Source organism: Hylobates moloch, unplaced genomic scaffold (genome assembly GCF_009828535.3).
Source record: "Hylobates moloch isolate HMO894 unplaced genomic scaffold, HMol_V3 SCAFFOLD_6, whole genome shotgun sequence".
NCBI lineage: Eukaryota > Metazoa > Chordata > Mammalia > Primates > Hylobatidae > Hylobates > Hylobates moloch.
This window is the reverse complement of record NW_026652281.1, coordinates 117799709-118088066: the sequence shown is the minus strand read 5'-3', so window position 1 is coordinate 118088066 and position 288358 is coordinate 117799709. Positions and strand designations below refer to the sequence as shown.

Below are 288358 nucleotides of genomic sequence, written 5' to 3'. Positions count from 1 at the left end.
TTTGAGATGGAGTCTTGCTCTGTCGCCAGGCTGGAGTGCAGTGGCACGATCTCAGCTCACTGCAACCCCCACCTCCTGGGTTCAAGCAATTCTCCTGCCTCAGCCTCCCAAGTAGCCGGGACTACAGGTGCATACCATCACACCCAGCTAATTTTTGTATTTTTAGTAGAGACAGGGTTTCACCATGTTGGCCAGGATGGTCTCCATCTCTTGACCTTGTGATCTGTCTGCCTCAGCCTCCCAAAGTACTGGTATTACAGGTGTGAGCCACTGCGCCTGGCCTATCTGAACCATTTTTATATTAAAATGCCATTTAGTTTATGGAATAATGGTGGCGTGAAGTGGTAGGTTTTATTTCATTTCATGTGAAAAAATAAAAAGTTGACAAATCTACATCTTCTGTCCATTGTGTATGTGTGTATGTATGTATTCATGAACTTCACTGCTATTTGAATATCAAAGTCTTAAAGTCACGAATCTACACCATTTTCTTTCCCTATCCTTGACATTAAGCCAGCCTCCATTGATTATGTTCACATCATTAAGTGTAATGAAACACAGTTAATCCAGTAGCTTTTACTTAAGCATGTTTTATTAACTAATTATTGCTTACCCATAAAAATTAATTCTAGGCCGGGCATGGTGCTGTAATCCTATCACTTTGGGAGGCCAAGGCAGGTGGATCACCTGAGATCAGGAGCTCGAGACCAGCTTGGCCAACATAGCGAAATGCCAACATGGTGAAGCCCCGTCTCTACTAAAAATACACAATTTAGCTGGGCATGGTAATGTACACCTGTAGTCCCAGCTACTGGGGAGGCTGAGGCAGGAAGATCACTTGAACCCAGGAGACGGAGGTTGCAGTGAGCCAAGATCGTGCCACTATACTCCAGCCTGGGTGACAGAGCAAGACTTTGTCTCCAAAAAATAAATAAATAAATAAAAATTCTGTTTCCTTTTTCATTTAAAGGAAATAGAAATTTCAGCATGCCTTCACCAATTGGAACACAAATACACTGGAACACTATTCTATGTTTTGTGCAAGAAAATCCTTACTCTAAATCAGAATCATAACTCAATGTATGTAAAATATTTAATATTAAAAATAAAAGCAATTCATTGGTATAGTGCATTTGCTTCATCTATTCTTTAACATTTCAACATTGAAGGCAGCCATAGGTTACACCAGTTCTGCCCTAAGCATCTCCAACATTTAAAAAATAACAGCACTAAATTTTATTGTATTCCTGGCCAACAGGTAAACAGCCAGGTGGTGCCATTAGGTATTAGTCATTAAGTCCAAGAATGAAGTTTATATAAATAAATATGATTTGGTATATTTAAGAAGTGTTTTAAGAGATAATGCTCTACCCTTAAAACACCAGGTACAAACATTGTGCCCTCCCGTGCAGGAAGAAAGAGGATGTATTCTAGTGAGTCTGAATTTACACACATTTGTATAAAATAAGGCACATAATTAAAGTCTCATAAAGCACACTTTTTTTTTTTTTAGATGAGGTTTCACTCTGTTGCCCAGGCTGGAGTGCAGCAGTGCAATCATAGCTTACTGCACCCCTGAACTCCTGGGCTTGAGCAATCCTCCTCCTTCAGACTCCCGAGTAGCTGGGACTACAGGTATGAGCCACCATGCCCTTCTCTAAAGCAAACTTTTGACTTTCAAGGCACAGTTAGTAGTATTGGGAGAATCCCTGAAATATGTTAATGTTTTAACTTTGGCTTATTTTAGAATGAGAAGGCTCAGAATAGCTTATGAAGGCAAACAGTGGTGATCAAAGAGAAGCCTAACTTGTCTCCCCACTCCATTTCATTTTATGAATGATTTACTAAAAATGCCACTTTTTCTCAGTTTGCATGTGTTAACTTCAGAATACTCAGAGAGGAAAATGGCTTACAATCAAATCTGGTACTACCTGAAAATGTGTCTTTCCTTGATGCCACTTAATTAGTATTAATGAACTTTTTAATTTTAATGTCTTTATTTTATATTTGCTCTACAAACTACAAAATGGTTTACAATAAATGTTGTATACACTTAATGGCACAAAATAGTTTAGAGTGTTCTGTAACACTTACTAACTACAGCTGGCCTTATTTATTTGTTTATTTATTTTTATTTTTTTGAGACAGCATCTCACTCTGTTGCCCAGGCTGGAGTGCAGTGGCACAATCTCAGCTCACTGCAACCTCCACCTCCCAGGTTCAAGTGATTCTCTGGCCTCAGCCTCTGAGAACCTGGGATTACAGGTGTGTGCCACCATGACCGACTAATTTTTGTACTTTTAGTAGAGATAGGGTTTTGCCATGTTAGCCAGGGTGGTCTCAAACTCCTGACCTCAGGTGATCCACCTGCCTCCATCTCCCAAAATGCTACGATTACAGCCGTGAGCCACAGCACCCAGCCATCCTACTTTATTTTTATCCTCATCCACCCTCCATTTCCCTTTTTTCAAATAGATTCTCTCTGGGACTGCAAGGATAGACATCTGGATATGAAAGAGGGAGATTTGAGACTTGCCTATGGCTCCAGACAATCATTAAGAAATCAAATCTGGCTGGGCGCGGTGGCTTATGCCTGTAATCCCAGCACTTTGGGAGCCTGAGGCGGGTGGATCACCTAAGGTCAGGAGTTCGTGACCAGCCTGGCCAACATGGTGAAACCCCGTCTCTACTAAAAATACCAAAAAATTAGCTGGGCATGGTGGCACACGCCTGTAATCCCTGCTACTCAGGAGGCTGAGGCAGGAGAATCGCTTGAACCCAGGAGGCAGAGGTTGCAGTGAGCCGAGATCACGCCATTGCACTCCAGTCTGGGCAACAAGAGCAAAACTCCATCTCAAAAAAAAAAAAAAAGAAAAAAAAATCTACGTCGAATTTAATTTTGGAGAACATTCCTAAACTGAATCTCTTTATCCTTATGTCTGCCCTTATTCACATTTGCAAATAAGTGAAATCCTTTTCTTTCTCCATCCTTCCTTCCACCATGATTATTTGTGAAGACCACCATTTACCAGGCGTTTCCATGATTATGATTATGAATGATTGCAGGCAAGGTATTGATCAAAGATAATCACTCATCAGGGACAAGAATTTAGAGATTCCTGAATAATAAACTATATCTCTGCTGAAACCTAATCACTTCCCAATATATCAAAAAGGGAAGGTAGTTCTCTTCCCTACGCATGCATAACTTTCTACTGGAAAATAATTTAGAGGCAAATAAAAGGATCTCTCTATGGAACTAAGCATTTCCTGGGCCAGGACCAGTGAACTTCTAGGGGAAATGTGAATAATGGCTTATTCATTACTTGCTAGCACAGAGATGGAAAAGCAGAAGTTCCTACCATATACGCATTTATAGACGGTGACATTTCTTTAAACAGAATTCCAACTGGAGAAAGGGTTATAGATATATGACCTGGGGATCAAGATAACTGCTTTATATTGAGTAAGCCTAGCCTCACTCTGGGTTTCCCATTTTCACCAAACTAAGTACTAAAGCTGCAGTCTACTACCAGCTTTTGTTTTAATGAGGATGTAACAGCTTTGCATACCAAGTATAAAATTTTGCTTCTCTTCTGTCACTGAGGCTGTAAATAGGAGCTACATATAGTCATTAGATACCTGGTCGTGGCCCTCTGATCTCCGAGACGTATTCCTATCAGAATTTGGGGGCAAACTGGAGCCAGCCTCCGTTTTTATCTCCCCAGTGGCATGAGGGAAAGGGAAGTTGGGCATAAAGCGCTTAAGAAAGCGAAACTCACTATTACCAGTGCCAGTGGCTGAACATATTTCGTATGGACAAGGCTGAGATAAGGATCCATTGCCTCGTCCTTGTACCAGGTTGTTAGAGAAATTACAGTCATCATAGAAATGCTCTCGAATTGTGAACTTTTCTCTATATTTAATCTTTTGGTAGACCTGTATAATGAAGATCACTATGACAGAGAGGAGAAAGAGAAAGGAAAGGATGGCCAGAGAAATGATCAAATATTTAGTGGATGGATTTACCTTTCTAGAATGCTTGATTGGATCCTGGAACTGCAGATAGGGCTCTGAAAAGCCATCTACCAGCAGGATGTTGAGTGAGACAGTAGTGGAAAGAGCTGGTTGGCCGTGATCCTGAACAAGAATGATCAATTTCTGCATCATGGAGTCTCTCTCAGATATCTGCCGTAATGTGCGGATTTCTCCATTTTGTCTTTGAACAGAAAATAACCCAAGGTCAGTGGCCTTAAGTAGATGATATGAAAGCCAAGAATTCTGACCTGAGTCACCATCCACAGCCACCACTTTTGTCACCAGGTAGCCTGCCTCTGCAGACCTGGGCACCAGGTCATTGCAGGGCAAGGTGCCATTTTGCAGTGGGTATAAGATCATTGGACGATTGTCATTGTCATCTAGGACAACCACTCTGACAGTAACTTGGCTACTCAGTGACAGGAAGCCCCCATCAGTTGCCTTTACCACAAATTGAAAATCTTGAATGGCCTCATAATCCATGGTTCTCAGTGCGTAGAGCTTCCCATTGTCTGAATTTATGGATATGTAAGCAAAGACTGATAGATCTCCGTTTTTTGGAGGCAACAGAGAATATGTTATTCGGGCATTCTCACCCAAATCAAGATCCTCAGCATGGACTTTGCCAATAAAAACCGCAGGACTGTTGTTTTCTCGAACAGTCAAGATATAGGAATCTTCCCGAAATATTGGAGGATTGTCATTAACGTCGGATATTAGCACCTCTATCATAGTCTCGGTGGACAAGCTAGGTGGTCCAGTATCCATGGCAACAAGGGTGATATTATAGCCTGAGACCTCCTCCCGATCCAAGCTTCTGTCAGTGACCAGCGAGTAAGAATTCCCGAATGTAGGTTTGATTACAAAGGGAAGGTCTTCTCTGAGGAAGCAGGTGACTTTTCCTCCCACTTGAATGTCCCAGTCTCTAATAGTGAAAAGGGCTACTACTGTCTGTGGTGGTGAGTCTTCAGGGAGTGGGCTGGACACAGAGGAGACCATCACTTCGGGAGGATTGTCATTCACATCCACCACTTCTACCAGGACTTTGCTGTGGGCAGAGAGGCCTCCACCATCTGTAGCTTGAATGTCAATGTCGTATGTTTCAATGGCTTCAAAATCTAGGGGTCCCCTTAGTCGAACCTCTCCAGTTTGAGGGTCAATCTGAAACGTCTTGAGAATTGCTTCTGAGTTTTGAGCTAAAGAGTAAGTTATCGCTTTGTTGGTGCCCTCGTCTAGGTCCATGGCAGTCACCGTGGCCACCAAAGAGCCACTGGGGCTGTTCTCTGATACCTGGGCTCGGTACACCAGTCGCGAGAACTGGGGCACGTGGTCGTTGACATCCAGAACCACCACGTGGATGTGAGCTGTGCCAGACTTGGGCGGGGACCCGCCGTCCACCGCCGTAATTGTCAAGTTGACTTCAGGCTGCTCCTCTCGGTCCAGGGGTTTGTTCAGCACCAGCTCAACATATTTAGGCCCGTGGCTGCGGAAGCGGGTGTGCAGGTGGAAATACCCATTGGCACTCAGGGTGTAGTTCTGGAGACCGTTAAGGCCCACGTCCAGATCCTGGGCGCTCTGCAGAGGAAAACGTGAACCCAAGGGGGTGCTCTCCGGAATCTTTAAAAGCGGCTCCTTGTTTAGGAAAACTGGGGCATTGTCATTGATATCAAATACCCTGACCTCGGCCCAGAAGGACTGCAGCGGCTCCACCAGGACTATTTCAAAGTGCAGAACACACGGATCGGCTTTGCCACAAAGTGACTCCCGATCCAGTTTCTCCTTCACAAACAAATCTCCCGTCTTGCGGTGGAGCCGGAAATGCATTTTGTTGCCCTCGGAAACCAGCCGCGCCCCGCGCGCAGCCAGCTTCCCTACCTCCAGACCTAGGTCCTTAGCTACGTTGGCCACAAACGAGCCGCTCTCCATTTCCTCTGCCACTGAATAGCGGATAGTTGTCGCACCCCCCACAGATACGCACAGAAAAATGAGAAGAGATCCCACTTGCCTGTTTTGCAAAGATTTTCTACGCGCACCCGCCATCAGTTCTCACAAGCGCACTCTGCAATCAAAGCCAACTGTTGCGGATATACTTTCACTTTTCTGCAACAGGTTACTGCAACAGCTGCTCTCCGCTTCACTAGCCTCTAACTGCAGCACCACCAAAGGCTAGCCAAGCCCATTAAGCCGTTTTGCACTTGAAAGAAAATTTGCATTGAGCGACTCCACTCCCAGTCTAGCCAATGTATTAATAGATATGTTCTCATTCCGGAGAGTTAGGTAGAGGTTGAAAGTTTGTTGCCAAAGCAACAACAGACTCACCTGCTAATTCCCTTTGAGGAAAAAAAAAGTCCTTGGGAATTGAGAAGCCAGTGAGATTAGTCGTTCAAGCTGAAGTCATTCTATCTGCTAGCCGTCTGGAGCCACTGAAGCAGTGGGCGAACAGCAACAAGTTTAAGCTACATCTGCACGCTCTGCAGTCCATCCAGAGACCAAGAAAGAAGCACAAGGATCCTGCAGAGTCTTAAGGCCAAGCCAAATACATGAGGCAGGGAGCTGGAGAATGTGGAGGAAGTGGTCAGTAGGAAAAGGAAAGGGAACAAACAGTCGTCCTCCTTCAGAAACTTGAGGTCCAGTAGGTACACTGACAGGGGACTAAGCCAACTAACCTCTTGATTTGCACTACGCTATCATGCTACTTCTACGTATACACTCCCCACCCCCAAATATCTGTATACACGTGCACAAAGGGAGCAGCTGGCTTGTCACTTATGATTATAATGGCAGCAGTATTTATTGGATATGATTTCCATGTACTGAGACTATGACAAGTGATTTACATGCATTATTTAATTTAATACTTGCAACAACTGTACGGAGTAGACATTATTTAAAAAAAAAAAAAGACAAAGAAAGTGAGATGGGAGAGGTTATGTCAAGGTCCCCTACCTAGCAAATGTTAGAAATAAAACTCAATTTAATTTTGTCTGACTCCCAAGTCTATGCTCTTAATCAGTACACTACTCTGCTTCCCAGATAATATAATGAATAAATCAAATGAAGATAAATATTTGGTTTTGGATTTTAAAGCAAATAAAATAAGATTGCTTACACATATTGAAAATGGCCTAATAGAAATATAGGAGATATTTGTTGAGAGTTTCCTTTATGATCATAGGATAATAGAATGTTTAATAAGACATTTCAGAAAGATGAGATCCAGTCTCCTTCTCACCCACCCTCCACTTTAAAAAAAAAAAACAGTTGAAGAAACTAAGGCCCAAAGTGATGAAGTCACTTGCCCAATTCATACAGCTACTCATGGCAGCATAAGAACTAGAACTTGTCTTCTGATGCTGTCTCATGCTCATTACCTAAAACATTTGATTTCTCATTTGTGTTCAGTATTTTATGTCCCAGTGCTATACAATTATGGCCACTTAAGAGAAATCTAAACTATATTTTCCAATAGGAAAAAAAAAGAATGAAAATAGAAAGTGTACAGAACATTAATTACATCCTGACATGAGGGAATTAATGAATCTCTCAATCTCTGTCAGTTATTTTAACACCTGGCGTAAGTGTGCATCCTTAAACAGTTTAGTTTTGCCTCTTTTGAAAACTATATATCTTACTTGAATATGAAAAGAAATAAAATAAAGCAAAACTATATATCAAGTAAAGTATACCGTAGGTAATCCTTTGAATTTTGTTTCTTTCCCTCATTTTTTAGCTCAATGTAAGATTGGTGTTATCTTTAGCTCTAGTTCATTTATTCCATTACCATATAAAATTTCAATATATTGTCAATGTCCTTTAGCTAGAGACCATCAGAAACACACCTGTAGTTGAACAAAATTATATTTACTGACTTATTGTAACAAGGGAAGCTGTACACCATAGAGAATCATGGAGCATCTCAGTGAAAGGGTGTTAGAAAGAACATATATTTGGACTTGTGTTAGGTGATTTGGGGGAGGTTTGAAGCAGCGTGCTCTGGATTGGATGTCATCATAAGTGGAGTTAATTCTATGATGAGTATATTGATAATTCTTATATAGAAGGTGAGAGGAATGGGGTGAGGCTAACGCTGTGATTGGTAAATAAGCTGTAGTGACTAATATTAGCCAGGACAGAAAGAAGTTTGGGCATTTTTGTGGATTGGACAATACTCTATTTTGTCTGTATTTGGACACACTTATGGTGTGCTCTCGTTTTCCTCTTCCTCCGTCATAGTCATGGTGTGGCCTTGTCCGATACTGGTGTCCTATGAAATCATTTTTTGTTCAACAGAAGATCACTATGGCCTAGCTGTGAGTGTCAGGCCAGCTCCTAGCTCTCATGGACTGCTTTTGTCTTTTTCAGTACGAATGCAGCAAAATGCATTTACCTATTTTATTATTCTGCCGCTCATAGCATATCATTGTACATGTCACTTTGTGCACATGTATACACACATTTTGGGGGGATATCTACATAGAAGTAGCATTGATATCATAGGGTATGTTCTTTTCAGCTTTACATGATGTCACCAAACTGCTTTCTAAGAAGTTGTACTGGCCGGGCGTGGTGGCTCACACCTGTAATCCCAACACTTTGGGAGGCCGAGGCAGGCCGATTACGAGGTCAGGAGTTCAAGACGAGCCTGACCAACATGGTGAAACCCCGTCTCTACTGAAAATACAAAAATTAGCCGGGCATGGTTGTGCGTGCCTGTAATCCCAGCTACTCAGGAGGCTGAGGCAGGAGAATCACTTGAACCCAGGAGGTGGAGGTTGCAGTGAGCAGAGATCATGCCATTGCACTCCAGCCTGAGCCACAAGTGAGACGCCATCTCAAAAAAAAAAAAAAAGTTGTACTGATTTACACTCTCATCAGCAGTGCAACTTCTAGTTGTTCAAATTATTTCCAGCACTTAGAATTACTAGTCTTTTAAAATTTTGACCATTCTGGTGAGTGACTGTGTTTATATTTCATTGATTAATTTGCATTTCTCATTAATTATTGATGAAGTAGGGCACTATTTAATATATTTGTAGTCGTTGGAATATCCTTTTTTGGGAAGTTTTTGTTCAGTTCTCTTGCCTTTTTTTAACATTGCATTGTTTACCTTTTTTCTATTAATTTCTATTACCTCTTTCTGTTCTGACTATGAGTCCTGAATATATTAAAAAAGATGTTTATGCTTAGTCAATATACATAAACAGAGAATAGCCTTGAGCAATTTGGATAGAAAAAAATAGAGTATACTACCCACTAATGTTATTTAGCATCATCAAAAAGGCTATTGGGGAGGTTTTTTTAAAAGGAAATATTAGTGATTCACAAACTATGCAGAAGCTTCTCACATCCTAGGAAGTCTTAATACAGTCAATTTCAAAATAATTCATCAAAAAAATTGTAAGTTAACAAATACATTCTTGGCTAGGTGTGGTGGCTCATGCTTGTGATCCTAGTACTTTAGGAGGCTGAGGAAGGAAGACCACTTGAGGCCAGGAGTTTGAGACCAGCCTGGATAACATAGCAAGACCCTTGTCTCTACATACATACATACATACATACATACATACGGCATGGTGACAAAGCCTGTAGTCCCAGTTACTTGAGGAGAGAGCATTGCTTGAGGTCAGGAACTTGAGGTTACAGTGAGCTATGACTGTACCACTGCACTCCAGCTTGGGCGACAGAGTCAGTATCTGTCTCAAAAAAAAAAAAAAATTCTTATGAGGTGAAGTTTAAGCAATGCTGCTTTTCTTTTCTTTTTTTTGTTAGTTTATTTTTAACTGACAAAAAATTATATTAATCATGGACAACATAGTATTTTGTAGCATATTTATATTGTAGAATAACTAAATTCAGCTAATTAACATATATATTACCTCACATAGTTATTATTTTTGTGGTGAGAATACTTAACATCCATGTCTTGGGCATTTTTCAAGAATATGGTACATTGTTATTAACTATAGCCACCATGTTGAACAGTAGATCTTTTGAACCTATTTCTCCTAACTGAAATTTTGTATCCTTTCGGCTCTCCAACCTCTCCTTCCTCATCCCAGCCCCTGGCAACCACCATTCTACTCTCTAGTTCTATGAGATCAACTTTTTAAGATTCCACGTATAAATGAGGTCACACCATTATGAAAAACAGTATAGAAGGTCCCCCCAAAAATTAAAAATAGATCTACCATAGAATCCAGCAATTCCACTACTGAGGATATTTTCAAAGGAAATGAAATCAGTATGTTGAAGAGATATCAGCACTCCCATATTCATTGCAATATTACTCACAATAGCTGAGATATGGAATCAGCCTAAGTGCCCATCAGTGGGTAAATGAATAAAGAAAATGTAGTATATGTACATAATGGAATATTCTTCAGCCTTCACAAAGAAGGAAATCCTGCAATTTGTCACAACATGGATGAAAATGAAGGACGTTATGTTAAGTGAAATAAGCCAGGCACAGAAATGCTGCTTTTCAATTCAATTCCTCTGAATCTTAATCTGTTTGGTTAGCCCCAGGTGATTTATTAATATCTGCTAGATGGAATTAAAATCCAAAATATTTTCTTTTTCCTTGGAAAATGTTAAGACCTTTAAACATGGGGCAGTTTTTTTTTTTAAAGCCTGTATTCTTTCTGGTGAAGGTAGAATTGGGAGCCCACTGACTAAATCTATAGCATCTTAGCTTGTAAAGTCAGGATCAAAACCTACATGTTGGGAAGAGGGACAATCCACAGTTAGTAGGATATCATGAAGTTTTGGGAGAACAAAAATTCATTTCAAAACTGTATCTTAGTACTAACTTTTAAACTTCAAAAATCTTATTTTGAAATATTTCAGAGTTTTGGAAGAGTTACAAGAGTGTTTGTAATAACTTATGACTTACCCATTGGCTTACCTTAACTAAACTTTAATAAGGCTTCTCTTCTCCTGACAGGTCCCTGAACTTTAGCTGGCCCCAAAACTTGAGCAAGCTCTAAAAAGCAGAACATCTCCCACTTAACAGTTTATTCTGAGAACTGGCCAACCACAGGAGGGAAAATCATATCTCCAGTTAAAGTGCCCTGATCATGCCATCTGCTCATCCTACCCCCTTTGCCCTGCTCCCACACAAAGTTCCTGCTAGCCCTGTTTATATCTTCTTTTTTTTAACTCTTTTTTTTTAATTTGATTTTTAGACATTTGAAGATTTCTGTGGTCAGAGGGTCTGTAATAGCCTTTTTTGAATAAAGCTGCTCCTTACCTAAGTCCAGATTTGTTTTCACTGAATATAATAATAAGTGACCATATTACTTTCACCTAGATTTATCAATTTTGCTACATTCGTACACTTTCTTTTTCATATTTATCTATTACTATATTATATAATACATTATAATATATATACACATACATTATTCAAAAATAGTTATCTCTTCCTCAATTTTTATGGGAGATGTATACCTCTCCACTCCAATGGTGCTGAGTTTAGCTGCATGATATGCTTTGACTTTACATTGGGTTCACTATACTTCCCTACCTCTTGAATTTGGCGTTGGCCATATGAGTTATTTTGGCCCTCAATGGGATGTTAAGAGTGTTGTGGGTTGAATTTGTCCCCCAGAAATATATGTTGAAATCCTAACCACTGGTCCTTGTGAATATGACCTTATTTGGAAACAGAGTCTTAGCAAATGTAATCAAATTAAAATGAAGTCAGACTTGATTAGGGTGGGCCCCAAATCCAATGACTGATGTCCTTATAAGGAGAGAGATTTTGGAGACTCATGGACACACATAGGGAAGAAGGCAACATGGTAACAGAGACAGAGGTTGGACTGATGCTGCTACAAGGATTGTCCGCAACCACCAGAAACTTGGTAGAGTCAAGGAAGGATCTTCCTCTATGCCTTCAGGGGGAGTGGAACCCTGCTGACTTCTTGATTTCGGACTTCTAGCCTCCACACCTGCAGGAGAATAAAATTCCACTGTTTAAAGCTGCTCAATTTGTAGTCATTTCTTATGGAAGCCCTAAGGAAACTAATACACAGAGTGAAGCAAGTTGTGCCTTGAAATGTGCTTGCATAATTGGGCTTGTCCTTCTGCTCTTCTGCTACCTTCATGAGAACATTCTCTGGATAGCCTGTTGATAAAAGAATGATGAAAGACACATGGAATAGTACTGAACACAACCTGCATATTGAAGCGGAGCATGGCTGATCTCAGCCTAAATCTGCTGACCCCAAGATGCATGAATGGCAATCAATGTTGCTTTGAACTACTAATTTTTGAAGAATTTTGTTGCACTACATTCTATGACAATACCTAACCTATGTAATATGTAAACATTTTATTTTGGCATAGTTAGCTGCAGACATTATGATATCATTCCTAAATATCTCAACAGGTACCTCTTACAAACAGGGACAGTATCCTTCGTAACCTCAATACAAATTATCACACTCAGGAAGTTTAACATGAATACAGTACTATTATCTAATACATACTTCATATTCTAATTTCCCCAGTTGTTCCAAGTATGTCCTTTGTGCTTTTTTTTAATGTATGATACAATCAAGGATTGCACATTGATTTTAGTTGTTATGTTTCTCTAGTTTATAATTTAAACTGAAACAGAGAAAACATTTTTATGATGCTGTTTTTTAATGACACTAACTTCTTTGTCATGACACCACTATTTTTATTTATTTATTTAAAAAACTTTTATTGTAGGTTCAGGGGTACATGTGCAGTTTGTTATATGGGTAAACTCATGTCATAGGGGTTTGTTGTACAGATTATTTCATCATTCAGGTACTAAGCCTGGTACCCAATAGTTATTTGCTCTCATCCTCTCTCTTCCCACCCTCTACCCTCAAGTAGGCTCCAGTCTCTATTGTTCCCCCTCTTTAGGTCCATGAGTTCTCATCATTTAGCTCCCACTTATACATGAGAACAAGCAGTATTTGGTTTTCTGTTCCTGTATTAGTTTGCTAGAGATAATAGCATCCAGCTCCATCCATGTTGCCATAAAAGACATGATCTGGTTCTTCTTTATAGCTGCATAGTAGTCCATGGTGTATATGTACCACATTTTCTTTATCCAGTCTATTATTGATGGGCATTTAGGTTGATTCCATGTCTTTGCTATTGTGAATAGTGCTGCAATGAACATTTGTGTGCATGTGTCTGTATGGTAAAATGATGTATATTTCTTTGGGTATATGCCCACTAATGGGATTGCTGGGTCAAATGGTAGTTCTCTTTTTAGCTCTTTGAGGAATTGCCACATTGCTTTCCACAATGGCTGAACTAATTTACACTCCTACCAACAGTGTATAAGTGCTCCCTTTTCTCTGACACTTCATCAGCATCTGGTTGTTTTTTTTTTTAACTTTTTAATAATAGCCATTCTGACTGGTTTGAGAGGGTATCTCATTGTGGTTTTAATTTGCATTTCTCTAATGATCAACACTGATGTTTTTAAAGAGTTGTTTTACTCTTTATTCCTCAATTTGGAATTTTTTGTTGTGTTTACGCTTGGCTAGATTGAGGTTAAATATTTTTGCAAAAATACCACATAAGTGATACTGTTTTCTTCTCAATGTGTCACATCAGAGGGCATATGATGTCATTTTATTCCATCATTGGTGATATTAAGTTTGTCAGTTTGGTTATAAAATGGTGTCCATCAAATTTTTCAGTTGGATAGGTACCTTTAATTCTTTTTATAATTAATTAGTGATCTGTGGAGAGATTTGAAACTATGAGGATATGCTATTCCCAAAACAATTTTATTAACCATTGGTTTCCAACATCCATGAATGATCCTTGCCTTGAATAAATACATATTTGTATATATATATTGTATAAGTGTATGTGCATACATATATCTATATGGGATCATGAGACTTACACTGTCAATACATTAATACAGGTATCTTTATTTTCCTCCCCTACTTCATATTTTGTATTTTCCTTGTCCCAAAGTGAGAAGCCTTAGTTCACCACAGCATCAATATATTTACCCATCAAAATAAATCTCAAGATATACATTAAAGAATTTTGGAATTATTACACTATTACCTAAGTGCTAATTAATTTTTTTGAAAATCCACTCAGGGAGGCAAGAGAAATGTAGTTAGTCTCATATTGAATAACAAATTCTTTTTACCCAATGTTCTTCCCTTTAAGACTCTACATTTTCTGCTTATAAAATTAGTTTAGATCAAAATTAATTCTAACATTAATGTAAAATATATTGTTTATTTTTATTTATCTTTAAGTCATAGGTTGAAATGTTTCTGAAATAGTTCTGATGATAATTTTTTCACTATTTTCAACTTCTTTTAGAAAAAAATACCTTAACTAAAATATTGGAGCATCTCTTCTGATTTGTTGCTTCTACTATTGTACCCAAAGTTCAGGTAGTTTTAACATTTTAATATTGATAATATTTATTGTAATTTTTACAGGCAGGTTAATATTTGGGGTCACCTCTAATTTTCATTCATATATACCTTTAAGCCTTAAAAAAGTCTATTTTTAGGAGTAGATGTATTTTGAAACATTGAGGTCACACCTGCAGTTGTAAACTTTAGTACTATTTTAAAATTTTATTCTTCCATTGTGTCTTTTCATGCATTTAAGGTTTCTTATTCATATTAGCAGAAACAAGATGCTTTGGTGGATAGAAATCCTTTTTAGGCAGCTCAGTTTATCGCAGCTGCTCTTGATCTCTGCTCTTAAATGACAATGCCTCTTATTGCTCAACCTGTGCATGTGTGTATAAAGTTTCCTTCTCCCACAGTAACACAAGAAGCCATAATATAAACCAATACCACTTATAGACTAGATTTGTATTACACACTTGTTTAAAACAGATGTCTTTCATCTTCTTACTATTCATGTTTTTTTCATATTGGTAGAATAGGCTATGGATGTCTTTCCATGAAATCTGACAAGTGTTTGGAAACGTCTCAATTTAATCAAATAGAGACTATATTAGAGTGATAATTCTTTCCCTTAATAAGCTCTTATCAATTTCTCCTTTTTATAAGAAAATTCAGTTAACACCAAAATCAGTACCTACATTTTTACTGAAATTAATATCTATTCAACAAAATTTTGTTTTAAACCTTAAAACAGAAATGGTAACTTTTATGTTAAGTAACTATGCTATTATATTTTTATTCTATGTTAAGACCCATAGAAGCGTAAATGAGAAAATAGCTATAAGAAAAGCAAATACTAACTGGGTTGGTTGACATATAAAGCCAAATGTGTCCCAGGATGGGTCTTTTTTCTGAGAGTGGTAAGCTTGTTTGCTTGGGAAAGAATTTTATTTCACTCTCAACTTGCTAGAATTGATTTTACACTGTAACCCATACATCTGAACATACAGTAAGACTTTGAAACAACATTTGAACAAGGTATTTCCCCTATTTTTTCTTGCTATTTATCAAGATCTGTACTTACAAAGCAACTTAAGGTTTCCTCATCTGAAGCTGGATGTATGTAATTCACAGTAACTTAATCATCACTGTGTAAAATAGTGTAAATAATATACACAGACTAAAAGTAATAAACATACCATAAATTTTCTGTATTTTTAGCACTCTGATAGTTTATATATTAGGCTTGGAAAAAATTAAAAAACAAAAGTTTTCCTCCTAGAATTCCCACCACCTCTTACCAATTCCTAAATATAGTCACGCTTTTTATCTTCCAGAAACTGAGATGAGAGTAGTACTCTCGGCTAAACTTCCTGGAATATGTTTGGCTAACAATATAGTGCTTCCTTAGTATTTCTTTCAGTAAAATATACCCTGTGGAAGTTTTAGTAAATATTTCTAAAAACCTATATGTACAGATACTTTAAAAATACCTATTTGATTACAAGATGTGTTGGAAAAAATGCGTGGAGAAATTTAAACATTTCGTAAATTATTTTGAGTAGAAGCGAGAGATCACTGAAAATTCTACATTTTTCCATTTCTCTTTGAAAATAGGCAGATCTCTCAAAAAACCACTTCCTGACTCCCCAAATCTTCAATTTGTGTCTTTTAAGTTTTAGGTCTTAATCCAAAGAACCCTTTAAACTTTATCAATAGTATTTTCCTCATCTGCCACCAGGTGGCAGGTGGATCCACTTTTCGGAGCACCACCCCGACCCCGCCCTACCGGAAGCTGTCATGTAAAGGAGCCTCTCTGGCCACGCCCAGAGTTCAGCACCCTGGCCACGGACAGCGACACCGCCCAGTTCAGTCCCATGACTCGCTGCGGAGATTTTCACCTCACAAAGGAAATGGCCAATCCCAACTGGTTCCAGGGGCCGCGTGACTGGCTAATTTACAATGCCAGAGGTGGAGGTGGGTAGGAACCCCTTGTTTTGGGATTTTTAGCCTGGAGGAGGAACCGGCTGATTTTAAATAATACACCGTATTGCAAAATCCTGTGGTTGTTTTTCTCTCTACTCTCCGCAATCTCAGTGACTCGTAAATGCTGCCTTGCTGTACAGGGTACAGGGGCTAGATTACCCAACCTCCGCGTGTTGGTTTATTCCGACAAAATGCGTAAGACAGCAAAGGCGGTACAAAAGTCAGTGTGAGTTATGGCGGCCAATACCTCGGCTTGCACAAAAGCTTTCCTAAGACACCAGCATCAGGATGGAATACATTTTCTTTTTCTCTATTTCCAATTAATTAATCTCGGAAACACAAACAGCAGCTGATTTTTTTGTTGTCGTTCGCTTGAAATTACTATTTTAGGCAAAGATACTGATTGGAGTGAAGCACGAGTGTGTTCTCGAAGTAATGGTTTAGTTGTTATCTTCCAGTTGCTTAGCGACTAGTTAAACAAAAAGAGCCCTTATGGGTGGGGATTATTTGCGTTTTAGAACGGCAGAAACCAGGGGCAAATGAAAATGGGTTCAGGGACTAGCGTTTAGAATCAATCTAATTAAATCTCAGTGCTGGGGAAGTAGGCAGCGCTAAAGAGGAACAGTAGCCAGTTAAGGTTCACAAGTGGGTTAAATTAAGCCGAGTTTTTGTTGTAATTTTTCCGTATCATATGGATTGCTTTCTCATTCCTCGCTGTTTTGGCGGCGACAAATTCGGATCTTTAACCAGCAGAGGGCGAGTCGACTGCATTTTTCAGCCCTCAGACACTCCCTCTTCCTCCCTTCTCTGCCCCTGGGAAATTAATTTACTAAGCACTTCAAATACAGACGAAGCTGAGGAAGGTGTTGTGGAAGGCGAGCAGCGCGCACGACTTGGCAGAGTGCCCGCCCTGTCAGCCTTGGATATGTGGCTGCACCGCACTCCTGACGACACGGATCTCCTTGCTTGGGGCTGCAGAGGGGATTGCAGGGGTTGTTGCGGTAGGAGGCGGGGATGAAAAGCACCCCCATCCCCAGACGCTGTAGATATTTAGGATCACTAGCTTCAAAGAACTGAGAAGGCTAGAGGTAGCCTAATAAAATGAATGTAAACCATGAAGGTGGGAAAGAGGAAAGAAACCGTTTACGTCTCAGGGCCAATACTCAGTGAGCTGGAACAATAACCAAAAGACAGGGACTCTGCTCTGGCTTTGCCTCTCTGGGAAGAAAAATTGGAGAATGAGGAGTAGGGAAAGGGAGAAGATGAGGGCAAAGACTAAAAGTTCGGCTGAGTCATCTTTAAAAGACAAGCAAAGCAAGCCAGCCCAAGGGAAGAGACAATGAAAGCAAGCCTGCCAGAATGCATTGCAGAGCAATAAAGCATGCTGTACAAAGATAATTTATTGTTGAGCGGAGCCCCCCTGATTCTGGAGGGGCATACCACTTGCTCCTGAGGGATGATTTACTTTGTAATGTAAGACTTTGCAGAATCCCCCTGGGCATGCAGCCAGAACTCCCATTAATTCAGCATGTCCTTTCTCCTTCACATATTTATATCTCAGAATTCATCTAACTCGGTTTCAAACTAGTAAAATTAATTTTTTCTGGAGGCATTAAACTAAATTTTATGCAGTATTGCATTTTCTCTCCTTCAGTCATTAAATTTCTGTAGTGCTTGTGTTTAAAGGACACCATTTTATTAATAAATTCAATTCATAAGATAGTATTATATTCCCTTGGAGTTGGTATTGGAGAGGACAAGGTAAGATATCTTAAGATAGATCAACACTTTTCAGAATGTATGATTTGACTCACAGTTTCATGACCAATTTTACAGATAAATTGCACTATCTTGGTGTTTTGCAGCACACCTGTGTTTCCCCTGTAAAAGAGCACTTGTAAATTTCCCCTGTAAAAGAGCACTTGTAAATTTCCAATGCATACACCAAAATTTATTCATGTTGTTTCAAGATCCAAACAAGTGCCTAGTATTGGCTAATATAATCTCCCCATAGAAACAAGAATTATCTTTTTAAAACCTAAGTACTAAGTCAGTGAGCAGGCACTTAATGAAAGAGAATATCCAAATAGCCAATAAGCATATGAAAAGGTTTACAACATCCTTAACTGTTAAAGAAATGGAAATTTAAGCCACAACGAAAAGCCTGTATCCATCCAAGAGCATGGCTAAATAAATAAATAATAAAAGTTGACATTTTCAAGCCTTAGAAAGGATGAAGCAGCTCCAACTATCATACAGTACTGGTGGAGTGTAAATTGTTACAATCACTCTGGAAAGCTGGCATCATTTACTAAAGTTCAATAAAACATACCCGTAGATCTGCTCTCTTAGGTATACATCCAATAGAAATGCTTACGTGTATGTACAAAAAGACATAGACAAGAATGTTCATCATAGCTCAAACCTGGAAGCAATCCAAATGGACCTCAATAGTTTAATGGATAAAGATGTTGTCGTTGCCGTATACAGAAACATACACAGCAATGACAATTTTTTTAAAACTACTACATGCAACAGTATGTATCAGCCTCACAGACATAATGCAATGTTTAGCAGGAAAAAAATCAGAAACAAATTTTTGTATGATTCTATTAATTTAAAGCTCAATAATTGTATAAACTACCCTAAGGTGATTAAAGTGAGGATAGTGGTTGCTTCGATGGAGATAAAGACTGGAATGGGGAATGAGGGAGACTTCAGGATTTGGTAATATTCTATTTCTTGACATGAATGTATTCACTGCAAAAATCTATTAAACTGCACACTATGATTTGTGCATGTTAAGTATGGTATATTGCAATAAAAATATACTAAAAAAATTTTACTGATACGAATATTTGTATGTATTTGTGGAGTACATGTGATATTTTGTTTAAAAGACATAAGACAGATTATGTTGCACCCATGCTTAAAACAATTCAATGTCTTCCCATTGCATTGAGTGTAAAATCTAGATTCCTTAATAAAGGAAATGCATAACAATTTCATGCCTACATGCCTCTGCATAAACAAATCCTATCTAAATTTCCAATCTTATTAACCACTTCCTCCCTCAATCACCACACTTCAATTGCTCTGACCTTCCAACAGTTCCTAGAACATTAATCAATCTCTTTTCAGTCTTGGGGTCCTTGAGCTTGCTGTTTTCTTTACCTGGAGTGGGTTATCACCAGCTCTTTGCATGACATGTTCCTTCTAATATGTCAACTCAGATTAATGACATCTCTTTAAAGAAGCTTTCCTTGACTCTCATCTAAAATCTCTGAGTTATTTTTCTATTTGCTGCTGTGATGAATTGTCACAATGTTAATTTCCCCTTGCTATGTAATATATTCACCGGTGTCAGGACTAGGATGTAGGCATCTTTGAGGGGGACATTATTCGACCTGCCACAGTGCACTTCTTTTATTGATTATAACATTATGCTTATTTCGGTAGAGCGCTAATCACAATTTTAAATAATTATATATATATATATATTTGTTTACTTGTTCACTGTCTAACTTCTCCACTCTAATGTAAATTCTAGTGAGACAGAGACCCTATCTGTCCTGTTCTCTTCTGTTTTCCTGGTGCTTAGCACGATACCTGGCACATTATAGGGGTTCAGTAGGTATTTGTGGAAATAATAAGTAAATTATTAAAGTTTAGCCTCTGCTTTGATACGTAACAGCCCTGTTTGCTTTTTATCGTTCTTGCTCATATAAAAATATATATTATGTCTCGGCAGTAGAGAAATTTCTGAAGAGATATTAGCATAGATGTTTTTCAACTTCTCCATCATACTAACTCACTATAAAAAATCATGCCTACAGATATAGGCCCATATATGTCATATAGGCTCATATCTGTAAATTGATTGTAAAAATTTACAATCCACCATATATAGCTTCATATATGTATATACATATATCTTCATAATATAACTTTATGTTTTATTGGCGTTAAAAGGGTAGTTCATAAATTGCCACTTCATGGAAAATAGCACATCACAGGACTCATGCAGCTGAAGCAAAAATAATCTAGAATAAAGAGTTAGAATTTGTTACAGTCACATGAGAAAAAATATGGCACATGGGGCTCTAAGTATGATCCTATGATGTAGCTAGGAAAACAGTTGTCTGTCATCAAATAATCATTGCTTATTTCTCTTTTGCCAGGTTGTAATACCAGATACCAGAAAATTTAAAATACTTGTTAATTTATTCATTTATTCAGCAGATATTTATTGAGCACCTATGAAGTGCCAGACACTAGACTCTGGGCATATAGCATGAATAATATATGGTATGCATTATTAGGGAACCCCTGCCTTTAGGGAGCCCATAAATAGATACACAATATTATATGAAATAGTGGCAAACGTTATAAAGGAGAAGGGGGATGATGAGAAACCAATTAAGGGTTTTGAATGGAGATTTGATTTACATTATGAAAAGATAAGTCTGGCTGTTATATGGGTAGAAGAAGGGAAATTCATTAGAAGGTCATGGCAATAATGCAGGCCAAAGATAATGGTGATTTGTACAAGGGTGGGGGTGCTGAAGTTTAAAAAATTGGTTGGGTTTGGGACATTTTTTTTTAATTGGCATGATTTCATGATGGATTTAATGGAAAATGAAATAATTAAAAAAGAATGCTCTCTGTTTTCAATATCTTAGTGATTGGTGGTGTCATTACTAACATGGGGAAAGTTAGGGTTAGTTTTGGAATGGAAAAATCAACAATTTTATTTTGGACATGCTAAGTTTGAAATGCTTGTTAAACATCTAAGTCATATCAAGTGGGCAAATTAATATTTGGATCTGGGGACTTAGAGGAGATACCATATCTACAAATACGAATTTTAAAGTAAAGATTAGGAAAACTATAAAGCAATGAAATGAGGTCACCTGGAAAATTCACATAGATAGAGAAGATGGTGAATCCTAGCACACATCAGCTTTAGAGGTCTAGAAAATGGAAAGAAGCCAGCAAAGGAGACTGAAGGAGGGAATGACCAGTGTGGTAGGAGGAAATCCAGGAAAGAATGTCCCCTGAGAACCATGTGGAGAAACTGTTTGAAGAAGGAGGAAGGAAATACTGCTTTAGTTTAGTAAAATGAGTTTAGTAAAATAAGCCTTGAGATAGAAAGATGGAAACCTCTTGTGACCTTGGCAGAGCAGATTCAATGAAGTAGTAAAATAAAAACCTGATCTAATATGATAATCCATTATGAAAATATTACAAAGCTTGAGTTCATTGTAAATAATGCTACTCGAAGTAGAGGTCATATGAATTGCTAAGATTGATGGTCTATATGCATACAATTAATTAACTTCTAAATTCACAATTTCTTAGTATTAGCAGATCAAGGTATATAGATTGTTTTACTGTAATGATGGCTGCCTAAAGGGAATATTGAGTCATAATTTCTTCATAGCTCTGACGATACTATTTAATTCTATGGTTTGTAATAATGAAAATAATAGTTTTAAATTCTTCCCTTCTGAGATATTACCAATACCTACTCTGGGCCTCAAAATAATAGAAAAATAAGCTTTCTTGGTGAAGAGCTCTTTGTTGAACTTTCTATTTTTCTGAGGACTCCATGTGATGCACTGATGTTTGCAAAAGAGTTCTTTTATTACTTGCGTTTGTACCATGATGAGGCTGTTTCCAATAATTGTTGTAATTACTAGGTCTCCTAATCTTGCAAATTGTCCACTCTACAAAGCTCATGTCCATCTGATGGGCCCAGTAAAGGAGATTTAGAATGCTGTCACCCGAGCCAGCTCTTTTCCACAGCATTGTTCAATCAAGAGACTTCTCTTCTAAAGATTGTTTTTTACCTAACACTCAATCACCACTCTAGTCATTCAGTTACTAAATATTATTAGGCATCTCCTATGTTTGGCCTCTCCTAGAGTCAGAAAATGTAATGTCGAATGAGATGGATCCCATCCTAGCCTCACAAAACTTAGATCCTAAAGGGTAAGACAGACAAAAAAATTGTTACAATAAATATGTTACAGACCGCCAGGATAAGAATACAGCGTAATAGAAGAACTCAAAACTACAGATGGGAAATGAGAGGCTGGGAAAGGCTGGGCTCTGAAAGATGGAGAGTTATCTAAGCAAAGAGGAAGGAAAACAATTGCAAAAAGCTTGTGCAAAGATTTAGAAGCAATGAAAGGATAGTGCATTTGAAGAACACTGTGGGAAAGGGAATAAAATTTATCATTATTTTCCTGTCCTTTAGGGTGACTTGCCTTAATACTTCTTAGTGACCTTCAAACCACCTCAAAAATTGATTATTCATTGTCAGATTGTATTTTTTGCTTGTAAAGGCTATTTATTTTTGTGTAGTAATCAGTATTCATTAGCTAATAAATATTATGATAGTGCTTATCTGTATTAGCTAATATTTCTCTATTATATAATATATAAATTTTTAAAATATATAATATATAAATTATAAAAAATATTACATAATATATACATTATATATGTAAATTATAAAAATATATAATATATAAATTACAAAAATATTATATAATATATAATAATTAGAGAAATATTAGCTAATACAGATAAGCACTGTCATAAGGTGATAATCAATTTTAGTAATATTTTTGAAATTCTTTTCAGATAATTTTGGAACATTTTAAAAGTATTATTCTCTAACTCTTCCAAGATTGCCTAACCACTCCAATTGTTCATTAATTCATTCTCATGAGGCTCTAAGGGGTTTCTGTACAGATTGAGCATTTCCTCTTATTCCAATTGCATAATACGAATCATGATGAATATAATAATTTATCAAGAAATATTTAATAAGTGATGCTTTATTTCTAATATGCTCTGAGTATAACACTGAAAGAAATTCAATTTTTCTAAGATTTAATAAACTCAAGATAACACCTAACTGATGATTCATCCTCTTATTATTCCTGGAAATCTGGATGTGGAAGAGGTAAATGAAAATACATAATTAGGTGTTACGCAGAGTTTAAATTATAATATTTTTTTCTGTGCAAAAGAGATACTCGGTATAGTTTTAATTTTACATATAAGGAAACTGAAGGCCAGAAAAGTAGAATGTCCAATATTACACCTCAAGTTAGCAAAACAAAAAGTCCTGGAAATCAGATTCTGAATCAAGTCTAGTGCTTTTCTCATTATGGTAATATCTTTGTTCCTCATTTTTTCTTTTCTTTTTTTTGAGACAGGGTCTCACTCTGTTGCCCAGGTTGAAGTGCAATGGCACGATCATGGCTCAGCAGCCTAGAACTCCTGGGCTCAAGCGAACCTCCTGCCTCAGCCTCCAAAGTAGCTATGACTACAAGTGCCTGCCATCAGACCTGGTTATTTATTTTTTTCTTTTTTTTTTGGTAGAGACAAGGTCTCACTGTGTTGCCCAGGCTGGTCTTGAACTTCTGGCCTCAAGTGATCCTCCTGTCTTGGCCTCCCAAAGTGTTGGGATTATAGGCAGGAACTACCACACCTGGCCTCAAAGTGCTTTTGATCTTTAAAAGTTTGAGGGCCACTGCTTAGAAATCCATTTGTTTAGTCAATAAACAAATATTTATAGAGGACCTATGATATTTTAGGATTGTTCTAGGTATTGGGGATACAGCAGTGAATGATTGACAAAAATTTCTGCTTTCTGGGAACTGGAGAGATCATCAGACCACTGATACCAGCTGGGATATTTATAGGACTGGATACATTTGAATTTCAGGTATGTGCACATGTACATGTGTGTGTGTATTCCGTTTGTTTCATTTACATTTGAGTATATGAAGAAATAATTTCCATGCAATAAAACTCACTATTTTAAGGGGTACAGTCTGACAAGTTTTGACAAACATACATAGTCATTTAACTACCACCACAATAAAAATATAGAATATTTTCATTACCTCAAAAAGTTCTTTCATGCCTCTTTATAGTTAATCCTTTACCCCACCTGCAGCTTCTGATAAAACTGATCTGATTTCTATCCCTGTTTAAATGGAGTCACACAATAGGTACCTTTTGCAGCTAGCATTTTTCATTTAGCATAATGCTTTGAGATTCGTCCACCTTATTGCATGTATCAGTAGTTGGTTCGTATCCATTCATCTCCAATGTTCAGTAATTGAACTTCAGTTTTTGCATCCTAACTGAGCACAAAGACCAGGTGAAAAGATTTCGAATCAACTAGTGTAGGAAGTCTAGTAGGAGATTCTCCTTCATCAAAGGAGAGACCCTGAGATGAATACAACTTAGTGTTAAGTGAACTAGATATGACTTCCACCCAGGGACTACCAAAAAACCCTAACTGAAAAACCTGACTGTTCCCGAGACTAACTAACTGTAGGGGCAGGATGGTGGGGAATAGGGATCACCACTAGGGATCTGGAACCACTTGTGGCTTTCATGTAGGTTTTTTTTTTCTTAATTGAAATATTGTATCTTATTTTTTAAATTTTTAATTTTTGTGGGTACACAGCAGGTATATTATTTATTCTCATGTAGTTTTGAAGCTTGTATTCACTAGACATGGATAATTGGGAAACAGAAACAAAACTTCAAGTTGAAAATATAATTTTATGTTGGTCTCAAACTTGTAGTACCCCTGGAGCCTGAACAAAGCAAGTACAAATTATCTCTAGAATAATCCATCTTTAACCCAGGCTTCAAATAATTTCTAAATATAGAATTCTAAGGAAAGTGAGCGATTTACCATAAAAAACCAATGTAACAAGATACTAGATTGAGATCCAGCAGAAATAAAAACAACTGAAGCAGGCATACGGTGACTTCAGATAATGAAATTATTGAATACAATATAAAAAGATTATATTTAATATAAAGAAATAAAAGACGAGTTTGAAAATAAGCAGAGGGAAAACATCATGAGGAATGAGCAAGCATATTTGGATGAAGAACATATAAAACTTCTACAAATACAAAAATGTAATAAAAGTTTAAAATTCAGTTAGTAGGTTTAAGAACAAATCAGACATGAATGAAAAAGAATAATAGACTAGAAGACAGGCAGACTGTAGGAAAGAGAGAAAAAAGATAGAGATTATAAAAAGAGTTTAAAAGACATAGAAAATGGAGTGAAATGATAAACACAGGTATAATTCCAGTCTCTGAAGGATAAAAGAGGAGTAGAAGCAATATTTAAAGACATAATTAATTAGAATTTTTCATAATACCAAATCACAAAATCAGAAACCAAATGAATCTCATATAAGATAAAAACAAATAAACACATACGTATAGCATAGTATAATTGCAGGACAGTGAAAATGAGAAAGATTGTCTTAAAATAGATATAAAAGAGAGATTTAAAGTAGTGACAGACTTCAGCACCATAGGAAAGGTAAATTGTTTTAAAAATTAAAAAAATAGGATGGACGCTGTGGCTCATACCTGTAATCCCAACACTTTGGGAGGCCGAGGTGGGTGGATCGCTTGAGGTCAGGAGTTCAAGACCAGCCTGGCCAACATGATGAAACCCCGTTCTCTACCAAAAATACGAAGATTAGCCAGGTGTGGTGGCCAGTGCCTGTAAACCCAGCTACTTGGAAGGCTAAGGCAGGAGAATCGTTTGAGCCTGGGAGGTGGAGGTTGCAGTGAGCAGAGATTGCACTGCTGAACTCCAGCCTGGGTGACAGAGTGAGACTTTGTCTCAAAAATAAATAAATAGTAAATAAAGTAGTGACAGACTGAGAATGAACTCAGCAGCAAAAGAGGAACGTGAAGACAATGGAATGATATTGTCAATGTTCTGATATAAAATAAAGTTAATCTAGAATTCAAAGCCTAGCATAAACATGGAGAAACCCCGTCTCTACTAAAAATACAAAATTAGCCGGGCGTGGTGGTGCATGCCTGTAATCCCAGTTATTTGAGAGCCTGAGGCAGGAAAATCACCTGAACCCGGGAGGCGGAGATTGCCGTGAGCCGAGATCGCGCCATCGCACTCCAGCCTGGGCAATAAGAGCCAAACTCCATCTCAAAAAAAAAAAAAATTCTCAAAAGCAAATATGAAATAAAGACATTTTCAGACCCCAAAAAACGAGTTTGCCACCAACAGACCATACACTAAAGCAATTCTAAAGATTACACTTCAGGCAGTATCTCCTTTTTAAGACTGAATAATATCCCATGGCATATATTTGTATCACCATTTCTTTCTTTGTTCATCAGCCAGTGGATAATTTAGTTGTTTCCATACTTTGGCTCTGTGAGTAATGCTGCAATGAACATGGGAGTGCAGATATCTCTATGAGGTTATGATTTTATTTTCTTTAGGTATACATCCAGGAGAAGAATTGCTGGGTCATATGGTAGTTCTATTTTTAATTTTTTGAGGAACATCCATACCATTTTCTTTATGGCTATACCAATTTACATTCCCACCAACAGTGTACAAGTGTCCCTTTTTCTCTAAATTCTTACCAACACTTGCTGTCTCTTGTCTATTTGATAATAGCCATCCTAAGAAGGAGATACTGCCATTTACAGCAACATGGATGAAACTGTGGGATATTACGCTAAGTGAAATAAGCTAGACACAGAAGGAGAAATACTGCATGATCTCACTTAAATGGAGAATCCAGAAAAAAGTCAAATACAGGGTGGGCACGGTGGCTCACACCTGTAATCTCAACACTTTGGGAGGCCAAGGTGGGCAGATCATCTGAGGTGGGGAGTTCAAGACCAGCCTGGCCAACATAGTGAAACCCTGTCTCTACCAAAAAACTACAAAAATTAGCCAGGCGTGGTTGCGGGCGCCTATAATCTCAGCTAATTGGGAGGCTGAGGCAGGAGAATCACTTGAACCTGGGAAGCTGAGGTTGCAGTGAGCTGAGATCACACCACTGCACTCCAGCTTGGGCGACAGAGCGAGACTCTGTCTTAAATAAATAAATAAATAAATAAATAAATAAATAAATAAATAAATAAAAAATAAATAAATAAATAAATAAATAAATAAATAAATAAATAAATAAAACATAAAGAAAATGTCATCATGATTATGTAGGAGAATGTTGTATTCTTAGGAAGTGTATACTGCTTTATTTAGCAGTGATATGTCGTGTCTAAAACATACTTTGAAATGGTACACCAAAAATTACACAGAGAGGAAGGAAGAGAGTGAAGGATGGAAAGGGAGAGAGGGAAGGAAAGGTTAAGGGAGAGAGAAAGACAGGAGTAAATGTGGCCAATGTTAAATGGCGAATCTTGATGAAAGAAGTATAGAGGTTTATTTTACTATTCTGTCGACTTTTCTATAGGTTTGAACTTTTTAAAAAAAATAAAATTGAGCACTGCAATGATCTTTTCAGGCCAAGTACTAATTTCTAAAATGAAGAATCGTGGTTTCAAATGAAGTCATTTGAACCTACAGCCAAGTAGCTATGAGTACTAATTGTTTAAATATAATTATCTTAAAACTTGGGCCGGTTGCAGTGGCTCACACCTGTAATCCCAGCACTTCAGGAGGCTCAGGCAGGTGGATCACTTGAGGCCAGGAGTTCAAGACCAGCTTGGCCAACATGGCGAAACCTCATCTCTACTAAAAATACAAAAATAAGCCAGACATGGTGGCGTGCACCCATAATCCCAGCTACTCGGGAGTCTGAGGCATGAGAATCACTTCAACCCGGGAGGTAGAAGTTGCAGTAAGCCAAGATTACACCACTGCACTCCAGCCTGGGCAACAGAGCAAGACTCTGTCTCAAAAATATAATATAATATAATGTAATAATTTTAAAACTATAAAACAGAAATTAGAGGAGGAATTGGAGATAGTATAGGGAACACTTTCAAGGAATTTTTTGCATAAAGAAGAGAGAAATGTGCAGTAGCTGGAGGGAAAAACGAGGTCAATAAATAGTTATTTTAAGATGTGAGAAATAATAACATGCTTGTATGGTGATGGGAAAGATCCAGTAGGAAAGAGAAAATTGATAATACGGTGGTGGTAGAAAACAATGTCCTTGAGTACATGACACAGAGAGTTCATCTAGCAGTCATAGAACATAACATAGAGTACAAGAGAACAAAGGCAGGTCAGTAGGTCAACGAGATAAGAACTTATGGGCAGCTCCTCTGATCACTTCATTTATTAAATTTATTCGAAGTTAGATGCTCTACTGATGGAGGAGTGGGAGGAGTGCTGAAAGTTGGAAAGAGATCAGAACTTAGGAATCGGTCAAGGTAGGATGGATGCAGATGAGAGAGTAAACGGGCTAGGAAAATACTATATAATTGCCAGACGACATTAAGGGCCATTTGAGATTTGTAATCACAAATATAAAATGAGAACAGCTAGCAATATTGTGATGTTTTTCTCCTGCTACATTAACATATGTGAATACAAGCCTGATGTGGGCAAAGTTTTAGGTTTACAAGTCTTTGAATTTATAAATCTGGTTTTTGATTTATGAAGCTTCGGATTTTTATAAGCAAGTATATTAAAGTGAGGGAGGATCATGGATTTTAAGGTATATAAAATGGAGTGATTATAATGATTGACCACAGACTTTTCACTGGATAAAAAGAATTAGGACATGAAGGTGGTAGGGATGATGAAAAGATGGTAGGACTAATAGATTTTATGTATTGGAATGGTTGACATTATTTTCGAAGTTAGGGTCTTAGAGGGAGTAAGCTGGGAAAATTGTAGGGGGCAATTAGAAAGTTTGATGCTTGAAATTGATACTTAGAAATTAGGAAAGTGTTGCAGTCACTGATAACATAAAGATATTTGACCTTAGATGGGAGTAGGTAGCTGAGGTCAGTAGAATACTGGGTAATTCAAGGAGAGAAGGTCAAGGAATGGAGAAGGTAGGCTGTTAGAAGAAATATCTATGTGGATATTGAAATCACCAAGTATTATGTTTAGAATAGCACTGGAGAAGATGATGAACCAGCAGTTAAAATCATCAAGAAACGACAGTGAGTGACATGGGATCAGGAGATGACTGCTACAAGGAGAGGTAGTGGGTGTTAAAATTTGGCGACATGAGATTCTAAGCTGAATGTTGTTAGGCAGAAGGGAGGTAGGGAGATCTGGAAGTGGCAAGGTGGGTGGCAAGGTAGGGTGATATGGAAGTGGCAAGTGGTAGGGTGATCTGGAAGGAGCAGGGAAGATAATTTCTCACTTCTAGGCCCAATGGGATAAAGGCTAAGAAAAAATCACAGCTACATTTTGAGAAGAATAATGGAAATAATCTCCTTAGGGAGAACCGGTGTTCAGTTTAAAAAAAGAAAGCAAATTTTTAGAAAAGAGGCTGTGGACATAGGGAATTTTGCTAATGACTGACCACAGGGCATAATACAAAGGCTTCAGGAGTTAAGGAAAGATAGAAATAGTGTAAAAAAAATCTACAGAACAACATGGGATTCACTCTCTGAGTGAAAGGAGATGGTCGGGGAGTTCTGAACTTTTGGAAACTGGCATAAACCATGACCTTAATGTTGATGGTCACATGGTGATGGTAAGGCTATAAGTTGAGGGTGAAGGATTTGGATCGTGTCACAAATATACCGAATTCTGGGGCTCTCGCTTAGCTAAAACTGATGTTTTCCTTTAAGCCCAGGGCCACATAGAGACTGTGTTTGACATGTGCCAATGCAGATACGGAGACCAGAGACAAGGGCATTTGCTGTCTGGTGTGAGTTTCTTTCCATCTGTCTTGGATATTATCCATAAATGGAGGAATCAAGTTTCTGGCTTTGTACCCTTTTTGAAAACAAATCCATTCCTGAAGCCCATGCTTCTCAGATGATCAGAATATTGGGATGATAGTTGTGCTGCTGATGCTGCTAGCTCTCACATGGGGCAGTGGCCTGAGAAAACCAAAGGGCAATAAGCATGACTAAAATTTAGCACTGAGCTGAAGAATATTCATGTTTTCCTGTGGCTAGGATGGGTACTCTTGAAATATGGAAAGTTCAGTTAGAACCTCCCAAATGAATTTTTTTTTAAGTTTAAAAATTCGCTACTTTTTATCACCAAGATCAGAAACACAATGGCCTAATCAGTAACTGGACATTTTGAAGCAGCCTAATATTTAAGAGGAAATTAAAAGTAAGCCTTGCTTACTATCAGTGTTAAAAATCACAAATAGACACACACATACTGAGTCACTGTAATAATTCTCTGGTCTTAGTTCACTGAGTCTCTGCAGATTCAATTTGGCATCAAATAACAGCCCATTCTTCTCTGCCACATTGGTCATTTGGAGCTGATGAGGAGACAGATAGCACTTTGGCTGCACAGAAGAAAGAAGTGCTCTAAGGTAACATTTTGTTTTGAAAGAAGTCTGGAGATGTAAGTTTGTCCACCTGTTTTTATAAACAACACTTACGAAAATTGGAGACTTTCACCATAATATCTTTTCTTAAACCAACTTAATTTATTAAGGGTTAAGATACTTGAATTTGCCTTTGGTTATGTCCCTAACACCTAAAGCTCATCAAATTATTCTTACCTACAATTTCCTCATCTATGCAAGTGAAAAATAAAACTGCCTGAAAGCATTAAAAGGGACTTCTGAGTCATTGCTGATTTGAAACCAGGGCGCTTCAACTTTAACCTTCAAGATAAGCATGTTCACATCTTCAATTCCAGGCCTTGGCTAACACGCAAGACAAGCAAACTCCTCTCAGAAGAGACCTCACTTACACAAAGAAGGCAGCCAGAGGCAGATGCCAAATTCAAAGTGGGACCTTGTAAGTAACGGTTACAAAATGGATTAGGTTCCTAGAAGGACATGATATATGGACCAAGAGGGATGAACAACCTTTTGTTAAATAACATGCTAAGATGATGACAGGAATTTAGTTCACCTTGATACCAATTCACCTAAAGTCAATTCTCCCGATTCCAATTTACCCTAATTAATTCATCTAAAATTATCATTTTCTAGAGCAGTGGTTCTCAATCCTAGCTATGCATTAAGTGATTCTAACCTGGGGAATTTTTCAAAACAATGCCCAGGCCACAACCCCAGAGACTCTGATTTATTTGGCTTGTAGTAGAGCCCAGACATTGTCAGATAAAGTGTAAGACATCAGTTAGATGTAAATTTTAGAGAAAACAAATAATATTTTCATATAAGTATGTCCCAAATATTGTATAGGAGATATTGCACGAGACATACTTAAACTAAAAAGTTATTTGCTATTTATTTGAAATTAAAATTTAAATGGACATCTTATGTTTTCATTTGTTAAATCTGGCAACTGTATCTATAACTCTAGGTTTAGCCAGGACTAATAACCACTGCTCTAGTGTATATAGGTCTTATAAACTGGACTGGGTTTATTAAATGTTTTCCAAATAATTTTTCTTTTTTTTGAGACAGGGTCTTACTCTCTCACTCAGTCTGGAGTGCAGTGGCGGGATCTTGGCTGACTGCAACCTCTGCCTCCCAGGTTCATGCAATTCTTGTGCCTCAGCCTCCCGAGTAGCTGGGATTACAGGTGCGGGCCACCACGCCCAGCTAATTTATGTATTTCCAGTAGAGAGAGTTTTTGCCATGTTTCCCAGGCTGGTCTTGAACTCCTGGCCTCAAGTGATCCACCCGCCTTGGCCTCTCAAAGTGCTGGGATTATAGGCATGAGCCACCGCGCCCAGGAAATGTTGTGTTTTTTGTTTTTTTAAAGTATACTTTTCCCATTTCTAGGCAGTCGAATTCATTTTTAGGCTGTTAGTTTCTAAAGACTCAAACGTGTTTTATTTTTATATTTCTAATAAAGATTTCTAATATAAATATTTATAATATATTAGGTATGTAATAAATATTTATAATATATAATATATTTTGATTTATCTTATTTAACCCTTTTGAGCATTTACTTCTTTTTGGCCATTTGCTATTATTTTATATTTCTTTGTGCTTTTTCTTATTAATTTGTAGGAATTACTTATATGTATAGAAATTAGTCCTCTTTTATGATATAAATAACAATATATTTTGCCTTTTGACTTAGTTCATGGTGATTTTTTAGTGCAATTTTTAAAATTATATATGCAAAATAAGTATTTTCTCTTCTATAACTTCTTAGTATTCTGTTATTCTTATAAAATCTTTCCCCACTTTGAGATTTTTTTTTAAATTCACCCATTTTGTGGCAGAGGCTATAACTCCAATATTCTGCCCTCTTTAGATAGAGAATGCTTATTTCTAATGGGTCACATCCTTGCATCAGGTTGTGACCATGTGAGCACATAATTTTTGTTGTCTTTTTTTGGCCAGTGAGAAATAAACAGAAATGTTGGGTGGTAATTCTGGGAAACCTTAAAAGACTTCCTTCTCTTGTTCCTGCTCCTGAAACAGCTGGAGATCTAGCAGCCATATTGAACTACGAGAGACCTTGCCAATGTTCCAGGCTAAAGGGGCAGAATAGAAGATATGATCCTAGATCCTTAATATCACAGTAAAGCTACCTCCACAGCCCCGACTCCCTATGTCCAGGCTTCTTTTTATGAGAGGAATATAATTGCTATCATATTTAAGTCACTTTTATTTTGAATCTTTTATAAATACGCTAACCTAAACTAATCCTAACTGCTGCACCACTTTGCTCTTAATAGTTATATTATTTCTCTCTCTCTCTCTTTCTCTCTCTGTCTCCTGGTGTATGTGTTTTACTTCATCTTGAATTTATTTTGGCATATAATTTTTTTCAATATTTTATTGTAGTAAAATATACATAATATTAACCATCTAACCATTTTTAAATGTATAGTTCAGTAGTATTAAAGGTACGTATTATGTTGTACAGTCGTTACCACCATTCATCCATAACTCTTTTCATCCTGTGAAACTAAAACTCTGTACCCATTAAACAATAATTCCCTATTCCTTTCTCCCCACAGTTACTGGCAACAACCATTCTTTGTCTCCATGACATTGACTTCTTTAATATTTCATACAAGTAGAATCATACAGTATTTGTCTTTCTGTGACTGGCTTATTTCAGTTAGCATGATGCCCTCGAGGTTCATTCATGTTGTAGCATGTGCTAGAATTGCCTTCCTTTTCTAAAGTTGCATTATAGTCCATTGTATGTATATGACATTTGTTTTTCCATTCATCCATTGATGGACACTTGGGTTGCTTCTACATTTAAGCTATTGTGAATAATGCTGCTATTAACATGGGTTTACAGATGTCTCTTTAAGACCTTGCTTTCAATTATTTTTGGTATATACCCAAAAGTGGAATTATTGGGTCCTACAGTAATTCCGTTTTTAATTTTTTGAGGATTGGTCATATTGTTTTCCACTGCGACTGCACCATTTTACATTCCCATCAGTGGTGCACAAGGCTTACAATTTCTCCATACCCTCACTAACACGTTATTTTCTGTTTTGTTTTGATGGTAGATATCCACAAAACAAATGGCTACCATCAAAAGGATATGTGGTAGCCAACCACGTCCTGGGTGTGAGATGGTACTTCATTGTAGTTTTAATTTGCATTTCCCTGATCATTAGTGATGTTGAGCATCTTTTCATGTGCTTATTGGCCATTTGTGTATCTTCTTTGGAGAAATGTCTAGTCAAGTCCTTCACATTTTTTTTTAAGACAGAGCCTGGCTCTACAGCCCAGGCTGGAGTGCAGTGGCACGATCTTGGTTCACTGCAACCTCTGCCTCCCAGGCTCAAGCCATGCTCCTACCTCAGCCTCCCGAGTAGCTAGGACCACAGGTGTGCACCACCACGCTCAGCTAATTTTTGTATTTTTTAGTAGAGATGAGGTTTTGCCATGTTCCCCAGGCTGGACTTGAACTCCTGAGCTCGAGCAGTCTGCCTGCCTCAGCTTCCCAAAGTGCCACGATTGCAGGCATGAGCCATCACTCCCAACCTTCATTTTTGAATTGGGCTGTCTGTTTTTTGTTGTTGAATTTTTGGTGTTTTTCTATATATTCTGAAGGTGTATATCCTTTTATAAAGTAACACATGCTAATTTTAAAAGACACAAAAATGCATATAATCAGAAAGAAGATACAGACTTTGTACCACTACTTAAAAATATACATTAAGAATTTTGATATATTTCCTTCTAGTGTTTTTTTCTTTATTTTCTTTTCCTTTCTTCTTCTTTTTTTTCTTTTTTCTTTTTTTTTTTCCTTGAGACAGGGTCTCACTCTGTCAACCAGGCTGGAGTGGGGTTGTGCAATCATAGCTCAATACAACCTTGAATTCCTGGGCTCAAGGGATCCTCCCCTCTCAACCTTCTAAGTAGCTGAGACTACAGGGATACACCACCATGCCCAGCTAATTAAAAAAATTTTTTTTTAGAAATGGGGTCTCACTATGTTGCCCAGGTTGGTCTCAAACTTCTCAAGCGATCCTCCTGACTTGGCCTCCCAAAGTGCTAGGATTACAAGCATTAGCCACCATGTCTGGCCCAGTCTTTTTTCTTTGTATTTTACTTTATATAGCAAAGTACTTGGTTCATAATAATTGCTAAAAAGTATTGGTTGAATAATTGAAGTATGTATATTCTTTTACATGTTGATTTTTGCCTTTTAAGGACAACTTCATTAGTAGTTGGAGCATAGGTTCATAACCATTATTATATCATTACTAATAAAAATATAACGAAGATATTAGTGCATATGGCTTTGTCTAAATGTAATTTCCAGGAATGGAGAAAACACTTTAAACATCTTTAATGCTTTGGGTACACAATGACACAGTGTTGAATTTTGATGGTCATTAATAAATAATATTCCTCTTTGTGGCCAATATTTAAAGCAATAGAGGTATGAAACATAGAAGAAGGCAAATGGAGACTAAAATATCCTATTTATCACTAATAAATCTCATGTTAGAAATATATTTGTATCTCCAGGCAAATAGGCATCTTCTACAGACCTGCAGAATTAAACCCAGGGCAGGCCTCCCTGTCACACCAGCGGGAGTAGAGCAGGGGCTCCGTGTGAAGAGTTTGATCCAAGAGGAAGAAAAGAGAACAGGAATGATTTATGCATGCCCAGTGTACCCTTTCAGTTCACTTACCAGGTAAATATTTTCCCCGAAAAAAGAGGGATCCGGTATAGAAAGGCTAGAAACATCAAGTCATCAGAGCTCCCCAAGAATGGAAAAAGGAGTGGAAAGTGTTACTGCACATCTTTATAAGAACTAAAAATTGGAATTTTTAAAACTTCTTAATAATGTAATAAGTAACAAATGGTATCTAATTGTTTCAAGTTTCTACTTTTGATTACTCATGAAGTTGAACAGTTGAACATTTTCCTCAACATTTAAAAATTGGTTGGTGAATCATCTGTTCATATGTCTTGGAGCTTGAGTATTTTTCTTATCAATTTGTATGATTTCTTTATATAATTCAAATAGTCTTTTATTGTACTTTCTGTTAATATTTTTGGCAATGTTTTGCCCTTTAATTTTGGGATATAAAATAAATTTATGCAATCAAATCTATTCCATTATTTGTGCTTTAATTTATTGCCTTTAAGCTTAGAAAATCCTTCTCCCCATGACGGACATGCACTTTTGTTTTACTCTAGTTCTTTATGGTTTAATGTATATTTATTTTTTTAATCCAACTGATATTTTTGGGTTTTGTATAGTATGGGTAAATATTCTTTTGTCTGCCTACAACCTACCTGCATTTCTAAGTTTTCTCCTTTTAGCCCTCTGCGTTCTCACTGACTCCATAGACGAGCAAAGAGACAGGGAAAGAAGTGAAAAAGAAATAAAAATTATGTGATTTTTGTTTTCTTAATTAGGAGGGAACAGTCATTTCTGCAAGCAATCAAGTTTCTGTAGACACTTTTCCTTTCTCTGATCAGTAGCCTAAGATGCACATGATTTCTTTCTTTTTCTTTCTTTCTTTTTTTCTTTTTTTCTTTCTCTTTCTTTCTTTTTCTTTTTCTTTCTTTTTCTTTTCTTTTCTCTTTTTTTTTTTTTTTTTAAGATGGAGTTTCACTCTTGTTGCCCAGGCTGGAGTGCAATGGCATGATCTCGACTCACTGCAACCTCTGCCTTCCGGGTTCAAGCAATTCTCCTGCCTCAGCCTCCCAAGTAGCTGGGATTACAGGCGCCCACCACCATTCCTGGCTAATTTTTTGTATTTTTAGTAGAGAAGGGGTTTCATCATGTTGGCCAGGCTAGTCTGGAACTCCTGACCTCAGGTGATCCACCTGCTTTGGCCTCCCAAAGTGCTGGGATTACAGGCATGAGCCACCGCACCCAGCCAACATATGTTTTCTTACAATAAAAGTAACTTTGAAAGTATCCAGTATAAACTCTAAAAATGGAAGAGAAAAAATTATCAACTTACTTTTAAGGCATACAAATATACTCAGAAAAGAGTAAACTTATGTTTTCATGTGGCCCATACGAAATGCCTTGAATTGGAAAAATTAAATTGTTACCTAATTAAACATTAAGTCAATTTTAATTTTTTAATTGTTGATTTTCTTAGTTGTTATTGGGAATTTCAACCATAACCTGACTCTCACTGGAGATGAGCAGATTACAAAGACACTTAATAAGGATAGTATGGGAAGAAGGTGAAGAAAAAGAATCATAAAGAGAGAAAAAATGGTGAAATGGGTAGAAAGAATCAGTGTGGAACAGAAAGAGTATGGGAAAGAGGATAAATTGGGGAACTGGGAGGAGAAGGAAAGAGAAGAAAGAGAAAGAAACAGAAATTGATCCTCAATTACTCAAAATGGGCTCAGGTGCCATACTGTCAACTTTTAAAAAATGGCTTACATTTATTTAGTGCTTCCCCTGAGCCTGACCCTGATCTAAGCTCTTTATAGATACTAATCATTTCAACTCAATTATCTTTTCTTTATACAGTTAGATGTTAGTGTCAAAATTTACTTTGTTGGTATTATTAACATGCATTACCAAATCTTTCAATAGATCTAAGACTCCGTAAAGCAAGCTTGAGGTCTGCTATGTGGGGAGTTAATCATACTTCTATTAAGGTACCCAGGAAACTAAAAACAATGACATGTTGGCTCCTTTTCCAAAAAGTATGGATGGCAAAATCTTGCACCCTCCTATTTGGCCATTATGAGGACTGAAGCGGAGAGCTCTAGAGCCAAGGCATTTGGCCTACTGTACTTGATAGTTTCTAAGCTCCTGATCCAGCAAGCCCTCTGGGACACAGGCCTAATGCACTATGTTCCTTTTACTGAAATGTCAAGTCTGCGTTTATTACAGTAATTATCCATTGCATGAATATATGGACTGAACATTGATTCTGAGATCACACATTGTAATATATCTAATATATCCACTGGGCCAAATAACACTATCAATTTTTCACACTGTTTTAAAGCCAAATTTGCTGCTCAGATACTTAAAGGCACCTTGTATTCTGGTAAATAGTTGACACCATAAGTCCGATCAGTCAAATCATAATCTTTTGATGGAAGAGATGGAAAAAAGGTACATTTTTATGGTAAAGAAATGCAAATTAAATCATAATCCTTGATTATCATGTTTTCAAAGATGAGAAAGATTCTTAAGATCCAGTGTTGGGCAAGGTGTAGAAGAAATTCTCATAAACTTTTGGCAAGAGTATACTGCATTATCAGAGACCAATTTTGAAATATATATGAGAAGTTTAATGTATATATTTTATACTTAGGAATTCTACTTTTTGAAAGTTATCCTGAGGTAATAACTGGACTTACATGCCAAATGTGGTAAAAGACTATTCATGGTAGTAAAAATTTGAAAAAATCTTTATTGTCTATTAATGGAGAACTAGTTAAACAAATTATACTATAGCTATGTCATGAAATACTAGTACAAATAATTAAATGGATTTATATTTATGTGGAAAAAAAGCAAGTTACAGAAAGTAAGACCAGTATGATCCTTTAAAAACTATATACATATTTACAGAAAAATGCATCTTCTCCCTCTTGATGCTGTCTTGTATGCAAAGGGAACTTGGAGTCACACCCTTAACTTTTCCATACCCCTTTATTCACCCTCCTTCAGGAGGTTTTAGGGACTTATTTGATTGGCAACTTGGGTAAGAATAAATGGTTAATACTTGGCTCAGCACTGCCTCTTTTCCTCCTGGAATTAAGCTTTCTGCTGGGAATAATAGTTATTTTCTGTTCAACACTGTCTTTCTTGCCAGACACTGGGGTTAAAAATTTGACTAATTCTGAGGTTCATCTAGCAGTCCCATTTGGCACTCACACTAATCTACATTCTCTAACATCTTTATTATTAATAAAAGGAATATTTTTGATTTATGATGCCATTCTTTTGTCTTATTTATCAGTTAATTCAGTACCCTGGACAAGAGAGAAAGCTGCTATTTATTGGGTCCTTTCAAGCACAGTTACAAATGCATGAAAAAAGGAATGGAGGAATAGATGCCAAACTCTTAATGGTGCCTCTCAGGAGATACTTCACTTGCTACTTTCCAAATTCTGGACATATGTACATTTTATTTTTTAAAAAAATAAAAGCTTGTTTTACTTTTAGGATCAATAAAGGGAAATCAATATTGATATTTCATCTTGAATAAAAAGATTAATAAAATATATATAACAATGAAATACTACGCTCTATATAAAATTAACATGACCTCCCTAAATTGTACTACTTTTGGCTCTCAAACATATAATGAAATGAGTATTGTCATTCACTCCTGGTGACCTCTAGTTGTGCAGTAGAGTGGTAACAGGAGAATGGCTGCCTTGTCATTGACTAGCTGTCTAACACTGAATGAGTCATTCCCCTTTCTGTGAGCCTCAATTTTCTCATTTGTTAAATAAGTTTCCTTGGGGCCCTAAGTTTCTAAGATTCTATACACTGATGTTTAGTATACTAACAGTATCTGGGGAATATCAGCTATCATCAAGCTATTAAAGTTGTCTCTAAGTATGTGATCTCCTTTTTTCTGAGAATTCTCCTTCCTACCCACAGTCCTCTGGCCCATGGCTGATGGGCTACCTGACTCAAGGTGATCCAGTGAGTTTTTCCTTGCAGGAAGAAGTTAGAACTAGGAATTAGAAACAGAACGTATGTGGCCGGGTGCGGTGGCTCACGCCTGTAATCCCAGCACTTTGGGAGGCTAAGGCAGGCGGATCACAAGGTCAAGAGTTTGAGACCAGCCTGGCCAATATTGTGAAACCTTGTCTCTACTAAAAATACAAAAATTAGCCAGGCGTGGTGGTGGGCGCCTGTAGTCCCAGCTACTCGGGAGGCTGAGGTAGGAGAATCACTTGAATCCAAGAGGAGGAGGTTGCAGTGAGCTGAGATTGCGCCATTGCACTCCAGACTGGGTGAGAGCAAGACTCCGTCTCAAAAAAAAAAAAAAAAAAAAAAAGAAAAGAAAGAAAAGAAAAAAGAAACAGAACATAGATTTTTATGGGCCACTAGAACCTAGTGTGTATAAATTTGGAAGCTGTGGCAAAGAGAAGGAGAGGGAGCTGATCTGTAGAGACAGGGAAGAATGAAACAGATTAAGAGAGATGATTAGAGAAGATAAATTTAAAAAGGAATTTTTCTGGCTTCCTAGTTACTGGTTCTGGTCCCTTCTGGAGGCCTAACCTTACTCCCATTTTTAGTTTCAATGAAACAGATTTGTGTCCTTATAATAAATCATCCTTTTTAGCTTAAACTAGACAGTGTTGGTTTAACTCACAACCCAAGAATCTATTTTAAAGTGCACATCTCTGTCAGCAAAAATGGTCTCATTCCATAGCCCCTTGGCCCTATCATTCCAAATCTATGCAAAGAAAGTACCTGAATGATCCTAATTTTATTTGTTTAGCCTGTGCAAGGCTTCCTCCCCATCCTATAAGCATCCCCAGGAAAAATCCAGCACTGCCTATCCCAGCTACTGATCCCAAGTATATGGACCACCCACCTATGTCCTAGAATGACTTACCAGATATCTGGTTGGGCTCTAAGCTAGCATACCACTGTGAAAAGTGTGAAAGGAAGGATAGGACTTCCAGACTTCAAGATTTCTGAAAAATTGATCATAGGCTTGAGGAGGACCAAGAGGAAGGTGATCTGGAAAGCTACAGCAATTGGGAAGAAATGTGTGCTGTGTCTGATGAATTCCATCAGCCATAGAGAATGGAATAAACCTGATTTAGGAATGCAGTTCTTTCTTTTTTCTTTCTTTCTTTCTTTTTTCTTTCTTTCTTTCTTTTTTTTTCTTTGAGACAGTGGATTGCTCTGTAACCCAGGCTGGAGTACAGTGATGTGACTGATTATAGCTCACTGTAATCTCAAGCTCCTGGGCTCAAGCAATCCTCCTGCCTCAGCCTCCGAAAGTGTTGGGATTACAGGCATTAGCCAGTGAACCCAGACTGGAATTATGTCTTGAAAGGCTGATTTAAGGGATAAAATAGTATCAATAATTTCATAAGGAAGATTTCCTGAAGTTTATAGCCAGATGGTTTTGTAACTGAGATTTTTTAAATACATGAATGGCTGCCTTGATTTTTGGCTGCCTTGGATTCATTACTTGATAAGCAATTTGTTTTTCTTAAAATGAAATAAGTTCCACTGGTACAAAGTAAATATGTCTACCCTCAGGTAACATGTAACAACCTAGAAAAAAGTTAGACTGCTTTCTACCCGATGTTCAACCAGATTATATTAAAATATCACAGGTCTAAGCAAGTATTTGAATTGTCTTTGAGACTTCCTCTTTCATACATACATTTCAATCTGTTATTGAATGGAGAAGTCTTTGGATGAAATGAAGCTCCCATGAAATTATTCTGGATAAGTAAATGAAGACATATCTTTCTAACATTTTTCTGTTTTTCTTGTGAATGTCTGTCTCTGTTTTTCACCATTCATCTACAAATAGAGCCACAATTCATCGTTGAATACTAGAAATGAGTGAGTTCCAGTAAAGGAATGTGTGTGGAGGGAGTCACATATAGTTCATAATAGTCTTCCAAACATCCTTTTTGTAATATATCTAGACCAGGTTTTATAAAGCTCAGGTGCTAAATTTATCATTGCGAACAAGTGTATTTTTGGTTTTGAGTAGCAAAAATATGGAAAAATTAAATGCATTATGACATTATGATCTGGCCATTATGTGGAATTTATACAGGAATTAAAAAGAGTGATGTAGGGTTGAACTGAAAAAAATCTTCATGTTATTGTAAATTAAAAAAAAAAACTACAGGGCAACAAGCATGACATAATTTTATTTTTATATAAAAAAGAAAACAGGCTGGGCGCAGTGGCTCATGCCTGTAATCCTAGCACTTTGGGAGGCCGAGGCGGGCAGATCACCTGAGGTCAGGAGTTCGAGACCAGCCTGGCCAACATGGTGAAACCCTGTCTCTACTAAAAATACAAAAGAAATTATCTGGGCCTGGTGGCACACGCCTGTAGTCCTAGCTACTTGGGAAGCTGAGGCAGGAGAAAATCACTTGAACCCGGGAGGCACAGGTTGCAGTGAGCTGAGATCGCACCACTGCACTCTAGCCTAGGCAACAGAGTGAGATCCTGTCTCAAAGAAAAAAAAAGGAAAACAATTATTTTTAAAACTATGTGTATGTGATATAAATGTGTGTGTATAGAGAAAAATGCAGAGAAACACATTTGAAATTGTTAAAATTGGATACCCATGTGGGAGAGAATTGAAAGAAGATGGTGAGGAAATTAATAATTTTTCTTTATATATCTCTGGTTTATTTGATTTATTTTAAAGAACACGTATAACCTTTTATAATAAAAATTCAATGTCACATACAACTAAATAAAGTCTAGTGAAAGCAAACCCTAAAATGAGAACTGTTGTGTCAGTCCCCAATATGTTCATGCTTCGGGTGCCAATTGTTTTAGCTCTGCTCTAAGACCAGCTACCTGCTGAGTGGTTGTCTGACTTGCTCATGTTCTTTGTGGATTGGTGATCCCTAAGTCACCTGACAATTATGTAACCTAACAAAATGCTGGACTTACGTTTTTCACTACCTACTCTTTCTTATTTCTTTATGCAAACTAGACTCCGTATTATTAAAGTAAATTTACTAGTGTCCAGCTCAGAAGAGCTCAAGTTCAAAGACAAGGTAATAGACTTTATTAGGCAAAAAACTTTTAAGATTTCATATGTCAGCAGGCATTTCCCCATGGATCAACCCAAGAGAAAATAGGACCCAGCAAACATTTTACCTGACTGATTATAACAAAAAGGTTGCTATGTACCACGCTTAGGCACAATTTCAAAGGGAGGACAGCACCACGCTCATCTGCTAAAGCCCCCTCCTAGTTACCATAAGAACCTCTGTGCATGTGCGTGTGTATGAGCATGTGTGCGTGTGCGTGTGTGCATGTGCGTGTGCGCGCGTGTATGACTGTGCGCGTGCATGTGTGTGCATGTGTGTGCTCGTGTGTGTGTGTGTGTGTGCATAAAGCCAGAAGAAATTTTTCAGGTTGCAAGTTGTGTCCTGCCAACCAACAGTCAAGGTAATTTTGGGGGAAATAATATAATCAGCTTTTTCTACAAGGAAAGGAATCACATGAAAATATGATGAAATAGGGTCAAAGAGTGGCCAACTTTGCATTTCCATTTCCTGGAAAAGCTCCAGGGACTGAAAGTCTTGAGGAACTGTATCTGTAGTTTTGTTTGTTTACTTGTTTTGTTGTATCTTAATGTTTGCATGGTTTTTAAATCTAGATTTAATAGTAAAATTGCATTAGTGTTTGGTCAGTTACATTTGTACTTTAGATTGGGGCTTATAACTTAAACATAATGTTTATAATTTAAACATAAAATACATTAACATCAGATCCTGGCACTTACAATCTTACCTAGGAGCCTAAAATTCAAAGCCAAGGCTCTAGACACTCATTGGAGAAACTCATCCTTTAAAATTAGATCAATTGCAATATTTCTAAAGAGTGAATCTGGCTGACTCTCTTTTCAGACTCAGCCCGCCTGCACCCAGGTGAAATAAACAGCCATGTTGCTCACACAAAGCCTGTTTGGTGGTCTCTTCACACGGACGCGCATGAAATTTGGTGCCATGACTCAGATCGGGGGACCTCCCTTGGGAGATCAATCCCCCATCCTCCTGCTCTTTGCTCCGTGAGAAAGATCCACCTACGGCCTCAGGTCCTCAGACTGACCAGCCCAAGAAACATCTCACCAATTTCAAATCCGGTAAGCGGCCTCTTTTTACTCTCTTCTCCAACCTCCCGCACTATCCCTCAACCTCTTTCTCCTTTCAATCTTGGTGCCACACTTCAATCTCTTCCTTCTCTTAATTTCAATTCCTTTCCTTTTCTGATAGAGACAAAGGAGACACGTTTTATCCGTGGACCCAAAACTCCGGCGCCAGTCAAGGACTGGGAAGGCAGCCTTCCCTTGGTGTTTAATCATTGCAGGGACACCTCTCTGATTATTCACCCACGTTTCAGAGGTGTCAGACCATGCAGGGATGCCTGCCTTGGTCCTTCACCCTTAGCGGCAAGTCCCACTTTTCTGAGGGAGGGGCAATTACCCCAAACCCTACTCTCCGTGTCTCTACCCCTTCTCTGATTTTCTGGGGCAGGGGCAAGAACCCCTCAACCCCTTCTCCTTCACCCTTAGCGGCAAGTCCCGCTTTTCTGGGGAAGGGACAAGTACCCCAACCCCTTCTCTCCGTGTGTCTACCCCTTCTCTGCTTCTCTGGGGGAGGGGCAAGTACTCCTCAACCCCTTCTCCATCACCCTTAGCAGCAAGTCCTGCTTTTCTAGGGGGCAAGAACCTCCAATCGCTTATTTCCGCACCCCGACCTCTTATCTCTGCGCCCCAATCCCTTATTTCCATGCCCTGACCCCTTTCCCGCTTTTCTGGAGGGTAAGAACCCCCGAACCCCTTCCCTCCGTGTCTCTATGCTCTCTTTTCTCTGGGCTTGCCTCCTTCACTGTAGGCAACCTTCCACCCTCCATTCCTCCGTCTCCCTCAGCCTGTGCTCTCAAGAACTTAAAACCTCTCCAACTCACACCTGACCTAAAATCTAAGCATCATATTTTCTTCTGCAATGCCGCTTGACCCCAATACAAACTCGACAGTAGTTCCAAATAGCCGGAAAATGGCACTTTCAATTTTTCCATCCTACAAGATCTAAATAATTCTTGTTGTAAAATGGGCAAATGGTCTGTGGTGCCTGACATCCAGGCATTCTTTTACACATCAGTCCCTTCCTAGTCTCTGTGCCCAATGCAAGTCATCCCAAATCTTCCTTCTCTCCCTCCCACCTGTCCCCTCAATCCCAACCCCAAGCGTCACTCTTTCTAATCTTCCTTTTCTACAGACCCATCTGACCTCTCCCCTCCTCGCCAGGCAGAGCTAGGTCCCAATTCTTCCTCAGCTTCCACTCCTCCACCCTATAATCCTTTTATCACCTCCCCTCCTCACACCCGGTCCGGCTTACAGTTGCGTTCGGTGACTAGCCCTCCCCCACCTGCTCAGCAATTTATTCTTAAAAAGGTGGCTGGAGCTAAAGGCATAATCAAGGTTAATGCTCCTTTTTCTTTATCCCAAATCAGATAGCATTTAGGCTCTTTTTCATCAAATATAAAAATCCAGCCCAGTTCATGGCTCGTTTGGCAGCAACCCTGAGACACTTTACAGCCCTAGACCCTAAAAGGTCAAAAGGCTGTCTTATTCTCAATATACATTTTATTACCCAATCTGCTCCCAACATTAAATAAAACTCCAAAAATTAGAATCTGGCCCTCAAACCCCACAACAGGACTTAATTAACCTCACCTTCAAGGTGTACAATAATAGAAAAAAGTTGCAATTCCTTGCCTTCACTGTGAGACAAACCCCAGCCATATCTCCAGCACACAAGAACTTCCAAACGCCTGAACCGCAGCAGCTAGGTGTTCCTCCAGACCTCCTACCCCAGGAGCTTGCTACATGTGCCGGAAATCTGGCCACTGGGCCAAGGAATGCCTGCAGCCCGGGATTCCTCCTAAGCCGCATCCCATCTCTGTGGGACCCCACTGAAAATCGGACTGTTCAACTCACCTGGCAGCCACTCCCAGAGCCCCTGGAACTCTGGCCCAAGGCTCTCTGACTGACTCCTTCCCAGATCTTCTCGGCTTAGCAGCTGAAGACTGACAATGCCAGATCGCCTCAGAAGCCCCCTAGACCATCACGGACGCCGAGCTTCAGGTAACTCACAGTGGAGGGTAAGTCTGTCCCCTTCTTAATCAATACCGAGGCTACTCACTCCACATTACCTTATTTTCAAAGGCCTGTTTCCCTTGCCTCCATAACTGTTGTGGGTATTGACGGCCAGGCTTCTAAACCTCTTAAAACTCCCCAACTATGGTGCCGACTTAGACAACACTCTTTTAAGCACTCCTTTTTAATTATCCTCACCTGCCCAGTTCCCTTATTAGGCCAAGACACTTTAAATTATCTGCTTCCCTGACTTCCTGGATTACAGCTACATCTCATTGCTGCCCTTCTTCCCAATCCAAAGCCTCCTTTGCGTCCTCCTCTTGTATTCCCCCACCTTAACCCACAAATATAAAATACCTCTACTCCCTCTGTGGTGACCGATCATGCACCCCTTACCATCTCATTAAAACCTAATCACCCTTACCCCACTCAATGCCAATATCCCATCCCACAGCATGCTTTGAAAGGATTAAAGCCTGTTATCACTCGCCTGCTACAGCATGGGCTTCTAAAACCTATAAACTTCCCTTACAATTTCCCCATTTCACCTGTCCTAAAACCAGACAAGGCTTACAGGTTAGTTCAAGATCTGCGCCTTATCAACCAAATTGTTTTGCCTATCCACCCCATGGTGCCAAACCCATATACTCTCCTATCCTCAATACCTCCCTCCACAATCCATTATTCTGTTCTAGATCTCAAACATGCTTTCTTTACTATTCCTTTGCACCCTTCATCCCAGCCTCTCTTCGCTTTCACTTGGACTGACCCTGACACCCATCAGGCTCAGCAAATTACCTGGCCTGTACTGCTGCAAGTCTTCACAGACAGCCCCCATTACTTCAGTCAAGCCCAAATTTCTTCCTCATCTGTTACCTATCAGCATAATTCTCGTAAAAACACACGTGCTTTCCCTGCTGATCGTATCCAGTTAATCTCCCAAACCTCAATCCCTTACAAAACAACAACTCCTTTCCTTCCTAGGCATGGTTAGTGCGGTCAGAATTCTTACACAAGAGCCAGGACCGCATCCTGTAGCCTTTCTGTCCAAACAACTTGACCTTACTGTTTTAGCCTAGCCATCATGTCTCCATGCAGCAGCTGCTGCCACCCTAATACTTTTAGAGGCCTTCAAAATCACAAACTATGCTCAACTTACTCTCTACATTTCTCATAACTTCCAAAATCTATTTTCTTCCTCATACCTGACGCATATACTTTCTGCTCCCCGGCTCCTTCAGCTGTACTCACTCTTTGTTAAGTCCCACAATTACCATTGTTCCCGGACCAGACTTCAATCTGGCCTCCCACATTATTTCTGATACCACACCTGACCCTCATGACTGTATCTCTTTGATCCACCTGACATTCACCCCATTTCCCCATATTTCCTTCTTTCCTGTTCCTCACCCTGATCACGCTTGATTTATTGATGGCAGTTCCACCAGGCCTAATCGCCACACACCAGCAAAGGCAGGCTATGCTATAGTACAAGCCACTAGCCCGCCTCTTAGAACTTCTCATTTTCTTTCCATCGTGGAAATCTATCCTCAAGGAAATAACTTCTCAGTGTTCCATCTGCTATTCTACTACTCCTCAGGGATTATTCAGGCCCCCTCCCTTCCCTACACTTCAAGCTCGAGGATTTGCCCCCACCCAGGACTGGCAAATTAGCTTTACTCAACATGCCCTGAGTCAGATAACTAAAATACCTCTTAGTCTAGGTAGACACTTTCACTGGATGGGTACAGGCCTTTCCTACAGGGTCTGAGAAGGCCACCGCTGTCATTTCTTCCCTTCTGTCAGACATAATTCCTCAGTTTAGCCTTCCCACCTCTATACAGGCTGATAACAGACCAGCCTTTATTAGTCAAATCAGCCAAGCAGTTTTTCAGGCTCTTAGTATTCAGTGAAACCTTTATATCCCTTACAGTCCTCCGTCTTCAAGAAAAGTAGAACGGACTAAAGGTCTTTTAAAAACACACCTCACCAAGCTCAGCCACCAACTTAAAACAGACTGGACAATACTTACCACTTTCCCTTCTCAGAATTCAGGCCTGTCCTCAGAATGCTACAAGGTACAGCCCATTTGAGCTCCTTTTTATTAGGCCCCAGTCTCATTCCAGACACCAGACCAACTTGGACTGTGCCCCAAAAAACTTGTCATCCCTACTATCTTCTGTCTAGTCATACTCCTATTCACCGTTCTCAACTACTCATACATGCCCTGCTCTTGTTTACACTGACAGTTACGGCTGGGCGCGGTGGCTCACGCCTGTAATCCCAGCACTTTGGGAGGCAGAGGTGGGCGGATCACGAGGTCAGGAGATCAAGACCATCCTGGCTAACACAGTGAAACCCCGTCTCTACTAAAAATACAAAAAAATTAGCCAGGCGTGGTGGTGGGCACCTGTAGTCCCAGCTACTCGGGAGGCTGAGGCAGGAGAATGGCGTGAACCAGGGAGGCGGAGCTTGCAGTGAGCCGAGATTGCGCCACTGCACTCCAGCCTGGGCGACAGAGTGAGACTCCATCTCAAAAAAAAAAAAAAAAAAAACACTGACAGTTTACACTGTTTCTCCAAGCCAGCACAGCTGATATCTCCTGGTGCTATCCCCAAACTGCCACTCTTAACTCTTGAAGTAAATAAATAATCTTTGCTGGCAGGACTATGCTGAATCTCCTTAGGCACTCTCTAATCAGATGTCCTGAGTCGTCCCAATTCTTAGACCTTTTATACCTGTTTTTCTCCTTCTCTTATTCCATTTAGTTTTTCAATTCATACAAAACCGTATCCAGGCCATCACCAATCATTCAATACGACAAATGTTTCTTCTAACATCCCCACAATATCACCCCTTACCACAAGACCTCCCTTCAGCTTAATCTCTCCCACTCTAGGTTCCCATGCTGCCCCTAATCCCACTTGAAGCAGCCCTGAGAAACATCGCCCATTCTCTCGATATCACTCCCCAAAAATTTTCACTGCCCCAACACTTCAACACTATTTTATTTTATTTTTCTTATTAATATAAGAAGGCAGGAATGTCAGGCCTCTGAGCCCAAGCCAAGCCATTGCATCCCCTGTGACTTGCACATATACATCCAGATGGCCTGAAGTAACTGAAGATCCACAAAAGAAGTAAAAATAGCCTTAACTGATGACATTCCACCATTGTGATTTGTTTCTGCCCCACCCTAACTGATCAATGTACTTTGTAATCTCCCCCACCCTTGAGAAGGTTCTTTGTAATTCTCCCCACCCTTGAGAATGTACTTTGTGAGATCTACCCCTGCCCGCAAAACATTGCTCTTAACTTCACCACCTATCCCAAAACCTATAAGAACTAATGATAATCCACCACCCTTTGCTGACTCTCTTTTTGGACTCAGCCCGCCTGCACCCAGGTGAAATAAACAGCCATGTTGCTCACAAAAAAAAAAAAAAAAAAAAAAGAGTGAATCCTGCACTCTGTATATGTGAGACTGATATCAAGTAGCCTGGCCCTTGAGAAAGAGGCACCTGTCTTGTCCTTCATTGCCTGTGAAATCCCAGGCAAGTCTGTGGGTAATTTGGCATTTCTGTTTTGCCCATCTGCCGAAAGAAGTTGTTGGAGGTGACTCTTCTCTCTCTCTCTCAAGCTGTTGTACTTCAAACCCTATGGTTTCTGGCTTTCAGATCACCAACAATTGAGGTGAAATAGCTGCAAACAGACTGGTCACTTGATTACTTAGGGATTTATTATTATGATAGAAATAGGTAAGGAGTTATGAAACTGACTTTACTTCTTTTCCTCCTGGGGTGAGCAAAAGAACAGAGGAGTAGATAAAATATTTTTATTGCCAAGTCTATGTTGATTTATTTGGCCATCCCTCATCCACATTTTAGTCAGTAGGAAAAGTTCCCTGGGTCTAATAGCTAAATCTTTGAAAAGGGGGTGAGGAAATGGAAGAAAAGGATTAATAAATAATAATATTTATCGAGTACTATGGTGTGCCAGACCTGCTAAAACTTTTTAAGATTACCTCACAAATCTATAAGGTCTGTATTATAATTATTACCAGTTTAGAGATGACTGAAAAACTGAGAGAAGTAGTAGTTTGCCCCAAATTCCCCGTCTAGTTAGTGGCACAGCTATACCAGTTTACTTATAGAGTCCCCATAAATCCCAGTTAGCCTGGGACAGTCCCAGTTTACTGGGACTTGATCTTGAATCCTGAAGTAATAATGAATGGTGTCTCCTGTTCCATTTCAAAAGTGGACTACACAAATTATACGGTCACTTTATCTTAAGGTTTCTCCATCTTGGTTTGAGACATTGACATGTTGGGCTGTAAGAGTCTTTGTTATAGGGGGCTGTCCTGTGCATTGCCAGGTGTTTCACAGCATCGTTGCCCTCTACCCAGTAGATGCCAGTAGCACCCTCCACTTCAAGTAATGAAAAGCAACAATGCCTTCAGACATTGTCAAATGTCCCCAGGAGGGCAAAATTGCTCCTGAGAACCTACAGCATCTAAAGCTTATAGTTATACAAATTTAACTACAAAAGGACAAAACAATCTATTTGTTAGAGCTGAACCTATGCAATAGAGTGGCTGGCATACACCCTGTACTCAATAAAAGTTATTTCTTTTTGTAGAGATGGGATCTCGCTATGCTGCCCAGGCTGATCTTGAACTCCTGGCCTCAAGCCATCCTCTGGCCTTGGCCTTCCAAAGTTCTGAGATTACAGGCACTAGCCACTATCCCTGACCTAAAAGTTCATTTCTTTGGGGTGTCACTTGGCTTTCCAATTGTAGAGAGGTGCAAGGGCTAAACAAGTAATGAAAAAGGTGCCTAGAAGGGCTCTTGAGATAAAAATTGGTTTGTCGCAATTCTTATTAGAGAAAACTGAAATAGTGTAACTACAAAGTGACGCAGCAACCTCCTGGCTGCCCATTCTAATGATATGAAGTTTGAATCGTGATTCCATTGGGGCTTTTGCCTTAGTAATGGACATAAAAGCTAACGTGATAAGAGAGTGTTACAGTGAGTTTCATACTGCAGCAATCTTCTTCAGTATTAATTGCTTATCAGTGTTCTATTTCCTCCTACTCTTAGAAATGACCACCATTTCTTTCATACCACCATTTTCATTTATTAGCAATAACAGAGGAAATACCAATAGCACCAATTCAAAATGAATCCACATGACGTGTTTTATCCTTACAGCTGTAATAACTAGTAACTAACATGGATTGGAAAGCACTTCGCAAATGTAAAAGTGCTGTACAGATACATTATAATTATCATCATTAATAAATTAGCCCGATTCTCCTAGTTCAAAAGGCACGTAAGGTCAGATACATGGGCTTCAGTGGGGCAAAATGATCACAACCTACAATGTAGCAATGGTTCACATGTGTTGGCAACAAGTTTTACCCCATGCAATCCTGCAGAGCTGAAGTTACACACCCTTCAAAATATGGGAGAATGAAGCTAAAAGTAGACAAGACAGTTTTTTTTTAATTTAATGCTTTTTTTAAATAACAGACTCCTACCTCTTTTATATTAATGCCTAAATAGATAATATAATCAAACTTCTAAATTGTACATTATAACGAAATTAAAATGTCTTATTTAAGGTGACAGCAAATTTTGTTACTTTCTATGAGCTGATATTTCAGATACCATTAGAATTTCAAAGCATTCTGCAACTTCAAAAGAGGTCAGACTGGTAAAATTTGTGCTTGCACACCCTCATGGAATATTGTCAGTATTCATTCCAAAATTGTTACTAGAACAAAACAGCTTTATCCATTCCCTTGCCAGCAGAAGTCTTGGCAAGAGATGGCTCTTGGCTGGACCATAAATAAAATTCCTTGAATCACCAGTATCTTGATTTAAGAAAGAAATTTTACTGTGTCTTTCATACACAAAAGCTGATTAACAATGGTTAAAAAAACACTACTCCACTTTTTCACAGGTGTACAAAAGGAAATATAATGGAATTACATTCAACAATAAAGCTTAAAGTTCACTCTAGGTAATAGTTGCATTAACATTCACATACACAAGCACAGAGTAAGTATATTTCAGGAGTCTTATCATAGCATACAGCATACATATGGGAGATTGATTTCAGGTAACATCATAGGTGTTAGTAAGATTAGCAATTCAGAGTGTTATAGAAAAGGAAAACTAAACCAAAGAGAAGGTGTAGGCTAGCACACCAAGACAAGTCACAGAATTAGTAGATCGAAAAATCTGTTCACTGTATGAGAAAACAATATTTTTCTTCAATTTTTGGGTCTTGATATATAGTTGGTTAGAGAAGGTTGTGTATCAAAGTGCACATAATTGTTTCTTAGAAAACAGAGAGAGAGAGAGAGAGAGAGATCATTTTATTAATACATGCAAGAGGCAGCCCCAGAGTGACCTGAAAGAGTAAAGCTGTGACTGGCAGGTGGCCGATATAATACAGATGTTTCAGGCAATTCTCTTAAAGCACTTCTGTAGCAGCAATGATCATTTAAATGGCTGTAGACTGAATTCTCTTTTGAGGAGGGTTTAGGGGAATTGTATTCATATTTCTCTTTAAAGATTTATAGCTATAGACTTTCTCTTTTTTTAAATAAATCTATGAAACAACAAACAGCGAAAGGTGAGGTGTTGGGGTTTTCTTTTGCTTTTGCATAAGTATTGGAAAAGGATCTGGCCTTTTCATAAACATTGTGTGCAAAAGAATTTTTAATAAAGTGAGCACAGGACATGTATAGGAAACATACCAGATCTGCTTCTGTTTCCCAGGGTGGTTCTCTGTTAAAACACTGAACTGTTGGCTTGCAGGTATGATGCAGATTTTAGGTATAATGACATCACAGCCAACAGACTTTAGGATCTCCTAAAGCCTTGTCAGTGGGGGTAGTTTTGTCTCCTAGAGGGTGGCCGCCACCTCTTGAGTTGTAAGATTTAGAAAGTCTGGTCCCTTTTAGTTTACACTTCCCCTCTACAATGATAACTTCGGCTGTTTATTTGTCTTTGTTTTCTTGCCTTCCTTGTACCAATTAGTCTAAGCTGGCCCGTCTCAGCCAATATCTGGCACTCGCATACCCGCGGTAGCCACACATACCCAGTGGCCACAAACACCCAAGCTGCTCAATCTCAAAACTTTTCAGCCTGCCCTGCAAGTGTCATCAAGACAGGATCCCCGGAGCACAGGGCAGAGAGTCCAACCTCTCACTGGCGGGGCTGGGAAGCCTCTCCTTTGCGGCGGAGGAGAAAGGAAACTTGGGTCTGCTTTTTAGGTTCTGAAAACAAGCCAGAGTGGAGAGAAAGAGTTAACACCAGACTTAGTAAAGCTTTTATGACAAAACCTGTTAAATGCGTTCTAGACAGACACAGGGAACTTTCTGCAGATTTCTGAGGTCTCTAAGAGGGCTCATGTAGGTAGGAAAAAGGAGCAGGGAATTGCTACATGGGAGAGATTTGCCATTATTACAAAAACTGGCTAAGTGGCTTGTTTCCATTTGAGGACCTCACTGGTCACTGTTGTCAGTCGTGCTGTTCCCTTTCTCTTTTTTCTCCTGGGTCTTGTTACCCTTCTTCTTTTTCTTCTTTTTCTTGGTCTCCTCCTTTTTGCCGAAGGTTATGAAGTCACTTTTGTCAATTTGGCTGTTAGTAGGCTCCTGCCGGATGGAGATGATTGCAGGAGATCCTGGGATAATGAATTTGTCTGGCAACTCACCGGGACCGGATTGTTTGGGGTTGCCTGGTCCGTATTTAAAGGTCCAGCTGTTGCTATTGACACCCGCACCGACTGGGGGGGACACTTCTCCTGCCTCTGGTTCTGAAAGACAAAACATTACAAATCATTAACAGGGTCAACACATGCTCTTGATTCCACACTGCTGGTAGAGTACAGGAGTACTGCATAGGCAGGCTGAGCCTCCCCAAAAAATCATGAGTTGTTTCTTCAAGTCTGAGGGCAAGGCAAGAGTTTACTTATTTATTTATTTGTTTAATTTTTTTTGAGACAGGATTTCCCTCTGTCACCCAGGCTGAAATGCAGTCATTGCAGCCTCGACTTCCTGTCCTCAATCAATCCTTCCATCTTAGCCTCCCAAGTAGCTGGAACAACAGGCACAAGCTACCATGCCAGGCTAACTTTTTAAAAAATTTTTTTATAGAAATGAGATCTCACTATGTTGCCCAGGCTGGTCTCAAACACTGAAGCTCAAGAGATCCTCCCACCTTGGCCTCCCAAAGTGTTGGAATTATAGACATGAGCTACCACACCCAGCCAAGGCCAGTATTTACAGACAAGCAAGAGGGCAGGTTTTTTCACCAGGATACCAAGAATCTAGTTTCATAGTAGCATATGTTTGGTTCTTTGTGAAGAATTTCCTAAAGAATACAGTTGTGATTATCTTGATTGGGAATGGGATGGGAAATATACAGGCTAAAGGCAAAATATGCTCCTATTAGTGTCTAGATTAAACTTTGGCTATAACTGTATTAGGATGTCTATTTTGTCCAAAACAAGAAAAATTAATTGAATAAATTATTTGATCCTAATTTTATTGTAATAACATTGAAGGGTGGTGGGATGGAGCATGGAAGAGATGGGAATACACAGTGTAAGAGGATGGAATCCTTTTGTAAATTGAGCCTATTTGTTTAGATAAAATACTGGGAGCCAATTTTACTTTCCAAGCCAAGTTCCTTCCCTCATTGTGCTCACAGTCTAGTTGGACATACACTCAAGCAACTAGAAACCAACTTAATACATGCAATAACTAAAGTATATGTAAAGTACTGTGGGACTCCAGAAGAAGAAATTGTTAATTATACTTGAGAAAGTTAATGGGGTTCCAGAGGAGGTGAAATCTGCCCTGAGTCTTGGGAAAATGATTATGCATCCACAGGAGTTTTCAATAGAAGACATTCCCAAGAGTCTGATTGGAAGACACACCATAAAGTATACCAGTGACTTCTAGAAGAGTAGAAGTCAGAGCTGGAGAGGAATGGTGATGGTCTGTCTGGGCAAAGTGATCCCAGTGGCCATGACATTGGATGCTCTGACATCATAGCAATGTTTATGTATCTAACACTGCTCCTTTGGTTGACACATGAAAAGCTCCATCAAATAAACTGTTTATGTTCAATTACGGTTTAGAGTGGTGTACATCTGCTATTTCAATTTCCTATTACTTCTCAGTCTCCTCTAATTTGGTGTCCCTGAGCAGTAATTTTCTAACATAACTCAGGTCAAGTTCATTATATTACTTCCACAATCAATGGTCACATTTTAGTCCTCATCTTATCAAACCTCTCAGCAGCATTTGTCATCCCCTTCTTGAAACACTTATTCTCATGAGTTCTTTGTCATATAGGAGAATAACCCCAATAAGTTCTTAGATGGACTGGACCCCTGTTAAAAAATGCAGATTAACAAGAAAAAAAAGCAAACAGAAGTTTATTAACATGTATATTTCATATATACATGACAGACACCCAGAGAATGAGCAGTTCTCAAAAAGGTGGCTTAGAATTCCAGCTTATATAGCATCTTCAACAGAGAACAATAAATTTTTAAAGAAGTGTAAGATAAAGGAAAAGACCTTTGAGGACTTTGAGTCTCTAATGGGTAGCTACTTGGGGGAAGGCAAATGAATGGCAGATAAAGGCTAATTTGTAAAGCAGTACAATTTCCAGGCCAGTAAGAATCCAAAGTTATCTTCAGTGGTTAACCTTTGTTCTCCCTGGTGGTGGGAGGCAGAGGAGGGAGGTGGAAGCAGGATAACTTATGTCTTTGTAAATTTATGCTCTTTTAGGCAAATAGAGGGAGGGCAGAAGACCTCTCCTGTATCTACTTCTTTTATTATTATTATGATTTTTTTTTTTAATTTGAGATAGAGCCTTGCTCTGTTGCCCAGGCTGGAGTGCAGTGGCGAGATATCAGCTCACTGCAGTCTCTGCCTCCTGGGTTCAAGTAATTCTCGTGCCTCAGCCTCCTGAGTAGCTGGGACTACAGGCACATGCCACCATGCCTGGCTAATTTTTTTTTTTTGTATTTTAGTAGACATGGGGTTTCATCATGTTGCCCAGGCTGGTCTCGAACTCCTGAGCTCAGGCAATCTGCCCACTTCAGCCTCCCAAAGTGCTAAGATTACAGGCGTGAGCCCACTGCACCCGGCCTGTATCTGCTTCTTTTAACTTGCCTTCAGCTCAATAATCCTTCTTATTTTGGGACAGCATATTCTGGCCCCCACCATCAAAACATTCTCCTGACCTTTCTGTCTGGCTGTTCTTTGTCAGTTTCCTTTGTCAGTTTCTTTGTCAGTCTCCTCATCTGTGTGTTGAAGCTTCCTTGGGTTTGGCCCTAGACTCTCTTCTCTATTTTCTCTTCACTCTCTCCTTTTGGGATCTCAGCCATATCCATAGATATAAATACCATATGAATAAGCTGATGAGATGCAGACTTATATTTTAAGCCCACATCTCTCTGTGCTCCAATCTCATGTATAACTGCCTATCTGGTATCCCCAGTTGGAAATCTCATGGGCATCCCAAACTGAAGAAATCTGAAATCAAACTCTTGATTCCTCGAATCTATTCCTTTCTAAATCTTTCCAGTTTCAGTAAATTACATCCCATTTACCCCATTTCTCAAGCCAGAAAGTTCAGAGCTAATTATTCATTTTTCTCTATTCTATTCTTCATTCTCCATTTATAATACATCATCAAGACCTGTCATTTCTGCCTCCTAAATATATCTTGACTCTGGCCTCTTCTCCCAATTTTCACTGCCACCACTCTTTCAGGACACCATCATCTCTTATATGAATTGCAGCAATAGTCTCCTTATTCAGTCTGCTTCCACTTTTGCTTCTCTCCAACCCTCCACACAGTAGCCAGAGTCATCTTTATTTTTTAAAGTCTCTCTTTAAAAATGACATATAACAGCCAGGCGCGGTGGCTCACACATGTAATCCCAGCACTTTGGGAGGCCGAGATGGGCAGATCACAAGGTCAGGAGATTGAGACCATCCTGGCTAACACAGTGAAACCCCGCCTCTACTAAAAAATAGAAAAAAATTAGCCGGGCGTGGTGATGGGTGCCTGTAGTCCCAGCTACTCAGGAGGCTGAGGCAGGAGAATGGCGTGAACCCAGGAGGTGGAGCTTGCAGTGAGCTGAGATCGTGCCACTGCACTCCAGCCTGGGCGACAGAGCAAGACTCTGTCAAAAAAAAAAAAAAAAATTGAGGCATAACGTACATATAGAACACTCTTTTAAAAATAGAAATCAGATTATATCACTCCTCTGCTTAAGCTTTCTATTGCCTTGAGAAAAAAAAAAAAAAAACTCCTTACCATGATACATAAGTCCCTTCAATAATCTGATTTTTATTTCTTCTCCACTCTCATCTACAAATCTCCCTGTTACTATTATACTCCATCCACACAGGCCTTCTTTCAGATCCTCAAATACTCTTTGGAGTTGTTTTTTGTTGTTGTTTGTTAGAGATAGGTTCTCACTCTGTCACCCAGGCTGAAGTGCAGTAGTGCAATCATTGCTTGCTGTAACCTCAAACTCCTGGACTCAAGCGACCCTCCTTTCTCAGCCTCCCAAGTGGCTGGGACTACAGGCCACCATACCTGGCTCCTTGGAGTTGTTTTTACCTCAAGATCTTTACACATCTGGTTTGCTTTTGTCTTGAATGATCTCTCATCTGTTCTTAGCATGACTCCTCATTCTTCAAGTTTGTATTAAATGTAACCTCCTCGGAAAGGCATTCTATGATATTCCTAGCCAAGCAGCACTCCCTTAGCCTATTAGTCTCTATCACTATAAGATTCACAAAGGCAAAAAATATATCTGTTTATTCACCAATGTATAACCAGTGCCTAGCACAATTCCTGGCCCATAACAGGTGTTTAGTAAATACTGGATGAATGAATGAAAGGACTGATGTGAGAAGTGAAAGTGGTACCCACTCTTTAGCAGACCAAACAACTCTCCAGTGAGGCACTTTTGGGGTCCCTAAAGACAATGAGGTAATGCATGTAAAGTGCTAAGCTTGATCCTTAGCACAATGCAAGAATTCAGTAAATGGTATCACATATGGGCAATTATATATAATGCAGCTCTTGGGGCTTAGGAGGCCAAGATAAAGATACTGCAAATTTACAGCAGGCAGTGAGGAGAGGGGGCAAGAAATTTTCTTCTCTCTTCCAAACCCTTTTCCTTACACCATGCTTCCCCTGGCAGAGCTGACACAATAGCACTTTAGGGATGAGAAACAAATTTTTTCTCTGAGACTAATGTCTTTGATCTATCTAAATTAATCAAATCTGCAATTTAGCTCAGCCAGAATCTGCCTGTTTACCTTTAAAATACAGGTCCTGTCTCTAAGAGACTGAGACAAAAGAGAGAAATGTATTTAAAAGCCTCTGATTCGGCGCCTAAAACTGGGTTTCAGCACCACTCCACAGTCCTTTAGTTGCCCTCAGAGCCCAAAATGGAAATTTTTCTTCAACCATAACCAGGACTCTGCATGAGGCCTAAGCACTGTCATCTGGAGATGCAGAACACAGAAATATCTTCATCTTGCAGAGTTAAAGGACATTAATGGCTGTGTCTATTGGCGGAGGGAGCCCCTCACAGCAGGACCGCCAAGAGTTAATCCACTTTAACATGTCACTGAGCTTCCTGGTTCTATATGACTCAGCCTAAACTCCAGGAAGCAGAGATCTAGTCAGGTGCCTCCTCCACATGTCCAGCTTCCGCAGAGCAGAACAAGGTGTGGTCTCTCCAGTCCCTCACAGACCACTGTGCCTCACCTGTTCTGGTTGTTGTATAAACAAACATCTCTGAGAGCTCAGCAGCATGTAGACTGTGACTCATTCCAATAAAACAAAAGCTTAAGGATCTGACAAACACTGACTGACCTCCTAATCTGAATTCCTTTTGGCTAAGAGCACTCAAGACACTTGGCTGGCTTTGCCTATAAAATGTCATGCCTTTGGGGCAGAATCAAGGAGATACTTCCTTTTGAAGAAGATGAAAATGGAAGAAGCATATTTCTACCCCTAACCCCAACCAGGGGCCAGTATCAGCAAATGATCAATCAAGGAAATGTTTCTTCTTTCAGTGCAGCCTCCTTTCCCTTCTAGGATCTCCGGCAAGTCTCCTCCCTTATGCACCCAGGGTCCTAGCTCACCCTCAGGCAAAGACAAGGCTGAGGGTGCAGTCAAGACCCAAATGAATGGGCCTGTTAAGAGGCTAGAAGGAGGATTTCAGACACATATAAATCTGGTAGGGGTCTGAATCTTTAGGCAGAGCCCTTCCCAGACTACAGATTACAACCCAATAGGATTTAAAAGTTTATTTAACAGAGTACGATCATAATTATACAAAATATGGTTTTGCTTTTTTATTGGATCAGCCGATATCTTCACAATGGGTAGGGATACATTTTAAAATCAGAACAACATATATTTTAATAAAAGCAGACAGATCTTCACTTCTACTTTAAAAACTGCCCTCTGGGGCCAGGAACGGTGGCTCACATCTAAAATCCCAGCACTTTGGGAGTCTGAGGGGGGTGGATCACTTGAAGCCAGGAGTTCAAGACCAGCCTAGGGAACATGGTGAAACCCCATCTCTACTAAAACTATAAAAATTAGCGAGACTGTGGTGGTGCACCCCTGTAATTTCATCTGCTTCAGAGGCTGAGGCATAGGAATCACTTGAACCTGGGAGGTGGAGGTTTCAGTGAGCTGAGATTGCACCACTGCACTCCAGCCTGGGTGATAGAGCAAACAAACAAAAAACCCTGCCCTCTGGAAGTAGCTGGCCACTTCATGTAATCCTACAATCCAATTTGGGCCCTTCCCTTAGGCACTGCCCAGGAATCTTTTTGGCAAAATTTCCAGCTTTCCTCTTTCATGCTAAACTAACCCTGGCTGCCTGAGTTGATGGAGTTGAGCCTCAGGGACTGGGAATGATCAGGTCAGAGGCTTTGCCAAGGCAAATGGCAGGAAAGGGCCAGAAGATTGTGAAGCAAATATCAGGCCTGTTAAACTCACCCTCATCCGCATTTGGAACTGTTCTAACAGGCCCCTTAACAAGGCCAGGAGGGCTTTTCTGATTTACACTGACTTTCCCTAATAGAAGAACATAAACTCATTTTGACCAAGGATACTATTTTCAGGAAAGCTCTCAGAGGGGCATGTGCTGGAGGGTGTTGGAGGGTGTTCGCTTTTCTTATCTTCTCTTCATCTTGCTTTGTTCTCTCTGTTCTTGAGGACTTGCCCTGGTTCTCTCACTAGTGCATAGTCCTGGGCCATTCATATAAATATCTCTGAGCCTCAGTTTCCTCATCTATAAAATGGAGATGATCCCCTTCCTGTCTACATCACAGGGTTGTCGACGTAGTTAACATTTACTGTGCCCTTCCTATGTGCGTGCGACAGAGTTAAACAAATCTACACGCCATATAGGTTTTGGTCCTGACAAGAGCGCCTTGAAGTAGGTATTTCTAGTTTCTCTGTCTGTGTTATGTGTCTGTTTTATAGATGAGGGGACTAAGGACTAATGGTCACATGGTCACTAACTGGTGGAGCCTGGGACTCAAATCTAGGGAGTCTGACTCCAGCTAGGAGACTCAGATCCTGAGCTGTATAACAAGGTCATCCTTTGAAAACCCTAAAGCGTTATACAAATGTGCCAATTATTATGGTTATTGCCTGTTTTGTTACTACTATTTGGGAGGTACAGAGATGCCAGCAGGAGCCCTAAGCCAGAATGAGTTGAAAGAAGGAGTGGAGGTGGGGGAAGGGGTGCGGATACAGCCCGGCCTCCAGGTTTCGGCCCCGCCCATTTGCTCCCCATTCATCCCTTTGTTACCAGCTCTGGGATTTCAGCGCTGAGGTTAATAAAGAGCTTCCAGAAAACCCATTATTTTGATTAAAGCCGGGGACTATCTTGCCAGACAGCACTCTGGAGCCTGCCTACCGCCCACTCTGCTAAGTCAGTGCAGCCGGCAAAGGCTATTAAATGATTACAGCCGTTTCCGGCCCAGCCCCTGGACTGCTCGTTCTTTGGCGCGGGCGGCTGCTGCTGCCTCTGGATGCCCAGGAAAGAGTCAGGGCACCGAAGGCTGTGCAGATTCTGGGTTTGCAAGTGAACTTCCAGGCTTTCCGCGCAAAGACACCCCGCCTCTCCCTCCTCCTTATTTCCGCTCACCACCCAAGTCAGCCACTGCAGTGTTTTTCAAGCAGCCCCGATTTCTTTTGTTCCTTTTTGGCTTTGGGCATCAATTTAATCAACCTCTCTCTCTGTCTCCCTCTCTGTCAGAATTTGGCCGATTGTAGAATGATAGTATATACTCAGGCTGACCAAACGGCAAAAACCATCCGCCATCAACCACTGAAACAGCCCAGGTTGTAAAATATCTCAAGCTCCTTCCCCGCCCCCTATTTCGCCATCTGTGGGGTTTGTTGGACCGACTGGACAAGCTCCGCCTTCTCCCACGCCTTCACCCCCAACCCCCGCCAATCTTTTATGAACTGGGCGAACCTAATCTGAGTAATCACAGCCCACAAAACACAGCAGAATCGTGGTCTGAAACCCAAATCCTGTCCAGGATCAGAGAGGGAGGAAGCTAAGCCCACCTGGGCTAGCATTTCCAGCACTTCCCCGCTGCTGCTTAGTCCTTCAATTGACAGTGGAAAGACTTTTCCATGGAAACAAGGGAATGTAAAAATATACTCCCTGTTCTCTGTAGGATCTTAGGCTCTGTAATCAGAATAGTAGGCTTAAACCTGGCTACATCATGTAAATTATGGTGATGTTTGGCAAATTATTTCATATCTCTGGGCCTCAGTTTTCATCCGTAAAAAAAGATCATAAGAGTGCCCCCCCCATAGGGTTGTTATAGATTAAATGTAACTATCCTTATACAGCATATAGCATAAGTGCATGGTGCAAAGTAAAAACTCATTAAATTTTACTTACTAAGATCAGAGCAACAGAAGATTCATTTGTTTAAGGACTATTGATTGCTTATTATGGATTAGACAGTTTATTGGGTATTTTGCATGTATTTAATTTTAAATGATTTAATTACAATTAATTAAAGCTATTATTATAAATGTATTTATCTAAATACATATTTAAAGCATATTTATTTTATAAAAAAGGAATCTGAAGGCTTAAATTACAGCAAGATAATTTGTCCTAAATCACACAGGATTTTTTTTTTTTTTTTAGAGACAGCGTCTATATCTGTTGCCCAGGTTGGAGTACAATGGTGAGGTCATGGCTGACTGCCAGCCTGGACCTCCTGGGCTCAAGTGATCCTCCCATCTCAGCCTTCTGAGTAGCTAGGATTACAGATGTGCGCCACTATGCCTGGCTAAGATTTTTCTTTTTTAATATATAGAGATAGGGGCCAGGCACGGTGGCTCATGCCTGTAATCCCAGCACTTTGGGAGGCAGAGGCAGGTGGATCACCTGAGGTCAGGAGTTCGAGACCAGCCTGCCCAACATGGTGAAACCCTGTCTCTACTAAAAATACAAAAATTAGCTGGTCATGGTGGCAGGAACCTGTAATCCCAGCTACTCGGGAGTCTGAGGCAGGAGAGTCACTTGAACCCTGGAGAAGGAGGTTGCAGTGAGCCGAAATCTCACTATTGCACTCCAGCTTGGGCGACAAAAAAAAAAAAAAAAAAAAAAAAAAAAAATATATATATATATATATATATATATATATATGTAGAGAGAGAGAGAGAGACAGAGAGAGAGACCTTGCTGTGTTGCTCAAGCTGGTCTTGAACTCGTGGCCTCAAGCAATCTTCCCACCTCTGCCTCCCCAAAGTGCTAGGATCACAGCTGTCAGCCACCACATTCAGCCCCACACAGGGATTTGACAATGAAGGTGAAAAACTATTCTCACATTGACTCCTTGGCTCAATAATCAAATAGTTTTTGTTTGTTTTGTTTACTTCTTGTGAAGCCTTGGGGATGAGGGAAGAGATGGAGTTGAGCTCCATTCACAGGCCTAGCATTGTGATCTATAGAGCAGCTGGGAGAGTGGTGTGTGTGTGATTGGATGTCAGGCTTAGCAATGCGGAGGCCAATCTAATACCACTCCCCAGAGGCCGCTAGAGCTGCTACTCCTGGGTATTTCACCCTCTTTGGGTGGAATGAGTTGAGCTGGAAGAAGATTTTTTGGCTGTTTGGTGTCCCAAGCTACAGCTGGGCTAATTTTCAGTAATCTTGGAGCGGAAGAGATAAATACACTTGGCATATTTTTAAAGCCACAGCTCTTGCTTTGTGCCCAAAATAACTCTGCCATTTCTAGGTTAAGAGTATAAAGACATCATGTGCTGCGAACCCAGATTCAAACATTGGAATGGCTGGTCTCCGTAGTTAGCTAAAAAAAAAATCACATTTCTTCTTTCCGTGAGCTTCCCGCAACCCAGCAGGGCTCAGGCTGCACAGTTTTCTCTACCTTGTTTCCTGGTTGCTAAGGTCCCCCAGGATGTAGGGAAGGCAATTTCCCTTTATAGTCTCTTCTCAAAATACCCCCTCTTCAGTTGGCTGTCATATCCAGAGGGTAACAAAATGCTTAAAATGTAGGTTCTTGGGTAACATAGACTTGAGTTGGAATCTGCTTCACCACTTATTCGTTGAACTTTGAGCAAGGTACTTGGCCTCTTAGCTCCCATTCTTTCATATGCAAAACAAAGATAACAATAACCATCTAATGGGATTGTGAACATTAAAAAGAGACAAGGCTTATAAATCACACAGATCAATGTCTGTCATGCAGAAATTCTGAAATAAAGAATGGGTATTATTACTATGTAGTATTCCTTTACGAATCCAACTCCCACTTTAACCACCTATTCTCAAATGTAGTACTTCCAGAAATTCTCTTTTCCAAGGACCTTCTCCCCATCAGGCTCTGCTCCTCCTAGGGGATTGAAGACTTCCGGCTGTGACATTTTCTAGCTTAGAAATGGTTGCTAGGTTGCTCTCCATAGCCCTCTGAAGGAGGAAGTGAAGGAGGCTGCTTAGACATGGTGGAAAGCACACTGGACGAAGTATCAAAAGTCATTTGGGTTCAAATCTCAGCTCCAGCATTCTGCTTTCTACTATTTTCTAGGATACTATTTGATTAACAGTGACTTACAGTTTCTTCATCTGTAAAATGGATATAATAGCTACCTCCCAGAGGCACTGTTATTTATTCAACTAAACTTATTATTTACAAGGCCAGGCATGTGGCTCACGCCAGTAATCCAGCACTTTGGGAGGCCAAGGCAGGCAGATCACCTGAGGTCAGGGGTTCGAGACCAGCCTGACCAACATAGTGAAACTCTGTCTCTACTAAACATACAAAATTAGCCTAGCGTGGTGGCGCTAGCTTGTAATCCCAGCTACTTGGGAGGCTGAGGCAGGAGTATCACTTGAACCCAGGAGGCAGAGGTTGCAGTGAGCTGAGATTGTGCCATTGCACTCCAGCCTGGGCAACAAGAGCAAAACTCTGTCTCAAAAAAAACAAAAAACAAAAAACTTATTTACAATAAATTAGACATTAAATTAGGAATTAGGGATATAAATATGAATAATATTAGGACAAGTACCCTGTTCTCAAAGAGTTACAGCACAGTGGCAGGAAAAGACAAGTAAATGAATAAATACAATAATAGTTTGAAAGGATAAACAAGGTAGATAAACTCTGGCATAAAGATGGCATTAAACTTTCTAGAGACGGTGTGTGTAGTGGTTAAGAGCACAGACTAAGAAGTCAAACAATCCTGCTTCAGATCCTGGTGCCCTTACTAAATGTGTGATCTTATTTAATCCTATGGGTGTCAGTTTTCTTAGCAGTAAAATGAGTATAATAATGCACAAATTTCTGGGTGTGGTTATACAGACTAAAGGAGTTAATACTTGTAAAGTGCTTAGAATAATACTTGGCACATGGCTTAACTGTTCAGTACAGGTTAGCTATTATGATTCACAAGTAAATGTTCTCCTCTGTTTGCTCTAGCATTTTTAACTGCGGAGGCTAAGTCTGTTGATGATGATGATGTCACTGAGTTAAGTGACATATAGCACTAGCTCGAGGTGGGGATGGAAGGTTCAGAGGGAAGTATGTAACAAGTGCAGTCCAACTACAGGTAAGTGAATGCCAATTTGCCAATTTGGTATTTTTATATCCTATGACTCTGTAATTCTACTTCTGGAAATTTATCCTGTAAAAATACTAGCAAGCATGCATAAGAAATATGTATAAGAATGTATATTGCATTGTTTAGAAAACATAGATACCAACAGGAAATTAGATAAATTATAACATAGGTATACAACATAGTACTATACCCTTACTCAAGAAGATTGTGGCAAATCTATATGTACTGACGTAGAAAGGTGTTCGTTAACACACACACACACACACACATACAAGCTGTATAATAACATGTATTGCATTATCCCATTTTGCTTTTTGAAAATCTCTATATAGTCATGAACCCCATAATCATGTTTCAGTCAACAACGGACCACACATATGACAGTTGTCCTATAAGATTATAATAATGTATTTTTATTGTACTTTTTCTGTGTTTAGGTATGTTGAGATACACAAATACTTATCATTGTGTAACAATTGCCTACAGTATTCAGTATAGTAACATAATGTACAGGTTTGTAGCCTAGGAGAAATAGGCCATATGATAGAGCCTAAGTGTGTAGTATGCTATATCATCTAGGTTTATGTAAGTACATTCTATGATATTTGTACAACGAAAAAACTGCCTAATGACACATTTCTCAGTGTATCCCCATTGTTAAGTGATGCAAGAAATATTTGGAAGAGTGAACCCTAAAGTAAACATGGAAGTTGGGTGGTAATGATAGTTTCAATAATGATGTCAATATAGTTTCATCAATTGTAATGAATGTACCACTCTGGGCAGGATGTCACTGTGGCGGGGGGTGGGGGCATTGTGTACATGGGAGAGCAGGAGTGCATGAGAACTCTGCACTTTCTACTCAACTTTGCTGTGAATCTAAAACTGCTCTAAAAAGTAAAGTTGATTAATTTAAAAAAATATTGGAGGATACACACAAAATTGTTAACAGTGGTTGCTTCACCAAAGGGGAGTGGGATTGAGGGAAATAAATATTTCTATGCAAATAATGCTATATTTTTTAATACTCACTTCAACAATGTAATTCTATTTTATTTAAAAATACATTAATTTAAAATGTAGACATATAAAGAATTCTGGAGATGCACACTAAATTATTGGTAGTGGTTACTTTTGGAAAGCATGATTGGATATAGGGAGTGAGGCACTACTCATTTTATTTTAGTCCTGCACAGATATAATTTGTTATGACTTTTGTTTCTTCTGTAATTAAATCAAAGAGAGAGAGGTTCAGAAGAATACTAGCCCAACATGGTTCAAAAACTAGCCTGGACCCAGGATTAACTACATAATTTGCAGGAACCAGTGAAATTTGCCAAGTGAAAATGGGGGAGGGGGCCCTTGTTAACAAATTATCAAGAACTTCAAGACAGTGACAGCATAATATCAAAACACACAGGGCCTTTCTAAATGCTGGGCCCCAAGAAGCCAGACTTGCCTGGGCCTGAGCACTACTGGGTTCCTCCCTTAGCACCACAACTTGACACTTACTATTCCCAAAGGTTTCACACTGCCTGCCCCACCTGAAACTCTATGAGGCATTATTTCACCCGACAACAAAATGGCTTCTGACTTTGGTTGGGTTTTCAAACTTTTCTTCTCTACCCTCCCCCCTTACTTTGTTACAATCTGTGCTTCTTAAAATTTGGCAGCAATCCCAGGCTCTGTGTTGCTGTGTCACTTCTCAGCCTTGAGTAACCATTTCTAGACAAGTAGTGATATCCCTGCATTGAGGGTATAAAATGGAGGTGCCATCAGCACATTGCAGTATAAGGAAGGCAAGATAATGGAAGAACCCTCTACCCCACCCTGCACACTTCCATACCATTCCATGTAATCTAGCAAAAACATCTTGAATCCTCTTTACTGTGTGCCAAGCACTGTGTTAAGTGCCGGGAGCATTAAATTGAGTAGTAATAGTTCTGACGACATTTTTGAGTGGCTACCATGAACTAAGCATGGTTCTAAGCATTTTGTGTGCATTATGTCATTTAATACTTACAACAGCCTATGGTCTCTCCTCTTTTACACATTGATAAATCTGAAGCACAGGTTGCACAATTATTAAGTGATATGATAGAAATGTGAGGCACTGTGCAATGCCAGGCTATCTCCCTTCAGAAGCTAATGTGAGACAAATTTTAAACCTGCCCTTCACTCTCCACATTTTCTCAGACATGATATACCAAATCCACCAGGATTACCTAAGAACATTTCCAAGGCCAGCCCTTTTTTTAACAATTAAAAAAATGCTGCATTTACTTCCCTTTTTGATTCTCCTTTTCTAAACACTCCAAAGTTTCCGATATTTGGTTTGGGAGAAGAAAAACACTAAGTTGAAAGCTCATAGCTCATCTTGACATTCAGTACAGTGATCGCCCCTTATTCGAGATTTGATTTCTGAGGCTTCAGTTACCCCCAGTCAACCTTAGTCTGAAAATATTAAATGAAAAATTTCAAAAATAAACAATTCATAAGTTGTAAATTGCAAGCTGTTCTGAGTAATGTGATGAAATCTCGAGCCATCCCGCTTTATCCTGCCCAGTACGTGAATCATCCCTCTGTCCGGCCTATCCATGCCGTCTACACTACTCACCTGTTAGTTCACTTAGAAAGTGTCTTGTTATCCGATTGGCTGTTTTGGTATCAAAGGGCTTGTATTCAAGTACCCTTATTTTACTTAATACTGGCCCCAAAGCACAAGAGTATTGTGCCGAATTTATAAATTAAACTTTATCATAGGTGCGCCTATGAAAGAACATACTGTATATAAAGGTCAGTACTAAATGAGGTTTCAGGTATCCACTGAGGGTCTTGGAATGTATCTCCACAGATAAGTTTGGATTGCTGTAGGTTGATTTTTGAAAATTCAGTAGAGTTAAGGAAACTTAAAAGAATCTTCTTTCCTAAATATATACAAACCAACTAACCTTCTAGTGGCTCTCCATGGCCAACAAATGAAACTACAAATTATTTAGCAGGACGTTTAAGGTCCTACAAAATCTGATTCCAGTCTACGTTTCTGATCTCATTTCCTAACATCTCTTTATTCTACCACATCCATCAAATGCACTCATCTTATTAACCCAGACTACACAATTCAGTTTTTTTGTTTTTTGTTTTTGCATGTACGCATTGTTTCCTTTGCCTGGAATTCTCTTCCTCTCCACATCCTACTTGCCATCCTGCAATACCCAGTATTTTAAATTTTTTTGAGACAGGGTCTCACTTTGTCACCCAGGCTGGAGTGCAGTAGTGTGATCTCAGCTCACTGCAACCTCCACCTTCCAGGTTCAAGTGACTCTCGTGTCTCAGCCTCCCAAGTAGCTGAGACTACAAGTGCATGCTACCACACCCGGCTAATTTTTATATTTTTTATAGAGATGGGGTTTTGCCAGGTTGCCCAGGCTGTTCTCAAACTCCTGGGTTCAGGCAATCCACCTGCCTCAGCCTCCCAAAGTGCCGGGATCACAGGTGTGAGCCCCTGCGCCCAGCCTCAATATCCAGTATTAAATGTCAAATAATCTCTGACTTAGTCTCCTGAATTTCCAATTCCATCTTCTGAGGTCCCACAACATCCACTGTTCATGGTTGCTGAGTGTTTGGGCCCTATGAAAACAATCTGGGGACTGTCTCAAGAAAGGCAGCCCAGCTTACCTTATTTACCTAGGGTTTGAATTGATTATAACATTCTGGACCAACAGGCCCTGGTAGTTTGTCCCAGCTTCCTTCCCCTTTATTGACCCTGCCTATGTAGGGCATTATTGTGGTCCTTATCACAAGACAATGTAATATTTCCATCATATTTCTTTACATTTCTGCCTTCACCATTAGATTTATAAGGGCAGGACTGTTATATTTGCATCACCTAGAAGAGAGTCTGGCCTGACCTAAGTGCTTAATAAATGTTTGATGATGACTACAGTCATGCATCACTTAACAATGGGGATATGCTCTGAGAAATGCATCACTAGGCATTTTTGTTGTATGGACATCATAGAGGGTACTTACACAAACCTAGATGGCATAGCCTACTACATACCTAGGCTATATGGTATAGCCTATTGCTCCTAGGCTACAAACCTGCACAGCATGTTACTGTACAAAATACTGTGCAACTGTAATATAATGGCAAGTATTTGTGTATCTAAACATAAAAAAGGTACAGTAAAAATATGGTATTACAATCTTATGGGACAGCTGTCACATATGTGGTCCATTGTTGACCAAAGTGTCGTTATTTGGTACATGACTATATAGAGAGAGTCCTAAAAAATTTATCTATTGGAGCCAAGCCAAGAAAAGCATCCTTAGAAAGGATACTATATACTTCACTTCTTTATCTCTCTCTCTCTGTCTCTCTCTTCCCGTGTGTGTGTGTGTGTGTGTGTGTGTGTGAAAGAAAGAAGGAGAATAGGAATGAATAAGGATTTTAAAAGAGAAATGCTGATGATGGTGTTTAATGATGGAGTTCGAGGGACTGGCTGGGAGGTGGTTTTTGTGAGGATCTTCGTAGTACCCTTCAAATCACAAACTTTTAGAAGGTATTATCCTGGAGGCAAGGTTGTGACTCTGGGCAAGAAAAGACCAAAGAAGCTAATTTATATATCTAAATCCCCAGATTCAGAGAGAACATACCAAAAAGCTAAAGAAATTAGCTTTAGTGAGTTTCCCTCTGAAGAAATTTCCCAAAGGCAAATATTTAGAATCGATTTATACTTGTTGCAACAAAAGGAAATTGATGTGACACTGACCGCTGAATACACATAACCCTGCTGACTGCAGACTGCAGGAACAGCAGTTGGACTGACATCTTGGTGACACAAGGAGCCCACAGGGGATGCTGGACTCTGGGGAGGCTCTTTCATGGGTCCCATGGCCTAATCATTGTCAGCAGTATAAGGGGTGATTTAATCTCCAGTCAGAGCTGCTGTTAAGTATGGAGACGGCCTAAGCTTTGGAGATATCCAGCTTGTTTAGAATATTAAGGAGGGAGCTAGAGTGAAACTGGTTGTTATACAAAATGTTCCCAAAAAACAAACACATCCTTAGATACATATGGATCCATAAAATTGACTCCAAACCATCCTACCCTCCTATCCCCAACACAGGAAGCATCACAGGAAAGGCAGGTGGGATTTACAAACACTGGCAGGAGCATTACCCACCCCTCAACCCCTAACACACACATACACACCAATCAGGCTCTTTCTTCTATTTTTCAGGGAAGTTCTGGATATAATCTGCTTTCACTTAGACACAGATGCTAGATGCATACAAGGCAGGCAATATGTGTTGCCCCATCTTCTGGCATCACTTGTGACAGTGACTTTTCCATTAGCTACCATGCTCCAGGATTGAATCCTTACAGATTGGCCTCTGGGTGATCTAAAGAGTACTGTCCTCTGCTTCCTGCTCCCAACTCTTGGAACAATATTGTTAAACCTGGGGCAGAACAATATCTCTAAGTCCAGAACACAATAATGTAGTGGGAACTATTTTTCTCCTCTCTCCACATTTCCACCTTTGCTCTTAGAAAAGGGAATGCCCACCAAACCAATACTCCCATCCTTTGCAGGGATGTGCTAGGAAAAGAACTTTCATCTTTAGCTCTATTTCCTTCCTTACTCTTCCCAGGAAGGGAGAGTAGTTTATCTGATTGGGTAGATCACTGAAAGCATGATTTAAATGGATCATGCTTCTTGATTGAGCAAAGTTAGCATCATCAGTCACTGTTCTTCCATGACACATCTCACCTTAATTCTCTTTCTCTACTCTAGCTCATTCCCTACTGAAATTAACTTACACACACACACACACACACACACACACACACACACACACACACAGCCACCTCTGCCTGAACATGAAAGACCGTGTGGTAGGTAGAATAATGGCCCCACCAAAATGACTGCATCCTAATTTTAGAACTTGTGAATATGTTATGTTACATGGCAAAAGGGACTTTGTGTTAATTTGTTATGGCAGCACTAGGAAACTAATACAGATTTTGGTATCTGGAAGTGGGGTTCTGCTGTTATAAATGCCTAAAAATGTGGAAGTGGCCTTGAGATTGGGAAATGGGCAGAGTCTAGAAGAATTTTGAAGAGCCTGATAGAAAGAGCCTACATTACCTTGAACAGGCTGCTAGTAGAAATATGCATATTAATGGCTCTACTAGAGAGGACTCAGAAAAAAGTGAGGAGCAAACCTAAATTGTCATGAACAGATTATTACAAATATGGACATTAAAGATGCTGCCAGTGAGGGCTCAGGCAGAAATAAGGAGCCTGTTATTGGAAACTAAAGGAAAGTGGATCCTTGTTACATAGTGGCAAGAACATACCTTGATTTTAGCCCAGTGAAACTCACTGTGGACTTCTGACTTCCAGAACTGTAAGATATACATTGTGTTGTTTTAAGCCATGAAGTTTATGGTTAACTTGTTACAGCAGTAATGGGAAATAAATACAGACACCCTACAGTTGGCCTAGAACTCAGACAGTAAATAGTATTTTCCAAGTTACCAAGCTATTCCCCTCATGTATCATGCGGGACAAGATAATAGTAATGTGTTAAGTGTATAGAGTTCAGCAGCAAGCAGACATGAGTTCAAATACTGCCTTTACCACTGCATTTATTAATGAATTTAACAAAATTTATTGAGCATCATTGTGTGCTAGGCATCCTGCTTGACCCTGCGAATACAATGGTGAGCAAAAAACATTTTTACTAGATGTGTGAATGTAAGAAAGCCACTTAATTCTTATGAGCTTTAATTTCTTTATCTGCAACATGGGAATAATAATGTACTTCTCTCAAAGTTAAGTATGCAACATATGTAAAGTGCTTATCACAGTTCTCAATAAATGGTAGCTATTATCTTCCTTTCTCTTGTTCTAAGAGACTATTTCTACAATCCAGGAGGCAACAGTATGGGATTTAAAGACTTATAAAACTTGACCCAGCAAAGACCCACTCACTGGAATGTACACTTAAAAAAACAATGTCCTCAGGGCTCTATTTTTGCTAATAGGCTTTAGCTGAGAGAAGGGAGCTTCTTCTGTATTCCAGGATTCATCGTCCAACGCAGAGCCAAATTTATAGGCTCAAAGGTATCCACCCTAGGGCTGTTTATATACCTAGTGATGCTCTTATCCCCACAAATCTGGACTCTCTGAAAGCAGCTTGGTGTGCATCTAATGTAAATCATTCATACTGGCTGAGGCTTCTAGTCTTAACACAGACCTTTACGGTATTCATCTGACTCCGGGTGATTATAGGAAAAGAGATCGAACAGGTGTGTTCTTGGGTAATACAGTATCTATGATGCACGGTCAAAAAAGACAAGAGAGAAGACTTGGGGAATGTCACCTCACTATTCAGCTTGATACATGATACCACCTACAGCAACAGCTCTGGACACAAGATTGTGCCAATGTTGGTTGAAAGCCCAAGCTGGTAAACCTTCTTGGAACATCACCAACAAACTTGCTTGTTTAGACTTTCTGTACAGGGCAGGCTTTACTTATTTTTAAAGTTTGTTTGGTTGGTTTTTTACAGGCAATGGCATCGATAATCTCAAGACCCAGGGTACATTGTTTGGTATCCAGCAGACAAGGAATACAATGCTAGTTACAATAAACTTCTCTTTGTTCTCTTTGGGGTCCACATTTGGTTCTTAAAAGTCACCTTTTCATACCCTAACTTTCTATTATTATGCCTCTTGAGTCTATGACTTCTACAAAGCTCTCAATTTCCTGTTTCAATAGTAGCACAAGGATCCTTTTTCCCCCTTATTTCCTTTAGTATTACCATCTTCAGGACTGACTTCTCCCATCCTTTGCCTAGCCCACGCCCTTAGAGATAGATCATTTCAGGCAGGGCTGTTGCTGAGGAAGCTCTTGGTCTCACTGAGATAAACATGGAATGTCATCTATCTCTGCTCTCCCTCTTTTTCTGATTGTGAGTAATGGAGACTCCAAGTGCTGAGGCAGAGAAAGATTCCTCTCCAGTCCACACACTCATTGCCAGGCTTCCTGGCAGTGACTAATCTTACGGGCCTTTCCTGGGGGCCTCTAGTCTCTAGCCAGTGCTTGAACTGAATATGTTTCTCCAGATTAGGCAATGACCTTTTCAACTGCAAAGCTGACTGCCTCTGAAGATAAAATTTTCACGTTCCTTTGAAATCTGGGCAGAGGTTCTTTTAAAATATTGCCATGAAAGACCCTTGCTGTCACTAGGACAGACTTTCATTCTTCGTTTACTTGTATCAATGAGGCTGAGGACAGGGCTTGCCGGAGCCATAAAACTTAAAGGAATTACAAACTATCTTCCTCCTGTGCCCTCAACTCACGTTATAAGCAGGTCTTTCTTGTTCAAGCACCTCCCAGGAAGAGTTCCAAGCCTAACAATTCTAAACAATCTCAGCAATTTTTCCCACAGAGTGAAGTGCAGACTCTCCACCCTCCATATCCTCTTTCCCACAAAGCTCTCAGTCACACAGGTGGCCTATCACCTTTGAGCTGAGTCAGGTGGCAAAGTTGGTGAGACCCCACTTCCTTGGCCCTTTGTGACACTGAGATCTCCCCAGCAGAAACTTGAATCTCCCTTTTGACAAGGGGCTTAAAACTTCAGCTACAAAGAATGGTGTATAAAGAAAGCTAGAAGGGAGGGTAATTCAGAAACTCTCCTGTTTTATGCAACACTCTTAAACAAAAGAAGGGATAAAGTGTCTTATTTTTCTAAGATATATTCAAAAGTTGTTTCTCTTGACAAGGTTTTCAGGGGCCAGACTGTATTGCCTCAATGTAACTGGCATATTAAAGGAATCAATGATAACTGAAGAAACTATAATAAGTCTCTATTCCCTTACCCTGCATTAGCCTGCTTCTCTCCATCGTGGAGCTTGAAGGAAACTGCAGCCTAAGAGAACAGTGTTGTTCTATTCTCCTCACTACACCCTCTAAAATGTTATATCCAGGAGCGTACATCTGAGTGCATATGAGACTGGATAGGTTTCAGGAGACACGTGATCTCCGTTTGAGGCTACTGTTATGGAAGAAATTCTTTTATTATGTATCATGGTCTTAACCATGACTGTATTCTGCCCAGGCCACCAATCCTAGAATAATTACTATGGGGCAAATGAGAGGTCCAAGGAAACACAGAGCGTCTAGGGAAAGAACTGTCTTAGAGTCTATTCATAAACAAAAATGTTTAATTTCAGAAAACCAGGAAATCTCCATTCTAGTCTTTTATTTACATGACCATTAAAAGTGGAAGGTACAGTGTTTTCCCAAGAAGAAGATGAAGAATGTCATCAATGGATGGAGCCAGCAGAGACTTAAGTAAGCTTCATGGCTTCTCCTAGGTAGAGGATGCTAATTCCCCTTCCCACACCCTTGCTTCCTCCCTTCAGGTCAATCCAAAACAAACAAATTCTTTATCATAAGCTGCAAAGAGAACTCTGGCAAACACAATGAGTTTCACACCCCCAGAAAGTAAAAGTGCATCTTGCAAGGACTTAATTTCCTCAGGTAGAGAAAGCTAAGCCAAGCTGGCACTCCTGGGCTGTCAGATGGCAGGTGAGAGGGAAGGATACTCACAGGCGGGAGCTGCCCCACTCACATAGATCCCTGATCTCATTTTTTTTTCCTAATAAGGATATGTACACACCTCCCAGGACTGTCATTGCTGTGACAACGGCAGAAGTTGAGGTTGAACAGGTTAGTGGAACAGCATGCTTTCTAAATTCTCCAACAAGGCCCGAGGCTGCACTCACTCATGAAATGGAAAAATTTATGTTGACAGTGCTCCTAAACAGATTCCAAAAAACTTAAGAATCATGCTTTCTTTCTGGGGAAGGATCAGAGATGGAGTCTCCATGGAGTCTTTCCATGGGGAGTTGGTTTTGTCAGAGAGGTAAGAATCCTTGAGACAATTAAGAATATAAATCCCCATATAAAACTAGGGCACATAAACTGTGTCCATTTTCCACAGAGTAAAGAGATGTGGCAAATCAGGGCAAAAGCAATCCCCTAAGGAAACAAAGAGACAGGCACTTTAAAAAAATCTCTATAGCAGATCCTTCCCACAGAGAATACTCAGAACAACCTGGGTCTAAATTCTGAAGCTGAAGGATAGACTCATACCTTGAAAAATCATTTAAAAATAGCTACTATTTACTAAACCCTGATTGTTCTTCAGATTCTGCAATATGTGTGCATTATCTCATCTAATTCTTGCAAGAACCCTATAAGGTAGACACCACTATTCTCCCCATTTTATAGAGAAAGAAACTGAGAATCAGGAAAGTTAAGTAATGGTCCCAGGAACATACAATTACTGAGTGGCAGAGGTAGAATTCAGAAAGGGTCACTGACTCCCAGGCTTGAGATCTCAACAATTATCTCTCGGGCATGGGGAAAGGCCCCCTGCTTCTCACAAGAACCATAAACAGATGGCTTCCTTGCAAGGATTCTGAGCCTGTAATGACAACCTCAGGAATATTTACCTTAGACTAGTTCTTGAACTTTAGAATACATTGGTATCACATAGAAGGCTTGTTAAAACAAAGACTGCTGGGTCCCATTCCTGAGAATGTCTGTCTGTCTTTATTTCTTTCTTTTTCTTTTTCTTTTTCTTTTTCTTTTTTTTTTTTGAGACAGAGTCTCACTCTGTCACCCAGGCCGGAGTGCAGTGGCGCAATCTCAGCTCACTGAAACCTCTACCTCCCGAGTTCAAGCAATTCTCCTGCCTCAGCCTCTTGAGTAGCTGAGTAGCTGGGATTACAGGTACCTGCCACCATGCCCAGCTCATTTTTGTAACTTTAGTAGAGATGGGGTTTTGCCACGTTGACCAGGCTGGTCTCGAACTCCTGACCTCAAGTGATCTGCCTGCCTTGGCCTCCCAAAGTGCTGGGATTACAGGCATGAGCCACTACACCCAGCCTCCATCCTGAGAATTTCTGATTCATTAGTCTAGGATAGGGCCTAAGAATTTGCATTTCTAACAAGTTTCCAGGTATTGTTGGTGTTGCTGCTCCTTTGAGAACCATTGTCTAGACCAAAGTTCTCTAACTAAGACTCATTGCCTTAGTGGCTTCCGCTACCTAATTAAACTTTCACTGTTTAGTCCCAGATCCCCTGGGGTCTTGAGAAGCTATAATGTTATCTTCTGCAGTGCTGTGTGTTTTGAAACTTTCTGAACTCTTCTGAAAATAGTGAGCATCTCCCACTCTAAAACTAATGTACTGTTGCCTTAGGTAAGGCCTGAGATCCCATGAAATGTAGAAAGAGGAGCTGGAAGAACCAATAACAGATAACAAAGCAGCCTGGCCCACTGAAGCCAGGCCAGTTCCCTCACAGGCAGGGGCAGTCCTTTTATAACCTCTGGGATTGCCCTAGGAACTGATCACAAGAGGGCATTCATTAAAACCTCTTCAGGGCATTCGTATTCATGAAGTTAAAAAGAGCTGTAACATGAGCGACTGGCCCTTTAATGTCCCTCCCCCTAAAACACATTCCTCCATCTGAAGAAGAGGCTGCAACTGTATTCCCTGCATTCCCGATTTAGCTAATTTTCTCTCTCTGCTCGGTCTCAAGGGAAGCTGAAAGGAAATAAGAAAGCCTGTGGTCCGGGTCTGCTCACACAGAGGGGAGGCTAGAGAAAGGGGCCAGTAATCAGGATTAACCAATTTAATGCCTGACTTGTTTATCCTGCAGAAAACATCACTTGGTGATGCCCTTGTTGATCCCTTCAGAGTGTGGCATCTTTATCTCAGGCTTTTGCAGACTGTGAAAATAAATGAACAGTTTTTTTAAAAAGCTAAAGAATTCATCAGTGAGGCTGGGCGTGGTGGCTCACGCCTGTAATCCCAGCACTTTGGGAGGCCGAGGTGGGCGAATCACGAGATCAGGAGATCGAGAACATCCTGGCTAACACAGTGAAACCCCGGCTCTACTAAAAATACAAAAAATTAGACAGGCGTGGTGGCAGGCGCCTGTAGTCCCAGCTACTCAGGAGGCTGAGGCAGGAGAATGGCGTGAACCCAGGAGGTGGAGCTTGGTGTGAGCCGAGATCGCGCCACTGCACTCCAGCCTGGGCGACAGAGCAAGATTCTGTCTCAAAAAAAAAAAAAAAGAATTCATTAGTGAAGGAAAAATAACTTTAAGAAACACATATGAATGAGGATTATCGTAAGGCAGGCCCCACTTCCTTTATTCAGCCATTCCAAGTGTTGGGATGAGAAGAGCAATACACAGCTGGTTCACGGAAAGGGCTCTGATGCAAGTATAAGGAGGCTTTGGCACCAGAAAGAAGCCTTTTGGAAGCAGCTGCCTCTTCACCATGAAGCTTTAAGGGCAACAGAATCAATGAAAGGCAGGCTCTATTTGAGTCTGGAAACAACCACATTTTTTGGAGCATTTTCCTTTTCTTCAGGCAGCAACTAATAAATCCTCCTCACTCCATTTCCAGGGAGACAGTTGGTGGACTGGATTGTGAGGATGTCAGGATAAGCCAGATAACCTCAGAGGGTCTATATCTGGGCCTGCAAATGAGAACTACTGAATTCTGGCCACCAGGCTATCAGCCAACACTATATCATAGATTGCAGAAAAGTAGTCCAGAAAAAAAAAAAGAGTAAGATTAGGCCAGGCGCGGTGGCTCACGCCTGTAATCCCAACATTTTGGGAGGCCGAGGCAGGCAGATCACGAGGTCAGCAGATTGAGACAATCCTGGCTAACATGGTGAAACCCCGTCTTTACTAAAAACACAAAAAATTAGCCAGGCTTGGTGGCACACGCCTGTAGTCTCAGCTACTCAGGAGGCTGAGGCAGGAGAATCACTTGAACCCAGGAGGTGGAGGTTGTTGTGAGCCAATATCGTGCCACTGGACTCCAGCCTGGGGGACAGAGCGAGACTCTTGTCTCAAAAAAAAAAAAAAAAAAAAATATATATATATATACACACACATTTATTAACTATATGTCAAGCACTATGCTCAGTTCTTTTTTTCTCCTTTAGTTCTCATGGTAACTCAATAAAATGGGTGTTATTATTATTACTACACTCAATTTATAGAAAGGGTAATTAAGAAAATATGAATTCAGGCAGTTTGTCTATGCTCACCCAGCAAGTAAGCTTGGGATTAGAATTCAACTCAAATCTGACTCTAAATCATAATCTTAATCTTTATGCCATATTGCCTCCAAGCAGGGCAGAACATATATTGAGTCCTAAAAGCCTAAAAGTACCAGAAGGACGGGGAGAAGGCAGAGAATCCCTTTAACTTTACATCATTGATGCAGAGGTATGTATTGAAAAGTATGATTAGGTTGCCATGGAGTAGTTGGAAGATGTAAGCTCTATCCAGCACAGTCCATGAAGACTGTGACTCATGCATCAGCAGCCAGGCACAGTTCTGGATAAAATGGGTTATACGAGAGGGGCTGAGACAGTAAGAAAGGGAACAATGGAGATCCCCTTCTCTATCTCTGTAAAAAGATAGGTTCTCAACATTTTTTGAATCTGAAAGAGGGACTTGGCCAGATGTATGAAATATCAATACATGGTTCCTATTCCACATTTGCCTAGGAATACACACCAACCAGCATCACTATGGGAGGGAGAATGTATTCAAAGTTAGTTTGTGGCTTACCAGGTCGACCTACAATGCCTCCATAAGAGCAAGAAAAACTCTGAAATAAAGGCAAGGTAGAAAGTCATGATTTCACGTGGCTTCTTTGGAAAGTTCTCACCTTCCCAGATGCCTCCACACCCTGCAACACTTGGCAGTCTAAAACCACTTCCTCCTCCATCATTTCTTCACTCCGTCATTGGCATTGAGGGTACAGATTTGTCAATGAACTATTTTATGCTTTTCCCCTTGCAATCTGGCAATATTAGCTCTCTAATGAATTGCTTCAACTTGTATATTTTTTGGACAAATGTGACTTTTAGTTGAATTGTGCAACATCCATAAATAGCAAATTCTGGCTAATTAGAATCAATGAATGCCCTTAGAGTTGCCAGCAAAAATGGGCCCTTAGCTGCATGTTACTTAATAATTTGAAAGGCATCTGATTATTTTTGGGAAAAAACCTTTTACACACACATTCTATGTCATCTGTTATGTATGTAGATATGTATTTGAATTTGAATGGATTATTGCAAGCCAGCCATGTTATGAATATAAGTGCTAGATATACTTGGATTTGAAACTAAACACATTTGGGCTTGAATCCTACCCTCTGCCACTTACAAGCTACGTGAACTTGTAATCTCTCTGTCTCTCCAGTTTCTCATATGTAGAATAGATATAATAAATCCCTTGCAAGCTTGACTTAAGGAATAAATGAGACCACACATACAATGTACTTGGCACAGTGTCTAGGCATATTATGGCTTAATAATTAGTAACTACTATTATCATCATGATGTTCTATTAATAGAGGATTAGAGTAGACACAATTTGTCGTCTCTACCAACACTTAATCTTCCCTTTCTGAAAACTGCCACAGCGATGGGCCTCCAAAGCCGTATTTCTATTACATGACCCTGCTTTAGTGATAGGGCAAGAATAAGGATACCAAGGAAATGTGAGTTTAAGCAATTTTCCTATACTCACCCAGCCATTAGGTTTTTTACACAACTTGGCATGTTCTCTTTCCTGAAAGTTTGGATTAGGAAATGGTCCCTATTATCCCTCTAAACTAAGAAATTGTGAGGCGGTCATGTTTGGCAACATGCATGCCAAGGCACTAAAAGTCAGTCTGCAGAATGTTGTTGATGTGCAGAGAGAAGCAGACTGACTTTGACTTGAACTCAAAACAATGCCTTGGTTCCGATAATTTTCCACTTCCATGAGAAACCATCTTTCTTCCTTCCTTCCTTCCTTCCTTCCATCCTTCCTTCCTCCCTTCCTTCCTTTTCTTTCTTTCCTTCTTTTTCTCTTTCTTTCCTTACTACTTTGGGTGGGTTTCCATAGTCTTCAACCAAAAGATCTTTGTTAACAGTGTCATCTCTGTGCATAAGGCCACCAGATCTTTTCTGCATGGCTTGGATGGCCTAAGCATTTGAAAGGTACCTGATTTAAACAAACAAACAAACCCCAAAAACTTCATACACACACATGCACACATGCGTGCACACACACTTTTCTTATGTTATCCTTTTTCAACTCCTGAAGAGCATTAGGTATAAAATCAAAATAATCATATATATAAGGAAATCATGTATGTATGGATCTTACAAAAATAGGTCATTTGATCACTTTCCAGAAACCAAGAAAGAATGGAGAGACCTCAGCTCTTTACCTGGTGTTGCACTGGATACTGTTGGCCACTGCTGATCAGGCCCTCCTGGACCAGCCCGTAGAATGCCAGCCTCCTCTAGGTGCACAGAGCTGAATAAACACACAGACCCAGATAACAGTTAGATCATAAATTCTTTCCCAGCTCTTCTTCCACCCTCAGAAATTGCTTACATCTATGAAGCCAGGGCTGCAGCTAACACATTCTGTTCATGCTTGAACTGAAGCAATTACTGCTGAGCAGTCACCCTGCATAAACTGCAGAAGCATTGCTGACTTACTTACTGCCTGCTATACTATTCCAGGAATACACATGTTCTATCTTTATGGCAATTTTGTTTTTTATTAACACCATGTGGTGCTCACTAAATCTAACAGGAAGCCCATCAGAGGACTAAGCCATTTTAACATCTCGATGCTGAAGCAGATGAGGAGGGCTTGTTCTCAGAAGCTCCAAGCCTCTCTTACAGGTTCTCTTGTTCCCAGGTTCTCTACTCTAAAGAAGAAAACACACTAAAATTATTTTCTGATAATTGGAGTATTGTTCCAATTTGGCTATCCAATTAATTCTTAACCTTATTTTCTATTTTATTCTTTCTATATCTTTTATGCATAGATGACCCACCCTATATTTCCTGAGACTAGAGAAACCTGATCACCACCACTCACAGATCCCAGTTAAGAAGAGATTAATTCAGCATAAAACATTGCTGGGAGTGAGATACAAACTGGGAGACCTTTAGAGGCAAGCAGAGATAGAACATAAACTGTTCAAGGGAAGAAAGAACATGGTGCAGTATTCATTTATGTATGTCTAATACTAACTCATATTAATCTCTCAAATATTTGTTGGATGAATGAATGAATGAACGAATAATGATGGAAGGAAGAAAGGAAGGAAGAAATAAGTGGGATCCTAAGAGAAATTGTCCAAGAAAACCCTCATCAAAATTAGAGGACATTTTATTTTATTTTATTTTATTTTATTTATTTATTTTTGAGACAAAGCCTCACTCTGTCACTCAGGCTGGAGTACAGTGGTGCGATCTCAGCTCACTGCAACCTCGGCCTCCCAGGTTCAAGCAATTCTCCTGCCTCAGCCTCCCAAGTAGCTGGGACTACAGGCATCCGCCACCATGCCTGGCTCATTTTTGTATTTTTAGTAGAGACGGGGTTTCACCATATTGACCAGGCTGGTCTTGAACTCCTGACCTCAAGTGATCCGCCTGCCTCACCCTCCTAAAGTGCTGGGATTACAGGCATGAGTCACTACACCTGGACTAGAGGACCCTTTTAAACTAGACATTTGCTTATCTTGAAAGTTAAATTTCTAAAATAAAATTTAGACTACTGACTAAAGAGGTTATATGAGGCAACAGAGCAGGCAAACGAACTATTAGAGGGAAGGCAACATATAAGTTAAATGTTTTCTCACTCTTTGACTTCAAACAACATATCCAGTAGAAATTCACTCGTTAAACTCTGACCTTTTACTATTCTTCCCTTTGTCTACACTCTAGAATTATCTTTTTTTTCCCAAATATTAACAGCCTTCAAGTGTTCCTGGATCCTACTAGCAAATTGTGTGGGCTCAGTCAGATTCATGAAGGTGTAACTATCCTGGAGCCAGCTCAGCTCAAAGCAGAATTTTTTAAAGAATAGTTACATGATGTCTAGGACTAGAAAGGCCGAGAAGCCAAACACACATATGAAAAAGATTAGTATTATTTAGGTTCACAACTCATTTATTTATTTATTTTATTTATTATTTATTTATTTATTTATTTATTTTTTTTATTTATTTATTTTTTTTTGAGACGGAGTCTCGCTCTGTCGCCCAGGCTGGAGTGCAGTGGCGCAATCTCGGCTCACTGCAAGCTCCGCCTCCTGGGGTTCACGCCATTCTCCTGCCTCAGCCTCTCCGAGTAGCTGGGACTACAGGCACCCGCCACCACGCCCGGCTAATTTTTTTGTATTTTTTAGTAGAGATGGGGTTTCACTGCGGTCTCGATCTCCTGACCTCGTGATCCGCCCGCCTCGGCCTCCCAAAGTGCTGGGATTACAAGCGTGAGCCACCGTGCCCGGCCTCACAACTCATTTAATATGTTCAATGTATTACAATGCAAAAAAGAAATGGCATTTTAATTTCAATTTTTATTTTATTTCTTACCCTACTCAAATCTCATAATATCTTAACTGAAACCCGAATAGGAGCACATTTGGCTTTTTTTTTTTTTCAATTTGAAAATGGGATAAGGAAGTTATGTTATTTTACTTATTTATTTATTTTTCTGAGACAGAGTCTCGCACTGTCGCCAGGCTGGAGTGCAGTGGCTCGATCTTGGCTCACTGCAACCTCTGCCTCCCGGGTTCAAGCGATTCTCCTGCCTCAGCCTCCCTAGTAGCTGGGACTACAGGTGCACGCCATCACGCCCAGCTAATTTTTGTATTTTTAGTAGAGACGGGGTTTCACCATATTGTCCAGCATGGTCTCGATCTCCTGACCTCGTGATCTGCCCACCTCGGCCTCCCAAAGTGCTGGGATTACAGGTGTGAGCCACCACGCCCAGTCCAAGAAGTTATGTTTTAATGTTTTATTTCAAATGTAGTTTTTAAGGCACAACTCATAGCTTTGGTACTTTTAAAGAGTTGGTACTGTAAACCATGCTTTTACTCATTGCATGTCTCCACCTACAGCTCAGATGCAGGCAAAAGCACAAGTTGGTCTCTAATAAATATAAAGAATTTCTTCTGATACCTAATATTCTGGTATATGCATGAATGTTTCTGGCCTAAAATTATGACCCAGGTTCCAATGTGACATCTTACCAAGCCAACTACTAATCTTCAGCCCTTCACTGATTGCTTCTGAATCAGAAATAGCACCCAATGTAATGATTTCTGCTCATTTGTAATGCTTGAGAGTATGTTAATTTATTTCAATCTAATGCATTTTAATGGGCTAAAACTAATTTCACATTAACTCTACACATACTTTGTAGGCTTTCTCTTTAGGAACTGATCTAGGTTTGGTGAATATTCACTTGATAGTTGCCCAGATATTTTGAGGGGCTTAAGTTTGAAGATTATTTCTTCTTTAAAATTAAATCCTTTTGGTAGTTGTGATCATTTGTTTCTTGGTCCTTCCCATTTGGTTTCCAAAGACATTCGCAAATAATGAATCTTTTATTTGGCCCCATGGCATGGATACTAGATCACCTCCAGAAATAATGGTAGTTAATCAATTACTGTCAGAGAGACAAAGTAGAGAAAGCAAAATTATATTTAATCTGAGTCTTAGACTAATACTGTTACTCTAGGTTAATTTAAAGTAAGCTAGATTTGGTGTCCAGATACCCAGTAAAGGCCCTTTACATGGCTCATCCTCTGAAGAACCCATGTCATTGATGACAATAAGATAGCAACAGATGGGAAAGATGACGAGGCTCTAATAGGTGTGAATATAAACAACAATAGCAATCAATTATTGAGGGTAATAGGATGTAAGAGCCAATGTGAGATTAAAAAAAAAAAAAGGTAGACAACACGTATGTATACATTGCACAATGTATCCAAGTCTCAAAGCATGAGTATTAATTACAGTTTTTAAAGGAGGAAAAGAAAGCATAGGTAGAGAGGGATGAAGGAGGTTGAAATTACTTCCCTGTAGAAGTTTTGATGGGAGAAAATACACAGCAGCCTGTTTCTGTGATTTTACAGAGGACTCATATGCCAGCACTTGATAAGCATCTGGCACTGACCATTTGCGATCTTTCAAGGAATAGACATGGGGACAAAATAATTGCATTTTCTTGGCAAAGTACCTAAAGCTTTTTAGTTTTGACAGCTGCTTCTGGTCTATGGAGATGCAGTTTATCTGTTACCAAGTTAAGGTTACTTCTGAGTGAACGATGAGGGAAATACATACCTGTGCATGCCTGCTCTCAGGGAGGCAGAGTAACGCCAGTCAGGGTTGGGCTGTCGTGGCTGCAAAATCACAAAGAGAGTTTTCTGTTAAAATGACAAGACAATGTTCTCCCAGGGATGCTGCTAATTGATTAGTTACTCCCTTAAATATTTCCAGGCATCTAAAAAAAGTATTGAATGAGCCATTTCATGTGTAACTCTACGATGATATCTACATATATAGCACTTTAGAAGAAAATTAGTTCATCAGGGTCCTCACACAGATTAGATACCCTGGAAGACCAGATTTAATAATCTTGTAAAGGCCAGCTTTGGCTTTGCCTTGCCCAATACATGTCTGTGTTCTTAAAACACTACGGGAAGAACAGTCTGTTTTGAGAAAGGAAAAGCTTTCACTGCTTTTGCCCTCAAGTGCCCCATTAAGGGAACATTCCCAATTCAGTATTACAACTATAACAGGGCACATGGCTACACAAGTTCTGCTGGCCTGGCTGAACTGCAGAGGACTGCAATCTGCTGCTGGCTTTGCAGACTGCAGCATATTTGACCCAGGGGGGATGTGCCCAGTCATAACACCAGCAACTGATAACAGTCTCTTTGCTGACTGAAGAGGGATAGTAGGGAGAGGAAAACAAACTATTGGCAGAGTTTGACCTTGTTTTGCTACCTAATCCTTTCCATAAACTTGTACTTGTTCCTGCTCCTTCCTGAGTGCTTTCCCTCCTCACTGAATCACTGTTCACTAAGCTCTGATTGTTTAACAGGGAGTAGCTGAAATCCAAGAAAAACCTATACATTTTGCATTAGTTGTGTATTGAAAAGATCTGTTGCCCTCTCTCTACAAACTCAGTCTGAAGGGGGAGAACAAAGAGGAAAATACGGGCACCTAAAGACTTAAAGATACGCGCTGGTTAGAAGCTACTCAGAAATCTCTGGGACATCATCAGTCACCACCACTGTCTTGTATCAGTAAGCAAAAATGTCACTGTGAAAAACTTGTGACACTCCTCTAGATGCGTTTTCATGGGTGGAGATTAAGGTGGCCCTGTCACTGAATATTGAGGTATAGTTGAATGAAAAAAATGGGGGATAAAAGTTGTATTTTGTATTTTCCTCTACATTATACTTACGATATTTGGTAGAAACAAAGCCATAGTAATATCAATAGACCATTCCAAACTGTCAATAATTCTTATTCCTATCATTCATATAGTTCCTTTAAGGGATGCAAAGTATTTAATAAACACATTTCTTCATAACACCCAGGAGGGAAATGATCACCATCTCAATATTCAGAAAGATTTGTGGATGGCTACATGATATTCGGCATGCAGAGAATTAGCCAAAGTCAAGGCCCAGAAAAAGTTACAACTCTGGGATACTTTACCTCAATGGTCCTCACATGCTAACTGCTCTCTCTATTCTACCAATCTGCTAGCAAGATATGCATATGCAAGCTGCTTCCTCCTTTGTTTTCAAGTTCACAAAACGCTATGGATATTCCGTATAACATAGCATAAAATTATCTACAGACCAAATCAAAGGAGTTTCCATTATCTACTAGCGGTGTTAGAGGGAACAAAAGAAAATGTTTGCAAATAATTTTATAAACCTGGAAATATGACTGAAATACTTGTAATCAATCAATCATCATCACCATCTCTCCCCTCGCCATCAGGAGCACTATCGTTAGCTTGTCAGCTGAGAGAATCTTCCTTTGAGAAAGACTGTAACATCTGCTGAGAAATGTTGCCAATTTTTCTATGATTGGGTAACATTCATGATGAAAATTGCTGCAACTTGATCTTTGGAATGAAATCACCAAACTCATTTTGCTGAAAGGCACAGTTCTAGCAGGACTGACCAGGAAACTCAGTTCATTATACAATCTCACTTCCCCAATGACACATTTAATTTGTCATGCTGCTATTTTCTATACTAGTCCATCAGCAACAACATCCTTCTCAGATTCATTTGACAGAATCACAGTTACAAGATTTCTTATGGCAGGAATATCAGGCAGGGAAAAGGAAAGGAAGAAAGCATATAATATGTTTTAAGTAGCTACACAGTACTAGATTTTGCACTTTATTACATACTGTTGCATGTATCCTAATTCTTTCTTTGTCAGACAGTAAACTCTATGAAAGGGATTATATCTGTTTTGCTCATTAATCACATGCATATCTTCAGATATTCATAAAAGCATAGCTATATAGTCAGAGTCTAGCAGGCTTCTGGCATTTGGGAGGTTTTTAAAATGTGTTTAAATAAATGAACTATAATGCACAGTCAACATTATTGTACTTAAATTGCAAAAATGAGACATCTGAACTTTAGAGAGATTAAATTACTTGCCTGATTGCTGAGTTCAGCTGACAGTCATGTTTAGGTCCCCTTAACACAAAAGTCTGTGTTTTATTTATATTTATTTATTTATGAGACAGGGTCTTACTTTGTCATTTAGGCTGGTGTGCAGTGGCACAATCTTGGCTCCCTGCAACCTCTGCCTCCCGGGTTCAAGCAATTCTTCTTCCCCAGCCTCCCTAGTAGCTGGGATTACAGGCACCCGCCACCATACCTGGCTAATTTTTTAATTTTTAGTAGAGATGGGGTTTCACCATGTTGGCCAGGCTGGTCTTGAACACCTGACCTCAGGCACTCAACCCTCCTCGGCCTCCCAAAGTGCTGGGATTACAGGCTTGAGCCACTGTGCCTGGCCAAAAGTCTGTGTTTTAAATAAATTTACATGAAATGACATATATTTTTCTTCTTTCTCTTTTTTACTTCTGAGTTTCCAGGATATTGATTTAAAACAATACAAAACTAAAAGTAATGAAATGCACATGAGTTTCATCCAGAACTTGATTAAACTTGGAAAAATTCAAGTTGAAAGGTTGACTACTGATGTATCTGACACAGTAAGACATATATTACTATCACAATTTCAATCACAGTTGAAATAATGTGATTGTTTAGTTATTTAATACTTAGATGGTACCTCCCAGGACTATGCTTACTTTCTATTGGTGAAGAACTCCAATATGTCCTATTGCTTCAAAGGTTAGTCTTTTGGTAGAATAATGGTCACAAAACTCCATATGTGGAAAAATTCAATTAGGTAGTCCATATGGGTGATGTAGTATTACTGAAGAATAAGAATACACTTCAGTTCCTATTAAAATTATAAAAATGATTTAATTTATCTTGTAATGGTATTATTTGTGATTTATAACATAGGATATTTGAGCTACAGAAGGATGAATCACCTCTTCTAAGATTTAAAGTAAAATAAGTTTAAAATACCCTATTTTATTAATAAACTCACACAACTACTCAATGAAATAATATGCTATCTTCGTACCATGGAAATCCATGTGGAAGACACCAATAAATTGCCCTCTGGGACATGAGACTGCATATAATATCTCCTTTTCCTTCCTAATAGGACTGTATTAAGAATATATTCACTGCAGATTTTGCATAGTGCTATTTTATGAACATTGATATAAACTGATAGGCAGAATTCCAAGATGGCCCCAAGATCCCTATATCCTGGTGTGCACACCCTGAATAATCTCCAAGACTGTGATTTGTGATGGATCTTATTCCCATGATTACATTATGTTACGTAGCACAGTTGGCTTTAAGAAAGGGAGATCATCCGGGTGGGACTGACATAATCACATGAGCTCTTTAAATCTGGGTCTAGAGGTCAGAGACAGAAATCAGAGAGATCTGAAGCATAAGAGGGATTTCATGTGAGGGAAGATTCTCCAGTGCCAGCCATGAAGATGGAGCAGACCATGGGACAGGAGTCCTGAGTCCTCAGTTCTCTAGGAACTAAGAGCGACCCCAGGCCGATAGCAAGTAGGAAAACAGAGATCTCAGTCCCCAAACAACTGGATTCTGCCAACAGTCTGAATGAGCTCAATAATAGATTCTTCCTAAGAGCCTGCAAAGGAGAACACAGCCCAGCTGTGTTCATTGCAGCCTTGAGACTACCTGAGCAGTCAACTCAGCCACATGGTACAGGACTGTGAGATAACAAATAGGTGGTGTTTTAAACAACTTACTTGTGGTAATTTGTTACAAAGCATCAGAAAAGGGATACATAGACTGTTGCTCATTAAGGCAAAAGGGAATATAACACTTAATCATTATGTTGCATATTGGTCTTCTAGCATATCAAAATGAGGGCTGGGCGCAGTGGCTCACACCTGTAATCCCAGCACTTTGGGAGGCCAAGGTGGAGAGGTGACTTGAGGTCAGGAGTTCGAGACCAGCTTGAACAACATGGTGAAACCCAAAAATACAAAATTAGCCAGGCGTGGTGGCGCATGCCTGTAATGTCAGCTACTCGGGAGGCTGAGGCAGGAGAATCACTTGAACCCTGGAGGCAGAGGTTGCAGTTAGCCGAGATCATGCCATTGCACTCCAGCCTGGGCAACAAAAGCAAAACTCCGTCTCAAAAAAACTAAAATAAAACAAAACAAAAAGCTAATAACTTTCAGAATTCTGTGTGGAATACTTTCCTCTGAATGTAGTCATTTAAAATGCTAATTTACAGACCAGGAAAGTAAAATAAACATAACTTTAGAACATACCTAATGGGTTCCAGTGCAATAGAAAGTGCTAGGTCTGTTTAGTTCTGGATGCATAGACTGCTAGCACAGCAGCTACTCTCTCACTCACAGTTGTACCTCCTTGGAGCCCAGAGTTCTGACCCTGGAAGGCCAGAAGGGAACTGATGGTGCTTATATGCCAAGGAACTAAGATTTCTCTGTACCTTTGCAATGTTGGATATTCCTTTGAATTTGTCAAGTTAAAATTCTTGAAAGAAAAACCCTTGTATAATTTTCAGGTTAGCAGATTTAAAACACTGCAAGAGAATCCTTTTGACCTTTGATTTTTGAAGTCATGGTTACAGATTATACTGCTCCAAATATTATCATATGAATAAGCTAAATTTATAGCCATATTATCACATGCACAAAACATTGATCCAGGTGAAGTTCTGTAAAAGCCACATTGAAAGACACCTGTAAAATGCCATCATATTCAGCTAAACCTCTGGGTTTGGTGACAGGAATGTTTCCTCAAACATTTGCAAATTGACATTATTCTGACCTCTCATTGAGAGCAAAAAATGGTAGGCAACCAAGGCAAGTATCCAGAACTGACTTTGCTATTCTGTCAAGTAGACAGCATGCCAATAGGCAACGTATAACATGCCAGGCTGTGTCCCTGCAGAGTGTTCTGAGTTAGACCAGATGCCCATGTGATCGCTCACTCCTGGGTCAGAAGGAAACAGTAGGCCAATGACATTCAAGCTACAATAAATAGATTTCTTCTTCAGTCAGAATGTGTATAAGATAAAGAGACAGAGAAGAGCTCAGCCATAATTCCATCTGTCTCAACAGTCTGTAGAAAAATTGAGGAAAGAGGTAATTGAAATAAATTATTGTATCATCAGACCAAAGAAAATAAACTTTCTCAGAAGAACAGTCCTGTGACCAATATGAAATTTGCCAACTAAAACAGCCCCAGTCATTATAAAGTGACCATCAGAGGATGAAAAACTAGAGTGGAAGTTCATAGATATGATTTCTTTGTCTATTCTGACCATTGTGCAATTTTTATAAATTCACTACTATGTCACTTTACACCTAGTGTAAACTCTGTTCCAGGATAGAGTCACCAGATAGAAAAGTCAGTGCTGGGGGAAATAAAAGTATGTGCCACTGAAAGAAGAATTAACTCTTTCAGGTCACTATATCTGGAATTAGGGTGAATATGCACACATAGTGGCACAAATAACTGAAGGTTTGGTGACTACAAATTGCTTTAAAATAAGTGAAAGTGAATGCAAACTTAATTCATCTCTGCTACTCTTTTGTAATTTCTACATGTTGTGCCAACTGGGCCCACTGAGACGCTGTTGGACAAATCTACTAGAGTACTCAAAGTGACTCATTAGCAAACACAACACCACGACCACAAATGCACAGAATCTACCTTAAGATTTGGTTTCCTTTGCCGGGTGTGGTGGCTCACACCTGTAATCCCAGCACTTTGGGAGGCCAAGGCAGGTGGATCACAAGGTCAAGAGATTGAGACCATCCTGGACAACATGGTGAAACCCCATCTCTACTAAAAATACAAAAATTAGCAGGGCATGGTGGCACGTGCCTGTAATCTCAGCTACTCAGGAGGCTGAGGCAGGAGAATCGCTTGAACCTGGGAGGTGGAGGTTGCACTGAGCCAGGATTACGCCACTGCACTCCAGCCTGGCAACAGAGTGAGACTCCGTCTCAAAAAAAAAAAAAAAAAAATTTGGTTTCTTTTTATGGAGACTCTGAAGGGAGTGCCAACAACATTCAGTATCAAGTTCAGAAATTTCCAAAGAGAAATTCTGCTCTATTGCCAAATAGTTACTTCAGAATCCTCACTGCACAAGTGATTCATTAAATAAGCTCACTGGGGGTAAAATCTACCAACAGACTAGATGCTGATGTTTAATAAGCAACAAGAGAAAAATCAGTGAAATAATAAAAATAAAAGATCTCAACAGGCTTTGCCAATAGTGAAGCAAATAAACAAATACAAATATATTAACAGCATGTGCAACATAGTGAGACCCCATCTCTTCCAAAAAATAAATAAATAAACTAAAAACTAGCCAGACATGGTGGTGCACATCTATGGTCCAAGCTACTCAGGAGGCTGAGGTGTGAGGATTGCTTGAGCCCAGAGGGTCGAGGCTGCAGTGAGCCATATTCACACCACTATACTCCAGCCTGGGTGACAGGCCAAGACCCCATCTCAAAAAAAAAAAAAAAAAAGTAGTAACTTACTGATATTCCCATTTGTTACCTGCTTCTATGCAAGAAATTACTCTTTTTCCAAAAGCAGTTAATATATATGACTAGGTAAATTAGTGATAGCTTAAATGACTGAATATCCCATATCAAAGGGAGTATAAACATTGGAAATTCTGTCTACTTATAATATCGAAAAAAAGTTTCTGGAGTCAGATGGATACAACTTAAAATAACACTAGCAGTGTGGCTGTGTATATTACCTAACCTCCCTGAGCTTATTTCCTCATATGCTAGATGTTAACAAATATTTAACACATGACTTGCAGGTAATGAAATCATATATATATTCAATATTATAATATTCAATATATTGAATAACCTTGAATAATATTCAAGATTCAATAATATGAGATATATGTATGTGTATATGTATGATATAGATATATCTATATAGCAGGGTTGTTAGTGAGTACAAATTCCCTTACTCTTCCTCTCTATTCCCATCTACTCTTAATGTGGGCACATGGTACTAATTGTACCCCAGGACTCTCCTGCCACCTGTAGTAACTAGGTAGGAAAAAAAGAAAGCCCAACATGGGAATTTAACAGGTTGATCTGGCAATGATGACTTTCAGAACTGAGTGACTTTTGTTCCTATCTTGCCACACTGTAACAATGTGACTCACTCTCTCCCTATAACTGCAAAAATTTTCTGGAGCTGTAGATCTTGGGGCTCTTCACTGGATTTCCAAAAGCACCTGGCAGAAATTTGCGTTTATTAAAATCATGCATTCTCCTGGCAAAATCTCCCAAAAGCAAGCACTTTCTGAAATAATTTTCTCCCTAGATTAAATGTTTGTGTACCAAAGTACATATTAACATACAGGTCAGTGTAAGACAGAAATAGTTTATGTATCAAATTGCCCCAAGCTTTGAGTCAGGAGAGAGAAGGTAAGTGTCTTTTCTCTGAGCTTCTAGCTCACAGCTGGTGGCAAAGCTGAGCCTGGCCTGACTTGTTCATGCCTCTTCACCACCTACAGCCCACCCCAATCCCAAAGTGCTTCACAAGAATTTGTTAAGCAAATGTCTACAGTAACCTTATTTAAAGCTAAACCCTTTTACGTGCTTTCAAATGCTACGATCTAAAGAATTCTGGAAACTCTTTGATATTTTCCCCCGTTTTTCTTAATCTGCAATCTGCCTCCCGTGGTTACTCAGCATTGACTAACACCAGCCACTTCTGATAAATGAATAAATCTATCTGAAATGTCCATGAGAAAAATCTACTCTCAATCAGGAATGGGAACTTTTGTGCCTGTGCATTACATTCCTCAAGATTACCATGAACTTGAAATGTGACAATATGGACATTACATACAATATGTATGTACAGCAATATGTCAATGAAAATATATTGCAAAAAATAGGGTAGAGACAAATATTGTTCACACATTGTGTAGTAGCTCTAAAAGCCCTTTCTACAAAGTAGTTATTTGGAAAGATAACAATTCACTATTTATGGGACAAAATTTTGGCTTCTGAAATCTAAGTTTTAAGTATCACAAAGCATATCTCTGTTATTTCAAGCGTACATATGGAGACAAACACACAACACAAACACACACATATTCATGTACTTTCTAATAATTTATGTACATTCTTCATAATAATGAACAAGCTGGCCTCATACCTACTTAAATCTCAAAACTAGTGCATATACTAATACCTGCCTCTACACCTTACTGTAGGGTAAGCCATCCACTTTCCAAGCCAGCCTTTTGAAGCCATAGCAAATCAAATTTTAGATCCAGAAAATGAATGCATGCTTTGGAAGTACTGTCATTTAACTTAAAGACATGAAGGACTTGAAAAGGCTACTTTACATCTCATCAAAACCATAGAAACTGTCAACAGAAAATCAGAAGATTACAGGCTGCATTTAAGCTAAATTCAGGGAAATCCTCTTACAATGAATTCAGAGTATGCCAAGAAAGGTGACTATTGGGAGAATTATTTTTCCCTTCTCTTCCTTCTAATCCCAGCTTGTCTTGGTCTTCACCATCCCCCCACACCCCTAATCCACTCATTCTAATACCTCCCTGGACCAACCAGACAAATTGGTACTTAATCTCTCTGCCTTACCATCGTCCACTCCCTCTGACAGCCCCCTACAGAAGAGTTGCCACATCATACAGCCAAAGCAAACTGTAGCTTCAGTATGATGTCTAAATACTACAGCTTTATCACTTGTGACATGCATTTCCCGAGGATCCTATCACAATAGGTTCAGTGCAAGTACCAGAAATATTAACTAGATAATTTCCACTGTAGACAGTCCAGAGTATAAACAGAGACAGCATGTAGTGGTGACTATGATAGCCCCTAGAGGCCTCAGAGCTTTTTAAGAAACATCACTTATATGGGATTTCAAAAGAAAAATGTCCCTGTAGATGATACAGCAGAGGCCACTTCTCCTTGAGTCTCATAACATTACTCCCTAAAACATAATCCCTATTCCAAGGCCTGTTCTGTTTCTCTATAAATCTGTGTTTTAGCATTAAATATTAAGACTAATCCTCACTTCTCAAGCAATTTTATGGACAAGTCTTCATGCCTCTGAAAATGAAAAATAAAACAATTCTTTAGTGCTATTTTTCTAGAGAGGAAATAGCAGATTATGATCAAATTGTGGATACTGTATATACTCAGTTTACCACATAACTCTTGTCAGTGTTAATGACTCAATAAAGCCAACCACAGGATATTGGGGGATGTGTAACAAATGCACGAGTTTGTGGAAGACCCCCTGACAACTATCTCACCTCATTTTGAGAAACAGCCTCGTTTTTGAGAATAATCAGGTTCCCAGCACTCTGACCACTTTGGCCTGTGAGGTTCCTGCTGTCAGTCACTGCTGCTTGGGCTCCCGAAGGCCCTGGTCCTGTCTGGGCCCCTGTATTGTAAAACATGAAAGTGTCACTCCCTGAGCCTGCTGTCAGACAGGCCTTGTAGCAGTAGGTCTTGGTGAGAGAGCCATTCCCTCGAACTTCAATGAAGTGAGGCTGCACTTTGAGGCCATGCGGTATCCTGGCATCAATATTGTTGTTGGCCTGTTTGTAAAGTTCTGCAGGGGACCTTTCCCTTACTCCACAGAAGCCTCCACAGCATGCAGTGCCATACGCAGTGTAGTGGTAGCACTTGATGATGCTCAAAATGATGATTGTCAAAAGAAATATAAAAGACACTGTGCTTAATGCTATTATTAGATAAAGGGTAATTTCAGAGTATGTCCGAGGGCTCTTAATATGTCTCTGAGTGTCAGGGAGGATTTTGGAAACCCTATCCACCACAGCTACCGTAATAGCCACAGAGGCTGATAGTGATGGCTCTCCATTATCTCGGACTACCACAGTCAGGTTGAAAGTGCTACCACTCTCATCTCCCATCTTCCTGGTAGTCCTAATTTCTCCTGTGTGCAGCTCTACTTTAAAGAGGTCCAGGTCAGAAGTCTGGGCTAGATGGTAAAAAAGCCAAGCATTTTGCCCAGAGTCTGAGTCCATGGCTATGACTTTGGTGACCAGGTAGCCAGCAGGGGCAGTTCGAGGCACCATCTCGAAGGCTGCTGACGAGTTGGTTGAGGTAGGGTACAGAATGTGAGGGGCATGGTCATTCATGTCCACCACATACACGTTGGCAGTCACGGTGCTGCTCAGTGGTGGGCTCCCCTTGTCCTGAGCCTCCACAGTCACAAAGAACTCCCGAAACTTCTCATAGTCAAAGGAGTTGACAGCATAAAGGCTGCCACTGGCACTGTTAATGGAGACATAGGAGGTGACTGGCAGCCCTTGAATCTCCCTCTCCAGAAGGGAGTAGGTCACCTCTGCATTCTCCTTTTCATCTGGGTCTGTGGCTTGCACAGTACAGAGCAACACACCTGGCAAATTGTTCTCCTGTATGTAGATGGAATAGGAGTCCTCCAGGAAGCTTGGTGGATTGTCATTGATGTCAGAGATCTCAACCTTCAGTGTCCGCTGGGATGTGAGCTGTGGTATTCCCCCATCAGTGGCTGTCACCGTGATGTTGTAGACAGCCACCTGCTCTCGGTCCAGTGGGCCAGTCACCACCAGTGTATAGGAGTTTCCAAAGCCATTCAGTCGGAAAGGCAGTGTGGCCTCCAGACCCAGGCTCACTTTCCGGTTGGGGCCTGAGTCTTGGTCATTGACACTGAGAACTGCCACAATTGTGTTGGGTGTAGCATTCTCAGGCACTGGGCTATACAGGTCCGTGAGCACCACTTCTGGAGCATTGTCATTCACGTCCACGATGTCCACCAGCACCTTGCAGTGACCTGCCATGGGCACTGGACCCCGGTCAGTCGCCTGCACATAGATCTGGTAGGAGGAGGCTTCCTCATAATCCAGCCCCCCAATTACTCGCACTTCCCCAGTACTGGCATCTATGCTGAAGAGCTGCCTCTCCCGGTCCGACGTGTAGCTGCTCAAGGAGTACCTGAGCTCACCATTGGAGCCCTCATCCGGGTCTGAGGCATTCAGTTTCACCACCAATGTGCCTGGGGGTGAGTCCTCCCGTAGCTGGACGCGATAAGTGGACTGGTCAAAGGCAGGAGAGTTGTCGTTAGTGTCCAGGACACGCACAGAGATCTGTGCCGTACCCGAGCGGGCTGGGATGCCCCCATCCACGGCTGTGAGAACCAGCTGGTGCAAGGCTGCCTGCTCCCGGTCTAGGCCCTTGCGCAGCACCAGCTCAAGCACTTTACTGTTCTCCTGCAGGGGCTTAAGGTCCAGCTCGAAGTGCTCGCTGGGGCTGAGCTCGTAGGTCTGTACTGAGTTGGCGCCCACGTCGGGGTCCTGCGCACTCTCTATGTGAAAGCGCGCTCCAGGCGCCACCGATTCGCTTACCTGAAGCTGGTAGTTGGGCCGCGGGAAACGCGGTGAGTTGTCGTTGATGTCCAATATTTCCACCTCAACGGCGCTCACCGCCACGGGGTTGTGCGCCAGCACTTCCAAGCTGAGCAGGCAGCGAGGCCGCTGCTCACACAGCGCCTCCCTATCAATGCGCTCGTTGACGAAGAGCGCTCCACTCGTCAGGTCCAGCTCTAGGTAGCGCGGACTGGGCGCACCCAGATGGTTGATGCGCAAGCAACCCGGCCCCAAGCGCCGCAGCTCGAGCCCCAGCGCGCGAGCCACGTTGCCCACGAGCGCGCCGGGTGCCTGCTCCTCTGGCACGGAGTATCGCAGCTGGGAGGCCGCTGGGCCCGGTAGCAGAAGCAGCAACAGCAGCAGGAGAGGCAGTAGCAGCAGCCAGGGCATGGGCCGCCGGAGCCGTGGATGCTCTGTCGCCGCAGGTCTGGTGCCCGCCTGCTCCATAGCCACTGGCCGCGGCGGAGGCAGCCGGGCAGGGCCGGAGGCGGCAGCTTCCCCAGCCGTGCTCCACGCCCGGGCCCCGCCTCCGCTCGTGCCACCCTGCGCCCGCTCCCCCACCGCTCACGCTCTAGCAAACGCCTGGGGCCGCTCCCTCCGTAGGCCCTCCCAAGGGCTCCTGGCCCCACCGCCCTCGCTGACTCCCCATATTCCAGCTCCTCCGCTCGCCTCCGAGTCGCTCAACCGGGCTCGGCTTCCTGCTGCTGCTGCCGCTACCGCTCCAGGGGGAGGGAAAAGGAAGCAGAAGGGGAGACAGAGGGGGAGGGGGGAAGGGAGGGGTAGGAGGGCTCAGCAAGTCCTGCTCTGATTCCGCGCCGAAGTGGCGGACAGCGAACACGGACTGCTCGGCCTCTCCAGTCCCATCTCCTTCACCCTGGACCTGCCGGATCCCAGCGGACCGCAGGAACACAGCCACTCCCTTTCTCCCTACCCCCACTGTCCAGTTCATCCAGTCTCCACCGTCTCTCCTCTGCTTAACGGGTCTTTAAGGAGATTAGTCTGGGAAAAGCAGTCAAGCCCCTAGAAGTCTGGCTATCAGTTCCCCAGGAAAAGATTTCCAAGCGCAATTCAGGAAAATAAACTGAGGGGCCTTAGCTAAGTATGGGCACCCGGGCGGCGGATCTAACATTAAAAGGAAACAACGCGGGGGAGGCGCTCTGGGGTTACTGGCGATGGGAACTATTCACCTGACTCCCACATCTTCCCTGGACACTCTTAAGTACTGCAAAAAGTGCTCAACTCCTAGGGCAAAAGAAGGGGGATGGCAAATGCTGCCCTCTTTCCGGGAGCAAGCCTAAAACCAGCATCCTGGGATCCAAGACTCAATTCTGCTCTCGGCCAAGTGGCCCTTACTTTCAGTGTGTGCCTTGGCAAATAGCCAATATTTAAATGTTTAAAATGCTCTGTTTAAAAAAATAGTCTCCATGAAGCTGTAGGCAAATCTATTATTTTACCCATTTTGGCGACAGTGGGGAAAATCTGGTAAAATTTTTAAAGAGATTCTTCTCTCAAGCTTTTTCTGATCTTGCTTCAAATCTTTTTCATTTATCACCCAAGACATTTTCTTTCAAGAGTGATTTAAAATTTTTTCTTTAATGGATGACAATGTCTTCAAGAGTCTGCAAAACCATTAAATCAAGAGCGTTACTGTTGATCTCCTAAGCCAGGCTGGAATTTGGATTCCATTAATGCTTTGCAGTTAAAAAAAAAATCTGCTGTCATTAAGCAAAATGTGGGAGTCTGGGATTTATCTTACAATAACCAGCAATTTCAATGACTGCAGCTTATCTTCCTTAAATATAAGACTCCTTAGACTTCTGTTCTTCTGTGTCCCCAAGTTTCCTCTTGTACTGCTATAGAGGCAACGCAGAGACAACAAATTCACTTCAGTAAAAGAGAAGGCAGAAGGATCAGAGGAAATCTTTCCATGCTGTGTCATTGCCTCTGCTGCTCAGTTCTGTATATTCACTCTTCCCAGGTTCTCACATTTCTTCCACAGGAATTTGAAATCTATTGCCTCATGTGCAAAAAAAGCACTCACTAAAACGTCCTTTCTCTTCATCTCCCAGTATTCTCTCATCCGTAGATCTTCCTCTATGGGTCATTTTCTAGCTATGGACTGGAACAAAGTCAGAGTGAGACCTGACATTGGTATGCTTCCCTCCTAGAGGGGACGATTAAAGGAGCCAAAGTTGTGATCCTGACACCCAGAATTCAAAGGCCTGAACTAGCACATCCCTTCGTTCCACCGACCAAGCACACTTACTATCAATGCTCCACTACCTAGCCAGTGTTATTCCAGAGAAACGCCCAGCTTCCTCCTATCACTGCTGCTTCTTATTTGTCCTCTTTGTTTCCTCAAGGGTACAGAGTAGGAAGCAATTTTCATCAAAATCTATTCCTGTCTCCTTTCTTGGGTCTCTGGCTTCTTCCTCTTCTCTCTGCATCCTCCCCAAACATCCCTACAATAATTCTGTCTCAGTTTGCTGTGGTAATTTGATCTCAGAGGCCTTAATCTCTCAAGTGCACAAATTGTGGACCTGGCCTATGTCCTCACCCATTACTTGTTTCTGAAAATAAATGGCTTATAAGTGGAATCAAGTTGTAAGTTGTCAGGAAAAGTGATCTTTCCTCCCCTCATCTCCTCCCAGCCCTCCGAGTCCCTGCCATCTCTGCACACAGCTCAGAGACCTGGCCACTGGGTATTGACCAGGCATAGACCTGTGACTGTGAAAAAATCATAGGCACTTAAGGAAGAGATTACAGTGGCAGAGGCTTGGTGATTTCTTAATGGAAGCCCCCAAATGTCATGTCTTAGGAGAAAAACCAGGACTCTCCTTTCAGCACTCTTGTCATCTTCCAGCAAGGACACCTGCCAGGTTGTCCATTTTGCTCTTTTAGGCCCTGTAGAATGTATTTACCTCCAACTAGAATTTACTGCCTTAATTATTATCAAACATAAAGCCAACACAATCAGCCTCGTTTTGAAAGACATTGTACTAAAGAGATGGTATACTCTATTTGGCACTATAATGATTTCATTCCTCACACCATTATACTGAGGCTCCTGCCAACCTTACTAGTTGTTAGAATGTGATTGCTCAGACTGTTGTTAATTACCCTTTCTACAAATATTAACGCTAATGCCTTGACCACACCATTATGCATTCCTTTCCTTGGACCTTCAAGAACTCCCTATTAAAAAGTAGAACACAGTAATTAGGAACATAGACTTTGGAGTCAGTCACACTCCTGCCAGTGACTAACTGTGTGGCTATGGACATGCTACTTAACCTAAGCTTCACTTTACTCATTTTAATTAAGGAAAACAATAGTAAGCAAAACTCATAGGGTTATTATTATGATTACATGAGAAAATGTATGTAAAGCAATTTGCACAGTGACTAGTTAAGTACATTATTGTTGTTGTTGCTGTTGTCGTGAAATACAACAATTTATTATCATCAGATAAAACCTTAGTTGGCAGTCCATATGTAGCATGGCCCTTTAGATATCAAACACAGATAAGCGCATTTAACTATGCCATATAGGAAATCAACCATGATAGGGAAGATGCGTATGCAACAAAGTTAAGCTTTCCCAGTTACTTCTGGAACTATATCCTACATTTGGAGAACAAAACCAAAAAACAGCCCCTTTTTATATCATGAAGTAAATGGGACTTCTGTTATGAGAACTCCTTCAAGAGATTTGTTTCCTCACAAGAGATTTACCTTTTTAGAAAACACAGAAATACTTTAGCAACAGAGTATGAAGTTAGTTCCTAAACATGCTGTAATCTACAGCACCCAGCACCTCTTTGAAAAGAACTAAATTTACAAATTTATCTGCGTAATTCTAATACAAACAGCTTCCTATTTTCTCTCCTCCTTTTAAAATCTTACATACATTTCAAGGTCCAGATGAAAACCTACCTAATCCATGAAACAGTGTCTACTCTAAACATGAGTTTGTTTTTTTTTTTTCATTTTCACAGTCTACAGCATATCTGTAAGATGGCATGTGTCATTTTTAAATTCATCCAAATAATTTAATATTATCTCTTTAATTATAAGCAACCTAAAAGCAGGAGACATGTCTTATATTTCTGTCTCCTTCACAATGTAGAAACCCTTATAGATTCTCAATAAATGTTAATTGCTTCATTTTCTTCAGATCTTATTTTTAGTAAACTCAAGAAAAGCTGCTACAGAAAAATTTCCTATATAGTGATAGAGCATATCTTATGGAGAGGAGATTGAGAAGTATCTGTCAAATAGGGAAGGATCTAGTTTTCATTTTTTAATTTATGTATTTATGTTGCTCTACAAACTGAGCTCAAGTTATATAATAAAAGAGAGACAAATGGTCATCTCTAATGTTTAGAGTTGTCCAAAGTAGTTTTTAAAAATTCCATCTTGTTAAAAACGAATAGGATTCCTGATCTTCATGCATCCCCAGAAGGAAAATACTTTCCAATATGATTATAGCATTATTTACAGATAAAACATCCAGTGGATGGGAAGATGAAAAAGTTTTCACGTAACTTGATGGCTAAATTTTTTCACATCTCCCTTCCTCCAGAAGAAATATATCAGTCAAATATTTGGCATTAACAATTGGCTTTTAGGGGGAGATCCTCTACGTTTTTAGTTCTAAAAAACTAATATATTATTGATAGTTGGCTGAGGTGTCTGAAAATTGCTTAGAATAAACAAAGAGATTCAAGCCATAAGAGATTCAAGCCATCTTTGGATAAGTAACAATAAAAAGGGAGAGACAGGTTTGGGGCAGATTGTGTAATATTAACAGATAAAATCAAACTAGCCAGTATTGGGGGGAGTTTTACTTCTTTATTAGTATTCTCAACTGAGATGGCCTAACAAGAATCATAGAATATTAAAGGTTGAGGTTTTTTTAATTATAAAATTCTTTTTCATTGAAGAAAATGGTTAAGTGAAACTTGAACCTCAAGATCAATAAGGAGATAGGAAGCATAAAAGTGATATAAGTGGCCGGGTGTGGTGGCTCACGCCTGTAATCCCAGCACTTTGGGAGGCCAAGGCCGAGGTCAGGAGATTGAGACCATCCTGGCTAACATGGTGAAACCCCATCTCTACTAAAAAATACTAAAAAATTAGCCAGGCGTGGTGGTGGGTGCCTGTAGTCCCAGCTACTCGGGAGGCTGAGGCAGGAGAATGGCGTGAACCCAGGAGGTGGAGTTTGCAGTGAGCTGAGATCATGCCACTGCACTCCAGCCTGGGTGACAGAGCGAGACTCCATTTCAAAAAATAAAATAAAATAAAAAACTGATGTAAGTAAGTCAAGTATCTGTGGCCAGATAAATGATCTTCCAAGGCACTGAAAGAACTTACAGATGTGACTAGAGAACCCAATTTCCTATCTTTTAAAAAGTGCCATTAAGCTTGATACAAATTCCTTCAAAACTGTAATATAACTAAAGTGATTGTTTATGAGCACTTGGAAATGAAGGCATTCATACTAAGGACTACTCTGGCTTAATTAAAAACTGGTAACTTCAAACTAACCACATAGACTTAAGATTGTTTTTCATATGGGCATTTTAGTTTCATTTACTAGAATCATTGCCAAAATAAATGCTTATCAAAACAAAATTAAAAAAAAAAAGGCTGCAGGAACAGTCAATCAACCTCAAGAAACAGAGCCATGGCAAAAAGAAGCTTCCTGGAGCTTCTGATAAATTCCGTCACCTTTTTGGGACCCAGTTTCTTCATCAATACCAACCTCATTAGGGCCCTGTGAGGAGTACATAAGGTTAGATATGTACTGAAATAATACGCCAACTCTTAAGTGCCAAGACATTAGGATGCAAGGGGGTTGGGTGACCAAAAAGTCAACAATTATTTGATACTCTAGATATCCCATTCAACATTTTGTTAATGACTCAAAACAAGGAGGTAGCAAGTGTCCATGCCAGTCCAGCAGCAAGTTGGGCATTTTTGGAACAAGAATTGCAACTGCCTAGGTTAAGCTATGTTTCTAATTCACTAAACTTAGTACCAATTTTCTATCTGAAACTCAAGATATGCCCCAAATTCATTAGTGTGTATTTCAGCTAATTTCTGGCTTATAGTTGCCATTAAACCTGTTCCAAGTTTCCATTCATCACTTGGGACCTCTTATTTTAATAGAAACCTTGTTTGGCCCTATTTCTCCACTGTAACTCTTGGAATTTTAGCCACAGACTAAAATAAGATGACTATTTGGCACTAAAGAACACCCTCGTTACCAAGTAGGTTTTAGCCAAAGCATTCATTGATTTGGATAGGGGTTTTAAAAATATATTTCAAAAACACATTAGATATTGTTGAAGTACCTTGAATTTGAACTGTTTTCCAACTGTTTTCCTAAGCTCAGTCTATATGAAGGCCACAGTTTCTCTTTCCTATACCCATTATGTTTGCTGCTTGGAACAAACAAACCTACACCTCTGTGTAAGAAGTATTACTTCTCAAAATTATCCATACGTATATCTAGAGTATCAAGTAATTGTTGACTTTTTGGGCACCCCCCCACCCCTTGCATCCTAATGTCTTGGCACTTAAGAGTTGGCATATTATTTCAGTACATATCTAACCTCATGTACTCCTCACAGGACCCTAATGAGGTTGGTACTGATGAAGAAACTGGGTCCCAAAAAGGTGACGGAATTTATCAGAAGCTCCAGGAAGCTTCTTTTTACCATGGCTCTGTTTCTTGAGATTCTGAAATAACATCTGACCACTACACATGCAACCCCTAACTTAAGAATTGTATTATCAGTCTCAAGCTATTAATATCTAAGTATTTCATAAGGAATACTATTGTTCCCACAACTACAAGTTTCTTTCTCTTTTAGAAACTACAATTGAATATTCTGTACATGTTTTTAATAATAAACAGCCGGACTTAACAAAATCATGATGCAAAACAGATTTGTACTTCATATCCCAACTTCTTCTCTCAGTAACATCTACCTCCTACCTACGATATTCTGCCTAAGTAATGGGACTTTACAAATGGCTTTGATTTTTCTGATATAAATCCCACTTGTGTATTCCTTGATAGATTTTGCTACATAATTCCTTTAGCGGTTATAGGCATAATACATTATAATGTGAGTAAAATATAAATCCTCTAAATTAGCCATGTTAATATACACTGTTCTTACTGAATGTTAAAATATACTTTAAGGCATTTTGATGAGATAATGTTATCTAAAAATTTTCCCTTTCAAAGCTCATTTTATTGAAATTATTTAGAAAGGATTTACAAGTTCTTTTGCTTCTGTGTTTTTTCTCTCTTTTTTTCTATCACAAGCAAGAAAAGCATATTATACTTGGCTGATAGAATTGAAACAAAAAATCTAGTGCTCATTCTATTTATACAGCATCTCTGAATTAATGGTCTTAAAGATCTTAAAATTTTTTAGTTTGATCCATATATAACAATATACCTTGATTGATGCCAACTTCAGCTTTTCAGCACAAAATAGAAAAAAATACACAAATTCTCAGATCAATCAACACTTTATCTTAATTTGTGACTTTTTTTTTGAGATGGGGTCTCACTCAGTTGTCCCACTGGAGTGCAGTAGCATAATCAAAACTTATTGCAGCTTCAACGACTGGGCTCAATGATGCTCCCACCTCAGCCTCCTGGGTAGCTGGGACCACAGTCATGCACTATCATGCCCAGATAATTTTTGTATTTTTTGTAAAGACAGCATTTCACCATGTTGCCCAGACTGGTCCTGAACTCCTGGGGTCAAGCAATCTGCCCACTTTGGCCTCCCAAAGTGGGCTCACCTTGCCCACCTTCGGACCCCTCCTGAATGTCCGAAACCAAGGATAATATCGAATTCTATATATACTGCATTTTTTCCTGTACATACATACCCATGATAAAGCTTAATGTATAAATTAGGTACAGTAAAAGATTAACAACAATAACTAATAATAAAATAGAATAATTATAATAATATACTATAATATTATTACAAGTATGAGACACCACACCCAGGCAGACTTTTCTATATCTATTATATATCTATTGGTCAATTCTTTTATAAACCCAGTAAACCAAAGACACTGGAATGATAACTTTAAGATATAAAAATTAAAACAAAATGGTTTGATAATTTACTAGAAATAGAAAGTTGATTTCAAACAGAAATGGGTAAAAATCTCACTTTCTCTCTTTCCAATTCAGTGTTACATTTATTATAACAGAGTTGTCACTCTAGGATATTCAATATCCTTTATAATTAAAATTTCATCATAGCTTTCTGTGATTGGTTTTCTGCAGTACTCTCAAGGTGGACTAGTATTCCTTTGATCCAATTATCATAAGCTCATTTAAAATCTCAACTGTGTATGAAACATTTATTGGTTCATAAATCAATGTACCCATAGGATATACTGGACAGCCATGCCTCCTAGGATATGTGGATTTAGTGTTCTTTAAGCCAGCAGGAGTTGAAGAATAAAAGATATTTTCAAATTATAAAAAGTCATTCTTTCCAAGCGTCAGTGATAATGTTTGATGACCTGTTAAGAAAATAGCAACATTCCTGATAAAATCAGATTGTGAACTTCCTGTGATTTATTTATTTTTTGAGCTCTAACTTATTTTAATTAAGTTCAATAATATTTAAAATATATACTTCTTGTATCAAATTAAATTTGTTCAGAATTGTTAAAAGCGATGAAAGTGAAAGTCCTTTAAAATCTAATTCCCTTATAGACTAGACCAGTAACAGATAATTTTATATCACTCCAGGCTTTTGACTATGCTATATAAATATACACACTGATACATTTTACCAAAATGGAACCATACTCTACAACTATTGTACAACTTTACTTTTTGCTTCTGTGTTTTTTCTCTATTTTTTTCTATCACAAGCAAAGAAAGCATAGTATACTTAGCTGATAGAATTGAAACAAAAAATCTGGCACTGATTCTATTTATACAGCATCTCTGAATTAATAGTCTTAAAGATCTTAAAATTATTTAGCTTGATACATAGATAACAATATGCCTTGGTTGATGCCAGGTTCAGCTTTTCAGCACAAAATAGGAAAAAAAATACACAAACTCTCAAATCAATTAACACTTTCTTTTAATTTGTGACTTTTTTTACTTAACATATATGATGAACTTAGTTTTTACTTAACATATATAATGAACATCCTTTCATGTCGGTATATATAATTCTGCTTCTTTCTTAATAAAAGCTACATAATGTTCATTGTCTAGATATTTCATAATTAATTTTTACTCCATGATTGAATATTTAAGTGCATTTCTGAAAGTGTGTGCATGTATATGTCTGTGTGTTTATTCTAGGAAGTGCTTTGTTAAAAGTACAGTAGTCCCTCCTTTTCCACAGGGGATACTTTCTAAGATCCCCACTGAATGTCTGAAACCAAGGATAATACAGAATTCTACATATACTATGTTTTTTCATATACATACATACCTATGATATAGTGTAATTTATAAATTAGGCACAGTAAAAGATTAACAACAATAACTAATAATAAATTAGGACAATTATAACAATACACTATAATAAAAGTTATATGAATGTGGTCTCTCTCTCTCAAAATATCTTACTGTACTGTGCTCACCTATTTTCTGAAACTGCTCAAAGCGAAACTGCAGGTAAGGGGGCACTAGTGCTTACATATTTAAATTTTAGGTAGACATGCCAAAATGCTTCACCAAATTTTTGTGCCTATTTATATTCCCAATCGGTGATCAATAAACCAATTTATATCCTTACGATTTGTCTCCAAAATTCTTAGTTCATAGTGTAGTAAAGAAACACCCAGAATCATGTCCATAGCAATATTTCATTTTCCTTAATAAAAAGCCCTTAGTCACATTTATAATTTATTTTATATGACTCCCATAAATATCTAAATGCTCACTGAGAAATTCAGACCACTTCCTTGAATTTATTTTACTTAAATTGACTGATTAATTACAATGTTTTAATGTAAATTTTATCCTATATCCAGCAGGATTAAAGTTTATACCTTTAAGAACATGCATTCATTGATATCTAACTCTCCACACATTCATTCAACCATTTAACCCAAGATTTAAAAATATTAAATTCGAAATTGAAGCAGTAATAAATAGCCCACCAACCAAGCAAAGCCCAGGACCAGACAGATTTACAGCTGAATTCTATCAGAGGTACAAAGAGGAGCTGGTACCAATTCTTCTGAAGCTATTCCAAACAAAGGGAAAGGAGGTACTCCTCCCTAACTCATTTAAGGTCAGCATCATCCTGATACCAAAACCTGGCAGAGATACAACAAAAAGGAAAACTTCTGGCTGATATTCCTGATGAGCATCAGTGCAAAAATTCTCAATAAGATACTGGCAAACCGAATCCAGCAGCACATCAAAAAGCTTATCCACCATAATCAAGTAGGCTTCATCCCTGGGATGCAAGGCTGGTTCAACATATGCAAATCAATAAATGTAATTCATCACATAAACAGAACTAAAGACAAAACCCACATGATTATCTCAATGGATTCAGAAAAGGCCTTCGATAAAATTCAACATCACTTCATGTTAAAAATGCTCAATAAACTAGGTATTGAAGGAACATACCTCAAAATAATAAGAGCCATATATATGACCAACCCACACCAATACCACACTGAATGGGCAAAACCTGGAAGCATTCCCCTTGAAAACCAGCACAAGACAAGGATGCCCTCTTTCACCACTCCTATTCAGCATAGTATTGGAAGTTCTGGCTAGGGCAATTAGGAAAGAGAAAGAAATAAAGGGTATTCAAACAGGAAGAGAGGAAATCAAATTATCTTTGTTTGCAGATGACATGATCCTGTATCTGGAAAACCCCATTGTCTCAGCCCAAAAGCTTCTTAAGCTGATAAGTGACTTCAGCAAAGTCTCAGGATACAAAATCAATGTGCAAAAATTGCTAGCATTCCTACACACAAACAACAAGCAAGTAGAGAGCCAAATTATGAATGAACTCCCATTCACAATTGCTACAAAGAGAATAAAATACCTAGGAATACAGCTAACAAGGGAAGTAAAGGACCTCTTCAAGGAGAATGTCAAACCACTGCTCAAGGAAATCACAGTGTACACAAAAAAATAGAGAAACATTCCATGCTCATGGATAGAAAGAATCAGTATTATGGCCATACTGCTCAAAGTAATTTATAGATTCAATGGTATTCCTATTAAACTTCCATTGACATTCATCACAGATTTTGAAAAAGCTATGTTAGGGTGGAGCCAAGATGGCCAAATAGGAACAGCTCTGGTCTACAGCTCCCAGCGTGAGTGACGCAGAAGACAGGTGATTTCTGCATTTCCATCTGAGGTACCGGGTTCATCTCACTAGGGAGTGCCAAACAGTGGTTGCAGGACAGTCGGTGCAGTGCACCATGCGCGAGCTGAAGCAGGGCGAGGCATTGCATCACTCGGGAAGCGCAAGGGGTCAGGGAGTTCCCTTTCCTAGTCAAAGAAAGGGTTAACAGACGTCACCTGGAAAATTGGGTCACTCCCATCCTAATACTGCGCTTTTCCAATGGGCTTGGAAAATGGCACACCAGGAGATTGTGTCCTGCACCTGGCTCGGAGGGTCCTATGCCCACGGAGTCTCGCTGATTGCTAGCACAGCAGTCTGAGATCAAACTGCAAGGTGGCAGCGAGGCTGGGGGAGGGGCGCCCGCCATTGCCCAGGCTTGCTTAGGTAAACAAAGCAGCCAGGAAGCTTGAACTGGGTGGAGCCCACCACAGCTCAAGGAGGCCTGCCTGACTCTGTAGGTTCCACCTCTGGGGGCAGGGCACAGACAAACAAAAAGACAGCAGGAACCTCTGCAGTCTTAAATGTCCCTGTCTGACAGCTTTGAAGAGAGTAGTGGTTCTCCCAGCACACAGCTGGAGATCTGAGAATGGGCAGACTGCCTCCTAAAGTGGGTCCCTGACCCCTGAGCAGCCTAACTGGGAGGCACCCCCCAGTAGGGACAGACTGACACCTTACTCGGCCAGGTACTCCTCTGAGACAAAACTTCCAGAGGAACAATCAGACAGTTGAATTTGCGGTCCATGAAAAGCCGCTGTTCTGCAGCCACTGCTGCTGACACCCAGCAAAACAGGGTCTGGAGTGGACCTCTAGCAAACTCCAACAGACCTGCAGCTGAGGGTCCTGTCTGGTAGAAGGAAAACTAACAAACAGAAAGGACACCCACACCAAAAACCCATCTGTACATCACCATCATCAAAGACAAAAAGTAGATAAAACCACAAGGATGGGGAAAAAACAGAGCAGAAAAACTGGAAATTCTAAAAAGCAGAGCACCTCTCCTCCTCCAAAGGAATGCAGTTCCTCACCAGCAATGGAACAAAGCTGGATGGAGAATGACTTTGACGAGTTGAGAGAAGAAGGCTTCAGACGATCAAGCTACTCCGAGCTACAGGAGGAAATTCAAACCAATGGCAAAGAAGTTAAAAACTTTGAAAAAAAATAGATGAATGTATAACTAAGATAATCAATGCAGAGAAGGACTTAAAGGAGCTGATGGAGCTGAAAGCCATGTTTCGAGAACTACGTGAAGATTGCAGAAGCCTCAGTAGCCGATGCGATCAACTGGAAGAAAGGGTATCAGTGATGGAAGATGGAATGGAATGAAGCGAGAAGAGAAGTTTAGAGAAAAAAGAATAAAAAGAAATGAACAACACCTCCAAGAAATATGGGACTATGTGAAAAGACCAAACCTACGTCTGATTGGTGTACCTGAAAGTGATGGGGAGAGTGGAACCAAGTTGGAAAACACTCTGCAAGATATTATCCAGGAGAACTTCCCCAATCTAGCAAGGCAGGCCAACATTCAGATTCAGGAAATACAGAGAATGCCACAAAGATACTCCTTGAGAAGAGCAACTCCAAGACACACAATTGTCAGATTCACCAAAGTTGAAATGAAAGAAAAAATGTTAAGGGCATCCAGAGAGAAAGGTCAGATTACCCACAAAGGGAAGCCCATCAGACTAACAGCTGATCTCTTGGCAGAAACTCTACCAGCCAGAAGAGAGTGGGGGCTGATATTCAACATTCTTAAAGAAAAGAATTTTCAACCCAGAATCTCATATCCAGCCAAACTAAGCTTCATAAGTGAAGGAGAAATAAAATACTTTACAGACAAGCAAATGCTGAGTGATTTTGTCACCACCAGGCCTGCCCTAAAAGAGCGCCTGAAGGAAGCACTAAACATGGAAAGGAACGACCGGTACCAGACACTGCAAAAACATGCCAAATTGTAAAGACCATCGAGGCTAGGAAGAAACTGCATCAACTAACGAGCAAAATAACCAACTAACATCATAATGACAGGATCAAATTCACACATAACAATATTAACTTTAAATGTAAATCGGCTAAATGCTCCAATTAAAAGACACAGACTGGCAAATTGGATAAGGAGTCAAGACCCTTCAGTGGGCTGTATTCAGGAAACCCATCTCACATGCAGAGACACAAATAGACTCAAAATAAAGGGATGGAGGAAGATCTACCAAGCAAATGGAAAACAAAAAAAGGCAGGGGTTGCAATCCTAGTCTCTGATAAAATAGACTTTAAACCAACAAAGATCAAAAGAGACAAAGAAGGCCATTACATAATGGTAAAGGGATCAATTCAACAAGAAGAGCTAACTATCCTAAATATATATGCACCCAACACAGGAGCACCCAGATTCATAAAGCAAGTCCTGAGTGACCTACAAAGAGACTTAAACTCCCACACAATAATAATGGGAGATTTTAACACCCCACTGTCAACATTAGACAGATCAACGAGACAGAAAGTTAACAAGGATACCCAGGAATTGAACTCAGCTCTGCACCAAGTGGACCTAATAGACATCTACAGAACTTTCTACCCCAAATCAACAGAATACACATTTTTTTCAGCACCACACCACACCTATTCCAAAATTGACCACATAGTTGGAAGTAAAGATCTCCTCAGCAAATGTAAAAGAACAGAAATTATAACAAATTGTCTCTCAGACCACGGTGCAATCAAACTAGAACTCAGGATTAAGAAACTCACTCAAAACCGCTCAACTACATGGAAACTGAACAACCTGCTCCTGAATGACTACTAGGTACATAACGAAATGAAGGCAGAAATAAAGATGTTCTTTGAAACCAACGAGAACAAAGACACAACATACCAGAATCTCTGGGACACATTCAAAGCAGTGTGTAGAGGGAAATTTATAGCACTAAATGCCCACAAGAGAAAGGAGGAAAGATCCAAAATTGACACCCTAACATCAAATTAAAAGAACTAGAAAAGCAAGAGCAAACACATTCAAAAGCTAGCAGAAGACTAGAAATAACTAAAATCAGAGCAGAACTGAAGGAAATAGAGACACAAAAAACCCTTCAAAAAATTAATGAATCCAGGATCTGGTTTTTTGAAAAGATCAACAAAATTGATAGACCGCTAGCAAGACTAATAAAGAAGAAAAGAGAGAAGAATCAAATAGATGCAAAAAAAATGATAAAGGGGATATCACCACTGATCCCACAGAAATACAATCTACCATCAGAGAATACTACAAACACCTCTACGCAAATAAACTAAAAAATCTAGTAGAAATGGATAAATTCCTCGACAAATACACCCTCCCAAGACTAAACCAGGAAGAAGTTGAATCTCTGAATAGACCAATAACAGGCTCTGAAATTGTGGCAATAATCAATAGCTTACCAACCAAAAAGAGTCCAGGACCTGATGGATTCACAGCCAAATTCTACTAGAGGTACAAGGGGGAACTGGTACCATTCCTTCTGAAACTATTCCAATCGATAGAAAAAGAGAGAACCCTCCCTAACACATTTTATGAGGCCAGCATCATCCTGATACCAAAGCCCGGCAGAGACACACCAAAAAAGAGAATTTCAGACCAATATCCTTGATGAACATTGATGCAAAAATCCTCAATAAAATACTGGCAAACTGAATCCAGCAGCACATCAAAAAGCTTATCCACCATGATCAAGTGGGCTTCATCCCTGGGATGCAAGGCTGGTTCAACATATGCAAATCAATAAATGTAATCCAGCACATAAACAGAACCAAAGACAAAAACCACATGATTATCTCAATAGATGCAGAAAAGGCCTTTGACAAAATTCAACAACCCTTCATGCTAAAAACTCAATAAATTAGGTATTGATGGGACATATCTCAAAATCATAAGAGCTATCTATGACAAACCCACAGCCAATATCATACTGAATGGGCAAAAACTGGAAGCATTCCCTTTGAAAACTGGCACAAGACAGGGATGCCCTCTTTCACCACTCCTATTCAACATAGTGTGGAAGTTCTGGCCAGGGCAATCAGGCAGGAGAAGGAAATAAAGGGTATTCAATTGGGAAAAGAGGAAGTCAAATTGTCCCTGTTTGCAGATGACATGATTGTATATCTAGAAAACCCCATTGTCTCAGCCCAAAATCTCCTTAAGCTGATAAGCAACTTCAGCAAAGTCTCAGGATAAAAAATCAATGTACAAAAATCACAAGCATTCTTGTACACCACTCACAGACAAACAGAGAGCCAAATCATGGGTGAACTCCCATTCACAATTGCTTCAAAGAGAATAAAATACCTAGGAATCCAACTTACAAGGGATGTGAAGGATCTCTTCAAGGAGAACTACAAACCACTGCTCAATGAAATAAAAGAGAATACAAACAAATGGAAGAACATTCCATGCTCATGGGTTGGAAGAATCAATATCGTGAAAATGGCCATACTGCCCAAGGTAATTTATAGATTCAATGCCATCCCCATCAAGCTACCAATGACTTTCTTCACAGAATTGGAAAAAACTACTTTAAAGTTCATATGAAACCAAAAAAGAGCCCACATCGCCAAATCAATCCTAAGCCAAAAGAACAAAGCTGGAGACATCACGCTACCTGACTTCAAACTATACTACAAGTCTACAGTAACCAAAACAGCATGGTACTGGTACCACAACAGCGACATAGATCAATGGATCAGAACAGAGCCCTCAGAAATAATGCCGCATATCTACAACTATCTGATCTTTGACAAACCTGACAAAAACAAGCAATGGGAAAAGGATTCCCTATTTAATAAATGGTGCTGGGAAAACTGGCTAGCCATATGTAGAAAGCTGAAACTGGATCCCTTCCTTACACCTTATACAAAAATTAATTCAAGATGGATTAAAGACTTACATGTTAGACCTAAAATCATAAAAACCCTAGAAGAAAACCTAGGCAATACCATTCAGGACATAGGCATGGGCAAGGACTTCATGTCTAAAACACCAAAAGCAATGGCAACAAAAGCCAAAATTGACAAATAAGATCTAATTAAACTAAAGAGCTTCTGCATAGCAAAAGAAACTACCATCAGAGTGAACAGGCAACCTACAAAATGGGAGAAAATTTTCACAACCTACTCATCTGACAAAGGGCTAATATCCAGAATCTACAATGAACTCAAACAAATTTACAAGAAAAAAACAAACAACTCCATCAAAAAGTGGGCGAAGGACATGAACAGACACTTCTCAAAAGAAGACATTTATGTGCCAAAAAACACATGAAAAAATGCTCATCATCACTGGCCATCAGAGAAATGCAAATCAAAACCACAATCAGATACCATCTCACACCAATTAGAATGGCGATCATTAAAAAGTCAGGAAACAACAGGTGCTGGAGAGGATGTGGAGAAACAGTAACACTTTTACACTGTTGGTGGGACTGTAAACTAGTTCAACCATTGTGGAAGTCAGTGTGGCAATTCCTCAGGGATCTACAACTAGAAATACCATTTGACCCAGCCATCCCATTACTGGGTATATACCCAAAGGACTATAAATCATGCTGCTATAAAGACACATGCACACGTATGCTTATTGTGGCACCATTCACAATAGCAAGGACTTGGAACCAACCCAAATGTCCAACAACAATAGACTGGATTAAGAAAATGTGGCATATATACACCATGGAATACTATGCAGCCATAAAAAATGATGAGTTCATGTCCTTTGTAGGGACATGGATGAAACTGGAAACCATCATTCTCAGTAAACTATCGCAAGGACAAAAAACCAAACACCGCATGTTCTCACTCATAGGTGGGAATTGAACAGTGAGAACACATGGATACAGGAAGGGGAACATCACACTCCGGGGACTGTTGTGGGGTGGGGGGAGGGGGGAGGGAGAGCATTAGGAGATATACCTAATGCTAAATGACGAGTTAATGGGTGCAGCACACCAACATGGCACATGGATACATATGTAACAAACCTGCACATTGTGCACATGTACCTTAAAATTTAAAGTATAATAATAAAAAATAAATAAGATTAAAAAAAGCTATGTTAAAATTCATATGTGTATTAATCTGTTCTCACACTGCTATAAAGAACTGCCAGAGACTGGGTAATTTATAAAAGAAAAAGGTTTAATTGACTCACAGTTCAGCATGGCTGGGGAGGCCTCAGGAAACTTACAATCATGGTGGAAACTTACAATCATGGTGGAAGGGAGCGCAAACACGTCTTTCTTCACATGGTGGCAGGAAGGAGAAGTGCCAAGCAAAGAGGGAAAAGCCCTTATAAAACCATCAGATCTAATGAGAACTCACTATCATGAGAACTGCATGGGATAACCACCCCCATGATTCAATTACCTCCCACTGGGTCCCTCCCACAACATGTGGGGATTATGGGAACTACAATTCAAAGTGAGATTTGGTTGCAGACACAGCCAAACCATATCAATATGGAACCAAAAAAGAGCCTTTATAGCCAAGACAATCCTAAGCAAAAGAACAAACCTGGAGGCATCACGCTACTTGACTTCATATATACCACAAAACTACAGTAACCAAAACAGCACAGTACTGCTACAAAAGCAGACGCATAGACCGGTGGAACAGAATAGAGAACTCAGAAATAACACCGCACACCTACAACCATCTGATCTTCAACAAACCTGACAAAAACAAGCAATGGGGAAAATATTCCCCATTTAATAAATGGTGCTGGGAGAATTGGCTAGCCATATGCAGAAAATTGAAACTGTACCCTTTCCTTACATCTTATACAAAAATTAACTCAAGATTAATTAAAGACTTAATTCATAAAAGTATAAAAGTATAAAAACCCTAGAAGAAAATCTAGACAATACCATTCAGGACATAGGCACAGGCAAAGATTTCATGACAAAAGTGCCTAAAGCAATTTCAACAAAAGCAAAAATTGACAAATGGGATCTAATTAAATTAAAGAGCATCTGCACAGCAAAAGAAACTATCATCAGAGTGAACAGACAACATACAGAATGGGAGAAAAATTTTGTAGTCTATCCATCGGACAAAAGTCTAATATCCAGAGTCTACAAGGACCTTAAACAAATTTACAAGAAAAACCCAAACAAGCCCACTACAAAGTGGGCAAAGAACATGAACAGACACTTCTCAAAAGAAGACAGTCATGCGGCCGACAAACATGTGAAAAAAACCTGAACATCACTGATCATTAGAGAAATGCAAATCAAAACCACAATGAAATATCTTCTCACACCAGTCAGAATGGCAATTATTAACAAGTCCAGAAACAACAGATGGAGAAAAAGGAACACTTTTACACTGTTGATGGGGGTGTAAATTAGTTCAATCATTGTGGAAGACTGTGTGGTGATTCCTTAAAGATCTAGAGGCAGAAATACCATTTGACCCAGCAATCCCGTTACTGGATATATACCCAAAGGAATATAAATCATCCTATTACAAAGATACATGCATGTGTATGTTCATTGCAGCACTATTCACAATAGCAAAGACATGGGATCAACCCAAATGCCCATTATTGATAGACTGGATAAAGAAAATGTGGTACATATACACTACGGAATACTATGCATCCATAAAAAGGAACGAGATCTTGTCCTTTGCAGGGACATGGATGGAGCTGGAAGCCATTATCCTCAGCATAATAATGCAGGAACAGAAAACCAAACACCACATGTTCCCACTATGTGTGGGAGCTGAATGATGAGTACACATGAAAATATGGAGGGGAACAACACACACTGGGGCCTGTCAGGGGAGCAATGGGAGGGAGAGCATCAGGAAGAATACCTAATGGATGCTGGGCTTAATACCTAGGTGATGGGTTGATCTGTGCAGCAAACCACCATGGCACATGTTTACCTGTGTAACAAACCTGCACAACTAGCACATGTACCTCAGAACTTAAAAGTTGAAGAAAAAAATAAATAAATATTAAATTTAATTCTTGGATAAATGTCATGTTTAAGCAAAAATTTCAAAACACAATGTCTGAAGCTCAGTCTAGTAGATCAAAGTAAGCTCATAATAAACAGACCCTTCCAGAGATAACAACTGTAGCCTCTGGCCAAAATACATAAAGCAAATATCTAAGGACCCTGGAGAATAAACAAAAGCAAGCAGTTTTTGGGGAGGAGGGCACTAAAACTTGGAGAAAGGAATCAGCATGAAGTGAGTTTCCTGTTTTTGTTGCTTTGGCCTAATAGCTGATCAAGGTTGTGACATAGCATGAGGAAGCTAAAACTCTGACAGATAATCCCTAGTTTTAGCTTAAGGGACAAAGGGAAGGAGCCAGGAGCAACAGCACTGTAATCCACAACTGAGAGGGGTAGGAATCATTGAGTGCACAGAACAAAAGAAGGTGAGCCGTAAATTCTATGATTAAATTCTTCCCACATCTCTGCTGTCCCTGAATCACATATAAAGAGCAAAGGCTAAAGCTAAAAGAACTAAACTGAAGTTTGAACTGCTACCCAGTAGAAGCAAGAGAAATTTTGCATTTTTAGTCTACTCAAGTTTATTCTCTACTAAAACAAAAATGTCAACACCCTTCATAGAAATATAACAATGATATGGTTTAGATCTGTGTCCCTGCCCAAATCTCATGTCAAATTGTAATCCCCAGTGTTGGAGGTGGGGCCTGGTGAGAGGTGATTTGATCATGGGGGTGGATTTCCCCCTTAATGTTGTTCTCATAATAGTGAGAGAGTTCTCATGAGATCTTGTTGTTTAAAAGTGTGTGTCACCTCCCCCTTCTCTCTCTCTTGCTCCTGCTTCTGCCATGTAAGATGAGCCTGATTTCCCTTTGCCTTCCACCATGATTGTAAGTTTCCTGAGGCCTCCCCAGAAGCCAAGCAGATGGCCAGCATCATGCTTCCTGTACAGCATGCAGAACTGTGAGTCAATTAAACCTATTTTTTTTTCTAAATTATCCAATCTCAGGTGTTTTTATAGCAGTGTGAGAAAAGACTAGTACAGAAAATTGATACTGAGAGTGGGATATTGCTATAAAGATCCTGAAAATGTGAAAGTGACTTTGGAATTGGGTAACGAGGCACAGGTTGGAATAGTGTGGAGGGAAGATGAGGGAGAGCTTAGAACTTCCTAGAGACTACTTGAATGGTTGGGACCAAAGTGCTGATAGTGAAATGGACAAAGAAGTCCAGGCTAAGGAAGTCTCAGACGGAGATGAGGAACTTACTGAGTACTGGAGCAAAGGTCACTTTCCTTATGCTTTAGCAAAGAGCCTGGCTGTATTATGCCTGTGCTGTAGGAAACTGTGGAATGTTAAACTTGAGAGTGATGAGTTTAGGGTATCTGGCAGAGGAAATTTCTTTTTCTTTTTTTTTTTTTTTTGAGATAGAGTTTCACTCTTGTTTCCCAGGCTGGAGTGCAATGGCTGTGAGAAGAGGGCCACCACCCTCAAGACCTCAAAATGGGAATCCACCAGCAGTTCTAAGCAGCTTGCACACTGTGCCTGGAAAAGCTGCAGGCATTCAACACCAACCCATGAGAGCAGTCGCAGGGGCTGAACCCCACAAAGCCACAGGGGTGGAGCTTCCCAAGGCCTTGGGAGGCCACCCCTCACACGAGTGTGCCCTGGATGTGAGACATGGAGTCAATGAAGATTATTTGGAGCTTTAAGATTTAATAACTGCCCTACTGGATTTTGGACTTGCATGGGGCCTGTAATCCTTTCTTTTGGCTGGTTTTCCCTTTTGGAACAGGAGTATTTACCCAATGCCTGTACCCGCACTGTATCTTGGGAGTAACTAACTTGTTTTTTATTTTACAGGCTCATAGACAGAAGAGACTTGCCTTGTCTCAGATGAGACTTTGGACTTTGGACTTTTGGCTTAATGCTGGAATGAATTCAGACTTTGAGGGACTGTTGGGAAGGGATAATTGTATTTTGCAATGTAAGAACGTCATGAGATTTCGTGGGGGGTGGGGGCAGTGGCAGAATGATATGGTTTGGATCTGTGTCCCCACCCAAAGCTCATGTCACATTGTAATCCCCAATTTTGTAGGCAGGCCCTGGTGGGAGGTGATTAGATCATGGGGCAGGTTTCCCCCTTGGTGCTATTCTCATAACAGTGAGAGAGATCTCGTGAAATCTGGTTGTTTAAAAGTGCGTAGCACTTCCCCCCTCCCTTGCTCCTGCACCGGCCATGTAAGATGAGCCCACTTTCCTTTTGCCTTCCACCATGATTCTTGAAGCCTCCCCAGAAGCCAAGCAGATGGCCGGCATCATGCTTCCTACAGCCTGTGGAACTCCGAGCCAATTAAACCTCTTTTCTTTATAAATTACCCAGTCTTGGGTGTTTCTTTATAGCAGTGCAATAATGGACTAATACAAACAGAATGATAAATCTCAAGAATAACACATTAATAATATCAAGATATAATCCAAAATTATCTAACATAGAATACCAGAAAAATGTGATGCATTCTTAAAGGTAAAGACCATCAAGAATCCAAACCTGAGATGACACAGATGTGGGAATTAACAGACAACGACTTTAAAGTAGCTACTATAACTATATTCAATAAGATGAAGGAAAACATGTTGGTAAGGAATGAAAATAAAGGAAATCTTATCAGAAAAAAGGAAAATATAAAAGAGCCAATGGAAATTTTAGCAATAAAAATATAATATTTGAAATTAAAACTCACTGCCTAATCTTGGGAAAAATGGAGCTAAAAGAGGCAAAAGTCAATGAATCTGAAAATAGACCAATAGAAATGATCCAATCTGAAGAAAAGAAAAAGGACTGAAATAAAATAAAAAATAAAATAAATCTAAGAGACCTATGGAACAATATAGAATATACAAGAATATGAAAGAAATGTATAGTCTTAAAGGACCAAATTTAACCCTACTATGGTACAACCAGACAATATTTAAAAAGTACCATATGTATGTAATTGGAGTCCAGAAAGGATAGAGAGAAATTAGGATTAAAAAATTTAAGGATATAAGGAACAAAAATTTGTCAAATTTGGTTAACAATATACATTTATGTGGTTGATAAACTCAGCCAACACTAAACAGGATAAAAATAAAGAAAAGCATAAATAAGCACATCATAGTCAAACTTCTAAACCAAAGGTAAGTAGAAAACCTTAAAATAAGTGTCCCCCCAGCCATGCAAGGGCAACAAAAACAATCATATTGCACACAGGGAATAATGACTTAAATGACTATGCACTTCTCATCAGAAACTATGAGCATTAGAAGACAGTAGAATAACATTTTTTTTAATGTGGAAGAAAATAAAATCTGTCAATCCCCCAGAATTCTATATCATTCAAATGCAAGATAAATAGATCTTCAGATAAAGGAAAACTAAGATAAATCACTGCAGTATATACACATTACAAAAAGTACTAAATAAAGTTTTTCAGGTTGAAGCAAAAAGACATTATGGATAAACTCAGCTCTTTAGGAACAAATTAATGGCACTAGAAATGGTAAATGACTAGGTAAACAGAAATGACTATTTTTTCCTTCTTAGTTCTCTAGAGTACATAATAACTGCTTAAACAAAAATTATAACTGTGTCTTGTGGGTTTTGTATTGTATGAGATTTAATACAAATGAAAACTATAGCATAAGCAATGGCATAGGAAGAGCTAAATAGTCTTATATGGTTGTAACTTTTCTATATTTCATGAAGGTTTTACACTATTAAGTGGACTGAGAAAAGTTAAGTATGTATGCTGTAATCCTTACAGCAACCACTAAAAAATGCAAATAAAAAAATGTAAAAATAGGTATATCTAAAAATTAAAAGAGATTCTGAGGAATACCCAAATAATTCAAAAGACAATAGATAAGGGGAAACAGAAGAACAAAATCAGAGGGGACAAATAGAAAGCAAATAATGTATTGAAGGACACAAATCTAAACATATCAATTATTACACTAATGTGAATGGGCTAAACACTTCAGTTAAAAAGCAGATATTCTCAAAATGGGTAAAACAGCAAGATCCAACAATACGCTTCTACAAGGGCATACTTTAAAGAAACAAAAGTAAAATGAACAAAAAGCAATATGCCATGAAAACAGAAAACATGAGACTAGAATGGCCACATTAATATCACACAAAAGCTACTACAAGAAAAAAAGTATGACCAGAAACAAATCAATATTTTATGAAGATAAAAGGATCAATAAATCAGGAAATTATAATAATCATCAATGTGTGTGCCTAATAACAGGGCTTCAAATTACATGAAGCAAAAATGGGCACAAAGAGATAAACACAATGATGATAGGTGATTTTTAACACTGCTTTCTGAGCAATTGATAGGACAACTAGACAAAAAAATAAAGACAGAAAATCTGGATAACAATAATTTATATTTATAAATCATTACACCCAGCAATTACAGAATATACATTCTTTTCAAGTGCACGTGATATGTTCATCAAGATAGACTGTTGCTGGGCCACAGAACAAGTCTAAACAGATTTTTAAAAGACTGAAATCATGCAGAGTATGTTCTCTGACCAAAAGAGAATTAGATTAGAAATCAAAAGCAACAGGATAGCTAGGAAAACCAAAGATATTTGTAAACTTGATCACACTCCTAAGTAATAAATGGGTGAAAGGGTTAAATCATAATGGAAATTAGAACATACTTTTTAAATGAATAAAAATAAAAACATCACATATAAAAATTAGTAAAATGCAAATAAAGCATTTCATACTAATAAATTCGTGGCTTTAATTTTTTTATATTAGAAGAAATGTCAGTTACCTAAGAATCCACTTAAAATCTAAAAGACAGCAAAGTAAACCTGAAGTAATATAAGAAGGCAAATAATACAGACAAAAGCAGAAATTAATGAAATAGAAACCAAACAATAGAAAATATATCAACAAAGCCAAAAGCTGGCTATTCGAAAAAAATCAACAAAATTGATAAATTCTCAGCTAGATTTGTTGATAAAAAAGAGGATAGAACACAAATCACCAATATCAAAAATGAAAAAGATGTTATCACTACAGATTATACAGACGTTAAAAGATGAGAGACTATTAACAACTTTGTGCCAAAAAATACGATAAATGGAATGAAACTGACAAATCCTTTAAAAAATACAACTTAACAAAATTGACAGAACATGAAATAAAATATAAATAGTGTTTTCATTTTTAATAGAAAGTCTATGAAAGAAATTGAATTTATTATCAGAAACTTTCCCTAAAAGAAAACCCCTGGCACAGAATGTTTCACTGAAGGAAGAAATAACACCAATATTACACAACCTTTCAGAAAATAGAGGAAGGAATAAGTCATTTTATTAGGTTAGAAATACTAAAGCCTAATGAAAACATTACCCCTCAAGAAGAAAATATATATATATATATTTTTTTTTTCTTCTTTTTTTTTGAGTTGGAGTCTCGCTCTGTCGCCCAGGCTGGAGTGCAGTGGCACAATCTCGGCTCACTGCAAGCTCTGCCTCCCGGGTTCACGCCATTCTCCTGCCTCAGCCTCTCCGAGTAGCTGGGACTACAGGCTCCCGCCACCACGCCCGGCTAATTTTTTTGTATTTTTAGTAGAGACGGGCTTTCACCGTGGTCTCGATCTCCTGACCTCGTGATCCGCCTGCCTCGGCCTCCCAAAGTGCTGGGATTACAAGCGTGAGCCACCGCGCCTGGCCTAAGAAGAATAGATATTCTTTACAAAATTATTTACAGATATTCTACATGAACACAGATGTAAAAATATTTACTAAAATACAAGTTAAATCTAACAATGTTTGAAAATATAATATATCATGACTAAGTGGGATTTACCCTAGGAAGGGAAGGTTTTTTCCAACATTCAAAAATCAATTAGTGTAATCCAACATATTAGTAAAATGAAGAAAAATCATATGCTTATATCAATAGATTAAAAAAATTTGAATGAATCATGATAAAACTCTGAGCAAACTAGAAAGAAAAGGGTACTTCCTCAATTTAATAAAGCATTTGGGAAAAACCTATGAGTAGCACATACTCAATTGTAAAATATGGAACACTTTTCTCATAAGATCAGGGTTAAGGCAAGAATATCTGCTCTCACCACTGCTGTTTATATTGTACTGGAAGTCCTAGCCATTATAATGGCAAAATAAATAAATAAATATTAATATTGGAGGGGAAGAAATAGTCTCTGTTTGCAAATTAAAAATCTGTTTAAAATCCATTTACAATACAATTTTTTAAATCATAAAATACATAAGAATAGGTATTACAAAAAACTTTCAAAACCTCAATACTTAAAACTACAGAACATGCTGAGACAATTTTTTACAGACCCAAGTAAATGGAGTTATATATGTTCATACGATCTGATGACTCAATATTGTTAAGATACCAAATCTTCCCTAAATTGATCTAAATGTTAAACACATTCAATAAAAAATCCCAGCAGAATTCTTTGTAGAAATTGAAAAGTTGATTCTAAAATTTATATGAAACTTTAAGTGACCTATAATAGCCAAAACAATGTTTACAAGTAGAACAAGGTTGGAGGATTTCACAGCTGATTTTCAAACTTATAAAGCTACAATATCAAGACAATCTACTTTTAGTGAAAGGATAAACATATAGATCAAAGGAATGAAATAGAGTCCAGAATTAAGCCCACACATTTATGCTCAACTGACTTTTTACAAAGATGTCAAGATAATGCAATAAAAAGAACAAGTATTTTCAACAAATGGTACATTGGATTATCTTATTTGTTTTTCCTGCCATAAATGACAGGATTTTCTTTTTTTAAGGCTGTGTAGTATACCATGAATATATACCACATTTTCTACCCCATGGAAGTAACTATACATTTTATTCTTATTCTTCTTCTTCTTCTTCTTCTTATTATTATTATTATTATTATTATTATTTGAGACGGAGTCTTGCTCTGTCGCCCAGGCTGGAGTGCAGTGGCGCAATCTCAGCTCACTGCAAGCTCTGCCTCCCGGGTTCACGCCATTCTCCTGCCTCAGCCTCTCTGAGTAGCTGGGACTACAGGCACCCGCCACCACGCCTGGCTAATTTTTTTGTATTTTTAGTAGAGACGGGCTTTCACCGTGGTCTCAATCTCCTGACCTCGTGATCCGCCCATCTCGGCCTCCCAAAGTGCTGGGATTACAAGCGTGAGCCACCGCGCTCGGCCTATTATTTTTATTATTTTAATTGACACATACCTATTTATGGGCTACAGTCTGATGTTTCAATACATATATACATTGTGTAATGATCAAATCAGGGTAATTAGCATATCCATTACCTCAAACATTTATCATTTCTTTGAAGTTAGAACACTCAAAATCCTCTATTCTATAATAGTTATTTTGAAATATACATTATTCTTAACTACACTCTACTGTTCAATAAAACACCAGAACTTAATCTTCCTATCTAATTGTAACTTTGTACCCATTGACCAACCTCTCCTCAACCTCTCCTCCTTACTACTGCCCTGCCCATCTCTGGTAATCACTGTTATACTCTCTGCTTCTATAAGATCAGCTTTTTTACATTCCGCATGAATGAGATCATGCAGTATTTGTCTTTCTATGCCTGGCTTATTTCACTAAACATAATGCCCTCCAGATTCATCCATATTGTCACAAATGACAGGATTTCATTCTTTCTAATGGCTGACAAGTATTCCATTGTATATATATATTTCACATTTTCTTTATCTGTTCATCCACTATGAACACTTAAGTTGATTCTATATCTGAACTATCATGAATAATGCTGCAATGAACATGGGAGTGTGGATAGGTCTTTGACATACTGATTTCATTTCCTTTGGATATATACCCAGTAATGGGATTGCTGGATAGTTGTTTTAGTCTCAATTTTTTGAGTAACCTCCATATTGTTTTCTATGATTGTACTAATTTACATTCCTACCAACCGTGTGCAAGAGTTCCCTTTTCTCCACATCCTCTCCATCACTTGTTATCTTTCCTCTTTCAATAATAGCCATTCTACCAGGTGTGAGGTGGTTTCTCATTGGGGTTTTAATTCGCATTTTTCTGATGATTCATGATGTTGAGCATTTTTTAGTATACCTGTTGGTCATTTCTGTGCCTTCTTTTGAGAAATGTCTATTCATATCCTTTGCCCATCTTTTAAATCGTGTTATTTGTTTACTTACTATTGAGTTGTTTGAGTTCCTTATATATTTGGTATGTTAACTCCTTATCAGATGTATGGTCTGCAAATATTTTCTCCCATTCTGTGGATTGTCCCTTCACTCTTGTTTTCTTTGCTGTGCAGGAGCTTTTTAGTTTGATGTGATCCATTAGTCTATTTTTGCTTTTATTGCCTGTGCTTTCAGGGTCATATAAAAAACATCATTGCTCAAATCAGTGTTATTGATCTTTCCCACTGTATTTTCTTTGTTAGTTTTACAATTTCAGGTCTACGTTTAAGTCTTTAATCCATTTTGAGTTGACTTTTGTATACAGTGTGAGATAAGGGTCTAGTTTCATTTTTCTGCATCTGGATATCAAATTGTCCCAACACCATTTATTGAAGAGACTGTCCTTTTTCCATTGTATATTCTTGATACTTTTGTTGCAAATCAGTGGACAGGAACTGTGTGGATTTATTTCTGGGCGCTGTATTCTGCTCCATTGGTCTACATGTCTTTTATGCCAGTACCATGCTGTTTTGATTATTATAGCTTTGAAGTATATTTTGAAGCCAGGTAGTATGCCGTCTTCAGCTTTATTTTTTTGTTTGTATGTTTTGTTTTATTTATTTATTTACTTTGCTCAATATTGCTTTGGGTATTTGGGGTGTTTTGTGGTTCCATGCAAATTTTAGGAACGTTTTTTATATTTCTATAAAAAATTAATTGAAATTTTGATAGGAATTGTATTGAATTTGTATATTGCTTTGGGTAATATGGACATTTTAAACAGTATTAATTTTTCCAAGCTATGAACATAAAATATATTTCCATTTATTTATGTCTTCTTCAATTTCTTTCATCAATGTTTTAAAGTTTTCAACCTGCAGGTCTTTCACCCTCTTGGTTAAATTTATTCCTAAGTATTTTTATTTTCTCATAGCTATTGTAAATAGCAAGGTTTTCTTGATTTATTTTTCAGATAGTTCAATAGTGTACAGAAATGCTATTGATTTTTGTAAGTTGATTTTTTATCTTTCAAATTTATTTTGTTTATTAGTTCCAAGAGTGTTTTTGTGGAGTCTGCAGGGTTTTCTTTATATAAGACCAAAGATAATTATGTCTGAATAAAAAATAATTCATGACCCACAACCGTTACAGAAGTAGACTCACCAGAGAGGTTAAGACAATACTCTTAATCACAATCATCTAAAGAAGGCATAAACCAATATAAAGAGATGTTTCTGGAATTATAGGAACTGTACAGAGGAGTAGGTGGTTAAGAGAAATAAGGATGATTCTAATATCTCATTTTACAATTATGGGGCAAAGATCACTGTGGACCCTTGACAGACTTGTAAAATACAATAACAGGAGGAATAAACCCAGCATTTTTTCCATGTAAATGCTCAAACTTACTAAGGTGTTCAAAGGCAAAATAACCTGATAATTACTGTTATTAATAGGATACACAGAATAGATAAATAAGGGGTATGGACTCCCAATCCACACTTGCTTACAACACTATACTTCTACAGCACACTACCCAGGAAAATTCTGAAGTGATGTCTACAGTAAGTTGCCAGGAAAACTATGATCTTCAAATACTTAAATCATTTAAAGTATGAAATATGTTCCTTGCCACCATTTAAGAAGCCTCAGTCCAGTGCCTCATACCTGTAATCCCAGCACTTTGGGAGGCCGAGGCAGGCGGACCACTTCAGATCAGGAGTTCGAGACCAGCCTGGATAACACAGTGAGCCTCCATCTCTATAAAAAATTAAAAATTAGCCAGGTGTGGTGGCACGTGCTTGTAATCCCAGCTACTTGGTAGGCTGAGGTAGCAGGATCGCTTGAGCCCGGAGTGTCAAGGCTGCAATGAGCAGTGAACACACCACAGCACTCCAGCCTGGGTGACAGAGTAAAACCCTCTTTAAAAACAAAACAAAACAAACCAACAAAAAACCAGCCTTGGCCCTTTAATTTTCAACTCTTCTAATCTTCAACCTTTTCTTCTCTAGTACCATTTTCCCATGAGATATAAACTTACTCAGGCCTCCTTTATCTTTAACAAGAAACCTTTCTGTATCCAAATCTGGTTTTGCATATTTTGAAGATAATTGCTTTTGGGGGGTACTCAATAGTTCTGTCTCTGTTTTCTTAACTACTTTAACTCTTTAATTCACTGCTTCTCCTATAACCACACTTCTGAAGCTGCTCATGCTAAAGTGCTCATGACATCATAATGACCAGTCCAATGAACACTTTAGAGACCTCTTCTTACTTCTGTGACATCTTACAACTTCAATCAACTCATTATCTTCAAACTTTCCTCTTTTGCTTTGCATAAAGGACCACTTCCTAGTTTTTTTCCTACATCTCCTACTGCTTTTAGACTGTGGACTTTCATTCTCTCAGACCTTTAAATGTGTTCCACAATATTTTGACCTTGTCTCTTTTTTTCACACTTTATACATTGTTCATAGATAGTTTTATCCATAATCCAGCTTCCTTATGCAGATGAATCAAAGTCTATATTTAGAATTCAGCCCCACTCAGATCAACAAATTCAACTGATTATTGTCTACGTCTATTTACATGATATTTTGCATAGTGAACTCAACATTTCCATGAACCTTGATAGCATCTATTTATTATCTTACTGTATCTCCCACATTTAGCCTTATCAATTCTATCCTTTATATCATATGAAAACCCTTGCTTCTAGTCTGAATTTAAATATCCATAGTTTCTTACCTGTATATTTTAATAATCTCCTTTCCTCTACTCTCATCCTGTCCAATGGATACTACACAATATTGCTAATAATGTCTTCCCAAAATTTAATTCTTTTTCTTTTTTGAGACAGAGTCTCACTCTGTCACCCAGGCTGGAGTGCAGCGGCATGATCTTGGCTTACTGCAGCCTCCACCTCCAGGGTTCAAGCGATTTTCCTGCCTCAGCCTCCAGAGTAGCTGGGACTACAGGTACCCACCACCACACCTGGCTAATTTTTGTATTTTTTAGTAGAGGTGGGATTTCACCACATTGGTCAGGCTGTTCTTGAACTTCTGACCTCAAATGATCCACCCACCTCAGCCTCCCAAAGTGCTAGGATTACAGGCATGAGCCACCACACCCAGCCCCAAAATTTAATTCTGATAACAGAATGTCTACGCTTTAAAGTCTTTTAAATCTCTTTCAATTTTTTTTTCTTCATGCTTATTCTTAGAGATAAATTTTAGGAAAAAAGTTGTCATGCTAAAGTAAAATAATCATCTTACCGGAATTTTTATTGACACAGGGCCAAATCCAACTAGTTTGTGGAAAACATGCCTTTGTAATATTCTACCTAAAAATACATTATGCCATCTGATTTATACAAGATTTTAAAATATTTTTCAACAAAATTTCATACTTTTACTTCATATTTCTCATTAAAGTTATTCCTAAAAATTTTGTGCTTATTGCTTTTCTGAATGAGATCTCTTTTGTCATTTTTTTTTTTTACAATTGGCAAATATAAACACTATAATTATATGTGACATCCTATATGGGAAGATTTTTCTGCCTCAACCCCCCACCCGCCCCCGACCATACTGAGTTAGTTGCTTCCCCTCTGAGTTTCCTAGATAGCATGTATTTATTTCAGTTGTAGCTTGAATTTGATTGTATTATAATTGATAGTTTACTTGTTTATTGTTAGATACCTTTCTTTTTTTGAAACAGAGTCTCATCTGTCGCCCAGGCTGGAGTGCAGTGGTGCAATCTCCATTAACTGCAACCTCCGCCTCCCCCTGGTTCAAGTGATTCTTGTGCCTCAACCTCCCAAGTAGCCAGGATTACAGGCATGAGCCACCACGCCCAGCCTTAGATATCTTTTAATGATATGGATATCTTATTTGCCTACACATTTTAAATATCTTATGCTCAAAAATGTATTTTAAATAAAATGTCTGGAATAGAGAAACAAGGAAACTGTTTTATGTCAAGTAAAGCCACAAATATCACCTTTAATAAAGCTTGATTATGTAAATGTTTTAGGTGAATACATGTGCTCTCTTGGCTCAATTAGTAAACATTTCATAATAGACCAGGTTTATGAATTATTTTTTCCCAAAATTAATAATAAGAGATATGAATCCCTTATCAAGGTTTAGGGAAAGTAAAGATACTATTGTTTTCAAAACAAAAGTAATTCAAATATTTTAAGATATACATAAAAGCATTTCAATATTACTTAGATGCTAGTCACTGGTGATAGAACTCTATGATAGGGAATATCAGGTAATGGCAGCCTAAATTATTTACAGCAGTCATCATACTGAAATCAACTAAATATTCTTGGATAAAATATTAAAACAATTATCTTAAAAGCACTGAAAATCTGACAAGATAATGGGGAACTGCTAGGACAAATTGTGGAGGAAACCTAAGCCCAAAGAGGTAAACAGAATATTGAACTTGACATAAAATTGGACATAAATTGTAGGAAGACAGAAATTAAGAAGCAGGATGGGCTGGGCACCATGGCTCATGGCTGTAATCCCAGCACTTTGGGAGGCTGAGGCGAATGGATCATGAGGTCAGGAGTTCAAGGCCAGCCTGGTCAAGATGGCGAAACCTCGTCTCTACTAAAAATACAAAAAATTAGCCAGGTGTGGTGGTAGGCACCTGTAATCTCAGCTACTCCCGAGGCTGAGGGAGAGAATTGCTTGAACCCGGGAGGCAGAGGTTGCAGTGAGCCAAAATCGTGTCACTGCACTCCAGCCTAGGCAACAGAGTGAGACTCCATCCGAAAAAAAAAAAAAAAAAGAAAGAGAAAGAAAGAAGAAAAAGAAAGAGACAAAGAAAAAGAAAAAGAAAAAGAGAGAGAGAAAGAAAGAAAGAGAAAGAAGAAAGAAAGAAAGAAAGAAAGAAAGAAAGAAAGAAAGAAAGAAAGAAAGAAAGAAAGAGAGAGAAGCAGGATGTTCAAGATGGGGAGTCTTATGGGGCCTCCAAACTACATTAAGCTGGAACTTCAAAGGACTAATCTTTCCAAGTAATGGTATGTGAAAACTAAACCCACCTACTCTCCAGCCCAGAAAACTGCTGGGGAATTTGAGTTGGCACCAAAAAGGCCAGAAGGAAAACAGGAAAGGAAAATTTAATCCTATAAACTTGTAGCTAGATACTAGATATCCTGCATATTTTTATCTGAGAATATGTAGTCTAAGTAGCCAAGGAGCTTCAAGTCTTGAACTTGATTTAAAGTGGTTTACAAGCAGTAGTATTCACTCACTGGAAGGTGTATAAAAATCTATCATGAAGAAAGGCACTTCCATCCAAGATCTCAGGATATCCTGGCAAATATCATTTTCAGGATATGGACCATCAAAAGTCAAATAAAAGTTGGCACACATAAAAATATGGAGCCGTCCAGCTGAAACAGCACACAGCAGGTACACATTTGCAGACTTCAGACTCTGAAATTATCAGATGAAGATTTAACATATTTAAATAAATAAATGACAAGCTGAAGAATATTCGCGGGAGCCAGGCTCAGCCGCTCATGCCTGAAATTCCAACACTTTGGGGGCCAAGGTAGGAGAATCACTTGAGCCCAGGAATTCGAGATTGCAGTGAGCTATGATCGCGACGGAGCAAGATTTGTCTTGAAAAAAAATTGCAGGGAACAGAAACCTATAAAAAATATCATGGCAGACTTGATCAGTAATAATTATAATTTTTAAAATGAAAAACACAATAACCAAAATTAACAACTCAAGGAATACTTCTAATAGCATGTTGGACACACAAGAAGACAAAATTAGTAAAATTGGAAGAAAGATAATAAATTACTGATGAAGCAGCACAATGAGAAAACAGTGGAACCCAGAAGATAATGAGGAGGTAAGTTTAATGTACCAAAATGAAATAAATGGCAATCTTGAATTTTACACCCAGGGAAAACTATCTATCAAGAATGATATTTCAGGCAAACAAAAACTGTAATAGTTTATCACTAGCAGAAATAGAGGTAAATAATACATAATGCTAAAAGTTTCAATTTAGCAGAAAGATATCACATATTTATATTTGGTTAAGAATCTAATAAAATAAAATAGCTTTAAAACATATGACACAAAAAAATTGACAAAATCCAAGGAGAAACAATTCACTATTCATAGTGGAACACTTTAACATAATTTTCTCAGTAACTGATAAAATAAGCAAACAAAAAGAATAAAAAAGAATGCAGAATATTTGAACAACACATCTAGCAAAGATGACCTAATGGACATATACAGAACACTACAACAAGCAAAGTCAGAATACTGCTTTTTCTTGAACATGCAGAGCATTTATAGAAATTGACCATTCACACCCTGAAATACTATATAATGACAATGAATGATATACAGCTCCACACAACAATATAAATGTATCTCACAAATGATAATGTTCAGCAACACACACATACATACAAGCTGGTTATTCCTATTATTGAAGTTTTCAGTACCCTTATTGATTTTCTTTTGTCTCCTTGTTCTGTTTTTGAGCAAGGTATGTTAAAGTTTTCCATTTTGATTAACCAAACTAATACAACAAGAAATAGAGCCTCTGTATAATTCTATAACTATTAATGTTATAGACATTGAATTTATAATTAACATTTTCATGAAGAGAATTCTAGGCCTATAAATTTCACTCTTAATTCTTCAAATGCTTATGGAAGAAAAAATGCTGAGTTACACAAACTTGCTATGATCTGAATGTCTGTGTCCGCTCCTCCTTTGCAATCATAAGTTGAAATGCTAACCCCTAAGATTATGATATTAGGAGGTAGGGCTTTTGTGGAGATGATTAGATCACGAGGGCACAGCTCTCATAAAAGAGGTTCCAGAGCGCTACCTTGCTCCTTCCAGAAGGTGAAGACACAGCAAGAAGGTGACATTCTGTTTTATGAACCAGGGAGTGGGCCATCACCAGACACAAATCTGCCAGGGCCTTGATCATCAACTTCCCAGCTGCCAGAATTGTGAAAAATAAATTTCTATTGTTTTTAAGCCACCCAGTTTATGGTATTTTGATATAGCAGCCCAAATGGACTAAGACAACTCTTCCAAATAAGTGAAAGAAAAGTAACACTTCTCAACTTACTATATAAAGCCAGGATAGCCTTGATGCCAAACTCCGACAAGAGCATTATAAGAATGGAAAGTTAAAAGCTACTTTCTTGTGAATGTGTGTGTGTGTGCATGTGTGTGTGTGTGTGTGTGTGTGTTGCTTTTTAACTTTTAAGTTCAGGGGTACATGGGCAGGTTTGTTATAATGCAAACTCATGTCACAGGGGTTTGTGGTACAGATTATTTCATCATTCAGGTACTAAGTCTAGTACCCAATAACTATGTTTTTAAAAATAATTATTTATTTTTTTCTGTAGAAACGCATTTCTATCATAAACATATATTTAAAAACTGTAAACAAAATGTTAGGAAACTAAGTCCAATGATATAAAGAAGGATTATACATCATAAGCAACCTGAGTTTATTCCAAGAATGCAAGACTGGTTTATCATTAACAAATCAACCAATATAATGCATAGTATTAATAAAATAAAAGGATAAAAATCCGTATTATCCATTCAATAACAGAAAATATGTGATAAATTCAATGCCTATTCATGATTTTTAAAAAACATAGTAAATTAAAAAACAATGGGAACTTAATAAATCTGATAAAGGATTTTTGCAAATAAACCCAATCAAACAATGTATTTCATATTAAATATTTAAAAACTTCCTCTCTGAGACCAGGAATAAGACAAGATTATCCATTAACATTACTTCTATTCAATATTATGCTGAATTTCATAGGCAATGCCAGAAAGCAAGAAAACTATGTGATTAGAAAGTTTTTAAAAGACCAGGCATGGTGGCCTATGCCTGTAATCCCAGCACTTTGGGAGGCTGACGTGGGAGGACTGCTTGAGCCCAGGAGCTTGAGACTAACCTGGGCAAGGTAGTGAGACTCTATCTCTATTTTTTTAAAAAAGAGAGAAAGTAAAAAATACAATAATAAAACTAACACTATTTGGGGATAGTACGACAGTATATGTAGAAAACCCAAAATATAAAAATATGAGATTTTACTATTTAGCAAGGACATTGGATACCAAGTTAACATAAAATCAGTATTATTTCTATATACTTGCAACAAAAGCCAATTATCAAATTAAAAAAAAATTTTTTTTTTGAGACGGAGTCTCGCTCTGTCGCCCAGGCTGGAATGCAGTGGCGCGATCTCGGCTCACTCCAAGTTCCGCCTCCCAGGTTCACGCCATTCTCCTGCCTCAGCTTCCCGAGTAGCTGGGACTACAGGCACCCGCCACCACGCCCGGCTAATTTTTTGTATTTTTAGTAGAGATGGGGTTTCACTGTGTTAGCCAGGATGGTCTCGATCTCCTGACCTTGTGATCCACCCGCCTCGGCCTCCCAGAGTGCTGTGATTACAGGTGTGAGCCACCGTGCCCGGCCTTTTTTTTCCTTTTAGATAGAGTATCACTCAGCTGCCCAGGCTAGAGTGCAGTGACGCGATCCCAGCTCACTGCAACCTCTGCCTTGCAGGTTCAAGCAATTCTCCTGCCTCAGCCTCCTGAGTACCTGGGATTACAGGCATATGCCAACATGTCCAGCTAATTTTTGTATTATAAAATTAAACTTTTAAAATAGCATTAAAATATCAGCTATCTAATAAAAGTTGTGCAATACCTCTACATACACATACACACACATAAACGTTAAGATAAAATAATAAAATAAATGGAAGAGGGTGGGTGTGGTGGCTCACACCTGTAATCCCAGCACTTTGGGAGGGCGAAGTGGGCAGATCACGAGGTCAGGAGATTGAGATCATCCTGGCTAACACAGTGAAACCTCGTCTCTACGAAAAATACAAAAAATTAGCCGGGCGTGGTGGCGGGCGCCTGTAGTCCCAGCTACTCGGGAGGCTGAGGCAGGAGAATGGCGTGAACCCGGGAGGCGGAGCTTGCAGTGAGCCGAGATTGCGCCACTGCACTCCAGCCTGGGCGACAGAGCGAGACTCCGTCTCAAAAAAAAAAAGATAAATGGAAGAATATACCTTGTTAATGGGTTGTCTGTCTCAATACTGTCAATATGTTAACAAGTCTCAAGATGGCCGAATCGGAACAGCTCCGGTCTCCAGCTCCCAGCCCCAGCGACACAGAAGACGGGTGATTTCTGCATTTCTGCTGGAGGTACCGGTTTCATCTCACTAGGGAGTACCTAACAGTGGGTGCAGGACAGTCCGTGAAGCGCACTGTGCGTGAGCCGAAGCAGGGCGAGGCATTGCCTCACTCGGGAAGCGCAAGGGGTCAGGGAGTTCCCTTTCCTAGTCAAAGAAAGGGGAAACAGACGGCACCTGGAATATCAGGTCAGTCCCATCCTAATACTGCGCTTTTCCACGGGCCTGGAAAACGGCACACTAGGAGATTGTGTCCCGCACCTGGCTCAGAGGGTCCTATGCCCACAGAGTCTCGCTGATTGCTAGCACAGCAGTCTGAGATCAACCTGCAAGGCGGCAGCGAGGCTGGGGGAGGGGCGCCCGCCATTGCCCAGGCTTGCTTAGGTAAACAAAGCAGCCAGGAAGCTCGAACTGGGTGGAGCCCACCACAGCTCAAGGAGGCCTGCCTGCCTCTGTAGGCTCCACCTCTGGGGGCAGGGCACAGACAAACAAAAACTCAGCAAGAACCTCCACAGACTTAAATGTCCCTGTCTGACTGACAGCTTTGAAGAGAGTAGTGGTTCTCCCAGCAGGCAGCTGGAGATCTGAGAACGGACAGACTGCCTCCTAAAGTGGGTCCCTCACCCCTGAGCAGCCTAACTGGGAGGCACCCCCCCAGTAGGGACAGACTGACACCTCATTCAACCGGGTACTCCTCTGAGACAAAACTTTCAGAGGAACTATCAGACAGCTGAATTTGTGGTCTCAAGAAAATCCGCTGTTCTGCAGCCACCGCTGCTGACACCCAGCCAAACAGGGTCTGGAGTGGACCTCTAGTAAACTCCAACAGACCTGCAGCTGAGGGTCCTGTCTGGTAGAAGGAAAACTAACAAACAGAAAGGACATCCACACCAAAAACCCATCTGTACATCACCATCATCAAAGACAAAAAGTAGATAAAACCACAAAGATGGGGAAAAAACAGAGCACAAAAACTGGAAACTCTAAAAAACAGAGCACCTCTCCTCCTCCAAAGGAATGCAGTTCCTCACCAGCAACGGAACAAAGCTGGATGGAGGATGACTTTGATGAGTTGAGAGAAGAAGGCTTCAGACGATCAAACTACTCTGAGCTACGAGAGGAAATTCAAAACAATAGCAAAGAAGTTAAAAACTTTGAAAAAAAATTAGAAGAATGGATAACTAGAATAACCAATGGAGAGAAGGGCTTAAAGGAGCTGATGGAGCTGAAAGCCAAGTTTCGAGAACTACGCGAAGATTGCAGAAGCCTCAGTAGCAGATGTGATCAACTGGAAGAAAGGGTATCGCTGATGGAAGATGAAATGAATGAAATGAAGAGAGAAGGGAAGTTTAGAGAAAACAGAATAAAAAGAAATGAACAAAGCCTCCAAGAAATTTGGGACTATGTGAAAAGACCAAACCTACGTCTGATTGGTGTACCTGAAAATGATGGGGAGAATGGAACCAAGTTGGAAAACACTCTGCAAGATATTATCCAGGAGAACTTCCCCAATCTAGCAAGGCAGGCCAGCATTCAGATTCAGGAAATACAGAGAACGCCACAAAGATACTCCTCGAGAAGGGCAACTCCAAGACACATAATTGTCAGATTCACCAAAGTTGAAATGAAGGAAAAAATGTTAAGGGCAGCCAGAGAGAAAGGTTGGGTTACCCACAAAGGGAAGCCCATCAGACTAACAGCTGATCTCTCAGCAGAAACTCTACAAGCCAGAAGAGAGTGGGGGCCGATATTCAACATTCTTAAAGAAAAGCATTTTCAGCCCAGAATTTCCTATCCCGCCAAACTAAGCTTCATAAGTGAAGGAGAAATAAAATACTTTACAGACAAGCAAACACTGAGTGATTTTGTCACCACCAGGCCTGCCCTAAAAGAGCTCCTGAAGGAAGCACTAAACATGGAAAGGAACAACCGGTACCAGCCACTGCAAAAACATGCCAAATTGTAAAGACCATTGAGGCTAGGAAGAAACTATAGCAACTAACGAGCAAAATAACCAACTAACATCATAATGACAGGATCAGATTCACACATAACAATATTAACGTTAAATGTAAATGGGCTAAATGCTCCAATCAAAAGACACAGACTGGCAAACTGGATAAGGAGTCAAGACCCATCAGTGTGCTGTATTCAGGAAACCCATCTCATGTGCAGAGACACACATAGACTCAAAATAAAGGGATGGAGGAAGATCTATCAAGCAACTGGAAAACAAAAAAAGGCAGGGGTTGCAATCCTAGTCTCTGATAAAATAGACTTTAAACCAACAAAGATCAAAAGAGACAAAGAAGGCCATTACATAATGGTAAAGGGATCAATTCAACAAGAAGAGCTAACTATCCTAAATATACATGCACCCAACACAGGAGCACCCAGATTCATAAAGCAAGTCCTGAGTGACCTACAAAGGGACTTAAACTCCCACACAATAATAATGGGAGATTTTAACACCCCACTGTCAGCATTAGACAGATCAACGAGACAGAAAGTTAACAAGGATATCCAGGAATTGAACTCAGCTCTACATAAAGTGGACCTAATAGACATCTACAGAACTCTCCACCCCAAGTCAACAGAATATACATTTTTTTCAGCACCACACCACACCTATTCCAAAATTGACCACATAGTTGGAAGTAAAGCTCTCCTCAGCAAATGTAAAAGAACAGAAATTATAACAAACTGTCTCTCAGACCACAGTGCAATCAAACTAGGACTCAGGATTAAGAAACTCACTCAAAACCGCTCAACTACATGGAAACTGAACAACCTGCTCCTGAATGACTATTGGGTACATAATGAAATGAAGGCAGAAATAAAGATGTTCTTTGAAACCAACGAGAACAAAGACACAACATACCAGAATCTCTGGGACACATTCAAAGCAGTGTGTAGAGGGAAATTTATAGCACTAAATGCCCACAAGAGAAAGCAGGAAAGATCCAAAATTGACACCCTAACATCACAATTAAAAGAACTAGAAAAGCAAGAGCAAACACATTCAAAAGCTAGCAGAAGGCTAGAAATAACTAAAATCAGAGCAGAACTGAAGGAAATACAGACACAAAAAACCCTTCAAAAAATTAATGAATCCAGGAGCTGGTTTTTTGAAAAGATCAACAAAATTGATGGACTGCTAGCAAGACTAATAAAGAAGAAAAGAGAGAAGAATCAAATAGATGCAATAAAAAATGAAAAAGGGGATATCACCACCGATCCCACAGAAATACAATCTACCATCAGAGAATACTACAAACACATCTATGCAAATAAACTAGAAAATCTAGAAGAAATGGATAAATTCGTTGACAAATACACCCTCCCAAGACTAAACCAGGAAGAAGTTGAATCTCTGAATAGACCAATAACAGGTTCTGAAATTGTGGCAATAATCAATAGCTTACCAACCAAAAAGAGTCCAGGACCTGATGGATTCACAGCTGAATTCTACCAGAAGTACAAGGAGGAACTGGTACCATTCCTTATGAAACTATTCCAATCGATAGAAAAAGAGGGAATCCTCCCTAACACATTTTAGGAAGCCAGCATCGTCCTGATACCAAAACCTGGCAGAGACATAATCAAAAAAGAGAATTTCAGACCAATATCCTTGATGAACATTGATGCAAAAATCCTCAATAAAATACTGGCAAACCGAATCCAGCAGCACATCAAAAAGCTTATCCACCATGATCAAGTGGGCTTCATCCCTGGGATGCAAGGCTGGTTCAACATACACAAATCAATAAATGTAATCCAGCATACAAACAGAACCAAAGACAAAAACCACATGATTATCTCAATAGATGCAGAAAAGGCCTTTGACAAAATTCAACAACCCTTCATGCTAAAAACTCTCAATAAATTAGGTATTGATGGGACGTATCTCAAAATAATAAGAGCTATCTACGACAAACCCACAGCCAATATCATACTGAATGGGCAAAAACTGGAAGCATTCCCTCTGAAAACTGGCACAAGACAGGGATGCCCTCTCTCACCGCTCCTATTCAACATAGTGCTGGAAGTTCTGGCCAGAGCAATCAGGCAGGAGAAGGAAATAAAGGGTATTCAATTAGGAAAAGAGGAAGTCAAATTGTCCCTGTTTGCAGATGACATGATTGTATATCTAGAAAACCCCATTGTCTCAGCCCAAAATCTCCTTAAGCTGATTAGCAACTTCAGCAAAGTCTCAGGATACAAAATTAATGTACAAAAATCACAAGCATTCTTGTACACCAATAACAGACAAACAGAGAGCCAAATCATGAGTGAACTCCCATTCACAATTGCTTCAAAGAGAATAAAATACCTAGGAATCCAACTTACAAGGGATGTGAAGGATCTCTTCAAGGAGAACTACAAACCACTGCTCAATGAAATAAAAGAGGATACAAACAAATGGAAGAACATTCCATGCTCATGGGTTGGAAGAATCAATATCGTGAAAATGGCCATACTGCCCAAGGTAATTTATAGATTCAATGCCATCCCCATCAAGCTACCAATGACTTTCTTCACAGAAGTGGAAAAAACTACTTTAAAGTTCATATGGAACCAAAAAAGAGCCCGCATCGCCAAGTCAATCCTAAGCCAAAAGAACAAAGCTGGAGGCATCACGCTACCTGACTTTAAACTATACTACAAGGCTACAGTAACCAAAACAGCATGGTACTGGTACCACAACAGAGACATAGATCAATGGAACAGAACAGAGCCCTCAGAAATGATGCCGCATAGCTACAACTATCTGATCTTTGACAAACCTGACAAAAACAAGAATTGGGGAAAGGATTCCCTATTTAATAAATGGTGCTGGGAAAACTGGCTAGCCATATGTAGAAAGCTGCAACTGGATCCCTTCCTTACACCTTATACAAAAATTAATTCAAGATGGATTAAAGACTTATATGTTAGACCTAAAACCATTAAAATCCTACAAGAAAACCTAGGCAATACCATTCAGGACATAGGCGTGGGCAAGGACTTCATGTCTAAAACACCAAAAGCAATGGCAACAAAAGCCAAAATCGACAAATGGGATCTCATTAAACTAAAGAGCTTCTGCACAGCAAAAGAAACTATCATCAGAGTGAACAGGCAACCTACAGAATGGGAGAAAATTTTTGCAACCTACTCATCTGACAAAGGGCTAATATCCAGAATCTACAATGAACTCAAACAAATTTACAAGAAAAAAACAAACAACCCCATCAAAAAGTGGGCAGAGGACATGAACAGACACTTCTCAAAAGAAGACATTTATGCAGCCAAAAAACACATGAAGAAATGCTCATCATCACTGGCCATCAGAGAAATGCAAATCAAAACCACAGTGAGATACCATCTCACACCAGTTAGAATGGCCATCATTAAAAAATCAGGAAACAACAGGTGCTGGAGAGGATGTGGAGAAATAGGAACACTTTTACACTGTAGGTGGGACTGTAAACTAGTTCAACCATTGTGGAAGTCAGTGTGGCGATTCCTCAGGGATCTCGAACTAGAAATACCATTTGACCCAGCCATCCCATTACTGGGTATATACCCAAAGGACTATAAATCATGCTGCTATAAAGACACATGCACACGTATGTTTATTGCGGCACTATTCACAATAGCAAAGAGTTGGAACCAACCCAAATGTCCAACAACAATAGACTGGATTAAGAAAATGTGGCACATATACACCATGGAATACTATGCAGCCATAAAAAATGATGAGTTCGTGGCCTTTGTAGGGACATGGATGAAACTGGAAAACATCATTCTCAGTAAACTATCGCAAGGACAAAAAACCAAACACCGCATGTTCTCACTCATAGGTGGGAATTGAACAATGAGAACTCATGGACACAGGAAGGGGAACATCACACTCCGGGGACAGTTGTGGGGTTGGCGGAGGGGGGAGGGACAGCATTAGGAGATACACCTAATGCTAAATGACGAGTTAATGGGTGCAGGAAATCAACATGGCACATGGATACATATGTAACAAACCTTCACATTGTGCACATGTACCCTAAAACCCTAAAGTACAATAAAATAATAATAATAATAATAATAAGCTGCAAAAAAAAAGCCTCATATTTTTATAGATTCAATAAAGATCAAAATAAAATATTTTCAATATACCCTATATTTTCTACAGATTCAATATAGTGCCAATTAAAATCAGAGCAGGGTGTTTTTAAATAGAAACTGAGAAGCCGAATCTACAATTTATATAGAAATGCAAAGGGCCAAAAATAGCTCAGTTAATCTTGAAGCAGAAGAACAAAGTGAGAGAACTTACACAATTAGATATCAATACAAATGAAAAGCTACTATATTTAACACAGAATGGTATTGACACAAGAATAGACAAGTTGATCAATGAAACAGAATAGACAGTCCAGAAACAAAATATATAAAGTCACGTGGCTTATGACAAAGGTAGCACTGCACAGTAGCAGTGAGAAAAGGATGGTCTTTTTATTCAATAGTGCTGTGTATGTAGACAATCTAACTGGATTTACACACGGAAAATATAAATCTTGACTTCTACATTGCACTATATTCAAAAGCAATTTCAGGAAATTTAAGATCTAAATGTGCAAGTTAAAACAAGAAAGCTTCCGGAACTACAGCAACCACTAAATAGACGTGGTTATTTAAGCTTAAATTAATTAAAATTAGTAACATTAAAAATTGAGTAGCCCAGTTTCACTAGCCACATTTCAAGTGCTTGGTAGCTACACATCCCACATATGCAGATAGAGAAAATTTATAACATGTCAGAAAGTTCTATTGGATAGCAATGTTATAGAAGAAAACACAGGAATATATCTTCATGACTTGAAGCAAGATATGTTTAAAAGGATAGAAAGAATATTAAATAAAAAAGACAACATTGGCTGGGCATGGTGGCTTAGGCCTCTAATCCCGGCACTTTGGGAGGCCAAGGCGGGCAGATCACTTAAGGTCAGGAGTTCGAGACCAGCCTGGCCAACATGGTGAAACCCTGTCTCTACTAAAAGTATAAAAATTAGCTGGGTGTGGTGGCGGGCGCCTATAATCCCCGCTACTCTGGAGGCTGAGGTGGGAGAATCGCTTGAACCCGGGAGGCAGAGACTGCAGTGAGCCAAGATCATACCACTTTACTCCAGCCTGGACAACAGAATGAGAATCTGTCTCAAAAAAAAAAAAAAAACATAATATTGATAAATTGGAGCTCAGTTGCTAATCAGAAGGCACCATTAAGAAGTATGGAATAAGTGTAAATACTATACTACTATGAAATAATCTCAAGTTTATATTTTTAAGTGAAAAGAATCAAACTGGGGAAGAATGTGTATTGTATGGAATAGCAGATACTAGACTTCTCTAAATATATTTTGTTTTATAAGTTTATTTTGGAGCCATGTAAATATTTCACATAATTATAAAAGAAAATTAAAATTTAAAAAGCAAGCCCTAAATTTGAAAGCAACTTGAAAAAAGCCTAGCTCTGTATCTAGCTGGTAGCTTAACTACACAGACAGGAACTTTTCCAAGATACTTTAAAACACAATAATTTGACTGTACATGCCTACTGGGCATTTGTAAGGATGTGCCTTATAAATGAAAAGAATGACAAAAACTTAAACTGCTACAGTATCATATTATTTCTGTAGTGCTGAAATTGTTTTCTAAGTCCATTGTTTGAGTCCCGTGGGATAACAAATGAGTAATTCTGTTGACGTAAATGAAACTGGGATTTGAGGTATGGGAGAAATAGGAATGTAAGATTGATGAAGTTAAGTAAAAACCTTGGAGTGCTGAACTTGAATTAGATTAGTATAAATATGTGATGAGTTTTATCTTTTAAAAAATGGACATCCCTTAGCTCAGTAACTGAAAATACCTAGAAACACCAACTGACCCAGTAGCAATAAGCACACCTGTTGTTGAGATTATATCTCTAAGTATCATCTTTCACTAAAAATAAGTGAAAGCTCTTTGAAAAATGGCTGATTCTGGGAAAGGAAATGTACAAGATAATCTGAACATCTTGTAATACCAGAAATCAAGGAAGCATTCAAAAGACTATTAAGACTCACGTGAAAATGATTCAGGGTGTTATCACTGAGGAAAAGTGGGTGACGAGCACATGGGATCTCTCTGTACTAGTTTTGCAGCTTTATGTGAATCTATAATTATTCCAAAATAAAAGGTTTAAAACAAGATACACAAACACACTCACAAAGACTCAGGAGCAAAGCTGAACAGTTCCCAACTTGCCAAAGTTAGCATAATTTGATCATTAAAAAGATAATAATTGCCATGGATTGGGCCATATCAAATATGTTTAAGTCAATGAGTTCATAATGACACCTAAAAAAGGCCTTGGTCCTTTTTGTAAGATGGTCAGGAATCAATTCATTATTTTGAATACTGCTAAACAAAGGGAAAGAATCAAACATTTATCCTGCCTTTTCTGTGTGAACTGTACCTCAGGGTAATCAAATAGTTGAAGACCCATTACAGAAATGTTACAATTAATTAAAAAAAAGAAGAAATGATAGAATTAGAATGGTAGTTCTCAAAGTGTGGTCTATGGACCCTTTGGGTGTTTATGAGGTGAAAATAATTTTCAAAATAATGTTAAAACATTATTTGCATTTTTCACTATATTTACACTTGCATTGATAACGCAAAAGCATTGGTGGGTAAAGCTGGCCACCATAGAACCATAGAAGAAGTCAAAGCAGTGGCTCCACACTGTACTGGTGATTATTACATTCATGATTGGACATTTGCAGTAAGAAAAATACCAGTAAGAATGCCCTTGATGAAGCACTGATTATTATTAATTTTGATAAATCTCCACAATTAAGTACAAATCTTTTAAATATTTTGTGTGAGGAAATAGAAATGAAAAGTATGTTTAAAGTACTTCTATTGCACACTGAAATATAAACATATAAGGAAGGAAATAAATTAATAAAATATGAAAATTAATAAAACAGAAAGCAAGCATACAAGAAAGAGAACCCAAAACACCAAAAGTTAGCCTTGGAAAGACTAATATCATTAATAAACTACTTCCAAGTCTAGTCAAGAAAAATCAGAGGTGACACTAACACCAGGATTGAAAAGGGAAACATCACTACAGATCCTGCAGATGTGAAAAAAAGTCACAACAGGACATTATAAACAACTTTATGCCAAAATATTCAAAAGTACAGACAAAACTAACATATATCTGAAAAAATTAAATGTACAGGAATGAAATAGGAGCAATAAAAATACAAAGAAATTTGATCTCAATTAAAATTTTGCTACAAAGAAAACTTTAGGTACAGAGAGCTTCACTAGTGAATTCTACCAAATATTTAAGAAAGCAATATCACCAATCTCAGTAAACATGTCCAAGGAATAGGAAAAAAAATGTGAGAGAGACAGAGGTAGAGACAGGATTTCCAACCTGTTTAACAGGGCCAGCCTAAGCTAATAAGAAAAGAAAAAGACAAATCAACCTAAAAACCCACTATTAAAGACCTCTTAATTGGTTTTTATTTTATATTAACATTATTTTGAATTTAAACAAAACAGCTGTAGTCTTTGCTTAACAATTCTAAAGAATAACCATAATGTGTTTGAATTCAGAGTACATTTTGAAGGTATGTCATTAGAGTGCCCCTATGAACACAGAATATCTGTAGATGGTAACCAGATGGCTCTAGGAACAGCCAAGGAATTTGGGATGGGTTAGAAATAAAGTGTTTATCTTTCTCTACAGCACAGGAGAATACAAGATTGCATATTTATTTCTAGATTCCAAAACGAGTTCCAAATGAATATATAATAACCTTTTGTGTTTATAGTCCTTTCTTTTTCATAAATGCAGTATAAAAGAGACATGTAATTTATTTATATCCTGAACCATTATCTTACGCCATCAATTAAAATTGGGAACAAAATGAGTGGCTATCTACCTTTATTATTTAGCTTTGTTTCTTAAGAACAACCCTTACCAACAAAGTCCTTACTTCCCATAATACTTTAGTCAGGATCCTGGACTGTAATCCATATTCACTTGAAGTTCTGCCAAGTGTTAATATTTCTGATATTCATATGACATGCATTTGAGCATTGTAAAAACCTTTCAGCAATTTAGTCCACCTTCATTCCAACCTAGCTAAGTTAATTTAGTTGTTGAAATATTATTGTTTCCCTCTAACTGAATATATTGAAGACAACAAAAGTCAATAGGTCATTAACATTATGAGACACATTGTCAATACTTTCCCACTTATATGTTTCCAAGGTATTGCTTTTCTCTTATGTCCACTCAAATTATAATGTTCTTTTTCTTTCCTTTTTACTGGTTTGAGGGTCTATATTATACAATATTGTTGTGTTGTCTATACGAGTTTTTAAATTTGAATATATTTCATATGTCATGCAAACTTCCTTAGTTTCATCATTCTAAAGTTTTTTAGTGTGGCTATCAGCTTCAAAGTCAAAATAGATATACAAAACATCTAATTACCCTATGGGAAAGTCTACTTGTGGAATGTATGTTAAATAAAGCACCTTGAATGCCATAAACATTCTACTACTGTTAACAAATGACATTGCAAAGAGGAGATATCCTATTTCCTATATACCCTGGCAAAAAACAAGATGCTTTAATTCCAGGTGAACAACACACTAATATAACATTGTTATGTTCAAACTATGTATAACTTTCATGTGGAAATTTAATAAGGCCAGTTGTATGGTAAGTGTTTCATGCATTTTTGCTATATTAATATATTTATACCTTTAAAAATTGTCAATGCAATCAGTTTTTAATAAGTAGAAATTTATATCTCAGAAGTACCATCTTAGATACCATTCTAAAAAATTCAAATTGCCCATCAGGAATATTAACAGAAAAAAATGGACATGAGGTACACATTGTCTAATTGTTACACAATCAGTGAATCAATTTTGTTTATATCTTAAATATTATCAATTGGAAATATAGAGATAAAAACCATGTTTTCCCGAATTTCTTAAACTGATAATTTTTAGTATTACAGGCTATGTTAATATATACTGTAAACTTACGGTAAACTAAAATGAAAGAACTTAAAATTTGAGCAAAATATAAACACATATGCATCAACATGATTCTATAAGACTCAGACACATATTATAATCATTGTTAAATGTCATGCTTTTCAAATGATTTGAAATAAAATGAAAGCAATAAATATGTTATTTCTAGAATCCTGTCATTATTAAGGCATTCAGGATACTATGACAAGAATTCTTTTCTAAAGAATTAAGATCAGATCAATAGGTAATTGAACATGAAGAAGTAAATAACAAATGCCTTTGTGAATTACAAATACCCCATATTTATAGAAGTTATTTAATTCATTTTTATGAATCATAATTCATTTATTTATAGGGAAATATCCAGCCCACAACAATTATTAGCAGACCAATTATCTACCTAAAAAGCAAAATATCAAAAATGATGGAAAAAGATTCTTCAACTGAATGAATGGGATGGTACAATATTCCTGCACATATGAACAGTATATCTCTATTATTTTGTTAATCATTCATATATGTTTAAAAATTTGGTTTGAAGGGTTGTTTTTTCCTCTGTTATTTCCTATATTTTTCCTTTTAAATAGCTAATTTTCCTTCTAACTTCTAGATTCATTGGACTTCCTATTGCTTACTTATGTTTCCTTTCTAGTCTAGTGAAAATGTGTTTCTAAAAAAAATTCCTCACTCCCAAACTTTATAGCATTACTGGTATTATCATCTCTTTTTGTTACAGAAAGCAATGAAAATAAAAGAAATAAATAGTGAAATTTCTTGGTAGGAAACGTGTTCACATATTAAGTGCTCTGATACCTGAAATATTAGGATTGTAGTGCACCAATTTCCTTCCCTAAAATTAACTGAGATTCTATTAAATAGTATCCACTGCAAATATCACAATGTAATGATGTGCATACCTATTAATTCCTTTGTCATCTATAGAACTGGACTCATACTTAGTCCCAGACACAGCATTGAAGTTTCTCATGCTAGCTCTAGAATCAGAAAATTCCTCTGTTATGTTATTAGTGTAGGTCATGAGGAAGAAAATAATCATTGAAACAGTACATTTGAAAGTGACCTTTAAAGTGTTAACCACATGTACACATCTAAAGTAGAAAAGTAAGTTAAAGGTTTTCCCTCTGTGTTGAACAGTGTTACCATCCAATTCACATATGCACATATTTATTCATTCAGTCAGCATTTACTAAGCATATCTTATATGCTGGATTCTATTATATTGTGAAAATATTAAGTATGGAAAATTTTAACATATGTAAATTTATTTTATTTGCAGTTAACATCATTACTTGAGGAAGAATAACTTACAAGCCACTTTTCCCCTTATTGCCTAGAATAGTAAAACAAGGAATGCTTCATTTTCCTTCCTTCATTTCTACACACCTCCTTCTCTTGCATCTAGGATTTCTATGAGAAGTCAAAAAGTAATAATGTAGAATTGCTTCAAAATGTTGTCCTAACTGCACTCAAGAAGTTTAAGGGCCAGCTGCAGTGGCTCATGCCTGTAATCCCAGCACTTTGGAGGCCTAGGTGGGAGGATCACTTGAGGCTAGGAGTTTGAGACCAGCCTGGGCAACATAGTGAGACCCCTGTCTCAAAAAAAAAAAGTTTTGAAATGCCAAGGGCCACTAACAGATAAATTGAAGTATTTTAATCACTTAACTTTTATTAGATACATTACTCTCAAATATGATATTTACTTATTTGTTAAGTGTATTTGTCCCCTAAAATAAAAGAAATTAAATCCAAGTTGAATGGACTTTGGATGGTAAGTGCATCTTTGAACACATAAATATTTCTGACATAAAAATTACTCATCTTTCCTCTTTGTAAAATATTATCAATAGAAACACAAAACAAAAGTTGTCAAGTCCTATATCCAACAATATGATCTCCTATCAGTATAAATAGATGTTATGAGAGAGGCTTACAATTTTTGTGTACTTACAAAACACTGCTATGGAGCTATTAGCTATGTTTTAGGGTGTCATTCCCAAAGAAGACACCTTCACCAAAATGGTATTCATGAAAAGTATAGGCTAGAGAATACACTGTTTTTTATTAAATGGTATGTCATATTAAAGATCCAACTAAATCTGTGATCTCTATCACAAAGCCTTCTCTGACTCCTTCCTCCCCACTCAAGTGTTCTCTTATGTTCCCTTTTTCCCTTCTTTTAACCCCCATTGTAATTTATTTTTACATCTTTTGTGGTTATTGTCATCTTTTAATAATGCATTGCAATAGCTTAAGTAAATGTTTCACCTTCCATATTATATTCATATAAAGCAGACTCTTACTTATTTTTCATTCTTCACTTTAAATAGTAGAGTGCCTTACACATCTGTTGCTTATAAAATATTTTGGTATTTTATTTTTAATTTTAGACCTTTACGTCATATTACTTTTATTGTTCTTAAATAGGTTTTAATTTTTACCCTTGTTTCTCAAAAATAAACTATAAGTCCCTTGAGGCCTAGGGCAATCTTCTAATACTTCTATACTTCCAGATTTCTTGGCACAGGAACTGCCAAGAAGGAGTGTTTAATTCAATTGATGAAATGTTGTGAAAGGCTTGTCTAAGAAATATTTCAGAATACAGCTAGCAGCCATCTCCTGGCCAAAGGAATCAAATTCCATAAAATTTGCTTACCATGGCATTGACATTAGCGTGATCCCCTTTCCTATTCCGAATCTGAATACAGGATATTGGCAAATTCAGTCCTACCCCAGGGGCAAGATTTCGCAGGTCGGCAGCATTGTACTCCCCACGCAATAGCAAACTGTTATTATCAGAACCAAGTCCCAGAGAGGCCCGATAGAGATAAGTCTGAGAAAGTCTCTCAACTGTAGTGACATCTATGGTGGCTGATGTCATGCAAGGATTTGAAACCATCTTCCTTCCATACCTCAGATCCTCTGTAGAGTGACAGCAGCCCTGAGGGCAACAGCCTGGGCTCTGGTGCAACTTGGTACAGACGAAGAAAAGTAAGCACCCCAGAAATAAAAAGGAAATACAAGCCAAGGCAATTACTAAATACAAGTTCTGGGCAGAAAGCTGTCCTCCTGGTTCCCAGACATCTTCGAAGTCTGGAAGTAACTGAGGGACAGAGTTGCTCAACAGCACACCCAGAGTGACAGAGGAGGAAAGTGGTGGGTCTCCATGGTCCCGAACCACTACCACCACCCTCTGCTTAACTGCATCAGTGGGAAGAACTAAGCGAGCAGTACGGAGCTCACCTATATTGGCTGAAATTCTAAAAAGACTAGAGTCAGACGACCGGGAGATGTGGTAGGAAAGCCAGGCATTAGAACCACTGTCTGCATCCTCTGCTACCACTTTTGTGACCAAGTGTCCAGTCCTGGCAGAGCGGGGCACAATTTCCACTGGGACAGAACCATTTCTGGGCAAGGGAAACAAGATAACCGGATAATTGTCATTCCTATCTACCACAAACAAGTTTATAGTCACTGTTGCACTTCTGGGAGGAATGCCACCATCCCGGCCTTCTACTTGGAAACGAAACCCCCTGAGCTGCTCAAAGTCAAAGGAAGTTTTGGCAGTGATAGCCCCACTGGATGATTCCACTGCCACCAAGCTAGAGGCTGGTGGCCCTTCAGAGATAACATCCAACAGCTCATAAGAGACAAGGCCATTCTTCCCCAGGTCGGGGTCCTGGGCAAACACTCGGCCTAGAGAGGCCCCAGGGCCATTGTTTTCGGCAACGAAAAGTTCCTGCTGGGGTTGAGGAAAGCTTGGTGTATTGTCATTCACATCAGCAACTGACACAGTGATTGTCCTTCGGGTGCTAAGTGGGGGTGAGCCACTATCTGAGGCCATGATCAGGACTTGGTATTCACTGATCTGCTCCCGGTCCAGGGGCCCATCAATCAGCAGGCTGTAGTAGTTGTCAAAGGAAGCCGTCAGCTGAAAAGGGCCTGCACTAGACATGCCACAAATGACCCTACCATTAGAATCAAGGTCTTCATCCTTTACACTAAAGAGAGCAATCACTGTGCCAGGGGCAGCGTCCTCGGGTACTGGGTTCGAAAGAGTCATGAAGTCCAGTTCGGGGGCATGATCGTTCACGTCAGTCACCTCCACCAGCAGTTTAGCGGTGCTAGCTAAACCAAAGACACCTTCGTCCCTCGCCTCAATGTATGCCTCCAAGAGAGTTTCAGGCGGACCTAGTGAAGCAGCTACTTGCACCTCCCCACTTTTAGGGTGCACGTGAAAGCGGTGTCGCAGCTCTGCTTGCGTGCTATTGCTTAGGGAGTATCGGACTTCCCCATTGGACCCTTCATCTGGATCCAAGGCTTGAACTCGGAATAACACAGTCCCATTGGGTGCAGTCTCTGGAACCTTGGTGCGGTATACGGAGCACTCAAATACAGGCGCGTTGTCATTTGTGTCCACCACAATGATGGTGACTTGTGCTTCTCCTGAGCGGGCAGGTAGCCCGCCGTCCCGAGCTGTAAGCACCAGCAGGTGGGTGGCGTGCTGTTCGCGATCAAGTGCTTTCTCCAACACCAACTCCGGGTATTCGCTGCCGTCAACCCGCGATCCCATGTCCAGGCGAAAGTGCTGACTGGGGCTTAGGCTGTAGTTTAGTATCCCATTGCTTCCCTCGTCGTCATCTTGGGCATTCGGGAGAGTAAAGCGGGCTCCAGGCGTCAGGAACTCGGGGATGTGCAGCTGCACGTCGCCGGCAGGAAAGAGAGGTGAGTTGTCATTGGTGTCCAGGACGTGAACCCGAATCTTGTGCAGCTCCAGCGGGTCCTCGAGCACCAGGTCGTAGGTCAAGACGCAGGCAGCTTTGGCCCTGCACAGCCGCTCGCGGTCCGCCGGCTCTCTGACCACCAAGTTGCCGCTGGGTAGATCCACCCCGAAGTAGAGCTCGCGGTGGCTGGAAAGGAAGCGAAAGTTCCGCGAGGACATAGCGGCCGCTGGCAGCCTCAAGTCCGCGGCGACATTGCCTACAGCTACGCCCCGCTCCGTCTCCTCCGGCACTGAGTACTCGAGCTGTCCTGCGGCGACCTTGCCTACGGCTACGCTCCGCTCCGTCTCCTCCGGCACTGAGTACTCGAGCTGTCCCGCGGCGACATTGCCTACGGCTACGCCCCGCTCCGTCTCCTCCGGCACTGAGTACTCGAGCTGTCCCGCGGCAGCGCCGCAGGAAACCCACAAACATAAAACTGCCACCCCCCAGCCCACCATCCTCCCTCTGGGCGTCCACGTTCCACCAACACGCTACACCAACGGTGACCCAGGACCATGCTCCGGACTCCTGGAGAGCACGAGGCGCGGGGAAGAGCACGTTCCTGCCGGCCGTCACTGCTGCGGGCTGGATGCTCAGCGACCGCCGACGTTGCGCCTCCCGAACGCCGGCATTGCCCGGGCTGGCCGGCTGGGAGCCGGGCTTGCTAGGCTGGAGGCTGGGCAGCCGTCTGGGAAAGCAGAGCCGGCCTGGTGTTGAGGAGAGCAGCGCCGCCTAGGGGTGCAGAGACGAGGCTGCCCGCCCGGGCGCGAGAGGTGCCGTCTCCAGTAGCAGCGGGCTGGGGTCTTGCCCACAGCGCTGGCCGCGGGCGCAGGGCGGAGCTTGGGAGACGCCCGGAGACACTAACACTTCTCTCCTTAAAAGGTGTTTTCTAGGACAACGCCCTGAGGCTGCCCAGATCTTAACCTCCACAACCTCTGCCTGCAGATTGCTGGTAACTGAGGCTGAGCCCCTCTGGGCTCCTCCTGCCACCCTTCGGGAGTCGCGCGTCGGGTCCCGGCGCTCTGACCCCGGCGCACCTCTCCCGCGGAGAGGGCGGGACTCCGCAAGGAGCTGCCGGGCGGAGGCGGCGAGAGGCGGGACCGTGAACGTGAGCGACCACACCTTCTAGGCTTAAGGAAACAGGAGCCCCCAGAAACAAGTGCTGCGGGGCTTTCCGCGCTGGATCCTGCTGCGGGTTGAAGTCTGTCCTGCACCCTCTTGTATCCCAGGAACTGCCAAGAATGCAATAGAGACGACAAGGAGAGGAAGAAGGTTGGGGAATAGTGTCCGCATCAAACTGCCTCCGGACTCTGGCTTTTCCAGGCAGCGGAGCCAGCGAGCTCAAGGCTTTTTTTGCGTGACAGCAGTTTCTCCCTCTCCAAGAGGCTCTACTTGGGAGTGCTTTGCAAACGGCCCTTGACGATCTGGGTGAAAGAGGAGGTTATAAACCAGTCAATAGCAATAACTAGAAACTCAAACACTTGACGACCCGTCCCCAAAGAGGACGCGAGAAGTGGAGGGGAAAGTACTGAGATACTCATCAGAGTTTGACCAGGAAACTACTCTGTAAATTTTCTTTCTGTAAATATTTAGAAAACACCATGAGGCAGGATAAGAATAGGCTAGATACCCACCCTTTCTCCAGCCTCGCTTTTTAAAAAATTATTATTATACTTTAAGTTCCAGGGTACATGTGCACAACGTGCAGGTTTGTTACATAAGTATACATGCGCCATGTTGGTGTGCTGCGCCCATTAACTCGTCATTTACATTAGGTATTTCTCCTCGATTTTAATTTGGTCTTTTGCATGGATATTGGGACAGTGATCAGTTCTATGAGAAACATCTCCAGCCACAACAGATACACCCAAATTCTGCCTAACACCCTAGAACCAGTTCCTTTCCCTAAGAAGGAGGGGAGCCAAAAGGAGGCTCATTGACTATTGACTATTAAGCACTAAATTCCTCACTCAAATCCTTCTTTTAATACAGGTGCAATATGCTCAAAGCCCCAGTAATGAAAAATTTGAAAGGCAAAATCTGAACACAGATCAAGAATTAAAGTTTCCAGGACATATTTTCTGGTACAAACCTGCCTAAAATTATCAATAATTATTGAAGCTGGGTAATGGTACATTGGGGTCAATTACACAATTCTCTCGACTTTTGTGTATGTTTGAAATTTTTTTCCTTCCTTCCTTCCTTCATTCATTCATTCCTTTCGAGATGGGTGTGTTGCTGTGTTGCCCAGTCTGGTCTCAAACTCCTGGGCTCAAGCGATCCTCCCATCTTAGCTCAGCCTCCTAAAGTGCTAGGATTACAGACATGAGCCACTGCGCTCACCCTGCATTTTTTTTAACTTTTTTTATTTATTTTTTCTTTTTTTTGAGACAGGGTCTTGCTCTGTCACCCAGGCTGGAGTGCAGTGGCACGATCTGGGCTCCCTGCAACCTCTTCTCCCAGGTTCAAGCAATTCTCTTGCCTCAGTCTCCTGAGTAGCTAGGACTACAAGCACGCACCACCACGTTCGGCTAATTTTTGTATTTTTATTAGAGATGAGGTTTCGCCATATTGCTCAAGCTGGTCTCGAACTCCTGACCTCAAGTGATCCACCTGCCTCGGCCTCCCAAAGTGCTGGGATTACAGGCGCGAGCCCCGCGCCACCGCATCTGGCATCAGCCTGCATATTTCTATAATATTTTAAAATATTTAAAAATTGCTGATTAAAATGGTGGGGAGAGGGGTAGCTCTGGCATTCTCATTTTTACACTGAGAGTTGGATTGATAACTCCAGTGTTCCACTAAAAACCAGTTACCTCCCTGAACACACAAACCCATTCCTTATCTCTTCCAGGGAACTAGAAAGGGCACGCTGTGATGTAAGGCAATGTAAGTAGTAAATACCCCTTGGCTAGTTTGCCTTTTTGAATTAAGAAACCAAAAAATCATTGACACCAAGTCTCAGATAAAATTAAAGGAGGAAACATGTCAGCCTATTAGGCAGAGTCACAAGTACAGACCTCATTAGATCTCACCAGGATGCAAAACAGCCCATAAAAATTGAACTTATTCTTCACCAAATTTCAAAACCAAAACTAATTTTCTGCTTCAGTGCCAGAGATTAGGATGTGCATTTCTTCATTTTAAATTAATGCGGCTAAGCAAGCTCACTGCTTTGGAATGAAGGTTTATTCTTTCTGCCTTAAACAGATGAAATACAACTGTAAAGATGTACCGAACTTTTGGCAGGCCCCTTACTTTTAGGTCTGCAGCCAAGCCTCCAATTATACCAGGTTTAGGAACTCTGAGCTGCACCTAGAGGGATAGTATGTGTGGGTATAGACTAGGGCGTGAGGAAAAAGGAAAAATGCATACAGAGAACAGCATGGGAAATCTTCACAGAAACTCCTCCTCCTTCACATGCTTCTCAGATTTTTGGCTTCCCTTTCTCCCATTTCTCTATTTAAACTGCCACTGACGTCTATTTTCAAAAGATTTCATTTGTGAAAAGAATGAAGAAAGCATCCACCCAGTAGGATTTGTCCCACCATATGCCTCCCTAACTTCTGGCATAACATTGCATTCTTATTCAAGTAAATTGGGATTTGTGAGAAAACAACATTTAAGAGAGAAGGATATTCCAAAGATAAGGGAGGCTAAAGATTTTTGCCTTTTGGATAAGATGACAAGATAAACATTAAAATTGTGAATTAACAAAACTTCTCTTTAGCGGGACCTTTCATTGCTGATATTTCGTTTTGTCCTTTTTTTGGGACAGAATCTCACTTCTGGAGTGCAGTGGTGTGAAGGTGGCTCACTGCAGCCCCTACCTCTCTGGGCTCAGGTGACCCTCCCACCCCAGCCTCCCAAGTAGCCAGGATTATAGGCACACACCACCATGCCCAACTAATTTTAAAAAATATTTTATAAAGACAGGGTCCCACTATGTTGCCCAGGCTGGTCTTGAACTCCTAGGCCAAGCACCTCCATGCCCAGCTAATTTTTAATTTTTTGTAGAGACAAGGTCTCACTATGTTGCCCAGCTAGTCTCAAACTTCTGGGCTCAAACGATTCTTTCACCTTAGCCTCCCAAATTGCTGCAGTAGATGCATCTGAACAAAAATTTATCTTTCTATAATTTTTTTTAATATTTCACCTTCAAAGTGTGACCCTAAAAACTTAAAATCATACTCCCATTGGTCAAATAAGTGCTGACATGAGGAGACCTAGCTCTTTTATTCTAAATACTACACATGTAGTAACAAAGTCCAAAACTGCAGTCCAACAACCATTCTCATGGCTTGCCTGTTGTCTGTGATATGCCACTGGCTGAAGACAAACTAGATTTCCATTGCTGGAAGTAAAAGTCTGAAGTTTATTTGTATCTCAAAATTTTTTCTTGAATGATGTCTTTGGATTTTTTCCCCCTTGTCTACGTATTTGGTGTCTTTGAGGACATCTATTAGCAGTATGCTGTATCTCCTTTTTCTGTATTCCAAAGCTACAGTTTTCTCTCCAGTTCTTTTAAATTCTTTATTCTTTTCCACTTATTTTTCTCAACCTTGTTAAGTGTTTCTTTTTGTTCTTGACTGTATGGAGGCAGAGCCTGTTCACTTTTTTACTGCTTGCAGTATAGCCATATTTACTGTTTGATGGAGTGGCTTATGTGTACCATAGTTTTAATATATCTTCAACTCATGAGAACTGGCGGCTGCAGGGCAACTTGTCATCCTAACTTTTCTCCTTACCTTGCCACATCCTTAGGTTCAATCTTGAAATAATGGCGCATCTGCTCACTCTCAGATTTAGTCCTGCCTTCTCTCCTATTTTGTGTTGACAAATAGGATAGTGAGAGAGTCCTGCCCTTAGCCTCTGTACCTAGATCTTTTTATTCCAAAACAAGGAGTCTTTGGTTTTGCATCTCAGTGAGAATCACTACTCTAGAAAATACCAATATACCAGCCCTTTCCAAGATCTCCAGTGAAAGGTATCCTCTCCTAGCATTTTCATATCTTGGTCCAGTCTTCATGGCATTTAGTAACTTATCTTCATATACATCATAGTTGAGGTTCAAATGTTTTACAGAGTTTCATTAAAGATATGACTTTATTTTTTTGTCTGCCATACTTTTTGTTGTTTTTGATGAGTTTCATGGAGGATAAGAGACATTTAAAGGTGAATTTTCATTTATCTATAGTTGGTAGAAATACCACTTTTTGCTTAGTGGGATTTCTACATTTTGAAGGTATGTGGGAAAGTTATATTTTTATATTTATTTTTTAAACTAATCATTTCATTGAACTCTTTTTTAGTTCTATTTTTTTCCTTTGGTTCTCTGGGATTTTACAAGTGTAAAATTATATTGACTATAAGTTTTATCATGTAATATATATTTATCCTCCTTTCTAAAATCTTATATATATACTGTATATATACACACACATATATAAATATGTATATATGTGTATAGATATTCACATATATATCTTACCTTGTGTTATCTAGAACATCCAAGTCAGTATTGAATAGTAGCCAAGAAGTGTCCTGTTATGCTTATAATTTTTATGGGAGTAATTCATGTGTTTACTGTTTAAAATTGAGGTGGCCAGTGTTTGATGGTAACTGTCAAATTTTTATTAAAGTCCCTTAAAATAGCTACCATAATGATGATCTGATGATATTTTTCTTATTACCTTTGAAACCATAATATAGTATGAGCTCTACTGTAACATAATAGAGCTTTTTTTACAGAATGTTGTATCAGCAGATTTTTATTTCAGGTTAGGCACTATCTAACAAACTAATCTCAGAGTGGTTTGGTAGTGGTTGCAGGCCTCCCTTTTCAGACACCATTGAAGAAAATTTTTATCTGCAGCACAAAGGAAAATCTAGTGTGAATGTTTATCAAATATGTAGAAACATGAAACTTGAATATAGGCAAATATGTGATTGGACCAGACAGATTAGCTCTTAATACAATGGCATTCACCAAATTTGAGGTTTTTTTCAAGTAAGCATAAAAGTCTAGGACTTTTTGATCTGTGGCTTAATATCATCTAGCAAAAAAGACGTGAATTATAGTTGTCAATCTATTGTGAAAAAAAACTGTGCTTTATGTCTGTTAAAAAAAAAATGCATTAGTGGGTGTAGTGGTGTGCACCTGTAGTCCTAGCTACTTAGGAGACTGAGGCAGGAGGATTCCCTTGAGCCCAGGAGTTCAAGGTTAGAGTGAGCTATGATTGCCCCACTGCACCCTAGTCTAGACAACATAGCAAGACCCTGACTCTGAAAAAATAAACAAATACAATATTGTACTCTAGTACTACATGTGGTGTTTAGAATGAAAGGGCTAGATCACCTACTCTTGGAACTGATTTGACGAACCAAACTTTAAGTTCTAAGGGCTACAGTTTTGTTTTTTTTTTTTTTTTTTTTGAGACACAGTCTTGCTCTGTCGCCAGGCTGGAGTGCAGTGGCGTGATCTCGGTTCCCTGCAACCTCCGCCTCCCAGTTTTAAGCAATTCTCCTGCCTCAGCCTCCTGAGTAGCTGGGACTGCAGGCATGCACCACCATGCCAAGCTAGTTTTTGTATTTTTAGTAGAGACGGGGTTTCACCATGTTGGCGAGGATGGTCTCAATCTCTTGACCTTGTGATCTGCCCGCCTCGGCCTCCCAAAGTGCTGGGATTACAGGTGTGAGCCACTGCGCCTGGCCTAAGGGCCACACTTTGAAGGTGAAATAGAAAACCTGAGTCTAACTAATTGCATAAAACAATATGTAGAACTCTATTGTTGGACCAAAAACATATAGAAATATAACAAATTTGTCAATTACAGTGTAAAAGAGGTGTGTGGGAGAACAGCTGTATCTGATAAAAAATGACACCAGATGGTAATATGAATCCACAAGAATAAATGAATAGAACTAGCAATGACAAATAAGAAATGCTATAAATATATAATTTTCTCCTTTTTTCTTTTAGTGCCTCTAAAAAATATAAGATTACATAAAGTAATAATTATTATAGCGATGTATTGTTGGGTATATAATACTATAAATGTGCATTGGTTTTCTGTGGCTGCTGTGACAAATTACTACGCACTGGGTTGCTTAAGACAGTTTTTCTCCCAGGTTTGGAGAGGAGAAATCAAAACTCAAGATGTTGGCAAGGTTGCACTCCCTTTAGAGGCTCTACGGAGAATCTGTTTCTGCCTTTTCCAGGTGTTGGTGGCTGTTGACGTCAATCCAATCTCTGTCTCCATCTTCGCATGGCCTTTTCCTCTGTGTCTGTTTTCTCATCTTCTATCTCTTATTTAAAAAACAAAACAAACTTTTCACTGGAATTAGCCTCCACCTGAAAAATTTAGGGTAATTTCATCCCCAAATCTTTAATATAATTATGTCTTCAAAGACTCATTTCCAAATGAGGTCACAGGTTCCAAAGGTTACTATGTGGACATATATTTTTGAGGCCCACAATTCAATCCACCACAAGATGTAATATGTGTAACAGTAACACAAAAGGCAGAAGAGGAATAAAGCTATCTAGAAGTAACATATTTATATCTCACTAGAATTAAGTTAATATAAATCTGAAGCAGATACCAATAAGCTAAAATATATATAGTAAACTCTAGAGAAACTACTGTGAAAATAACTCAAAAGATACAGTTTAAAATTTATTTTAAAAATTACCATGTTACATTCTAAAATATTCACTTAATATAAATCAGTAAATGAAAAGTATAGGGAAAAAAGAGAATTAAAACATACAGAAAAAGGAGTAAAATAACAAATATAAATCCAAATATATCAATAGCAACATCATGTGAATAGATTAAAGAACCCAATCAAAAGGCAGAATTGTCAGTCTAGAGTTTTTAGGAAAACAAGATCCAACTATGTGTTGTCTGCGGGAGACACTTTTAGATTCGAAGATACAAACAGATTGAAAGTAAAAGAATGGAAAAACATATACAGCAACCACAAGATAGCTGGAGTGACTACACTAATATCAGACAAAACAGACTACAAGACAAAAAGTGTTACTAGAAATCAAGAAGCACATTTTATAATGACAAAAGGACCAATTAGGAAGATATAGCAACTAAAAACATATTTGCATCTAATAATAGAGCCCCAAAACACATGAAGCAAACACTGGCAGAAATGAAGGGAGAAATAGACAATTCAATAGTCATAATTGGAGACTTTAATACTCCACTTCCAATAATGGACAACAACTAGGCAGAAGATCACCAGGAAATGAAAGATGTGAACAACACTAAAAACCAACTAACCTAAACAACATCTGTCTTAGTCTGTTCAGGATATTATAACAAAATGCTATATGCTGTGTAGTTAATAAACAAGAGAGATTTATTTTTTCACAGTTCTAGAGGCTTGGAAGTTCATGATTCAGGCACCAGCAGATTTAGTGTCTGGGGAGAGGCCACTTTCTGGTTCACGGATGTCACATTCTTGCTGTGTCCTCACATGGTGAAAGAGGCAAGGCACCTCTCTAGGCCTCTTTTATAAGGGCACCAATCCCATTCATGAGGGCTCTGCCCTCATGACTTAATTACTTTTGAAAGGTCTCACCTCCTCATACCATCACCGTGAGAATTAGGTTTCAATATATGAATTTGGGGAACACAAACATTCATATCATAGCAACATCTATAGAACATTCAGCCAACAGCAGCATAATATACATTCTTCTCAATTGCACATGGAACATTATCTAAAACAATCCTCAATAAGTTTAAAAAGATCGATACCATCCAAAGCATTCCCCTTGAGACCTGGAATAAGACAAGGATGCCCACTGTCACCACTCCTATTCAACATCCTACTGGAAGTCCTAGCCAGAGAAATCAGGCAAGAGAAAGAAATAAAAGGCATCCAAATAGGAAGAGAGGAAGTCAACCTATCTCTCTTAGCAGACAATATAATTTTATACCTAGAAAACCCTATATTCTCTGCCAAAAAGCTCCTACATCTGATAAAACCTCCAGCAAAGTTTCAGCATACAAAATCAATGTACAAAAATCAGCATTTCTGTACACCAACAACATCCAAGCTGAGGGCCAAATCAAGAACACAATCCCATTTACAACAGACATACACAAAAAGAAAATATCTATGAATATGGCTAATCAAGGATGTGAAAGATCTCTACGAAAAGAATTATAAAACACTGCTGAAAGAAATCAGAGATGATACAAACAAATGGAAAAACCTTCCACGCTCATGGGTAGGAAGAAACAACATTGTTAAGATAACCATACTGTCCAAAGCAATTCACAGATTCAATGATGTTCCTATCAAACTACCAACATTATTTTTCATAGAATTAGAAAAACAAACTATCCTAACATTCATATGGAAAAAAAAGAGCCCAAATTGTCAAAGCAATCCTAAGCAAAAAGAACAAGAAGGACATCATACTACCCAACTTCAACTATACTACAAGGCTACAGTAACCAAAACAACATGGTACTAATACAAAAACAGACACATAGACCAATGGGACAGGTTAGAGAACCCAGAAATAAAGCTGCACACCTACAATTATCTGATTTTCAACAAAAACAAGCAATGGAGAAAGGACTTCCTACTCAATATTGCTGGGATAACTAGCTAACCATATGCAGAAGATTGAAAACTGGACCCCTTCCTTTCAGCATGAACAAAAATCAGCTTGAGATGGATTAAAGAGTTAAATGTAAAACCTAAAACTATACAAACCATAAAATGAAACCTAGAAAATATCACTCTGGGCATAGGCCCTGGCAAAGATTTCATGACAAAGATGCCAAATGCACTTGCAGCAAAAACAAAAATTGGCAAATGGGGCCTAATTAAACTAAAGAGCTTCTGCACATCAGACTATCGAGGTGGAGCAAGATAGTGGAACAGAAGCCTACACCATCCCCCCCTCCCCCGCCACATGAACACCAAATTGTAACAACTATCTGCACACAGAAAAGCGTCATTACAAAAACCAAACATCAGGTAAGCAATCGTAGTACCTGGATTTAACAACATATCACTAAAAGAGGCATTGAAGAGGGTTGGAGAGACACTCTGGAATCACCACCATCACCCCTCCCATATCCCCCAGCAGCAGCTGAGCAACATGGAGAGTCTGCGCACTTGGAGGAGGTAAAGCACAGCAACTGGGGAACTTTACATTAAACTCGGTGCTGTCATAGCGGGGAACAACACTGTGCTAGACTCAGCCAGCAGCCGCACATGAAGGGAGCTTTCGGAACAGGCCTGGCCAGAGGTGAATCACTCATCCCAGCAGTCAGAACTTGAGTTTCTCAGCAAGCCTCACCACTATAGGCTTAAGTGCTCTGAGGTTCTAGGTAAACTTGAAAGACAGTCTAGGACACAAGGATTGCAATTCCTAGGTAACTCCTAGTGCTGGGCTGGGCCCAGAACCAGAGGGATAGGGTGGCATCCTTCCCTAGGAAGTCATCAGCCTGGGCAGCTAAGGGAGTGCTTGTGCCACCCCTCCCCTAATCCCAGGCAGAGAAGCTTGCAGCAACAAAAGTTACTCCTTCCTTCTGCTTAAGGAGAGGAGAGCAAAGAGTAAAGAGGACTTTGCCTTGCATCTTGGATACCAGCTCAGCCACAGTAGGATAGGGCATTGAATAGAGTCATGAGGCCCCCATTCCAGGCCCTAGCTCATGGATGAAATTTCTAGAGACACCCTGGACAAATAGAAAACCCATTGCCTTGGTGGGAAGGACCCAGTCTTGGCAAGATTAATCACCTGCTGACTAAAGAGCCCTTGGGCACCAAATAACCAGCAGTGATATCCAGGTAGTATACTGTGGGCCTTAGGTTCTGAGATGTGCTGACTTCAGGTGTGATCCAGCACATTCCTAGTTGTGGTAGCTACAGTGAAAGATTCCTTCTGTTTGACAGAAACAGAGGAAAAAGTAAAGGGGACTTTGTCTTGCACCTTTGGTACCAGTTTGGCCACGTGGAGTAGAGCAACAAGCATGCTCTTCGGGTCCCCAAGTCCAGGCTTTGGCTCCTGGAAATCATATTTGGATCTTCCCCAGGGCAGAGGGGTGCCCACTTCCTTGAAGAGTCCCAGGCCTGGCAGCATTCACCACAGCACAACTGAACAGCCCTTAAGCTTTAAGTGAACATCAGCAGTGGCCAGGTAGATTCCCTGTGGACCAGTGGTAGTATTGGCCACAGGGAGAGGCACCTCTCCCTGTGGAAAGGGGAGGGAAGAATGGGAAGGACTTTGTCTTGTGGTTTGAGTGCCAGCTTAGCCATAGTCAAATAAAACATCAGGCAAATTTCTAAGTATTTTGACTCCAATCCCTGGGCAGGCCCAAGTAGCATCTCTGGGCCTGCCCAGGGCCTGGGGGAACTTGCTACCCTAAAGGGAAGGATGCAAACTTGGCTGGTGTCACCCCCTGCTGATCTTATAGCCCTAGGGCCTTGAGTGAACATAGGTGGTCGTCAGGCAGTGGTTACAGCAGGCCTTGGACGAGACCCAGGGCTGTGCTGGCTACAGGTCTGACCCAGCACAATCCAAGGTGGGGGCCACAGGAGTGCTTGCATCACCATACCCCTAATTCAAGATGGCCCAGCACCTTGAGAGAGAGAGAGAGAGACTGTTTGACAGAAAGTAAGGGAAAAGAACAAGTGTTTTTGCCTGGCAATCCAGATAATCATTCTGCATCTTATTCAAGACCTCCAAGATGGTACCTCTACTAGTCTGCAAAAACCACAGTATTATTGGGATTGAGGCCCAAGCTCCTTCAAATAAAAACCTTCTGGAAAACCTTCTTAAGAAGGACAGGGACAAACAAGCCCAGACTGCAAAGACTACAAGAAATACCTAGCTCTTCAATGCCCAGACACTTAATGCTAAGAATAAGCATACAGAAAAACACAGGATATTATTACACTGTAATTGTGCTATGTAAACTTATCTTAAGTAGAAAGAGTAAATGATGAACTGGTCAAAAATAATGACAACCTGGTCAGGCATGGTGGCTCATGCCTGTAATCCCAGCACTTTGGGAGGCCAAGATGGGCGGATCACTAGGTCAAGACATTGAGACCATCCTGGCCAACATGGTGAAACCCCGTCTCTAGTAAAAATACAAAAATTAGGTGGGTTTGGTGGTGCATGCCTGTAGTCCCAGCTACTCAGTAGGCTAAGGCAGGAGAATCACTTGAACCCAGGAGGCGGAGGTTGCAGTGAGCCAAGATAGGGCTACTGCACTTCAGCCTGGTAGCAGAGCAAGACTCTGTCTCAAAAAAAAAAAAAAAAAAAATGACAACTTTTCACAACATAGTACAATAAGACAAAGAGAAACAACACAAAGTTAAAAAGCAGAAGGATAAAGTTAAAGTATAGAACTTTTATTAGTTTTCCTTTTGTGTGTTTGTTTTTTGTTTATGCAATCTGTTAAGTTGCCATCAGTTTAAAATAATGGGTCATAAGATAAGTCATAAACCTCATGTAACCTCAAATCGAAAAACATACAATGGATACACAAAAAATAAAAAACAAGAAATTAAATCATAACACCAGAGAAAATTATTTCCATGAAAAAGAAGATGGGAAGAAAGGAAAGAAGGGAGAGATGACCATGAAACTACGAGAAAACAAATTACAAAATGGCAGGAGTAAGTTCCTACCTAAATGAAAATACTGAATGTAAATGGACTAAACTCTCCAATAAAGACATAAAGTGGCTGAATGGATGGAAAAACATGATCCAATGATCTGTTGCCCACAAGAAACACTTCACCTATGAAGATACACATAGACTGGAAAATAAAGGGATGGGAAAAGATATTCCTTGCTAATGGAAACAAAACAGGAGCAGGAGTAACTACACTTACAACAGATAAAATAGATCTCAAGACAAAAACTGTAAGAAGAGGCAAAGAAGGTCTTTGTATAATGATAATGGGGTCAATTCAGCAGGAGGATATAACAATTATAAGTATATATGCACCCACCATTGACGCACCCAGATATAAAAAGGAAATAGTATTAGAGCTAAAAAAGAGAGAGAGATCACAATACAATAATAGGTGGAGACTTCAACACCCCACTTTCAGTATTGGACAGAACTCACAGACAAAATCTCAACAAAGAAACATCAGACTTAATCTGCACTATAGAACAAATTGACCTAATAGATATTTATGGAACATTTCATCCAACAGCTGCAGAATACACATGCTTCTCCTCAGCACATGGATCATTCTCAAGGATAGACCATATGCTAGTCACCATACAAGTCCTAAAATATTTTTTAAAAAATGATATCATATCAAGATTCTTCTCTGACCACAATGAAGTAAAATTAGAAATAAAAAAGAGGAATTTTGGAAACTACACGAACACATGGAAATTAAACAATATGCTCCTGAATGACCAGTGGGTCAATAAAGAAATTTAAAAGGAAATTGAAAATTTGATTCAAACAAATGATAATGGAAACACAACATGCCAAAACCTATGAGATACAACAAAAGGAGTACTATTAGCAGGAAATTTATAGCTGTAATTGCCTACATTGGAAAAGAATGAAAACCTCATTTAAATAACCTAACTATACATCTTAAAGAACTAGAAAAGCAAGAGCAAACTGAATCCAAAATTAGTAGAGAAAATAATAAAGATCAAAGCAGAAATAGATTTGAAATGACAAAAATACAAGAGATCAACAAAACAAAAAGTCAATCTTTTGAAAAGATAAATAAAATTGACAAACTTTTAAACATATTAATGAAGGAAAAAAGAGAGAAGACCCAAGTAAATAAAATTGGAGCTGAAAAAGTAGACATCACAACTGATACTGCAGAAATTCAAAGGATCATTAGTGGCTATGATGAGCCACTATATGCCAATAAATTTAAAAATCTAGAGGAAATGGACAAATTCCTAGACACATACAACTTACCAAGGTTGATCTATGAAGAAATTAAAACCTAAACACACCAATAACAAGTAATTAGATCAAAGTTGTAACAAAAAATCTCCCAGCAAAGTAAAGCCTGGGACCCATTGGCTTCACTGCCAAATTCTACCAAACATTTAAAGAAGAACTAATACCAATCCTACTCAAACTATTCCAAAAAGTAGAGGGGGGGTTAACTTCCAAACTAATTCTATGAGGCCAGTATTATCCTGATACCAAACAATGACACATCAAAATAAAATAAAACTCCAGGCCAATATATGTGATGAATAATGATGCAAAAATCCTCAACAAAATACTAGCAAACTGCATTCAACAATACAGTTAAAAGATCACTTATTATGACCAAGTGGGATTCATCCCAGGGATATGAGGATGATTCAACATACACAAATCAATCAATATGATACATTGTATCAACGGAATGAAGACCAAAAACCATATATCATTTCAATTGATGCTGAAAAAGCATTTGATAAAATTCAAAATCCCTTTATGATAAAAACCCTCAAGAAAATTGGCATAGAAGGGACATACCTCAAAGTAATAAAAGCCATCTATGACAAACCCACAGCCAACATCATACTGAATGGAGAAAAGTTGAAAGGATTCCCCCTGAGACCTGGAATAAGTCAAGGATGCCCATTTTCACCACTTCTATTCAACATAGTACTGAAAGTCCCAGCCAGAGTAATCAGACAAGAGGAAGAAATAAAGGGCATCCAAATTGGAAAAGAGGAAGTTAAACTGTTGCTGTTCACTGACAATATGATCATGTACTCTGAAAACCCTAAAGATTCATCCAAAAAGCTCCTAGATCTGATAAATGAATTCAGTAAAGTTCCAGGATACAAAATCAATGCACGCAAATCAGCAACACTGCTATACACCAACAATAACCAAGCTGAGAATAAAATTAAGAACTCAATCCCTTTTACAACAGCTGCAAAAAAAAAAACAAAATACTTAGTGAGATGGTTAATACTGAGTGTCAGCTTGATTGGATTACAGGAGGCAAAGTATTGTTCCTGGGTGTATCTGTGAGGGTGTTATCAAAGGAGATTAACATTTGAGTCAGTGGATTGGGAAAGGCAGATCCACCCTCAATCTGGGTGGGCACAATCTAATCAGCTGCCAGCACAGCCAGAATAAAAACAGGCAGAAGAACATGGAGAGATTAGACTGACTTAGCCTCCCAGCCTACATCTTTCTCCTGTGCTGAATGCTTCCTGCCCTTGAACATTGGACTCCAAGTTCTTCAGCTTTGGGACTTGGATTGGCTTGCTTGCTCCTCAGCTTGCAGATGGCCTATTGTGGGACCTTGTGATCATGTGAGTTAATACTCCTTAGTAAACTCCCCTTTATATATACATCTATCCTATTAGTTCTGTCCCTCTAGAGAGCCCTGACTAATACAGATTTTGGTACCAGGAGTGGTTCTAGAGGAACAGACTATTAAGGATGGAGTTCTTTCATTGGTTTTGGGGTTTCTGGAGATGGCTGCTTAATATGATTAGACCCAAAAATGCTAAGGACTGTACTTCTAATGGTATGGAGAACACTGATAGTCCTTGGCACAAACTATTTACAGAGTTACACAAAATAAATTCATTTGACACTCCTGATTCGCTGTTCGTGAGAGGTAAGGAGTTTAGTAACTCTATATATAATACCTTTGACCATATGTGGGGAACCAAGGAAAATAATGAAGTTGGTTGGTTGCTCCTAAGTTCACTGAACAAAGTGATGAAAGAAAATGATGAACTTAGGGATTCTAATTCCTAGCTTCAGAAGCAGATACTGAGCCTCAAACCTGCTAAGATTGCCCTGAGTGAGAGTCTTATCTCCTGTAGAGAAAGACCTGAAATTGCGGGAAATCAGACACAAGTTCTTATCACACCAGTGGCTGACCTGCAATGAAAGGTGCATGCACAGCCTTGCCAGGTGTCTACTGTTGAAATGAAGGCATTGATTGGAAAAGAATGGGATCCTGAAACTTGGAATGGGGATATGTGAAAGGACCCTGATGAAGCTGGGGACACTGAGATTGTAAATTCTGATGAACCATTTTTTGCCAGAAGAAACAGCTTTCTCATCCCCAGTAGTGGCAACATGTCCTCCCCAACCCACACTGCCATCAGCCTTTCCACCTTTGTCTGAGGAGATAAACGCTGCACTGCCTGAGGCAACAGTGATGGCCTCCCCGAGGCAGTTGCCAGGCAAGATAACGTTGATTTTCCTCAGGACCCAGCCCCTACCACCCCTGTTTACTTCTAGACCTATAACTAGACTAAAGTCCCAGGAGGGCCCTAGGGGTGAGGTTCAGAGTGTGACCCACAAGGAGGTGTGTTACATCAAAAAGAACTGCTTGAGCTTTCTAATTTATATAAGCAAAAATCTGGAGGACAGGCATAGGAATGGATATTAAGGGTGTGGGATAATGGTGGACGGAACATAGATCCAAGGCATTGGATCAGGCTGAATTTACTGATTTGGGCCAACTAAGCAGGGATTCTGCATTTAATGTTGCAGCTTGGGTAGTTTAAAAAGGTTCTAATAATTTATATGCTTGGTTAGCTGAAATATGGATTCAAAGATGGCCCACTGTGAGCAAGCTGGAAATGCCTGATCTCCCTTGGTTTATTGTAGAGGAAGGGATCAAAAGGCTTAGGGAGATTGGGATGGTGGAGTGGATTAGTCAGTTTAGACCTACTCATCCCAGCTGGGAGGGTCCAGAAGATATATCCTTGACTAATACTTTGCAAAATAGATTTGTGAGGGGAGCACCTGCATCCTTGAAGAGCTTTGTGATTGCTCTTCTCCATATGCCAGATTTTACAGTAGGAACCACAGTCACTCAACTACAAAACTTAAATGCAATGGGAATAATTGGATCTCGAGGTGGCAGGGGCCACTCAACTGTCAAAGGCAAGGTGGGTGTAGCTACCATAATGGACAGCAGAGGCAAAGCAGCAATCAGAATAGTCTGACTCATGTAGATCTCTGGCATCTGTTAATTAATCATGGTGTTCCCAGAAGTGAAAATGATAGGAAGCCTACTGCATTCTTATTTCATTTATATAAGCAGAAAACTTCCAGGTCAAGTGGACAAAAGACTAAATTGAATTATAAAAACAGAGGATCACAGCCCCTCAATCAATTTCCAGACTTAAACCAGTTTACAGACCTAGAATCCCTTAAATGAAGGGGAGGCTGGGTCCCCTTGACAACAATTTATGCTGTTAAAAGATCACTTATTATGACCAAATGGGATTTATCCCAGGGATACAAGGATGACACTGACAACAATGTATGCTGTTAGTCTTTCTCCCATCCTTCCCCATGGAGACCTATGGCTTTTTACCAGAGTAACTGTGTATTGGGGAAAGGGAAATGATTGCCATTTCGGGGACTACTGAACACTGTCTCTAAGCTGATGTTGACTCCAGGGGACCCAAAACGTCATGGTGGTCCTCCAGTTAAAGTAGGGGCTTATGGAGTTTTAGCTCAAGTCTGACTTAGAGTGGGTCCAGTGGGTCCCTGGACTCATCCTGCAGTCATTTCCCCAGTGCCAGAATGCATAATTGGCATAGGCATACGTAGCAGCTAGCAGAACTCCCACATTGACTCCCTGACTGGTAGAGTGAGGGCTATTATGATGGAAAAGGCAAAGTAAGAAGACCAATTAGAGCTACCTCTACCTAGAAAAATAGTAAATCAAAAAACATATCACACCCCTGGAGGAGTTGCAGAGATTAGTGCCATCATCAAGGACTCAAAAGATGCAAGGGCTGTGATTCCCACCACATCCCCGTTCAGCTCTCCTATTTGGCCTGTGAAGAAGACAGATGGGGCCGGGAGTGGTGGCTTACGCTTGTAATCCCAGCACTCTGGGAGGCCGAGACGGGCGGATCACGAGGTCAGGAGATTGAGACCACGGTGAAACCCCGTCTCTACTAAAAAATACAGAAAAAATTAGCCGGGCGTGGTGGCGGGCGCCTGTAGTCCCAGCTACTCAGAAAGGCTGAGGCAGGAGAATGGCGTGAACCCGGGAGGCGGAGCTTGCAGTGAGCCGAGATTGCGCCACTGCACTCCAGTCTGGGCGACAGAGCGAGACTCCGTCTCAAAAAAAAAAAAAAAAGAAGACAGATCGATCTTGGAGAATGACAGTGGATTATCGTAAGTTTAACCAAATGGTAACTCCAATTGCAGCTGCTGTACCAGATGTGGCTTCATTGCTTGAACAAATTAACACATCTCTTGGTACCTGGTATGCAACCATTGATTTGGCAAATGCCTTTTCCTCCATTCCTGTCCATAAGGCCCACCAGAAGCAATTTGCCTTCAGCCGGCAAGGCCAGCAATATACCTTTACCATCCTACCTCAGGGGTATATCAACTCTCCGGCTTTGTGTCATAATCTTGTTTGGAGAGACCTTGATTGATTCTCCCTTCCATAAGATATCACACTGGTTCATTACATTGATGACATTTTGCTGATTGGACCCAGTGAGTGAGAAGTAGCAAACATACTGGGCTTATTGGTGAGACATTTGCATGCCAGAGTATGGAAAATAAATGACGAAAATTCAGGAACCTTCTACCTCAGTAAAATTTCTAGGGGTCCAGTGGAGTGGGGCCTATCAAGATATTCCTTCTAAGGTGAAGGATAAGTTGCTGCATTTGGCCCCTCCTACAACCACAAAAGAGGCTTATTTGGGCCTATTGGATTTTGGAGGCAACACATTCCTCATTTCGGTATGTTACTCCAGCCCAATTATCAAGTGACCCAAAAGGCTCTCACTTTTGAATGGAGTACAGAACAGGAGAAGACTCTACAACATGTCCAGGCTGTGTGCAAATTGCTCTGTCTCTTGGGCCATATGACCCAGCAGATCCAATGGTGCTTGAGGTGTCAGTGGCAGATAGGGATGCTATTTGGAGCCTTTGGCAGGCCCCCATAAGTGAATCACAGTGGAGACCTCTAGGATTTTGGAGCAAGGCCCTTCCATCTTCTGCAGCTAACTACTCTTCTTTTGAGAGACAGCTCTTGGCCTATTACTGGGCTTTGGTGGAAACTGAACATTTGACTATGGGTCATCAAGTCACCAAGCAACCTGAACTGCCTACCACGAACTGGGTGCTTTCTGACCCATCTAGTCATAAAGTGGGGTGTGCATAGCAGCATTCCATCATCAAATGGAAGTGGTATATATGTGATTGGGCTCGAGCAGGTCCTGAAGGCACAAGTAAGTTACATGAGGTAGTGGCTCAAATGCCCATGGTCTCCACTCCTGCCACCCTGCCTTCTCTTCTCCAGCTTGCAACAATGGCCTCATGGGGAGTTCCCTATGATCAGTTGACAAGGAAGAGAAGACTAAGGCCTGGTTCACAGATGGTTCTGCATGATATGCAGGCACCACCTGAAAGTGGACAGCTGCAGCACTACAGCCCCTTCCTAGGACATACCTGAAGGACAGCAGTGAAGGGAAATCTTCCCAGTGGGCAGAACTTCAATAAGTGCACCTGGTTGTGCACTTTTCATGAAGGAGAAATGGCCAGATGTGTAATTATATACTGATTAATGGGCTGTAGCCAGTGGTTTGGCTGGATGGTCAAGGACTTGGAAGAAGCATGATTGGAAAATTGGTGACAAAGAAATTTGGGGAAAAGGTATGTGAATGGACCTCTCTGAGTGGTCAAAAACTGTGAAGATATTTGTATCCCATCTGAGTGCTCACCAATGGCTGGCCTCAGCAGAGGAGGATTTTAATAAACAAGTGGATAGGATGGCTCATTCTGTGGACACCACTCAGCCTCTTTCCCCAGCCACCTCTGTCATCACCCAATGGGCCCATGAACAAAGTGGCCATGGTGGCAAGGATGGAGGTTACACATGGGTTCAGCAACATGGACTTCCACTCACCAAGGCTGATCTGGCCACGGCCACTGCTGAGTGCCCAACTTGCCAGTAGCAGAGACCAACACTGAGCCCTTGATATGGCACCATTCCTCAGGGTGATCAGCCAGCTACCTGGTGGCAGGTTGATTATATTGGGCTTCTTCCATCACAGAAAGGGCAGCGATTTGTCCTCACTGGAATAGACACTTACTCTGGATATGGGTTTGCCTATCCTGCACACATTGCTTCTGCCAAGATTACCATCTGTGGACTCACAGAATGCCTTATCTACCATCGTGGTATTCCATACGGCATTGCCTTTGACCAAGGCACTCACTTTACGACTAAAGAACTGCAGCAGAGGGCTCATGCATATGGAATTCACTGGTCTTTACATGTTCCCCATCATCCTGAAGCAGCTGGATTGATAGAATGATGGAATGGCCTTTTGAAGTCACAATTACAATGTCAACTAGGTGACAATACTTTGCAGGGCTGGGGCAAAATTCTCCAAAAGGTCGTGTATGCTCTGAATCAGTGTCCAATATATGGTACTCTTTATCCCATAGCCAGAATTCATGGGTCCAGGAATCAAGGGGTGGAAGTGGAAGTGTCACCACTTACCATCACCCCTAGTGACCCATTAGCAAAATTTTTACTTCCTGTCCCTGTGACATTATGTTCTGCTGGCCTAGAGGTCTTAGTTCCGGAGGGAGGAATGCTGCCACCAGAAGACACAACCATGATTCCGTTAAACTGGAAATTAAGATTGCCACCTGGACACTTTTTGGGCTCCTCCTACCTTTAAACCAACAGTCTAAGAAGGAAGTTGCAGTGTTGGCTGGGGTGACTGACCCAGACTCTCAAGATGAAATCAGTCTACTACTCCACAATGGAGGTAAGGAAGAGTATGCATGGAATACACAAGATCCCTTAGGGTGTCTCTTAGTATTACCATGCCCTGTGTCAATGGGAAACTACAATAGCACAATCCAGGCAGGACTACAAATGGCCCAGATCCTTCAGGAATGAAGGTTTGGGTCACTACACCAGGAAAAAACCACTACCTGCTGAGGTGCTTGCTGAAGGCAAAGGGAATACAGAATGAGTAGTAGAAGAAGGTAGTCATCAATACCAGCTATGAACCACGCGACCATTTGCAGAAATGAGGACTTTAATTGTCATGAGTATTTCCTCCTTCTTTGTTAAAAACATGTTTGTGCATTTATACATTTGTACTAAGAAAATATCTTCATTTTATTTCCTTTTTTGTTTATCATGTGACATAAGATTTATTGACTTCATATCAACATTTAAATGTTGTTAACTTTATGTAATAGCATTTGGGTTGGGAATTGGTGCATTCTTGGTTGTATGAAGGATAGTTGTATTATGTTAGGAATAATTATGACCTTATTATTGTCTTAATTTGAAAATTATAATTTCAGGAGGTGTGTATGGGTTCAAGTTGACAAGGGGAGGACTTGTGATGGTTAATACTGAGTGTCAACTTGATTGGATTGAAGGATGCAAAGTATTGTTCCTGGGTGTGTCTGTGAGGGTGTTATTAAAGGAGATTAACATTTGTGTCAGTGGACTGGGAAAGACACACTTACCCTCAATCTGGGTGGGTGCGATCTAATCAGCTGTCAGTGCAGCCAGAATAAAAGCAGGCAGAAGAACGTGGAGAGATTAGACTGGCTTAGCCTCCCAGCCTACATCTTTCTCCCATGCTGGATCTTCCTCCCCTTGAACATCAGATTCCAAATTCTTCAGCTTTGGGACTCAGATTGGATTCCTTGCTCCTCAGCTTGCAGATGGCCTATTGTTGGGCCTTGTGATTGTGTGAGTGAATACTCCTTAATAAACTCCCCTTTATATACACATCTAGCCTATTAATTCTGTTCCTCTAGAGAACCCTGACTAATACACTTAGGAATATACTTAACCAAGGAGGTTAAAGATCTCTACAAGGAAAACTACAAAACACTGCTGAAAGAAATCATAAATGACACAAACGAATGGAATATATTCCATGTTAATGGATGGCAAGAATCAATACTGTGAAATTGACCATACTGTCAAAAGCAATCTATAGATTCAATGCAATTCCCAGCAAAATACCATTATCATTCTTCACATGACTAGAAAAACACAATCCTAAAGTTCATATGGAACCAAAAAAGAGCCCACATCCCCAAGGCAACACAAAACAAAAAGAAGAAATCTGAAGGCATCACAGTACCTGACTTTAAATTATACTAAAAGGCTATAGTTACCAAACCAGCATGGTACTGGTATAAAAATAGGCACACAGACCTATGAAACAGAACAGAGAACCAAGAAATAAAGACAAATACTTACAGCCAACTGATCTTCAACAAAGCATACAAAAACAAAGCATGGAAAGGACACCTTATTCAAGAAATGGTGCTGGGATAACTGGCAAGCCTCATGTAGAAGAATGAAACTGGATCCTCATCTCTCACCTTACACAAAAATCAACTCAAGATGGATCAAAGACTTAAATCTAAAACCTGAAACCATGAAAATTCTAAAATATAACAGCAGAAAATCTCTTCTAGACATTGGCTTAGGCAAACAATTCATGACTGAGAACCCAAAAGAAAGTGCAACTACAACAAAAATAAATAAATGGGCCCTAATTAAACTAAAAAGCTTCTGCATAGAAAAGAATTAGCAAAGTAAACAGAAAACCCACAGAGTGGGAGAAAATATTCACAAATTCTGCATCAGACAAAGGACTAATATCCAGAATCTACAAGGAACTCAAACAAATCAGTAAGAAAAAAAAATCTCATCAAAAAGTGGGCTAAGGACATAAATAGACAATTCTCAAAAGAAGATATGCAAACAGCTAACAAACATATGAAAAAAATGCTCAACATCACTAATTATCAGGAAAATGCAAATTAAAACAATAATGTGATACCACCTTACTCTTGCAAAAATGGCCATAATAAAAAAAAATAGATGTTGGCCAGAAAGTGGTGAAAAGGGAACAATTTTACACTGCTGGTGGGAATGTAAACTAGTACAACCACTATGGAAAACAGTGTGGAGATTCCTTAAAGAACTAAAAGTGAAACTACTATTTGATCCAGCAGTCCCACTACTGGGTGTCTACCCAGAGGAAAAAAAGTCATTATATGAAAAAGATACTCGAACACACATGTTTATAGCAGCACAATTCGCAATTGTAAAAATATGAAATCAGCCCAAATAGCCACCAATCAACAAGTGTATAAAGAAATTGTAATATATATATATATACACATAAAATATACGTATTATATATATAATACACCATGGAATACTACTCATTCATAAAAAGGAATGAAATAATGGCATTCTCAGCAATGTGGATGGAACTGGAGACCATTATTCTAAGTGAAGTAACTCAGGAATGGAAAACCAGACACCACATGTTCTCATTCATAAGTGGGAGCTAAGCTATGAGGATGCAAAGGCATAAATATAATACAATGGACTTTGGGGACTCAGAGGGAAAGGGTGGGAAGGTGGTGAGGAATAAAAGACTACAAACTGGGTGCAATGTATACTGCTCGGGTGATGGGTGCACCAAAATCTCAGCAATGACCACTAAAGTACTTATTCCTGTTACCAAATACTGTTCCCCAAAAACCCATTGAAATAAAAAAATTAAGTTAAAGTATACCATTGTTTTTGAAAGTGTATCATATTTGTAGCTGTTACATTGTGAATAGCACAAAAATCAGCAAATAATTTTCCAGTATTTAAGAGGTATTATCCAATGCAGCAAGGAAGTCACATCATTGACAAACAGGTCAAGATTCAACGTCTTTGTCATTTTATTCTATATTATTTGTTAAGATAAATGAAAATACCAACAGACATTCATGTGAGAACTATACTTGTCAATTACAACCATAGATAGTTTATGGATAGAAAAGTTCAGCAAAAATCAAGGAAAACATTCTGTGATAATTGATAATAGGGAGAATTGTATATTTTATTACTATTTTAAACTATTTACCAAACATCCTTTGTATCAGTTAAATTTATAATATATGTATATGGTATATGCATACATATATATGCACATACATGTGTATTAAGCATTTACCAGGCCAACGCCAGCTACATAGCATCCCAATTCCACTTATTAGAAAAGTTTCTTGCTCTAGTTTAAAGTGAACAACACAATAGAACTATTATCTATGGTACCCGCTTAGATCTATAATGCAAGGAATAATATTTTAAGTTTGAGAAAGTGAATTCCACTGATACATGTTGTGCTGAATTTTTCCTGACTGTACCACTGTTTCTAGAAGTAACCACAATCCTTCCTATATTTTTGAAAAGCTTATTTTTTTAAAATGCATCCTTTCCCAATAAAAATGCTGTCTTTACTGTATACTAAATTTCCTAATGCGCAATGAGACACTACCTCACTCCTGCAATAATTACTATAATTTAAAAATCAAAAAGTAATAGATGTTGGCATGAATGTGGTGAAAAGGACAGTCTTTTATACTGTTGGTGGGAATATAAACCAGCACAACCACTATGGAAAATACTTTGGAGATTTCTTAAAGATCTAGAAGTAGAGCTATTATTTGATCTAGCAATCCCACTATCAGGTATCTACCCAAAGGAAAAGAAGTCATTATATGAAAAAGACAAATGTGCAAGCCATGTTGATAGCTGCACAACTCACAATTGCAAAAATATGGAACCAACCTAAATGCCCATCAGCCAACAAGTGGATAAATAAAATGTGGTATATATACACCATGCAATACTATTCGGCCATAAACTAAATAAAATAATAGCTTTTGCAGCAGCTTGGGTGGACCTGGATGCCATTTTTCTAAGTGAAGTAACTCAGAAATGGAAAACCAAATATTGTATATTCTCACATACAAGTGAGAGCTAAGCTATGAGAATGCAAAGACATAAGAATGATATAATGGATTTGGGGGACTTGGAGGGAAGGGTGGGAGGGGAGTGAAAGATAAAAGACTACACATATTAAGTACGGTGTACACTGCTTAGGTAACAGGTGCACCAAAATCTCAGAAATCACCACTAAAGAACTTATCCATGTAACTGAAAACGACCTGTTCCCCAAAACTATTGAAATCTTAAAAACCCTCAAAAATCTGGGTATAGAAGGAACATACCTCAACATAATAAAAACCATATATGACAGACTCACAGCTAGTATCATACTGAGTAGGCAAAAACTCAATGCCTTTTCTCTAGGATCTAGAATATGACAAGGATGCCCACTTTCACCACTGTTATTCAACATAGTATTCAACATAGTACTCTTAGCTAGAGCAATTAGACAAGAGAAAGAAATAAAGGACTTCCTAGGCCAGGCGAAGTGACTTACACCTGTAATCCCAGCACTTTGGGAGGCTGAGGGAGGAGGATTGCCTGAGCCCAGGAGTTCGAGACCAGCCTGGGCAACAAAGAAAGGCCTCATCTCAAAAAAAAAAAAAAAAAAAGAGAGAGATAGAGAAGACATAAAGGAAGTCCGGGCGCGGTGGCTCATGCTTGTAATCCCAGCACTTTGGGAGGCCGAGGCGGGCGGATCACGAGGTCAGGAGATCGAGACCACGGTGAAACCCCGTCTCTACTAAAAATACAAAAAATTTAGCCAGGCGTGGTGGTGGGCGCCTGTAGTCCCAGCTACTCGGAGAGGCTGAGGCAGGAGAATGGCGTGAACCCGGGAGGCGGAGCTTGCAGTGAGCTGAGATCGCGCCACTGCACTCCAGCCTGGGTGCCTGGGTGACAGAGCAAGACTCCGTCTCAAAAAAAAAAAAGGAAAGAAAAATAGCTGGGCTTTGTGGCATGTGCCTGCAGTCCCAGCTACTCAGAAGGCTGAGGCAGGAGAATCGCTTGAACCCAGGAGATGGAGGTTGCAGTGAGCCTAGATGGCACCACTGCACTCCAGCCTGAGTGACAGAGCAAGACTCTGTCTCAAAAAAAAAAAAAAGGCAAAGGACATGAACAGCCACTTCTCAAAAGAAGACATACATGTGGCCAATAAGCATATGAAAAAAATACTCAACATCACTAATCATTAGATAAATGCAAATCAAAACCACAATGAGATACCATCTCACACCAGTCAGGATGGCTATTATTGAAAAGTCAAAAATAACAGATGCTGGTGAGGTTGCAGAGAAAAGGGAATGCTTATACACTGCTGGCGGGAATATAAATTAGTTCAGCCACTGTGGAAAGCAGTTTGAAGATTTCTCAAAGAACTTACCATTCAAGCCAGCAAATCCCATAACTGTGTACACAACCAAAGGAATATAAGTCATTCTACTATAAAGACACATGTAAGTGTAAGTTCATCATGGCACTATTCACAATAGCAAAGACAGAGAATAATCCTAAATGCCCATCAATGGTGCACTGGATAAATAAAATGCAGTACATTGGCCAGGCGCAGTGGCTCACGCCTGTAATCCCAGCATGTTGGGAGGCCAAGGCAGGCGGATCACCTGAGGTCAGGAGTTTGAGACCAGCCTGGCCAACACGGAGAAACCCTGTCTGTACTTAAAATACAAAAATTAGCCAGGCCTGGTGACAGGCGCCTGTAATCCCAGCTACTCGGGAGGCTGAGGCAGGATAATTGCTTGAACCCGGGAGGTGGAGGTTGCAGTGAGCCGAGATCACGCCATTGCACTCCAGCCTGGGGGACAAGAGTGAGACTTTGTCTGAAAAAAATACAATACAGTACAATACAATACTGTACATATACATCATTGAATACTATGCAGCCATAAAGAAAGAAAAAGATCATGCCCTTTGCAGCCCATTGAATGGAGGTGCAGGCCATTATCTCAAGTGAATTAATATAGAAACAGAAAACCAAATACTACATGTTCTCACTTATAAGTGGGAGCTAAAAAAGAATGTGAAAAGACAACGCCCTCAATGAGAAAATCTTTGCAAATCATATATCTAATAAGGTAATTGCATCTAGAATATATAAAGAACACTTACAACTCAACAATTGAAAAACAAATAAACCAATTAAAAATTGGGCAAAAGATATCAATAGGTATTTCTCCAAAGAGGATACAGAAATGACCAATAAGCACATGAAAAGAGTCTCAAGAGGAAGCAAAAGAAGGTTATGGGGCTTTTGATGGTGTTGAGAATTGAAGAACTCCAAAAAGTGCCAATAAGTACTCACCGGAAAGCATAGTAAAACAATTTGAGAACAATAGTCATGGGTGGAAGGGGGTAAATCGAAGGTCCTAATTCAATTATCCCTGAGTAAGAAAAAAAAGAGCTTTGAAAAGAGAGATGAGAAAACTCAGTGAAATATTAGAAATAAAAGCAAATTCAAAACTTAGTGGAAGGGACTACAAATAGATTGGATTGTGCTAAACCTGTCTTGGCCCTATGAACTTCTCAACTAACAAATGTCTTCTTGTAGCAAAAACCCCTATACTGAGGCGGAACTGATAGGAATTGAGTCCATATGAAGCAAAATGGTGGGGGTGAGGGACAATTAAACAAAGGAAAAAGGTCCAAGTAAAAAGGGTAAAGGGTGTCACAAAGTAAGATATTAAAAAATTATATTTTTATCATTTCATGACAATAGCTGAATAGAAATCTATAGAGCAACAAAGATAGGAAAATTATCCTGGTCTGTTTCTTCTAAAATTATGGGGAAGCGCTTTTCATATAAACATGAGCATAAGAAAAGGATTATGGGCAAATCTGATATAAAATTATTTTTAAAGGAAAGGACAAATAATTACACTAAAGGAAATAAATACACACAAGAAAGAAAATTCCACAAATTGCTACATAATATTTGAAAACAACTTAAACATTTTTAGAAAATAATGAAAAGCTATGCAGGAATACACAAATCAGAATTAGAGAGACTCAGTAATGATATGATTGGAGAAAAAAAGCTTTGAAAAGAGAGATGAGAAAACGCAGTAAAATATCGGAAATAAAAGCAAAATAATTTTTTCAGAAGCAAACACTAAACCAGAAGGCACATAACAGCAAATAAACACTATGGATAATGCCTAAAGAAAACTATAAGATGAAAACAATAATAAAAAGTAAAATATTTTTTTTAAAACAGCTAGGTAGGATTTAGAAGTGATAGCTACAAAAGAAAGGCAAAGAATATTTAATACAAATATAATTGGAGCCATTGAACACGAAATCTGAAGTAATAAAACAGAAGAAATACTAAAATCTATAATTTAAGAAAACTTTCTAGGAAAATAAACTTCAAAAATACTTGTAAATAAGCTACCACTTGTGAAGAAAAGAAAATTACATTGTCATTCAACATCTTTAAAATGAGAATATAATAGCATAAAAAATGTAACTATAGAAAGAAAGTCAAAATCAGGGATAATTATATAGAGGGGAATTATTTCAAGTTATTTGAAACTTCTCATCTGCAACACCAGGAGCTAGAAGATACTGGAATAAAATAAATGTATTTAAAAATCAATTCAACAGAGGACTTATATTACCAGTATGCAGAACTGGTAATTTGAACCAACCATACCATTGGAGATATTTTAAAATGATAAAAGTATCTAATGACTAATAAAGTCATGGAGAATTAACAGGTAGAGATTCTGAAAAAGACCACAAATTCAGAAGGGAAAGTAACTTTCTGGTCACTTTGGATCTGGGTTGTTTCTATATAAGAGGTAGGGCATCAGGATGGCTGAGTAGTCTAAGGTACCAGACTCAAGACAAGGAGGGAATTCTAAAAACAGTAAAAGAAAAGTGACAAGTCATATATAAGAAAATTCCCATTACACTAACAGCAGATTTCTCAGCAGAAACTTTACAGGCTAGGATAGAATGAGATGATATATCCAAAGTGCTGAAATTTTTTAAAACTATCAGCCAAAAATACTATACCCAGCAGAGCTATACTTCAGAAATGAAGGAGAAATAAAGTATTTCTCAAACAAGCAAAAACTGAGGAAGTACATTACAACTAGACAAGTCCTACAGGAAATACTTAAAGGAGTCCTACAACTGTTTTGTTTTTTTGTTCTTTTTTGTGAAGAACAGGGTCTTGCTATGTTGCCCAGGCTGGTCTTGAACTCCTGGCCTCAAGCAATCTTCCTGCCTCTGCCTCCCTAAGTGCTGGGATTACAGGCATGAGCCACTGTGCCCATAAATGCTGTTGGTGGGAATGCAAATTAGCACTGCCACTAAGGAAAACAGTATGGGAGTCCCTAAAAAAACTACAAATAGAACTACCATATCATCCAGCAATTCCACTATTGGGCATTTATCCAAAGAAAAGGAAACCAGTATGTCAAAGTGATACCTGCACCTCCCATACTTACTGCAGCACTATTCACAATAGCTACTATGTGGAATCAACCTCAATGTCCATCAACAGGTGAGTGGATAAAGAAAATGTGGTGTATACGCACAACGGAATATTATCCAGCCATAAAAAAGAATGAAATCCTGTTATTCATGGCAGTATGGCTGAGCCTGGAGGACATATGTTAAGTGAAATAAGTCAGGCACAGAAAAATAAATACATGTTCTCACTTATATGGCAGCTACAAAATTGTATTGAGCTCACGGAAGTAGTATTGTGCTTATTAGAGGCTGGGAAGGGTGAAGGAAAAGGAGGATGGGGAAAGGTTGGTTAATGGATACGAAATTATAGCTACATAGGAGGAATGGGTTGTGGTGTTTTGCAGCACTGTAGCACTGTAGGATGAATATGGTTAACTATAATTTCTTATATATTTTCAAAAAGCTAGAAGAGTGGATTTTAAATGTTCATGCAAAAATGATAAATGTTTGAGATTATGAATATGCTAATTACCCTGATTTTATTATTATACATTGTATATATGTATCAAAATGTCACCCTGTATCCCATAAATATGTACAATTATTATGTACCAACTAGAAATAAAAGGAAAAAATAGGTGAATGAATACTGAGATATACTTCTGACAGTCTCCAAGGACTAGAGAAACAAAGGTCAGAATCCTGAGTCTACCAGTCATGGTGGAACTTCTTAAATAATCTCTCATGTTTGGCTAGGAAATTGAATAACCATACTTAAAGAATACATGTAAATTTTAGATAATGAGGTTTTATCTAGAATACCTGAAGCCTGAAATAGATTAAGATTACCCATGATTGCTAGTGCCCCAAGATGCCTGGCAAAAGTCCATTAAAATCCATTCTGGAGAAAGAAAATGTTATATGCCCCAAATTATTTCCAGGAAGAAGTGTTTAATACAACTTTCAGCACAAAATCAAAGATAACCAGGTTTATGTGGAGACAAAACACCATAAAGATACAATTTTAAAATACACCACAGGAATAGACCCATGAGGATCCCAGTGACTGGACATATCAGAAATAGACGCTAAAACCATGAGCTTATTGTGTTCAGGATATAAATGCCAAGCTTGAAAGTTTCTAGAGGAAACTAGAAATTATACAAAGTAACAATAAATTGAAAAAGAACAAATAAAAGTATCTCAGACCATTTGTGCTGCTATAACAGAATGCCACAGACTGAGTAATTTATGAGAACAGAAATTTATTTCTCACAATTCTGGAGGCTAGGAGAAGTCCAAGATCAAGGCACTAGCATCTGGTGAAGATCTTCTTGCTGCATCGTCACATGAGAGAGCCAAAAGCATAAGACAGGAACAGGCTCCTTCCATCAAGTCCTTTTACAATGCCATTAATTTATTCATGAGGGCAGATCCCTCATAATCTAAACATTTCCCGAAATTCCCCACCTCCCAACACTGTTGTATAAGGGATTGAATTTTCAACACATGAATTTGGGGGTACAAATTCAGACAACAGCAAGAAGAGAGAATTATTAAACTTTAAGGTGGGTGAACTATCCACAATAAAACCCAAAGAGCAAAAGGTGTCAAAATAAAAGGTAGACATAGATGGGATAGAGTAATAAGGTTAAAATATGCTTAATTAGAGTACTAAAATAATACTATAGAAATACAATGGAACAGAAGCAACATTGGAGAACATTATAGCTGAGGATATGCTCGAAGTGGTGTAAAGGCATTAATTCACAAATTCAAAAATCCTATACAATGGACGTTGGGGACTTGGGGGCAAGAGTGGGGGGTGGCGAGGGATAAAAGATTGCAAATATGGTGCAATGTATACTGCTCAGGTGATGGGTGCACCAAAATCTCACAAATCACCACTAAAGAACTTACTCATGTAATCAAATACCACCTGTACCCCAATAACTTATGGAAAAATTAAAAATAAAAAAAATCCTACTGAATCCAGAACAGGATGATTATAAAGACACATCATGGTAAAACTGCAAAATATCAGATACACAGAAAATCTTAAAAAGCAGCCAAAGGAAAATAAACAGAATACCTTTAAAGGAATGACAGTTAGATTGACAGCTAAATTCTTGACAGCAACAATGGAAACCAGTAGACACTGGAATAATATTTACTATGTGCTGTGGGGGTCACACCTAAGATTATACCCTCAGAAAAAATGTTTTTCGATAATTATGATGAAATAAAGACATTTTCAGAAAAACAAAACCTGAAATCATTCCTCACCAGCATCTTCGGACTAAAGGAAACTCTCAGAGTATTCTAACATGGAAAGACAATAATCTCTGATGAAAGGTCAGAGGGGCAAGAAGTAAGGAAGAGAAACAAAACTGGTAAATATATAAGTACATTTAAAACAACATTGATTGTATAAAATAATACTAATATCTTGGGGGGTTTTAAAATATTTTTAAAGTATGACAAAAATAGTATATAAGAGGGATTAAAAAGATTTTAAAAATGTAAGGTCCCTGCATTTCCCAGAAGGAGGAGGGGTTTCAATTAAATTTTGATTTTGATATATCAAGGATACATGCTTAATTTTCTAGGGTAAGCACTAGCTATTTGGAAAAGGGCTTCCAAATAATACAGAAGGAAATGGAGCAATAAAAAGTACAAAAGAAGATCAACAAAGGAAGGAAATACAGACATAAAAATGGTGAGACAAAAATAATGCACAAAAAATTGAAAGATTTGTGCCTAAAGATATCACTAGGTATTGTAAATGTAAACTAAATAAATATTCGAGTTAAAATTTATAGATTATCTAAGAAAGAGTACTTGCTCAGGTTATCCATTGCTATATAGTAAACCATTCCAACTACGTAATATCTTAGAACAACTTACTGTTACCTCTCCTGGTTCTGACTCAACTGAGTGGTTCTTGCTTGCAATCAGGTGCAGTAGTGTACTGGTAAATGCTTAACAACTAGGTCTCTGGGAAAAAAGAAAAGCAAAAAACTCTGTTTTATAGCATTTGCCTATTTCTGTGGCAGAAATACTCCTGCCATGGCCAATTTCAAGCTACCAAAGTGACATCATTGAATCCAGAGTTGGGAATAAATTTGCATTATCAGTTCTCATAAGCCAATACAAGAGCCAGCTCCAGCACACTGCAGTCACTTGAAGCCTTCTACATTTTTCTGGCACCTAAGCTTGGAAAGCTAAGACAACTGGAGACTAGTTAGTAATTTTTCTATCCGTTTGGCTTCTCACAAGTCCAGCTTGAGTTTCTTTACAGTACAACAATCTCAAGGTAGTCAGAATTCTTACATGGTGGCAGGCCTCCCCCAAAACAAATATTCTCAGAGACCAAAGCATAGTGTAAGACTTCTTATGACCTGACTTTATAAATCCCAGAATGTTACTTCCAATATTAAGACCAGTCAACGTTCAAGGAAAGAAAAATTAGACTCTGCTACTCGGTGAGACAGTAGCAAAGAACTTGTGGAATATGCCCATAATAGTGAAAGGTTTAAAATAAAAGGCTGGGAAGAGGACATCTCTTGCAAACACAAATGAAAAGAAGAGAAATTAATCAGTATAATTAATATAAAAATACTTCAAAGCAAAAACAAAAATCAGAAAGCAGAATTCTGAAGAAAAGTAAACTAGACAGGAAGCAAAAATAATATCAAGAATGGAAAGGGAAATGTCACTATAGATTCTGTAGAAAGTATAAGCACATAACTGAAAATTTAGATTAAACAGGAAAATACCTGAAAAAATATTATCTATGTAACTGACTCAAGAGTAAATTAAACTCTGAATGGTCCTTACATTATTAAAATTGAGCCAGTAATCAGAAATATTCCCACCAATCAAAATCCTGATACAGATAACTTCAACAGTGAGTTCTCCAATCAAATAAAAAGTAATTCAAAGATTATACAAACTTTTACAGGAAATAGAAAATTTTCTGGAAGTTTTCAAAGATTATTCTTCTTTGTTAAGTATTCAAGTTATGCTAGATTCTTATTTATAACTTGAATACTTAACAAAGAAGAAATTAGGAAGAACAACAAGTTCTATCAGTATCACCTGGAATAAAGATGCAAAAACTTTTTTGAAAATTTAACAAAATAAGTAGTATATAAAAAGGATTATAAATTATAATCAAATTATGTTTATCCAAGGAAGTAGAGGTTGGTTTGCCATAAGAAAATCATGAATCGTAAATTCAACACATTAACATTGCCAAAGAAAAAATTTATACCTCCCTCAAAAGATGCAGATAAAATATTTGATAACATTCAACCTCAATTCTAATGTTTTAATTTTTATGTTAAGACATGGTCTCACTCTGTCACCAGGCTGCAGTGCAGTGATGTGATCACAGATCACAGATCCCTGATCAACCTCCCCAGATCAGGCTATCCTTTTAAAATAAAAAAAAAAAAAAAGTGGGTAGAATAATTCCTAGAGCTCACAAAGGGCTGGAAATATTTCACATTCCTACCAGTCAGAGAAGAGAGACCTCTTAATGCACAGGGCATTAGGTGGTGTCCTCAGGGAAGTATTGCTGTAATGAAGGCCAAATTAGTGCTACACTAAAAGCTGCTCTGAATGTGTACTAACAAATCTTAAAATGAAGTCTTGAAAGGAATAAATTGGTACCGAGCAACTTAATTTCATGTCAGAACTGAGTCCAAGACTCTTTAAAGCAGAGTTGCTCAACAGTGGAACTACTGACATTTTGAGCTAATTCTTTATTGTTGGGCAGCTGTCCTGTGCACCGTAGGATGTTTGGCAGCAATTGGATGGTGTTTAGCAGCATCTCAGAGCTCCATTATTAGACGCCAGTAGCAATTCCCTAGTTGTAACAACCAAAAATGTATCCAGGCATTGCCAAATTATCTCCTGGGTGGGGGGTAGAGGGGGCAAAACTGTTTCTTATCAAGAACCACTGCTTTAAAGGAACACACACATGCACACACACACAAAATCCAGCATCTGCAATGTAAAATTCCCAATGTCTAGCATCTTATTAGAGATTACCAGTCATGCAAAACAGCAAGAAAATATATCCATATAAGAAGATAGATCAAAAGAAGCAAACTAAGGACAAAAATGTTGAAATTAGCAGACAAGAAAGTTAAAACATCTATTATACATGTACTAATATGCTCAAACATATAGATAAAAAGATGACTATTCTGTGGAGACATGTAAAATAAATTTTAAAAGAGACAAAAAGAATCTTATACAGATAAGAAATAAATGTGGTCTCTGAAATGAAGAATACACTGTTTAGTGTATATGATACTGCAAAAGGAAAAATTAGTGAACTTGGAAAATATAATAAAAGATATTCAAAATGAGGCACAGAGAAAGAAACAATGGACAAAAATAAAGAACGCTTCAATGACCTGTGGGACAGCATCAAAAAATCTAACATATGTGTTACTGGAGTCTCAGAAAGGATGGAAGGAAAGAAAAAATTATTAGAAGAAGTATGGTTGAATTTTTCCTGAATTTGATGAAAATGATAAATCCACAGATCCAAGAATATCAACAAACCCCAACAGACTAACATAAAGAAAACCATACTAAAGCACATTACAATCAATCTGCAAAAGTCAGGATAAAAAGAAAATTTTTAACAGTAACCATGAGGGGTGGGGAGAGGAAGACTCATATATCAAAAAGCAAACATCTTATTAGAAACTATGCAAGCCAGAAGACAACTAAATTACATCTTTTAAAAAACTGTCAACTATGCCCAGTGAAAATACTTTTTCAAAAATAAAAATGAGATAAAGGGCCGGGTGCGGTGGCTCACACCTGTAATCCCAGCACTTTGGGAGGCCGAGCCGGGTGGATCACGAGGTCAGGAGTTCGAGACCATCCTGGCTAACACGATGAAACCCCATCTCTACTAAAAATACAAAAAATTAGCAGGGCGTGGTGGTGGGCACCTGTAGTCTCAGCTACTCAGGAAGCTGAGGCAGGAGAATAGCGTGAACCTGGGAGGTGGAGCTTGCAGTGAGCCGAGGTCTCACCACTGCACTCCAGCCAGGGCGACAGAGTGAGACTCTGTCTCAAAAAAAAAAGAGATAAAGATATTTCTCAGACAAAAGCTGAGTGAATTTATTGCCAGAACATATGCACTATAAAAAATATTAAAGAAATTTTTCAGGCAGTAGGAAAGTGATACCAACTGGAAATTTGGATTTACAAAATAATAAACTTCATTGCTAAATGTCTAACGTGTAGAACATGCCTGGCACATAGAGAACACTCAGTAAGTATTTATTAAATGCATTTAATTAATGAATGTTCAATATAGGAGTTGGGAAGACCTTTCTTTCTTTCTTTTTTTTTTTTTTTCAAGACGAAGTCTTGCTCTGTCACCCAGAGCTGGAGTGCAATAGCAGAATCTCATCTCACTGCAACCTCCACCTCCTGGGTTCAAGCAATTCTCTTGCTTCAGCCTCCCAAGTAGCTGGGATTACAGGCGTGTGCCACCAGGCCTGGCTAATTTTTGTATTTTTAGTAGAGACAGGGTTTCACCATGTTGGCCAGGCTGGTTGGTCTCCAACTCCTGACCTCCTGATCCGCCCGCCTCGGCCTCCCAAAGTGCTGGGATTACAGGCGTGAGCCACCGTGCCCAGCTGGGAAGACCTTTCTAACTAAATATGCAGACCTTAAAATCCATAAAAGGAAAAAGATATATTTTAATTCATACATTTTAAAAACATTTATATATGACAAAATTAGTACAAACAAATGAATAGAAATAATATAGGAGGAAAATATATTTGTAATGCAGATAATAGATAAACACACGATGGCACGTACACCTATGTAACAAACCTGTACGTTCTGCACACATATCCCAGAACTTAAAGTATAATAAAAAAATAAATATAAAAATAATTTTTAAAAATTTTATCTATAAATAGAGATACTTTTATTTATTTCTAAAGTAAAAGTAACAAAATTAGAGAAATGGAGAACAGATTACTGCTTGCCAGCATTAAGGAGGGAAGCAGATGTGGCTATAAAAAGGTGATATCAAGAATCTGGTTGTTACGGAACTAAGTTACTTCTCTACTGTATCAATGTCAATATCCAGGTTGTGGTATGGCCCTGTGTTTTTGTAAGATGTTACTATTGGGGAAAACTTAGTGAAGAATACACAGCATCTCCCTTTACTATTTCTTTCAACAACATGTGAATCTATAATTATCTCAATAAAAATTTTAATTAAAAATGTCAAAAAATAAACAGTTAATATCTATAAGGTACAGAGAACTTTTCCAAACTGAAACTGAAAATTTTTTTCAATAGAAAAGTAGGCAAATAACTTAATGGATAAATCAAAGAAGATCAAATACAAATCAACAAAATACATATGACAATATGCCCAAATTCACTAATGCTATACAGGAATTTAAAATTCAAGTAACAATGAAATATCATTTCATAGAGATCACATTGGCAGAAAGTAAAACCACTATTGCTTCTTGAGATAGAAAGAGTGCTCATAACTGGTTGGGTCCAAAATACTTGGAAGGCAATCCAGTGACATATTTTATAATTAAAATTATTAATATTTTTGATGCATCAATTCCACATCTGATAATCAGTTTTGTATAAATAACACCAATATTTTAGGAAATATATGAAATGATAGCACAGCATAGTTCATGAAGATAACAGAACACTTGACACAAAGTGATTGCCCATCATTAGGTAAATAATTGCACACTTACACTGTGGAATACTACACAGCTTTTAAAACCATTAGATTTGCAGGGACTGCCAAAAGGTACTTTCAGTCACCAATACCTTTTGGAAATCCCTTCAAACTTTGGAAAAGAAATAATAACAAAAAGCCTACCAGGTCTCTCTCTGTATATGTATATACACATGTGTGAGTAATTATCTGAATGCAAATAAAAAATTGAAAGCAGAATCACAAGATATTTTTCATGGGATATATGAGGAGGAACACTGATGTGCCTAGAGGACAAAAAAGTAGAGACAATCAAAACAGGTTAAAAAAAAAGAAAGAAAGAAAAGTGCACTTAAAAAAAGCATTTATGTGAAAAGTTATGGGGCTCTTAAAATAATATCTATGTGGGTATATGTATACATTAGATTAAAAATTTTTTTAATTTAAGATTATGATTAGCCTCATTAAAACAAACATTTCCTAAATGTTTAAGTTCTCACAACGTAAGGAATTTTTTGTAAATGCTCAATTGCATGATAAATACTTAGAACTATTAAGAATACAATAGAAACAAAATATTCTTGTTTTGCACATTTCATTATGGTTTCTGAGTTAAGATTTCACTCTGAAGGATAATCCAACACGTAATGTCCACAGCAGAGTTGTTAAATTCGATAACAACTAGCAAAATTAAAATTAAAGAATAATTTGAAATTGGCAGGAAAGGTGCCTTAAACAAACAACTGCAAGGAAGGCTAACGTGTTTACTAAGACAATTTTTTAAAATATAAGCTTACCTCTTTCAAGCATTCTGAGTCCTCCTGCCTCTGGCCTGTTCCCTCTGCAGAACCCAGACAAGGAGGAAGGCTGGGACTGAAAGCCATGAGGTCCGTCTTATGCGGGCCCTCCCCAGAGCACACCCTCTGCCGCCTCTGCTGCGAGTACGACCAACTCCCTACCGCGCTGGAGCACACTAGAGTGGGCTTGCCCGGCGCGCCCGCGCCCTCGGTGGGCGGCGCCGAGCACCGCAGCGCAGTATACAGCAGCAGCGTGAGCACCAACAGGCTGGACACCGCGCAGATGGCAATGATCAAGTAAACATTGACATCCACCAGCGCCGCTTCTGGACCCACAGCACCTGCCGACGCCCTCGACGACGCCTGTGGCGCTTGGCCGCTCTCCACCAGCGACAACAGCACCGTTGCCGTGGCCGTCAGCGCGGGCTCACCGTGGTCCTTCACCAGCACCAGAAGGCGGTGGCGCGGCGCGTCCACCTCGTCCAGAGTGCGCGTCGTGCTGATCTCGCCAGTGTACAGCCCCACGCGGAACGGGATGCGCGCGCCGACCGCCGCCAGCTGCAATTCATACGAAAGCCACGCATTGTAGCCCGAATCGGCGTCCACCGCGCGCACCTTCGCCACCACGTGGCCTGCACCCACCGACCGCGGCACCAGCTCGCTCACTGTGCCTCCCGCGCTGCCAGCCCCGGGCGTCAGCAGCGCCGGCGCGTTGTCGTTCTCGTCCAGCACGAACACCTGCAGCGTCACGTTGCTGCCCAGAGGCGGCACGCCCGCATCTCGCGCGCTCACCTGGAACTGCAGCAGCTCCAGTTCTTCGTGGTCCAACGGCTGCAGCGCGTACACCTTGCCGCTCTCCGCGTGCACCGACACGTAGCTCGACAGCGCGCGCTCGCCCACCCGCCGCTCCACCAGCGAGTAAGAGACCAGAGCGTTCTCCTGTGCGTCCGCGTCCTGCGCAGACACCGTGAAGATGTGGCAGCCCGGCGGATTGTTTTCCTTCACGAATACCGTGTACTCGGGCTGCGCAAACGCCGGCGCGTTGTCGTTCACGTCGGCCACCCCCACGGACACACTGGCCGTGGCCCATAGCGAAGGCGAGCCCCCGTCCCGCGCGGTCACCACCAGTTCATAGGCTGATACGCTCTCGCGGTCCAGGGCGCTGTCCAGCACTAATGAGTAATAATTCTTGTAGGTGGACACCAGCTTGAAGGGGACGTGCGGCGTCAGGGTGCAGGTGACCTGTCCATTTGAGCCAGAGTCCCGATCGGACACACTGATTAGGGCAATGATGGCGCTAGGCTGAGTGTCTTCTCTGATGGGAAGTGACAAAGAAGTGATGGCAACCTCTGGGGCGTTATCATTTACATCTAGTACTTCCACCAAAAGGGCACAATGACCCGCCATTGGAATATTTCCTTTGTCAACTGCCTCCACGGATATTTCATACAATTTCTTTTCTTCGAAATCTAGTTTGCCTTTTGTCCTAATTTCTCCATTGTTCGGATTTATGGTAAATGCATATACCACTGCAGGCGATACAGGCCTTCTAAATGAGTAAACTATATCTCCATTTGTACCATCATCAGGATCTGTGGCATTTAGCTTGATCACTAATGTTCCATTGAATGCGTTCTCTAACACCGTCACTTTATAAACGGATTGGTAAAATTCCGGGGCGTTGTCATTCACGTCCAGAATCGTGATGAGCAGCTGAACTGTGCCAGTCAGCTCGGGTTTACCTCCATCACTGGCTGTCAGTAATAAACTATGTTCCTGAATTTCCTCTCTGTCCAGTGTTTTCCTCAGTACAAGTGATAATGAAGACATTTGCTCAAGACTATTTTGTGCGTCCAAAGTGAAATAATCGTTGGGATCCAGTCGGTAGGTCAATGCCGAGTTTACTCCAATATCTGCATCGGATGCGCCATCTAGTGGAAATCGAGTTTCCGGAGGTCTAGATTCTGCAATGATTATTCGTTTCTTGCTTTCAGGGAATATGGGCGGGTTGTCGTTAATGTCGCTCACCTTCACCTCCACATGGAAAACCTGCAGTGGCCTGTCCACGATCACCTCCAGGTGCATGCTGCACTCCGCGCTCCGCCCACACAGCTCCTCGCGGTCGATCCGAGAATTCACAAACAAAATGCCATTCTGCAGATTTACCTCCAGAAGGTCCCCGTGTGTTTTGGACGCCACCCGGAACAGGCGCGGCACCAGCTCCGCCAGCTCCAGCCCCAGGTCCTGAGCGATGCGGCCCACGAAGGTGCCGTGTTTTGCTTCCTCGGGGACGGAGTAGTGGAGCTGGCCACTACCCGTCTCCCAGGCTGCGAGGATCAGAAGCCAGAGCAGTAGTTGCCGCGGTCTTGGGTCTCCTTGCCAGGAAGACAGCATGGTACACTCCAAAAACCTCAGAGCTATCTGCAATACATACAACGCCTTACCTCAAACTGCCTCTCAAGGCCCAATTTTTATGGCTTCCTAGTGCGGAAGGATTCGCAAGAAGTATTCCGCTTTCTGCTATATTTTCTGCAGGAAGAAACGGCGGCTCTTTCTTCGCGGAAACGTTCTCAGTGAAGAGCGACACCATGCGCATGAACGTGTAAGTGTAAGTATGACTCAGTCTTCATATTTTCCGTTGATGTAGTATTTTTTTCCCCTTGCATTTCCTGACATTTTCACTGCAAATATGTAATTGAAGATTAAATGTTTACCTTCCCAGAAACAGCAAATCACTGCATTCTGCTCAACATTTTATATTAGCTGACAATTGGTTGATGAGTTTCATTTTGCCACAAATTTACTTTTCCATGTGTAAGAATTCCATGCAGAACTTTAAGACAAAGAATATTCGACACTCGTTTTGGGACAATTGATCGGTAGTTTTGCATAGTCATGTAGGTTTTTATGGTACTGTCCTCTTCCTGTAATATTTTTCAAGACCTCCTCACACAACAGCCATTGACTCCAAAAGGAAACATAACAATCACATAAGAATAAAATCGGTGAAGGTGAAAAATATTGGTAACTGATATATCAGATTTTGAATAAATACATCATATTTATAAATTTCCTTCAATGTGACTTGAGATGTAGATATTTATATTCAAAAGAAAGTGTTCAGTCAATATGTGTGGGATTTTGTATGTGAGTGTGTGTATGTGCATAAACACAATAATTTAGACACAACAATGCTCTAAGGTTTTCGATTCTATTTTTATAAAATATGCCTGGAACTAATATCCTATTTACTTAGTAGAATTTAACTTACCGCCGCCGGCTGCAATTTATGCGAAAGCCACGCATTGTAGCCCGAATAGGCGTCCTGGTTAAACAGAATTTAACCAGTAGGTTAAATTTTCCATTTTCTCTCTCCATCTTACTTCATCATCACTGAGTAAAACCTTGCCGTCATTTAAATTGACTTTAATTTTCCAAGAAACAATAGCTAGACAAAGATGTTAGCATATCTTTAGCGAGGAAAAAAGGAAGAGGATCTTACTTTTATCTGTTGTCATAACTATCTCTACCAAGCCACAAAATCCCAGGCCAAATGGTGTAACGAAAAATATATCATAGCTCCAATAATTATCTGGCCTGTTCTGTGCACAACTCTATAGGAAATGACTGTTGGGTTTATTTCCATAGCTCTGCTCTCCTCTGAAAATTTAGGCAGAGTATTTGGTATTCTCTTACCCTCATCATCCTCTCCTGCTCCATTACTTTTACTAACATAGTATTTCTCTTCTAATTCTTTCTATCTGGCCCTGCATTTCTTTATTTACCTTTTCACATAATTAGACTACATAGTCAACCATTTAAAATATGCCCTTCCAGACACTCTAGAGTCATTCACCTATTTATATTACTCCTCTAACATTCTTTTTAGCCTCCAACATGCAGTTACCCTGATAATCCATTTTCTCTATTCTTCCTATTAAGCTGCTCAATATTGTCACTTAACCATGACTATTCTCTTCAAATTTACTCTCACCTTTACCTCAGTTGGGCTCTCAAGTGAATTCATAATTAACTCCTCCCTCTCGCTTACAGAGATTCTTCCATATTCTCTTCCCTCTCTTCTCAAATTCTCAACGTCATTTCCATCAGTTCACTTTCAGATGATTCACACATTGAGAGATGTGACAAAACAGAAATTCAATTGCTCTCTGCTTGTGTCATTTTTCCTTGTATTATCCGTTTTCATTTTCTACGAGTTGTAAGGAAAAACTGTTCCCACTTTTAAGGTCAACCATATGCTCTTAAAAATTATTTTCTATTCTCTCATAGTTTTCATCTAAATTCATCTGCTGCCTGTCTTATTTTTAGTATCTTATTTTATTTATTTATTTATTTATTTTGAGACAGAGTCTTGCTCTGTCGCCCAGGCTGGAGTACAGTGGCGCGATCTCGGCTCACTGCAAGCTCCACCTCCCAGGTTCACGCCATTCTCCTGCCTCAGCCTTCCGAGCAGCTGGGACTACAGGCGCCCGCCACCACGCCCGACTAATTTTTTGTATTTTTAGTAGAGACGGGGTTTCACCGTGTTAGCTAGGATGGTTCTCCATCTCCTGACCTCGTGATCCGCCCGCCTCGGCCTCTCAAAGTGCTGGGATTACAGGCGTGAGCCACCGCGCCCGGCCTAGTATCTTATTTTTTACTTGTTTCTTTCACTCACACTGTGAAGACAGTCAAACATCTTTAACTAAAATATGTATACATACACACATGCACATACACTAATTTAAACGTTCTACTTCTGGTGGAAAACCTATTCTGTTTATCTTTTTCCCTTCACTTTTAACTTCTAACATATACTTGATATATTGCACTTTGAGCTTTATTTCAGCTTCCTGTTGTCTATCCTCCTATGATTTTAAGCCTACTGTAATAGGTTGAATTGTGGTCCCCAAAAAGTTATGCCCACATTTTAATCCCTGGAACTTGTGGATTTTACTTTATATGGTGAATGATATGATTAAGGATCTTGAAAGGAGTTTGTCCTGGATTATCCAGATGGGCCCTAAATACAATCACATGTACCTTTGTAAAACCAACACATAGAGAGAGACATGGAGAGGAGGGGGCAATGTGACCGTGAAAGCTGAGAAGGCTGAGATAGGAGTGGTGCAGCCACAAGCCAAGGAACACCAACAGCCAACAGAAACTGGAAGAAACAAAAGTCAGATTCTTCCCTGGGGCCTCCAAAGAGAGTATAGCCCTGACAACACCTTAATTTTGGACTTCTGGTCTCCAATACTGAGACATAATAAACTTTTGTTGTTTTACAGCACCCAGTTTGTGTTCGCTTGTTATAGCAGCCACAGGAAGTGACACACTTACCCACCTAAGTACCTGGACACATTGTTTTTCACTTTTCAATGTCTATCTTGGCAATTTTATTCTTTCATGGATTATTTTTTTCTCTAAAGGAGTTGTTCCCAAAATCTATATCAATAATCTCTTCTGAGATCCAGACCCATATTTCCAATCACAACGGTATTCTCTTACGACCTCAAAGTAACATTTTCTTACATGTTCATCTCCATTCCCTACCTGCTCAAATACACACAAACTGTTTCTCCAACCTTGTTCTGCAAGTTGGTTAATGGCAATCTCATCTTCTCAGTTGAACAAACTAAAAAAGTGAGAGTCACCTTCTACTTTTGTTTTTCTCTTATCATTTGTATTGAGTCTGTCATTATCTGGCTGCTTCTACTTTGCCAGTGCCTCTTGTATATGTCTTTTTCAATTCATTTCTACTGCCATAATTTAAGTCTCCATTACTTGATACCTAATTTATTAAAAAAGAAATAGCTTTCCTGCCTTCACAATCTCCCCTGCTCTAATCCTTCAATTACACCATATACTGTGCAGTTGTTCATACTTATCTCTCCATCTGTAACACTTTCTCGGTAAAATGTTATCTATCTTTCAAGACACTCTTCAATAAAACGTTATCTGATTTCTAGGGCTTACTCCCATTTCTAAGATAGAGGAGAATGCCCAGGTAATACATTTCAATACCATATATTTATTTAAAATTATTGATTGAAGCTGGGAGTAGTGGAGCCTGCCTGTAGTCCCAGCTACTTGGAAGGCTGAAATGGAGGATCACTGGAACCCAGAAGTTCTAGTCCAGCCTGTGCAACATAGCAAGACCCCCATATGTTTTTAAAAAGTGATTGAACATATACTATATTCCAGATCCTAAACTAAAGATATGTAAGAAAGTAGATATAAGGCTGGAAATTTTAATGCCTTTACTACCAGGCTGGGGTATGTAAGACTTTATTCTCTGGTTAAGGAGAAGCCTCTGGATATTTTTATAGAAATAGAAAGTTAAAATATGTAAAATGCACATTAGAAGATTCACTTGGTAATAGGCACAGTGCAGTGGTATGCTATGATAAGTTTGGGATCATCTGAAACTGGTTTGAGCCACAGTTGGTTACCAACTGTACTGTATAGTACAGATGGTTAAATATTTTTAAATTGAGAAATGATTTTATTATATTTCATGTAAATAAGAGTAGTACAGTAGCTATTCCTACTTGAAATAAAAAGGTATTTTGTGAGCAATGAAGAAAATCATTCATCATATGTCAGACATATCATTTATATTACTGTGATAATACCTGGAATATAATGTGAAAATATCTACATTGTACTGAAATTAGAATAGTGATCAAGAAGGCTATTTTAAAAGCCTAAGCATGTGAGGAAGAGTTAAAGAATCCATTAATGGTATCTAGGAACTCTTTGTACCATTCTTGCAACTTACCTGTAATCTTGAAATTATGAACAAATTAAATTTTTAAGTTATCAAACATCTGGCCAGTTTTTAATCTAATATACTGTTTTGTTTCAAGGTTCATCAGTCATATAAAATATTATAGAAAAAGAAAAATATTTAGTGTGGTGCTCCATGGCCTCCATTGTACCTACATATTTCCTTCATTAATATTAGACAAATACATAAAAGTTCAAAACGAGTAAGAATGACCAAGAAAGATGAGACATTCGATAGTTTAAAGAATAAAATCATAAAGAAAAATGAGAGAATGTAGTTATAACCTAAACGGAAGTTCTTCAAGGAAACAAATATATCTAAATAATATTAATAACTTACTTCACTGGGAGGATTTAAACAATCTTCTCGAGACAGCTGAAGGCTTGGGCTGAAGGCCATGAGGTCCGTCTTGGGCGGGCTCTCTCCAGAGCACACCCTCTGCCTCCTCTGCTGCGAGTAAGACCAACTCCCCACGGCGCTGGAGCACACCAGCGTGGGCTTGCCCGGCGCGCACCCGCTAACGGTGGGCGGCGCTGAGCACCGCAGCGCAGTGTACAGCAGCAGCGTGAGCACTAGCAGGCTGGACACCGCACAGATGGCGATGATGAGGTACACGTTAATATCCACGAGAGCCGCTTCAGGATCCACAGCGCCCACTGAGGCCCGCGACGACGCCTTTGGGGCCTGGCCGTTCTCCACCAGCGACACCAGCACCGTGGCCGTGGCCGTCAGCGCGGGCTCACCGTGGTCCTTCACCAGCACCAGCAGGTGGTGGCGCGGAGCGTCCGCCTCATCCAGGATGCGTGTCGTGCTGATCTCGCCAGTGTACAGCCCCACGCGGAACGGGATGCGCGCGCCGACCGCCGCCGGTTGCAACTCGTAGGACAGCCAAGCGTTATAGCCGGAGTCAGCGTCCACTGCGCGCACTTTCGCCACCGCGTGGCCCGCACCCACCGACCGCGGTACCAACTCGCTAACTGCGCCTCCCGCGCTGCCAGCCCGAGTCGCCAGCAGTGCCGGCGCGTTGTCGTTCTCATCCAGCACGAACACCTGCAGCGTCACGTTGCTGCCTAGAGGCGGCACGCCCGCGTCGCGCGCGCTCACCTGGAACTGCAGCAGCTCCAGCTCCTCGTGGTCTAGCGGCTGCAGCGCGTACACCTTGCCGCTCTCCGCGTGCACCGACACGTAGCTCGACAGTGCGTGCTCGCCCACCCGCCGCTCCACCAGCGAGTAGGACACCAGCGCGTTCTCCTGCGCGTCCGCGTCCCATGCCGACACCGTGAAGATGTGGCAGCCCGGCGGGTTGTTCTCCTTCACGAACACTGTATACTCGGGCTGTGCGAACGCAGGCGCGTTGTCGTTCACGTCGGCCACCTCCACGGACACGCTAGCCGTGGCCCACAGCGAAGGCGAGCCCCCGTCCCGCACGGCCACCACCAGCTCATAGGCCGACGCGCTCTCGCGGTCCAGAGAGCCGTCCAGCACCAACGAGTAGTAATTCTTGTAGGTGGACACCAGCTTGAAGGGAACATGAGGTGTCAGTGAGCAGATGACCTGTCCATTGGCTCCAGAGTCACGATCTGACACGCTAATCAGGGCAATGACGGTACCCACCTGAGCATCCTCTTGCACAGGGAGCGACAGTGAAGTAACCATTACTTCAGGGACGTTGTCATTCACGTCCAGAACTTCCACCAGGACCATGCTGTGACCTGCCATGGAAGGAATCCCTTTATCAATGGCGTTAACCTGAATTTCATAGGCATTATTCTCTTCAAAATCCAGTTCACCATAAATTCTAATTTCACCTGTGTCTGGATTTATTGAAAACACACATTTCTCACTCACTGGCAAAATCATTTTGATCCCATAGGAAATTTCTCCATTAAGTCCTTCGTCTGGATCGGAAGCATTTAGTTGGATCACTCTCGTGTCGTTTTGGACATTTTCAGACAACACTACTTTATAGCTGGGCTTATCAAATGCCGGACCATTGTCATTCACATCCAGGACGGTTATTTGAATCTGAACAGACCCTGTTAGTTCTGGTTTACCGCCGTCGATTACCATCAGCAATAAATTGAGTTTTGGCGTTTGCTCTCTGTCCAATAACTTCCGAAGAACTAATTCAGGCAATATACTTTTATCTTTTTTTGTTTTTATTTTAAGCTCAAAATGCTCATTTAGACTTAACGCATAGGTCAAAAGAGAGTTTACGCCGATATCCGCATCAAAAGCGCCCTCTAGAGGAAAATGAGAGTCCAGAGGCGCAGATTCAGAAACAGGTACCTTTTGTTCCCTTTCTCTGAACACCGGGGGGTTGTCGTTAATGTCCTTCACCTCCACGTCCGCATGGAAAACCTGCAGCGGCCTGTCCACGATCACCTCCAGGTGGATGCTGCACTCCCCGCTCCGCCGGCACAGCTTCTCGCGGTCAATCCGAGAATTCACAAACAAAATACCATTCTGCAGATTTACCTCCAGAAGGTCCCCGTGTGTTTTGGACGCCACCCGGAACAGGCGCGGCACCAGCTCCGCCAGCTCCAGCCCCAGGTCCTGAGCGATGCGGCCCACGAAGGTGCCGTGTTTGGCCTCCTCGTAGACAGAGTAATGGAGCTGGCCGCTTCCCACCTCCCAGGCTGCAAGGAGCAGAAGCGACAGCAGCAGACGCTGGGATCCCGGGCCTCTTGGCCCGATAATCACCATTGCAGAAAATGAGGGCCTCTGAGTTGGGACAATCAGTTTTAAGGTATCGCTTGCCTGAGGTATTTTATGAGCAGTCACCCTTTTCTGTAAGTACATATTTAGTAAATGTTTTCCAGCATCACAGTCAATATGGAGTCGATCCTATTCCGTGAATGAATGGAAAGCGGGTGCGGAGAAAAAATTTTCCTGTAGCGACATCATGTGACTGATTATGTAAGTACAAGAAAGATCCTGAGGTTCTTTTCGGTTTAGCCACTTCCTGGGTCACTCTTAATTCTATTGTTTCGACTTTGGGATATTTGTCACGGATCATTTATAAATGCGGGTTTAGTTAACATACATGATATTAGTAACAAAACATCAACAATTTTATTGCACTGTAGTTTAAAAATGTTTTCTGCTTCAAAGTAGAAATCTTTCAAATACAGTAGGCTAGAACCTATACTTTATCATGGAAAATGATATACAGAATAATATACAGCGCCCCTCCCCTTATATACCTTACAATTCACAGTTTCAGTAACTTTTGACCTTCACAAGCACTCCATCGTAAGATTTTAGAGAAAGTTAGGAATTTTGTATTTAACAAAGGATAAAAAACTAAAATATGTCTAATACCAAACAATATTTCATTTATATAAATTGTCTTATTCATAAATCTGATGAAAGTTAGAATTCATCATAAATATGGAGAGTGTTATTGTTTTGGTCCCTTGATGCTTGAATGTGATAACTTTTCACATAACTGCTCTCATTTCCATAACATGTCAAAACAAATCTTAGGAATAGATTCTGGAAAGTTTTACTCTAGCAAAAGTAAAGCACTTTAATGTAAAATGTTTAGTTGAAGCCCCCAAATTTCACAGTATCCCAAAGCAACAATAGAGCACTAAAATGAGAAAGAGCTCTTAAAGGGTTTTGGAGCCTAATCTCATTGACTAAAGTCAAGAGAATGTGAACTTGATATCAACCTTTTGCTTTTTCTCTAAATCTTCCCCTACAGGTCATTTAGTAGTTAAGACATACTTCTCTTCAGAAAATCAGAATGGTGACTGTGATGCAAGGGGGAATCAAAAGACCTTTCATGAGATTATTCATTAATTCAAGATCAGCTTTAAGAGAAAAAAAAACAGATAAGATTCTACAACTCGTTGTGAACAAGTACACGTAGATTTTGTAAGTCTATTAATACTCAAGTCAAAATCTTTAAACCAATAATTTGTTGCCATTCATTGCTATTACATATAATAATAAAGGCAACTGAAATATGACACCTTTACAACACCAGGAAAGAATAACCAAGAATGGCTCTACAAGTATAAGATAACTTAAATCAACTATAAAACGTTAAGTAATTAAAGACATATTTGAATTTTGATGTCATCAGGCTAATTATTTAAATTGTCTAATATTACCACCAAGTTTCTTTCCCATTTTTCATTTTCAAAAGTGGTCAATGTACCATATATGCTAAGGAACTTTAATTTTAAAAAAATAGGCTGGGCACAGTGACTTACACCTGTAATCCCAGCACTTTGGGAGGCTGAGGCAGGCAGATCACCTGAGGTCAGGAGTTCAAGACCAGCCTGGCCAACATGGTGAAAACCCATCTCTACTAAAAATACAAAAATTAGCCAGGAGTGGTGGTGCACCCCTGTAGTTCCAGCTTCTCGGAAAGCTGAGGCAGGAGAATTGCTTGAACATGGGAGGTGGAGATTGCAGTGAGCCGAGATTGCGCCACTGCACACCAGCCTGGGTGATAGAGCAAGACTCTATCTCAAAAAGAAACAAATAGTAATAGTGTGTTATGTAGTTCTCACATACTCTTTGACCTAAACAAATTGTTAAGCCAATAGGAACATCTAAGTTTAGCCTAATACTTAAACAACCAAACTAGAAAATAAATTGGAATTATAATTTTATACCATAGAATGCAACCTTGGCATTGAGTATAAAAGACACAACTTTGCAGAAATCAGTCCAAGTAATTTGAATTATCTAAAATGCAAATTGGTTATTTATGTGATATAAAATAATAATTTACAAAATTTTAACCTGTACTGAAAACATTCCCAAGTCTTTAAAAGATGTTCAGTTATTCCAAAAACTTCATCTGGAGATGAGTAATGTATGCCCTATCTAATATTCACATTTATTATATTTGTGAAGTTTCGTAAGTGGTATGATGGTTTAATCACTTTTAAGCCTGAAATATTTTATATTTTTATATTGTTGCCCTCTCTTTAATACTTAAAGAATGTTTTTAGCCAATGAATATTAAGATACAAAAGTTCTCGATCTAAAGTCTATGAATAGGCTTCAGCATAGACTCTGAATATTGTGCCAAACAGTATGTTATGCATCTATAAGGGGGGAAATAGCTAGATATGATTCTCAAGGAAGTCTGTAATTCCACCACTCTACATGTAGTAAGAATAACTAAATATGAAGAATGACTCAGAAGTAAATGATCTTTGCTCAAATCTTCAGATGGGATGATACTACGTGGAAAGAAAATTTCAAAAACATTAGAGATAAGGCATTACAAGATAGAGCAGTTACAATGTGAGATGAATGAAACTGATAATTGTCAGTAGGTACTCACATTAATATATTTAATTTTTTCTCTGCTAGATGAATCTGAAAAACTCATGGAAGAATGCCAACTAGCATATATTGTAGATAATATAGCCCTATATGAATGTCTTTAGAAGTTTAGATAATTTGAATAATTTTATTTACCTAGTTTCCTTTGGAATCATAAATCATGCCATTTTGTTTGAATATCCAATAGTTGACAAATCTCTTGCCTATTCATGGAACAAAATCAAGAACAGGCAAAAAAATTATTTTTTCGGATGGGGGTCTCACGATGATAGCTCACTGCCGCCCTGAACCCCTGGGTTCAGGGGATCCTCTCATGTCAGCCTCCCAAGAAACTGGGACTACAGGCGTGCACCACTAGGTCTGGCTAATTTTTTAATTTTTTATTGAGACAGGATCTCGCTATGTTGTCCAGGCAGGCCTCGAACTCTTGGGCTCAAGCAATTCTCCTGCCTCAGCCTCCCAAATAGCTGGGATTACAGGCCTGAACCACTTTGCCTGGCAAGAACATGTAGAATTTTAGTTACATTATTTCCATAAAGCAGCATATAAGAATGCAAGGCTTAACTTTTTTCTTCAAACCATATGAAAACAAGTATTATCACAGGAATAAAGACAAAAGTAAAGATTGTTTCATATATAATGAATTTATGATGAATGTTTAACACTGTAAAAAAAAAAAAAGAAAAGTAAATCATGTCATACTAATGGAGTATTCCAGCTTTGACACAAGCCTGAAGTTAGAAAAGCCAATGGACTAAGTGCAGTGGCACTGCATTCCCAGCTACTCTGGAGGCTGAAGTGGGAGAATCCTTTGAGCTTAGCAGTTCTAGACTACAGGTCACATGTAAATAGCCACTGCAGTCCAACCTGGACATCATAGGAAGACCTCCTCCCTTTAGAAAAACAAAGCCAGTTGATCTAACAATGTAGAAATATCAAGGCAAAACTCTGCTAAAAGACAAAGAGGAGCAAATTTAAATAATCCATAGTTATTATGGTCATAATTGAAGTTTAGAGATGAAAGGGCATGGGTACTTTAGTGAAAATAGTAATTATTTCTACTCAAGTGACTACAGAAGCGTCATTCTTGCATCTCATTTCTTTTAGTATTTGCTAACCAAATATTAAGAGAAATAGGATATTTATTGGTTAAAGAAGCCAGATCATTCATATGATTAAAAGACTGAAGATGTGTGTCATTTGGTATTTCATGAACAGACATTGTTATCTAAAACAATATTCAAAATACTGATTATTCATAAAACTTTCCCTTTAAAAATCCGTGGAAAAAAACTGGATTTTAAATAATTTCACATACACTTCCTGATAGGTGGAATCTGTAGAAAACTCACCTGTCCGGGGTGATTTGACCCCGGCTCCTGTCTTTCCCCTTCCTCCTCTTTATTCAGACCTAGAGGAAGACTGGGGCTGAAGGCCATGAGGTCCGTCTTCGGTGGGCCCTCCTCAGAGCACACCCTCTGCCGCCTCTGCTGCGAGTATGACCAGCTCCCCACCGCGCGGGAGCACACCGGCGTGGGCTTCCCCGGCGCGCAAGCGCCCTCAGTGGGCGTTGCCGAGCACCACAGCGCCGTATACAGCAGCAGCGTGAGCACCAGCAGGCTGGACACCACGCAGATGGCGATGATCAGGTAAACGTTAACATCCACCAGCGCAGCCTCTGGGCTCGCGGCGCCCACCAAAGTCCGCGAAAAGGCCTTTGGCGCCTGTCCGCTCTCCACCAACGACACCAGCAAGGTGGCCGTGGCCGTCAGCGCCGGCTCACCGTGATCCTTCACCAGCACTAGAAGTCGGTGGCGCGGCGAGTCGGCCTCGTCCAGGGCACGCGTTGTGCTTATCTCGCCTGTGTACAGCCCCACGCGGAACGGGATGCGCGAGCCGTCCGCCGCTGGCTGCAATTCATATGAAAGCCAAGCGTTGTAGCCTGAGTCCGCATCCACTGCGCGCACCTTCGCCACCACGTGGCCCGCACCCACCGACCGCGGTACTTGCTTGTTAACTGCGCCTCCCGCACTGCCAGCCTGAGTCGCCAGCAGTGCCGGCGCGTTGTCGTTCTCGTCCAGCACGAACACCTGCAGCGTCACGTTGCTGCCCAGAGGCGGCACGCCCGCATCGCGCGCGCTCACCTGGAACTGTAGCAGCTCCAGCTCCTCGTGGTCCAACGGCTGCAGCGCGTACACCTTGCCGCTCTCCGCGTGCACCGACACGTAGCTCGACAGCGCGCGCTCGCCCACCCGTCGCTCCACCAGCGAATAGGACACCAGCGCGTTCTCCTGCGCGTCCGCGTCCCGCGCCGACACTGTGAAGATGTGGCAGCCTGGTGGGTTGTTCTCCTTCACGAACACGGTGTACTCGGGCTGTGCGAACGCCGGCGCGTTGTCGTTCACGTCGGCCACCTCCACGGATACCTTGGCCGTGGCCCACAGAGAAGGCGAACCCCCATCCCGCGCAGTCACCACCAGTTCATAGGCCGACACGCTCTCGCGGTCCAGGGCGCTGTCGAGCACCAACGAGTAGTAATTCTTGAAGGTGGACACCAGCTTGAAGGGAACGTGGGGCATCAGCGAGCAGGTCACCTGTCCGTTGACACCTGAGTCACGGTCAGACACGCTGATCAGGGCAATTACCGTGCTGGGCTGAGTGTCCTCTCGTACTGGGAGGGACAAGGAAGTCACGGTGACTTCAGGAGAATTATCGTTGGTGTCCAAGATTTCCACCCAGACTGTACAGTGACCTGCCATTGGGGGAGACCCCTTATCTGTAGCCTGTACTTCAATTTTATAAAACTTGTTTTCTTCATAATCTAAAGTTCCATTGACCCTCACTTCTCCATTATTTTGATCTAGTGTAAATAAGGGTCTTCCGGTGGGCTTAATTGACATTAAGGAGTATGTTACCTCTCCATTGACTCCTTCGTCTCGGTCTGTGGCGTTTAGTTTTATCACAAGAGTTTCTTTAGCAGCGTTTTCCATAAGGCTCACCTTGTATTCTGATTTATCAAACTCTGGATCATTGTCGTTGACATCCAAGACTTGGACTAACAGCTGAACGGTGCCAGTAAGCTCCGGTTTTCCCCCGTCTGTAGCTGTTAGTAGCAAATTAAGTTCCGGAGTTTTCTCTCTATCCAGAGACTTCTTTAGAATAAGTGACAGTCTTTTAATCTGTTTACTATTTGTCGGTGAATCTAAAGAAAAATACTCATTTTTACTTAGCTTGTAGGTCAATAGAGCATTCTCTTCAATGTCAGCATCAGAAGCTCCCTCTAGTGGAAAACGCGAGTCCAGTTGCTTAGATTCCGCAATCAGCAGCTTCTGTTCTCTGAGCGAGAACACCGGCGGGTTGTCGTTAATGTCCTTCACCTCCACGTTAACATGGAAAACCTGCAGCGGCCTGTCCACGATCACCTCCAGGTGGATGCTGCACTCCGCGCTCTGCCCGCACAGCTCCTCGCGGTCGATCCGAGAATTCACAAACACAATGCCATTCTGCAGATTTACCTCCAAAAGGTCCCCATGTGTTTTGGACGCCACCCGGAACAGGCGCGGCACCAGCTCCGCCAGCTCCAGCCCCAGGTCCTGCGCGATGCGGCCAACGAAGGTGCCGTGTTTGGCTTCCTCTGAGACGGAGTAGTGGAGCTGGCCGCTCCCCACCTCCCAGAATTCGAGGAGGAGAAGCCAGAGCTGTAGTCGTGGGGTGCCCAATCCCCTTCTCTGAAAACCAAACATCGCATACGAAATTGGCTTCCAAAATAAGCTTCTTTACACTTACAGTACCAGATTCTTCAGTTTCAGTTTAAAAATCTCGCTGAATTCTTGAGAAGTTTCAAAGGATCCTTAAACGGTGGCATCCGGTATGATGGAGTCCCTTTGTATGGGAGTGCCTCGCTGTTCAGACCAACCTTTGATTGAACTTTCCACCAAGTAAAGAGCGACACCTTGCGCCTAAAACTGTGAGTACTGTCCACTACATTTACCACAACAGAATTTCACGTGTTTTGGGTTTCTTCCCCTAAATATTTCCAACATGCTTATTTATGGAATATTCAGATTATAAGTCATATTTAAACTAAATATATATGGAAATGGCATTTTATTTCTTGATTAACATCAAATTTAAATTATTGTGTCTATGTTTGACTTAACATTATAACATTGTTCTTTTACTTATCTAAAATACATATACACAGAGAGAGTGAGAGAGAAAGAAAATTCAGTTGTTAAGGTGGCCTCATGAAAAACTAGGGCTAAACATTTCCTAAAAGTGTTGTTCCTCATATAAAAATACTATCAAATTTGAATTGTTTTACTTTCAGTCTCCCTTGTTACTTTGGCTGCTAGGGAACTCAAAGAAAAAATTGAAGTTTTATAAAAGCAGCTCTTTAGTCTTTATGTTCCACATGATTTATTCTCATGTTTCTGGGCTTGCCTTTTCATATCTATTTTCTATAGTTCTGATTCTTTGCTGTTTACATTTAATTGCTTTCTGATTATAAGTGACTTTATATTCATTGCAGAACAATATGAAAAACAAATATATTCATATTCTGAAACTTGGCAGTTTTAAAAAAGGATCCACAAAGGAAAAGTCTATTGACCTAGATGAATTTTTTTGTGACATATATTATTTCTAATGTAAGCCATTGTAGCATAATATGAGATATCAAAATTTAGCACTTTATGTAACAGTCAATGATATGACAGAAATAGGCTTTTCAACTATAAAATAAATTTTACTATCATTTGATAAAATAAATAAAATCACCCTGAACATCTTTGTGCCATATTGGTATTTCCAAGTCACCAACATTGGTTTCCTTAACCTAATTCAGTTATATTCATGAAAATAGTTTGTTTCTTGTTGAAAGAATTTTGGGTTTGAGAGCATAAGTTCATGGAGAACAAGGGACATGATTTTTAATTATACCTTCTCTAAGTACCTGATACTGTGCTTAAAACATAAAAAATTAATCAAACAATTCAACTAAATGGTAAATTACCTTAGCGTTTGTGGAAATGGAATTTCATAGAAAATACTAAGTAAAATACAGGAATTGCTTATGAGAGTTTTCATTGCCTGAAGTTGTAATTTGCTTGAGTTTTCTTTGTCTTTTCATATACCTTTAGGATTTAGGAGGAAAAAAGAAGATGCAACAAAATTTTAGAGCAGAAAGCGATTTAGAATAAATATCACTCTAGCTTAAATATTTTGTTGTATAGTTTTGATGGTTTATCTCCAATCTAAAAATACCACAATGGCATATGAAAAAATTATCATATGTGTATGCTAATATTTTATATATATATTCAACTATTAATTTGAGATTTTGTTCTACTTTTTTCATATTTACTCTTTTCCCAATGTTGTCATAACACTAGAACTCTAAGGTAAATGCAAAATTCTGTATTAAAAAATTAAAGGAGACATATCAACTTTTATAACCATTAATTCCATTATGCATCTGTAAAATAATCAGTCATAGTAGGCTCTAACCAAAATATAACATTAGACCAGATGACAGTATATTCAACATGATATTTGAAGCACATCAGGTTTATTTTGAACAAAAGGAAACAACAGATCCTCAATCACCTTATTATGGGAATTGGGGATGAAGATGTTACATGGAATGTGGAGTCTTGCGAGGTAGGGAAATGAACCTGAGAAGGTTTACTCTGGAAAGATGATAATATCACATATTTGAATTAAAACAAGATGTTAATTTAGGTGTTAATTTCCAACAATACAGTATTTTGTGAATATATAAAGTAATACCGAACAAACGCCAAGTCATAAAAGAGTTTGATATAGTGTATGAATCAATGACCCATCTTTTGCATTTTGGCTGTGATATTTCAGATGTCACCATCTCAACCAGCCTCTAGTGAAGAGGTTATGCTCCCTTTGAACTCATCTTTGAGGATCAGCCTAATATCTGGGTATAGGCTAATGCCAAGAAGTCATTTCAATACAGTTATTGTTAACTGATTTTGTAAAATCAATTGAAGGTTAAGGAAATGTGTGCCTGACTTTTCCTATATCAATCAAGACATACAATCTGACTGTATGTCCTGTTAGTTATATAAGTATTAGAGTGCCTAGTTTAATGTCTTACTAGTGCACGTCATCCACTGATATTCTAACAGACCTAGTGCTATTATTTCTTGAAACACACATAAATAAATTTTGACACCATTGTCAGAACCCCAGGAGGTTCTCCAAAACCAACAGATTAGAATTACATTATCCAACCACTGTATTAACAAAAATTATAGGATTTACTCAGTGATGCTAATTCTGTTCTATCATGGCTTAGTCAAGTAAAAACAGTTATTTGGTCACAAATCATTTGTCAGTTGTTACAAGCTTCCCAGCCAACAATAAGACTGAAGAAGACTGAAAGACCTACACACATTTGAAGATTTTCATGGGAATCTATGTCTTTAAAATTGCTATTGAAGTATGCAATATTGTAAACATTTCTTGAATCCTTTGGCCATGTTCAGGGTCCCTGAAATAATAATATCAACATCTATACTTGTCCCAAATACTGTCTTTATTCACAGTAAAGAAAGAAGGGTGTCATTTTTGGTATACAGTATTTAGTTTGGGTGTTCCACAAGGATATTGGAAACCACAGTTTTCTGACTTTTCTTACATGTTAAATGATTCTTACTTATATCACTTCCAAACAACAGATACATAGTTCTTATAAGGCAACTCTTAATTACTTAACAATTACATAACCAAAATACCTATCTCAGTGTGGCATTGATTAAAACAAATGACAATGATGATCATGAACTCTTACGAGAAAAAAATCACTTAACATAAAAAAACTTAGTGCCATCTCAATCACGCATTGTCCAAAATTAATGATGAAGACAATCATGAAGCTTCTTCTAAGCACAACAGAAAGATTTGCCTGTACACAACTTGTGCCTGATTTTCCTAGCCGAGACCACGTTTGAGCAGAGAAAAGACTTACTGAAGAAAGCTCTACATTATAGTGAATAAAAGAATGAGTCTGAAGCCTGAATGATACACATTTGAATAATATCTCCACTATGTACTGGCACTGGATAAAATAGATAAACATCTCAGATTCTCTTATTTTATCTTTCAAATTGGAACAGTCATATGTACTTTAGAAACTGTTACAAGGATTAAATGAAATAATGTATTTAAGTCCCTTCATGATGCCTAACAAATATATTATTAAACTGCTCAAACAATGGTGATTTATTATCACGAAGTTACTGATCAATGTTGGCTCTTGTTCTATACCTATGGATGAAGAGAATTCCAGCACCATAAAGTAGGACAGGGTTTTTTCCCTCTTCTGAAGATTTCCTTAATGTTTATCTTCATAGAAATCATTCTCTCAGAAGTTGTTTTTCTAGGTAGACACCAATTCCTTTTCAGCATTTATATTAACTTTACCATACCTATAACATGGTTATCCTGCCATATGTAAATATACTATTTCTTTACACAGAATTAAAGGCCATCTCATTTGTAATTAGGCCAAAAAGAGCAAAGTAATTTTACATATAATTTAATATACATCCTTACAACTATAAATACATGTTCTCTGGGATCCCTTTAAAAAAGCAATTCACATTAATATGGTGTGAAGGCAAAAAATATTTTGCATCAAATATATCAAGAGTATACAATGTTAAATTCTAAGGTATAATTAATACCACAATTGTCAAGTGGAAGTGCCTTTATTAATATCCTATGGTTCTTATACTTAAGTTATTAAAAGCAATGACATTTTTTGGTAGAGATGGGGGTCTCACTATTTTGCCCAGTCTGGTCTCAAACTCCTGGCCTCAAGCGATCCTCCTGCCTCGGCTTCCCAAAATGCTGGGGTCACAGGCCTCAGACACCCTGCCAAGCTCAGCAATGCCATTCTGAAGACCATACAGCTTAATGAACACAGACAATGGTATCACTCTTCATCATGTATGGGAAGACTCTCTTATACTTAAAGCACAAATAAGTGTGAATTTTCCTACCCTAAAATATTTTCATACAGCCAGGTACCAAAAATGAAAGAAAAATGAGTATAATCAGTGCTCAAAGAAATCTTCCCAAAATAGTAGAAGAGCTCAACAACTTAAACTGGAGGACAGCAGCAATTAGGTCAACAGGTAATTAAGCAGAGCTGACATTGTTTTGTTTTTGTTTTTTTTTAAAAAAAGAACAAAATTGTTGGCTATCTGAAGTAGTTGAAGATTGTGAAGACAATGGCCTAAAATGAAATTATAAGAAGACTGAAGACAAAAATTAAGAAGTAAAATCACCTTTAAAGGCAAGGCTAAAATTCCACCCACTGCAATCACCATCTCAAAAAAGATTGCTATTGATCACGAAGAAACAAAATTGTTTGTGAACGAAGCTGGCTGAACCCTGCTCATCACCGTTTGTGAGAGATAAATTTATAGATTATAGAAAGATAAATATTTAAACATGTTTTAAACTCAAATAATTATGATATTAAATGTTGTCATGGTATTTTTGAATACATAAAAATAATAAGGAATGGAGGACACAAATCAGAATAAGAAAATGAATAGGAATAAAGAACTTGCTTCAAAATTGAGAAGATTTGACCTTCTCATAAGGATCATTATTCATCATGATCCTTCCCGTAAGATTTAACTTTCTCATTTACAGGAAACAGCCACTCAGTCTAATTCATTATTAGTATTATCATTATACTTAGCAACTGAAGAATATTCCTAAAGAATATTCATGGTGACTGTAGTAAAAAGTAATGAAGATGGCTAGACTTCCAATGTGCTTTTTTTTTTTTTAAGACAGAGTTTCACCCTGTCTCCCAGGCTGTAGTGCAGTGGCCTGATCTCGGCTCACTGCAACCTCTGCCTCCTAGGTTCAAGCGATTCTCGTGCCTCCGCCTCCTGAGTAGCTGGGATTACAGGTGCGCACCATCACACCCAGCTAATTATTTTGTATCTTTAGTAGAGACGGAGTTTCACCATGTTGGCCAGGCTGGTCTCAAACTCCTGACCTCGAGTGATCCGCCCGCCTCCGCTTCTCAAAGTGCTGGGATTACAAATAGGCGTGAGCCACCGCACCCGGCCCCAGTGTACTTTAAATGAAGCATCTCAAAAGAAAAGCAAAAGCAACATAAATAACGCAATCGAATTAAACAATAACTTGGTGAACATTATCAATGTCACTATGAGGGACATCAATAGGAATGAAATACTTTCCAGGATTACAGTACTTACATTCTCAAAATTTTCCTTTTGAAGTCCATCTCCAAAATCTGAACCATGGAGGAACACAAGGACTAAAAGCCATAAGGTCGACCTTGGGCGGCCACTCTCCGGAGTAAAATCTCCTTTGCTGCGAGTAAGACCAGATCCCACTACACTGAGGTACACCAGCGTGGGCTTGCCTGGCATGCACGAGCCCTCGGTGAGCGGCGCCAAGCACCGCAGCGTCGTGTACAGCAGCAACGTTAGCACTAACAGGCTGGACACCACGCAGATGGCGATGATCAGGTACACGTTGACATCCACCAGCGCTAGCTCCCGGACCTCGACGCCCGCCAACGCCCGCGATGAGACCTTCCTCGCCTGGCTGCTCTCCGCCAGCGACGCCACCACGGTGACCTTGGCAGTCAGCGCCAGCTCGCTCGCGGTGGTCCTTCACCAGCACCAGCAGGCGGTGGCGCGTAGCTTTCGCCTGGTCCAGGGTACTCGTCGTGCTGATCTCGCCCGTGCAGAGCCCCACGTGGAACGGGTGCTGCCAGCTGACAGATGCAGCTGTTGCGACAACCAGACGTCATAGCTGGAGTCCACCGTGCGCACCTTCGCCACCAAGTGGCCTGCATCCACTGAATGCCGCACCAGCTCACTCACAGCGCCGCCAGCCCACCCAAGGCACCAGCAGCGCCGACAAAGTTGCCTTTCCAGCACTAATACCTGCAGCGTCACGTTGCTGCTCAGAGGCGGCATGCCCGCGTCGCGCGCGCCCACCTAGAACTGCGGCAGCTCCAGCTCCTCGTAGTCCAGTGACTGCAGCGCGTACACCTTGCCGCTCTCCGCGTGCAACCACATATAGCTAGACAGCGCGCACTCGCCTACCCACTGTTCCATCAACGAGTAGGACATCACCATGTTCTCCCGCGCGTCCCGGTCCCGCGCGGACACTGTGAAGTCGTGGCAGCCCCGCCGGTTGTTACCTTTCACGAACACCATGTACTCGGGCTGCCGGAACGCCAGCGCATTGTGGTTCACTGTTCGGCCACTTCCACGGACCTTTTGGCTGTGGCCAGCAATGAAAGCGAGTCCCCATTCCGAGTGATTACCAACAATGGATAGATTTGCTCTCTTGGTCCAGGGCGCTGTGGAGCACCAACGAATAGGTTCTGGGCAGCGCCTTTTGAAGGTAGACACCAGCTTGATGAGACGTGAGGCGTCACCGTGCGGGTCGCCTGTCCCTTGGCACTGAAGTTAGGGTCAATTACACTGATTAGGGCTATGACGGTACCAATGGAGCGTCCTCCTGTACAGAGAATGATAGTGACTTACTGCTAACTCTGGAACACTGTCGTTGATGTCCAAGACTTCTATCAAGTCCGTGCAATGACCAAACATTGGGGAATTGCCTGTGTCAACTGCCTGTATTTGAATCTTTCATTATTTAGTTTCCTCAGAACCTATCTTTACATTTACTTTTATTTATCCACTGTCTGAATCGATGCGAAAAAAGGGCTTGTATGTTAGGGGAGACATCAGTTGCAAAGAAATAATGTGACGGTTTGAACCCTCATCAAAATCCAAGGGGTTACGACTAATAACCAGTGTACCTTCTCTTGCATTTTCCAGTAATTTCACATGACAGACTGCTTTGTCAAACACTGGGCATCATCATTTACATCCAGCGCTGTGATATATAATACTTTGGTGCCTGTCAGCTAAGCTTTGCCCCCATCAGTTGCTTTGAGCACCAACAGTAGCTCTGAAGTGACTTATCTATCTGAAAGAATTTTTAAAATACACCTTCGAGTGGTTTTACCTGCTCTCGGTTGGTATTTCCAGGGAAAAATAATCATTGCGATACAGTATGTAAGTCATCAGAGCATTGGCCCCGACGTCGGCATCCCAGACACCCTCTAGTGAAACACGAGAATCAAGGGCCCTCGTTTCAGAAACAGATTCTTTTGTGTTGCTGAGAACACTGGCAGGTTGTCTTTATTGTTCTTCACTCTCACCTCCACATGGGAAACCTGTAGCAACTTGTCCGCGATCACCTCCAGGTGGATGCTGCACTCCGAGATCTCCCACACAGCTCCTCGAGGTCGATCAGAGAACTCACAAAAATGCCATTCTGCAGATTTACCTCCAGAAGGTCCCTGCTGCCTTTGGAATCCAACTGAAACAGGCGCGGTATCAGTTCCACAAGCTCCAGACCCAGGTCCTGCGCGATACAGCCCACGAAGACGCTATGTGCCGTCCTTGGCCTCTTCCAGGATGGTATAGTGGAGCTGGTCCTTTCCCGCTTCACAAAATTCAAGGAGCAGAAGCCAGTGCTGTAGTCTCCGGGATTTCTGGCCACTTAGTCTAGCAGCTAACATCATGCCTCTCTTTTGGTTAGTAAAACAATATTTCATGACTAGAAAGACTTAGTTCCTCTGAGACCTTTTGATCCTTGTTCCTGAGGTTCCACGTGATCTTAATGGGTGTCTGTAGTTTTTAAAGTACAGAAACAATGGAGATTCTTTCTGATCTAGGAATAATCTGATTTTCTTCTGTTAAAAAAAATACTTTTCGGCCGGGTGAGGTGGCGCTCGGCCAGCACTTTGGGAGGCTGAGGCGGGTGGATCACGAGGTCAGGAGATCGAGACCATCCTGGCTAACACGGTGAAACCTCGTCTCTACTAAAAATACAAAAAAATTAGCCGGGCGTATTGGCGGGCACCTGTACTCGGGAGGCTGAGGCAGGAGAATGGCGTGAACCTGGGAGGCGGAGCTTGCAGTGAGCCGAGATCGTGCCACTTCACTGCACTCCAGCCTGGGCGACAGAGCGAGACTCCGTCTCAAAACAAACAAACAAACAAAAAAAAAACTTTTCTTGGGGAACAACAATATCCTGTGGCTCAAAACATTAAGTGCATTTGATTTCATATTATTTCACTTATCTTCTTCTTTCCTGATCCCTGCATATGTTTATGTTTCTCTTTGTGAGCTTTCAACTCCTTTCCTATACCTTCTTGTGTGTGATCAGTACCTCTTCAAAGCTGGGTTTGTCTTACAAATCAGAATTCCATGAAGAGTTTTATCTTGTATGTAGACATCCTAAATAAAGTACTACTGCACCAACTGTATTATCACTTGAATTAATATGAAAAAAGATCATATTTGCAGGATACTGGTGTTACTATTGCTTTTGCTTTTTTCAATTTTTGAAATAGGGTCTCACTTTGTCATCCAGGCTGGTGTGCAGTGGCACAATCATGGGTCACTGCAGCCTCAACCTCCTGGGCTCAAGCCATCCTCCCACCTCATCCTCCCAAGTAGCGCTACAGTAGGGACTAAAGGCATGTACCACCATGCCTGGCTTATATATATATATACATATATATTTATATATATATGTATATATATATATAAAAAAATATATATATGTAAGAAGAGCCCATCATATATATATTATACACACACACACACACACACACACAATACAAGGTATCCCTATGTTGCCCAGGTTGGTCTTGAAGTCCTGGCCTCAAGCTGTCCTCGCACCTTGGCCTCCCAAAATGCTGGAATTACAGGTGTGAGCCACCATGCCTGGCCTTATGTTAGTATTGATGGAGAGATTAATGCACCTGTATACCTGAGACTTTTACAATTGATACGAGTTTTTACTAAGTTTTTTATATTACTTATAATATAAGACACTAAGGGGATTTTTTTTCAAAATATCAGACGGGGGGAGTATATATTTCATAAATTTGATATAATAGCAAATACACTTCTAAACTCTGCATTAACTTAGCATCTATAATTTCTAAGAGCTGGAGACAGGGCATGGAGAGTATTAACACTGAAAGAATGCCATGCTTAAATTCTTGTCACAATTTTTTTTTGGTGTTGCTAAACTTGAACAATAATTTTAATTTTATTTGAAGCTATTTGTGAAGCACGTACTGAGTAACAAATTCAATCTCCATACTCAAAGAGAAAGGGAATGAAAAAAGTAATTGTTAAGAGCCATAGGCGAGATGACAAATTCATTGCATTGGTGTTCAGTAACACTAGAATTAATAAAATTTTTTAAAAAATGAAATCATGGATATCAGGTAACAACCAATTTCAGGGAAACACAATTGATAGTGTAGTTTTGTCACTCTGCAACTAAATTAGCTTTCATTTCTGAGTCTATATCATCTAACCCAACCCTGTTTAAGATGACTAGAGAAGCTATTAAACTATACAATATATCGGATCAGTAGAAAACATTTTCTCCACAAACTTTTAATATTAATTCATACTAAAGTATTTTCAGTCTCAAAATTAAAAAGTGTTCAAATTCTCTTCATTATTAAACATAAGCATGACTCTTAAAGTGAAAGAGCTAATACCTGAATATCATAAGCAATGCCTAATGCTGATAAAGGAGCAGATAATGAAGAGCTACTGGATAAAATTATGTAAATAACGGAAACACACATTTTCTTCTGCTAAGTGAATAATACACACTGACACAAGTACCACTACAACTAAAATAAAAATGGAAAACATTTTTAAAGTTCAAAACATTTAATTGCTAAGATTAAGAAATTTTTACCAATGAACTGCCCACCTACTTACTGCACTATTGAGAAAAAGCTGTAATCACTGAACATTGAAATCTACTATGGCAGTATAAGCTATGGTATGCTACACATATTCTATACATGGAGGAAAACACATTTTCACTGAAGAGATATAGATCAGTGGAATTTTTTGTTAATGCAAATACAATCAAATCAAAATTTAGATTGGAAATGAAATAACATGAAGTATTAATCTTACAAATATTTGTAACGAAAAGTGATTATGAAAGTAAATCATCAGAACTGCAACCTATATCACATATTTGTATTGGAAAATATTAGTGTATTCAGAATAAATTGCTATTTAAAAAAAATGTAAGTACCAATCAAAGGCTGACACACTGGGCAGGATAAAAAAATTTGAAAACTCCTGGAATAAATTATATTACAAAGGTATCACTAGAAATATTCAAGCATAAATGGAAGGTAGACAAAAATGAAATATTCGGATACATATTTGAGAAAAAGCGGTAAGAGAAAATATTATTCATAAAGCACAAAAGGAAAATGAAAATATAATAACCCACCTTCCTAGAGTGGTCCCCTCCAATAGATTGATCTTCCCCGTCCACATCTACCATTGGGCACGGTGGAAGGCTGGGGCTGAAGGCCATGAGGTCCGTCTTGGGCAGGCCCTCCCCAGAACACACCCTCTGCTGCCTCTGCTGAGAGTAAGACCAGCTCCCCACCGCGCTAGAGCACACCAGCGTGGGCTTCACCGGCCCACATGCGCCCTCGGTGGGCGCCGCCGAGCACCTCAGTGCAGTGTACAGCAGCAGCGTGAGCACCAGCAAGCTGGACACCGCGCAGATGGCGATGATCAGGTACACGTTGACATCCACCAGGGCCACCTCGGGCGCCACGCCCACTGAAGCCCGCGACGAGGCCTTGGGTGCCTGGCTGCCCTCCACAAGCGAAACAAGCACAGTGGCCGTGGCCGTCAGCGACGGCTCGCCATGGTCCTTCACCAGCACCAATAGGCGCTGGCGTGGCGAGTCAGCCTCATCCAGAGCGCGCGTCGTACTGATCTCGCCCGTGTACAGCCCCACGCGGAAAGGGATGCGTGCGCCAACCGCCGCCGACTGCAATTCATACGACAGCCACGCGTTGTATCCAGAGTCAGCGTCCACTGCGCGCACCTTAGCCACCACGTGACCCGCACCCACCGACCGCAGCACCAGCTCACTGACTGCACCGCCCGCGCTGCCAGCGGGAGACGCCAGCAGCGCGGGAGCATTGTCGTTCTCGTCCAGCACGAACACCTGCAGCGTCACGTTGCTGCCCAGAGGCGGCACGCCCGCGTCGCGCGCGCTCACCTGGAACTGTAGCAGCTCCAGCTCCTCGTGGTCCAACGGCTGCAGCGCGTACACCTTGCCGCTCTCCGCGTGCACCGACACGTAGCTCGACAGCGCGCGCTCGCCCACCCGCCGCTCCATCAGAGAGTAGGATACCAGCGCGTTCTCCTGCGCGTCCGCGTCCCGCGCAGACACCGTGAAGATGTGGCAGCCCGGCGGGTTGTTCTCCTTCACGAACACCGTGTACTCGGACTGCGCGAACGCCGGCGCGTTGTCGTTCACGTCGGCCACCTCCACGGACACGCTGGCCGTGGCCCACAGCGGAGGCGAGCCTCCGTCCCGCGCGGTCACCACCAGCTCATAGGCCGACACCCTCTCGCGGTCCAGAGCGCTATCCAGCACCATCGAGTAGTAATTCTTGTAGGTGGACACCAGCTTGAACGGAACGTGAGGCGTCAGAGAGCAGGTGACCTGTCCGTTGGCTCCTGAATCATGGTCAGAAACGCTGATCAGGGCAATGACGGTGCCCACTTGAGCATCTTCTTTCACCGGGAGAGACAGAGAAGTGACAATCACCTCAGGTGAATTATCATTTTCATCCAGTAGTTCCACTAGGACCGTGCAGTGACCAACCATAGGTGGGGTTCCCTTATCTGTAACATCTACATGAATTTCATAAGTGTTACTGTCCTCAAAGTCAATAGCATCATTTACTTTTATTTCTCCCGTCCTTTCGTTTATCCAAAATTTCCTTCTTATAGTGGGTGGGACCAAAGAGCTAAATGAATACATCATTTCCTTGTTTATTCCTTCATCCGAATCAGAAGCGTTGAGCCATATAACTAATGTTTGGTTCACTTGATTTTCATACATCTTAACTTCATAAACCGGTCTGTCAAAGACAGGGGCGTTATCATTGGCATCTAACACCAGGATCAGCAGAGAAACAGATGCGGTAAATTCAGGTTTGCCTCCATCAGTTGCTGTCAATAACAACTTTAGCTGAGGATTTTCTTCACGATCCAGCAGCTTCCTCAGAACAAGCACTGGGAATTTGTCTTTGTCTTTTTTGTTTATAATATCAAGAACAAAATACTCATTTGGACTGAGTTTGTAAGTAAGCAATGCGTTCTCTCCAACATCCGCATCAGATGCGCCTTCTAGTGGAAACCGAGAGTCAAGCAATCTGGATTCAGGTATTGAGAGCTTTTGTTCTGTTACGGAGAACCTGGGCGGGTTATCGTTAATGTCCTTCACTTCCACGTCCACATGGAAAACCTGCAGCGGCCTGTCCACGATCACCTCCAGGTGGATGCTACACTCCGCGCTCCGCCCGCACAGCTCCTCGCGGTCGATCCGAGAATTCACAAACAAAATGCCATTCTGCAGATTTACCTCCAGAAGTTCCCCGTGTGTTTTGGACGCCACCCGGAACAGGCGCGGCACCAGCTCCGCCAGCTCCAGCCCCAGGTCCTGCGCGATGCGGCCCACGAAGGTGCCGTGTCTGGCCTCCTCGTAGACGGAGTAGTGGAGCTGGCCGCTCCCCACCTCCCAGGCTGCGAGGAGAAGAAACGAGAGCAGCAAACACTGGACCCCCAGGCGGCTACATCTGGAAACCATCTTATCCTTCTCTTGTTTTACAAATCGACGAATCAGCGGTCTAGAACGCACATACGATCTGACATTTTCTGTCCTATTTCTTATATCTATTTTTTATCGAAATGGCTGAGATCTCAGAATGAAGCTACTTCCTAGTCCTTGAGAAACTGGCTGATGCCTTTGTTCTAAAAAGCTATTTTGTGGACGACAGCGACATCCGGTGGCTTTAGGTGTAAGTACAATTCCGTGAGTTCACAACTTTTTCATTCATATGTTAATTCTTTTTTTACGTATTTTTATGTCTGTGGACTTTCAAAGCCTCACATTACGTCTCTTTATAGTTAATAACAATAAATGTTGATCCCACGTGCAATGTTTTCTTAAATGTATACTCTCAGAGTAGTGATTTCTTCCCTAACCACATGATTATCAACAGCTGAATTTCAAAATGCCCTTAATATTTGCGTACTACTGAGTACACTAATATTTTATTAAATGACAAGTTTAGTTCCATTTAAGTTCTGACACTTAACTTACTTCTCTTTCTCATTATTTTGAGATTTAATAAAGTTTATTTAGACACTAATGTCAAGCATCAACTATCTGTGAGGTGTTTATAACTCCGAAGATCTAGGCATCACTAGAATTTAGAGATCATTAGCTTCAACATCAGATATTTCTCCATTTAGATTTCTATTATCCTACTCACTAGGCACATGACTTGGGAAAATCATTTAACCTCTCCCTCCCTCATGTTCCAATTTTATAACTTTGGCCTAATGGTAATATGGTGGTTGTGTGAATTACAATATAGTAAGTGCTTGCAATAGTACCTTAAGGAGAGTGAGTGCTTCATAAATGGAAACTATTCTCAGGCCTCAATTTGGCCACATTTGTTTTCATGAGGCTCAATACCAAATTTGGCTCATCAGGCAAAATTATTACCTATAGAATGCCTTAATTATTGCTACCGCACAGGCTGAGAGTGGTGGTTTCTGTATTTAAGAAAACAGAAAAGTACCGTTATAGAAAAATCCTTTATACAAGAAGTTTCATTTTATAATATCTTACATGGGCAAAAAGAATCTTAATTATAATTCTGAATAAAATAATTAACAAATTTATTATTTCTGCTTTCAGAGACAAATGCTTTCAACCCTGTTTACGCCTTTCAAATGCCCAAAAGACACAGTTCTGAAATGTATCTAGTAATTCTATCAATGTCAATGAAGTTTTTCCTCACTACTTTCAGTAAAAATATTTTTTCTCTCTCAAAGTTCTTGAAATCAAATATTCAGGAATGAAAATGTAATATATTTGTTCTGCTGAAAAAAACTTGGGTTTTCTATCTTTCCAAGAAAGGAAAACTTAATAACAGAAATATTGGTCTTATAATAAATTAACCTTTTAGCAAGGGTTAATTTATTTTATTTAATGATGTTTTGACTTTTCTAAAGAATATTTTTAAATGTATCAATAACTTTAAACTTTTTAATTAAAATCTGAATGACAGAGCAACAATATTTATGAATAAGAAAACTGACAGAAACGGGTGTCATTTAATCCATCAGTTTATATGTCCTACTAAATTGCTTCTATACTTCTCTACTCCTCTGGAATGCCTCTTGCATCAAAATTCATTCAAATTCTGATTTTAGAGATTACTTTTTTATAAACCCTGAATTAAAATGTAATGAGTTACGTGTCAAAATGTCAACGTTTGTTTTAGCTATCTGGAGTGTAAAATAAGTTTGCCATTGATCAATCATCTCCACACACAAAATAATAAAAACTAAACTCAATTTCTACTAATGTACATTTCATACCAAGTAATAACAAATATCCCAGTGTAGACGTCCAATATTGAATAAAAAGTAGGGAGTAGTTAAACTACTCTTTCTGGTTTTTTTTTTTTTTTTTTTTTTTTTTGAGATAGAGTCTTGCTGTCACCCAGGCTGAAATGCAGTTGTGCCATCACAGTTCACTGCAGCCTCAATGTCCCAGGCTCAAGCGATTCTCTTGGCTCAGCCTCCTGAGCAGTTGGGACTACAGAGGTGTGCCACCAGGCCCGGCTAATTTTTTTTTTTTTTTTTTTTTTTGGCAAAGATGAGTCTCACTACATTGGTCTCAAACTGCTGGGCTCAAGGAAGGGACCCTCCCACCTTGGCCTCCCAAAATGTTGGGATTGCTGGTGTCAGGCCACCACATCTTTTTAAATTACAGAAACTTGCACTGCCAAGTATCAAATAGGGCTACGGATCTAAAATTTCGGTTGTATGAGAATCATCTCACGTGTGCTTTAAAATGAAAATTTGCTCATACTACCCATTTCAGAATTTCTGAGGTGGAGTCTTGAACCAGAACATTCAATGAGGACTTAGGTGCTGCTAATGCTAATGCATTAGCAGGTCTAAGGATAGGTTGACCATAGGCCCCAAATTGTCTGGAGCAGGCTCAATTGAGGTCTGTGATCTTGTATACTTATTTACAGCAGCCCCTTTGCTCTCAAAGTGTCTAAGACATTGGGTGACAACTTAGTTTTTCCTATATAGTAACTACAACTTGAAAAGAGGCATAGAAGGAGCTTCATTATTGTTTCATGATTCTGACTTGAATTGAGGAATGTTAACTACAGATGCATATAAGCAGAGCTATTAGGCAAAATAGGAAAGTGGCTCTTCTGCTCTCACCTCTGTTTTGAACTTGCCAGCCTGTTTTGAATTTTACTTCTCTGGATCCCAGTGAGTTCATGTTTGCTAATGACCTCAAAAGATAAATTTATTACTAAGGTGTTCACAGCCCTTCTGAGAATTTGCATATGATGAGAGCTTATACTCTGAGAGAGAATAGAGATTAATATGAAGGACTAAATTACCAATCCCATCAACACAGCCATCAATAATAAAGAATACATTTTAGGCCAGGCACGGTGGCTCACGCCTGTAATCCCAGCATTTTGGGAGACTGAGGTGAGAAGATCACGAGTACAGGAGATCGAGACCATCCTGGCTAACACGGTGAAACCCCGCCTCTACTAAAAATACAAAAAAATTAGCCAGGCATGGTGGCGGGCGCCTGTAGTCCCAGCTACTCGGGAGTCTGAGGCAGGAGAATGGCGTGAACCCGGGAGGGGGAGCTTGGAGTGAGCCGAGATGGCACCACTGCACTCCAGCCTGGGCAACAGAGCGAGACTCTGACTCAAAAAAAAAAGAATACATTTTATGATTATTGATGACATAGTAAATGCTTAGTAAGTACTAGCTCTAAGGAGACTGGAGGACTTAGGGCAGGGGACAAATGACATCTGTAGCATCCCTCTATTCACATCAAATAATCAAATACCTGGGTCCAAGTTTAAACGGCACATGAAACTTGAAAAATGTGCAAAGACAAAGATACTTCAAAGTATAAGACTATATTCAAGGTGAGTTGTGCTGATAGACAGACATAGATAGGTTTAATGACAGGAGCTCAGAGACCACTCAAGTTTTGAAAGAAAATGACAAAAAAAAAAAAAAAAAGGCTTGGCACAGTGGCTCACAGCTTTAATCCCAGCACTTTGGGAGGCCGAGGTGGGAGCATCACAAGGTCAGGAGTTCGAGACCAGCCTGGCCAACGTGATGAAACCCCATCTCTACTAAAAATACAAAAATTAGCCAGGCGCGGTGGCATGTGCCTGTAATCCCAGATACTCAGGAAGCTGAGGTAGGAGAATTGCTTGAACCCAGGAGGCAGAGGTTGCAGTGAGCCGAGATCATGCCACTGTACTCCAGCCTGGGTGACAGAAAAAGACTCCGTCTCAGAAAAATAAAAAGACAAACAACATGTAATATTGTAGCATATTCCAAACGTGTGTTTTAAGGGAAATTTTAAAAATTAAAAGATTTTGTTTTAAATAAACGTTACTGGCATTTTCATAGTTATTATTGTGGCTCTATTCTCAAGGCCATTCTGATCTTTCTCCACTGAGTTTTTAATTAAGTCATACCTTGTAAAATATCTGACACAATATTAAATAAAATAGCTGAAAGAGAAAGAAAAATATAAACCACATAACAAAAACTCAATAAGCGAAAATTTTAAAACTATAAATTAGAAAACAAACAAATAGCTTGCACTAAAGGTAGAGTGTGGAAAACCACCACTTTGAAAGTCACATACTACAATTCAGGAAATATAACATGTAGTGACATTAAAGAGGCAAATCTCATATCCAGATTTCTGCCTTGTGTTATGTATGAGCTGAGAGGAGAAAAAGAGATTTTTAAAAAACAGATTTCTGTCTTATGGATTACTGACAGAACAAGTGAATTTTCACCTAAATTTGTAAGGGTAATGTTTTAAGTTACAGACTTTGAATTTCAAAAGAACTCAAAGTTTGGAATCTTTACATGGTTGATCATTTTATCACTGCATGGAGAAAATTTCAATTGAAAGGAGAATGTCTTCTTGAAGAAAGAAAACACTTGTTTAAAAAGCATTTTCTCCAATTTCTGTAAACTGAATTTCAAAAAATGTTCTAAGTACAGACAAAATTTCAGTCAACATTTCCTGAATTATCGACATTGTCAGGCATTTTAAAACGTATTTTATATAAGTTGAAATGAAGGCTGTGTTTATAACATTTATTGACATAATTTGATTCCTAAAGTGGAGCAACTGTTTTCTAAAGTTTAGGGGAAGTTTCTTGTTAAAATAATAGATACTGAGGTTGCTGAACAATCAGATGTTCACACAGTCTCCATCCAGAGAAATGCAGAGAACTACAAACTTAACAAGGTAACAATTGCTATATATTTTTGCTTGGGTTTCTTATAAACAATACGAGTAGACTAAAATACTATGCATCATTTAGAAATAAATAAATGATAGTGATGTTAATGTTTAATGAATGACTAACAACTAAATTGGTTTTCAAGTGTTATGGCAGCATAGCATCAGAAATTCAATGTCACTTTAATCACAAATTTAAATAAAATCGATTCAGCACCCAAAAAATATCTATTTAATATACGGTTTATAATTCTCACTAGACGTCAAGACAAAGTCGGCTCCAATGTTAAGGGGTTTACTTTATGAGAAAAAAAATCTGCTGGATTTCTAGAAAAATGAATAAAACTATTTGAACGGCCCCTGGGAGTAATCGAAAGTATCTTTCAATAAAAAATAAATAATTATACAATAAAATGCTAGAAAAACCCACCTTCCCAGATGAATCTGAAGAAGCAGAGGGTTCTCCCGTTCGCTCTGTAGATCCAGCACAAGGAGAAAGGCCCGGGCTGAAGGCCATGAGGTCGGTCTTCTGCGGACCCTCGCCAGAGCACACCCTCTGCCTCCTCTGCTGCGAGTACGACCAACTCCCCACCGCGCTAGAACACACCAGCGTAGGCTTGCCCGGCGGGCACTCGCCCTCGGTGGGCATCGCCGAGCACCGCAGCGCAGTGTACAGCAGCAGCGTGAGAACCAACAGGCTAGACACCGCGCAGATGGCGATGATCAGGTACACGTTGACATCCACCAGCGTCACCTCGGGGCCAGTGGCACCCACTGACGCCCGCGACGATGCCTTTGGCGCCTGGCCGCTCTCCACCAGCGACACCAGCACAGTGGCCGTGGCCGTCAGCGCTGGCTCCCCGTGGTCTTTCACCAGCACCAGTAGGCGCTGGCGCGGTGCGTCCGTCTCATCTAGGGCTCGTGTCGTGCTGATCTCGCCCGTGTACAGCCCCACGCGGAACGGGATGCGCGCGCTGGCCGTTTCTGGCTGCAGCTCGTATGAAAGCCACGCGTTGTAGCCCGAGTCGGCGTCCACTGCGCGCACCTTCCCCACCACCACGCCGGCGCCCACCGACCGCAGCACCAGCTCGCTCACTGCGCCGTCAGTGCCCCTCATCCGAGGTGCCAGCAGCGCCGGCGCATTGTCGTTCTCGTCCAGCACGAACACCTGCAGCGTCACGTTGCTGCCCAGGGGCGGCACGCCCGCGTCGCGCGCACTCACCTGGAACTGTAGCAGCTCCAGCTCCTCGTGGTCCAGCGGCTGCAGCGCGTACACCTTGCCGCTCTCCGCGTGCACCGACACGTAGCTCGACAGCGCGCGCTCGCCCACCCGCCGCTCCACCAGCGAGTAGGACACCAGCGCGTTCTCCTGCGCGTCCGCGTCCCGCGCAGACACCGTGAAGACGTGGCAGCCCGGCGGGTTGTTCTCCTTCACGAACACCGTGTACTCGGGCTGCGCAAACGCTGGTGCGTTGTCGTTCACGTCGGCCACCTCCACAGACACTCTGGCCGTGGCCCACAGTGAAGGCGAGCCCCCGTCCCGCGCGGTCACCACCAGCTCATAGGCCGACACCCTCTCGCGGTCCAGGGCGCTGTCCAGCACCAACGAGTAGTAATTCTTGTACGTGGACACCAGCTTGAAGGGAACGTGGGGCGTCAGGGAGCAGGTAACCTGTCCGTTGGCATCGGCGTCTAGGTCAGTCACACTAATCAGGGCAATGACTGTCCCCAGTTGTGCGTCCTCTTTTACAGGAAGCGAGAGCGTTTTGATAGTCAACTGTGGAGCATTGTCATTTACATCCACAACTTCCACAAGAACTGTACAATGACCAGCCAGGGGTGGGAAGCCTTTATCGACAGCCTCTACTGGGATCTTGTGTGCTCTACTTTCTTCAAAATCCACATGTCCTATCACTGTGATTGCCCCACTTATGGGGTCCATGTGGAACTTGGATTTTACATCTTGTCCACGATCACCTCCAGGTGGATGCTGCACTCCGCGCTCCGCCCGCACAGCTCCTCGCGATCGATCCGAGAATTCACAAACAAAATGCCATTCTGCAGATTTACCTCCAGAAGATCCCCACAGAATTTGCACACCGCCCGGAACAGGCGCGGCACCAGCTCCGCCAGCTCCAGCCCCAGGTCCTGCGCAATGCGGCCAACGAAGGTGCCGTGTTCAGCCTCCTCGGGGACCGAGTAGTGGAGCTGGCCTCTCCCCGCCTCCCAAGCTGCTAGAATTATAATAAACAGCAGTAGATGTCGGCCCCCTGGGTCGTATCCATTTGGGCACACCATTTCAAATTATTGGCTTGTTTTTCTTGTCAGCAAAACTTGCCTTCGAATTTATAGGAATGTTTTTATCCCTTCATTTCAATCTCGATGTGTGGCCATTGTTGTGCATCCAAAGAGTGAAAGAGAGTGGAGCGTCTTTCCAGTGCGAAAAGGAATGACTTCCTTTTGTTGACTATGAAAGAATTTGCGGTAAAGAGCGACATCATGTGGCCATCATGTAAGTAAGAATTACAAACTATTACAAGCTATTAATCAGATGAAAAGTTTTATTTCAAACTCTGAATTTTCTTCTTCATTGTTGTTAAAGGTTAAAATAGCATTTCTCATGATTGTTAGAAGCATTCTTAGGCGACTGATGGCTTTTGAATACTTAGTGTTACCAGAACTGTAGCTTCCTCATGCCTTAGAAAAACTTTTTTTCACACAGTTTTAAATAAAGATAGAAACCTAAGTGAAAACATGAATCTAAACAATTGCAAGTTTAAATTCCTTTGATCTAGATCCCAGGAAACTTCATATTCTTGATTCAGTATCGCTTGTTAAGAAAAATCCTGTACTCTTTTAGGGACCCAGGATCTCAAGAATCTACCGATTGATGAAAGAGAAACTTAGAAAGGGGTGTGTGTGTGTGTGTGTGTGTGTGTATGTGTGTGTGTTTTCTTTTTAGGAGGCAAGAAACATTAGCAACTATCCAGACACTTTTCTTGGGAAAAAAAAAAATAAGAGAAAGTTTGGGGAATCTTTGAAGGGGAAGAATTTGTATCATGTGAACCTTTTGAGGAGGAAGTATTCTGAATTTTTTGCTTTAGCAGAATCTATATATACTGTTTCAGGAGTTCTTGATTTTATATTTGTTTCCTAATTCTATCCTTTCAAACACTTGTGTGTTATGAATAGATGCCTATTTTTACAATCTCAAATATTATTTGTATTATTTCTTTTACAATGTAAGTTTATTTTATTAGATAAATTTCAGTGCTCAGCCATCTTACACAGAGCAGCCCTTTGATCAAGTCTTGAGGTATTTCATCCTTTTTGGATCTACCTTACTGTGTTCGTTTTCTTGAATGTTTCACTCCAATGTTCCCAACGGCATGTAAAATAATTATGTCTGTATTCAGATGCTTTCCTAAATAAGTTTTTATAATTGCTGCTCTCCTGGAGTATTGCAGTAGCTTCTTATTGTGTAACCTGTCCATTCCTATTTCATTCTCCTTCATTTAATCCTTGCAGTCATCTTCCTTAAACACTTTTTATTCCTATTGCTTCACACTTTTTGACAGCTTTCAAATGACTTTGAAGAATGTCAAAATTACCTGTCTAGTACTCAAAGTTACCCAAAAGGTTTTTCTCATATTACTTTCCTTGCTTTATATCACACTCGCACTTATGGGAACCGTGTGCTTTACCCAAAGTGGACTATTCCTCATTTCTAGGTACATTTGGAATTTTCTGTGTACTCACTTAAGTTACTCTCTTTTCAAGAATACCTGTTAGTCTCCATATTCTCCCAAGGAAAACTCTTTCCATTTTATAACCAGTAAAACATCATGACTCTTCACAGGTTCCTTCAACAAGGGAAAAAGGCAAAGATTTTTTTCCAATTCCAATAACACTATGATGTACCTTTCTAGCACCTCTTACAATGTTCTTCCTTTTACTATCATCGTATTTATGTAGGATACTTACCTTTATTTATCTATTAAATTTGAAGCCAGGTCTTGTTAATTCGATGATTCTCAGCAGGCACGGTGTGATACTCTTAAAGACCCTCCTAGAAACTTTTTAAAAAACATTTACTCACTAGCAGCGCTATAGTTCTCTACTTCCTGAGAAAGTATTCTGTTTCGAGGCTGTTAGATATCATTATCTACACAAATGGTGATCTTCAGTATAACCAGAGACAATTCTGCCACTCTTAAGTATGTAGAGGTATTTTTTTTAATTTTAGTGCAATATTAATTATATGCTTAAAAATTATCATGTACTTCTTTTAGAAAACAGAGAATACCACCACTGGTTTCTGCCATTTCAAGAATGGAAAATGCTCACATTAGGAAACACAAACCACAACTCAGTCCTCTAATGGCCCCTAAGAAACTTTTAAATGTGGGCAAATACACCATTCATGCTTAATGCAGTCTAATATTTCCTGGGAACATGGACAACACAAAAAGTCAAAACCACCTTCAGGAAATCACTGAGAACTCAGCAGGTTAAATGTCTTTTGAATTCATAAAACTTTTCCAGTGTCCAAGTCTTAATTCAATTTTCAACTTTGAAACACACATTTTAAATTACTTTTAACGTAGAACATGGCATTTAAAATGTTAGAGACATCTCAGATTAATTTGGTAATTATGGCCTCACTATGAATAACAAAAATTCAATCTTTACATAAAATGAAAACAATATGGAATCTGTAATGAGAGTTTCCTAGCATAAAATGACATGAAGTTTTTCTTTTCCTCTTCGGAAAAGTACCAAATTTTATTAAGCACTTGCTATTTGGCAAACACAGCTATAAGCACCTTACAGTATCAACTTACTAAAGCCTTATTACAATTCTATCATTGAAACTAGTGTTTATCATTCCAAATTTACAGAAGAAATTGAAATAGAGGTGAAACAATCCATCCGCAAAACAAAATTGGTAGCGATGAAATTTAGGCAAGGGAGGATAGCACCAAAACTCACACTGAATCACTACTTTTTGCTGCTTTTCATTTAAAGAAATAATGACCAGCCAAGCATAGTGGCTCACACCTATAATCTTAGTACTTTGGGAGGCCAAGGTGGGCAGATCACTTGCACCCAGTAGTTTGAGGCCAGTCTGGGCAACATGGAGAAACCCTGTATCTAAAAAAAAAAGAAAAGGCAGGAGGCATGGTGGTGCTCGCGTGTAGTCCCAGCTACTCCAGAGGCTGAGGTGAGAGAATCACTTGAGCCCAGGCATTCGAGGGTGCAGTGAGCCATTATTGCACCACTGTACTCCAGCATGGGTGACAGAGCAAGACCCTGTCACACAAACACACACATACAAAATAGTGAATAGTTTAAATTACTGTGTAGAAACAATGAAAACATGAATACAAAAAATAGATTTAGACTCCATGAAGAGAAGACCATCAAGTGAAATTCAAACAGAAATAAGAGAGCTGCAATGACAGAGGAATGCAGTTTTCATATAAATTTACTTGATCACAAGGTCCAAATTCTCTTGAATCACTATTTTCCCATTATTTAGATTGGTAGTAAATAAATCAATAACCATAACAACCAGAAGTATTCAGGCTGATAACTATTGTTTTTGTCCTTTAGTCCTCAATGGTTTAAAAGGGGGACAATCAATAAACACTATTGTCTCCTGGAATCACAAGTCTGAAAAGGGAACCACAGATAAAAAGTATGATGATCAGAGTTCTTACACAAAATGGATAAAATCAAAGCGTTAGCTTAATAAAAGTGTCAGCAGAAAAACATTGAAATGGAAAGTGTAAAAGCATAAGTGATACACTGGTGCTCAAATTTCAAAATATGATCAAAAAAGAGTATATGTAAAAAAATTCTCCTAAAGCTCAAAGGCAAACAAATGAAAATCCTACATAATTAATCAGAAAAAAATGCTACTATGAATCTGAATTAAAATGCAACAGAAAACGACATATCTAAGAATATTTTGGTTTGAAGGCAAAAATTCTGAGGTGCAGATTGTGGACAATGATTTCTAATTTCACTTAAATTATGAATATTAAAGAAGCAAAGAGATTGTAATAAGAAACAATAAAATGAAAATACGTAAATTTTATAAAATTAAAAATTAAAAACAAATATAGAAAACAAATCTGAGGAAAACAATTATAAATTTAAAATAAAAGTTAACTGTTAATTATGAAAATTCACTTACTTTGGCATCATGATCTTCATTTAAATCCCGATTCTCCACCCTACCCATCATAACAGGACAAGGTGAAAGGCTGGGGCTAAAGGCCATGAGATCCATCTTGGGTGGGCCCTCCCCGGAGCACACCCTCTGCCGCCTCTGCTGCGAGTACGACCAGCTCCCCACCGCGCTGGAGCACACTAGCGTGGGCTTGTCCGCCGTGCACGCGCCCTCGGTGGGCGGCGCCGAGCACCGCAGCGCTGTGTACAGCAGTAGCGTGAGGACCAGCAGGCTGGATACCGCACAGATGGCGATGATCAGGTACACGTTGACATCCACCAGCGCCGCCTCTGGGCCTGCGGCGCCCACTGACGCCCGCGATGACGCCTTTGGAGCCTGACCACTCTCCACCAGCGACACCATCACCGTGGCCGTGGCTGTCAGCGCCGGCTCACCGTGGTCTTTCACCAGCACCAGCAGCCGGTGGCGCGGAGAGTCCGCTTCGTCCAGCACACGAGTGGTGCTGATCTCGCCTGTGTACAGCCCCACGCGAAACGGGAAGCGAGCGCTGCTTGCCGCTGGCTGCAGCTCATACGAAAGCCACGCGTTGTAGCCTGAGTCGGCGTCCACTGCGCGCACCTTCGCCACCACTTGGCCCACACCCACTGACCGCGGCACCAGCTCGCTCACTGCTCCACTGGTACCACCCACCCGAGGCGCCAGCAGTGCCGGCGCGTTGTCGTTCTCGTCCAGCACGAACACCTGCAGCGTCACGTTGCTGCCCAGAGGCGGCATGCCCGCGTCGCGAGCGCTCACCTGGAACTGCAGCAGCTCCAGCTCCTCGTGGTCCAGCGGCTGCAGCGCGTACACCTTGCCGCTCTCCGCGTGCACTGACACGTAGCTCGACAGCGCGCGCTCGCCCACCCGCCGCTCCACCAGCGAGTAGGACACCAGCGCGTTTTCCTGCGCGTCCGCGTCCCGCGCAGACACCGTGAAGATGTGGCAGCCTGGCGGGTTGTTCTCCTTCACGAACACCGTGTACTCGGACTGCGCGAACGCCGGAGCATTGTCGTTCACGTCGGCCACCTCCACGGACACGCTGGCGGTGGCCCACAGCGAAGGCGAGCCCCTGTCCCGCGCGGTCACCACCAGCTCATAGGCCGACACGCTCTCGCGGTCCAGGGCGCTGTCCAGCACCAACGAGTAGTAATTCTTGAAGGTGGACACCAGCTTGAAGGGGACGTGGGGCGTCAGCGAGCAGGTCACCTGCCCGTTGGCACCTGAATCGAGGTCGTTCACGCTAATTAGGGCGATGACAGTACCCAATTGAGCGTCTTCACGTACAGGCAAGGATAAGGAAGTCAGTGCTATCTCAGGGACGTTATCATTTTTATCCAAAATTCTCACTAAAACGGTGCAATGACCCGCCATGGGAGGATGGCCTTTGTCCGTGGCGTCAATGCGGATCTTGTATAAATTTACTTGTTCAAAATCCAAATTACCCCGAATCACTATTTCTCCTGTATTTCGATCTATGCTAAAGTGGTCAATAACCATGGCTGCAACAAGGCTATTAAAAGAGTATGAAATTGCGCCATTCGATCCTTCATCTCGATCAGAAGCATTCAGTCTGATAACTGTCGTTCCGTTGTCTGCATCTTCGAATATTCTTACTTCGTATTCAGACTGTTCGAAAGTGGGAGCATTATCATTCACATCCAGCACTGTGACCAGCAGCTGAACAGTGCCTGTGAGCTCAGGTTTGCCCCCATCTGTGGCTATCAGGAATAAGTTGTGTGCAGGGGCTTCCTCTCTGTCCAAGGATTTCCTTAATAAGAGCCCAATTTGTTTATTGTTATCACTGTTTATTTTCACATCTAGCCCGAAGTATTCGCTAGAACTGAGTTTATAGGTTAAGATGGAATTTGAGCCAACATCTGCATCTGACGCGCCCTCCAGTGGAAACACAGAATCTGGCAGCCTAGATTCGTAAATCAGCACTCTTTGTTCCTCTACCGGGAACAAGGGCGGGTTGTCGTTAATGTCCCTCACCTCCACGTCCACATGGAAAACCTGCAGCGGCCTGTCCACGATCACCTCCAGGTGGATGCTGCACTCCGCGCTCCGCCCGCACAGCTCCTCGCGGTCGATCCGAGAATTCACAAACAAAATACCATTCTGCAGATTTACCTCCAGAAGGTCCTCGCGGTCTTTGGAGGCCATCCTGAACAGACGCGGCACCAGCTCCGCCAGCTCCAGCCCCAGGTCCTGCGCGATCCGGCCCACGAAGGTGCCGTGTTTGGCCTCCTCGGGAACGGAGTAGTGGAGCTGGCCGCTCCCCACCTTCCAGGCTGCGAGGAGCAGAAGTGGGAGGAGCAGATATTGCTTTCCCAATCTGTCTTCCGGGGTAAACATCATGTCAAATACCTCTGGTTTTATTTCCATTAGAAGATCTTCCGCATAAAGATAAAATACTGTATGTTCCCGAATTTACTAATCCATTTCTTCTGCGTCCGCCATCATTCAACAGTCAGGGAATGATGCAGTATAATAGAAGAAATTTGAATGTTGGCTAGCTATAACTTCATGGTAGACAGCGACATCATGCGGCTCCAAAAGGTAAGAAATTAATTCACATAACAGTGCTATACTATATATTTTTAAAACGGTATCTTCTTTTCTCTACTTTTATAGTAAACCCTCCTCACGTTTGTAATTTGCACAGTCAGTGTTATCCCGACTTCTTTTATTAGTTTAGAATAAGGGATCTAATTATTCACAGCTAAACAACTTTTCTACCAATATTTGCAACATTAGTATCAACCAGTTTAGCAAATTTAAGTGTTAACGGAACTGCTCTTTAAATCTGAAATGTAAACTATTCTACACTCTTGGTAGAAAAGAAACTTGCCCACATCTGTCTTTCCTAGGGCATACTATTATATAGTGCTCTAGGGAAAAAATGTAACTTAAAATTATCAAATTTTGGTTGAATTTTTAAAGCCTTATAGATTATTGAAGTCCATGCTTTCTTTGTTCAATAAATATCAGATGCTCTTAAGGTTCTTTTGTGTAATGATGGAAGATAAAATTCTAGGGCATATTCTTTATCACATTTAATTTATCTGCAGCTTATATTAGGATTCTTGCTTAAAATATTTTCTTTTCATATACTTCACCACTTCACATTCTAGTGGAATTTCTACCCATTATGCTTTGCTGTTTTTGATTCTTCAGCTGTTCTTAAATGATCTCATTTTTTTCTCTCAACTTCAACCCTGTCCTATATCCTTTCCTTTAATTGTTCTCACTCCCTTCCAAGTTTTGAATAAGACTTTTATTGAGGTATTTACAAATCCATATCTGCATCCCTTCTTTCTATGTTTCTAATTGTCACTTTCACCTATACATGCTGACTCCTAGAAAACAGCTTGTTAAATATCAAAGCATGACAAATTATTAATAATCCCCAAATTCAAATTTTTAAATTCATATTTTTAATGACATGAGCATTTCTCATGTCACCTATATTACTTTTTAAATTACTCCTTTTCCCTGGCTTGCCTTATTCCACGTCCACCTAAGTCCATCTGTCTTTCACATGCTACCATATTTATCTTTATGAGTACAGCTTTCATTGAATTTTACTAAACCTAGAAATTGCAAGACATTTGAGAAACTTCTAGTAACCTAATATGTAATCACATATTAGGTAATCAACTTTTTGAAGGTTATTTTCAATTACTCTCCAATATGAATCTTATTTTTCTGACAATATAGACCACTTGCACTTCCTCTTTTTCAATACCGTGTTTATTTTAGCTAGGTTTTTTAACTGTGTCTACATTTACTTGCAAAAATGTTACCTTCATATAAAAGTCAGGGCCAAATATCAACTTCACCCTTAATTTAACCTTAATGTTATCCATTGGAAGTGATTAAACCCCTCCTTGAAAGGAGAAAATTAGAGTCACCAATAAGACTTTTCAAATGACATGATCGTCTTCACCTTACTCCAAAATTCTGATATACAGTAAAATGCCTCACAGATGATTGTAACACAAAGCCTTTTCTTCCATTTGAAATTCTATCTTAAAATAATTAACCTGGATCTGTTTAGTAGTTCTTATCACTGACTTTCTATTGCAGTTATTTTGGGCAAACAAAGCATTCAATTTCCTAACCAAAAACAATCCCCCAAACAAGAGGTTCCTATAAAAAAGACAAGCTGCACAAAATATACATAAAGACTTGATATATAAAGAGATATATAGTTTATATCACAAAATAACATGATTTTTTAAAATGTGACCGTTGTTAACTTTAGATTTATAGAATGACAAAAACTATTTCTCAATTTCTAGGACTTCCTCAAAGTAGCTCAGGATATTAGGAATATATAAATAGCATGATGGAAGGGTACTTATAAAATTGAATGCATATGAGAATAAAAGAAACAGGCAAAGCAACAGAAATAGGGAATTCACATTTTATCATGTAAAGTGTGGACTATTTACTACCTATAAACCCATACTTTTCCCCTCAAAAGAGTAGAAAAATGGTTCTCATTATTTCAGATGGAGAGGACACTTGTATAGAGTAGGGGAGTTTGTATCATGGTATATTTATTTTTTTAATCTAAAAATGAAAAGTAACAACAAGCAGTAAAATTTCCCAACCAAAATATACTAGAATTTGCACAACTGAGGGGATTCACAGTTACTCCTTATCAGTATAATAATTTAGGCCAGCTGTGATGGCTCACGCCTGCAATCCCAACACTTTGGGAGGCCGAGGCAGGTAAATGACCCGAGATTAGGAGTTCGAGACCACCCTGACCAACATAGTGAAACCCCGTCTCTAGTAAATACAAAAAATTAGCCGGGTGTGTTGGCACATGCCTGTAATCCCAGCTACTTGGGAAGATAAGGCAGGAGAATCGCTTGAACCTGGGAGGCCAAGATTGCACCATTGCACTCGTTTGGGCAACAAGAGCAAAATTCTGTCACAAAGTATCTAATATATATTAGATATATTGAAAAATATGCGAATTTCCAGAAAATTAAATCATTGTTCCACTGAATGTTAATATTAAGGGAAAAATAACCAATCACATACCTACACAATGGGACACCATAGATACAGATAAAAGAAAAATTTACTTCAGTAATGATAACTCATGATCATCAAGATATATTAGTAAATGAAAAAAGCAAGATTAAAATCAATACTCATATGTTTTTTAAGGGGGTAGGGAAGTTTATTTGTATATGAAAAAAATCTCTAGAAGGATATCCGAGAATGTTTTGGCTTCATGAAGGAGGTGAAAGGGAAAATTTAACTGTATTCTTTTGCACCTTTAGAACAGTAAATTATGTATATGTGTTTCCTATGCAAAAAATCAATAAAATGAAAAACATAATTTTAAAATTACAGTTATCAAATTCATCATGAGTATACAGGTGAACTGCTTAGGCAAAGTTGAAATAAACCATGTACTGCAAAAACATAATTGAAAACAGAAACTAAATTAGTGTAATAAAATAATAATTAATTTAAATACAACAGAAACAAAAAGGCAAAATTGGAAGGGTGGTGCTAAAACATTTTTATAGGCCAGGCACTCTTGCTCAATCCTGTAATCTTAGTACTTCGGGAGGCTGAGATGGGAGCATGGCTTCAAACCAGGAGTTCAAGACCAGCCTGGGCAAAGCAGCAAGACCCCTATCTCTACAAAAAAAAAAAAAAAAAACTTTAATTAGCATGCGCATGTAGTCCAGCTACTTGGGCGGCTGAGATAGGAGGATCACTTGAGCCCACGAGTTTCAGGCTTCAGTGAGCTATGATCAGGCCACTGCAGACTGAGCAACAAAGGGTCTATAAAAAATAACAATAAAATAAAATAAATTTTCATGTAATCATAAACTGAGACTTTGAGAATGACTCCAAACTATGTCTTACAATTATTATCCTACATTTTTAGAGATGCAAAATTCAAATGCTAATATAAAATATAATTTTTAAAATACTTAATATCACAGAAAGCTGATGAATCTATTACCCCAACAGAAAAACCTCATAAAAAGCACATAGTACATGAATTAGTGCAATAATTGTGTATCACAATATTTATGTACTAAGGCTTAATTTTTAAATACAAAAAAAGTGGGTGAATGTGACATTTAATATTTAAAAATTGGGAGGGAAAGTTGGATGTTAATATTAGAAAACTCACATCGTCTGTAGAGGTGGGACCCTGAGGAAGGCTTGGACTGAAGGCCATGAGGTCTGTTTTGGGTGGGGCGTCCCCAGAGCACACCCTCTGTCTCCTCTGCTGCGAGTACGACCAGCTCCCCACCGCGCTGGAGCAAACCAAAGTGGGCTTGCCCCGCGTGCACACGACCTCGGTGGGCTGCGCCGAGCACCGCAGCGCGGTGTACAGCAGCAGCGTGAGCACCAACAGGCTGGACACCGCACAGATGGCAATGATCAGGTACACGTTGACATCCACCAGGGCAGCCTCGGGACCCACAGCGCCCGCCGACGCCCACGATGAGGCCTTCGGCGCCTGGCCACTTTCCACCAGCGACACCAGCACTGTGGCTGTGGCTGTCAGCGGGGGCTCTCCATGGTCCTTCACCAGCACCAGAAGGCGGTGGCGCGGTGCTTCGGTCTCATCCAGAGAGCGTGTTGTGCTGATCTCGCCCGTGTACAGCCCCACGCGGAACGGGATGCGCGTACTGCCAGGCGCCGGCTGCAGCTCATACGAAAGCCACGCGTTGTAGCCCGAATCGGGGTCCACTGCGCGCACCTTCGCCACTACGTGGCCCGCACCCACTGACCGCGGCACCAGCTCGCTCACTGCGCTGCCGGTGCCACCCACTCGAGGTGCCAGCAGCGCCGGCGCATTGTCGTTCTCGTCCAGCACGAACACCTGCAGCGTCACGTTGCTGCCCAGAGACGGCACGCCCGCATCCCGCGCGCTCACCTGGAACTGCAGCAGTTCCAGTTCCTCGTGGTCCAGCGGCTGCAGCGCGTACACCTTGCCGCTCTCCGCGTGCACCGACACGTAGCTCGATAGCGCGCGCCCCCCCACCCGCCGCTCCACCAGCGAGTAGGACACCAGCGCGTTCTCCTGCGCGTCCGCGTCCCGCGCAGACACCGTGAAGATGTGGCAGCCTGGCGGGTTGTTCTCCTTCACGAACACGGTATACTCGGGCTGCGCGAAGGCCGGAGCGTTGTCGTTCACGTCGGCCACTTCCACAGACAAGCTGGCCGTGGCCAACAGAGAAGGCGAGCCCCCGTCCCGCGCCGTCACTACCAGCTCATAGGCCGACACGCTCTCGCGGTCCAGGGCGCTGTCTAGCACCAACGAGTAGTAATTCTTGAAGGTGGACACCAGCTTGAAGGGAACGTGGGGCATTAGGGAGCAGGTCACCTGCCCGTTGACACCTGAGTCACGGTCAGACACAGTGATCAGAGCAATGACCGTGCTGAGTGGAGCGTCCTCTTTGACAGGCAGGAAAAGGGAGGTTATGGCCATCTCTGGGATATTATCATTCACATCCAGGAGTTTCACTACTACTTTACAGTGTCCCGATAATGGGAATGCACTTTTATCCATGGCATCAATATTAATTTCATATGAGTTACAGTCTTCATAATCCAGTTCCCCCTTAACTTTTATTTCACCAGTATTAGAATTAATTATAAATTTGGACTTTACATCGTCAAGAACAAGATTACTGAAGAAATACACTAGTTCCTTATTGAGGCCCTCATCTGCATCTGAGGCGTTCAGTTTAATAACTAATGTCCCACTTGGTGCATTTTCCAACAATCTGACATTATAAATGGATTTATCAAATTCTGGGGCGTTATCATTAGCATCCAATACATTGATCAACAACTGAACTGTACCTGTTAGTTCGGGTTTTCCTCCATCAGTTGCAATCACTAATAAACGATGTTCTTGTGTTTCTTCTCTATCTAAGGATTTCCTCAAAACTAGCTCTAAAAAGTTCGTTTCTTCTTCATTTGTTTTAACATCTAAGTCAAAATATTCGTTTGGATTTAACCTGTATCTCAATTGTGCATTTGCTCCAATATCCAAATCCGACGCGCCCTCTACCGGAAACCGCGAATCTGGCATTCTTGACTCTAAAATGAATAATCTTTGTTCTTGTCTGGAGAACCTGGGCGGATTGTCATTAATGTCCTTCACTGCCACCTCCACATGGAAAACCTGCAGCGGCCTGTCCACGATCACCTCCAGGTGGATGCTGCACTCCGCGCTCCGCCGGCACAGCTCCTCCCGGTCGATCCGAGAATTCACAAACAAAATGCCATTCTGCAGATTTACCTCCAGAAGGTCCCCGCGGCCCTTGGACGCCACCCGGAACAGGCGCGGCACCAGCTCCGCCAGCTCCAGCCCTAGGTCCTGCGCGATGCGGCCAACGAAGGTTCCGTGTTTGGCTTCCTCCGGGATCGAGTAGTGGAGCTGGCCGCTCCCTGCCTTCCAGTAGGCGAGGAGAAGCCAGAGCAGCAGGAGCCGGGATCCCAGACTTCCTCTCCGGGAATATACCATCTCAATCTCGTTCCAGTTATCAGCTCTCTATTGCATCACCACACAATGTATTTTGTAAATTCAATTCCCAATTAACTATATATTTTTTATATTATCACCTTTCTGAGCTTCTTGGCACAGCCAAAAATGGAAGGTTCTTTTCCTTTCTGTCTAAGGAAAATGTACTCACTGTATTCCTTTGAGGTTGGGAAGGGAAAAAAACCTTGCGGTGTCCAGCGACATCATGTGGATGAAAAGGTAAGTGTTTTATTTTGTTTTGCTTTATTTAGCTTATATTCGTCAATATTTCTCAAGTATTCTTACGTTCAATGACATGATTCTTATCATTCTTTAAATCACTTATCTCTAGTCAAAATATATCATTAAACTCTATCTTAAAATGCGTCAATATAAGTGCGTCATTAAAATATTACAGAAAAATACATCTAAAATCATGAAACCCCAATCCTTATTAGAGAAATTTATATTGGTGTATTTTATATAGGGAGGAGTTTATATATTTCCAAACTGATAAAAATAACTTTTAAGAGCTAAAGTTTTGGCTTTTCTCATCTCTATTTAAACATATCTAATTAAAACTTTTGAGTTTTTCTGTATTAGTCAATGGAATGTTTGTATGCTACCTCCGTGTTACTCATAAAACAAAATTTTATTCCAATTTCAGTGTTTAATAGTGACATTTTGTTGATGTTATTTTCAAAAACAACTAAAACTATTTTAATGGCATTCTCACCTGAGTTTCTTCTTGGAGGTCTAATTTTCAAATCAATGAAAACCTATTTCTTTATCTATAACACCTATCTACTTTTTGTACTGACTCAAAAACTGTAATGGGGATATTTCAACTTTCTAGAAATCAAAAGCATAATAGAACGACTTTGGTAAACATCTTTGCACTATTTTCAAATTAGAAGCATCTAGATAGCATTTCTTCAAGTTGCTATTACTGATAAAGCAATTATTAAAAATTGTAAAATACATACATTTGCACTTACATAACAAGTCAAAATCCTAATATTGTCTATATGACATACTATTTCACAAAATGTTTAGGTTCCAGTAAATATAATCATGCTGAAAAGAATATCATTTTATTAACCAGGCTACATTTATATTAGTTTAATTACTTTTTTAAGCTCCCAACTGTTTACTGGATGGTATGATTTGAACACGACCTAGAAAATTTAGTAAACTTCACTTAATAAATATGTGCAAAAGAAAATGTCGCCAAGTTTTCTATTGAAGAAATAGCTAACATTCTGCTTGTATATATACTCCATAAAATTCCTTAAATATTACAAAATATCCCTTACCTGTGAAGACAAGAGGGACCAAGGGATTAGTAATTCTATTGTTGGATGCTTTTACATTTAAAATATAGCTTGATAAGAAAAAGGAACTTACCAGAAAATGCAAAGTCAATGGAAATTCACTTGATTTCTGGAATTCAAACTTGTAAAGAAACAAGATATTGTCACAGAATTGTTTCTGATACAATCTTTAAAGATGTATTTACCATTTCCCTTATACGATTTTTACTATCTCTATTATCATGACTTTTCACTAATATTTGGATCATTGAAACACAAATCAATTTCCAAGACTATTTGCCTAATAGTTTTCATACTGATAATTTTGAAATATTTTAATACACAATGGTTAAAAACATAAGAAAATTATAATAAATATTTAGAAAACAGCATTAGCTGATGTTAGCCACTTTCTATTATATAACAGTAAATAATGTAAAATTACAAAGCTATGGAATAAATTATAGTAGAATTTTATACAAAATACACAAAGATAACCTTTGAAAAAAGTAAATATTAAGTATTTTAAAGGCAAATTAACATGTAGTATTAACAATGTGTACATGGCAATCTGCAGAATATTATGATAAATACTGAGTATTTTAAAAGATATACTCAATGGAGAAAAAGTCATCAACAATATCAGTTCACATGCTCCTCTCTGTCTGGAAAAAATATCTCATGTACTTATATAGATATTTAAGGAGGAAACAAGACTCTTGACTTTTGATTCACTTTCATATCTGTTAAATTATATTTACTTTTTAAATTATCACTTGCATTTGTGCTACAGTGATCAACTCTTATTTTGAATATTCCTTTCTCAATAACTATAGATTATCTAATCTGAATTTCATGGGAGACTCCACAGGAAAAGAACATTTTTAAAAATCTTCTAAGCTATTTTCTTCAATCAAATATTACAGATTATTTCCTTGATTGATCCAGTTAACCTCTCCTTTAGATATTTCAGTCATGTTTAAGCATCATTGTGTAAACAGAACTTCTTTCTTGAGAAAAAAATTTAGATTTAAAACTGTGTAGTATTTTAAAGTGTCTCCATTTAATTCACTAAAAGCCTTTAGAAACATACTAACACAAGAAAATTTAATCTTCATAAGGGTATAAATGTCCTTTATTCCTTACAAAACCCAGAATAAAATTTTAATAAGCTATATTTTTCTTCTCTTATCTGTAGAAATTATATAGATATACCAGATTGCAGAGAAGAGGAAATGTTGAAGCAATTGTATAAAAATGTATAAATGATTTGTGCACATATGTCATTTGATTCTTCAAAAATTAATTCTATATAAAAATTAATTTATTCTATTATAAGGATAGTAAGAAAGGATACCATGCACATATAATACACATCTTAGCACTGCCTGTATAATGATTCACAGAGGAAAGTATAACTGCCCTATAAGGGAGTGTGCTAAAATATCCATATTATATATCCTCTTTGGATAGAAAATATGAGAATAGTTCTAGCATATCCCTGAGATAGTGAAAAATTAAATTAATCATTTTTAGGCAATTATATTGCGTTCATTAATGTCAAATAATCTCACTTAGTGGAAAGGCACAATGAAGCTAAATTCAAGAGATGTAATCTCAGGCATCTTTTTTATGCCTCTAACTATAGATGATTCTATACAACTGGGTGACAAAGAGTCTCACTCTGACCGAGGCTGGAGTGCAGTGGTACAGTCAAAGTTCATTGCAGCCTCAGGCTCAAGCCATCCTCCAACTTCAGCCTCCCAAGTAGCTGGGACCACAGGTGTGCACCACCACATCTAGCTAATTTTTTTCATTTTTTGTAAAGATGGAGTCTCCCTATATTGCTCAGACTCATCTTGAACTCCTGGGCTCAAGCAGTCCTCCTGTCACGGCCCACAAAAGTGTTGGGATTATAGGCATGAGCCACCATGCCTAGCCTGATTCATTATTAAATGGAGAAAAATGATAATCTCTCAGGTTATATCCAATTTTAAAATCCAAGATCAAGTGAGTGAAAACTTGGTGAGAGGAAAGTTTCTTTTAACATTAGCCAGTACCCAAGTTAGAAATATATTTTTAAAAAGGAAAATAAAATTCTAAAACTTAAAAATGCCATGATTGAAGTTAAGAATTCAATCGAGGACTTTGACAGTGGCCTAGAATAACAAGATAAAATTCCTGAAGTAAAAGATGGGTCAGAATAAAACATAGATTATGAAACACAGAGAAAAAGTGATTTAAAAACAGAAATGGCATATAAAAGACAAGGGATACGGTGAAAAGATTTAACATACATGTACTTATAGTCACAGAAGAATATAAAAGAAAAATACGAAGTAGAAGCCATATTTGAAGGCATACTGCTAAGTCTTCTCTTAAACTGATAAAATATTATCAACCCACAGATATAAGAAGCTTTGAAAACTGCAAGCGAGATTAAAAACGAAGCAAATTAACACTGGGCACATGATAGTAAAGCTGTTAAAAATGAAAAACAGAGTAAGTATACAAAGTAGCCAGAGAGAAAAAAAGACACACTAATTGAACAATAAACTTGACAGCCATCATCTCAAAAGAAGACCATGGAATGTCATCTTAAAAGTGCTGGCAAAAATAACTTTCATTCAATACCCAAAACTGTTTCTCAAAAGTGATAGTAAAATTAAGACATTTCCAGATATATAAAAACTTAAAGCTTTCTTTACCGGCAGGCCACACTAAAGGAAATGTTAATTTCTTCAGAAGGAAAATGATCCCAGAAAGAAACACAAATAGGTGTTAACAAAACAATGATAATAATGTACTATGTGTCTAGAATATATAAATAATTGAAAGGCATATCAGTAACAAAAAGTAGGGTACAAGTAAATGGTATAAGGATTCAAGGTCTTAGCATTGCCTGGAAGTATTAAAAGTATTGACTTAATTGAGATAATAAGTCAAGGACGTGTGTTATAATCAATAAAAGAGGAAGTCAAAGAGGAAATCAATAAAACAATTTGTAAAAGCATATGTAACTTAAAAAGATAACAGAGGTAGTGACATCAGCAAGATGCTGTTATAGGAATCCCCAGACCCTCCACAGGTATACCAACTCGACAACAATACAAGGACCAATTCCCATGGTGATAAGTGCCGGAAACCAGTTAAGAGGGTCCTGGGCTCCAAGCAAGTGTAAAACTAGCTGGGCAATTTTCTAGGGCCCTTTCCCTATAGTCCCATCCAGCAGCACAGTTCCATTCAAACAGGGGGAAACTCCCAGCTCCTATCTTCTCCCTGAGAAGGGAAAGAGAAAATAAAGCATGCATTCAATGTTCTGACTTTTCAGGGGAGCTGTCTTGCATATCTCAGAGCACTGATGGAACCTGGCATATTCTAAATTCCTGAGGGCAGCTGAGAATAATAGAGAGCTGGGTGGTGGGCTGATGCTCCTCAGGACCTGTGATACAGCACACAGAGCACAACTCAGCTCAGCTCTCTCTCCCTCATGAGGGAAAGAGAAGAGTAAAATGCATCCAAAGTTCCTGAATTTTAGTGGGCAGTCCAAGTTTCTGTCTCACTTGACTCCAGGCACTGATAGGATTCAGCAGAATCTATAACTGAGGGCTTCTCAGAACCTAAAAGAGCTGAGTGAATACTGCTGCTCCAGAGGGCCCACAGTACAGCACACGGACACCACAGAGGGAAAAAGATTAGAGCTTCTTAAAAAAAAAAAAAGTTGGCAGATCCCTCTAATTAGGAATTATACACACAAGTCCACAGAAGATGCATCCACAGAAAAGGTTTGAGAGGTCCCTAGAATCTCTAGCCAGCCTGATTAGTAAAGATCTTTCCATGTACAAATCCAGGCCATAAAGACTGGGAGAGGTAGCTGGTGTGTTTTTGTTTTTTGTTTTTTTGAAATGTATAGATATCAACACAAAGTAATAAGGAATATGAGAAAACAGGAAACACGGCCCAATCAAATAGCACGTGCCCACACACACATACACACACACACACACACAGACACACACCTCCAGAAACCAAACCTAAAGAAATAGAGCTATGTGAATTACTTGACAAAGTATTCAAAATAATTGTCATAAAGATGTTCAGTGAGCTCAGGAAAATAATGCATAAGCAGAATCAGAATTTCAGCAGATAGAAAATATTCAAAAGAACTAACAAGAAATTTTGGAACTGAAGAATACAATAATTGAACTGAAAATTTTACAGACATGTTCAACAGCAGACTTAATCAAGTAGAAGAATGAGTCAGTGAACTCAAGGACACATCATTTGAAATTATCCAGACAGAGTAGCAAAAAGAAGAAGAAATGAAAGAGAGTAAAGAAAGCCTAAGAAATTGATAGGACATCCTCGAGCAGGCTACTCTACTCATTATGACAGTTTCAAAAGAAGAAGCCATGAGAGAAAAGGACAGCTTATTTTTCAAAATTACATCTGAAAACTTCCCAAATATGAGGAAGGAAATGGACATCAAGATCCAAGAAATGTTAACAATTTAGAAAGCAGCAAAAGAAAAATGCCTCATCACGTAAAAGAGAACACCCCTATTTCTACCAGTAGATTTCTCAGTAGAAACCTTGCTATCCAGAAAGGGGTGAGATGTTATACTGAAAGTGCTGAAAAGAAAAAGAACTGCCAACCAAGAATACCAAATCCACCAAAGTTTTTCTTCAAAAATGAAAAAGAGATAAAGACCTTCCCAGTTAAACAAAAGCTGAAGATGATCACAATTAGACTTGCCTTACAAGAAATGTTAAGAGGGAGTCTTTTGAGTTAAAATTAGGGGATGCTAAACAGAAATACATAGGTATTTTATTAAAGTATAAAGCTCACTAGTAAAGATAAATATATAGATAAAAACAGAATACTATAATACTGTAATGGTGGTACATGTCACTTTAAAATCTGATATTTTAAAATCTGATTAAAAGACAAAAGTACAGAAAAACTATAAAATAATGTTAATGTATACACAATATAAAAAGATGTATTTATGACATCAATAACACAAAATTTGGGTAGGGGAGAAGTAAACATAATAAGTTTTGTGATTGTAGTAAAGATGCTATCAGTTTAAAATACATTTTTATAAGAGTTTTAAAATGTAAGCCCCATGGTAACCACAAAGAAAATTCCTATGGAAGACATACAAAAGAAAACAGGAAAGGAACAAAAACATAACATTACAAATCTCAATAAAACACAAAGGAAGACAGTAAGAGAAAGAAAGAGGCGCAAAAAGTCTACAAGCTGCAAACAACGATTAACAAAGAGGCAACAGTAAGTCATGCCCTATCAATAATTACTTTAAATAAAAATGGGATAAACTCCCCCAATCAAAAGATACAAAGAGGCTGAATTGATTTTTTTAAAGACCCAATTATATGTTAACTACAAGAGATTTGCTTTACATTTAAAGACTTAGATAGGCTAAAAGTTAAAGGATATTTAAAAAAATTCATGCAAATTATAACCAAAAGAGTGCAAATGTGGAAACAGCTACATTAGACAAAATAGTCTTTAAGTCAAAAAGTGTCATAAGAGACAAAGAAGGACATTATATAATGATAAAAGGTCAATTCACCAGAAGGACATAGCAATTATAAATACATACGCACCCAACATTAAAACACCTAAATATATGAGGCAAACATTCACAGAAGTGGAGAAATAGATAGCAATACAATACAGGCAAGTGTTGTATAACAACGTTCCAACCAATAACAGACCACATGTACAAGAGTAGTCCCATAAGATTATAATGGAGCTGAAAAATTCCTATCACCTAGGAAGGCAATATATATTGCTCTGATGTCCTATAATTCCAAAAGACTTTAGTTAAAATGGATATATAAAAAGAGGTAAAATTTTAACCCAGGGAAATTCGACTCTTAGAAATAAATTTACGAAGAAGTTGATAGAGAAAAACAATATGAAAATTAAACAAAAAGATGTTATACACTCACCTTCGCAAAGGATTCCTCAGTTGTCTGCAGCTGATCTTCTCTGTCCCTAGAGTCAGGTAAACTGGGGCTGAAGGCCATGAGGTCGGTCTTGGGTGGGCCCTCACCAGAGCACACCCTCGGCCTCCTCTGCTGCGAATATGACCAGCTCCCCACAGCGCTGGAGCACACCAGCGTGGGCTTAACCCGAGCGCACGCGCCCTCGGTGGGTGGCGCCGAGCACCGCAGCGCGGTGTACAGCAACAGCGTGAGCACCAAAAGGCTGGACACCGCGCAGATGGCAATGATCAGGTATATGTTGACATCCACCAGCACAGCCTCGGGACCCACAGCGCCCGCCAACGCCCGCGAGGAGGCCTTTGGAGCCTGTCCACTCTCCACAAGTGACACCAGCACAGTGGCCGTGGCCGTCAGCTCGGGCTCGCCGTGGTCCTTCACCAGTACCAGTAGGCGGTGGCGCGGAGTGTCCGTTTCGTCCAGGGCACGCGTTGTGCTGATCTCGCCCGTGTACAGCCCCACGCGGAATGGGATGCGCGCGCCACCAGTCCCCGGCTGCAGCTCGTACGAAAGCCACGCATTGTAGCCTGAGTCAGCATCCACCGCGCGCACCTTTGCCACCACGTGGCCCGCACCCACCGACCATGGCACCAGCTCGCTCACTGCGCCACCAATGCCACCCGCCCGAGGCGCTAGCAGTGCTGGCGCGTTGTCGTTTTCGTCCAGCACGAACACCTGCAGCGTCACGTTGCTGCCCAGAGGCGGCACGCCCCCGTCGCGCGCGCTCACTTGGAACTGCAGCAGCTCTAGCTCCTCGTGGTCCAGCGGCTGCAGCGCGTACACCTTGCCGCTCTCCGCGTGTACCGACACGTAGCTCGACAGCGCGCGCTCCCCTACCCGCCGCTCCACCAGCGAGTAGGACACCAGCGCGTTCTCCTGCGCGTCCGCGTCCCACGCAGACACCGTGAAGATGTGGCAGCCCGGCGGGTTGTTCTCCTTCACGAACACTGTGTACTCGGGCTGCGCGAACGCCGGAGCGTTGTCGTTCACATCAGCCACATCCACAGAAACACTGGCCGTGGCCCACAGTGAAGGCGAGCCCCCGTCCCGCGCAGTCACCACCAGCTCATAGGCTGACACGCTCTCGCGGTCCAGGGCACTGTCCAGCACCAACGAGTAGTAATTCTTGAAGGTGGACACCAGCTTGAAGGGGACGTGGGACGTCAAGAAGCAGGTGACCAGCCCATTGACACCCATGTCTTTGTCGGACACGCTGATCAGGGCGATGACTGTACCCAGTGGAGCGTCCTCTCTAATTGGAAGTGATAAAGACTTGAATTCCAAATCTGGGACATTATCGTTGCTGTCTTCTACTTCCACAATAACTCTACAATGGCCAGAAAGTGGGAGCTGTCCCTTATCAATGCCCTCTACAATAATTTCATAGGATTTGCTTTCTTCAAAGTCAATATATCCCTTTACAATAATTTGTCCAGTAATTGGATCTATGTGAAACTTGGATTTCACATTTGGCGAAATATCATTTGAGAATGAATAAACAATGTCCCCATTCAATCCTTCGTCTAAATCTGAGGCGTTAAGTTTAATTACCAATGTTCCATTAGGAACATTTTCTGGTAATCTCACCTTATAAATGGTTCTGTCAAAAGCTGGGGCATTGTCGTTGGCATCCAGTATTGTGATGAGTAACTGAACGGTGCCAGTCAACTCGGGTTTGCCTCCATCAGTGGCTGTGAGCACTAAACGAATCTCCGGAGCTTCTTCTCTGTCTAAAGATTTCCGTAATATAAGCCCAAGACCTTTCACCAGCTCGTCATCAGATGGTTTTTCCAGAGAAAAGTATTCATTTGGGCTCAGTCTGTAAGTGAGCAGGGCGTTCTCCCCGATATCTGCATCCGAGGCGCCCTCTAGTGGAAACCGAGAGTCAAGCGGCCTGGATTCCGCGATGAACAGATTCTTTTGTGTCGCTGGGAACACCGGAGGGTTGTCGTTAATGTCCTTCACCTCCACGTCCACATGGAAAACCTGCAGCGGCCTGTCCACGATCACCTCCAGGTGAATGCTGCACTCCGCGCTCCGCCGGCACAGCTCCTCGCGATCGATCCGAGAATTCACAAACAAAATGCCATTCTGCAGATTTACCTCCAGAAGGCCTCCGCGGCCCTTGGACGCCACCCGGAACAGGCGCGGCACCAGCTCCGCCAGCTCCAGTCCCAGGTCCTGCGCGATGCGGCCCACGAAGGTGCCGTGTTTCGCCTCCTCGGAGACCGAGTAGTGGAGCTGACCCTTCCCTCCCTCCCAGGCTACGAGGAGAAGAAGCAAGAGCAGCAGACGCCGGGATTCTTGGCCGCTTCCCCAGGAAAACGCCATCTTTAGTGCATAGTATTTTGTTCTGATTAAATATCGTTTCTCAAAGTCAAGGGAAATCTTTTAATCGGTCGGTCAAGTGCAGCTGCATCCTCCATATTTCAGACTCCAAAGAGTGCATATGGTTCCTTCCAGTAAGAATAGAAGGAATTTTCCCCTCTTCCGTCTTCTCTCATGTATTTTGTGGTAAAGAGCGACATCATGTGGCTCCAAACCGTAAGTAGCAATTGTGGAAACCCACACACACTGTACTATGAACTACTTGGTTTTATTTATTCTTTCAGCCGTTTTGGAGAATAGGAATACATTTTGTACTACTGTGGTACACATTGTACCACTGATTGATTGAGTGTGGTCCTTAGTTTCGCCATAGGGGCAACTTTTACTTCAGTAGAAATAATTTTTTCAACACAGGTTTAAATAAGTATTACAGAGACCTAACTATACACTTTATAAACATGTAACCGTAAAGCATTGATTAGAAAAATTCATTACAGATTCCTGTGTTCCCAAGAATTCTAGGGTTTTTTATTAATGATAACACCCTCTTCACCCTAGTATTTCTGGTGTTGTAGACTTGAGGGAACTGGTCTCTAGGGAATTTCTGGTGCCAAGAACAAGCTATTGAAAGGGAAATTTGCAGATGTTTTATAAAAGGATCAAAGACCATCAGCATTTAATTAAATGTCTTCCTTGAGTCACGTCATGGCTGAAAGTGCAAGGAAGCAGGAAGTTATAGCAAATAGCTTGCATGGAAAAGCATTCCAAATAATTTTATTCATTGGAACTCATTTGCTCCCATGAGCAATGCTAGTATTCTCATTTTGACTCTTACAGTTTATAAGTACTTGCTTGTTCTCCAGTATGTAATGTGCCTAAGCTTCTGTTTTCTCCCATAGTGCTTATATATTTTAGCCAAACTGAGTATTTCCTACTTCCAATAGCGTTTTGAAATAAACATGTTCATTTTGTCCTGTCTATAAGTAATCCACATGATTTCTAAACTCTTCTAAAGCCAATTTACCCCATTTTATAACCACTTAAAACTTCCCTGACCCGTGAAGAATGTCATGGTCAAACCAATTGAACAGGTATTTTTTCTTCTTTTACAAACTGCAGCACCAGAGTGGAATCGTGTGGACCATTTATTACATTAATTTATCTCTTATAAGCATTTGAGTATGTGTGTCCTTTTTTGGAATATATATTTTAAAGGGAATAGTTGTATATTAATTGTTTAATAGCTCAGAGGGACTTACCTAATATTTGCTAAATATTTACCCTGTAGAAAAGGTTTGGTTTCCTTCCATTGCCTAATATAATGCATTAATTTAAGGTGATCGCATAGCTAGTTGGGAAAATGTGGTGTTTCAACAGCCTCTATAATTTTCTAAAGATACAAAAAAAGTCTCTAGACATTTCCCCAATTAAGATGTATTTCAAGTTCCATGTTGAAAACTTGGGTTTTAGCTTAATTTTTATTCCAATTCTTGGTAATCACGATCTTTGAATCATCCTGGGTATTAATGGGGAATGAAGACTTCCCAATAAATAAACCATAATACATTTTCTTACATAAAGAAATTTAATATATAAAGACATAATGGCAGCCATTTAAAAACTTTCCTTGCCTCCTATATTCATAAAGTTCTTTTCCTCCTGTTTGTCTAAACAAAAAATCAATCTAGTGAAAATAGCTTTACTCTCCCTCTCTATTGAAGAACTACACTCACACAAACACACACACACAGAAAAACCAAAACAACAACAAAAAACCCACCAAATTTCTGAATCAAACAGAAACCAGAGTACTTTCACTATTTGGGGACCCAAACTATATTTTTACAAAATGATCATTGACATCAAGCACATTGGAAAAAAGGAGGAAGAATTCCATTTTCGCCCATTTCATTTGTAGTATTTTCATTTACCAGGTATTTTAATGTACAGATGGGGAATGCAGCAGAATAGAAATGGTGTTTATTTGGTAGCTAGTCAATATTTATTTGGCATAGCATCAATCCATCTGTGAAGTGAAAATTCCAAAGTCTTCAAAATGTCTTTGCCAAGAGTCTTGTTAGACAATAATTTCAAGAGGCAAGCTGGATTTGAAGATTGAAGTTCCATATCTGGGAAGACAAGTACTTTGGCTGACTCTATTATATTCCAGAAGCTGATAACAGAACTAAATTTTTAAAATACTGACCTGAGATGGACACAATATGGCTACTACTTCATGGACAAGGGAGCAACAAAGGATAGTGCCAAAAAAGGAAATAAAGAAAATGGAAGTGAGGGGAAGAAGAGGAGTCAAGAAAAGTGTCTATTTTACATGTTAGACCTCCCGCACTGTCAATGAGTATTAACCAGGTTTCAGTTGGTTACTATTTCTCTCCAGTGGTAGGGAAACTTAAATGGGAGTCCAACTAATTGCTAGAGGAGATAACCAAATATGTAGGGGGAGTGATTAGAAAAAAGTCTACCTTCAGTTTCATTTGGTTCTGGTTATTTGGAGTTTTCTACTTACTGCATGGCACACATTAATAGGCAAGATGCTATTCAGAGAAGGTAACCAGTAATAACATTATAACATTGGCTTATCAAACTTATTTCATATTAGTATCCTTAGTATGGTATGCAAAAGGCACCAATGAATAAAAAGTTTTGCTAGTAGGGGTAGTTTTAAAATTAGATACCATAATTATTTTCAAGATATTGTTCAGATTGAAAATTATTTTTAACAAGATTTAAAACATTCTTTTAAAATGAATATATAAATATACTACAGAACTATTAAATTTTCACTTCATATTGATATTTTAGTTATTAGTAATAATAAATTTGAACATATAACACAGTAGTATTATTAAAGTAGTATTAAATAAAGTAGTGATAAACTAAAGATGAACAAAGATACAATTCTAAATGCAATTGTTATTCTCGATTTTTTTCCAAACTGGGAAATCAAGAAACAATAAACGGTATTGCCAAATTAGAGCACAAGGCCTAAAATGAATCATATTCAAGTAAAAAGGAAGGGTTGAAACTCCAAACAAATGAATAAGAGAATAAAAGAAGTTCCATAAAAGACAACAGGTGTAATGATCTAATTTTTGAAACTGAAGGTGGAAAAGCATAATCAATAGGGAGTTACAAGCATTTAGGCGAACTCATAAAATGAGCAAGTAGCATTCGTACTAACAGGTAGTAGGAAGACCAAATGAAACGTGGCAAAAGATATTGAAGGAGCATTGTGTAGGGATAAGTATAAAACAAGTAGAAGTCAAATTCTCTAAATAATACAATTCATCTAAGAAAAAATATTTGTCTTATACCCAGGCATTTAGCAATAAAATAATCCTACTACTGCACCTAATAACAAAACAAAATTACAAGTGTGGATCTCATAACTTACTGCTGATTTGGTTCAAAAATTAGCAACAAAAATCTTAGCATTTTAACCACAAAACCACAAAACTGGAAAAGTCTAATTATGAATCACATAACTCATACTTAACTATTAACGTATTTCCAAAGGAGTGGAAACATTGAGGAATGAAAAACAAAGACATTTTGGAAAGAATAAATAAAAATTACTCACTTTGGCTGAGAGATCAACGTCCACATCCTGTTTCTCCTCTCTATCCCGGCTATTTGGGCAAGGAGGAAGGCTAGGGCTAAAAGCCATGAGATCAGTCTTGGGCAACCCCTCTCCAGAGCACACCCTCTGCTGCCTCTGCTGCGAGTATGACCAGCTCCCCACCGCGCTGGAACACACCAGCGTGGGCTTGCCCAGCCCACAGGCGCCTTTGGTTGGCGGCGCGGAGCACCGCAGAGCAGTATATAGCAGCAGTGTGAGCACCAACAGACTGGACACCGCGCAGATGGCGACGATCAAGTACACGTTGACATCCACCAGTGCAGCTTCCCGGCCCGTGGCGCCAGCGGACGCCTGGGACGAGGCCTTGGGTGCCTGGCCACTCTCCACCAGCGACACCAGCACAGTGGCCGTGGCGGCCAATGAGGGTTCACCGTGGTCCTTCACCAGCACCATTAGGCGATGGCGCGGGGCGTCCACCTCGTCCAGGGCACGGGTCGTGCTGATCTCTCCCGTGTACAGCCCCACGCGAAACGGGATGCGCGCACCGCCGGTCCCAGGCTGCAGCTCATACGAAAGCCACGCGTTGTAGCCTGAGTCGGCATCCACTGCGCGCACCTTCGCTACCACGTGGCCAGCACCCACTGACCGCGGCACCAGCTCGCTCACTGAGCCACCGATGCCACCCACCCGAGGCGTCAGCAGTGCCGGCGCGTTGTCGTTCTCGTCCAGCACGAACACCTGCAGCGTCACGTTGCTGCCCAGAGGCGGCACGCCCGCATCGTGCGCGCTCACCTGGAACTGCAACAGTTCCAGCTCCTCGTGGTCCAGCGGCTGCAGCGCGTACACCTTGCCGCTCTCCGCGTGCACCGACACGTAGCTCGATAGCGCGCGCTCCCCCACCCGCCGCTCCACCAGCGAGTAGGACACCAGCGCGTTCTCCTGCGCGTCCGCGTCCCGCGCAGACACCGTGAAGATGTGGCAGCCTGGCGGATTGTTCTCCTTCACGAACACCGTGTACTCGGACTGGGCGAATACCGGCGCATTGTCGTTCACGTCGGCCACCTCCACGGACACGCCGGCCGTGGCCCACAGCGAAGGCGAGCCCCCGTCCCGAGCAGTCACCACCAGTTCATAGGCCGACACGCTCTCGCGGTCCAGGGCGCTGTCCAGTACCAACGAGTAGTAATTCTTGAAGGTGGACACCAGCTTGAAGGGGACGCGGGGCGTCAGGGAGCAGGTGACCTGTCCATTGACTCCTGAGTCGCGGTCGGACACGCTGATCAGGGCGATGACTGTGCTAAGTGGAGAGTCTTCTAATACAGGTAAAGACAGTGATTTAATAACTAACTCAGGTACATTATCATTGATGTCCACAATTTCGAGTAGAACTGTGCAGTGATCTGACATTGGGGGATTTCCTTTATCCGTGGCTTCTACCTGGATTTCATATGACTTACTTTCCTCGAAATCTATGTTGCCCTTTACACTGATTTGTCCATTGACTGGATCTAAATGGAATTTTGACAGAATATCTGCTGACATGTCCGTATGGAAAGAATACGCGATATCCTTATTTACTCCTTCATCCAAATCGGTAGCGTTAACGGTCACCACTAGGGTACCATTTGGTGCATTTTCGAATAATCTGACTTTATAGATCGTCCTCTCAAACGCTGGGGCGTTGTCGTTTACATCTAAAACAGTGATCTTTAGTTGAGTCGTGCCAGTGAGTTCTGGTTTCCCACCATCAATTGCTGTTATTAGTAAATAATGCTTAGGAGTGTCCTCTCGATTTAAATTTTTTTTCAACACGAGTCCAAGGGATTTAATTTCCTCATCATTTCTTTTAACGTCCAAGGTAAAATATTCAGTGGAATCAAGACTGTAAGTCAACAACGAATTTGTTCCGATATCTGCATCTGATGCGCCCTCTAGCGAAAACCGAGAACCAGGCTGTCGGGATTCGGAAATAAACAGATTCTTTACAGCCATTGGGAAAACTGGCGCGTTGTCATTAATGTCCTTCACTTCCACGTCCACATGGAAAACCTGCAGCGGCCTGTCCACGATCACCTCCAGGTGGATGCTGCACTCCGCGCTCCGCCCGCACAGTTCCTCGCGGTCTATCCGAGAATTCACAAACAAAATGCCATTCTGCAGATTTACCTCCAGAAGGTCCCCGTGTGTTTTGGACGCCACCCGGAACAGGCGCGGCACCAGCTCCGCCAGCTCCAGCCCCAGGTCCTGCGCGATGCGGCCCACGAAGGTGCCGTGTTTGGCCTCCTCAGAGACGGAGTAGTGGAGCTGGCCGCTCCCCACCTCCCAGGCTGCGAGGAGCAGAAGAGAAAGTAGCAGGCACTGGGCTCCAGGATCTTCTCGCCAGGAGAACAACATTGCAAGTATTTTCCAAATATTAGATTGCCTTTACATTGATCCAAAATTTAAAAATAATTCGAGTTCCTTATCTTCATTTCTTAAACTCCTCGGTGTTAAATTTTAGAGAGGATGAAACAAAGCAGTATCTGAATACGTAATGCCCGCTGCGTTTCTTTTGTGGAGAAAGACCTTGTGGAGGGCAGCGACATCATGTGGCTAAACGTGTAAGTATTAAATATGTAAATATATCTTCTTTTCCTTGTATGTCGTTTGAACTTTCCCAAATTTTCTAGTTTCAGTTGTAATATCCTTCGGTCACTCCTCAAAGTCCTTATATTTTATCTAAATATTTCCTTAGAACTTTTATACTAATTCACTATCAATTGTGCTAATTCATGACATACACTAAAATATTGTGATTCCTGTTTTAACAGTGGACATCTATTGGAAATGTTTCCCATGTGACAGCCACTTTTCTACTTGTCTTAATGGAATTATCCCGTTAAATTATCACAATCCTCTGAAATAAGTTTTAATATTATTCGCTTTTTATAAACACATAGAGGTTAAGTAAAACGATATTAACTGTTGGTACGATGGGATTTCAATCTGATTCAAGACAACTTACCATTAACCTCTTTACCTCCCAAGCTACACTGTTTAGAAAAATCAGATCCTTTCAGATTTATGATCATCAAAACATTAAGACATTGAAGTATTTAAAAGTGTGTGTGCTGTATATATTAAAACATATGTATATCTACTTTTATGTTATTACAGCAACTGTTAATTTTTTAAAATATGTACATTTATGGTTTTTTAAATTTGTAGAATGTCTATAATTCCCTCCTATGCCCCTTTTTCAAGAACTATAGCTCATCAACTCTCTTGACTGTAACTTACATAAAGATTTCAGAAGTCAGTCCTTTACAGAGAAATTCAAACAGGAAATTTGTTTCCTATTGTGGGAATGTGATTTGTATATTTGTTACATTCACATCACATCAATTAAGAATATATTAGGTTTAATTTTTCCACACTCTTAATGTATTTGAATTTACCTGTATATACTAAAATGTTAACAATATAAAATAATTATGTTTTTGATGATCTCCACTCCTGATGAATTTCTAGATTCCAGTTTCTTTAAAAGTTGTTACTTGAAAGAATTGATTATTTAACTAATCAGTGAAGGGAGAAAAGTAACCTAGGAACATAAGCCAGTATTTACTCAACATATTTAACACTAAGCAATAAAACACTCTAAAGATCTCTGTGAATTCAGTGAGAAGCATGAATTCTCTCAGCATTTGGAAGTGGGGCAAAGAAAATTTATGGAAAGAGGTCAAATTTAGAGAAATAAAAGAATGTACAAATTTTTGCTTATAGCCAGACCATTTAAAAATGAAATAAAACATGTGATCTAAATATTTAGGGGAAAAGTTTTCATTCCAGCTTTTGTTTCCTGTGTATTCATTAAATGGAAGCCAGGACTGCAACTTACTCAGATTTTATCATTCATATTTAGAATAGGATAAATTATCAATTGTTGTTTTCATGAATAAATAAATTAATATTTTGAATTAACCTTTTCAAGCAAGATGAATAAAAATGTAAGTTAAATTAATGAAATTTGTTAATATCAAACTTACATAATTTCTAAATGATTCTATTGTGCTATATTATGAAGAAGTAAGTAAACATTTAAGAATTATTTCTGAAAAGCATGGACCTAAGAAATAATTGTATCTGTTAATATTCCATTACCACTTTGCTGAATTTTGAAAGATGGTAGCTAGTTTGAAAATAAGAGATAAATTTAAAATTTTTAGACTTCATGGACTTCATATTAATGAGATGTCTTTGACAACTTATTGTAATACTGTGCTTTTCAGTACCTTTAAGAGTTATACTAATTGCAAAATGGATGTCACATGAGAATTTATAACAGAGTAGACTCCATACTGATTACTAAGAGATAAAGGTAATATTAAAGGAACTATGAGTTTAGAAGATTGAGGCATTTTGTAGATAAAGTATCAGTGAATAGTTTCTACTACCACCTAGACATCTCTTAGACAACCAAGAAAAAAATGTAAATAAGAATTAAAAAAAAAAACTTATAGAGCAACAGATTGTGACTCCTGGAGATTTGGACATATGTAAATATGATTTTAAAAGCTTATCATTTACCTATGGTAGAAACATAGTGGTCAAGCATTACTTGGAAATGGATATTCTGACATAACTATGAAATGGCTAAAGGTAAGATCACTAGTGGAAGTTATTTCTATGATTTATCAATATGCACATATATTTAGAATAAACAGCAAATAACTAAGAACTAAATAGTAGAGGACTGTTTAAGACAGTTATTTTATTGCAATACATCTTCCTTTGGTTGGAAAAGCTAAAAAAATTCTTTCCAAGTGTAACATTTACTTGTCGAGTTCAGTGTTATAATTACCCAAAATAAATGTTTCAAGTGAAAATGCAGTCATCCAAGACCAGGCCTCACCTTTCGGAAAAATTCCAGTTTCATTAGGAATATGGATGCTTCCAGGTAAAATTGAGTGAGCTCACATTAATGGAAAATGTATTCCCATGCATAGAATTAGATGCCAGAAAAAGGTAGTCAATCTCTGCAGTGGGAGGCCTGCACACAATGGCCTAATGATAATGATACTGAAAGGATGATTTATCAACCATTAACATAAAGACTGGGTAGTCTCCACTTAAATGAAGAAAAAGTCCCACCACCTGAAAAACCCCAGGGTGATTTTTAAATGTTAATATTTTCAAATTAAACAAAATCGAGAGGGTCTCTTTTCTCAATACTCTCTATTTTTGCCTGATAACTCAAAAATTTTATCAGTGTGAAATCTTTATACCAAATAATGTGTTATTTTACTTATAAAAAACATACTTAAGATTAGCAATTATTTCTAAGTGCTGTCATTTTGTTGTAACAACCTGTGCTACATACTTTTGGAAATTCTGGCATTACAATATCCACTCAGGCTGCTTTCAAATACAAATAAAAAGGCCAGGCGCAGTGGCTCACTCCTGTAATCCCAGCACTTTGGGAGGCCTAGGAGGGTGGATCACTTGAGGCCAGGAGTTTGAGACTAGCCTGGCCAACATGGTGAAACCCCATCTCTACTAAAAATAATTTTTTTTTTTTTAAATAGCCGGGTGTGGTGGTGGGCGCCTGTAATCCCAGTTACTCAGGAGGCTGAGGCAGGAGAATCACTTGAACCTAGGAGGCAGAGGTTACAGTGAGCTGAGATCACACCACTGCACTCCAGCCTAGGTGACAGAGCAAGACTCTGTCTCAACAACAACAACAACAACAACAACAAAGTAGCTTATTAACTATTGCATAGACAAGGGCATTGTTGATCCAAAGAACAATCTAAGAAATGTCCAGGACATAGGTTATTCCAAACACTATCTGACAGATTGGATAGACAGTGTCAATTGAAAATATGTATTATATAATCAAATTCTTTAATTTCTTCCGATTGTGATTTTCAATTTTTAAGAGAGAAAATATTTATGGGAAATATTTAATTTACAAATTTTGCTGAGGTGTTTTTCAGTGTTTCATGGTCTATTACTCATGACTTAATGATGGAAGTGCCAAAATGTAAAAATAAGAAAACAGTTACGTAGATTGTTTAAATAAATTGTTCAGTAAATGCAATAAATTGATCTCTAATTCATATTCAATATCGCACAGTAGGATGATATAAAATAAATGAAGAACTATGAATCTAAAAAACTAGTAGAAATCATATAGAATTTAAAAAAAAAACAATTTTAGAATTGGCAAGAAAAATTAAAAGACTCACCTTTCCTACGTATTCTGATTCTGAGAGCTGTCTGTCTTCTGTGGAGTCTGGACCTTGAGATAAACTAGGGCTGAAGGCCATGAGGTCCGTCTTGGGCGGGTCCTCCCCAGAGCACACCCTCTGCCGCCTCTGCTGCGAGTAAGACCAGCTCCCCACGGCGCTGGAGCACACCAGCGTGGGCTTTCCTGGTGCGCGCGCACCCTCGGTGGGCGGCACCGAGCACCGCAGCGCCGTGTACAGCAGCACCGTAAGCACCAACAGGCTGGATACCGCGCAGATGGCGATGATCAGGTACACGTTGACATCCACCAGCGTAGCCTCCGAGCCCGCGGCGCCCACCCACGCCCGCGACGAGGCCTTGGGTGCCTGGCCACTTTCCACCAACGACACCAACACAGTGGCCGTGGCTGTCAACGCCGGCTCGCCGTGGTCCTTCACCAGCACGAGTAGGCGGTGGCGAGGCGAGTCCACCTCCTCTAGGGCACGTGTCGTGCTGATCTCACCCGTGTATAGCCCCACGCGGAATGGGATGCGAGCGCTGCCAGTACCCAGCTGCAGCTCGTACGAAAGCCACGCGTTGTAGCCTGAGTCAGCGTCCACTGCGCGCACCTTCGCCACTACGTGCCCTGCACCCACCGACCACGGCACCAGCTCACTCACCGCGCCAGCAGCGGTGCCAGCCCTAGGTGCCAACAGTGCCGGCGCGTTATCGTTCTCATCCAGCACGAACACCTGCAGCGTCACGTTGCTGCCCAGAGGCGGCACGCCCGCATCCCGCGCGCTCACTTGGAACTGCAGCAGCTCCAGTTCTTCGTGGTCCAGCGGCTGCAGCGCGTACACCTTGCCGCTCTCCGCGTGCACCGAAACGTAGCTCGACAGCGCGCGCTCGCCCACCCGCCGCTCCACCAGCGAGTAGGACACCAGCGCGTTCTCCTGCGCGTCTGCATCCCACGCTGACACCGTGAAAATGTGGCAGCCCGGCGGGTTGTTCTCCTTCACGAATACTGTGTACTCAGGCTGTGCGAACGCCGGCGCGTTGTCGTTCACGTCGGCCACCTCCACAGACACGCTGGCGGTGGCCCACAGTGAAGGCGAGCCCCCGTCCCGTGCGGTCACCAGCAGCTCATAGGCTGACACGCTCTCGCGGTCCAGGGCGCTGTCCAGCACCAACGAGTAGTAATTCTTGAAGGTGGGCACCAGCTTGAAAGGGACGTGGGGCGTCAGGGAGCAGGTGACATGTCCATTAGTACCAGAGTCGCGATCCGACACCGTGATGAGAGCAACGACCGTGCCCAGGGAAGCATTCTCTGAGATGGGAAGTGAGAGAGACGTTATTGAGACTTCTGGTGTGTTATCATTGATGTCCACCAGTTTCAATGAAATTTTACAATGTCCTGACATTGAAGGGGTTCCTTTGTCAGTTGCAGTGACCTGAATCTCGTAGGACTTTGCTTCTTCATAATCTAATTTTCCCTTAGTTCTGATTTCCCCTGAGATGGGATCTATGGTAAACTTAGTCTGTATAGTGGAGGACACATCACTACCGAGTGAATACACAATCTCGCTGTTTGATCCTTCATCTGCATCAGAAGCGTTTAACTTAACCACTAAGGTCCCATTTGCAGTATTCTCTAACAATTTTACTTTGTAAACTGATTGGGCAAAAGTTGGTTCATTGTCATTTACATCTAATACCTTAATAAGTATTTGAACGGTGCCCGTGAGCTCAGGTTTGCCCCCATCAGTAGCCACCAGTAACAAATTAACCTCAGCAGTTTCCTCTCTGTCCAGCGATTTCCCCAGCACGAGAGACAAAGATTCGCTTAGTTCATCATTTGTCTGTATATCTAGGAAGAAAAACTCACTGGAGCTGAGCTTGTAGGAGAGAAGAGCATTTACTCCTATATCTGCATCAGATGCTCCCTCTAGAGGAAAGCGAGAATCAAGCAGCCTCGATTCGGGAAACCGGATAGTCTTTACTGTCACTGGAAATACTGGCGGGTTGTCGTTAATGTCCTTCACCTCCACGTCCACATGGAAAACCTGCAGCGGCCTGTCCACGATTACCTCCAGGTGGATGCTACATTCCGCGCTCCGCCCGCACAGCTCCTCCCGGTCGATCCGAGAATTCACAAACAAAATGCCATTCTGCAGATTTACCTCCAGAAGGTCCCCGTGTGTTTTGGACGCCACCCGAAACAGGCGCGGCACCAGCTCCGCCAGCTCCAGCCCCAGGTCCTGCGCGATGCGGCCCACGAAGGTGCCGTGTTTGGCCTCCTCGGAGACGGAGTAGTGGAGCTGGCCGCTCCCCACCTCCCAGGCTGCGAGGAGCAGAAGCGAGAGTAGCCGTGTCCAGGCCCCTCGGCCCCTTCTGATAACAGACGCCATTACCTATCCTCAATGATTTGATCAAATTAGAAGAGCATGTTTTGCAAAAATTTAAATATTCTAGTCTCTGTTAAAGTCCTGCTGCTTCTCTTATTCCTCCATTTCTCTGAAGTAACAAAGGGGCTCTGGGTATTTTCCTTCCTAGATAACACTCTATGGTGGACAGCGACATCATGTGGCTAAAAGGAAGGCTCTACTGTTTATTCTGTAGATTTAAAACTAGTCGATTTTCTGGTTTAAGTTTACTCATAGCTTTCATCTTGGAAAAAAATAACTATTTTAAGCCCTAAAATATATTACCTTTTTACCCGTTTTTACTCTGGTTAAAAAAAAACAACATAAAATTTAAAATTACCATATTAACTATGATTAAATGTACATTTCAGTAATGTTAAGTATATTCACATTGTTACAAATTTTTCATCTTGGAAAACAGAAACTCTATACCCATTACACAACAACTCTGCTTTTCACCCTCACTCCAGTCTCTGGTAGCCACAGTCCTATTTTCTATTTCTGTGAATTTCACTACTTTAGATATTTCATGTAAGTCGACTTGTACAGTATTTGTCTTTTTGTGACTGGCCTATTTCACTTAGCACAATGTCCTCAAGGTTCATCCACGTTGTAGCATGTGACAAGATTTATTTCCTTTTTAAGGCTGAATACTAGTCCATCGTATGTATACACCACGTTTTGTTTATTCATTCAAGCATCCGTGGATGGTTCCTCAAGGTTCATCCATGTTGTAACATGTGACAGGACTTCTTTCCTTTTTAAGGCTGAATAATAGTCCAACATATGTATACACTACGTTTTGTTTATTCATTCAAGTATTCGTGGACATTTGAGTTGCTTCCATTTCTTGACTGTTGTGAACAGTGCTGCCATGAACATGGGTGTGCAAATATTTCTTTGCGATCCTGCTTTCAATTCTTTTGGGTATATTAGCATTTTTCACTGTTTCTTCAAACGAAGAACATAGTAATTAAAGGTATTTTGGTTCATTGAAGATATGTGTGTATATATACTTTTTTGTGATTTAATTTTGATTTTTGAATTGTTTGCAGATGTTTTTAAATTAATAATTTATTTGTTTCTCATTTGGATAATGTACCATTAATTTAGAATATTTCCTTTTCCATTACATTTAGACTTTTATGCAAGAACAATACAATTGATCTCTTTTTTAGTGTTAATTACTTGAGAATATCTTCTTTTGTTAATTTTTAGCTGATCCCTTCACAGTAAAAAAAAATGAAAATAGAATAATGATAAGATGAGGATGAAATAAAATGAATCAAGGAGTGGGATAGCATACAAAATGCATAATAAAGGGTCACTTTCAGTTACTCTAACCGTGTCACAATTTTGTTTTCAGCTTCCTACAGCAAAGAGAAAAGTAAAATTAATTGCAAAATTTGCAATGTCCATAAGAGAAAAGCAAAGCTCTTGTTAAGAAAAGCTAGCTTTTATTCCAATAACAATTTTTTCCCTCATGTACAGTATCTTAAGATACTCATTTGTACCATCTATGGAAATGTGTATTTATATTAATCATACTCTAACAATAAATCCCAAGTTAACCGATTTAAGCAAAAATAAACCAGAGAATCCTGTACTGACTTGTACATGGAAATGGATAATTAATTACTGGTTTCAGACAGAGCTGGGTCTACACCCTTCCATAATTCCATAAGGAAAATAATCTCCACATTTATAATTCCTTTTCCCCTGCTGACCTTCTTCTCAGATAGACTTTTCCCATCTGCTGGCAAAATGGCCAAAGTAGCTTTCTAGACTAAACGTTACCAGTTTGGTGACTCTTACCAGAAAGTGCCCTTTTCTAATAGTCCAGCAAAAATCCTGGATATTACTTCCTACAGCCCAGTTTGGATGATGTTAATTTCCTTTTGTCAATAATTGTGATTTTTCTCACATTGGCTGGACATGGGTCCACTTGTTCGTTCTTGAAGCCAGGAAATGAAATCACTTCCACCTAAATTATGTGAACTGAAAAGTGGGAGGCTGGTTCTTATGTGAACTGAAAAGTGGAGGTCATGGCATGTGCCAAATTCTCCTGGAGCTTAAACAGATGGCAGATAGCTACAGAACTGGTCGTTACAGCATTATGTAGTTGCAAAGCAATTGCATATGTATGATACCCAGTAATTATTATTTAATCTATGGCCAACATTGACCGCTGTTGACACATAGAAGGAATTATACCTAGAATCCAGATGCTAGCTTCAGGAAACATGGCTTGCTTGAGACAATTTCTGCAATCATATAAGGTAATTAATTATACTGGATATTCAGAATGACATATGTGGGGGTATAAGAGGCATTCTGTGTTGTTATTTAGGATTTCTGAGAATATAGAATATTTCCCCCTTCCCCCGGAGATAGAATACTATTGCCAGATATGCAAGTACATTTCCCCCACAACCGGGAAAAGAGACTAAGAAGCCATGCTCAGCAAATATCCTTCCTCCCACTGCACTTGATATCTCTTGGTACCTGTTTTGGGTCAAAGATACCCCAAAATACATCACTTTTCTGAGGTTCAAATAAGTGACCTTATTTGGAATAAAGGTCTTTGCAGATGTAACAAAGATGAGGATCTTGATATGAGATCATCCTAGATCACAGAAGGCCATAAATCCAGTGATGGTTGCCCCTTATAAAAGACAGAAAAAGAGAAGGAATATAGTAACACAGCAAAGAAGGAAATGTGAAGACAGAGGCAGGAACTGGAGTTACGCTGCCACAAGCCAAGCAATGCCAAGAGCTACCAGAAGCTGGAAGATGCAAGAAAAAATTTTCCCCTAAAGTCCTCAGAAGAAATGTGGCCCAGGAAACACGTTGATTTTGGACTTCTGGCCTCTGTAAGAGAGAAGAAATTTATTCTTATGGAGACTCTGTAAGAGAATAAATTTCTGTTATGTCAAGCCACCAAGTCTGTGGTAATTTGTTGCATCAGCCCAAGGAAACTAATACAGTACCCATAGCTAAAATTATACCCTTTGCACCTATCTATGCAACTGTATATCCCTTAACATTTACATGTCCAAGCACTCGTTCTTGCAAAACCTTCAACCTAGTCTTTCACAAAACTACTAGAAGACCCCAGAAGAAAAAACAACAGGAGGAATGGATGCTAAGCAAGAAAAATGAAGGAATATCTATGACATTTTAAATTTCAGTTTATTATTATTATTCTGCTACCTTTTATATTTAAGAAAAAGAAATCAAAACACAGTAGATTTTTTCCATGGAATTCAAGTTATCTAATCTGCTTAACGGTCAGATGTCTTAGTAAAAAGTGTCAACAATAATGTTCTCCTACAGTTGTATTTCCTGTTGTAAAAAAAAAAAATGCCCTCCTCTTAAAATGTATTCTGTTCATATTAGCTTAATGGCAGTGGGACCCCAATACATATGCTGTTGTGAGTTAACATTCAGTTTTTCCTCTAAAATAAACATAATTTTATTTCTTGCTCCTGCAGAGTCCTTTGTAGTTACTGGGGACTTCCTATGACAGCTTTTCTCCACATGTTGGCTCAGCATCCTGGATTGCTTTGACTTTATGGCATCTCAGTATCAACCAGTGCTTACGTAATTGCTGTAACAGGAAAAGATAGCAGAAGAGTCTTTCACTGGCAGTTACATAATTCTGCTTGGAAGTGACACACCATTCACAATTCATTGGCCAAAGGAAATCACACCATCGTGCTACCTCAAAACAACAGAAAAGTGAAATCCTCCAGCATTCTCAGAGGAATATTGGTAGTGGCTACCAATATAAACTATTTCTGATTTTCATCTATTTGCATCTTTCACTGACCACAAGTCTCTAAGGTCCCTCAAATGATACCTTACTAGTTTGTGGAAGAAATCTTGTGAAGAAAGATAAACCTATTGAAAGTTGTGTTAACTACATGAAGATTCGGAATGGAGCAAGAACTTTAACTACCAATGGGAAATCCATTCACATTTACATTAAAATAAATACTAAGTGACAATACCACTCCACAATCATCTTTTCTTCCATTCTAGAATTAACCTTTTCATAAAAATTACTTTTCAAATTTTGTACTCCTACACCCATTTATTTTGGTTTAATAGTAATTCATTATTATTTGTGATTCACCTTCAGGTTAATACCCTCAACTAACCTAGAAAACTAAATAAAGAAATATTGAATGTATCTAAAGGCAATCCTAAGCCTGGCCATTAATATTGTTAGCAAATGAAGCTTTGGGGACATAGTAATGTGAATTGGAAAGAGAAATTATTTTGTGATTTTCTGATCTATTTTTTCCAATTTTATAATCCTGCAAAGTTTGTCTCATATTTTGAGGAACTGGGACATTTTCTTGGCAACAGGATCCTAAGATTATCTTTTTCTGATTCTTGCCAAAAGGCTGAGTACGATAATATATTAAAAGTTACAGAACATGCTTACAGCCTATTTTTTACAATACTCTAAGCAACAACTCTGTATCAACTCAAATCTCTGAAAACTTAACTAGCAAATTATATTAATTTCTCATAGAATGCCTTCACAAGGGGACATTCACGTGTGTTTGAATGTTTGACAAACAAAAATATATTCATTTAATATTTAAGTAACTTCAGAAGTAAACATACGAAATAAAATTTAACATTATGCCCTTGACTGAATGACTAGCAAATACAATGATGTCTACATCAAGGATATTTCCGTGGGTTTTCCAAAACTGCTATAAAACGTGCTGCCCAGTATATTGCTCAACCTTTACAAAATCATCAGTAATCAAATCTTCCTTGATTTTGTAGCAGGAAGAGGCTATTTTTTCTCTCTTGAAGAAATGGTATAGAGAATTTCCTTTTATTGTTATCTTTCATACTTCTATATTGACCTACAGGAAGGTAAGTACTGGGATTTGCACTCAGCCTAGGCTTGATTTTTGAAATAATGACTCCCACCTTTCTCTTGATCTTTTACTTTGGCCTTAAGCAGATTTTTTAATAATTTGCTTTTGCAAATTTCTTCCACTGTAAGCTACCTTAAACATTTTAGGAAAGGTAAAGAACTGTATTACAGCAAGCAAGTTTTGGATATCCTCGGGAAATTTGAAGAAAACTTAGTAATAATACTGAACTTAGGTTTTCTGAGCCTCAGCACCTTTATCCACAAAATGTGACTAGTCTTCACTTCATAAAATCGTTGGAAGGATCGAATGAGCTAAAAAGTAAAGGGTTTTAGAACATTTGTGAGTGAATGGGAGGAATGGGAGGTGCTTAATAAGTGTTTCCTAACTGGATCCCCCGAAATAGCAAATCCATGCAATATTAAGCCTTCTAGACCCAGGAGAATTCAAGGTTAAATAGCATCAGGAAATTGTTCACAATGACGATGAAGTCGTGGTTGTATGTTTTCATAAAGAAATTAAACAAATCGCCCAATAAATGCTGTTTTTTGTTTGTTTGTTTGTTTGTTTGTTTGTTTGTTTGAGACGGAGTGTCGCTCTGTCACCCAGGCTGGAGTGCAGTGGCGCGATCTCGGCTCACTGCAAGCTCCGCCTCTTGGGTTCATGCCATTCTCCTGCCTCAGCCTCCCGAGTAGCTGGGACTACAGGCGCCCGCCACCACGCCCGGCTAATTTTTTGTATTTTTTAGTAGAGACGGGGTTTCACCATGTTAGCCAGGATGGTCTCGATCTCCCGACCTCGTGATCCACCTGCCTCAGCCTCCCAAAGTGCTGGGATTACAGGCGTGAGCCACCGCGCCCGGCAATAAATGGTGTTTTTTGTTTGTTTGGTTAGTTGGTCGGTTTTGGTTTGTTTTTGTTTTTGTTTTGACATAGTCTCACTCTGTCGCCCGGGTTAGAGTGCAATGGTGCGATATCGGTTCACTACAACCTCTGCCTCCCGAGTTCAAGCGATTCTCCTGCCTCAGCCTCACCAGTAGCTGGGATTACAGGCTCCCGCCACCATGCCTGGCCAATTTTTTTGTATTTTTAGTTGAGACTGGGGTTTCACCATGTTGTCCAGGCTAGTCTCAAACTCCTGATCTCAGGTGATCCGTCTGCCTCAGCCACCCAAAGTTTTGGGATTACAGGCATGAGCCACTGCCTCCGGCCAATAAATGTATTTTAAATTACATTTGCTTAAAACTATTCAGTTTATTGTTCACTTTGAAACTTAGCCACGTAAAGGAAAGGCAGATGATTTCTGTAAGTTTGTCAAGAATTGTTTGTCCCGGGCTTGACATTTCACCAGAAAAGATAACATAATAATTTACCCTGAATATGTCACTGTTATTTTACTACATTGAGATATTGTGTTAAATATGATCAACATTACCTTTTATTGTACCTTGTATTGTAGCTTTTTTAACTTGCCATTTAAATCAAGAAATACGACAATTTGTCCCTACATTTTTCTTTGCTTTCTAGTTCCATTCAAGACAAAACTGCTATTAATAGGATATCTACATTGAATGTTATGATTTATTTCAACGTTAGTGAACACCTTGAAGACATTTTTTAAAGTGATATTTGAAAAGATGACTAGACAAGTTAAATATGAAAAATATTCAAAGCCAAAACTCGAAAGTTGGACTTACATTACCAGAAAGATCCAAATTCGCTTCTGGTTGTTCATTTCTTTCTGACATGTTAAGACTTGGAGATAGGCCTGGGCTGAAGGCCATGAGGTCGGTCTTGGGTGGGCCCTCGCTAGAGCACACCCTCTGCCGCCTCTGCTGTGGGTTCGACCAGCTCCCCACCGCGCTGGAGCACACCAGAGTGGGCTTGCCCGGCGCACACGCGCCCTCGGTGGGCGGCACTGAGCACCGCAGCGCTGTGTACAGCAGCAGTGTGAGCACCAGCAGGCTGGACACCGCGCAGATGGCGATGATCAGGTACACGTTGACATCCACCAGCGCCGCCTCTGGGCCCGCGACACTCACCGACGCCCGGGAAGACGCCTTTGGCGCCTGGCCGCTCTCCACCAGAGACACAAGCACAGTGGCCGTGGCTGTCAGCGCCGGCTCACCGTGATCCTTCACTAGCACCAGAAGGCGGTAGCGCGACAAGTCAGCCTCGTCCAGGACACGAGTCGTGCTGATCTCGCCCGTGTACAGCCCCACGCGGAACGGGATGTGCGCGCCGCCTGCTGCCGGCTGCAGTTCATAGGACAGCCACGCGTTGTAGCCGGAGTCGGCGTCCACTGCGCGCACCTTCGCCACCACATGACCCGCACCCACCAATCGCGGCACCAGCTCACTGACTGCACCAATAGTGCCACCCACTCGAGGCGCCAGCAGCGCCGGAGCGTTGTCGTTCTCGTCCAGCACGAACACCTGCAGCGTCACGTTGCTGCCCAGAGGCGGCACGCCCGCATCCCGCGCGCTCACCTGGAACTGCAGCAGCTCCAGCTCCTCGTGGTCCAACGGCTGCAGCGCGTACACCTTGCCGCTCTCCGCGTGCACCGACACGTAGCTCGACAGCGCGCGCTCGCCCACCCGCCGCTCCACCAGCGAATAGGACACCAGCGCGTTCTCCTGCGCGTCCGCGTCCCGCGCAGACACCGTGAAGATGTGGCAGCCTGGCGGGTTGTTCTCCTTCACGAACACTGTGTACTCGGGCTGCGCGAACGCTGGCGCGTTGTCATTCACGTCGGCCACCTCCACGGACACGCTGGCCGTGGCCCACAGCGAAGGCGAGCCCCCGTCCTGTGCGGTCACCACCAGCTCATAGACCGACAGGCTCTCACGATCCAGGGCGCTGTCCAACACCAAAGAGTAGTAATTCTTGAAGGTGGACACCAGCTTGAAGGGCACGTGGGGCATTAAGGAGCAAGTCACCTGCCCGTTGGCACCTGAGTCACGGTCAGACACGGTGATGAGGGCGATGACGGTGCTGAGTGGAGCGTCCTCTCTGATAGGCAAATACAATGAAGTGACCGCCAGTTCTGGAGCATTATCATTTACATCCAGCACTTTCACCAAAACCTTGCAGTGATTTGACATCGGAGGACTTCCTTTATCAACTGCCTTTACTTGAATTTCGTAGGATTTTGTTTCTTCATAATCCAGTTTATCAATTAACCTAATTTCTCCTGAGCTGGAGTCAACTTTGAATTTTTCTTGAATGTCACGAGAAATGCCACTGTCAAAGGAAAAGACGACTTCACCATTTACACCTTCGTCAGCGTCAGACGCATTTAATGTGGTCACTAATGTTCCATTTGCTGTAGTCTCTGATAAGTGGACTCTGTATACGGCCTGGTCAAACAGTGGGGCGTTATCATTAACGTCGAGGACGGTGATCAGCAGCTCAACTGTACCTTGCAGCTCCGGTTTGCCCCCGTCAGTGGCTGTCAGTAATAAGTGAAGTTCTGGTGTTTCTTCTCTATCCAAAGATTTTCTCAATTCAAGCCAAAGAGATTTACTCAGTTCATCACTTGCCTCTACATCCAAAGAGAAATAATCACTCGGGCTGAGCGTGTACGTTAGAAGAGCGTTAGCACCAATGTCTGCATCAGCAGCTCCTTCTATCGGAAAACGCGAATTCAAGAGTCTAGATTCAGGAATAAATATTATTTGTTCTCTGCCCCTGAAGACGGGTGGATTATCGTTAATATCTTTCACCTTCACCTCCACATGGAAAACCTGCAGCGGCCTGTCGGCCATCAACTCCAGGTGGATGCTGCACTCCGCGCTCCACTGGCACAGCTCCTCGCGATCGATCCGAGAATTCACAAACAAAATGCCATTCTGCAGATTTACCTCCAGAAGGTCCCTGTGTGTTTTGGACGCCACCCGGAACAGGCGCGGCACTAGCTCCGCCAGCTCCAGTCCCAGGTCCTGAGCAATGCGGCCAATGAAGGTGCCGTGTTTGGCTTCCTCCGGGATCGAGTAGTGGAGCTGGCCGCTCCCCACCTCCCAGGCTGCGAGGAGCAGAAGCGAAAGAAGCAGATCCCAGGCTCCCAGGCCTCCTCTCCTAGAAAACACCATTGCAAAAGGACTACACCTTTCTTATGCTCTCCCCTTACTTCAAAATCATGCTATTTTATCTAATATTTCCAATCATTTATCTCTTTACCGTTTCTGTCTTTTCTCAAGCGGTGACGAAATGGAGCTTCCTCCTTTACTTTTAGTGATCAGTAGCTCCTTTCTATTGACAAGACTTTGTGGTGTACAGCGACATCATGTGGCCAATGTAAATTTTAGATCCATTCATTGATTTTCAAAATGCAATCTCTATATCTGTCTGCAATTTGTTAAATGCAATCATTTTCAATTTTATGTCCTTTTAAGACCCAGGACATTTCAAATCTCATTGGAGAGTGTGTAATCCAGTATCTTCCTTTAGTAATGATTACAAACATATTACAATTGAATTAGAAACTTTAAGATATACTTAACCTCTCCTTACATCATTTTATTTAAAACGATTTATCAGCTCATATATTTTTATTATTAAATATTTGCAACTGATTGTCAAAGTTTTAAAATAAGGTACTTGGACTGATATGATTTACCTTATTCTAGGATAGCTTGGGTGTTTATTTTTTAAATGATATTGTACACACACACGTACATATGCACATGTATATATAGTTATCAGGTACTTACAGATGACATTTTTGGAAAATTCCTGAACACATGTAAAATTCCTTTAATGTGGTATGAACAACTTCATCATTTTCTGATACTTTAACTGTTAGAATAAAGATATTTGTGACATTTTCCTTTGTTGCTTGTTATATAACATAATGACCTAAGTATTGAACTTATAACTCTGACTTCCAAAAGTCAGCACTCATAATTGAATCGGTGTCCACTAGATCTTTTATTCCTATGTTAAATTTTCAGCCATGCTTTTTTCTTATCAAGACCAAACATTGTCATATTACACCAAAAATCATATGGATATTGAATCGCAATATCAGAGACACATACTGAGAATCTTAATATAGTCCGTAGTCAAAAGAAAAATGTAAATCTAATGCAAAGATATATTTAAAAAATAATTTGAGAATAACCTACCTATTAATAAACCTCTCTTTCAATTTCAATCCAATTCATAATCAGAATCCATAGCTACATCTTAGTTTGACAAAGAAATGTGATCAGAATAAGCTATCACTAGTTTTTTTTGAAGGAATGGCCATAATGTTTATATTTTAAGTACTAAGAATAGTTAAGGATATTAATGTGAATTAGGATTATTTAATCCAGTATGTCTTCATAATCAGAAAGCCTAAATCCTTGTTTACTTGACAATTAAGATATAGACAAAACATGGAGCTATTTTATTTTTAACAAGCAGTTTATATATTTTAACAGTTCAATGTAGTAATTACTTTATTACAAAAGATAGAGCAACGTAAGATACATGAATATTCTCTTAGTCCAAAAGTGAAGCAAACTTTAAACTTGGAAACATTCTAAAGGTTAGCAGATTTGGAGAACGTTGTCAACATTTGAAAGTGCAAAATACTTTAATGTGTCATAAATTTTGAAGAATGACACAGTGGCGAACTCTCTGGATTTTTGCCTTATCTATTCCAGACTTGGACCAGAAGAAGCCAACAACCAGAAACATCATTGGTACTGATGCAAAAAGCTCAAAAAAAAAAAAGCATGCTTTCTCTAGACAAAGGACCAGGAAATAGGCAGCCTAGCAAGACAAAAAGCTCCTAGATAATCATTTACTCCAGGTAATCACCACAGAAAAAAACTGTGGCCCCACACCAGCAAAAGTTGAGTGGGGAATCTAGATTAACGCTCTTGCAAAGCTGTTAATGAGGAACCCCAATACTTCTGTTGGTATCAGATCAGGCCAAAAAATGAAACTGAGACTTTCATTCCCCCAACTGCTAGCAAGCTCCACAGTTGTGGTATCAGGGGAGACCATGTGGACAGCCTGGACTAGTACCCCTATGCAGAAAATAACACAGTGCCACCTCCCCATCTCTGCTGGGGTGGTGCATTAGTCCATTTTGCATTGCTATAAAGGAATACCTGAGGCTGGGTAATCTATAAAGAAAAGAGGTTTATTTGGCTCACGGTTCTCCAGGCTATGTAAGAAGCATAGTGCCAGCATCTGCCTTTGGTGAGGGCCTCTGGAAGCTTCCAATCACAACTGAAAGCAAAGGGGAAGCCAGCATATCACATGGTAAGAGAGAAAGAAAGCAAGAGAGAGAGGGAGGAGGTGCCACACTCTTAAAAAATATATATCATGTGAACTCACAGAGTGGTAATTCACTCATTACCAAGCACCAAGCCATTCATGAGGAATCCGCCCCCATGACAAAAACACCCACAACTAGGTCCACCTCCAACATTGGGGATCACTTTTCAACAAGAGATTCGGAGGAGCCAAATATCCAAACCATATCATTCCACCCCAGCCCTCCAAGTCTCATGTCCTTCTCACATTGCATAATCCAATCATTCCTCACTGATAGTTCTCCCAAAGTTTTAACTTGTTCCAGCATCAACTCAATCAAAAGTCCCAAGTCCCATCTGAGACTCAAGGCAAGTTCCTTCTACCTATGAGCCTGTAAGGTTAAAAAAAAAAAGATACAATGGTGGTGCAGGCATTGCATTGGGTAAACATTCCCATTCTAAAAGGGAGAAAACAGCCAGAAGAAAGGAACAGGCCCCACACAAGTCTGAAACCACACAGGGCAGACATTAAATCTTAAAGCTCCAAAATAATTATTGACCCCATGTCCTGCATCCAGGGCATACTGGTGCACAGAGCAGACTCCTAAGGCATTGAGCAGCCCCACCTCCATGCCTTTGTAGGGTGCAACACCCATGGCTGATATCATGGCTTAGAATTGAATGCCTGCAGCTTCTCCAGGCTCAGGGTGCAAGCTGCTGGTGGCATTCTCATATTATTCTCAGATCTAGAGGATGGTGGCCCCCTTCCCACAGCTCCATTAGAAAGTATGCTGGTGAAAACTCGGTGGGAGAGCTCCAGCTCCACATTTCTCCTGGGAATTGCTCTAGTAGAAGTTCTTTATGGGAGCTCCACCCTATGGCAGGCTTCTGCCTAGGCATCCAGGCTTTCTGATACATCCTCTGAAATCTAGGTGGAAGCAGCCAAGCCTCCTTCACACTTGCATTCTGTGTGCCTACAGGCTTAACACCATGTGGAAACCATTAAAGTTCATGGTGGTCTGCACTCTCCAACACAGTGGCCAGAGCTGTACCTGTGGTCCTTTGGGCTCCAGCTGGAGCCAGGGCAGTCAGGATCCCGGGAGCAGTGTCCCAAGGCTTCACATGCCAGCAGGGCCTTGGGCCGGGTCCTCAAACTCATTCTTTACTCCTAGGTCTCTGGATCTGTGATGGGAGGGACTATCTGGAAGATTTCTGAAATGGCTTAGAGGCCTTTTCCCCATTATCTTAGGTATTAGCATTTGCCTCCCTTTTAGTCATGCTAATCTCCATGGCAAGTGGTTTCTCTGTAGCCCTCCTGAATCTATTTCCTGAAAATGCTTTTTTCTTCTCTTACTACGTGGCCAGGTTGTGACTTTTCCAAATTTTTACACTCCACTTCACTTTTAAATATAAGTTCTAACTTTAAGTCATTTATTTGCTCCCATATCTAATCACAGGTTGTTAGAAGCAGCCATGCCACATCTTGAATGCTTCACTGCTTAGAAATTTCTTCCACCTGGCTGGGCACGGTGGCTCATGTCTGTAATCCCAGCACTTTGGGAGGCCGAGGTGGGTGGATCACGAGGTCAGGAGATCGAGATCATCCTGGCTAACATGGTGAAACCCTGTCTCTACTAAAAAAATACAAAAAAAAAAAAAATTAGCCAGGCGTGGTGGCAGGCGCCTGTAGTCCCAGCTACTCGGGAGGATGAGACAGGAGAATGGCATGAACCCGGGAGGTGGAGCTTGCAGTGAACCGAGATTGCGCCACTGCACTCCAGCCTGCTACAAAGCAAGACTCCGCCTAAAAAAAAAAAATAAGAAAGAAAGAAATTTCTTCCACCGGATATCCTAGGTAATCATACTTAAGTTCAACCCTCCACAAATCCCCAGGACATTGACACAATGCAGCCAAGTTCTTTGTTAAGGCATAACAAGAATGACCTTTGCTCCATTTCCCAATAAATTCCTCATTTCCATATGAGAACTCATCAGCTTGGCCTTTGCTATCCATATTTCTATCAGCATTTTTGTCACAACCACTTAACAAGTCTCTAAGAAGTTCCAAACTTTCCCTCATCTTCCTGTCTTCTTCTGAGACCTCCAAATTCTTCCAATCTCAGCCCGTTACCCAGCTCCAAAGCTGCTTCCACATCTTCAGATATCTTTATAGAAACACCCCAGTCTTTGGTACCAATTTTCTGTATTAGTTCATTTTGTGTTGCTATAAAGAAATATCTGAGACTGGGTAATCTATAAAAAAAGGAGGTTTATTTGCCTCATGGTTCTGCATGCTGTACAGGAAGCAGGGTGTTGGCGTCTGCTTCTGGTGAAGGCCTCAGGAAGCTGCCAATCATGGCTGAACACGAAGGGAAAACCAGCATATCACATGATTAGAGAGACAGCAAGAGGAAAAGGAAGGAGATACCACACTCTTTTAAGCAACTAGATCTTGTGTGAACTCACAGAGTGGGAGCTCACTCACTACCCCAAGAATAGCACCAAGTCATTCATGAGGGATGCACTCTTATGACCCAAACACCTCCTGATAGCCTCACCTCCAACATTAGGCATCACAATTCAACATAAGATTTGAAGAGGACAAATATCCAAACCATATCAGGTGATGTCAGAGGAGGTTTAGTGGAAAGCCAAGACCTTTCACCATGTGATAACAAGGGCATCTCTACCTTAGTGTCTATGGAGAACACATGGTGGGGCCAAAACTTCCACCCCACCTAGAAGTATAGAGGACATGTCCACGCATTTGTCAGTGTAGGTCTATGGGAAACTTGGGCTTTATCTTCAAGTGACAGTAATGAGATAGTGCCAATGCTCTCTCTGACAGAACAGTGTCAGGAGAAACTAGCTAAAATAGAGTAAGTAAGCTCCAGAGTCTCAAAACATGATATAAAAATGTTCAAGTTTCAATATGAAGAAATTACTCATTGTTCCAATAACCAAGAAGATAAATTAAATTTAAAAAATAACATACCGATGCCAACAATGAGATGAAAGAGCTGTTAGAATTCTGTGACAAAAATTTTAAAGCAGTCACCATGAAAATGCTTCAATGAGCAATTGCAAATATGCTTGAAACAAATAAAAAATAGAAACCCTCAGCAATGAAATAGAACGTCTCAGCAAATAAATAGATGATGAAAAGAACCAAATGAAAATTTTGGAAAAAATTACAATAACCAAAATAAAAACCCAAATAGAAGAATGGAGTGGTCAAAAAAGAGAATAAGGAAACTAAAAGAAAAATAGAAAATACTGAATCTGGGCAGGGCACAGTGGCTCACACCTGTAATCACAGCTAGCACTTTGGGAGGTGAAGGTGGGAGGATTGCTTAAGCCCAGGAGTTTGAGGTTATGGTGCAGTATGATCATGCCACTGCACTCCAGCCAGGGCAACAGAGCATGACCCCATCTCTAAAAACATAACAAATAAGTAAATAAATAAAATTACGCAATTTGAAAAACAGCAACAAAATAGACTAAAAGAATAAAAAAGAACAGTACCTTGGGGACATGTGGGAACGTAACAAAAGCTCCAACATTCATGTCAATGGAGTACTGAAAGAAAAGGCAAAGAAGACAAGGCTAAAAATAACTCGAAAAATGGCTAAAAAGTTCCCAAATTTGATAAACAATATAGAGAGGTAAGTGAACTCCAAGGACTCCACACCAAGACATATAACAGGCAAACTTTTGAAAATAAATAAAAAAGAAAAAGTCTTAGGCTAGGTGTAGAGGCTCATGCCTGTAATTCCAACATTTTGGAAGGCCAAAGTGGGAGGATTGCTTGAGCCCAGGAGTTCAAGACCAACCTAGTCAACATAGTAAGACCTTGTCTCTACAAAAAATAAACAAAATTAGCTGGACATGGTGGCATGCACCTGTACTCTCAGCTACTTAGGAGGGTGAGGTGGGAGGATCACTTGGGCCTGAGAGATCAAGGCTGCAGTGAGCCAATACCATACCACTGCACTCTAGCCTGAGTGACAGAGCAAAACCCGTCTCAAAATAAAAAAAAAGAAAGAAAAGAAAAGAAAAAGAAAGAGAAAAAAAAACTGACTAAGTGAATCAAAAAAAGACCCAATTACATGCTGCCTACAAGTATCTCACTTGAAATACAAAAATACAAGGAGATTCAAATAAAAAATGTAAAAGCTATATCAACAAGCAAAATGTCTTGAGCATCCCCAAAACCTGTTGCCATGACCTTTGCTTTTTGTGTGTGTTGGGACCTTTGCTTTTGACCAGCCAGCTTTTACGTTGACTAGACCATTTACACCTCTTGGTAGCATTGCTTTGATTGTGCTTTGTCTTCAAGATCATACTGCTAAAGCCATGTTTCATCTCCTGTTACAATTCTCCAAAGAAAGTATTCAGAATCTTGATCCCATTGTTTAAAATTCCATGGAAACTCAGCTTTTATCTGCAGCTGATCTGGGTGCAATGGTTTCGATACCCATCAAGCAGAAATTTGCTCAACTTTAATTTTTCAGTCAGAAGTGGTCAAAGGAAAGAAGAAGCATCTATCAAATAGAGTTCAGGACAAAGAAAACTACTGGGATATAGAGGAAAATTAGGCCAAGAGTGGTGGCTCATGCATGTAATCCCAGTAACTTGGGAGGCCAAGGCGGGTGGATCATTTGAGGTCAGGAGTTCAAGACCAGCCTGGCCAACATGATGAAATCCCCTCTCTACTAAAAATACAAAAATGAGCCAGGCGGTAGTGGTGCACGCCTGTAATCCCAGCTACTTGGGAGGCTGAGGCAGGAAAATCACTTGATCCTGAGAGGTGGAGGTTGCAGTGAGCCGAGATCACACCACTGCACTCCAGTCTAGATGACAGAGTGAGACACTGTCTCAAAAAAAAAGAGAGAGAGGAAAATTATAAATGATAAGGAGTCAATCCACCAAAAAGACATGGCAACCCTAAATGTGTACGCACCAAACAACAGAGCTGTGAAACAAAATCTCATAGAACTAAAAGGAGAAACAGATAAATACACAATTATGATTGGAGACTTCAACACTTCTCTCTCAACAAATAACAGAACAACTAAAGAGAAAATCAGCAAGAATATAGAAGAACTCAGCAACATCACTAACCAATGGAAACTAATTGACATTTATAGAACACACTATTCAACAATCACAGGCTGAGCACAGTGGCTCACACCTGTAATCCCAGCACTTTGAGACACTGAGGCAAGCGGATCACTTGAGGTCAGGAGTTCGAGATCAGCCTGGCCAACATGGTGAAACCCTCTCTCTACTAAAAATACAAAAATTAGCCAGGTACAGTGGTGTATGCCTGTAGTCCAAGCTGCTTGGGAGGCTGAGGCAGGAGAATCACTTGAGCCCAGGAAGTGGAGGTTGCCATGAGCCAAGATCATGCCACTGCACTTCAGCCTGGGCAACAGAGTGAGACTCTGTCTCAAAAAAAAAAAAAAAGAGAGAGAGAGAGAGTCTCCATCATCTCAAAAAAAAAATTTCAGAATACACTCTTCCAAGTGCCAGCGAAACATATTTCAAAACACATCTTGCCCTGAGTCATAAAACAAGCCTCAGTAAATGTAAAAGACATGAAATCATACAGAGTGTGTTCTGTGACCACAATGGAATCAAAGGAGAAGTCAATAACATAGAGATAAAAGAAAAATATTCTAACACTTGGATGTTAACATATCTCTAAATAATCCATGGGCCAAAGACGATATCTCAAAGGAATAAAAAAAAAAAATACATGGTATGAGGTAAAAAAAAAAATTTAATTTAAAAAATAACACCAATACTAATCTCTCCCAGAAAATACAAGAGGTCTTCAAAAAGTTCATGAAAAATGCATACTATGAAAAAATATGCATGAATTTAAATAAAGTTTGCATCAAAATAAACTTGTATTAACTTGTTATAACATGTCTGAGCAGGATCTAGTTTAAGCCACAAAGAAGGATAGGACATCCTTTTGAAAAGACTCCCGATTAGAGCAACATGAATTCATTAAAATTGAAGCAAGAACAAACATCAGATTTATGGTGAAGCTTGGGTGGAAGAATAGTGAAATCATTGACACTTTAAGAAAAGTTTATGAGGACAATGCCTCAAAGAAATAAGTAGTGTACAAATGGATAATTCATTTTAAGAAGGGATAAGATGATGTTGGAGATAAAGCCTGCAGTGGCAGGCTATCCATATCATTTTATAAGAAAAAAATTAGTCCTGTTCATACCATAATTGAAGAGGGCCAATGATTAACAGCAGATACAATAGGGAATACCATAGACAGCCCAAATGGTTCAGCTTACACAATTCTGACTAAAAAATTAAAGTAGAGCAAATTTCTGCTCAATGGGTGCCAAAACCATTGCACCCAGATCAGCTGCAGATAAAAGCTGAGTTTCCATGGAAATTTTAAACAATGGGATCAAGATTCTGAATACTTTCTTTGGAGAATTGTAACAGGAGATGAAACATGGCTTCAGCAGTATGATCTTGAAGACAAAGCACAATCAAAGCAATGCTACCAAGAGGTGTAAATGGTCTAGTCAAAGTAAAAGCAGGCTGGTCAAAAGCAAAGGTCCCAATACACACAAAAAGCAAAGGTCATGACAACAGGTTTTGGAGATCTTAAAGGTATTTTGCTTGTTGACTTTCTGGAGGGTCAGAGAACGTTTTAAGAAAGTCAAGCTTTAGCAGAAAAATTACTGGGAAAGCTTCACTGTAGAGTTCTTCTCCACCACAACAATGCTCATGTTCATTCCTCTCATCAAACAAGGACAATTTCACAAGAATTCTGACATGGAAAATCACTGGGCATCCACCGTACAGTCCCAATTTGGTTATTTCTTTTTTTCTCTTTCTTTTTTTTCGAGACAGGGTCTCACTCTGTTGCCCAGGCTGGAGTGCAGTGGCACGATCTTGGCTCACCGCAACCTCCACCTCCCGGGTTCATGTGATTCTCCTGCTTCAGCCTCCTGAGTAGCTGGGATTACAGGTGTGTGCCATCTCGCCCAGGTAATTTTTATATTTTAATAGAGATGGGTTTTCACCATATTGGCCAGGCTGGTCTCGAACTCCTGACCTCAAGTGATCCACCTGCCTTGGCTTCCCACAGTTCTGGGATTACAAGTGTCGGCCACCATGCCCTGCCCCAATGTGATTATTTCTGACTTTTCTTTATTCCCCAATCTTAAAAAATCTTTAAAGAGCATCCATTTTCCTTCAGTTAATAATGTAAACAATTCTTCACTGACATGTTTAAATTCTTAGGACCATCAGTTCTTTAGAGATGGACTAAATGGCTGGTATCATCCCTTATAAAAGTGTCTTGAGCTTGGCGGGACCAAGATGGCCAACTAGAAGCAACAGCAATTAGAGGCTCCCACTGAGAAGAAACAAAACAGCATGTCAATCCTGCACTGGCAATCGAGGTATCCAGGTTCTATCATCAGGACTGACTAGGCAGTTGGCGTGACCCACAAAGAGCAAGAAAAAGCAGGGTGCTGCGTCGGCCCACATGGAGCAAGGGCAAACCCCACCCCCAACCAAGGAAGGTGGTGATGCTACCTTGCCTGGGAAACCGTGCTTTTTCCACAGATCTGTGCAACTCGCAGATCGGAAGATTCCACTCGTGAGCCCACACCACCAGGGCCTTGGGTCCCAACCACAGGGCTGCACAGACTCTCAACAGCCACTCTGCTGGAATCTACCTAAAACTAACGAGTTCCCGCAGGAGAAGCCGCCATCATCAATGCAGCTGCCTGCTGTCTAAGCCATCTGAGCTTCCAGGGGGAGAGATGGCAGCCATCACTGCGGCTGTCGGCTGCCTAAGACAACTGAGCTCCCTGAGGGAGGGGCGGCCCTCATCACTGTGGTTGCTAGCTGCCTAAGAAAACTGAGCTCCCTGAGGGAGGGATGGCAAACATTACTCCAGCTGCTAGCTACCTAAGACGCTGAACTGGGGGTAGCGGGGAGGGTGGCAGCCGTCACTATAGCTCTAGACCATATTTTTCCCCTCCTGGAGCCAGACAGACAGGACAGCTTGGTTTCAAGAGGTAATCTCCACGGTGCAGTACACAGGCTGTGGCTGAAAAATGCTGAAAACTCAAAAGGCCAGAGTGCCTCTTCTCCAAATGATCACAATACTTCTCCAGTAAGTGCACAGAACTGGACAGAGGTACCATCCTGATACCAAAACCTGGCAGAGATACAACAAAAAAGGAAAACTTCAGGCCAGTATCCCTGATGAACACTGATGCAAAAATCCTCAATAAAATACTGGCAAACTGAATCCAGCAGCACATCAAAAAGCTTATCCACCATGATCAAGTCTGCTTCATCCCTGGGATGCAAGGCTGGTTCAATATACGCAAATTAATAAACATAATTAATCACATAAACGGAACTAATGACAAAAACCACATGATTATCTCAAAAGATGCCGAAAAAGCCTTTGATAAAATTCAACATCCTTTCATGTTAAAAACACTCAATAAACTAGGTATTGATGGAACATATCTCAAAATAGTAAGAGCCATTTACGACAAACCCATAGCCAATATCATACAGAATGGGCAAAACCCAGAAGCATTCCCCTTGAAAAGCAGCACAAGACAAACATGCCCTCTCTCACCACTCCTATTCAACATAGTATTGGAAGTTCTGGCCAGGGCAATCAGGCAAGAGAAAGAAATAACGGGTATTCAAATAGGAAAAGAGGAAGTCAAATTGTCTCTGTTTGCAGACAACATGATCCTATATCTACAAAAACCCATTGTCTCAGCCCAAAAGCTCCTTAAGCTGATAAGCAACTTCAGCAAAGTCTCAGGACACAAAATCAATGTGCAAAAATCACAAGCATTCCTGTACACCAACAATAGACAAGCAGAGAGCCAAATCATGAATGAACTCTCATTCACAATTGCTACAAAGAGAATAAAATATCTAGAAATACAGCTAACAAAAGATGTGAAGGACCTCTTCAAGGAGAACTACAAACCACTGCTCAAGGAAATAAGAAAGGACACGAACAAATGGAAAAATACTCCATCCTCATGAATAGGAAAAATCAATATCCAGAAAATGGCCACACCGCCCAAAGTAATTTATAGATTTAATGTTATTTGCATCAAACTACCATTGACATTCTTTACAGAATTAGAAAAAATGACTTTAAAATTCATATGGAACAAAAAAAGAGCCCATATAGCCAAGACAATTCTAAGCAAAAACAAAACAAAGCTGGAGGCATCATGCTATCTGACTTCAAACTATGCTACAAGGCTACAGTAACCAAAACAGCATGGTACTGGTACCAAAACAGACACATAGACCAATGGAACAGAACAGAGATCTCAGAAATAAGACCACACATTAACAACCATCTGATCTTTAACAAACTTGAGAAAAACAAGCAATTGGAAAAGAATTCCCTACTTAATTAATGGTGCTGGGAAAACTGTCTAGTCATATGCAGAAAACTGAAACTGAACCCCTTCCTTACACCTTCTATAAAAATTAACTCAATATGGATTAAAGACTTAAATATAAAACCCAAAACCATAAAAACCCTAGCAGAAAATCTAAGCAACACCATTCAGGACATAGGCATGAGCAAAGATTTTATGATGAAATCACCAAAAGCAATTGCAACAAAAGCAAAAATTGACAAACGAGGTCTAGTTAAACTAAAGACCTTCTGCACAGCAAAAGAAACTATCATCAGAGTGAACAGGCAACCTATAAAGTGGGAGAAAATTTTTGCAATCTACCCATCTGACAAAGGTCTAATATCCAGAATTTACAAGGAACTTAAACAAATTTACAAGGAAAAAATACAAACAACTCCATCAAAAAGTGGGCAAAGGACATGAACAGACACTTCTCAAAAGAAGACATTTATGCAGCCAACAAACATGTGAAAAAAAGCTCAACATCACTGATCACTACAGAAATGCAAATCAAAACCACAGTGAGATACCATCTCACACCAGTCAGAATGGTGATTATTAAAAAGTCAAGAAACAATAGATGCTGGTGAGGCTGTGGAGAAATAGGAATGTTTTTACATTGTTGGTGAGAATGTAAATTAGTTCAACCATTGTGGAAGACAATGTGGCGATTCCTCAAAGATCTAGAACCAGAAATACCACTTGACCCAGCAATCCCATTACTGAGTATATACTCCAAGGAATGTAAATCATTCTATTATAAGGATACACGCACACGTATGTTTATTGCAGCACTATTCACAATAGCAAAGACATGGAATCAACCCAAATGCCCATCCATGATAGACTGGATAAAGGAAATGTAGTACATATACACCATGGAATACTATGCAGCCATAAAAAAGATTGAGATCATGTCCCTTTCTGGGACGTGGATGAAGCTGGAGGCCATCATCCTCAGCAAACTAACACAGGAACAGAAAACCAAACACCACATGTTCTCACTCATAAGTGGGAGCTGAACAATGAGAACACATGGACACAGGGAGGGGAACAACACATATCTGGGCCTGTCATGGGAGTGGGGGAGGGAGAGTATCAGGAAAAATAGCTAATGCATGTGGGGCTTAATACCTAGGTGATAGGTGCAGCAAACCACCATGGCACTCATTTTCCTATATAACAAACCTGCACATTCTGCACATGAATTGTGGAGCTTAAAATAAAACAAAATAAAATAAATTTTAAAAGTGTCTTGAACTTGATGAAGCTTATGTTGAGAAATAAGACTGATAATTTTTATTTTGATCTTTTAATTCAATTTTCCATGAACCTTTGGAAGTCTCCTCATAGGAAGGTAATCCATCTAAGTAAAAGGAATATTTCTCAATGTATGCTATGAAGACAGTATCACCCTGATGCCAAAACCAAAGACAATACAAAAATAAAAAGAATACACAGAGTGATAACTTTTATAAATTTAGATTTCAACAATTTTTAAAATACTAGCAAATAAAATTTTACAACGAGTAAAAAGAATTATACACCCTGATCAAGTGGGCTTTTTTCATATATTCAATATTTGAAAATCAGTCATTATAATCTACCATATTAAAGGGCTAAAGAAGAAAAGACATATGTTCATAATTATGTCAATAAATGCAGAAAGACATTTGACCAAACTTCAATATCAATTCACGGTTTTTAAAATTCTCAGAAAAATAGAAATAGAGGAGAACTTCCTCAACTCAGTAAGAAGCATCTATGAAAAATCTATAGACAGATTTATATTTAATTGTGATGAACTGAATGCTTTTATCCCAAGATCAAGAAAAAAGCAAAAATATCTGTTCTCACCACTCTTATTCAACATAGCACTGGAAGTTCTACACAATGCCATAAGGCAAGAAAAGTAAGTAGGAGGAATACAAATGAGAAAGAAATAAAATTGTTTTTATTAGTGTTTGACACAACTGTGTACTTTAAAATCCCAAGGAATAGACAAAAAATAAACCACTTCTAGAATAAATGAATTCAGCAAGGTCACTAAAAAAAAGATGAACATAGAAAAGTAAATTGTATACCCATATACTAACAATGAACAAATGGATACCAAAATTTAAAATATAATACCATTTCCATTAACTCAAAAAGGATACTTAGGTGTAAATGTAAAAAACCATGTACAGGACTTGTGTTCTAAAAACTACAATAGCTACACAACACTGATGAAAGATTTTTAAAATCTAAATAAGTGGAGAAACATACGCTGTGCTCATGAGTTGGAAGACTCAAAAAGTCATGGAGAGATATCGATTTTTCCTGAATTGATATATAATTTTACACAGTTTCTACCAAAATGCCAGAAAGATTTTCTGTGGCTATAGATGAGATTACTGTAAAATTTACATGGAATACCAAAGGAACTAGAATAATTAAAACAATTTTGAGAAACAAGAAAAAAGTAGGAAAAATCAATGTACTCTATTTTAAGATTTTTACTAAATAGCTACAGTAATCAAGACTGTGTATAATAATAAGTAGATGAATAGACATGTAAATCAATGGAACAAGATAAAATAAATAATCCAAAAGTAGACCCATGCAAATATGCCCACCTGAATTTTGACAAAGGTGCAAATGCAACTAACTGAAGGAAAGATAGCCTTCCAAAAAATGGCATTGGAGCAATTGGACATCCATGGGCAAAAAAATAAGCTTCAGCTTAAGTCTCACATCTTATACTAAAATTAATTCAAAATTTATCACAAATGTAAAAGTAACATAACATTCTAAGATTTTTAGAAAACAACATAAAGGAAAATATTCAGGATCTAAGGCTAGGCAAAAGGCTCTTAGACTTGACATCAAAAGCATAATCTGTAAAATGAAAAACTAATAAGTTGAATTTCTTAAACATTTTTAAACTTTTACCCTGTTAAAAAAACATTAAAAGCATAAAAGATAAAGCTAAAATTTTGGAGAAAATGTTTGCAAGCACATATCTGACAATGCACTTATATCTAGTACACATAAAAGAACAGTCAAAACTCAACAGTAAAAAAGCAAACAGCCCAATTAGAACCTGGATATGAAAAGACATTTTACCAAAGAAAATATCCAAGAAGGCAAAGAAACACATGAACATATTTTCAATGCCAGTAGCTATTAGGGAGGAACAATAAAACTACAATTAGGTATTATTAGATACCTATCAGAATGACTAAGATAAAACGTTGAAAACACCAAATGTTAGAAAAAATTCAGAGAAACTAGATTACTCATACATTCTGGTGATAATGCAAACTGCTATAGCCACTCTGATAAAGAGTAAGGCAGTTTCTTTAAAAACAAAACAAAGCAACCAACTACCCATGGACCTCTCGTATAAAACAATAATTGCATTCTTTGGCATTTATTTAATAGAAGTAAAAACTTGTGTTCACACAAAAACCTTTACACAAATGGTAGCACAAGGTTCATTCATAATATTCCTGAACTTAAAACATCCCAGATGTCCTTCAACAGATGAATAATAAACAGGGGAACATCTATATAACAGAATTCTATTCCATTATATTAATACATTCAATAACCTGGATGAATTTCCAGAGAATTATGCTGAGTGAAAATGACTAATTGCAAAATGTTTTATAGTGTATGATTTTATTTATATATCATTCTGGAAATAACATTTTAAAAGTGGAAAACAGATTAGTGGTTGCAAGGGTTAAGAAAGAGGTGGGCCAGGGGTGAAAGTGAGTATGGGCATAAAAGGGCAATATAAGGAATCCCTGTAGTAATGGAAATGTTCTGGACCTTAACTGCATCAATATCAATATTTTGGATGTAATATTGTACTATAGTTTTGGAAGATGTTACCATTGCGGAAAAGTGGGTAAAGAATACAGAGGATTATCATTTCTTATAATTGCATGTGAGCCTACAATTATCTTAAATAATAAGTGTGTTCATCTGATTTGCATTGCTATAAAGGAATACCTGAGGTCAGTACTACATAAAGAAAATAGGTTTATTTGGCCAATGGTTTGGCAGACTGTACAAGAAGCATGGTGGCAACATCTACTTCTGATAGCCTCTTACTCCTGAGGCCTCAGGAGCTTTTATTCATAACAGAAGGTGAAGGAGGAGGCCAGGTGCGGTGGCTCATGCCTGTAACCCCAGCACTTTGGGAGGCCAAGGCGGGCAGGTCATGAGGTCAGGAGTTCGAGACCAGCCTGGCCAACATAGTGAAACTCCATCTCTACTTTAAAAAACACAAAAATTAGCCTGGTGTGGTGGCACACGCCTGTAGTCCCCACTACTCTGGAGGCTGAGGCAGGAGAATTGCTTGAACCAGGGAGGTGGAGGTTGCAGTGAGCTGATATCACGCCACTGCACTCCAGCCTGGGCAACAGAGTGAGACTCTGTCTCAAAAAAAAAAAAAAGGGAGAGAGAAGGTGAAAGGGGAGCAGGAATATCACATGGCAAGAGAGATGCCAGGCTCCTGTAAACAAGTAGCTATCATGTGAACTAATAAAGTGATAATTCTTTTATTACCACAGGGAGGGCACCAAGCCATTCATGAGGGATCCATCTCCATGACCAAAATGCCTCCCACTAGGGTCACATCCAAAATTGGAGATCACATTTTAACATCAGATTTGGAGGATACAAATATCCAAACCATATCAACAAGTTTAATTATAAAATCAGAAGCGAAGACAGCAAAATCATGAACAAGAAAGCTCCAAACTTTTGTCCCCCAACAGAAACATCAACAAAACAAAAAACAAACCAGAAGCAGTCTGAATAAACTTCGTGGGAGCTGTGGAAAACAGTCAAAGGTCTACAACAACCAAGTAATGCCCAATCAAGAAAAAAAAAATCTATGAACATATTTAGACTGTAAGAAAAAAAAAATCTAGCCAGGAGCTGTGGCTCATGCCTGTAATCCCAGCAATTTGGGAGGCCAAGGTAGGAGGTTTGCTTGGGCCAGGAGTTTGAGACTAGCCTGGGTAACATAGTCAGACTCCATCTCTACCAAAAAATAAAAATGAAAAATTAGCTGGGTGCAGTGGTGCACACCTATAGTCCTAGCTACTCAGGAGGCTGAGGTGGGAGGATCATGTGAGCCTGGGAGGTTGAGACTGCAGTGAGCTTTGTTCATGCCACTGCACTCCAGCCTGGAAAACAGAGAAAGACCCTGTCTCAGAAAGAAACATTTGGTGATGATTTTACTCTTCCTTGCTTGACCTTCTTCCTGGCACAGTATCAAACATGGTCTTGAATTGGTGACAGCACAGTTCCCAGTTCCCTCCCTAGAACCAAAGGGTGAAGCACAGACTTCATTTACAATTTTTTTTGTTTGTCTCTTCTAACCTGTCTAGGGAAACAACTGAAGGACTGAAGCAAAGTGTTTGATGTTTGAAGGTTAAAGAATTTGCAGGTGGCTATAATTTTAACATTTGTCCCCTCCAGGCTTCATGTTGAAATTTGATCCCCAGTGTGGCAATGTTAGGAGGTAGGACCTAGTGGAAAGCATTTGGTTCATGGAGGTGGATACCTCATGAACAGATTAATACCTTCCCTCCTGGGTTAGTGAGTTTATGCTCTAAATAGTTCCTACGAGAGCTGGTAGTTAAAAAGAACCTGGCATGCACACATAAACATCTGCCTCCTCTCTTACCATTTGATCGCTTTGCACACTGGCTAACCTTCCACATTCCACCATGATATGTGGCAGCCTGAGATCCTCACCAGATGGAAATATGCAATCTTGAACTTTCCAGTCACCAGAACCATGAGACTAATCATTTCTTTATAAACTATGCAGTCCCACTAGACTGTTATAGCATTACTAAACAGACTAAGACACAGGCACTGCTCCTAAAAGCTACAAGGTGACTACAAACCCACAGACGTCTGGAGGAAGATATTATGCTTAGGGACATGCAATACACCATCTAAGACCTGGAAGATAAGCTGGGGTGACACTCTGTGGGAAATTAGGACATTCAAATTCAGCCACATGTATAGGGAAATTTAAAAAGCCATGTGCATGTCCAGGCAAGACATATGCTTAGAAAAATTTCCACCTTGAGATAATCCCTAAGCTTAGAACAAGCTTATGTATGGTGAAGAAGTGCTCCAGTACACAGGCAATCTGAAAAGACTGGGAGAAATGGCTTATCTCTTTCTCTGATTTTGATTTGTTTGTTTAGGTTCATGACACTCAAGGGAATCCATCAAATAACTAGATGAACACAAGCTAGAGCATCAGAAACTTCAGTGATCATATTTGACAAGGAATAGTCTTTGCAAAACATGCTTGGGAAAGTCTTAAAAAAAAAGAACTATTACAGCCTTCAACAATTTAAAACATTAAACTCTGGGAAAGTGAGATAATCTCATTTTCAAAGTTTTCACAATATATCAAAATGTCTAATTTTCAAGAAAAAAATCACATCATACAAAGAAACAGGAAAACATGTCTTATTCAGAGAAACATAATACATGGACAGTAACCATCCCTAAGATTTCCCTGACCTTGGACTTAATGGGCAAAGAATTTAAAATAATTGTCTTAAATATGCTCAAATAGCTAAGAAAAAATATGAACAAAGAAGTAAAAAAAATCAAGAGATAACATATGAACAAAATGAGAACATTGACAAAGATATAAAAATTATGAAAAGAAACCCAACAAATTCTGAAGCTGAAAAATACAATCACTAAATGAAAAGTTCACTAGATGGATTCAACCACAGATTTAAGTAGACAGAAGAAGCTGAGTATAGTGGCTCATGCCTGTAATCCTAGTACTTTGGGATGCCGAGGTGGGAGGATTGCTTGAGCCCAGGAGTTCAAGACCAGCCTAGTCAACATAGTGAGATGAGACCTCATCTCTGAAAAAAGTGAATTAATTAGACAGAAGAAATAATCAGCAAACTTGAAAATAAGATAATTGACATTATTATTGGAAGAGCAAGAAGGAAAAACTAATAAAGAAAAGTGAGGAGAGCCTAAAGGACTTGTGGGATATCATCAAGCATACAAATATATGCATATGAGAGTCCCATAAGGAGAAGAGAGAAAGAGAGACAGAGATAAAAATGGTTGGAATGAATATTTTTAAACAATAGTGTTTGAAAACTTTCCACATTTAATGAAAGATATGAATCTACAAATTCAAGAAGCTCAACAAAGTCCGAGTGGGAAACCACAAAGAAACCCACACTAAGACACATTATAATCAAACTATGAAAATTCAAAGACAAAGATAGAATCTTGAAAGCAAGAGAAAAGCAACTCAATATGTATAGGAAATGCTCAATAAAATTATCAACCAACTTCTCATCAGAAACCTTGCAGGCCAAAAAGCAATGGAATTATATATTTAATGCATTGAAAGAACAAAACTGTGTATCAATAATTTTATATCCACCAAAACTGTCATTCAAATATGAGGAAAAAATTAAGATATTCCCAGATAGGGTCAGGCGTGGTGGCTCATGCCTGTAATCCCAGCACTTTGGGAGGCCGAGGCGGGCAGATCATGTGGTCAGCAGATCGAGACCATCCTGGCTAACACAGTGAAATCCCATCTCTACTAAAAATGCAAAAAAAAAAAAAAATTAGCCAGGCATGGTGGCGGGTGCCTGTAGTCCCATCTACTTGGGAGGCTGAGGCAGCAGAATGGCATGAACCTGGGAGCGGAGGTTGCAGTGAGCCGAGATCGCGCCACTGCACTCCAGCCTGGGGGACAGAGCAAGACTCTGTCTCAAAAAAAAAAAAAAAAGATATTCCCAAATAAATGAAAGATGAGTTCATCGTCACTAAACTTCTCTACAAGAAATTCTAATGGGAATCCTTCAGTTTGAAATGAAAAAATGCTAGACAGTAACTCAAATATGAATGGAGATATACAAATCACCAGTTAAGGTAAATATGCAAAAGCCAATATTGTGGTAATTTTGGTTTCTAAGTGATATAGTTTGGCTCCATGTCCCCACCCAAATCTCATGATGAATTGTAATTCTTGAAGTTAGGGGAGGGATCTGGTGGGAGGTGATTAAATCATGAAGGCAAATTTCCCCCTTGCTGTTCTCACAAAAATGAGTGGGTTCTCATGAGATCTGGTTGTTTGAAAGTGTCCCCCTTTGCTCTCTTTCTCCTGCCACCATGTGAAGATGTGCTTGCCTCTCCTTCACCCTTATGCCATGATTATAAATTTCATAAGGCCTCCCCAACTATACTTCCTGTACAGCCTGCAGAACTGTGAGTCAATTAAACCTCTTTTCTTCATAAATTACCCAGTCTCGGGTAATTCTTTATGGCAGTGTGAGAATGAACTAATACAGTAACTCTACTTTTTGCTGTCTACAGAATTTAGAAGACAAATGCATAAAAATAATTATAAAACTAAGTTATTTGGCATACAGTGTATAAAGATGCAATGTGTAACAACTATTACACAAAGTGAGAAATTGAACAGTAAAGAAGCAGAGTTTTTATTTGTGATTGACGTTAAGTTTGTATCAACCCAAATTAGATTTTTATAACTTTTCTTTAGACAAGGTCTCACTCTGTTGCCCAGGCTGGAGTGCAGTGATGCAATCTCAATTCACTACAACCTCAACCTCTCAGGCTTGAGTGATTCTTCTGCCTCAGCCTCCCCAGTAGCTGCCATTACAGGTATGTGTCACCAGGCCCAGGTAATTTTTGTATTTTTAGTAGAGACAGGATTTCACCATATTGGCCAAGCTGGTCTTGAACTCCTGACCTCAAGTAATCTACTCACCTCAGCCTCCCAAAATGCTGGGATTACAGGCATGATCCACCGTGCCTGGCCAGATTGTTATAACTTTAGGATGTCATGTGTAATCCCCATGGTGATCATAAAGATAGTATTCATAGGATATAAACAAAAGGAAATGAGAAGATAAAGTATATGACTTTAAAAAATCAACTAAACACAAATGAAGGTAGTACTGTAGTAAATTAAGACAAAGATATGACATATGTAAAACAAATAATGAAATGATGAGAGTAAGTCCTTTCTCATCAATAATTACTCTAAATATAAATCAGTTAAACTCTCCATTAAAAAGGCAAAGTTTGGCAGAATAAATTTTAAAAAATACAAACCAACTATGTGCCATGTACAGGAGACACATTTTAGATTCAAAGAGAGAAGTGAATTAAAAGTAAAGGGTTGGCAAAAGATAAATTATGAAAACTGGAACCATACAAAAGCAAGGGTGGCTATACTTAGACATAATATAGTTGAAAATAAAAATGTCATCAGAATAAAGATTGATATTTTATATTGATAAAATGGTCAGCCCATCTTGAAATTATGAAAATTTTATATATATATATATCTCCACTGAAACATCAGAGCCCCAAAATACATGAACCAAAAGCTGAAAGAATTGAGGAGAGAAATAGATAACTGAACAATAATAGTTGGAGACTTCAACATTCCATTGTCAATACTGAAAACAGCAACTATGCAATGATCAGCAATGAAATCAAAGACTTCAACAATAGTATATGCAAGTTACACCTAACAGATATCTATAGAGAACTCCATCCAACAACAGCAGAATACACATTCTACTCACGTACATATGGCACAGTTTCCACGTTTGACTATATGCTAGGCCATAAAGCAAGCCTCAACAAATGTAAAAGCATTGAACTCATAAAAGAATAAACAATCACAATGAAAATTGGAAATTAATAACAGAAAGAAATTTGAGAAATGCACCCAGAACATATATCCAGAACATATGTATATATACATATATTCTGATATATATCTGATATATATACATGTGTAAAGGCTTTATTGTACTTCTTATATTCATAAAGATTCTTACCAGTATGAATTCTCTAATATGTAGCAAGGCAGAATTAACTTTATATATTTTCCTACATTTCTTACATTCATCAAGTTTCTCATCAGTTTGAACTCTCTGATATTGAGCAACGTGTCCAGACACAATAAAGGCTTTACCACATTCTTTACATTCATAAAGTTTGTCACCAGTATGAATTATCTGGTTCTCAGAAGAACTCAAATCAGATTAAAGACCTTATGTTCCTTACATTCATGAATTTGGCACTTACATGAATACTCTGATATTGAGTACATTGTCCGAATACAAGGAAGGCTTTATTGCATCCCTTATATTCATAGTTTCTCACCATATGAATTCTCTGATACATATGAAGGATTAAAATTTAAATGTCCTTCCACAGTTCTTACATTTTTTCAGGTTTTTCAACAGTATGAATTCTCTTATAGTGAGTGACTTGCCGGCACACAAGAAAGGATTTCCAACATTCCTAATACTTATAAAGTGTAGAATCAGTATGAATTCTAATTTACAGAATAAACTCAATTCATTCTAAAGAACTCCTCACATTCCTTATATTCATAGAACCTCTTACTAGTGTGAATTCTCTGGTGTTGGCCAAATAGTCCACACAAATAATAGCTGTCACATAGTCTTAACATTCATGAAGTTTTTCATCTGTGATAAGGACTAAATTGAATTGTAATGTCTTCTCACATTTTTTTACATCTATTGTGTTTTTCACAGTGTGAGTTCTCTGATGTTGAGTAAATTGATATCCACTACTGGTCATCTCAAATTGTTTATGATCACATCATTTCTAAACAGAACAAATTTTCTTTCAATGTATAAGTAATATAATATTGCTTCTGTTTATAATACAATAATAGTTTCTGGCTCTTATAAATTACGTGATATAAAATTTGAAATTTCTATTTACTATTACTATTACTGTTACTACTGTAGATAGTAATTTAAGTAAAATCCTCCTTCTTAAGCATGCACTCACAATTTCAGCTATTTCTAAAAACAGAGGCTTCAAGGTCAATTGTATTACTTCTTAGCCAGATTCCTTAATTCCTGGATTACATATTTAATGTCTACTCTCCAGAATTCTGGGTCCAAAGGCTGTTGTGGCGATAGAAGATTATCCAGAAATAGACTGGCATATCTCTAATGACAGTCTCATTTTTAAAAAGTTTTGCTAGTAAGCTAGGTTTTTTTGTTTTGTTTTGAGACGGAGTCTCACTCTGTTGGCCAGGCTGG

The 288358-nt window shown here is 40.0% G+C and overlaps 5 protein-coding genes and 1 long non-coding RNA gene across 22 annotated transcripts; 1 reads left to right on the top strand and 5 right to left on the bottom strand.

Annotated features, from left to right (window-relative positions):
* Positions 1–3621: 3621 nt before the first annotated feature.
* Positions 3622–6078, bottom strand: PCDHB1 (protocadherin beta 1). The gene has a single exon (XM_032158134.3). It carries the CDS (start codon positions 6076–6078, stop codon positions 3622–3624), a length of 2457 nt encoding a protein of 818 aa, XP_032014025.1.
* A 10199-nt stretch (positions 6079–16277) lies between these two features.
* LOC131383705 (uncharacterized) lies at positions 16278–38812 on the top strand. The gene is made up of 5 exons (XR_009213942.1): positions 16278–16394; positions 30587–30715; positions 31048–31148; positions 35285–35454; positions 38717–38812. It is a non-coding gene; the product is annotated as an uncharacterized LOC131383705 (long non-coding RNA).
* An 11897-nt stretch (positions 38813–50709) lies between these two features.
* On the bottom strand, positions 50710–256777 carry LOC116471606 (protocadherin alpha-C2). Of its 17 annotated transcripts, XR_009213826.1 has the most exons (6): positions 93700–96500; positions 84055–84113; positions 80131–80219; positions 71156–71203; positions 53324–53425; positions 52869–52886 (listed from the first exon to the last, which is right to left on the bottom strand). XR_009213826.1 is itself a non-coding variant. In XM_058439927.1 (5 exons), exons 1-5 carry the CDS (start codon positions 244375–244377, stop codon positions 53115–53117), a joined length of 2892 nt encoding a protein of 963 aa, XP_058295910.1. In that variant the 5' UTR covers positions 244378–244570; the 3' UTR covers positions 50710–53114. The 17 variants fall into 17 exon arrangements, 16 of the variants coding, with proteins under 16 accessions (XP_058295910.1, XP_032014016.1, XP_058295912.1 ...); XM_058439927.1 differs by lacking the exons at positions 71156–71203; positions 93700–96500 and adding exons at positions 236106–236153; positions 241993–244570 and having other exon boundaries at positions 50710–53425; XM_032158125.2 differs by lacking the exon at positions 71156–71203 and having other exon boundaries at positions 50710–52886.
* PCDHAC1 (protocadherin alpha subfamily C, 1) lies at positions 146402–148995 on the bottom strand. The gene is made up of 2 exons (XM_058439935.1): positions 148882–148995; positions 146402–148749 (listed from the first exon to the last, which is right to left on the bottom strand). Exons 1-2 carry the CDS (start codon positions 148988–148990, stop codon positions 146402–146404), a joined length of 2457 nt encoding a protein of 818 aa, XP_058295918.1. The 5' UTR covers positions 148991–148995.
* LOC116471611 (protocadherin alpha-13) lies at positions 186125–188699 on the bottom strand. Its single transcript, XM_032158137.2, has one exon. It carries the CDS (start codon positions 188682–188684, stop codon positions 186261–186263), a length of 2424 nt encoding a protein of 807 aa, XP_032014028.1. The 5' UTR covers positions 188685–188699; the 3' UTR covers positions 186125–186260.
* A 608-nt stretch (positions 256778–257385) lies between the features above and the next one.
* Positions 257386–265599, bottom strand: LOC131383649 (protocadherin alpha-1). The gene is made up of 2 exons (XM_058439934.1): positions 263206–265599; positions 257386–260218 (listed from the first exon to the last, which is right to left on the bottom strand). The coding sequence occupies exons 1-2, from the start codon at positions 265597–265599 to the stop codon at positions 260129–260131; spliced, it is 2484 nt and encodes an 827-aa protein (XP_058295917.1). The 3' UTR covers positions 257386–260128.
* Between the last annotated feature and the right edge of the window lie 22759 nt (positions 265600–288358).

What these genes read in the sequence shown, in the direction of transcription:
- LOC131383649 (XM_058439934.1), bottom strand. Translation starts at nt 265,599, where the DNA reads ATGGTGTTTTCTAGGAGAGGAGGCCTGGGAGCCTGGGATCTGCTTCTT. An exon ending in ATTTGGATCTTTCTGGTAAT is followed by an intron (nt 260,219 to 263,205) that starts GTAAGTCCAACT and finishes TTCCTGTTACAG; the next exon opens with CAATTACGTAAGCACTGGTT.
- PCDHB1 (XM_032158134.3), bottom strand. Translation starts at nt 6,078, where the DNA reads ATGGCGGGTGCGCGTAGAAAATCTTTGCAAAACAGGCAAGTGGGATCT.
- LOC116471611 (XM_032158137.2), bottom strand. Translation starts at nt 188,684, where the DNA reads ATGCTGTCTTCCTGGCAAGGAGACCCAAGACCGCGGCAACTACTGCTC.
- LOC116471606 (XM_032158122.2), bottom strand. Translation starts at nt 96,264, where the DNA reads ATGGAGCAGGCGGGCACCAGACCTGCGGCGACAGAGCATCCACGGCTC. An exon ending in CTGAGAGCAGGCATGCACAG is followed by an intron (nt 80,220 to 84,054) that starts GTATGTATTTCC and finishes GTGTTTATTCAG; the next exon opens with CTCTGTGCACCTAGAGGAGG. An exon ending in AGTATCCAGTGCAACACCAG is followed by an intron (nt 53,426 to 80,130) that starts GTAAAGAGCTGA and finishes TTTGTCTTTCAG; the next exon opens with AACCAGAGGCAGGAGAAGTG.
- PCDHAC1 (XM_058439935.1), bottom strand. Translation starts at nt 148,990, where the DNA reads ATGGTGGGCTGGGGGGTGGCAGTTTTATGTTTGTGGGTTTCCTGCGGC. An exon ending in GGAGCGGGGCGTAGCCGTAG is followed by an intron (nt 148,750 to 148,881) that starts GCAATGTCGCCG and finishes GCGTAGCTGTAG; the next exon opens with GCAATGTCGCCGCGGACTTG.